The following is a 288358-nucleotide window of genomic DNA, read 5'->3' as shown; positions in this document are numbered from 1 at the left end:
AATGCTCAAAACAGGTTTTGAATACTTTGCCTTTTCACATTAATTTTAGAAATTGACACAGGTACCATTAGATAATTTCGTGTTAAAACTTAAATGTATTTTAGAGGTATCTTATATTTTCTAGAATTAAATATTATTTTATAGTTCATATCTCACCATTTTCTATTTTGACTCAAGTTGCTCATAACTGCCTAAATATTAACCAATGTGAAGTGCTTTCAAATATACTCTGTTATCTATCCTGTTCAACTTCGAGAAATAACTTTTATAATCCCCATTTTCATGGAGATTATAAATGCTTTTCAGAATTTAATTATGTGTCCAAGTGAAAAACTCCACATTGACTTCCTGTAGTATAAATGATAGAGATGTTGGAGCTGAGGAGTCTGACAAAGAGAATTTGGTAAGATAAGGACAGCTTTTCAAGCTTTTTTTTTACCACAGACTTGTAATGCTGAAGGTTTCACTACTGCAAAATGTGTATCCGTCTCTTCAGCCTCTGATATTTTCCTAACTGCCTGACACCTATTTGCTGCACTATTTGGCACAAACTGTAGGTTTTTAAGTATCGCCACACTCCATTTCCAAAGAGGTATGTGTATTACACAGGACGGGTTAGAATGTGCTGAAGAATCAAATAAAATCCTAAATGCTGATGGTAATAGTTTAAATGTTTACTTCTCACTGAAGCCTCATCTGAGTCACACCAGGTGTCATGCTAGATGTCTCTCCTCTAAGTATTGACTCATGGATTTAAGCCATTTCTGATTTTTTCAGTCATGCTCTTGAAGAACATGGCTTTCAAGTAACCATGATAGAAGAGAGGGCCAGAAAGCTTGAGAGGTGTTTTAAATTACTAGAGCAGTGACTTTTTGCATCTGTTCTATCTGTATTATGTATGCAGTCATATGACCAACTTAATTGCAAGGATGACTAGAAAATCTAGAGGAGCTCATGGGAACAGTTTCTGCCCCAGTCTCTCATTGAGTTATCTTGCTAAATTTTGAAATCTGATGAAACCTATAAAAATTTTGCTATTAAGATAACTGGAGCAATTTTGGATTAGAAAATCTGTGAGATCAATTTCCAGGATTGTTTGTTATTGTTTAGTCATTAAGTTGTGTCTGACTCTTTTTGCAACCCCATGGACTACAGACCACCAGGCTACTCTGTCCATGGGATTTCCCAAACAAGAATACTGGAGTGGCTTGTCATTTCCTTCTCCAGGGGATCTTTCTGACCCACATTGATACCCACATCTCCTGCATTGGCAGATGGGTTCTTTACCACTGAGCCACCAGAGAAGCCCCATAAGTCAAGGTACATAATAGTAATTATGTCCTTGGAAACTACAGTTACAAGACTAACCCTTATTAAACTGGTTTTATAAAATCATGATTTTCTGCTTAGAGGAGAGGTAGTATAGGAAAACAGGTATTAGAAAGTTGGGGAGTTGGACCATAGGTCCTGATAGAACTGTGATCTAATCTGACACATTACGTCAGCTTTCCATGTCTCATTGCCCTCATATGTTAAATGGAGAGGGTAGCTGACGCGTTCTCTAGCTGCTCTTCTATCCCTAGACTTCTATGGCTTCAGCTATCTCAGAGCACAGGACAGCAGTGGTTAAAGGCATAAACTCTAGTGTCAGAATTCCTTGGTTTTCATTTAATCCTGACTTATCACTTATTAGCAATATGAATTAAAAAAACCTTTCTATGTATTCCAGTTTTCTTTTCCACAAGATGTTTCCTCCTTCATATGTTTCTTGAGAGGATTAAATGACTTAATATATGAACATATATATGTGAAAGTGAAAGTTGCTCAGTAGTGTCGGACGCTTTGCGACTCCAGGCCAGAATACTGGAGTGGCAAGTCTTTCCCTTCTCCAGGGGATTTTCCCAACACAGGGATCAAACCCAGGTTTCCCACATTGCAGGCAGATTCTTTACAAGCTGACCTACCAGAGAAGCCCAAGAAAACTGGATTGGGTAGCCTATCCCTTCTCCAGCGGATCATCCCAACCCAGGAATTGAACTGGGGTCTCTTACATTGCAGGCGGATTCTTTGCCAACTTAGCTATGAGGGAAGCCCTCATATGTATGTGACTAGAACATAATATTTAATGTTGTGTGTGACCCCATGGATCGTAAACCACCAGGTCTGTCAGTGGAATTCTCCAGCAAGAATACTGGAGTTGATATCCATTCCCTTCTCTAGGTGATCTTTTCAACCCAGGTATTGAATCCAGGTCTCTTGCATTGTAGGTGGATTCTTTACCATCTGAGACACCAGGGGAGTCCATAATACTTCACACTTTTTAGTTATTATTTTCATCTGAGGAAAACCTCTGAAGGAAAACTTGGTGGCTTGTCAGAAGCACACAGCTATTTGAGAGCAAAACTGGAAATACAATAGTGATTTTAGCTCTTTCTATTTCTACTAGGTACCATTACTACTAAAAATTTAAAATATTTCTATATAATCATTACTTCAGAAGTTTCTTTTTTTAATAAAAGATACTGGAAAAGTAATAATCTCTATCCATTGGAAAATGTTTACAGATATTCTTACAAAATGTTTATATACCTCTAACTATAGAGAAAAAAATATTGAGAGCTTTTGAAAAAATATTATTAAATATTTAACAACAACAGCAACTTATTTTAGACCTGAAATTACTTAAAAAATGAGATTTAAAATGTGAAATAGCCAATCTTATACATGGAGTCTGTAAAGCAATTACAGAGACTGTAAAACAGGATGTTTTTCTGATTGTGAACATGGCCCCATTCCTTTGATTTATTTTTAAAAATCCCAGTGTTTTAGCAGTATTTATTTCACTTGCTTAACTAATTTAAACTATGTAATTATTACTAATAACTTGTCATAGTTTAAAATAAGCATACTGTATTTCTTTCATAGAACTTAAAGAGGAAAACATTTATATAGTGACAGCTCCTTATCACATGTTTCTCACTTGCTTTCAAGTTTATCCAGCCACATTCAAGGAAGAATATTATTATCTTCTGGTTCAGAGGCTCACACAGCCTGTGCATGGCAGACCCAGGATTTATCCAAACTCAAATGCCAAACTCTGGATTTATTCTACTAAACATTAGTACCTGCCTCACTGTTCAAAAACCTGGAGTTCCATTGAAAAAGAGAGTCATCCTGTGATAAATCTGAAAGAGTGTGGAGGTTGGAGTTAAAGGATCTGGCTTCTTTACTGACTGAAACTTTCACAGAAAAAGAATGACTTTTCTTCACACAAGGATATATGAAAAGCTATATTTAGAATCTGTAAAATAGCATGCTAATTATGTTATTATTATTATCATTTTTATTTTATATTGAAATACAACTTATATAGAAACTTATATACAACTTATATAGAAATATAACTTAAATTTTAATTTTCACCATAAAGACATTTGGCATAATATATTTTCTTTCAGGTTATCAAGGCTACTTCTTGATTATTAAATTGCCTAGCTTCTTTTTTGTAATGATATGCCAAATTTCTTTATTGCATTTGACCTTTATTTACTTCCACTCAAAAACATTTTTCCCAGCTTTACTGAGATATTATTGACATATAACATATATAAATTTAAAGGGTGCAATATAATTGCACAATGATTGCCACAGTAAGGTTAGTTAATGCCTCTATCACCTCATGTAATCACAATTATTTTGATTATTTATTGCTTTGGTGGTAACATTTATGGTTTACTGTCTTAACAACATTCAAGTTTATAATATGGTTATGTTGATAATAGTCACTGTGCTGTGCATTAGATTCCCAGATCTTATTTATCTTGCAGCTAGGAGTTTATTTGCTTCTTTTAACTTCTGTAGTGGCTTCTTGTTGTCGCATCTTTCCTTGTTCTAACACTTACCCCAGCCCCTACCATCCCTTTTCAGTCTATACCCCTGCCTGCCAGAGCCTTATGTAGTGCTTTCAGAGTCTTCTCTCCTGTCATCTCTTCATTGTGGTCCCATTTAGCTGAATGTTTGGTCTCTCCCAGTGCTTTTATTGACAATCTCGTCAATGACTGAATGGGCATTTTTCAGCCCTATTCTCTCATTTAAGTACCAGACCTATATCTTAAACTAATTTTCTATGTCTCCAGATTTATATTCTCCAGGCTTCACAAATTCAAACCCAAACAAATGAGTCTATTTTACTTTTTTCTTTCTTTCTAACTTCAACAGCATAATTGTCATCAGCTATTTTTTTTTCAGGCTAGAAAAATAGTAAGTACTCTTAATTTCTCTCTCTCTCCTTCATTGCCTTAAAGTAGATAGTCTCCAAATTTTATTTGTCCTAAGTCTGATTTCCAGTACCTTGGTTGGTTTTCTGGTTGATTCTTGTCTGATCTCCAACCATAGCTTACTAAACGGCTATTTATTTTCCAAGTCTTCAAGTTACAAGAAGCATCATTAATTTGGTTTGTCATCTTAAAATATGAATCTTAAGTGCAATTTGCCCCCCAAATACATCACAATACTTGAAAGGCCCTGTTACAAACCTAGAAATATGACAATTTAAAGGATGGGACTCTGTAGTCAGACAGATTTGGATTAGCACCTGAGGCGGTCAATATTATTAGTTGAGTATGAATTTAAACAAGTTTTATTTCTTTGAAGCACAGAATCCTCATCTGATTCTATATAGAATCATAAAGAAATGTGAGAATTAGAGAAAATATATAGAAAACCCTGACCACAGTTTTGGCAACATAGGAGGTATTCAATAAGTAATAATTAAGGTCTAACACTTCCCTTTCTTTTCAACCCAGTAATCTAAGCATCAATAGATCTGAGATTTTCAGCATTTTCCAAATATGTCTAGTTCATGCCACTGGCTCTACATGGAATATCATTTCTGCCTTCTTTACTAAATAAATTCTTCCAAGTCTATAGAGATATTTTTACATATATATGTATACTTTTTGTGAATTATTCTGTGACATTTAGGTAGCATTTGTGTGATTTATTACAATTCTCTTTTTTATTATTACAAGTCTTTGTCATTTGAATAACTCACTTAGGAAGGAAGCCCTGTGTTTCATTGACTTGGCACCTAGATTATTTATATACTCAGCAAATATTTGCTGAATGAATACAGTATGATCTTTCTACAAATACCTACATTTCAGAATTTTGCCCAAATTAAATGTAACTTTCAGTTTTTCTCCTTGTCTCTTCCCCAAATCGAGATATTTTAATCTCTATTTTCTAATTTTTCAAGAACTTTTCCTCAAAATTTTTACCAAATTAAAAAGTTTTTGGAAAGATAGTACCTCAGTTATATATGCTCTGTCGGTCAGTCATGTCCAACTCTTTGTGGCCCCATGGAATGTAACCTGCTAGACTCCTCTCTCAAGGGAATTTCCAGGCAAGAATAACGAGTGGGTTGCCACTTTTGACTCCATGGGATCTTTGGGACTCAGGAATTGAACCTCTTTTGCGTCTCCTGCATTGGCAGTGGATTCTTTACCACTAGTGCCGCCTTGGAAGCCCATTTGTTATAAGAGAAGGTTTTTTATTTGTTCGCCTGTGTTATTTGAGGGTTTCCCTGGTGTCTCGAATCTCCTAAAGAATCTGCCTGTAATGCCGAAGACCTGGGTTTTATCCCTGGGTCAGGAAGATTAAAATAGCAAAGTGAATATTTAATAAAATGGCAGCAAAAATGTGGAAAGTATTTATATAAAATATTGTACAGGATAAAGTTATATAGTGGAAAAAAAACACAGGCTTTGAAAACAATCTGCCTGGGCTTTTTCTTCCTTGTAGCTTCTCTTTCTTACATTCTGGATTTTCTCTGTAGCTCAGATGGTAAATAATCTGCCTGCAACGCAAGAAACCCGGGTTTGATACCTGGGTCAAGAAGATCCTTTGGAGAAGAGAATGGCAATCCACTCCAGTATTCTTGCCTGGAGAATCCACTAGACAGAGGAGCCCAGCGGGGCACAGTCCATGGGGTCGCAAAGAGTCAGACATGACTAGGTGACTAATACTACTATGCTACAGTTGTGATTCTCACTAAACTTATTGAAGCTTTATTTCAGCTACTTGATTGTGATTAGTAATACCTATGTCTAAGGTTAATGTGAAGATTGAAGGCAAAATAAACATGTAAAATTACTAGACAGTATTTTCACTGAAATGGAAACGTTTTCTTCAGATTTCTTAAAAAAAAAAACATAAAAATTCAAATAAATAAGCAAAAGAAAAGACAATTAACAGAAGATACACTAATAAACTTTGAAATACAGTATTCATTTTCTGTAAAAACTACGTGTAAATTAAATTAACATTGAGAGATCATTTTATAACCATTAAAGTAACTATTTTTAAATATATAACGACTAATTCCAGGATAGTTTTTGTGTATCTGGTGTACTGATTTATTGCTGTTTGCACTATAAATGTATATAACACTTTCATAAAATGCAATATATTTATGTATAACAAGACCTATGATAATATCTGTGACTTTAGCTTGATACATTTCTATATATAAATATAAATAAATTTCACTTTATTCTCATTAAGTAATTCAGTAAGAATAGGAAGCTATAAACATTGTATCCATATTATAAAAGTAAGAAAGAAAAGGAAAAATTAATGTTAGAAATATTTTCTATTTAAGTAAAATATCCAGAATATTATTATTTCAACCCATAATCAATGTAAAAGACACCAATGAGAGATTTTCCATTACTTACTACTAACTCCTTGAAATATGGTACATATTTTATAGTTAGTCCAAAGCACACTTCACTTTGGACTAACCATTTTTCCAACCTGAATAGCCACATATGACAAGTTCCTACCATTTTAGACAGGGCAGATTACAGACATATATTCAGGAAAAATAAAAATATTCTTAATGACTTATATGCTGTTGTTTCAACTATGAAGATAAAGTGTTCATTTTCATAAATATTTTGGTATACAAAAGTGTAAAAAGAGGAGTGCAAGATTTTAGCTCTTTCTATACAAAATTAATTATTCTCACACATTTTTTTTTTCCGTTAAAAAATCTTAAGTCTTCAAGTGCCTAATTTGTAAACTACAGCCACTGTCTCTGTATACCTTCATAGAAAATGATGGTGATTTTCAGTTTATGTTATGTTCACATTTTAACCTCGTTTCTATGGAATTAATGTCTTTCTAATTCAGACCTATTTGGTATGCAAAATAGCCTGAACATTCTCATAGTAACAAATATATGACCTTTCTGAATTCAGTCAGTCTGGCAGCCTGCTACTTTCACAGTTTGTGTAGCCTATATTTGATTGATCCTCTAAGTTAGTAAAGTAAGAAAATGCACTCAGAACCTTATTAAAAAAATCTCTAGTATTGTGTTTCATGTGTATCAGACACAAATGCATGATTGTTGAATTAGTTTATTGTATACTTCTATCAGTTGAATTGAAATGGATTTGTTGAAACCTTCTTAGGATTTTCTTTTTCTTCATCTATTTCACTATGATGTGTCATGAGGAAGGAAAGCCAGAAACATGGATAACAAAAGTATTAGAACTTTTGACAGCCCTGTAGATGAAAACAGAATTCTTTCATATAGCTATTTTCCACCTAAATATTTCTACATGAATGAAATATGTCAGGATTGTTGCCTTTCATTTTCTACCACTTAATTGAGGTTTAATTTTGATATGTAAAAAGCCATTCATTTAATGGATACAACTTGATGCTTCAAGGGTGTGTATATACACTTACCTGGGCTTCCCAGGTGGCTCAGCGGTAAAGAATCTTCCTGACAATGTAGGAGACACAGGAAATGCATATCCCTGGGTCAGGAAATGCATATCCCTGGGTCAGGAAGATCCCCTGGAGGAGAAAATGGCAACCAACCCACTTCAGTATTCTTGCCTGGATAATTCTATGGACAGAGGCTGGTGGACTCACAAGAGTTGGACAAGACTGAGCACACACACACATATACAAATATAACCTTGGGACTTTCACCACCATCCCTCAAACTTTTCTATCTCCCCCCTTTATTATTTTAATTATTTGTGTATGTATTTGCATGTGTTTGTGTGTTTGTGGTAAGAACACAGTTCTACCCTCTTTTAAGTATACAATACAGGATTATTAGTTATACTCACTAAACTTTATAGTAGATCTCCAGAATTAATTTGTTTTGAATAATGAAAATACTGTACCCTTTGACAATTACTTGCTCATTTCCTCCTCCACATGACTCATGATAATCACTATTCTATGCTCTGCTTTTCTAGTTTGACTACTTTTCATTCCACTTATAAATTAGATCATTTAGTACTTGTCTTTCTGTGTCTGGCTTATTTCACTTAGCATAATTATCCTCCAGGTCCATTCATGTGATTAAAATAGGAGGATTTCCTTCTTTAAGGCTAATAATATTCTGTTATATATATGTTAACATATATTTCATTATATATATTTAGGATATATATTTTCCAAATATATATTCCATTATATATATTTAAACAGGCCATTTCCATATCTTGGTTATTTTGGATATGCTGCAGTGAACTTGGGAATACAAATATTTCTTCAAGAATCTGATTTCAGTTCATTTGGATAAGTACCCAAAGTTGGATTGCTAGATCATATGGTAGTTCTATTTTTAAATAGAACTATTTATGTTTATATTTTTAAACCTACATAGTTTTCCATAGTGACTGCACAAATTCACATTCCCAACAACAGTGTGCAAGATTTCCTTTTATCCACATCCTCACCAACACTTGTTATCTTTTTTTTTTTTTTAACAATAGCCATCTTAAAAGGTGTAAGGTGATATCTCAGTGTGGATTAGTATCAAGGTGCTTTTTCTCTGTGTTTTCTTCTAAAAATTTCACTATTTCAACACTGCATATAAATCTTTAATCAATTTTGAGTTAATTTTTGTGCATGGTAAAAAGAGAGTACAATTTCATTGCTTTCCATATAGATATACAGTTTTCCCAATACTGTTTACTGAAGAGACAATATTTTCCCATTTTGTATTCATAGAGGCTTTGTAGAAGGACTGTACAATTAGCTATAGCTATTTTGTTTTTGGTATTGTTTTTCTGCAATCTCTGTCTGTTCCACTGGTTTATAAGTCTGTTTTAATGTCAGCACAATTCTGTTTGGATTACTATAGCTTTGTAAGATGGTTTGAAATCAGGGAACGTGATGCTTTCAGTTTTGTTATTCTTTCTCAAGATTGCTTTTGTTGTTTGTATTCCTTTGAGGTTTCATGTGAACTGGAAGACTGTTTTTTCTATTTCTATGAAAAATGTCATTGAAATTTTGATAGGGATTGAATTGAATCTCTAGGTCACTTTGGCTAGTATGAAATTATAGTGACATTAATTCTTCCAATCCATGAACATGACTTATCTTTCCAGATATTTGTACCTTCAAATTCTATTATAATTGATAGTTTTCAGTGTACAAACTTTACTTAGTTAAATTTATTCTTGAATATTTAATTCTTTTTAATTTTATTTTAAATGGGGTTGTTTTAATTTCTTTTTCTGACATTTATTTTTGATGTATAGAAATGTGACTGATTTCTGTATGCTAATTTTGTATCCTGTAACTTGACTAAATTTCTTTATTAGCTCTGACGGTTTTTTGGAGGAGTTTTTAGAGTTTTCTATGTATAAAGTCATATCATCTCCAGACAATTTTACTTTACTTTTCTGATTTAGATAATTTTTATTTCCTTTTCTTGTCTAATGGTTCTGGTTACAACTTCTCAGTTCAATTTAGTTCAGTCACTCGGTCGTGTACAACTCTTTGTGACCCGTGGACTGCAGCATGCCAGGCTTCCCTGTTCATCACCAAATCCAAGAATCTGCTCAAACCATGTCCATGAAGTCGGCGATGCCATCCAGCCATCTCATCTCCTATGTCATCCCTTTCTCTTCCTGCCTTCAATCTTTCCCAGCATCAGGGTCTTTTCCACAGAGAAGTTCCATTGAACTTCTAGTGCTATGCCAAACAGTAGTGGCAAGTGTGGTTATCCCTGTCTTGCCCATGATTTTAGAGAACGTTTTCTGCTTTTCCCTGTTGGACATGATATTAGCTGTTAGCTTGTCATATATACATATATATATTTTCCCCTTTATTATGTTGAGGTACATTCCTTCCATACTTAATTTGTTGAGAGTTTTTATCAAGAACAGGTATTAAATTTTGTGAAATGCTTTTATTTCTACATCTCTTGCAGATGATGGTGTGATTTTTGTCCTTCATTCTGTTAATGTGATATATCACATTTACTGATTTGCAAGTAATGAACCATCCTTGCATTTCAGGGACAAATCCCACTTGATCGAAGTATACAATAATTTTAATGTACTGTAGAATTCAATTTGCTAGTATTTTGTCAAGGATTTTTGCATCTATGTTTATCAGGTTTGACTGAGCTGTGTGTGCTCTGTCATTTTTTAGTTGTGTCCAACTCTTTGCAACCAAGTGGAATGTAGTCCACCAGAGTCCTCTGTCCATGGGATTTTCCAGGCAAGAATACCAGAGTGGGTTGTCATTTCCTCCTTCAGTGAATCTTCACAACTCAGTGATCAAACCCACATCTCCTGCGTCTCCTTTGTTGGCAGGCAGATTCTTAAATGCTGAACTACCTGGAAAGTCTTATCAGGATTATTGCTCTGTAATTTTCTGTCTCTCTCGCTCTCTCTCTTTTTTTTTTTTTTAGAGTGTCCTTTTCTGGCTTTGATATTACAGTAATGCTATTTCATAAAATGATTTTGGGAATGTCCCCTTCTTTCCCAGCTGCTGCAAGGACTGTTTTCTTTTTGTTGTTCCTAGCTGCCCCCAAAGTTTGAGCCATTCTGATTCTTTAAATATTGTAGGTGGGGCAAGACTGTAAAGGGCCTCCTGGGCAGTGCTCACCAGGCTGGAGCAGCCATCTACTCACTTAAACTGACTTTCCATCAAGGAAGATATCTCCGGCCTAGTGAGTTTCTCTTAGCACTGGGTTGTGTCACTTTGGGCAATGAGTGACACAGATTAAGTGAAACTGTTTTTCTTTCCTTCTTCCTGAATCTATTCTTGGTTGTTTTGCTCTAATAAGGCATTTAAACCTCTCAATTAAACTCCTGGGTTTCCATAAAGTAACTCTTGTTTATGAGTAATTATTCAAATCAGTGTTTTTGTGGAGAGTTGAGGACTAGAACCTATTCCACTATTTTACTGATATCACTCTGAAAATTTCTATGCCTTTCATATTTTATTGATGACTATTTAGACATTTATTGATAATTTTTTTAAAGTATTTATTTAATCTGTAATGTAATTCCCATTCTGTTGAAATTAATTTTCACCTCATTTTAATTTGTTTTCTCAACCAAGTTTCAAACTGCTTGAGGACAGAAACATTGCATATTATTCCGAAAACCTGAATAATCTCAAATGATGCTATGACTAATAAAATCTTCAAAATGTGTTCATCTAATTTCCTTTATAAATACTAGAGTAAATGTAATTAAGATTTAAAAAACATGAACACAAAAATTAAAATTATATTTTCTTTATATATAATAAAAATAAAGATTTTAAGTACTTTTTTATATAATTAGGCTATCAAAAACATCTAATTGTAAATAAATATGTATTTCATTAATAAGAAAAGAACAGAAAAAGTGAAAAGGTAAAAATTATGGAGTGCCATGTTATTTGAAAATGTTAATAAAATTAAAGTGTTTCTTTGTATTTCTTTGTAACTTTGTAGAAAAGTCTCCTTTGATCAAAACAACAGATTTTTAAATGATCTATGCCTTCAGACATATCTACTACTGTGCCAAGAATTCCTTAGAAGAAATGGAGTAGCCCACATAGTCAACAAAAGAGTCTGAAATGCAGTACTTAAGGGCATTATCAAAAATGACAGAATAATCTCTATTCGTTTTCAAGGCAAACTACTCAGTATAATTCAGTAATGCTGAAGAAGCTGAAGTTGAATGGTTCTATGAAAACCTACAAGACCTTCTAGAAGTAACACCCCAAAAAGATGTTCTTTTCATTATAGGGGACTGGAATGCAAAAGTAGGAAGTCAAGAGATAGCTGGAGTAACAGGCAAATTTGGCCTTGAGGTACAAAATGAATCAGGGCAAAAGCTAACAGAGTTTTGCGAAAAGAAAACACTGTTCATAGCAAACACCCTCTTCCAACAACAAAAGAGAAGACTCTACACATGGACATCACCAGGTGGTCAACTTTGAAATCAGATTGATTATATTCTTTGCAGCCAAAGATGAAGAAGCTCTATATAGTCAGCAAAAACAAGACTGGGGGTTGACTGTGGCAGCTTAGATCATGCACTTCTTAATTGCCAAATTCATACTTAAATAGAAGAAAGTAGGGAAAACCACTAGACCATTCAGGTATGACCTAAATCAAATCCCTTACGATTATACAATGGAAGTGACAAATAGATTCAAGGGATTAGATCTGATAGACAGAGTGCCTGAAAAACAATGGATGGAGGTTAATGACACTGTACAGGAGGCAGTAATCAAGAAAAAGAAATGCAAAAAGGCAAAATGGTTGTCTGACAAGGCTTTACAAATAGCTGAGAAAAGAAGAGAAGTGAAAGGCAAAGGAGAAAAAGAAAGACATACACATTTGAATGCAGAGTTCCAAAGAAGAGCTAGGAGAGAATAAAAAGCCTTCCTAAGTGGTTAATGCAAAGAAATAGAGAAAGACAATATAATGGGAAAGACTAGAGATCTCTCAAGAAAATTAGAGATACCAAGGGAATATTTCATGCAAAGATGGGCACAATAAAAGACAGAAATGGTATGGCCCTAACAGAAGCAGAAGATATGAAGAAGAGATGGCCAGAATACGCAGAAAGTGAAGTGGCTCAGCCATGTCCGATTCTTTGCGACCCCATGGACTGTAGCCTACCAGGATTCTCCATCCATGGGATTTTCCAGGCAAGAATACACAGAACTATACAAAAAAGATCTTCATGACCCAGATAATCACGATGATGTGATCACTCATCTAGAGCCAACATCTTGGAATGCAAAGTCAAGTGGGGCTTAGGAAGCATCACTATAAATAAAGCTAATGGAAGTCATGGCATTCCAGTTGAGCTATTTCAAATCCTAAAAGAAGATGCTGTGAAAGTGCTCCACTCAATACGGCAGCAAATTTGGGAAGCTCAGCAGTGGCCACAGGACTGGAAAAGGTCAGTTTTTATTCCAATCCCAAAGAAGGGCAGTGCCAAAGAATGTTCAAACTACCACACAATTGCACTCATTTCACATGCTAGTAAAATAATGCTCAAAATTCCCCAAGCCAGGCTTCAACAGTATGTGAACACTGAATTTCCAGATGTTCAAACTGGATTTAGAAAAGGCAGAGGAACCATCAAATTGCCAACATCTGTTGGATTATAGAAAAAGCAAAAGAATTCCAAAAAACATCTACTTCTGCTTTATTGATTATGCTAAAGCCTTTGACTGTGTAGATCAAAGCAAATTGTTGAAAATTCTTCAAGAGATGGGAATACCAGACCACCTAACCTGTCTCCTGAGAAATCTGTGTGCAGATCAAAAAGCAACAGTTATAATTGGACATGGAACAACAGATTGCTTCCAAACTGGGAGAGGAGTACATCAAGGCTATATTATCACCCTGCTTATTTACTTATTTGTTTTTCTATTTTATTTTTCTATTTTTTTTATCTTTACAATATTGTATTGGTTTTGCCATACATTATCATCCCACTTATTTAACCTTTATGCAGAGCACATCATGTGAAATGCCAGGCTGGATGAAGCACAAGCTGGAATCAAGATTGCTAGGAGAAATATCAATACCCTCAGATACACAGATGATACCACCTTCATGGCAGAAAGTGAAGAGGAACTAAAGTGCCTCTTGATGAAAGTGAAAGAGGAGAGTGAACAAGCTGGCTTAAAACTCAGCATTCAAAGTACTAAGATCATGGCATCTGGTCCCATCACTTCATGGCAAATGGGGAAACAATGGAAACAGTGTCAGATTTAATTTTTTTTTTTTTTTGCTCCAAAATCACTGCAGATGGTGACTGCAGCCATGAAATTAAAAGATGCTTGTTCCTTGGAATAAAATCTATGATAAACCTAAATAGCATGTTAAAAATCAGACGTTACTTTGCCAACAAAGGTCCATCTAGTCAAGGCTATTGTTTTTCTAGCAGTCGTGGATGGATGTGCGAGTTGGCCTATGAAGAAAGCTGAGCGCTGAAGAACTGATGCTTTTGAACTGTGGTTTTGGAGAAGGTTCTTGAGAGTCCCTTGACTGCAAGGAGATCAAACCAGTCTATATTACAGGAAATCAGTCCTGAATATTCATTGGAAGAACTGATGCTGAAACTCCAATACTTTGGCTACCTGATGTGAAGAACCGACTCTTTGGAAAAGACCCTGATGCTGGGAAAGACTGAAGGCAGGAGGAGAAGGGGATGACAGAAGATGAGATGCCTGGATGGCATCACTGTCTCGATGGACTTGAGTTTGAGAAAGCTCCTGGAGTTAGTGATGGACAGGGAAGCCTGGCGTGCTGCAGTCCATGGGGTAGCAAAGACTCGGGTACGACTGAGCGACTGTTCAGTCTGACTCATGACTGACTGACGTCTTCAGACTAAGTCTGACCAGCTTTTGAGTATACTTTCTTTTCTTTTTATCAACCTCCTGCAATAATTCAGATATTTCCTTTGTAGTCTCTGTTTTATTACTTTTCTCCACCAGTGCATTAGATCATTGTTCAAAAGAATGATCACAACTGAGCTTATCTAATCTAAAGCAGATTTAGACTAAATGAGTGAGCTGCCATTTGTAAACACTTCTTGGTGCCAAAAGTCCAGTCTTCATTTGTAAATCCTCATAGCAATGGCTGAGCTGTCTATCACTGTCTATAGTATGCAAAGCCAGAATATGATTACACATATTTTATAAAATGGGAACTACTGAAATATTAGTATTTGTGTCTGTGAAAGTATTTATGTCTAATGAAAGTGAAAATATTTGTCACTCAGTCATGTCTGAGTCTGCAACACCATGGACTGTAGCCTGTGTCCATGAAATTCTCCAGGCAAAAATACTAGAGTGATTTGCCATTTCCTACTCCAGGGGATCTTCCTGACCCAGGGGTCAAATCCAGGTCTCCTGCATTGCAGGCAGTTTCTTTACCCTATGAGCCATATATGTGTATATCTATATATATAGATATAAAAACACATATAATGTATACCAATTATGTATCTAGTAGTTAAGTTTTTTAATGATACACTAAATATTTATGGTATATTTTCTTATACACAGTCTTCAGTTTCCCCATGAGCTATCCTAATTTAGGCAGTTATTTAAATAGAATCACTTCATCGCTTGTTTTTGAGTTGTCTTGGGAACAATGTAATAACGCTAGTAAGATATTTTTTTCGAGATCTGAAAAGGAAAATATTTGGAAGATGTTTAAGCTGTTTAAACATCAAATTTGAAGGAAAATAAGAACTGTCTAATTGATTATGGATAAAATATCAGTGTACTAGGAATAGACACATAGATATTTATATGCTGATAAATTTCATTAATGTGAATCGACTGGATTTCTATTCTATTGTTTTAACTGCCGAACCATTTTCATGTTAGAACTTATCAAATATTATATGCATTTCAATAGCAGCAGCATTTTAAAAGACCTTAAATTCCCTAAGGCAATGAAGTGTCTGTTGTAATAGAGCTCTTAATGTAAAGTTTTGCTTAGTGCATGACCTGAATGACTTTGCTGAATCTCCTTGCCTGGATCAGTACTAATGATATTTCAATTTGGCTCTCAGAGAATCAAGTGTTATGCCTTAATATATTAGAAATTAAATGGTAGTTTTTTATGGAAAATAATAAGGGGGCAGAAAACATTGTAGTTGTACTTTTGAATCATGCAACCAGATTTCTGCCTTTACAGAGTTATCTTTTTTGATTGAGAACAAGATTTTAATGTATAGTTTTGTTCTGATCTGCTTGCTTTGTTCTTTGGTTTCCCTAGAACTATGATCTATAAGCTGTCAATAGGTGTTGAGACATCCTAAATATGTATTTTTCTCGAGATACAGGGCAATTAAAATCTTATAATTTATAAAATTAAAAATGTTTAAATATATGTAGTTCCCATGGTTTGATCCTAGGTCATCCTTTCTTTCCTATCAACTTTACCTCTCTAGGTAAATTTTTCATTCCCTAACTTCTAATATCATCCATAGTGCATACTCTCCATCCTTTCTCTCTCTTCTAAGCTTCTATTATATGTGTGCATGCTCAATCGCTCAATCATGTGCTACTCTTTGCAACCCCATGGACTGTAGCCTGCCAGGCTCATCTGTCCATGAAATTTTCCAGTCGAGAACACTGAAGAGGGTTTCCATTTCCTACTCTAGTGGATTTTCCCCATCCAGGAATCAAAGCCACGTCTCCTGCAACTCCTGGATTGGCAGGTAGATTCTTTACTACTGAGGCAACTGGGAAGACTTCAAATTAGTGTGTGTGTGTGTGTGTGTGTGTGTGTGTGTGTGTGTGTGTGTAGGCTTCCTTGGTAGCTCAGCTGTGACAGAATTCACCTGCAATGCAGGAAACCCTGGATCAATTCCTGGATCAGGAAGTTCCCCTGCAGAAGGGATAGGTTACCCATGCCAGTAGTCTTGGGTTTCCCTGGTGGCCCAGATGGTAAAGAATCCAGCTGCAATGCAGGAGACCTGGGTTTGATCCCTGGGTTGGGAAGATCCCCAGGAAGGGGGCATGGCAACCCCCTTCAGTGTTCTTGCCAGGAGAATCCCTGTGGACAGAGGAGCCTGGCGGCTACAGTCTAAGGGGTCACAAAGACTCGGACATGAGTGAGCAACTAATCACAGCACAGCATACATGCACACACACACACACACACACACACAGAGATATATATCTTTCTCCTTCAATCTTAGTCATATGGATATATAGCATCACAAGCACTCTGTTCGTTAAACTAATCTATTAGTATCATTATTTGACTTTCAGCTCTCATACTTTACCCATCAGCACATCCTGTTGTTTCTTTTTAAGATGCATCTCATTTGCATTGCTACTGATTTTCAGCTACATAAAATTTTGCCAACATAGCAGTGGTGCTTTTAACTTTCATCATATATTTATACTTTGCTCTAAAGCCTTGATAAAGAATAAAAATGTATTAAAGAAAAGCTTGTCATAGATAGAGTACATATTGTGAAAAATGTATATTTATAGAATTCCAAGGTCTCTATATACTCATCCATAGAATCAGTGTTATATTTTTAAACCTCATTCCTGGAAGCACTGAAGATGTCAGATCAATTTGGAATGCTGAATTGTTCCTCTGGGAATGACATGGCAGCAACCAAAATAGTATTTGGCCAAATTAAAAATGTATGCCAGTGATGCCAAAAGTCACAGTAACTTGAAAGATATGTAGCTATTATTTAACTGTATGATCATTGTTGTTTTTTCCACTGAAAAACTATTGGCTGTTTATGCAGAAATGGAGCCCATGACTTAAGCAGAGTCTCTCTTTTGATGTCATTGGTAACTGGTTGGGGATTGTATCCAGTTACAGGACACAATCTCTCATGAAAACTATTTGAAAAAGTTTTAATAAATTATATAGTATCTTACCTAGAAACATAAATGGGAGAATGTATAATTAGGGATTAATTTTGATTATACATTTTTAATAATCAGAATGATGTCCATATTCTGAAATGATAATAGATTTCTGTTTTTGTACAAATTAGCCTGATCTTAGTGTTTACTGAAGAATTATTAAGTTTTAAATGTTTATTCATAAGGCCACTAATAAAATAAATATTTACAATAGGAAGGACATGGAAGCAATTTAAATGTCAACAGAGGAATGGATGAAGAAGGGGGTGGTACATTATATATATAATGGATTATCACTTAGCCATAAAAAGGAATAAAATAAGTGATTTTCTTTGTATGTTCATGGGTCGTAGAACTCTCCTTTCTCACCTGCATGCTTGTCTTGTGGTTAATGTTGCTATTTGGAAAGAATTTTGTTTTCATAGTTCTTAAAATTCCAAATTGGCCAAAGTGGCCCAAGTGCCTGAAAATGCAGCATGTGTTCTTAAGTTTAGGAGAATTAGTAATATTTATAAATAGTCTCCTCTGGATCTACATTATTGTCATTTTATTGGATAGTGTTCAATGGACAACATTATAAAGTGGGACAGTCTGATGTTTGAAAAGTGCTGGAATTTTTCTATTTTATCATTCAAGGAAGAATTTCACACTAAAGACATCACTTCAACCTTATAAATACACTATCCTGGAAAAAAGCTGTATCAGGATACTTTTATATTTATAAGGTTTGGAGTAGTCGAATAGTCTCATTAATCATATATACAGTGAAAATAATATCAAATTTGATCTGTGTTTATGACTTGCCTCTTCCAGGTAGAGTGTGTTTGATCATGTCATTTATCTTCAATTTAATCCTTTAACTAATAACTGTAATAATAATACTTAGCAATGAAATAGTATTATTTTTAAGTAAATGCAAGTAATTATTATATTGTCAATTTACATCATGATTATCATCAAATTTAATGCTATTGTGGAAGATTCCAGAACCCCCACACTACAAACATATATATGAATTTGAATCCACTGTTTATTGAGTTAAAAAGCAGAATTCAGAATTAATATATTATCAAGAAGCAAATACAAGTTTGACTATTTTCTATCTATTCTATGCTTGGACATGCCAAAATTCATAAATAACTAACTTGGAAAAATAAAATAAGGTACAGAAAGTATAGATTTGGGAGGTGCAAATGTTTAATTCAAGTAAAATAGATCATGAGGTGCTTCTAGGCTATTTCATGGCCAAGTTGAAATCACAGAAAAGGCTTTGGGCAATCACAAATAAGTGAATGCTGTATCCTGAATTTTAACTCCTCAAACTATCTTTTAAGTAATGTCGTTATATCAGTTATAGAGTCTGACCAAGAAATTGCATTTGCTAGAGTTATTATAATAAATGAATAATGATACAAAATAAATTATAATATAAAATTAGTTTTGAAATAGAGTATACTTTATGCCGTTTGTGCTGAACAATGATAATCTAAGGCAAAATTAAATCATTAAAGAATTCAGAAATTCTCTAATACACAAATGCAAGTATTTTTGACAGATTCAACAATCAGCCTTGTTGAGGGCAAACTTCCAAATCATAGGTAACAAAACAAAAAGTTACACACATCTGGCAAACAAAACTGTGTGAATCCTTTATCATTCATTACAAGTTTAATTTTTGCCTTGCATGTTTTCTGACTTTTACATTGGTTTTGTGTGCTTTTACATAACCATACATAACATATTATGTGCTAAAATATAAAATACTAAGCTTGAGTAGTCGGTGAATAGCCCAGTTGCTCATTCATCCACCTAGTCACTTAGGAAACAAAGATATCTGAGTATCTATTTTCAGTTAGCATTGTAAATAGAAAACTAATTGTCATATCTTGGTGTCTTACAGTCTAAATAATGAGGAAGATTTAAAATAATGACTGAAATGTAATATTAAGAGACTGTCTTTTCTCTACTATATATTTTTGCCTCTTTAATATAGTTTAAGTAACCACAGGTGTGTGAGATCTCTGGACTTTCTATCCTATTTCATTGATCTATGCTTTTGTTTCTTTTTGTGCCAGCACAATGCTGTTTTGATTACTCTAGCTTTGTAGTATAGTAGTAAAAAATCAGGGAGCCTGATTCCCACAGCTCCATTCTTCTTTCTCAAGATTGTTTAGCTATTCAGGGTCTTTTGTGTTTCCATGCTATGGAGAGCAGTCTAGAAGTTCCTTAAAAAATTGAAAATATAGCTACCATAAGACCCAGAAATCCCACTCTTAAGTGTATATCCAGAGAAAACCGTAAGTTGAAAAGATTTGTGCACCTTGATGTTCATTGCAGCACTATTTACAATAGGAAGGACATGGAAGCAATTTAAATGTCAACAGAGGAATGGATGAAGAAGGGGGTGGTACATTATATATATAATGGATTATCACTTAGCCATAAAAAGGAATAAAATAGTTCCATTTGCAGAGAGGTAGATGGACCTAGAGAATGTCAAACAGTGTGAAATAAGTCACAATGAGAAAAATAAATATTACATACTATCACTTGTATGTGGAATCTAGAAAAATGGTACAGATGAACTTAACTGCAAAGTAGAGTCACAGGTGTAGAGAACAAACTTAAGGCTACCAGGGGGAGAAGGCAGGGGAGGGATAAGCTGGGAGATTGGGATCTACATATACAGACTATTATATATAAGATAACCAATAAGACAGGACTGGAAAAGGGAGTTTTCATTCCAATCCCAAAGAAAGGCAACACCAAAGAATGCTCAAACTACTGCACAATTGCACTCATCTCACACACTAGCAAAGTAATGTTCAAAATTCTCCAAGCCAGGCTTCAACAGCATGTGAACTGTGAACTTCCAGATGTTCAAGCTGGATTTAGAAAAGACAGATGAACCAAAGATCAAATTGCCAACATCTGTTCGATCATCAAAAAAGCAAGATAGTTCCAGGAAAATATCTAATTGTGCTTTATTGACTATGCCAAAACCTTTGACTGTGTGGATCACAACAAACTGAAAAACTCTTAAAGAGATGGGAATACCAGACCACTTGATCTGCCTCCTGAGAAATCTGTATGCAGGCCAAGAAGCAACAGTTAGAAATGGACATGGAACAATAGACTGGTTCCAAATAGAGGAAGGAGTACATCAAGGCTGTATATTGTCACCCTGCTTATTTAACTTATCTGCAGAGTACATCATGAGAAATGCTAGACTGGAAGAAGCACAAGCTGGAATCAAGATTGCTGGGAGAAATATCAATAACCTCATATTTGCAGATGACACCACCCTTATGGCAGAGAGTGAAGAAGAACTAAAGAGCCTCTTGATGAAAGTGAAAGAGGAGAGTGGAAAAAGCTGGCTTAAAGCTCAACATTCATAAAACTAAGATCATGGCACATGGTCCCATCACTTCATGGGAAATAGATGGGGAAACAGTGGAAATAGTGGCAGACTTTATTTTCCTGGGCTCAGAAATCACTGCAGATGGTGACTGCAGCCATGAAATTAAAAGATGCTTACTCCTTGGAAGGAAAGTTATAACCAACCTAGATAGCATATTAAAAAGCAGAGACATTACTTTGTCAACAAAGGCCCATCTAGTCAAGGCTATGGTTTTTCCAGTGGTCATGTATGGATGTGAGTTGGACTAAAGAAAGCTGAGTGCCGAAGAATTGATGCTTTTGAACTGTGGTGTTGGAGAAGTCTCTTGAGAATCCCTTGGACTGCAAGGAGATCAAACCAGTCCATCCCAAAGGAGATCAGTCCTGGGTGTTCATTGGAAGGACTGATGTTTAAGCTGAAACTCCAGTCCCTTGGTCACCTGATGTGAAGAGGTGACTCATTTGAAAAGACCCTGATGTTGGGAAGGATTGAGGGCAGGAGGAGAAGGGGACGATGGAGGATAAGATGGTTGGATGGCATCACTGACTTAATGGACATAGATTTGGGTAGACTCCAGGAGTTGGTAATGGACAGGGAGGCCTGGCATGCTGCGGTTCATGGGGTCACAAAGAGTTGGAAATGGAAACTGAAACTGAAGTTGCTTGTGTGCTAGTTTCCTGTAGCTGCTCTAACACTTTCCTAGAAACTCGATGGTTTAAAACAATTGAAGCTTATTCTCTCACAATTCTGGATGCCAGCAGTCCACAAAAGTACCACTGGGACTAAATCAGGGTGTTATCATAGCCACATTTCTTCTGGAGACTAAGAAAAAATTTGCTCCTTGCCCTTTCCAGGTTTCCCAGGTGGCTCAAGTATTAAAGAATCTACCTGTCAATGCAGGAGATGCAGGGGACACAGGTTCAATTCCTGGGTCAGGAAGATTCCCCTGGAGAAAGAAATGGCAACTCAATCCAGTATTCTTGCCTCGAATGATCCCATGGACAGAGGAACCTGGTGGGCTACAGTTCATGGGGTCGCAAAAGGTTTGACAGGACTGAACATACATGAATGCATTCCTCTTCCAGGGGCTCTTCTGAGGGCTGCTGATATTCCTTGGCACGTGACCACATCACTCTAGTCTCTGCTTCTGTCATTGCATTGTTTGCATCTCTTCTTCCTCTGTGGTAAAATCTCCCTCTGCTTCCCGCTTATAAGGATACATGTAATGGCTATACTACCCAAAGCAATCTATAGATTCAATGCAATCTCTATCAAGCTACCAACGGTATTTTTCACAGAACTGGAACAAATAATTTCACAATTTGTATGGAAATACAAAAAACCTCGAATAGCCAAAGTAATCTTGAGAAAGAAGAATGGAACTGGAGGAATCAACCTGCCTGACTTCAGACTCTACTACAAAGCCACAGTCATCAAGACAGTATGGTACTGGCACAAAGACAGAAATATAGATCAATGGAACAGAATAGAAAGCCCAGAGATAAATCCACGAACCTATGGACACCTTATCTTTGACAAAGGAGGCAAGGATATACAATGGAAAAAAGACAACCTCTTTAACAAGTGGTGCTGGGAAAACTGGTCAACCACTTGTAAAAGAATGAAACTAGAACACTTTCTAACACCATACACAAAAATAAACTCAAAATGGATTAAAGATCTAAATGTAAGACCAGAAACTATAAAACTCCTAGAGGAGAACATAGGCAAAACACTCTCCGACATAAATCACAGCAGGATCCTCTATGACCCACCTCCCAGAATATTGGAAATAAAAGCAAAAATAAACAAATGGGACCTAATGAAACTTAAAAGCTTTTGCACAACAAAGGAAACTATAAGCAAGGTGAAAAGACAGCCCTCAGATGGGAGAAAATAATAGCAAATGAAGAAACAGACAAAGGATTAATCTCAAAAATATACAAGCAACTCCTGCAGCTCAATTCCAGAAAAATAAATGACCCAATCAAAAAATGGGCCAAAGAACTAAACAGACATTTCTCCAAAGAAGACATACAGATGGCTAACAAACACATGAAAAGATGCTCAACATCACTCATTATCAGAGAAATGCAAATCAAAACCACAATGAGGTACCATTACACGCCAGTCAGGATGGCTGCTATCCAAAAGTCTACAAGCAATAAATGCTGGAGAGGGTGTGGAGAAAAGGGAACCCTCTTACACTGTTGGTGGGAATGCAAACTAGTACAGCCGCTATGGAAAACAGTGTGGAGATTTCTTAAAAAACTGGAAATAGAACTACCATATGACCCAGCAATCCCAGTCCTGTGCATACACACCGAGGAAACCAGATCTGAAAGAGACACGTGTACCCCAATGTTCATTGCAGCACTGTTTATAATAGCCAGGACATGGAAGCAACCTAGATGCCCATCAGCAGACGAATGGATAAGGAAGCTGTGGTACATATACACCATGGAATATTACTCAGCCATTAAAAAGAATACGTTTGAATCAGTTCTAATGAGATGGATGAAACTGGAGCCCATTATACAGAGTGCAGTAAGCCAGAAAAAGACCAATACAGTATACTAACGCATGTATATGGAATTTTAAAAGATGGTAATGATAACCCTATATGCAAAACAGAAAAAGAGACACAGATGTACCGAACAGACTTTTGGACTCTGTGGAAGAAGGCGAGGGTGAGATGTTTCAAGAGAACAGCATCGAAACATGTATATTATCTAGGGTGAAACAGATCACCAGCCCAGGTAGGATGCATGAGACAAGTGCTCAGGCCTGGTGCACTGGGAAGACCCAGAGGGATCGGGTAGAGAGGGAGGTGGGAGGGGGGATCAGGATGGGGAATACATGTAAATCCATGGCTGATTCATGTCAGTGTATGACAAAAACCACTACAATATTGTAAAGTAATTAGCCTCCAACTAATAAAAATAAATGAAAAAAAATAAATAAAGCTTATACAATTGAAAGCTGATAACCAAGAAATCCCCCCATTCCCCATCCCAAGAACTCTAATTTAAATATATCTATAAAATCCTTTGTTGATATGTAAGGTAATATCCACAGATTCCAAGGATTAGAATGGGGACATCTTCTTTTTTTTCCCCATTGGAATTTGGGGAGGTGCTATACGCAGCCAACCACAACTTATATCTATCCTCAATGTGCAGATTTTTCATTATTTCTAACATCACCCCTGAACTTGGAAAACTGTAAAAAAAAAAAAAAGTGACATGAAATATCTCATTTTTTTATTGATTACAAGTTGATATGACATTTTAGGCATACTGTATTAAGTAAAATATGTATTTGAAATAATTTTACTTCTTTTTCAAGATGGCTATTAGAAAATTTTAAATTGCATGTGAAGTTGACATTTCATTTCTATTAGCAGTTATCTAGAATGTGTGTGTCTGTCAGATTAAATCATTTGATATTATAGATAAGTTGCTATTTTCTTACAAATAAATAATTATAATTTCTGAAAACTTCATACCAAGTCAATTAAATGCTTAGTTTTATTTTATAGGTGTACTTTATTGTAGTCCATATTGAATCAAACTGCTTACTGTTGCTTTTCTTCATTTCACAGCAACAAACCAACAGGAATTCATGTGAAAATCACTGACCACCATATGCTGCTCCAGCTTCCTTCAGCTCCTAACTCTAGGAGCTTGAGAACTAAAGTAAACCACAGGCAGCCACAGGCACTCACTACCAGCCCTGACAAAGCAAAAGTCACCTCACATGGTGAGTGCCAGACTGATGGACAATCTCTTAGAACTGAAAGGAAATAAGATAATTTTGAGGAAGTTGTCAGTTTCTTTTTAAAAAGGTCATATTCTAAAGGGGAAAGAGTGGTGAGGAAAAAAGGGGAAATGTTTATGATGGGGAGAGATCCAAGGGATGCTTGTGGTTGGAAGTCTTCCCAGAAAGGAAGTCTGAAATTTGAAGAGACTTGTGTGTAGGTCTGGAGAAGAGTTGGAGAGGAGTGGTCAGAGGAGGAAACCTAGGAGGTCCTGACCAGTAAAATCTTGAGAGGAAGAATGTACCTCCATATGCTGCTGCTGCTAAGTCACTTCAGTCGTGACCGACTCTGTGCAATCCCATAAATGGCAGCCCACCAGGCTCTTCCATCCCTCAGACTCTCCAGGCAAGAATACTGGGGTGGGTTGCCATTTCCTTCTCCAATTCATGAAAGGAAGTCGCTCAGTCATGTCCAACTCTTAGCGACTCCATGGACTGTAACTTACCAGGCTCCTCCGTTCATGAGATTTTCCAGGCAAGAGTACTGGAGTGTGTTGCCATTTCCTTCTCCAAGTACCTTCATATATATATGTCATATATGTCATTCTAAATTTATTTATAATATTCATTTTTGAATGCAAAACTTTTGAGGTACAGAAAGATGAAATGATTTTCCCAAGGTCACAGAGATATTACATATCAAGTATAAATTTAGATCTATCAATAAGTGAGTAGGATACTCTTTTAGAATATTAAAGCCTGACTGAATGGTGAATATATGAGGGTGGAAAATATGACATGCAACTTGAGAAAATTTGGGTAATTTCAATGATAAGAGTCTATGTGTGACTGGAATTGGAGAGAGAGGAGGCAGGCCATGGAAGTGTCTGTACTTGAAACTATTTGTGGCCGCTGCGGGAACACACTGTGTCCAGTGAGCTCAGAAGAAATGGGACATTGGTTGGCCTTTTAACTAGTCAAAGTTTTGAACTTGACTGGTTTCCTAGCATCCCACTATATTTCTAGTAAGCTTTGACCTTTACATTTTTAGATAAGTGCCTGTAAGAAATGTGTCTAGTTATACTTCAAATCTCACACATCTGAAAGAAACACAGTGAAAACACAAGTTCAAGTTTTAGCTCACTGTAAAATGAAGGTGTTCAAAGGACTATGCTAGCACACAATTATGGTGACTTAAAAGTACCACGACATCACATCAGCCTTCAGAATTCTCAACTACATACTTCTCAATTTATGCTATTCTTAGAAATCATTTCATTTTCACTTCACCCAGAAACTTCTGGGGCTCAATGCCTTTTTTTTTCTTTTTTTCTTCAAATGTTAGCATTACCCTTGCTTCAGTGGACTCTTTTATCCTTGGGCTCTGAGATAAATTATTTTATTGATGCCCTTCCCTGGCACAGTATTGGTTTCTAATCACTAAAGCATTCAATCTGTAAGTAAATAACAGAGTAGTGGCTGGATATGAGTGGAGAGAAGAAAATTCTACACACTAACAGACTTGGTCCAGCAAAAATTTACAAATTCCAAATAAGACTTTCACCCTTGCTGCTCTTTGGAAACCTCTTTTCATTAACTGTTTGGAGTTTTCCATGTTCTGATTTCTCAATAGCCTTCTTTACTTGTAGCTGTTAATTTGGCCTCTCATTTAGTTAAACTCATGACACTTGACCCAGGCTCTCTCATTTCACCTCATTTCAATCAATCACTGTCTCTCTATAGAGATTGTTTCATCCTTCCCCAAAGTCTGAGGAAAAGAGAGCATTTTAAAGCAAATATCCTTTAACTAAACTCTACTTCAGATCCCTTTTTATTTTCTTAAAAATGTAATTGTCATTATTTACTTTTCTTCCTTTATCTTTTCTTTCTTATTTACTCTTTCTAAAGTTCTGATTATTTAAGGTTAATATTTATTTTAAGTTTTTGCAAATGCATAAGAGAAATAACAAAGCATTATAATTTAAATTGACCTTGAATTATGTGATTGAAAATTTAAATATTTAGCACTCATTTCCTACTCTGTGAACTGTTTTTTGAATATTTATTAACTATATCTATGGATACTTTAGTATACATTTTGCAATGTTTTTTAAACTTGTTTAAGAATTAATATTTAGCACTTATCATTTTATGACAAATATGTTTGCTACATCTTACTAATATGTAAGAAAAAATGGTAAAAATTATAAAGGTTTAATTTTGTGCATCATATTAGTCACCATTTCTCTTCATGATATCTTCAAATGTTTCTAATCTTAGACTGTCATTCAATTCAGTTCAGTCGTTCAGTCATGTCCGACTCTTTGCGACCCCATGAACCGCAGCACGCCAGGCCTCCCTGTCCATCATAAACTCCCAGAGTCCACCCAAACCCATGTCCATTGAGTCGGTGATGCCATCCAACCATCTCATCCTCTGTCGTCCCCTTCTCCTCCTGCCCTCAATCTTTCCCAGCATCAGAGTCTTTTCCAATGAGTCAGCTCTTTGCGTCAGGTTTCTATATTTCAGATTAATATATCATTAAATATTTTTATCTTATTAATTTCAAATTTTGAATTCATGTAGAATCACTTTACTCTTTCTCATAATACCCAGTTTATCATAGGTCATGAAAACAACAAATCATCTAGCTTAATTCATACTCCATGTCAATTCAGAAGATATAATTTTCTAAAATTAAATCATATTTGACAAATTTACTGATTCATTCTTTTAGACAAAGACAATAAGCATAGTAATGATAAGAACTGTGTATATTTTTATGCACACAATATAAATTTTAATACTGTTAATGCTATGTATACTATAAAATGGGTTTTCACTGACTGCTGAATTGGATTACAAAATTGAGCTATCACATTGTCAATGTTATGGTATTTTATTAATACTTTGCAGGATCTTCTTGAAACTTCGCTTTTAACCAAGTCAATTTATACATTATCCCTTCTATATTCTTTCTTATATCTATCCAGTTTTGGACCATGTTGGTGTAGTCTCCTCTCTATTTCTCATTCTAGAATTCAGCTGCTTTATTTCAAAAGGCATACTTTTGCCCAGTAATGTTGCTTCTATCTGACACACTTTGGGTACCCATCCATCTTCAGTCTTTAGTGCTCATATCTGCATGAGATGTTTTTTTATGGGAATGGCCATGTCCATTAACAAATATGGCGGCCATCACTTCCCCCCAAATCACTATACTTCAGGCTTTCTGATATTACCTGTAGTAAGAACACAGAGATATAGTTGCTTGGTTAATTGTTTATTGACCATATATTTTATTTCATGAAAGTCATTTTCAATAGTGCTAGCCCTAGCAAAGACCAGATGGATTCAGAGATTCCAAATTGGAAATTATTAAGCAGATTGTATTTGCTAAGGAATGGAACCCCATAGTCCATATATTGTACAAAAAAATAAAGGAAATAAAAGAATGGCAATGGAAGAAAAACAGGCACATTTTTCTGGCATTTGTCTTAATATTGGAAAAGGGCTTCATATGCAGTTAGATGGGTTTCCCTGATGACTCAGCAGATAAAGAATCCACCTGCAAATCAGGAGACACAGGAGATGTGAGTTTGATCCCTGGGTCAGGTAGATCCTCTGAAGTTTGAAATGGCAACCCACTCTAGTATTCTTGCCTTAAAAGAATCCCATGTTCGATCCCCAGTGGAACCACCAAAAAAAAAAAAAAAAGAATCCCATGGGCAGAGGAGCCTGGTGGGCGACAATCCATGGGGTCATAAAGAGTTGGATACGACTGAACACACACACCCATGTTTTAATGATCAAACATTAAAAAAATATATATTTATTTATTTTTGGACACATAGGTCTTCATTGCTGCCCTAGTTTTTCTAGTTGTGACAAGTGAGAGCTACTCTTTAGTTTCAGTGTGTGGGCTTCTCATTACTGTGGCTTCTCTTGCTGTGGACCACAGGCTCTAAGTGCATAGGATCAGTAGTTGCAGCTTTTGTCTCTAGAGAGTGGGCTAAGTAGTTGTGACTTTAATTACTCTGTGGCAAGTGGAATCGTCCCCGACTAGGGATAAAACACATGTGCCCTGCATTGGCAGACTGATTCTTAACCACTGGACCACCAAGGAAGTTGCCAAACTTTCTTAGAGGATATATATTGAGTTTATAATTTAAAACTTTCTAAAACAGAAATAGAGGAGGGACAGTCAGAGCTGAATGCAAGAAACTGGACAATAAAATAATATAAAGATCTTGATAGAGCACCTAGTGTTCCCTGCCTTCTATATTGTTTTTTTTTTTTTTTTTAAAGAATAGACTTGAAGAAGAATAAACAGGTGTACATGTTGTTTTAAGACTGGTGAGAAGAAAAAGAATGACTCAGAGGCTAAAACTGTATGGTAACACCATAAAACAAGATTTATAGATAGAACTGGAAGTGTGAGACTTCACAGTTTTGCCTGAGGCCATATCCATTGATCTTTATCCATACACCAGGCAAATACAAGTATTGTAGAAGTATTTCCTGCCTTGTATATCTCCGTAAGTTCACATTTTTGTATGAACTATATCATACTTTTTGCAGGAACTACAACATAATATTTATGTTTAATAAGAAGAAAGTTATAGACTAAGATGTCTCTCTATGGCTAATTAAAATAATAGTAACCAGCATTTATTAAACACTTACTGTAGGTCAGATATTATGCTAATATGCTAAGTCCTTAAATCATGTTTCATTTCATTCTCACAAAAATGCAGTAAATGTAATACACACTTTACAGATGAGGAGACTGGGGTTTAAGGAGATCAATATCTGGTGACAGTCACACAAATATAAGTGATAGAGCTGGAAAGTGAGTGAGTCATCAATAAAAAGAATCTGATCACAGAGATACTATAGGAGAAAACCCTGATGTTAAGTCACCTTAAATCCAATTTCCAATATTAGCCACATCAAAATTGCTGGTTATGTTGAGTACTTGTATACATTGTCATTGCAGCTTTACAGTCTTAGTCTTTCATACTTGGACTTAGTCATATTTACAAAGTATATTACATATTTGTCTTCATTAGTAAGTGATGTGTATGTGTATGTATGCTTAGCCACTCAGGCATGTCCAACTCATTGCAAGCCTGTGGACTGTAGCCCACGAGGCTCCTCTGTCCATGGGATTTTCCAGGCAAAACTACTGGAGTGGGTAGCCATTCTCGTCTCCCAGGATCTTCCCAATCTGGGGTTTAAACCCAGTCTCCTACAGTGCAGGTGGATTCTTTACCATCTGAGACACCAAGGAAGCTCAGTAAGTGGCATACTAATAAAAATTTGCATTTTTATTGATGATTCACTCAGGGTCTTGACAATAGTCATTTAAAAAGGTGGAAGTGATATAGTTCATTGGATTAATTCTACATATAAAAGATCATATCAGCTATCTGGATCTCATGAATAAACTCATAACCCCATGACCTTTGGATAACCTTATTTATTGTAAGTGTAGGAACTAATAAGCAATGTGAAATGGGTATCTTTGTGAAGAATACTGAATTAACACTGAGGCAGGGGAGGGAGGTGGGAGCGGGGTTCAGGATGGGGACACATGTACACTCATGGCTCATTCATGTCAACGTATGGCAAAAACCACTACAATATTGTAAAGTAATTAGCCTTCAATTAAAATAAATAAGTAAATTAAAAAAAAAAGATAGACTAAGACAGCTGTGCCATCAGGCTCACCTAAGTGGCAATACTTGATGTTTCCAAAATTTAGAGTGATGGATTATTGAAATATAGGTCTACTTTTTTAATTATTTGTAGACTTTAAATGAAAGAGAGTACTGAATAGTAAAGGTGAAAAAGTGAAAATCTGTTGCTCAGTGATGTCAAACTCTTTGCCACCCTATGGACTGTAGGCCACCAGGCTCCTCTGTGGGATTTCTCAGGCAAGAACACTACAGTGGGTTGCCATTTCCTTCTCCTTGGGATTTTCCCAATCCAGGGATTGAACCCATGTCTCCTGCTTAGTAAGCAGATTCTTTAACTCAGTAGGCCACCGGGGAAGCCCTAACAAAGAGTAAAGAATGTGTTAAACGTGAGGCAGGTTTATGGGGATGATAAGGTTTTAACAAAGGAGAGGGGCAGGAGACTTTATTTGGAAAGTAAATTTGCACATTGCTTCACAGGAAATACATAGTTTTCTTGGTCTATTTCTGTTAAAATTATTTTGACATGCCCCCTGGAAGTAACCTGTGTTCCCATTAACCTCTGCTCCCTTGCTGCTGTTTGCAAACCCTTCAGATGGCCTTATGGTTAATGTTTGCTTCGAAACATCCAAGATTGGAGAAAACAGCCTATTATAATCCCTTTGAGGATATTATTCAGTTTGAAAGAGAAACCTGAAGAAAATCTCATTTGCTGCCCCCTGCCCTTTTTTGTTGTGGTAGTAAAATACACACAACACAAAGTTAACCATCTTAATCATTTTACGTGTACATTTCAGTGGTATAAAATACAATCTGTATGTAATGCTGTGAAAACATCACCACTGTTCAATGCAACTGTATATCTATTTTCCTCTTGAAAAGCTGAAATTCTGTTCATCAGACAATAATCTCTCATTACTATTTTCCTTATCCCCTGGCAACTGCCATTCTACTTTCAGTTTCTTAGAGTTTCCCTAATTTGGGTAACTTATAAAAGTGGAATCAGTCAGTCTATATTGTGACTGACATACTGCACTTAGAATAATGTCCTTAGAGTTCATCCATGCTGTAGCATATTTCAGAATGCCCTTTATTTTTAAAGCTGAGCAATATTCAGCTGTATGTATATACCACATTTTGCTCATCTATTTATCCATTAATGGACACCTGGGTTGTTGCTATATTTTAGCTATTGTAAATAATACTGCTGTGAAATGTCGTCTTAAAACCCTGCTTTCAGTTATTTTGGGTATATACCCAGAAATGGAATTGCTGGATCATATGTATATTCTACTTTCAACTTTTTGAGGACCTGTCATACAGTTTTCCACAGTGACTTTTCCATTTTACATTTCTCACTGTAGTGTGTATGGATTTCAACTTCAAATCATAGCCATCTTAATGGGATATATCTCATTGTATTTTTGATTTTCGTGTCCCTAATAATTAGTGTTGTTGAGCTTATCATGTGCTAACTGGTCTTTTGATATTTTTAGAGAAATGTCTTTAAGTCCTTTGTCCACTTTTTATTTTTCTTTGTTGTTGAGGTTTGAAAGTTCTTTACATATTCTGGATATTAAAGACAGGGAAGCCTGATGTGCTACAGTCCATGGGGTCTCAAACAGTCAGACATGACTAACAAAATCCTTCATATATGATTATTAAATATTTTCTCTCATTCTGTGGGTTTCACTTTTACTGTTAGTATCCTTTAATGAAAAATATTTCATTAAATCTAGCATGTCTATTTTTTCTTTTGTTGCCTGTTGCCTTTGGTGTCAAGAAAGCATTGCCAATCTTATAGCATGAAGCTTTTGTCCTGTTATCTTCTAAGAATATTTTAGCTTTCATTTTAAATTTAAGTCCTTGATTCATTTTGAGTTAATTTTTGAATACGGTATTAGACAAGGGTCCAACTTATATTTTTGCATATATCTGGTTTTCCTAACACTGTTGAAAAGACCATCTTTTTGCTATTGAATTGTCTTGGCACCCTATCACAAATCATTTAGCCATATATATTAGGGTTTAATTCTTGGATTTTTTATTCTGTTTCATTGATTTATATGTCTGCCTTTATACTAGTACAACACTGTCTTAATTACTATAACTTTGTTGTAAACTCTGATATCAGGATATTGATACCAAGTTTTTTCTTCTTTATCAAGATTGTTGTGAGTATTCAGAGTCCCTTGAGATTCCACATGAATTTTAGCATTGACTTTCCTATTTCTTAAGAAAAACATCATTGGGATTTTGATAGGAATTGTATGAATCTATAGAGTGCTTTGGGTAAATATTGATATCTTAAAACTACTGTCTTCTAGTCCATTAATATGCTTCCATTTGTTTATGTTTTCTTCACTTTTTTTTTCAGCAATGCTTTGTAATTTTTATTTTATAAGTCTTTCACTTCTTGCTTAAGTTAATTTCTAAGTATTATGTTCCTTTTGATCCTATTATAAATTTAATTGTTTTCACTATTTCTTTTCCAGATTGCTCATTGTTAATGTATTTAAAAATGCAACTGATTTTTATGGGTTGATCTTATATCCTGTTGAATTTATTTATTAGTTCTAATTGTTTAATGGAATCATTAGGATTTTCTATATATAAGTACTTACACATAGAAATACATACTTCTTCCTTTCTACTTTTTTAATTTTTATAATACAAATTTGTGAAATTCTCTAGTTTTACTTCTATTGTTTATTTTTAACTTCATTCTATTGGGCTCAGAGAAACTATTTTATATGTCTCTTTAAACATATTGAGACTTAATCTGTGTCCTATCATATTTTCTATCTTGGAAAACTGCTCTGTGTACCCTTGAGAAGAATACATACGCTATCGTTATTAGGTAGACTGTTTTGTATATATGTTCTATCTAGGTTTACTGTGCTGTGTCTTCCATCTCTTACGCATCTTCTGTCTGGGAATTTTATCCATTGAGGGTGAGTATTAAAATCTCTATTATTGTATAATTGTTTATTTCTCTCTTTAGTTCTGTCAGTTTTCTTCATGTATTTTGATGGTCTGTTATTCGGTGTGTAAACATTTATAATTCCTTTTTCTTCTTGCTATATTGAATATTTTATTAATAGACACTATGCATTTTTGTCTCCTGTAACCTTTTTTATATAAAGTCTTCTTTACCTCATGTTAGGCTTCCCAGGTGGTTCAGTGGCAAAGAATCTGCCCGGCAATTGCAGGAGATGCAGTAGACATCAATTTGATTCCTGGGTCCATATGATCTCCTGGAAGAGGAAATAGCAACCCATTCCAGTATTTCTTGCCTGAAAAGTTCCATGGACAGAAGAGCCTGGTGGGCTACAGTCCATAGGATTGCAGAGTCGGATAAAACTGAGCACGCACCTCATCTTAACTCATATTAGCATAGCCACTTCTGTTTTGGTTATTATTTGCAATGGAATATATTTTTCCATCTTTTTACTTTCATTCTATTTGTATCTTTGGATCTAAATTGTGTTTCTTATAGACAGTATATAGTTTGGTCATGTGTTTTAGACATTGTGGTCATCTTTGGGTTTTGATTGGAGAGTTTAATCCATTTACTTTTAAAGTAATTACTAAAGGAGGAACTTAACCTCTGTCATTTTGCTATTTGTTACCTGTATGTCTAAAGCATTTTTGTCACTCGTTTCCTGCATTACCATCTTCTCTGTGTTTAGTTGATTTTGGTGGGGGGTGGGGGGTGCAGTACTGAAATATCTCAATTTCTTCCTCATTTTTTACACTTATTCTGTAGCTCTTTTCTTTATGGTTACTATTTGGTATACCTTAAATATTCTAAAGTTACAACAGTTTAATCTGAATTTATACCAGCCTAATTTCAATAACATACCAAAACATTGATACTTTATAGCTCTTTCCTACTCCTTTTAGTTGCCAGTGTCCCAAAGTTACATCTTTATAAATTGTGTGTTCCTGCAGGACAGTTTGCCAGATTTTGGGGTTGACTTTTTTTTTTTTTTGTATTAGCAGTTTGAATATACTGATACACTATCTTCTTGCCTTCAAAATTTCTGATGAAAAACTGCTCATATTCTTATTGATGATCCCTCATATGTGACCAGTTGCATCTTTCTTGTTGCTTTCAGGACTTTCTAACTTTGGAAAGTTCATTATGTATCTTGATGTGGGTCTCACTGAGTTCAACTTGGTTGGAGGTTATTGAGTTTATTGGATGTTTTTATTCATGTTTTTACCAAGTCTTCTTCAGTGATTCTCTTACGTTCTCTCTCTTCTTTTCCTGGGACTTCGACAATGTATATGATGTTCCATCTGCTGTTGTCCCACAGGTAGCTTAGGTTATTTTCACTTCTTTTTTTCTTTCTACTCCTCAGACTCAAAATGTTATTGTCTTATCTTCAAGTTTACTAATTCTTTTCTTTTCTTTTTCTTTTTTCCACTTGCTCAAATCTGCATGTGAATCCCTCTAGTAAATTTTCCTTTTCAATTATTATACCTTTTAGCTCTAGAATTCCTTTTTGGTTACTCTTTAGTTTTCTGCCTATTATTGATATTCCTTCTTTTCATGCATCATTTTCTTGACTTGCTCTCCATGTTCCTTTGTTCTTTCAAAGTTTGTAAGATAATTATTTTTAAGTCCCTGCCTAGTAAGTATGCCACTAAGTCTTTTTCAGAGACAGTTTCCATTGATATTTTTTTCTTTCCAATGGACAATACTTTTATGTCTTTTGCATGCTATGTGATTTGTTGTTGTTGTTGAAAAATGGACATTTAAATCTGATAATGTGGTAACTCTGGAAATCAGATATTTCCCCTACCTCGGGCTTTGCTGGGTTTTGCTTTTGGTTTTTCGTTGTTGTTGTTGTTTTTTCTATAACCTATCTCTGTGATGAGAATCATCCTGAGCCAGAAATGTAAGATCTTCTCAAGTCTATTCTGAGCCTGTACCTTTACTTCAGGTATACAAAGTAATTTTCTAATTTGTCCCATTTATGAAGTCTCTTTTGAATGCTATAGGTTTTATAGTTGGTCTCAAAAAGGAAGGAAAAAAATTAATGAAAGGGAATAAAAATGCCCTCCTGAAAGTCACTTTAGACAGGTTGGGAGGGGATTGCAACAATGTGGGGACCTGCAACAATGGCCACATGCCTCTTTCTCTGTATCTCTGAGGTAAAGGCATCAATCAGCAACCAGAACAGAGAGCCCCAATATTTAAAGGACAGAGTGTTTTTTTCACTCTTGCAAGATTTTTGCAGGCTGCTCCAGCAATATTTATACAATACTACACACAGCAGCAATACCTACCATGGTGTGTGTGTGGAGGAGGGTGGGGAGGGTACCCTTAGCTGCTACTGTGCTAAGAGTTGAAATTAGCTGAAATTAGCCAATTTACCACTCAAGCTTTTCCCTAGATGTTGCAAACCTTCAGTAGACTACAGAATTCCAAAATCATTATATCAGACAGCTTTTGCCAGTGTAATTTTTGCCTACATTGAGAAACTATTTCCTGGTACTTCCTACTCCTCTATCTTCCTAGAACCCTTCTGCTTGATGTTTTAAAATAGTTACAGGCAATTTGAATGGTTGAACTTTCAAAAATTTTAAATAAATTCAATGAAAATATAATAAAATGAAATATCCACAGACTTACTCAGGTACCAAAGAGAGCGAATCAAAATAAGATAATTATATTTATTTTCATTATATGCTTAAGAATTTATACATCAGTAAAATGATTTTTAATTGTTTTTACTTAAAAGCCACACTTCTTTTACCAAGGGTGAAGGGAATTATGCATTTTTATAACCAGTGAAAATGAATACATATGTAATGGAGAAAATATTGAATATGAATTCTTAGTTTGAAATTTTATCTTGTGTTTTTCCCATAAATTATCATCAACTTATCACTGAAATTGGATTCATGTAGAAGAAACATTTAAACATTTAGCAGTTGCCTTTTTTGATTCAGTAATTCAGTTACATCAAGCACAATCACTTTTACTAAGTTTGCTCTTTCAATCATTTTCCTGTTGAGATATAGAACAGTCTCATTTGCCCAAATGTGCTTAGAAAGTTTTAAACCTAAGTCAAAAGCAGTGATAATCTCAGCCTGTGTTATCATACTGACAGGTTGGCAACTTTCAAACCTGCAGAAGATATTTTAAAGGGTCATTTATTTTTCATTCATTTACTCATCACACATTGATTTACTTAAATAGTTAATAAGTACCTGTTATATATAAGCTGTTGTTTGTAGTACTATGGATGTAGAAAGAGATCAAGATATATTTGCTTTCAAGGAACTTCTAGACCAGTAATGAGAAGTAAAGATGACTATAAAAACTAGCTTATCAAGTTACCACCTGGTTTTCTGTTAGATACCAGTGTAAGACTCAATAAAGGATTAAAAGAAAAGGCCATTAATTTAATATATAAGGTTAGGAAATACTTCATAGAGAAAGCAACACTAGATATGTCTTAAAAGATAAGTGAGCACAGTAGAGAAAGGGATTGGTGTATTGAAAAGCAATATGAAAAGATACCATTCTAAATAAAGGGACTTAGAATGGACAAAGAATCAGACCATGTGACAGTTAGAGAACTGTATGCCACTGGCAATGGGCAGAATGCAGGTCATGAGGGGAGTCATGATAAATACTATGACTGGAGACATAGGCAGGGCCCAGGACATGTCTAGCCAAGGTGTGTGCATTTGTTGTAGCAATAAATAAAAACTTCAATGTATGGAAATACAATAAACATATTTGCAGTCCAGAAGACATCCAATCCCTACAGTACTCTGGGTACTGTGAAATTCATATATGTGAAGCTTAGAGATGTATGTCTGAGAGTAAGATTATAATATCGCAAATCTGAGTGCTTGGGTTGGCCCATTACCTTTCTTCCACATTGAGATTCAGCACTTGTCTTGTAGGGAACTGGTGTCCAGCCCTGCTTTGGTAATGGCTTCCTGGATGATTCCTTCCACTAGAGATGTCTATTCCTAGTACAACGAAACATTTTGAGATTAGCTATGTATTAAACGATTTTAAGAACTTTCTTGATTTTGCTTCATTGTAGAATGAAAACATCTCAATGTGTTGAGTTGGCTATTTTAAACCTAAAAGTTGTTTCTCTATCTTTAGGCATATATTTGTGATTTGTTTTTAGAAACAAAGTAATATCCAACTGTTTTAATATTAAAAATCTTAATTTTGACAATATTGTAAATCTTAATTTAAAAATGTATAGTCTTAAGTTTTAACTTTCCTCCAATAATTCTCCCCTCCATAGGCAATGGGTTTAATTCTTTTACTTATTCCCTGGTATTTAAATACATATATTTAATAGATGCATTTTGTTAGCATTTACTATTATTTTTAATTCATAGATTAAAATTCTTTATTAATGCACTGCCCTGATGGCTGCAGATTTAGTGGTGTACCATATTTTCTCAATATTCATTAAATCATTTTTCAGTTTTCACAACAATGCCAATGCAGGCTATCTCCAATCTAAGGAGTTTACTATAAGAGCATTTCTTTTTCTGTATACTGTTTCTTGCATCAGGTTTCACTTGTATAATATTCTCTTTAAATAGACTTGATTAAATAAAATTATAGACTTGATTATTTGAAATATTTAATTAGATTACCTATTCATTAATTTCTCCAACTGTTCATAAACTCTTTCCTTCTTGCCTTCATTTTCTAACTATACTCTGAGGTGGTTCTTCTGTCACCATCTTTTATATCTCACCTTTTTCCTTGACAGGATCTATTATTTCCTGAATTTTATATCTTGATTTGATTCACTGGTTGATTGGTTGATTGATAATCCCTTATTTCCTCTGTGCATATCTTTAAGTCCACACTAAGGAGGGTATTTTCATGAGTTCCTGTGTCTGATTGTATTTTATGTTTTTATTAAACCTTTATTCTACCTTAAAATTTAAGTTTTAGTTAGATATTGAAAATTATTTGTTCCCTCATAGCTTTAGTAGCTTTTAGTCAGTGTGGCTAGTGAAAAATCTGTCATTCTGAATCCCATTCTGAAACATAGTGATGTGATGTACTTACTGTGTGACCTATCAAGCTAGATATTTCTTGGATAGTTTATTCTGTTACTTCCTTGATAATTTCTTTCACTTTCTATTTTCCAGTCTTTTCTAGAACTTTACTAACTCAGACATTAGGCCTCATAGATGAATCTTCTAGGCCTCTCATCTTTTGTTTTCTCTTTTATTTATTTATTTTTTGCTATAATACATGGAAGATTAAAATATATACACATACAGTTTAAATCATACTAATAAAATGAATATTCTTGTACTAATCTCCCAAGGTAAAAATAGAACATTCTAAAAAACTTAGAAACATTTGATATTTCACTTAAGAAATATATGCACTCCAGGTTGAATAAATTTATATATCATTTTAGTTAAAATGTTTATTTTTTTTCTTTTTTTGAGTAAATATTCTTTTTGAAAGATGTATTTTTTCTGTTTTACCATGCTTAAATGGTTGACTACTTTTCTAATATTGAAATAAGACTATATTCATGATACAAATTCAACAAGATATCTTTTATATATTGTCCTTTGGTTTAGTAATATTTTCTGTAGTTTCCTTGCTTCAATATTCATGGGTAAAATTCATTTGTAAATTTTTTTCTTCTACTATGTTTGTTTAAGTTTGAAAACAAGTTAAGGAGTGTTCTCTCTTGGCCAATTCTCTGAGAGTGTTAATATAATATTGTGTGGTAATTTTATGTTGTCAATTTAAGCTGAAACTACATTTCCCAGAACTTCCTTCCCTTTCTGGTTCCATGTAAGAGAAGGCCATGGGAAAAATTTGTGTGGACTTTAAAAGAGAAGATTAGGTATCTACCATTATGCTCTTAAGGTCAGCATTAAGTACCAGGCACCATTGCTGCCTGCATGTAGTTTTCTTGATTTACTTGCTCACTTTATTGGGCTCTGTGCTCTTTCACCGTCTGTATTTCATCCTCCAGTTTCTCTGACTCCTGAGCCAGATGCATGCAGCTAAGGGCACTGGTTTCTGCTATACAAGACTGAAACTGGGAGAGACAGAGATAGATTCCATATTGTCCTTGTGTATTCCTGTTTATCCACCTAGTTCTAGATGAGCCTCTCTCCTCCTTCATGTCCACCTATTATCTTTCCAGTTGCCACCCATGCAGATGTACAGTGACTTCAAGCCCATTGCAATTTGCAAAGGTAACAGCTTTCCATGGACCTTTTTTTAAATATATATATATACGTCAAAAGATGTTAATTCTTTTTAGAGAAGGTTTAGGTTCACAGCAAAATTGAGTAGAAGTTACTGAGATGTTCCATATATCCCTCGCTGCCACTCATGCATATCCTCCCCTTTTTCCATATATGTTTTCTTCATCTTCCACAACTGTGTAAGAACTGATTTCAGAGTCTGATCCATGAGGTTACAGCCAGTGCAGTCACTCTAAGCACCACATTCAGAGGTGTGCGCATGCTCAGTTGTCATTTTGAAATTCGTGAATAATTTTATTTCTGAACATGTCTTGTGTAAAGTCTGACAGGACAATGCAGCGTGACCTCGGTGCTTAACGCCTTGGCTAACATGTGCATCTGCCTTCTTGGGAGAAGTTCTTGGCTGTCCACTTCTTGGCCCTGCCCAGTGATGGCTGCTGTCCTCTAGACCCCTCAGCCCCCTGGGCATGAGTGTGGGAAGAGTCAAGGTCAAGCACAGGCACCTCAAGTGTTAAGTTACAGGGCGACCTCAGGAGCCTCTGAGGATCTGCATACAAATGTAAACATACAAAACGTATTTGGGGAATGTCAGATGCTAAAACTCACTCAGTCATTCTAACACATGCATGAACTTTGAAGTAGAAGAGTTCACACTCCTCAGGATAAAAAGGGGTCTTGACCAATAAGGACAACAGGACAGCTAGTAAGTATATAGTTATTCAGTTCCTAGGTGACTCCTCAGCAAGTCCCCAGTTGAATTGAGCCCAGGTGTTTACTCAATGACCATCCTGGGATTGGGTTTCCCTCTTTTTCTTTTTACTTTTCCCAGTGCCCTACCCAAATCCTTTGAAAATCATTTTCCAAAATAAACTATTTTGTAAACCCTTGTCTCACACTTTCCTTTTTGAGCCAAACCATTGTAACAAAAATTATATTAATGGAAATGCTCAGGCATAACCACACAAAACAGTGAAAAGATTCTTCAAATTTTCTAAAACCATTACTTCACATGAATAGCTCTGAGAATGCACAATATATATGTATTTTTTAAAATATGTACTTTCTACCTATTTTGTATGATGTACTAAGTACATCCTTTAGATCAAGTTTATTAACTTTGTTATTCAAACTGTTTATATCAGTGTATCACAAGGGTATTACTCTATCCATCATTTTAGAAACATGTGGGAGAAATATGTATTTTAGTGATCACAGTTACGGTGGGAGTGCTTCTGTCATTTTGTCAGTGCAGGAGTTCAGTGGTGCTAAACATTCTTAGGATGCCTAAGGAAGTGCCCGGCAATAAACAGTTGTATCAAATGCTAACTGACCGAACTTAGAGTCTGGATCTCTTGTACCTACACAAAATATCTTATTAGTGTGTTTGATGTACACTGAATTGTCAAAGCATGCAATTACCATGAAGATTAAGGGAAGATACATGCAACACTGAGGAGGCAGAGAAGAGTCAGAACAATGACAACCCACTCCAATATTCTTGCCTTGAAAATTCCATGAACAGAGGAGCCTGGCCGGCTATATTCCATATGGTCACAAATAGTTGGACAAGACTGAGCAACTGAGCATGCATGTATAATTCAGTTGATAGCTTTCTATTTGCTGTTTTTTAAATCTGTTGCAGAGTCATAAATATTTTTTTTTTAAAAAAAAACTGTATTTGTAATGTTTGGTAATGGATTGAGCTGGTTTTCATGCATTCTATACCATGAAAAGTTTAAGTAGCATCTGAATTTTCAAAATTACTCTAATTGTGTATTTTTATAACTTAAAAGTATCCTTTGTATATCTCATGATCCTGTGTCTATTTCTTAAATTTATTTAATTTTCTCATTTTTCTTAATTATAATTGTGAATCTTTCTCTATTGTGTCTTACTTTATTTTAAAGACCCTCATCTTGAATATATTTTCTAGTACTGTTTTTTTATGTCTTTTTCTTTATCCCATATCTGCAATTATTTTGTATTATTTATACAAAAATATAGTTTGTATTACATATATTGTTATGTTTAGCATCTTTCATTATTAGTATGTATTTTAATGAATTATGAGTTATTTATACTATTTCTAAATTTCCTCCCTTTTTACTATTATATATCACTGTGATAAATATCATTAGAAATTCTTGTGGATTTTCTGATTACTTCCTGAGGATAAATTCATGTAAGAAAAATCACTAGGCTAAATACTTTCCCTCTTGCTCTCTTTCTTTTTCTAACTTTTTAATGAAACAAATAAATTGCCTCTTACAAAGTTTGTACAATATCTACTGGTATACATTTATAAGTTTGCTTTTGAAACATATGGAAAAAAATTTAGATAATATTTGATCTTTTTCCAACAATCACTCATTAAAAATATAAATGTAAGTAAATGACCTTGTGTTCTTTTTTTTTTTTTTGCAGTTGATAAAATTGATTGAAAAACCTCTCCAAGGTATTGAGTTTTAAAATTCTCTTAATGAGGAGGAAAAAAAATGGATATGAAAATAATAAATTTCCAAAGATTTTGGTGCTATGCACAGCAGAAATAATTTAAATGATTTAGCACTGTTATAAACTTTGAACTCTTAACTTTTCTGTAATGTCTTACTTTAGTTTTATTAGAGGAAGGGAAACTTATCTAGAGTTGTTCATGCTTTCACTGAGATATGAAAAGGAATATCAATAGGGAGAAGCGGAATGAGGCTTTCTCCATACATTTAATAATCTCTCTCCTGATTTTCAGCTTCTTTTTCTTGTCAAATTCTCTGCACTTTCCAAGGACACTCTAACTAGTAGAAAAGCACATATCAACAAAGTTTAGAATAGCAAAACAACTCTTCTGACCTCCAATTTTTTATATTAAAATAGTTGATTAATTGAAGAAATATGATTTTATATTATAAGCTCACCAATTGTTTATATTTTTGTGGTCTAAAGAAATATAGGAAGATATGAATCATTGGCTTTGGAATTAGAAATAGCTGTATTCAAACATGTCAGCTAATTATTAATTTAGTGACATTGGGGAAGCTAACTAATATTTCTAAGTCTCAGGAATATGTAATAGTAGGATGAAAATTTATATAAATTTATTTCTAAACTTTTTTACTATTTATGTTAATATATTTTCATTGTTCAGCTGAGGTGTGTGAATTTGTGTAGGGTTTAGTTGCTGAGTTATATCTGCCTTTTTGCAATGCCATGGGCTGCAGCCTGCCAGGCTCTTCTTTCCATGGAATTTCCCAGGCAAGAATACTGGAGTTGGTTGCCATTTCCTACTCCAGAGGATTTTCCTGACCCAGAAACTGAACCCCAATCTCCTGCATCGCAGGTGGATTCTTTACCAACGGAGCCACCTGGTAAGCCCATTTGTGTACGCGTGTGCACAAACAATTTCATAGGTTCAAGAATCATAAACATATACCACAGCCCCCCTCCTTTTTTTTTTTTTTTCTGAAGGAGAAAACTTACTGAAGGGAGGATTCAGGTTTCAGATTTACTCTCCATTAGCTATACAACCTTGAATAAGCTACTTAATTCTTTTTTGTTTTATGCATCACCCATCTTCTTTCCTATACTGGCCAGTTGAAGAAATTGCTTGAGTAAAGTGAGCTTTATTCCTGGAGCAGATTCTTTATCTCTTCCAGATCTTTTATTATTCCCTAGCTAACCATCTCATTATGCACACTGCTAAGGTCAGAGAAAGGATGTCAAACAGCAAAAACCTCCTTTGTCTTTCAGTATAATTGCTACACACGTAGTATATTCTTTATACTAAATTACCACTTATTTAAATTTCTCTTTTGTCTGTCAATACAGGTGTAATAGCAGTATGAACAATTTTTAAAATTGTATACCAGTCTGCTTAGAGCATATGTCAAACTATTACTGCAAAGCACTGGGTGATTCATTCCCCAAGAGACATCTGTGTTGAATCAAAAACCCCCTGGAGCTACGAATATTTTGTTTTGTTTCAGTAGTTTTTGTTTGTCTTTTCTTTTTTCCTTCATAATCTTTACTTGGGAAAAATTTACATTGAATTCACAATCAGGCTTATTCTATTCTTCCCAAGACAATAGTAGAAATGAAACAAAATGTATAGCCAGCATATTGTCCACACACAGTTACAATAATGTTGGTGAATGTGTCATTTACATGCCTGACAGATGTTTGCCTTTGTGATTATTTAGAATTATATTTTATATTGCTTTTCTGTAATGTTTATTAACAGGAAGCTGAGAGCTGAAAATTTAACTATGAGTAAATTTTTCACAAGCAAAATAGAAGAAACAAGTGATGTCATTTTTATCTCTATTATTATAAATTATGTCTGGTTCTGACAATAAATGATAGTTAGAAGTAGATCACCTGACTCTCCATCACCTTTTAAAGATGAGTCCTTTACAATCCTTCTTCACCAGCCACTGTCCCTATAAAATCTTTTCTCCTTCCTCAGTAAATCGTATTTTATGTACAAACTATATTATTTGTTTTCAAACTATTGTTTATTACTTATGCTAAGTATGTTTCCACTGTTCAATTAATATATTTTTATTACTGAAAAATTATTGTGTATATTGGGTTGAGATGGAAAATATCTTCTTTTTCCCATTAAAGTTAATGGAGATATATACAAACAGACACATATGCATATATACACATAAACATGTACATACATATGTACATATACACAACACTTAAAGACATATGTATATGTATGTACTGAAGAAGGGAATGGCAACTTATTCCGGTATTCCAGTATACTCTTGCCTGGAGAATTCCATGGACATATGAGCCTGGTGGGCAGAAGTCCATAGGGTTGCAAGGAGTTGGCATTAAATATCAATTGCTATTATATTCCATAAATATCACACTGCATGCATAATGTTGCGTAGTATACATGTAAAAGGCATTTGTATAATTGTTGATATAAACTTCAAATATGTCATATAAATGATATATGAATCTTTACATTCTGTATTAAAACTTCAGAGTTTCAGTTCAGTTCAGTTCAGTCCTTCAGTCATGTCCAACTCTTTGCGACCCCAAGAACCACAGCCCGCCAGGCCTCCCTGTCCATCACCAACTCCTGGAGTCCACCCAAACCCATGTCCATTGAGTCGGTGATGCCATCCAACCATCTCATCCTCTGTCGTCCCCTTCTCCTCCTGCCCTCAATCTTTCCCAGCATCAGGGTCTTTTCAAATGAGTCGGCTCTTCGCATCAGGTGGCCAAAGTATTGGAGTTTCAGCTTCAACATCAGTCCTTCCAATGAACACCCAGGACTGATCTCCTTTAGGATGGACTGGTTGGATCGCCTTGCAGTTCAAGGGACTCTCAAGAGTCTTCTCCAGCACCACAGTTCAAAAGCATCAATTCTTCGGTGCTCAGATTTCTTTATTGTCCAACTCTAGAAATACCAAAATTTAATAGTAAATACGTCTAATTTAAATATGTGAAATAAAAGACTGTAATCACAGAATCTAGTCTTTCTTCTTAGAAATTAAAATTTTTAAGTATCTTTTGTCTAAAATTTTAACATCCCTATGCTCATAAATTGTGAATTTCAAAAATATCCATTATATTATCTATTTGAAAATAAATTCTTCTACACCCTACTGTTTACAATAGTGGTTCTTTCAAAAAGTATCTTCCATTAAGATATTTCCATATATATATATATATAATATATATATAAAATCTCTTAGTGGTGCTAGTGGAGGTATGAAGACTTCAGCAGCACTTGTAGCCTTGTCCTTGTAAACATGGATAAATCAGAATTTGGATGGAGTCCATCTGTATTTCTTTATCCATTCATCTAATATCTGCTTGTCTGTCCATCTATCCCTACCTATCCATCCATCCCTATCTACCTATATTTATTAGATGTATTCATTTTTTTAAGAATAATATATACTTGAATTTTATATAAATATAATAAGTGCATTTGAACTTACTTGAAGAAGAGCTCCATTGATCCTCCTGGGTTGTGTTATTATTGCATGGGTTACTTAATTGAAACAACTTGATCTGTCTAATAAAAATAGGCAGACTGACTGCATCAACATTTCAAATGCTGGCTACAATTGTTAAGATATGAGACCTTGAAATATCCAGTTTACCAGAATCAGAGAAGGATGAAAAAATACGTAACAATTTTATTAACATATGAAGGGACCATCAGTTCAGTTAGTTCAGCTGCTCAGTCGTGTCTGACACTTTGTGACACCATGGACTGCAGCGCGCCAGGCTTTCCTGATTTTTTTTTTCCATTTATTTTTATTAGTTGGAGGCTAATTACTTTACAATATTGTAGTGGTTTTTGCCATACATTGACATGAATCAGCCATGGATTTACATGTGTTCCCCATCCCGATCCCCCCTCCCACCTCCCTTTCCACCCGATTCCTCTGGGTCTTCCCAGTGTACCAGCCCTGAGCACTTGTCTCATGCATCCAGCTTGGGCTGGTGATCTGTTTCACTCTTGATATTATACTTGTTTCAATGCTGTTCTCTCAGAACATCCCACCCTCGGCTTCTCCCACAGAGTCCAAAAGTCTGTTCTGTACATCTGTGTCTCTTTTTCTGTTTTGCATATAGGGTTATCATTACCATCTTTTAAAATTCCATATATATGTGATAGTATACTGTATTGGTCTTTATCTTTCTGGCTTACTTCACTCTGTATGATGAGCTCCAGTTTCATCCATCTCATTAAAACTGATTCAAATGAATTATTTTTAATGGCTGAGTAATATTCCATAGTGTATATGTACCACAGCTTCCTTATCCATTCGTCTACTGATGGGCATCTAGGTTGCTTCCATGTCCTGGCTATTATAAACAGTGCTGCGATGAACATTGTGGTACCTGTGTCTCTTTCAGATCTGGTTTCCTCGGTGTGTATGCCCAGAAGTGGGATTGCTGGGTCATATGGCAGTTCTATTTCCAGTTTTTTAAGGAATCTCCACACTGTTCTCCATAGTGGCTGTACTAGTTTGCATTCCCACCAACAGTGTAAGAGGATTCCCTTTTCTTCACACCCTCTCCAGCATTTACTGTTTGTAGACATTTTGATAGCAGCCATTCTGACTGGCGTGTAATGGTACCTCATTGTGGTTTTGATTTGCATTTCTCTAATAATGAGTGATGTTGAGCATCTTTTCATGTGTTTGTTAGCCTTCTGTATGTCTTCTTTAAGAAATGTCTGTTTAGTACTTTGGTCCATTTTTTGATTGTGTCATTTATTTTTCTGGAATTGAGCTGCAGGAGTTGCTTGTATATTTTTGAGATTAATCCTGTATCTGTTTCTTCATTTGCTATTATTTTCTCCCAATCTGAGGGCTGTCTTTTCACCTTGCTTATAGTTTCCTTTGTTGTGCAAAAGCTTTTAAGTTTCATTAGGTCCCATTTGTTTATTTTTGCTTTTATTTCCAATACTCTGGGATGTGGGTCAGAGAGGATCCTGCTGTGATTTATGTCAGAGAGTGTTTTGCCTATGTTCTCCTCTAGGAGTTTTATAGTTTCTGGTCTTACATTTAGATCTTTAATGCATTTTGAGTTTGTTTTTGTGTATGGTGTTAGAAAGTGTTCTAGTTTCATTCTTTTACAAGTGGTTGACCAGTTTTCCCAGCACCACTTGTTAAAGAGGTTGTCTTTTTTCCATTGTATTTTCTTGCCTCATTTGTCAAAGATAAGGTGTCCATAGGTTCGTGGATTTATCTCTGGGCTTTCTGTTTTGTTCCATTGATCTATATGTCTGTCTTTGTGCCAGTACCATACTGTCTTGATGACTGTGGCTTTGTAGTAGAGCCTGAATCAGACAGGTTGATCCCTCCAGTTCCATTCTTTTTTCTCAAGAATGCTTTGGCTATTCGAGGTTTTTTGTATTTCCATACAAATTGTGAAATTATTTGTTCCAGTTCTGTGAAAAATACCGTTGGTAGCTTGATAGAGATTGCATTGAATCTATAGGTTGCTTTGGGTTGTATACTCATTTTCACAATATTGATTCTTCCAATCCATGAACATGGTATATTTCTCCATCTGTTTGTGTCCTCTTTGATTTCTTTCATCAGTGTTTTATAGTTTTCTATGTATAGGTCTTTTGTTTCTTTAGGTAGATATACTCCTAAGTATTTTATTCTTTTTGTTGCAATGGTGAATGGTATTGTTTCCTTAATTTCTCTGTTTTCTCTTTGTTAGTGTATAGGAATGCAAGGGATTTCTCTGTGTTAATTTTATATCCTGCAACTTTACTATATTCATTGATTAGCTCTAGTAACTTTCTGATAGAGTCTTCAGGATTTTCTATGTAGAGGATCATGTCATCTGCAAACAGTGAGAGTTTCACTTCTTCTTTTTCTATCTGGATTCCTTTTATTTCTTTTTCTGCTCTGATTGCTGTGGCCAAAACTTCCAACACTATGTTGAATAGTAGTGGTGAGAGTGGGCACCCTTGTCTTGTCCCTGATTTTAGGGGAAATACTTTTAAAAGTATAACCTTCCAAAACTGAACCAGGAAGAAATAGAAGATCTTAACAGACCCATCACAAGCATGGAAATCGAAACTGTAATCAGAATTCTTCCAGCAAACAAAAGCCCAGGACTTTTCAGCTTCACAGCTGAATTCTACCAAAAGTTTAGAGAAGAGCTAACACCTATCTTACTCAAACTCTTCCAGAAAATTGCAGAAGAAGGCAAACTTCCAAACTCATTCTATGAGTCCACCATCACCCTAATTCCAAAACCAGACAAAGATGCCACAAAAAAAGAAAACTACAGGCCAATATCACTGATGATATAGATGCAAAATTCCTTAACAGAATTCTAACAAATAGAATCCCACAACATATTAAAAAGATCATACATCATGACCAAGTGGGCTTTATCCCAGGAATGCAAGGATTCTTTAATATCTGCAAATCAATGTAATACACCACATTAACAAATTGAAAGATAAAAACCATATGATTATCTCAATAGATGCAGAAAAAGCCTTTGAAAAAATTCAACATCCATTTATGATAAAAACTCTCCAGAAAGCAGGAATAGAAGGAACATACCTCAACATAATATAAGCTATATATGACAAACCCACAGCAAACATTATCCTTAATGGTGACAAATTGAAAGCATTTCCCCTGATTTTTTAACCATGGGAAGTATCCACTGAGACTAATTCCAAAGTTGAAACTGAGTTACTAATTTAACAGCTTTGGCATTAAGAGAACTTGACTCTTGTACTGATAATAATAGTGATAAATTAATTCCTAATATTAATTACTATTACTACAGCTAATCTTTTCTAAACAAGTAAAACTGGCCAGACAGTGTCTGAAGTATTTTCCCTTAATAATTTTATTTTATTTTGCATTCCAATGTAAAAAAATAGTATTATTACCTATCATTTTACAGATGAGGAAATAAACTTAAAGAAATTTTAAAAATCTACCAATAGTTTCTCAGCTCATAAACTGAGGATCTTGGATTTAAAAGCAGCTTATTTGACTATAGAATCTACCTTATTAAACACATGCACTATCATCCTGAAGATAATCACCTTCTTAGGAGCTCCATTTCTTTATCTGGAAAATGAGAAATATCAGATATTTTACTTTTTATTCTCTCTGATAGCACAGTGTGTAGCCTAAATATTTGTATCCACTATACCCTTTGCTTTTCCTTGATTACTATTTGTGGATTTAGAAAATCACTTTATAAATGTGTATAGAATATGACATGTACAAAGTAGTCTTTTTATCTTTTATTCCCATTTCTCTAACTTATTGTTTTGTTGTAATATTTTCTTAAGTTCAGTTATTTATTTTGAGGCTTTTTATTGGTGATAGGTCTTGTAGCCTAGTATTTATTATGTTATTAACTACTGTTAAGTCATATTCATATTTTTAAATGGAGCATTCCATTATTGATCATTATTCACCAATTTCCTAATCACTTTTGGCATTTATAGCAAATCATCATCCTTGTCTCAAAGGAAGATATTATGTTTAATAGACTCTCAGATTTATGGACAAGGGTAGGGGAGAAGAGGGAGAGGGTGAGACAAATGGAGAGTTGCATGAATGCATATACACTAACATATGTAAATTGACAGCCAATGGGAATTAGCTGTAGGACTCAGGGACCTCAAACTGGGGCTCTGTACTAACATAGAGGGATGGGAGTGACCAGGAGGTGGGAGGGAGATTCAAGAGCGACAGGACATATGTATACCTATGGTTAATTTATGTTGATGTATGAAAGAAATCAAACCAATATTGCAAGGTAATCATCAATTAAAAATAAATAAATATTTTTAAAAAAGAAAAAAAAACACTAGTGATAACTGAAAGATCTAAGATGTTTTAAGAGAAGCTCATTTAATTCAGCTGAAATTATGGGAAAAAAAGCATCCAAATTTCACATAATTCTTGATATGCTCAGGTTATTCTTGGCATTATAACGCTGATATTGTAGGAAAAAGTAGATATCTTACTGATGGCATAAAGTCATTATGTTTAATTTGAAAAAAGGCAAGGTAATCACTATATAAGAGTTTTTAAATAGATGTTTTGGTTTTTAATTTCTCCTTTCCTCTTGGGTGATTTAATGGCCCCTATCACTGTATGACATAAAGTCAATCACTAGCTAAAGGATTGAAATCTGGAAGATTTGTTTTAGAAGATACATTGGAAGGTTCTACATGCTGGTTTAAGTCTTGACCCTCCAGAATAACATTTAAGGGCATTGATTAACATATGTATAGTATGATTTACTACACCTAACTGTACCCTACATATGGAACTTGTCTAATTCCTTGTGCAGTACATGGTAAATCTCTTTTTTGCTGTTTATGCAGTAGCAAATAATAAACTTTATTTCTTAGGAACATATAAAGTGAACAGAGCTTTTATCTCCAAACAGCTAAATAGTTAAATTGAGCCAGATCAAAATGCGGAAGAGCTTTAACCAAGATAGCACATTTTAAGACTGGGATTTACTTTCCCTGATCACAGTTAAAGAATGCCAGTTTTATGGGAAATAAAAACAATTTCAGTACACTTCTGTGTCTTTGGGTTCCTTTTTCAGTATTATTTTAAACAACTACGGTAGAAAACACATTTGAGAAATAAAATGTGTCTTAGGTTTATTATTTCCTCTTTATTACTGATTGTGGACACATTATTTAAAATATTGCAAAAACATTCAATGGCTATAGTGTTTATTAGTACATTTTATTTTTATCATAGTATATTCTTATTTAAAAATCACCAAAGTTTAAATATAAATTCATAGGTGAATTAATGTTATACTGACATACCATTATCTTTTCTAAACTCACTTGACATAACTTGTCATTGTATTTAAATATGTTCAAAACGTTATTAATTATAATTTACAAACAATATTGTATTAATTTTATTAGTTAAAATATTATTGAATGCAAGTTGCACATGACCAAATCAGTTACAATGAGAGTAACAACTTTACTTAGGATAAATTTTTAAAGGAATTGGTTAATTCATTTTGATCATAATTATTTCATTATAAAGTTAACCCTATTTGCCAAAATAATTAAAAGCATCCAATATGTGATAAAAATGATCAAATAACAACTGAAAAATACCTCTTTAGTTTGTAAAATATCATAAATTTTATATTTGTTCCATGCCTACTGTCAAAAAGCTTTTAAGATGACATAATTTTAAAACATATATATAAAGATAATTTTGACTCAGTTTTTTTAAAGTAGAGAAATAATATAACAGATACTTTAGACATATTGTTTAAACCTTTAATATACTGGAGTAATTTGAGAACAGATGGGATAATGTATTCAAATTTCTCCCTGTAGTTTAAGTTATAATAAATATATGTGATGAAATTCATACAAAATTCCCAAGCCTCTTTTTCAAGAAATAAAATTTTCAAATCTTCATTTCTCACTGCCCACTGTTACTCCTTGTTTTCTCTCACTGGGAGTTCATGATCAAAAGAACAGAATTGAAAAGGCTTAATGACTCTTCACTTAAGGTCACTCAATACAGTGATGAGTACCTGAAGTATATGTGTTGAATACATAACCAAGCATCAACAGAAAAAGGGAAAATGTTCGCATATGTATTCAGCATGAAAGGACGGTCTTCTGTAGTGGCCGATGCATGTGAGGGACCTGGCAAGAGAGGGGCACAGATGGTTAGAGCATAGCTGGAAGAATTACAAGCATTTGGACATCAATGACACCAATGCTGAACAACTTACAGTCACAAATTTTTAAAAAATGGAAAAGAAAAAAATCCCTTAGGCGACTTCAAGAACTTAAGAAGTCTCTGGAAAAGTTACTCTAGGAGAAAGTCATTTTTGCTGGGAACTGGAAGAGATGTCTATCAAGAGTATAAGGCAACTCGCATACTGGGAAAAAACATGCAAAACACACATCTGCCAAAGGTCTGTTATCAGACATATACAAAGAAGTCTTAAAATTCAACAAGAAAATGAACAACCTAATTTTTAAACTGGGAAACAGACCTAAACAGACACCTTACTAAAGAAGATAAACATATGGCAGGTAAGCATATGAAAAGATAGTTCATATCATATGCCATCAGGGAAATGCAATTTAAAATGAGCTATCACTACACACCTATAAGAATGGCCAAAACATAGGATACTGACAACACCAAATGCTGTTGAGGATGTAGAACCACAGAAATTCTCATTCATTGCTACAGGAATAAAAATTGTACAGCCACTTTGGAAGAGAGTTTAGCGGTTTCTTACAAAATAAATATACACCTACCAAATGATCCAACAGTTGTGTTTCTTGACATTTACCCAGGAGTTGAATGAGTTGAAAACTCACGTTCACACAAAATCCTGTACACAGATATTTATAGAAGCATTATTCATAATTTACCAAACTTTGAAGCAACCAGGATGTCCTTCAGTAGATGAATGGACAAAATATTTCATTGTCTACTTGTCCTACAGTGCCATAAATTCATGAAATGCATCGAGGAATCTTAAATGTGTATTACTAAATGGAAGAAGTCAATCTGAACAGGTACACACTATGTGATTCCAATTATAAAATTCTGGAAAAGCCAAAACTATGGAGATGGTATAAGTACTAGTGGTTGCCAAGGATGTAAGGGAAGAAAGGATGAAAAAGGAGAGTATGTGTGTACTAAGTCGCTTCAGTCGTGTCCGACTCTTTGAGACCCTGTGGACCTTAGCCTGCCCCACTACTCTGACCATGGGTTCCTCCAGGTGAAAATTTGCCACTAGTGCCACCTGAGAAACTCAAATAAGAAAAGTATGGGGAATTTTTGAGTCAATGAAATTAATCTGTATGATAATATAGTGAGGATCCCTGTCATAAATTTGCTAAAACCTATAAAATGTCCAAGAGTATATGCTAATGTAAACTATAAGTTTTGGGTGATAATGATGTATCAATGTAGGTTCATTGATTGAAACAAAAACTTCACTCTGGTGCGGGATGTTGATAGCGAGAGAAGTTCTGCATGTGTGGAAGAGGGGTGTAAAGGAACTTTCGGTATTTTCTACTCAATTTTGCAGTGAAACTAAAACTGTTCTAAAAAATAAAGTCTATGGAAAAAGAGAGAGGAAGAGAGGGAGAAGAAGGCAGAGAAAAGGGTGAGAGAGAGAGAGCAGCCAACCATTGAAGCACAGAAGAAAAAATAAAAGTCTAAATAGACCAAGGGAACCAGAAGTGAAAAATTTTGTCATAGCTTTGAAGTCCCATTGGTTAGCCATACATTTCTATTGAACTGGAAAACATGAATTATTCAAAACCAGTCATGAAACCCTTTACACCTTTTTCATATTGTTTAGCTTATGATCCACATAAGAAATGCATTTTCTGTTGGGATCCGCTGTACACATACACTCATTATACGTATACCAAACAGTTGAAAGAAAACATTCACTCAAAAATTCTACATCTTCCCTGGTGGCTCAGTAGTAAAGGATCTGCATGTTAATGCAGGAGACACAGAAGACACGGGTTCAATCCCTGGGTTGGGAAGACCCCCTGGAGGAGGAAATGGCAACCCTCTCCAGTATTCTTGCCTGGGAAATCCCATGGACAGAGAAGCCTGGTGGGCTATAGTCCACGGGGTTGTAGAAGAGTTGGACACGACTTACCGACTAAACAAAACAACTCTACACTTAATACATGCAGTGTACTTTTATTTCCTCTTTTATTAAAATTATTAAAAATATGCTGGACAAGATTCAGTTAAATGACTTTTTCTCCCCACAACTCCAGTTTACAAAATATCACCTGGAGGAGATCCTGTTAAGGCTAGTCACACAAATAATTACTATTCTTTGGTATATTGCAGACCCCAAAATGGATAGATGAAACTAATAAAAAATCTTCTCACAGGCTGGGCATTTAAGGGTTGACTTCAGCTAAGGCACTAAGGGACACCTTGTGGTTGAACCCACACATGAAGAACAGGATGTAGCAAATATTCCATCTTTTGTCTTTGTCCAGAGGCATAACACTAATGACTGACAGTTATTGAATACTAACTTCCAAGTGCTTGCTTCCTGGGAATTGATTAGGTTAGACAGAAGAGTTCATGATGATCCAAGCAACCAAGGAAAGTCACACATCATCCTCTGGGTTATCAGAAAGGAATCTTATCCTACACAGAGAAAAAGAAGAAAAGAGTTGCTGTCAGACTAAGGATATCTGGATCACTGACTGTCACTGACATTTTATTCCTTTTTGTGGACTACTGCAGAGATCTGACTTGGTGAAAAGAAGGCAAAGGAAAAGTTTTGTACAAGAGTACTCGATGCTTTAGTCCTTCCCATGATCACAAAGGAGAATGCCTGGCTTCTTTATCATTTCATTTCTCTACCACTAGGAACTCCTGTTAGCTTGCCCCACCACACAAAGGACTGGCCGGGGGGGGGGGGGGGGGGCTGGAGAGTTGCATCTTTACTTGATTAGCTTCAGGGCTTAGATACATCAGAGTAATAGCTGGACTAGTGAGAGAAAATCAGAACCCATTTACCGCAGTCAGATAGAAAAAAGGATAAGGGGCTAGAGAAATGAGTCTGAACAAGGTGGGTTGGGATAATGCTCTAAGAAGGTTATTTTGAGAGGAAAAGAGAATTTTAGGAGACTATCCTGCTTATAGGGGCTAAGTTTCTTTAATCATGTCTGACTCTTTGTGACCCTATGGACCATGACTCGCCAGGCTCCTCCATCCATGGGATTCTTCAGGCAGGAATATTGGAGTGTGTCCCTCAAGAAAGGGATCTTCCCGACCCAGGGATCAAACCTGAATCTCCTGTGCCTCCTGCATTGGGAGGTGGGTTCTTTACCAATGACAGCACCTGGGAAGTCCATCCTGCTTATGAGGGTAAGAAAAAAAGAAAGCAATTTTACAGTGTGTTGCTCTATAGTTTAAAAAATGACTCCATTGGTGCATTCTCCAGAAATGCATTAAAGAGTTTAGTTGCTCTCAGTCATATTTTAGTTGAAATTCTTTGTGTTGTTGCATTGTTATTTTTGTTGTAGAAGTAGTACTCCTAATATTATCATAAACAATATTAAAATAATACTAAAATCATCATGATTGTTATTATTTCAAGAATACTATGTGCCAGGAGCTATCTACAAATTGATAGGAGTTAAATAAAAACTGAAAATTAATAATGCTAAAGTCTCACATAGTTATTTTTTCCAACATTATGTAACACCTAAGATTGCTCTTTAATCCAACTCTGAATCTCAACTCACGTTTTGAAGTTGCTGGCAAAAGAAGGATTTAGAATACATAAAACCTAAATAGAGTATAGGTATAAAATCAAGGAAGCTAAATTTAGTTATTGAAAATGCATTTTTAAAATATGAGTCATTTCATTTTTCTCTTCTTAGGAATACAATTCAAAGTTTAAAGTTAGTATACAGTGGTATTCAGCAACTCTTGGAAAAGATTAAGACTCTAATCTTAAAGCAGAAAAGCAGACAGCCATGAGAATCTAGATATATTTCAATTTTACAAAGCTTTCTTTTTAATATCTCAGTAGCTGTTGGCATTATTAGATATATTTCACCATCTACCAGCTACATCAAATAGTAGACAAGATAGAAAATATGAATGAAGATCACTATTGTTCATGGATTATATTTGACATGATATACTATGGTGTTTCAAATACTCAGTTATATGTATCTCTGCTGAGAAATGGAAATCTTTGTCTTTTTTATCTGATTTATTATACTATTGAATACAAAAACTACTCTCAATCCAGTATGATTCCTCATCTGTCTTTCAGTTTAAAAATAACAACCAAAACAAAAATCAGTGACCGTTACTTTAAAAAATGAACCAGATATAACCTTCCCTCTCATAAAAGGAAAAAATAGAAAGCCTTTTCTTTAAGCAAATGTTAGCCTAGCCAGGGACAATCATGCTCCAGGGTATTAGTTTGATAAATATTAATGTCTAGTTCAATATTAATACTTTGTTTTTTTAGTTGTGACACCTTAATATCAGCAAAAATGCCATGTAATACAATCATAAATCTATATATTGAAGTAAGATTACATCAATTGTTTGCTGGGCTTGAGGGAGGGATTTTGATTCCTCGTTTGAGCCATTCTATGACAGTGTTTCAAAATCTGTTCTGAGGACTACAAGCATCAGTTATTTGTTAAAAGAAATTTCTTAATACTGCCCCCAATCCTATTGACAAAAATCTTTAGGAGCTATAACTCAGAACCTACATTTTTAAAAAGTACATCTTGAATGAGAAACAGTGACCTATGTTTCAGAATAAATTCATAGTCTACAGAAAGTAGAAGTAAAAAATAAATAAATTATACAGATAAATACTTTCACAGAAAGTTGAAAGCAACTGGAATTAACTACCAAGAATGTTGCAATTAATAATACCTAATAATTTGCATTTAATCTTGATTAGAATTGAAATTATGTGTTTAATTCAATTTGAGATATTTATATCATTTTAAGAAATATGACTATTTTCATACCAGTTTATAAATATGCACTAAAAGTTTAATTGTTTAATAATTGAGAATCTAATTAGTAAAAATTAAGATATATAGAATATGTAATATTAAATTTTAATATTTAATACCATTTAACATTATCATGACATTATATATTCTAAAATAGATTAGTGTTTCATGTTCTCTACCTAAGAACACTTGTGCCAAGGAATTTATTTTAAAGATATAACAGAGTTTATAAGATATTATGGGTAGAAGGAGGCTTAGGGATCTACTACCCCAAAACTTCCACTATCATGGTGAGAAAAGAGAAGCTGCGGGGAGGGCAGAGCTAGGAAAAGTATTTGTTGCCCAAGAAATTTTTTGTTTACACTACTGGAATGTTAGGTCCATGAATCAAGGAAAATTGGAAGTGGTCAAACAGGAGATGGCAAAAGTGAACTTCAACATTTTAGGAATTAATGAACTAAAATGGACTGAAATGGGTGAATTTAATTCAGATGACCATTATATATACTACTATGGGCAAGAATCCCTTAGAAGAAATGGAGTAGCCATCATAGTCAACAAAAGAGTCCAAAATCCAGTACTTGGATGCAATCTCAACAATGACAGAATGATCTCTGTTCCATTCCAAGGCAAACCATTCAATATCAGAGTAATCCAAGTCTATGCCCCAACCAGTAATGATGAAGAAGCTGAAGTTGAATGGTTCTATGAAGACCTACAAGACCTTCTAGAACTAACACCTCAAAAAGATGCCCTTTTCATTATAGGGGACTGGAATACAAAAGTAGGAAGTCAAGAGATACCTGGAATAACAGGTAAATTTGGCCTTGGAGTACAAAATGAAGCAGAGCAAGGGCTAACGGAGTTTTACCAAGAGAATGCACTGGTCATAGCAAACACCCTGTTCCAACAACACAAGAGTAGACTCTACACAGGGACATCACCAGATCGTCAGCACCGAAATGTGATTGATTCTTTGCAGCCAAAGATGAAGATGCTCTATACGGTCAGCAAAAATAGGACTGGGAACGGACTGTGGCTCAGATCATGAACTCCTTATCCCCAAGTTCATAGTTAAATTGAAGAAAGTTGGGAAAAACACTAGACCATTCAGGTATGACCTAAATCAAATCCCTTACAATTGTACAGTGGAAGTGAGAAATAGATTCAAGGTATTAGATCTGATAGAGTGCCTGAAGAACTATGGACAGAGGTTCATGACATTGTACAGGAGACAGGGATCAATATCATCCCAGGAAAAAGAAATGAAAAGAAGCAAAATGGTTGTCTGAGGAGGCCTTACAAATAGCTGAGAAAAGAAGAGAAGCTAAAGGCAAAGGATAATAGGAAAGATTTACCCAATTGTATGCAGAGTTCCAAAGAATAACAAGGAGAGATAAGAAAGCCTTCCTCAGGGATCAATGCAAAGAAATAGAGGAAAACAACAGAAAGAGAAAGACTGGAGCTCTCTTCAAGAAAATTAGAGATACCAAGGGAATATTTCATGCAAAAATGAGCACAATAAAGAACAGAAATGGTTTGGACCTAAAAGAAGCAGAAGATATTAAGAAGAGGTGGCAAGAATACACAGAAGAACTATCCAAAAAAAGATCTTCATGACCCAGATAATCACAATGGTGTGATCACTCACCTAGAGCCAGACATCCTGGAATGCAAAGTCAAGTGGGCCTTAGGAGGCATCACTAAGAACAAAGCTAGTGGAGGTGATGGGATTCCAGTTGAGCTATTTCAAATCCTAAAAGATAATGCTGTTAAAGTGCTGCACTCAATATGCTAGCAAATCTGGAAAACTCAGCAGTGGCCACAGGACTGGAAAAGGTTAGTTTTCATTCCAACCCCAAAGAAACACAATACCAAAGAGTGTTCAAAATAGTGCACAATTGCATTCGTCTCACACACTAGCAAAGTAATGCTCAAAATTCTTCAACCAGACTCCAATAGTACGTGAACCATGAGCTTCCAGATGTTCAAGCAGGATTTAGAAAAGACAGCAGAACCAGTGATCAAATTGCCAACATTTGCTGGATCATTGAAAAAGCAAGAGTTCCAGAAAAACATCATCTACTTTTGCTTTATGATTATGCCAAAGCCTTTGACCATATAGATCACAGCAAAATGTGGAAAATTCATCAAGAGATGGGAATTCCAGACCACCTGACCTGCCTCCTGAGAAATCTGTATGCAGGTCAAGAAGCAACAGTTAGAACTGGACATGGAACAACAGACCGGTTCCAAATTGGGAAAGGAGCACGTCAAGGCTGTATATTGTCACCCTGATTATTTATGTAAATTAATATTTATTATATTATGTAGAGTAAATCACGTGAAATGCCAGGCTGGATGAAGCACAAGCTGGAATCAAGAGTGCTGGGAGAAATATCAATAACCTCAGATATGCAGATGACACCACCCTTATAGCAGAATGTGAAGAAAAACCAAAGAGCTTCTTGATGAAAGTGAAAGAGGAGAGTGAAAAAGCTGGCTTAAAACTAAACATTCAGAAAACTAAGATCATGGCATCCGGTCCCATCACTTCATGGCAAATAGATGGGGAAATAATGGGAAAAGTGAGAGACTTTATTTTTTGGAGGGCTCCAAAATCACTACAGATGGTGATTGTAACCATGAAATTAAAATATGCTTGCTCCTTGGAAGAAAAGTTATGACCACCAGTTAGAAAGATTTAAACTTGAATACTAACCTATTTTTGTAACGCTAGAAAATTTCTTGTCTCTGTGTCTCAATTTTTCAGTGTATTGAGGAAAGCAGAACATATATAATTGGATGGATATGAATATTCAGTGAGACACAACATTTTATGTGTTCAACCTCTTATTACTATCTGTCTATATATATTTACATATATATAATGGTTATGCATGTATTCTTGCTAAGTCTCTTCAGTCTTGTCCGACTCTTTGCAAGCCTAAGGACTGTAGCCCAGCAGGCTCCTCTGTCCATGGGGTTCTCCAGGCAAGAATATTGGAGTGGGTTTCCATGCCCTCCTCCCAGGAATCTTCCTGACTTATGGATCGAACCTGAGTTCTTTATGGCAGGCAGGTTCTTTACCACTGGCACCACCTGGGAAGCCCATAATGCTTATACCTATATATAAATAATGACTTTTTTATAACCACCTTTATTTTGAATTTTGAGGGATTTCCAGATGGCTCAGTGGTAAAGCATCTGTCTGTCAATACAGGAGATGTGCAGTTGGATCCCTGGGTGGGGAAGATCCCCTGGAGGAGGAAATGGAAAACCACTCCAATATTCTTGATGGGATAATCCCATGGACAGAGACACTAGCATGTTACAGTCTATGGGGTCGCAAAGAGTTGGACAGGACTAAGCACACAAACATATTTTTAATTTAATATATTTTCAATAGGGTAATGCATTCAAATTGTTTTTTAAACCAAACCTATGAAAAGCTATACAGTAAAAATGCTCTCACTTTGCTTCTACAAGACTTCTTCCATTTACCTATAGGAAGCCACATTTGTGTATGTGTGTGCCTGCTTCTAGATTTTCTTCATGTAAATGCCAACAAGTGCAAATTAATATATATTCTCTTTTCTCTTCATGCTTTAATGATGGCCACAGACTGTCTTACACATAGTTTTTTAAACATCATTATCTCTTGGATGTCACACCATTCAAAGTACAGAGAATGTCTTCAGTTCTTTTTTGCAGCAGAATCATAATAGTAGTCAACAATTTTATGGCAATTAGTATGCACAAGGGACTATTTTAAATGTTTTAAGTGTTATGTAATGGCATATTCTTTGAAAGCACACTAGGAAACATATTTATTTCATCCTCATTTATAGATGAAGAAGCCAAGATTTATGAATCTTGCTCTAACCTCACAATATCAAGGTCTAAAGTAGGGATTTGAACCTGCTACTCCCTCAACAATTTGTGCTCTTAAACTTTATATTGTAATGCTTTTCAATGTATGATTTACCATTCAATAGATTAGTTGTAACTTATTTATCCAGTATTCTACTAATGCAAAATTATGTTGCTCCCAAACTTTTTTTTTTTTTTCCAACCAGTTCTACAGTAAATAATCTTGGACAGAAAAATATTTGCAAGGATATCTATAGGATAAATTCCTAGAAGTCAGATTACTGAGTGAAAATGTAAATGCCTTTGTAACTTTGATAGATGCTGCCAAATTACCCTCTTTAGTGATTTTTAATGTGTAGTTCCACCAGCAATGTATGAGAGTCTTTATTTCCCCAAAGCCCTCCTAACAGAGTATGTTGCCAAACATTAAGGTTTTATCCCTAAGTAGGACAAAAAAAAAAAAAAAATGCTTACTCACTGTAGTGCTAATATTCATTTTTCTTACTAGGATTTAGGTTGAGCATCTTTTCACTTTTTCAAGACCTATTTGTATTTCCTTTTCTGTTCATAATCTTTGCCTATTTTTAGAAATTGGACTGTTGGTCTTTTTCTAAAAAAGAATAAATGTCCAGGAATCCTTTCTATGTATTCAGGAGATTGACTCTTTGGATGCAATGTGAGTTGACATTTTTTTTTTCTTTCAGGTTTTCATTTCTATAAAGGGATTTTATTTTTTGGAACAGTTTTAGATTTACAGAAAAATTGAAAGGATAGTACAGCTAGTTCTTGAATAACTTGTACCCAGATTTCCATTTTAATATCTCACATTACTATGGCACATTTATTAAAATTAATGAACTAATATTGATGCATTATTATTACCTAAAGGTGATGCTCTCTTCAGATTTCCTTTGTTCCACCTTAGAGCTTATGTACCATTTTCATCATATCATGTCAAGAGTACACGTTTTTGCATCATTTGTCACTGTTGATGTTTATCACCTATCACCAGAGTTTGTAGGTTTCTCTATTGTAAAATCACTCTCTATCCCACTCCCTTTCCCTTCTGTGGCCTTTGGGGGAAAGCCATTATGCTCAGCCAAAACCTAAGCTTGGAGAACTATATTCCTCCTTCTCAGTGGGGTCATTTCTACACTAATAACTTGGAATTGTTCATGCAAGATGCATTTATTAGTCTCTCTTGAAATAGTCATTCACTCTTTTATATCAGTATGGGACTTTTTTTTTTTTTTTTTTACTTTGGGTGATAATTCAATACTACTCTTTGTATTTCATTGTTCAGAAAACTTTGCCACTTGGGAGCTCTTTCAGTTGGTTCCTGTGACTTTTTGACATAGCCCCATTAATGCTAGGTTTGAATCCTTCTCACTTTTTAGCACTACATGCTCTACCCTCATCTTGTATATTTACAGCTTCAGTCCTAGAATCAGCCATTTCTTCAGAGTCTTGGTTCCTGTTATTGTGGAATGGTATTAGAAACCAAGACCTGGGCAGTGTGTGTGTTTCTTGCTTGGGTACTGTTATTGCCTTCAGGCCTTCTCAGCTGACAAAGGAGAAAATGCATGTGTATGTATTACCTCCTGTCTGCATATGTAATTTTTATAAATAGCCATGTGTATCTGTATTGATTAAACATGAGTTCATATGGATGTCTCCAACTCTAATCCATCACCAAAAGGATATTCTATCCCCTCCTTTTAGTGAGTGAAAGTTGCTCAGTCATGTCTGACTGTTTGTGACCCCATGGACTATACAGTCCATGGATTTCTCCAGGCAAAAATACTGGAGTGGGTAGCCTTTCCTTTCTCCAGGGGATCTACCCAACCCACGGATCAAACCCAGGGATCCCGCATTGCAGGCGGATTCTTTACCATCTGAGCCACCAGGGCAGCCCCAAAATACTGGAATGGGTAGCCTATACCTTCTTCAGCTGATCTTTCCAACCTAGGAATCGAAGTGGGGTCTCCTCATTGCAGGCATATTCTTTAACAACTGAGCTATAAGGGAAGTTACCAAGAAAGCCCCTCCCTTGATTAACTAGAAATTCCCACCCAATGGTGAATAACCTAGTTTCCAATCTGTTATCCACTCAATTATTCAATTCCCATATATGTTTAGAAGTATCAAAATTAACTAGTACCTGCATGAGAACTAAAGTGCGGTGCTTATGTGTAGTCTTTATGCCTTGAGTTTTATAGACATATTATTTTCAGAGTTACTTAGACCAGTATATTTTCTCCTCAACTCCTTTAGTGAGCTTGTTTCATATATTTGTAAAAAAATACAGTTAGGTTCTCTTCTCATATTCTGCCTTCCTGGGATCCCCAGACTACTAAATGAGTTTTTTTTTTTTTTTTTTAATGTATAATCAGTAAGGTTTACCTTTGTACATTAAACTATGATGAGTTTTGACAAGTATGTAACTGTATATACAAAATTACATTATACCAAATATTCAGTTCATTTCAGGTCAGTTAAGTCACTCAGTCTTGTCTGACTCTTTGCAACTCCATGGAGTTCAGCACGCCAGGCTTCCCTGTCCTTCACCAACTTCCAGACCTTGCTCAAACTCATGTTCATTGAGTTGGTGATGCCATCCAACCATGTCATCCTCTGTCATCCCCTTCTCTGTTGGTTGGCTCACAGACTGGGGCTGGAAACTAGAAAGACCAAACCATTATTAGGAGCTTGGAATTTTCAGCTCTCATCCTCCAGAAAAGGTAGAGGGGCTAGAAATTGAGTTAATGATGGATCAAGCCTACATGAGGAAGCCTCCATAAAATCCCAATTGTATATAGCAATCCCAAACTCCCTAATTATCCTTTCCGCTCCCCACCTGTGTACACTGCTCTATTTAGACTGGATAACCAACAGGGACATACTGTTTAGCACAAGGAGCTCAGATCATTATATAACAACTAAATATGAAAAAATGTTTTGAAAAAGAATATATATATATATATATATATATATATATAACTAAATCATTTTGTTATATATCTGAAACTAACACAACATTGCTAATCAACTATTCTCCAATATAAGACTAAAAGTTTAAAAATATAAATTAAAAAAAAACTAATAGTAAGGCACTTTGGAGAGCATCCATGCTGGTGAATACAACCACACTAGGGGGTTGAACACAACCAACTCTATGAGGACAGAAGTTCCTGTGTTCTGGAATCTCCGAAACCTTGTCCTATGTATATCTTCACCTGGATATTCATCTGTATCTTTTATCATATCCCCAGTAAACTAGTACACCTAAGTAAGTGTTTCTCTGAGTTCTGTGAGATTCTGTAGAAAACTAATCAAACTTGAGGCAGAGGGTTGTCGGAAACTCTGATCTATTGTCTGTTGGTCAGGACAGGCGACAACATGGGCTTGTGACTGGTATCTGAATGGGACTAGAAGAAGGGGAACAATCTTGTGGGACTGAGCCCTTACCTGTGGGTGGGTAATTAGTGTCAGAACTGAGTTAAATTGTAGGACATCCGGCTAGTGTTGGAGTCTTACTTGTTATAAGGGAAACACCCCACATATTTGTTGACTGGAAGTGTCAGAAGTGAGGTGTTTTGTGTGAATGGTAATAGAAACATGGAGGTTTTTCTTCATAACAGGAGGTCAGGCTGGGTTTTTCTTTTAAGCTGATATTCATTTTATTTTCTGAACAAACATCAAATTGTTCCAGTTCCATTGAATGAAAATAATATCTTTTCAGCATAGTATTATCTTGGAGCCCTTGTCAAATTGCTGAGTTATGTTAGTTATATACGTATATAGTTATATATATAAATAGTTATATATATATATATATAATATGTATTGTGTTTTATATATATATATAGTATGTGTGTTTTATATATATATATATATATGTATTGTGCTCCATTGGTCAATTTGTCTATTCCCACACTGGTACCAAAATATCTTTTTTACTGTTTAATGTAGCCTTTGAAGTCAGATAATGTGAGTCCTTCAACTTTGTTTTGTTTTCCCAAGATTGTTTCAGCTGTTCTAAAGCCTTTGTATTTTCATATAAATTTTAGAATCAGCTAGTAATTGTTTACCAAAAAAGAAATAAAAGAGCCTATTAGGATTTAAGGTGTGAGATTTCATTTATTCCATGGAAGGATTAATATCTTAACAATACTAAATCTTGAAATCTATGAGCATGGTATATCTGTTCATGTATTTAAGTCTTTCTTAATTTTGCTCAGCAGAGTTTTGTAGCTTTCATTGTGAATCTTTGACCAACTTTCATTGCATTGATTCTTGTTTCTTTTTTATAGTTTTGATGTTAATAAGTAGTATTTTTAAATGCTTATATTCCAATTTTGTCTTGTTAATATGTAGTAATACAATTGTTTTTCTAATATTAACCTTGAATTCTTAGACCTTGGTCAATTCACTTTATTTTACCTATCCTAGGATTTCCTACATATATGTTATCATCTCTGAATAAAATGTTTTACTTTTTCCCTTTCTAAATCTTATCACTTTCTTCCCTTGCTTGTTGCATTGACTAGGAACTCCATTTGAATATTGAATAGAAGTGGTGGGAATGAATATTTTGTCTTGTTTCCAATCTTCTGAGGCAGTATGAAATATTTTATAAGGAAATATGTTAGCTATAGGTTTGTTAGTGCTGTCCTCAGGTTGAAGAAGTTTGTTTATATTCCTAAATTTCTAGAGTTCTTAAAACTGTGAATGAATTTTGTCAAAGAGATTTCTGCTTCTATTTAGATCATTGTATGTCTCTTTTAATTATTATTCTGATAATGTGATAAGTTACACTAGTTTTCTGAATTTCAAACCAATTTTGATCCCTTCATTAAGCCCTATATTCTCATGGTGTATTATCTATTTTATGTATTGCTGGATTTGATTTATTAACATTTTTGAGGATTTTTACATTTTTGTTTATGAAAGATATTGACATGGAACATCTGTTTGTGGAAATATCCTTGCTAAATTTAAATCTAAGTTATTCTGGCCTCAACAAATGAGTTGAGAAATAGTCCCTTCTCTATTTTCTGAAAAAAATTTGGGTAATAGCCATTTCTCTTTATGTATTTGATAAAATTCATCACTCAAGCCATCTGGGCCAGAGTTTTGTTTTTAGAAAGGTTCTTAATTACAATTTTAATATCCATAACATATACAGGGATCTCAAGTTTTTTTTTTCTTGTGTTGGTTTTCAGCCGTATTTTCCAAGGTATTTGTTCATTTTATCTAAGTTCCTGAATTTATTAGAAGAACTTTAAATGATATCTCATTATTCTTTTTTTCAATATATGTGGGAGAGTCTCTCTTTCCCTTTCAATATTAGTAACTCTCTCTCTTTTTATTCTCCTCTCTCCCTCTCTCTCTTTTCTTGTTCATTTTTCCATGAATATACCAGTTTTATTAATGTTATAGACCACATTTTGATGTGTTAATTATCTCTGCTTGTTTTCTATCACACTTATTACTTCTTTACTCTGGCCTTTATATTTCCTGTCATGTGTTTTCATTATCATACAGTTCAATATAAATTCTAATTTACTTCTGAACTTTCTGATTTCTTTTTATTTAGAAGTGTATTACAAAATTACAACTAAGTATTTCCTATCATATTATTCTTGATTTCTTAATAATTCAGTTGTGATCAGAGAACATATTCTATATTCTTCAGTACTGTTAAATTTATTGAGACTTACTTTATGGTTCACTGTATGGTCACTCTTTGTGCATATTCTGTTTGTACTTGAAGAGAATATGTGTTCTTCTGCTATTGCGTGTAACATTCTATAGGCTATCATTCCAACACTTTGGTCAAGTGATTTGATAGTTTTGATTACATTTTCAATATCCTTCCCTTGTGGCTCAGCTGGTAAAGAATCTGCCTGCAATGCAAGAGACCTGGGTTCAATCTCTGGGTTGGAAAGATCCACTGGAGAAGGGAAAGGCTACCCATTCCAGTATTCTGGCCTGGAGAACTCTATGGAGTCCATGGGGTCACAAAGAGTCAGACATAACTGAATGACTTTTACTTTCACTTTAAATATCCTTACTTATTTTTTGTGTGTTATCTACTGAGAGAAAATTGTTAAAAATATCTAACATTATGAATTTGTTTCTTTCTGTCTTCAATTCTATGTTTAGTTCAATTTTGTTGTATATATTTTAAAATTCTGCAATTAAGTACCAAACATTCAGAATTGCTATTTATTTTTGGTGAATTGAACTTTTATTATTATAAAAATGACTTTATCTCCATTAACCATCTTTTCCTTCGTTTTATATTATTTTAACCACACTAGGATTCTTATGCTTAGTGCTTGCATAGTATATATTTTTTTTAATCATTTTATTCTATACCTATCTGGATGTAGATATAGAACAATAAATACTAAATACTAATAATAAATAATAAATATCCTAAACAATATTTAGTTAGGTCTAACTCTTTATTCAGTTGTCAAGCTCTGCCTTTCAGAGGTTTAGGCCACTTAAATTTAATGTAATGTTGACATGGATGAATTTAAACTTACCATGGTTTTACATTTTGGAGAAGGTAATGGCAACTTACTCCAGTACCCTTGCCTGGGAAATTCCATGGATGCAGGAGACTGGGGGGTACAGTCCATGGGATTGAAAGAGTCGAACATGACTGAACACTCATGTTTTTCTCACTTCTATTTATTTCTTTTGCCTTGTTTTATGGACTTAATTGAGCTAAGTGAGTATCTTTCAGTATTCCATTCTGTCTACTCCAATAACTTTTGAGATATTGATATCTATTTGTCTTCCATACATTTCTATGGGTTAAAAACATACATCTTTAACTTATCACAATTACTTTAAATTAGTTATTATATCACTATATGTATAATGTAAGAATCACACAAAAATGATTAATTTTGTTTTCTGTCCCTGCACACGTGCTCTCCCTGTCTAACACATACACAGACACACTTGCATACACACTGTTTTTTCAAAAAGGACAACAAATTGAGAAGCCAGTCTGGGACCCTAAGCACTGAAATGGAATTGTGTGGCTAGGCATAAAAAAGTAAAAGACTTAGTCTCCTTAAGGATACCACTGCAGAGGCAACAACTGCAAGAAACTGATGCAAATTACTTTCCTGAACAGGAAAATAGGATGCACTTTGTCAAAGAAAAGCAGTGTGTTTTAGAACTGAAACTTCTCTTAGTTGTCAGAAACACTGAAGAAAATTTGTCTGTCTCAGGAGATTTTTTGTTGTTATTATTTTCAGAATTATGAATATTTTAATTATATAATAAGACCAAAAATATGAAAAAGCATAAGGTTGCAGTCACTAACATGTCAATCATTTAGATTTAATATGTTAAGATTTTTATCATATTTACTTCTGATTGCTTTTATTAAAAAATAAAATGTTACAAGTGTATTTAAAGCCTGGCCGCCTCCATCTCATTCTTTGTCCTTTCTTCTCACATATATATTCTTTCCAGTAATTGGAGTATATTTTTCTGGACCACGGTTAAGGAAGAAAAAAAGACATGCTTTGGATTGACTATAATATGTAATTTGTCTCAAATATTTTATGTCCCTCTTAATTTTTAATATATCTAGTCTATCAAGTTCTAAGTTATGCATTAAAATGTTTTGCACTATTTTTTGGACTATAAATTTCTTCTACTTTTTAGTGTTACATGTGTTTAAGATTATTCTACTAGGCCACAAGAAATCATGATAGTTTCATCTTGTTTTTTAATCATATGATGTCCTTTTTGTCCTTAGGTTCGGTATAGGGAAACATTTTAATTAAACTCTGCCATTACTTTAGACATGTTAATTTATGTCTCTGTATCACAGTTTGATTATTATTTTTTCATTTTTATTTTTTAGTATATTACTTGATAATTTTTTAATTCCACATTTGATAGAGAAAGTGCAACCTCTTTCTTACAACAGGATTTCTCAGGATTTTGACCATTCCCACTTACACTGTGACTGGCCAAGTGTGCTAGACGGCAGGCCAGTTCCCCACATATGGGGCAGCAGGTACTTTCACTGTGCCATTAAGATCACTTTAGGGATTTCCTCTAAATGTAAATAAATTCTCCTTTTTTAATTTATTTATTTTAATTGGAGGCTACTTACTTTACAATATTGTAGTGGTTTCTAACACATTTGCATTATTAAATGTTTCTGACATTGCAGTTTCCATAGCTTTGACTAGATGGACCTGTGTTGGCAAAGTCAAGTCTCTGCTTTTTAATATACTGTCTAGGTGGGTCATAATTTTCTTCCAAGGAGCAAGCCTAGCCTAGGAAAGATGAATGTTTCATGGAGGCTACTAAACAAACCTAATCATCCTAGAACCCACCCTCATTTTATAAGAAATAACAAATCTTTGTGATTTTCCTGGGGTCCTCTGAGAAAACTCAAAGATAGTTCTAGCTGTGAAATATATCCTGAAAATGTTATTTTATTTTAGTTTTTAGCTGAGGATCTGATTTTGGGAAGGCAAAATCAAAATTATTTTTTTTAATTTTTTTTAAATTTGATCCTTTAATAAAGTCAGAAACGTAAGTGCTTAAAAAATTCTACTAGTTCACCTATTTAATCAAAGTGATGGAATGTTTACAGTATAACATACAATATTATAAAGAATTCTAGTCTTTCACAAAGGGGAAAGTTTGGTTTATGTGTTTTTGTATATTGTTATCATTATTTTAAGTACTCAAGGATATGATAAAAGTTAACACAAAATAGAGAAAATCATCCTGGAGATTCATGAAACCTCATATCTATATGGACAAATTACAGAAAAGGTGAAGACTAATGTTAATCATTATGTTAGTAACTTTAATACAGCTTATCATTTTAGCAGAAATAAAGTCAAATACAATATGTGGCAGTGAATAATATAGACTGTCTTATTATAAATAAACCAATCAAAACAGTGATCTTTGGCAAAATTTTAACACATTTGGATTATTAAATGTTTCTGGCATTGCAGTTTCCATAAGAATTCTTTTCTTAAGAGGTCTAGCATCCTTAAAGTATTAGAAGCTCACTTTCCTTATTTTCTGTGAATTTTAGGAACATCAGATTTGTGTTTATTTATTTTTATAAAACAAGTAGAGTAGAGGTACTTTAAGAAACCTAATCATCTAATTTATTTGAATGCCCTTTGGTGGTAGGAAAATATGTCACTCTTACATCAGAAAATGTAAACTCTTTTCTGAATTACAGACTCATAAAGAACTTAACAGGTTTAGTTCTAGAACATCAGTCACAGGTCAGAAGTAAGCTATAAACACAAAACCCACCAGGTAGATATCAAAAAGCTATTTCCCTTCCCAGTGGGGCACGGCATTCTTAAGAGATTGGATTCATAAGTAGATAACAACCAAATAAGGAAACTCTCAAAACACGCTTGTCCTCTATCATCCAACATAAATAGATCACCATCACACATCTGACAGAGTTTCAAATGGGCAAACCATAAACTCACATTCCCAATTACCACAGGTCTCAATGGAAAAAACTTATCAGCTCACAAACTAGACACAAAAGCAAAACACAAAATCACTAGCAAAAAAAGTAAAAGCACAACTAGAGAGTCAGGAAATGTATAAAGTTCTGTGCCTTACTCTTGAGTCAAAAAAGACTTGCCCGTGTATTCTGGCAGCCCACGAGGTACACTCTTCTGGAAATGCTTTTTTTTTTTTTTTTACATTATTGGTTAAGTCCACTTGGGCATCAAAGTAAATGACCTCCACAACAGTTAAAGGTTTAAGAAACATGATTATCATGCAAATATAAAATAAACATGTGTAGAAGATTTTATTCACCCAGTAGTTAATGAGGGAAGCAATACCATAATACAACCATATCAAGGAACATTTAAAAAGTTTAGATTTAGGGGCAATGAAAGCATTAGAATGCTGAGTTTGATCCAAACTGTCCATAACTTGTAAGTCTGAAGTAGACTTTTTAACAGAAAAAAAAATCACTTGCATTTCTTCTAGTCAAAAATCCATACATTAATCTCAGACCCCTTAAGAGTCATAACAGACTAGTGTATAGAAAGTTTAGAAACTCAAGCCCAGTACTGTACTGAAGAACACATTGCATTCTCCATGTTTTACCTGGCTTGTATATCTCCATGTTTTATATAATTTTCTTCACCAGGATCTTTCTGATTTTCCTTTCCCATTATTCATTTCCTTGTTTTATGAATTTATCTTAAATCTTACTGAGTGGTAATAATTAGAATTCTTTATGTTACCTTTGGGGCTTCCCTGGTGGTTCAGATGGTAAAGAATCTGCCTGCAATGAAGGAAACCCAGGTTCAATCCCTGGGTCAAGAAGATCCCCTGGAGAAAGGAATGGCTACCCACTCCAGTATTCTTGGCCTGGAGAATTCCATGAACAGAGAAACCTGGTGTGCTACCGTAGGGTCACAAAGGGTTACATAGGGTCACAAAAAGTCAGACACGACTGAGCAGCTAACACTTTGATTTTACCTTTGTATCCTGAGGTGTTTCTGTGTCTCTTAGTGTCACTTATTCCACTTTTTATTTTTGTCCTTAACATTCATTATATTGATTTTTAATCTTCAGGGTCCCATGATCCTTAATTCTTCATTTGATGGGCAAAATATGTTGATTTGTACAAGGAACTAGCAATGTTCTTAGTTGTGTCATTAGAGGTTATCTCCTTTATAAGCTTCACTTTCGTATCAGGTGGTGACTGTATATTTTGTGTAAGTGGATTGTGCATTTTGAAGTTTAGGGCTTCCTGTAGAGTTCATGGACAGCAAGGGGCAATTAAATCAGTGACACCCATCATTTTGAAATTAAAATAGATTTGTGAAATGATATCCTTTGATGTCATTCTTCTCTGGACCCTTTTGCTTTCCCTTTATTTTAGGATTTACTGCAAGTTGATGAAGTAGCTTAGTTCTGCTTTGCTTTTCTCTCAAGTCTCAGAGCTTTAACCAGGAGTCTTTTCTTCTACAGAGTGTTAGACCTTAAGGAAAAGGCCATTCCTTCCTGATGGTTGGTTTAAGAATGGAAAAGGGGGAAAGGCCCAATGATCAGCTACTCTGAATGCTATTATTCCTCAGCTTCCTGCTGTGTATTTGCTGATTCTGAGGCTGTAGTTTCCCCAAGTTCTCTTGAAAAGGACAGTACATAGCTTGTTTTTCTTAGATTTTGCTGTCATGATTTCTCCCCTATTCAATTATATATGCCTTTTAACTTTCAAGATATCTAATGGGATTTCTCCTTTCCCCACTGCTATCTGGTTTCATCATGTTTTAGCTTAATATAGTTTTTATAATAACTTATTGTCACTTAAATTCAAAACTTAGAATGACATGTAATAAACCATTTGTGATTAGTCTGCCATTTTCAAACTGAATTTAATCTGTTATAACCTAACACTTATTTTGCTTGCAGACTGTATAAATTATATTGGAATGAAGTTATTAAATGTACAATTGATTAACAGACACATTTGTCGTAATAATATATCATTTTCACTACATGAGAGATCATTGACATGTAGATATGTTGGGAGCACAAATTTTACCTATTCTTACTTGGGTCCAGTGTTTGGGAATTTGCAACTTAATTGACAATAAGCAGATTAACAGAAGTTAAAATTAAGTTTATACATTTTGCATGCAGGAGTTGCTTGATAAGTAGCTCACTGAATAGCCAGAAATGAAGGTCTGTATTCCAGAATTAACAAAAACTGGAGAGGGGGAATTTAGGACTTCCATGGGAAAGTACGGAAGGTTTTCATGAACTTTATTATTTTTAATGCAGATAGCAATGGACAGTCTGTCTCCTGGATAACTAAATTCACGGGAAATTTCCTCCAAGGGAAGTTCATGGCAGTTTCATTTCAGGAGGCCCTGTTTTAGTCAGATAAAGGAAGTTCGTATAAGATTCTTCTGCCTCTTCTCCAGCTCGGATGTTTTCACTTTACAATCATCTTTCCAACTCCTAGAATACAGATGGGTCCTGACATTTCCCCCACTTGAAACTTCTCTAGAAGTTTTATCTTTTTGAAAAAAATCTATATTTATTGGTGTAGAAAAAGATTCCAATTAGAAACTGTGAGGTAAGAAATGTACCAAAGGGGAAAGAGCATTGATTAAAACACAGGTGAATAAGCAGAACAGAACAAACCTAAGGATACTACTTTAAGAAATCTGTATGCAGGTCAGAAAGCAACAGTTATAAATGGACAAGGAACAGACTGGTTCCAAACTGGGAAAGGAGTTCCCCAAGGCTGTATATTATCACCCTGCTTACTTAACTTACATGCAGAGTACATCATGAAAAACGCTGGGCTGGATGAAGCACAAGCTGGAATCAAGGTTGCCAAGAGAAATATTAATAACCTCAGACATCAGCCTTATGGCAGAAAGCGAAGAAGAACTAAAGAGCCTCTTGATGAAAGTGAAAGAGGAGAATGAAAAAGTTGGCTTAAGACTCAATATTCAGAAAACTAACATCATGGCATCCGGTCCCATCAGTTCATGACATATAGGTGGGGAAACAATGAAAGCGGTGACAGACCTTATTTTTGGGGCTCCAAAATCACTGCAGAATGTGACTGCAGCCATGAAATTAAAAGATACTCGCTCCTTGGGAGAAAAGTTATGACCAACCTAGACAGCATATTAAAAAGCAGAGACATTACTTTGACAACAGAGGTCTGTCTAGTCAAAGCTTTGGTTTTTCCAGTAGTCCCATATGGATATAAGAGTTGGACTATAAGGAAAGCTGAGTGCTGAAGAATTGATGCTTTTGAACTGTGGAGTTGTAGAAGACTTTTGAGAGTCCCTTGGACAACAAGGAGATTCAACCAGTCAATCCTAAAGGAAATCATCCCTGAATATTCATTGGAAGGACTGATGCTGAAGCTGAAACGCCAATACTTTGGCCACCTGATGCAAAGAACAGACTCATTTGAAAAGACCCTGATGCTGGGACAGATTGAAGGCAGGAGGAGAAAGGGATGACAGAAGATGAGATGGTTGGATGGCATCACCGACTCTAAGGACGTGAGTTTGAGTAAGCTTCAGGAGTTGATGATGGACAGGGAGGCCTGGAATGCTGCAGTCCATGGGGTTGCAAAGAGTTGGACACAACTGAGCAACTGAACTGAACTGAAGGATAATACTCCATATCCCAATAAACAAGTACAGGAAATGGGTAAATCAATTTAGTTAAATGGTTGTGTCTCATTTAAGGAAGCACTGATGCAGATTGAGACACAGCACACATCAAGTTATGCTTCTAATGGTGGATGCAGTCAAGCATCCAATGAGCAGAATTTCTATGGAAACAAAAAGTTTTTTAGGAAAAGAACAATGACTGGAGCAGTTGATAAAGGCTAGTTTCTGAGTCCAGAGTGTAGAGTTGAGAAGAGTAAGCTCAATGTGTCTGTAGACGGTGGAGAGAGGACAGCAATGGCAATCTGGTGGATTACCCAGTTTGTAGTCTGAGTGCTCTCCATGACAGCATAGATCTCAGTGTCATCATCATAGTTATTTTCAGGTGCAAAGAATGGAAACTTCAGGGATTCTGGTGAACTTACCAACTGCTCCAAACTATTGTGATGTATGTCCATTGAAATTATGTCAAGTTGTCCAGCTTGCAGGGCTTTGGAAAAGGAACAGCTACTGCACAATCTAGAGTCTCCAGAAAGATCTGAACAGTCAGCTTTTAGTTCTCAGTGACACCAAGTCAGGAGGGTGAGAGAAAAACTGGAAACATGAGTTATTGACAAATTACTGGGGAAAATGCTCAAAATAGCAGGATCCAATTTACAAAGAGGTGAAAAACAGCTCAAAGACAGTGAACAGGCCTAAAATCTGATAAACCACATGGTGGATTATAGTTTCATTGAAACAAAATTTCTCTCAACTATAACCTCTCATTTATTCAAAGATAATCAAAGTAAGATGATTTTTGTTACAAAGTTTTTATTACAAAGTCTAGTCTTATTAAATTTGTCCTAAATATTTAAGTAAGTGCAATGGCTCAACAGTAAAGATTCCATTTGCCAATGCAGAAGATACAAGAGATGGGGGTTCGATCCCTGAGTCAGGAGGATCCCCTGGAGAAGGAAATGGCAACTCACTCCAGTATTCTTGCCTGGAGAATCCTATGGAAAGAGAACTCAGTCACCTATGGTTCACTGGGTCAGAGAGAGTTGAACATGACTGAGCACACGCTCCAAGAGCACATCATCATCAGAGGCAAGGATAGTAACTGAAAACAGGCTTCTGGTTAAGCTTACATTACTGCAACTTTTCATAGAGAGCCTTAGATTGGACTTCTAGAAGCCATGCCAAGAACTCATCATCATACTTTGCATGCAGTAATTAGTGATTTGGATAAGTTATTCTCTTCTCAAGGTTCCTGAATCTCCCAGGAAATTACCATGGTCACTTGCAAGGCTGGAATCCTTGTATGCTAAGTATCAGATCAGTTTTTCCCCAAGAGGTCTTTGTAAACATTGGCTCATAAAATCCATCTGAGTTCCTTAAAACTGTCTAGTCACATCTGATTCTATGCAAATCATTCTCAAATATGGGATTCAAGTTAAAGCCTTGATAATATGATCCATTTCCCCAATTATGTTCTGTTACAAGAACAGATTCTCACTGAATTTATGCAAATAACTATATTGCCATGTAAGAATACTTAATGAGAGTTTCTGAATTCTAGAGTGATCAGGCAGGGAGAAAAGAAAATGTTTCAATTCTGTTTAAAAAAGTATAATCTACTAAATTTTTATAAGTTATAGATAACATGAAAAAAAGGGAAAAAGAGTTTCTTTTTTTTTTTTAATAAGTATTTTTGCCTGCACCACATAACTTGTATGATCTTAGTTCTCCAACCTAGGATTGAACCTGCTTGGAGTCCTAACCATTGGATAACCAGGAAATTCCCCCAAAAGCATTTCTTAAACTTGATAAATAGAACACTAAAGAACCAGACAATGTTTCACAGTTGTTTATAGAAAACATAGTAATTATTTTTGGATTTAATACTTTTTTCCAAAATCGCACCCAAAATGCAGCCCCTGTACCTAAAAATAGCCAAGGGAAAAAAAGCAAGAACACTCACTGCTATAGGAAGTAAGCAAAGGCAACAGAAGTGAAATTAGAGTCTTTATAGGCTGAGACCCTTTATTTTTACTCAAAAGAAATTCCAGAGAGCTGGCAATGATCAGTAAGATAACAGCCACAAATGGAGTATCCAGGCTTCCCACATTTCTGCCCAGCTGCCTACAAATTTTTAGCCCCAACCTAACCTCCAATCACAGATCTGACAGTCTCCCTCCAACCCACTCCAGGCATACAAAAAACCGAAAAGAACACTCTTTCTGGATCCAAGCCAAATTTTTGGAATACAAAATTGAGACAGAAGAACTTTGTTGCTGTTCTCCAGTATTATTGGTGACCCACAAACTCACCAACTTGTGAAGTAGGTTCAAACAACAGGTGTTATGGAAGAAAATGTTTCCTCTGCCTTTTGTGGTTCTTTGGGTGGTCTAATAGTCAATTTATTATAAGACAGATTAACAGGAGAAAAATAATTAGATACTTGCATATGAGGACCCCATGAAAATATGAGACACAAAGGCAGTCAGGCAGTTGAAGCCTATGTGCTATCTTGAGCTAAGGGGTGGGATAAGGCTGTGGGGCTACAAAGGGGAGGAGGGCTAATTCACAGGACAGTGAAATAAGCACATGTTTGGGAATTAGATGTATCCCTGGCATACAGATAGGTCATTCAAATAAAAGTTATCTCTGGCAATAACTTTTCATGAACCAGACCACCTATCAAAATTTTTTCAGGCAGTTGAAGTGGGGATAAAAAGCTCTTCCTGTATCTTTTAGGCCTTCAACGTCTTCACCTATAATCCAACATGTCACATTTTGGGGTAGCTTATTCTGAACCCCTTCACAGATTTATAAGACATATACCTGTGTTCTACCCTGGGATTTCTGTCCATGATATAGCACAACACAACCCAAAAGACAGAGAGAAACAGGACACTTAGGCATATATATTAAGAGCCACAATATCCAACAACTAATTCTAACTAGTTTTCTGTAAACCTAAATTTTGAAAATAACTTTTAGTGCAAACAAAAAGAGGCTCTTACTGTCCTTACTCAACAAGACCCTGAGCAGACATCTAGGAATCTATTAAAAATGTTACTGAGTCCAGGGGGGGAAGAAGATGGTGGAGAGATAAGACAGGGAGATCACCAGCCTCCCCAAAAATACATTAAAAGTGCATCAAATATGGAACAACTCTTACAAAGCAACTTCTAGGCAACATTAGAAGACCCCAGGCCTCCAGGGGGACAGGCTAAGCTCCCTGAAATGAGATAACTCTGAGCTAAACACAATCCTTGCTGAGGATTAACAAAATATAAATGTTTATCTGGAAAAAAAAGAAAAAAAAAAGTTACTGAGTCCAAGCTCAGTCAACTTGCTGCACAGCAGGTCAGTTAATGAAGAGACGATGTGTTGAGGCAAGGAATGCAACTTTATTGGGAAAGCCAGCTGAGCAAGAAGATGGCAGACTAATAAATTAAAATAGCCAACCTGTTGGGGTCTGGATGGGAAAGACTCTCAGCCATGTCTGACTCTGTTGCCCCACAAGCCTCCTCTGTCCATGGAATTCTCCAGGCAAGAATAGTAGAGTGGGTTGCCATTTCCATGCCCAGGATATCTTCCCAACCCAGGGATCAAACCCAGGTCTCCTGCATTGCAGGCAGATTCTTTACCATCTAAGCCACCAGGAAGGCCTGATGGATACCAGATTCTTATATAGAGCAGAGTGGGGGAGAAGTTGAGTGAGTAAAGGCCATATCGTCTGGAATGGCCAACCTCAGGGAAAGGATATGTTAATCTCTTCAGGCAGAGGAGCAGGTCTCTCTGAGGCAGGTCCATTATGTATGATTATAATAACTCTTTACCATCTAAGCCACCAGGGAAGCTCAGTAAGTTATTAAAAATATACAAACTTATTCTAGGTAGATTTCCTCCAATACTCCTCTTGTCAGTTTATCAGAGTCTAAGAGCACAGAAACTGTTAGAGTATGTCCTCTTGAGTGTTACATAAGACAGGTCACCAAATGTAATGTAATGATGCTCAAATCTATATGTATCAGATGACTTTTATTTCTAATACTAAGAAAACAGTCATAATCTGTCATAATAGCCACACTATTGGAATGGTCTGCCTCTGCTTGTTTTGTGATTGTGTTAATGTCAGTTGGTAAAGAATCTACCTGCAATGCAGGAGACCCTGGTTCAATTCCTGCATCAGGAAGATCTGCTGGAGAATGGATAAGCTACCCACTCCAGTCTTCTTGGGCTTCCCTTGTGGCTCAGCTGGTAAAGAATCCACCTGCAATGCAGGAGATCTGGGTTCAATCCCTGGGTTGGGAAGACCCCTGGAGAAGGGATTGGCTACTCACTCCAGTATTCTGGCCTAGAGAATTCTATGGACTGTGTAGTCCATGGGGTCGCAAAGAGTCAGATATGAGTGAGCAACTTTCACTTTAATGTTAAAATACGGAAAACAGCCTCACTGTTAGCATATTATACTTCAACTTACACTTTCATTTTAATATCTCTCAGATTTTTACTCAGAAAATTTAAGATTTACTGCATTAAAGCAAAGCTGACTGGCTCTGAATCTCTTTAAGAAATAACAGTTGTAAGGAAAGGAGAAGGAGGTGAGGTGGATAAGGAAGATGACGTGATGCCAGGGAAAATAAAATGCTCATTTTATTCAAGAACTTGCGAAAGTGAAAGTGGGATAAAAGAAGAAGAGGAATTGCAAACGTTTGATAGTTTGATGCAATCTGAAAGAGTTTTAATGATAAAGGAAATGTGACTTTTCTCTATTTCTATTCATCTTCATCTGGTATTATCTCTGTGGATAACCTTGTCTTGCATTTTTAAAGAGAATTTGGTCTTTATCACTCTCCCATTCACTCTTCTCTGCGTCTGTGTTAGTACTTTCAGAGGCAGCATTTGTTGTCTTTGACAGACATAACATTGCCTTTCTTATCATATCCTTTCGGTACTTTTTAGAATTCATAGTCTCTACATCTGTAGTTTCCTTTTGTTTCTTTGCAGTAAGGAAGTGAACACCATCTTTTTTCCTTCCCTCTCTCCCTTTGTTTTCTTTCTCATCTCATTGACTTCTACTTGGCCTGACATTTTATGCAGTTCTATGTCACAGATGGGCTTCCCTCGTGGCTCGATGGTAAAAAACTTGCCTGCCAATGCAGGAGACACGAGTTTGATCCCTGAGTTGTAAGATCCCCTGAAGAAGGAAATGGCTACCACTCCAGTATTCTTGTCTGGAAAATCCCATGGACAGAGGAGTCTGCTGGGCTTCAGTCCGTGGGGTCACAAAGGAGTTGGACATGGCTTAGTGACTAAACGGCAACATGCCACAGATACTGCTGACTTACCTATGTCTCTGTTCCTTGTCAAGCTTTTTGAATGCTTTGTTGCTGGAAAAAATTACCATCTCTCCTGATTGCTTATCTCTGCAAAGCACATTATGAAACTCTATGAAAATATATTTGTAACATCTCAGGTTTATATTAAATGATAGTTTGAGAGCAAAGTTAAAATTATCTGTTGTGTCTGCTCCCATGAGGTGTTTCCTCATGTGCTATTTAACATTTAGCTTGCACTGTAAGCTGTATTTGTGGGAATCTCTCATGCTAGAAATTTTGTACATACTTTCTGGGTCCCTTGGTTTCAAGTTTCTTAAGTGCAGAAAGTCCTGGATGAGTAATCAAGCTATTATTGTCATTTACATTAGCTACTAACTTAAGTATTATACATATTAACATATGTATTATTTATTTTTCAGGGATCACAGAATATAGTTATTGTGTTTGGATTTATCTTTACTATATTTTAGATAATTTTTAAATTATCTTCATAAATAAAACTGATTTGTGGTTAAAATATTTTATCCATCAAAACACACTAACCTCTCTTTACCAAATTACCATGTCATTTTAAAATTTAAAATCACATAACTTTTTAATCTCACAATTTTTTTTCAAAAATCGATCTTCTTGTTTTTAAAAGAGTAATATTGTTTTAAATATTCATTACCTCAAATAATACCAGGTCTTACTGATTTGTCCAGAAATAATTAGAAATATTTTAAGAAGAAATGTTACATTTTCTCCAGAAGAAAACAAATGACAAAGCAAAAATATATCATAGACTTAAGACTGTTAGCGCTGGAAAAGTTAACTTTAAAGACTTCATGTTATTACATTTCAAGTCCAAATGTGATACATTTTGTCAACTGGGAAAAAACAAAACACACAAAAAAACATTCAATGTAAGAGTTGTAAATTGAGTTTTATTCTTGTCTTACAGACATAACATTGCCTTTCTTATCATATCCTTTGTCTTGTCTTACTGAGATCTTCGGGCTTCCCTGAAGCTTCCCTGACTCAGTGGTAAAGAATCCACCTGCCACACAGGAGAAACAGGTTCTGTCCCTAGCTTGAGAAGATCTCCTGGAGAAGGAAACGGCAGCTACTTCAGTAGTCTTGCCTGGGAAATTCTAAGAACAGAGGAGTCTAGCATGCTATAGTCTTATGTGGGTCACAAAATAATCAGACAGCAACTGAGGTCTAGAGCCCTGGAGACAACCTCTCAGATTGCTCTGAGGAAGTCATTTGAAGAGACTTGGATCACTAAGTAAAAGTTGTAGATGAAAATTTAACTTATTTATATTAGCTTTAAGCATAAAATTTCGATTATATGTACATATATATTTAAGTTCAAATCTATATAGAAAATAGAATTTTAAACTGAAGTAAATAATTTAACCTCAAAGTTTGGGAAATTTTTTAGAGCTGCCTACAAAATTATGACATTATCACCTGGTACATTTAGGCATCACAAAAACATATCAGCTGAATTCTTCTTAACTGTTAATTGTTTGTGAGCCTGTAATTTTATTTTGCAATTCTCATTTAAACCAAATTAATTCTTCTCTCTTCAGTAGTAGAAAAAAGCCTGGCATAAAGTATATACATAAATGTTCAACAAATGAACAAACAGATGAACAAATGCATTCTCAACTGGAACTACTATATGTATATATATATATGGCCTAGAAGGTAAAGGAAAAATTTTTCAGTGATAGAGATAGTTTCTCTCTGAGCTTCTTTTAGGGTGACAATACATTCCACTTTATATAGAACAGTCCTACTTTATACTTGTTGTCCTATTGTAACTTATTGTATTTCCTTTCACTCTTCAAAAAGCCCTGGTTTGGGCAATAAAGTATATGGCTCTTCTAGTACTTGTATTTATTTAAGTGCATATGTGAAAGAGAATAGAGAAATGGTTAGGTTCCTTTACTGTTTTCATATCTTTCCTAGACCTTAAATGAAATGGTCCTTCTATATGGATATGACCAGTTTCTGTCTCAAAATATTACTTTGGTTGTAATAACCTAATGTCAAAATTCTCATATCACTAATTTATTTGAGTCAAGGCATTAAATGTCTGTCTCTGCTTGGAGTACATCATCAGATAAACTAGTTTATGTTCTAGGAGGACACTAGTGAAATGGAAATAGCTAGGTTTTAAAGCACTGCATGAAAATTATATTTAGGTTGTCTGCTGATTTCTGAGCCATCACCAGTGTAGCTTCTGATTGTCATTATTAAGAGAGCAATGTGTAACAAAGTGATTTAAGTATCATACAGACAAAAAGTAGGTGACAGTAGTAGTCATTGCAGCTGTTTACGCCCAGTTAAATATGTTCAGATTTCCTTTTTCTGGACATACAATAGAATTCTTTGTTGCACCTTTGAAACTAAACTAATGGTCAAAGCAGAAATTTTACAAGCAACTTCATGATTTTCTGCCTTCCCTTTCCAAGAAAACTTGAGTCAAGATTAAGCTTCTGTAAAATCTGGGCTCTTGAGTATCAAATATGAGTGAGACTCCTGCTGTTCTGTTTGTAGCATGAATGAAAAATGAATTTTTTGTTATGTTAAATAACTGAGATTCTAATGTACCTTTTTACCATAACATAGCTTCCCTGGTGGCTCGGAAGTAGAATCTGCCTGCCAATGCAGGAAACTTGAGTTCGATTCCTGGAATGGGAGGATCCCCTGGAGAAGGAAACAGCTACCCACTGCAATATTCTTACCTGGAAATTCCCATGAACAGAGGAGCCTGGCAGGCTATAGTCCCTGGGGTTGCAAGAGTTGGACATGACTGAGCAACTAAACAACAACCACTATAACATAACTCAGCCTCCATCAATAGCTAAAATAACTTTCTTAAATGGTACTATCAACTTCCTATGAAAAGCAACTATATTATTCGCTTTCAGACCTGTATATCATTTCCCAATCCTCCTAGCACCTTGGCCCTCTATTCTGCTTAGGTCAGCTGGCCACTAGTGTGTTTTGATCACACAGTCTGTAACCCACTTATGAGGAAAAAGGTCATGGAACTGTAGAACTGGAAAGATTTTTAGGGATTATGTAGTTCAACTTCACCATTTAGACAGGTCATTTGGAAAAGCAAAACCTAAATAGGCTCTGATAGTCACTTACATAAACTCAACTAAGGTACTTAATCTTTCTTACTTGACTTTTCTTAACTGTAAAAATGAAGATAACTTTCCTGACACTTTCCTGTCAGGTTTGTTTATAAGAATGCATAAATTTAATTGAATCTATCAGATATTGTGGTCACATATTCCTAAACTCCTTAAAAGTTTCATCCAGTTAGACAGGTAAAACACAGGAGAGCTATGACTTAGAAATAACATGTATGAGGAATTTTATAATTTTATTTCCATTTCTATTAGCAGTTTTATGTGAACTTTATAACCAACTTGTTATTTAAGCAAAGGAGGAATTATTATTATGTCTATCTCATTATAGTCAGTTGTGACCCAGAAAAGCTGTGATTTATCCAAGATTATCCTGTTACCACCCTATTCAGGTGGCACTAGTGGTAAAAAACTCACCTGCCAATGCAGGAGATTTAAAAGATGTGGGTTCGATCCCTGGGTCAAGAAGATCCCCTGGAGGAGGGCATGGCAACCCACTCCTATATTCTTGCCTCGAGAATCCCCATGGACAGAGGAGCCTGGCGGGCTACAGTCCACAGGATTGCAAAGAGTCAGACATGGCTGAAGGGACTTAGCGCAGCGCTCATCCTTTTAGTATGGAGCAGAATTAGTCTTGAACCAATAGTCTCTGACTTGAATATCACACTCTCTCTTTTCCATCACCTTGAAGCACAGACTGGGTGCCATGGACTTTCTAGTCAGAGCTTTTATACTATAAGTAGCCTTTGTAGAAGTGAGTCTTTTTAGTTTTCTCAATACTCAATCCACAATAACAATAGTTAACATTGTATTGAACTCCAGTTTGTTGATTGGAGAAGAAAATCATAGTAAATTCCTACATGATAAAGAACTTATCTGCCCTTTGTTACCAATTCCTGAGAGGTAGCCTCTAAATCCTTGGAATTCCTTTAGTGATATGAACATTTTTGTTATTCACAGTGGGCCCTGATGATAAGCTTTTGCTAAGGAGGTAACTAATAGGAGGTCCCTCGTTGGTGTAAGCTAATGAGATGACTCAAGACAAGGCCAGTCACTTAATTAAAAGGTCAGAGGTTAGAACCAAACCGTATCAGCCCATTCTCCAGGTAGGAGAGGGTGGCCAGAGATTGAGCTTAATTTTATAGCAAATGATTAAATCAATCATGCCTATGTAATGAAGTAAAAATTCTAAGAAGCAAAGCTTGGGTGAACTTTACTAGTTGGCAATAATCTGTACATTGTTGTGCATGGATGTACCAGGAGGGTAATATGTCCTGACTCCACAGGCAGAGGACAATGGAAGTTTCCTATTTGGGATCTTTCAATATATTGCTATTTATCCTTTTGCTATAATACACTTGTACAGGCTTACCTAAGAGAAACTGCAGGTTCAGTTTCAGACCAATGCAATAAAGTGAATATCCTAATAAAGTGAGTCACAAATTACTTGGTTCCCCAGTGCATATAAAAGATGCGTTTATACTATACTGTAGTCTATTAAATGAGCAATAGCATTATGTCTAAAAAATGTACATACCTTAGTTAAAAATACTTTATTCTAAAAAATGCTAACCATCATCTGAACCTTCAGTGAGTTGTAACAGTAACATCAAAAATCACTAATCACATATCACCATAACAAATATAATAATGTTGCAGGAAAGGGGACCCCTTCTGAGGCCTAAGAGTGGGTTCTTATCTAACATTCAGAAATGAATTTGTAAACACACGTGCTGACAAAGCAAGAGACTTTATTGGGAAGGGGCTCCTGTGTAGAGAGCAGGAGGGTGAGGGAACCCCAGAGAACTGCTCTGGCTTGTGGCTTACAGTCTCAGGGCAGTCTCAGGTTTTACGGTAATGGGATTAGTTTCTGGGTTGTCCCTGGCCAATCATTCTGACTCAGGGTCCTTCTGGGTGGCTCATGCATTGCTCGGCCAAAATGAATTCTAATAAGGCAGATTCTGGGAAGTCAGTAAGACATGTGGCATCTCCTTTTGACCTTTCCAGAATTCTTCAGGTGGTGGTGGTTTATTAGTTCTAAATCACATGAATGGTTACTGCGGTGCCTGGCCAGGGTAAGTGGTTTCAGCCATTGTGTTTCCCTAACAATAATAATGGAAAAGTTTGAAATATTATGAGAATTACCAAAATATGACATAGAGACATGAGGTGAGCAAATGCTGGGAAAATGGTGCCAGTAGACATAGGATGCAGGGTTGCCTGCAACTTCAATTTGTAAAAACGAACTATGTCTTCAACACGCAATAAAGCGAGGCATCATGGAGTGAAGAGGCCTGTAATCATATCACTTTCATGAGTTCTATGAGTCATTCCAGTTAATTACCAAATCTGAGCTGGTATTGGAAACCTGTGACATGGTAACCTGCAAGTGAGAAGTATGGCCTGGGAATCCTTGCACTTGCGAGGGCATCTTTTGGAGGAGTGTGTCCTTAACTTTGAAGTTTGGCCATTCTCTAAGCAGCTAATGTCAGAAGTTATTTCATAGATATATTTCAACACACACACACACACACACGCACACACATATATATGTAGAAAGTGAAAAGTAGCTTTTTTCTAATACTTTTGACTCAAAAGTAAAGATAAACATCAGCTGGTGTTGCTTCATTCTTTTAAAGTTTTGTGTTATTTTTACCTTAAATAATCAAGGATATTTACAGATCTTAAAATTTTTGTCTTTTTCAGAATTTTTTCAGGGGTAGTTAATGTTTATTCTGAATGTTCTTTAATTTCTAAATTTATTTTATGAGAACATAGTTTTCAAAACCTTATCTGAAGGAAATATGACAAAAAGTTAACATTTTTCTTTTGGGGACATAAATACATGAATTGGTTCATTGTATTATATATTCTATATCTTTCTTCATGTGTGAAATATTTTAAGTATATCTATATTCAATAGTAATTTTGCTTTATTTTCTGGCAATGCTGTATAAATAAATCATTATAATAATTTAACAATATGAAATCAGAGCACTGAAGGAATTTGCAAATACTATAATTCAGAGCTTTTCTTTCACCTGTGGAGAGCTGGTGTTAAGTGGCCTACAATTGCATGGTGGTCTTTTTCAATCTCCTGGACAATACAAACACAATTTCTACCAGAAGCACATTCTCTTAGTGATTTGCTTTGCAGAATTGGTATCTTACTGGATGTAGTGTTACATTGCCTGCATTGTTACTGATTGGCAATCTCACCATGCATTCTGCTCAGTCATTACCTGCCAACTGCATAATGAAAAAAAGGCTGCCATTCACAAGGTTCCCGACTGGTGAAGTACTTTAGTTTCATATAACTTCAAAATGTTGAAATCTGTTTTTTGATGAATTAACCTACTACCTCCCTGCTTTGCACCAATACCATTAATAAAACTTAAATAAATATTGTCTTAAACTCATGACCAATAAAACTATTCATCTGGACAATACACAAGTAGTAGTAGTAAATAAGTTTTCCTCTTGATAATAATACATATTTAATTTACATGAAGATTATTTTTTTGTCTGCCATTTAGTGAACATCAACTTCATGCCAACTTCATGCCAAGTTTTTGTATTTTCATTTTCCTATTTCTTTCTCAAGAGCCCCTCAGGGAGATAGCATCCACATATATATGTATCCTTCATCCGACTATAAACTTCAGTAGGAATAGAGTGTTGTCTGCTTTTTCAATGACAGATCTGAAGAGGCTAGAACATTGATAGGTGCATAGTGGATACTCAGTGAGTATTAGCTGAATGAATGAGTGGCTTTAACTATCCACAGAAATAAAATTTAACTTTTCAATATCTCATAATTTATGAGCCTGATGCAACAGTTACCATGAGTGCTTTCTCTTAACTGTGCCATAATAGCAGTTATACAACAATTAGCTGATGTAATGATAATGTATTCACCGACTAGGAACTCTCTGTCTGGCAACTCCTTTCTTATTCTGGAGTTGGCAAAAAGTATGGCAAAATTCATGAGTGACAGAATCATTGAAGGTATTATACTCTGGTATCCAGCAAGATAATATTCTCACAAGGATATTTGTTTTGATCCATGATTTAGCTAAAACCCCTAGAACAGAGACTAGCACACAATTGGCACTAAGCTATAAATATTTGTTGAGTAAGTGAATTTTATCTTCAAAGTGAATGATAAATTAACAAAATGACGACCCACTTCAGTATTCTGGCCTGGGAAATCTCATGGACAGAGGAGCTTGGTGGGCCACAGTCCATGGGCTCGCAAAGCGTCGGACATGACTGAAGCGACTAAGCAAGCAAGATACTTCACAGTGAAAACTATAGTATTTTTATGTGTTTTTTTATGCCATGCTTTTAAATAGTTTTAAGTAGTCTTTTCTGTATTTTATGATCCTAACAATAACTCCGAAGATGCATAAATCAAGTGTGATAGTTATCTTTTAATAAATGTATTTGCTGAATTGTCCAAGGTCAAATAATTTTCTGAGACTACGACATCACTGAAAAACTGTGATTACGTATTGATCTTCTGCCTCCATTTTAATAAAATGGGGCTTCTAAAGGCATCAGATTTTACTATCATTTGAGACATTTTTATGATTTTAAATAATTATCTAAGAGTCACAAATACTGTCTCATTTGTGAAAATGTCTGAACAGTATATATTGTATGAAATACCCAATTCTTTGTGGTAAGTATATACTGAAAGTAGAAAATTTCTGTCTCAATGAATTTACTGTTGGGGGTGGTGTGTAATCTCATCTCTTGACTAGTGTGAATAGTACTTCAATGAACATTGATATGCTAGTATCTCTTTGAGTTCCTGATTTCAATTCTTTGCAAATAATAACCAGAAATCGAATTACTGAATGATATGGTAATTCCATTTTTAATTTTTAGGAATCACTATACTGTTTTCTAAAGCAGCTGTACCATTTTGCATTCCCAGCAAAAGTACACTGTGGATTATAATTTCTCCACATCATATCTAACATATGTCTTTGTTTATTTGTTTTGTTAAATAATAACAATTCTAACAGGTGTGAGGAGAAAATCTGTGGTTTTCACAGATTTTGATTTGATTTTATATCTCCCTGATGTTAGTCACATTGAGTATTTTTTTTTTCATGTACTTATTGGTCATTTTTGTGTCTATGGATAAACCTGTATTCAAATCACTAGCCCATTTTAAGACCAGGATTTTGTTTGTTTTTGTTATTTTTCCTGCATTTCTTTCTTTTTTTTCCTATTAAATTATAGGAGTTTCTAATATATTTTGGATGTTAACCACTTTCTTGTGTGTGGTTTGCAAATATTTTTCCCGATTCTGTACATTTCCTTTGTTGAGCAAAAGATTTTAGTTTGATAAAGTCTTGCTTGTCTATTTTTGCTTTTGCAGTGTGTAGTTTTGGCTTCATCAATGAGCTTATTGCCTAAACTAATGTCAGGAAGTCCTTGCATTGTCTTTAATCTGTTTCGATTTAATTTTTGCATATGGTGTAACATAGGGTATAAGCTCCTTCTTTTGCAATTGGATATCCAGTTTTTCCAGCACCATTTTTTAAAAAGAATATCCTTTCCCTCTGTGTAGTCTTGATACCCTTGTTGAAGAACAGTTGACCTTACATATGTGGATTTATTTCTAGGTTTTCTATTCTGTCCCATTGGTTTATATGTCTGTTATTAGGTCAGTACTACACTGTTTTATTTTTTTAATTATTTATTTATTTGGCTGCACCGGGTCTTATTAATAGTTGGGTTTAGTTGTGGCACTTGGAATCTTTGTCCTTTGCTGTGACATGTGTAATCTAGTTCCCTGACTAGAGATCAAATTCAGGTCCCCTGCATTTGGAAACACTGAGTCTTAGCCACTGGACCATCAAGGAAGTCCCAACTACAATGTTTTAATTACTGTAGCCTTGCAATATATTTTAAAACAAGAAAGTATTATACCTCCAGCTATTATTCTTCTTTTTCAAGATTGTTTTAGCTATTCTGGGTCTTTTATGCTTTTATAAGAATTGTAATATTGGTTTTATTTACTATAAAAACTACCATTGGGATTTTAATAGGGATTGGGCTGAATCTCCTGAGAGTCCAAGGGACTCTCAAGAGTCTTATCCAACACCACAGTTCAAAAGCATCAATTCTTCAGCATTCAGCTTTCTTTACAGTCCAACTCTCACATCCATACATGACTACTGGAAAAACCATAGCCTTGACTAGATGGACCTTTGTTGACAAAGTAATGTCCTTGCTTTTCAATATTCTGTCTAGGTTCGTCATAACTTTCCTTCCAAGGAGTAAGCATCTTTTAATTTCATGGCTTCAGTCAACATCTGCAGTGACTTTGGAGCCCCCCAAAATAAAGTGTGCCACTGTTTCCACTGTTTCCCTGTGAAGTAATGGGACCAGATGCCATGATCTTAGTTTTCTGAATATTGAGCTTTATGACATAGCAGAAGATAAGAGGTCATAAAGAAGGTATGCTGACTTTAGATTTAGAAGATTCTTCCTTTAGTGGTAATGTTTGAAGAATGTCAGATTATATTTCTTCCCCTATAGATCCAATCCCATAACTTAATTCTACATTGACTATTGTTCACATGGTTTTGAATTTTAAATGATGTTTAGTGTTTTTTGTTTATAGTCAGTCTATATATAAGGCATAGAAGAGAAATATAAGTGCAAATTAGTACATAAATGCTAGATATTAAGTTATATAAGTAATCATTATTTACTTACATATACATTAATTTGCTTATAGGTAACACCTATATATAATTAAGGTTTATTATACAAAAATTAGGAGGTGATGATTAGATGAGAAGAGGTTGAGGAAAGTATAAACATTTTATCTATTTTATAGGCTTTCCCCAAGGTTTCCCTAAGGCTGCAAAGCTATCATTTGTATCTAGTTTTCTAGAAGCAGAGCTGCAATGAGAAATTTCATGTTAATGTTTGATTAAGGAGGTGTTCTTAAGAGAAATCAATAAGGGGATGAGGGAAGCAAGAAGAAGGAGCTGCATAAGACTTAGATTTAGATAAACTCTAGGTTCTCTCTAATCCTCTGAGAGCTCTGGAGAATAAATGGCAATATGGCTTGCTAGGACTTGGGGTCAGGAAGCAGGATCTTTTTCATTGACTGTGCAGGGTGGATGGAATCAGGGAGTGCTCCAGTAATTCTGAATTACTTTTAGGAAAATGTGTGTGGTAGTTAACTTCATGTCACTGTGACTGAGCCTCACGGTGTCCATTTGGTCAAATATTCTTCAGGGTACGTCTGTGAAGGTGTTTATGGATGAGATCAATATTTGAATCAGTAGAGTAAAGCAGGTCGTTCTCCCCAATGTGGGTGGGCCTGATCCAATCAGTTGGCCTGAAAGTAACAAAAAGGCTCACCCTCTCACAAATAAGAAGGAACTTCTCTTATATGACTGCCTTCCAGCAGAGGTATATTGTTTTTTCCTCCTTTTAGACTTGAAATAAAATATAAACTCTTCCTGGATATCAAGCCTGCCAGTCTTTGGCCTGGAACTATACTCAGCTTTCCTGGTTCCCAGCCCTTCAGACTCAGACTGGAACTATATCATCAGCACATCTGGGTCTTCAGCTTGCAAACTGCAATTTTGGGGACTTTAGCCTGCATAATTGGGCAAGCTAATTCTTTACAAAAATATTCTCTAGATATATGTAGTTAGACAGATAGATACTAGTGATTCCATTTCTTTAGAGAACCATAATACAGTGACAGATGAATTCCATAAGATAAATGAAATCCTCCAGAAATTATCAGTCAATGTGAGGCATTGACAGAAGCACCCAAGAAAGTAGTAAAAGTAATTCCAAGGGATTTGAAGAGGGCACCAACAGCATCTTCTACAAGTATGCATCCTGCTTTTATTAGGTGTCTGGGTCAAAATAGGCTCTCCTTTATATATTCTAGGAAACCATGCATGCATGCTAAGTTGCTTCAGTCATTCTGACTCTGTGACTCCATGGACCCATCAGACTCCTCTGTCCATGGGATTCTCCAGGCAAGAATACTGGAGTGGGTTGCCACGCCCTTCTCCAGAGAATCTTCCTGATCCAGGGATCGAACCTGTGTCTCTCAAATCTCCTGCACTGATAGGTAGATTCTTTACCACTAGTGCCACCTTGGAAGACCTTCTAGGAAACTACCTGCATACAAAGAGCATCTCCAACAAGCCTTTTTCTCCTAACCGATACTCCAGCCAATCCTTGTGAAGTTCTGTGCACACCCTTGAACAAAAATCTTGACTCTTTCAACCTATCTGATAGTAATACTGTTTTCTATTTGTTTACTCCTATATTTAGCTCATAGTCTATTCTAAGATAAATTTTAGGATTCTAAATCTACTTAAGTTTTATGTAGGTTCCCTAACTTTTGCTCTCAACAAAACTATTCTAATGCCAAATTAACATTCCTTTTAAATACTTAGGTTCCCCCAAAATTCTGAAAGACACAAAAATGCCATACAGAGCCCCAAAGCTAATCAAACTATTATTTGAAGCTAAAAAAAGTACTTCTTAGTAAATATTGGGGTACTTGGTTACTTAGTAGTGAGAGTGCAACAGCTCCCTTTTTGGAAATGATAAGAGTCAAAGTTTACAATCATAAAGCTTTAGGCTGGAAATCTCATAGAGATCCTCTTGTGCAACATACTTTTTCTTCTTACAAGTAAACTGAGGAAGAGAATTTGAGGTCAACTGAGTAAATATATATGAGATGACTTTTTACTTTCCATTTTTAACACCTTGATCAGCAATTATTTTTAGCTGGAGCTCAGTATAAAGTCATTTATATACAATTCATTTTTAATGTTGAAATCTTATTGCTCATGGCTCTAAATTCAACTCAAAAATGCCTCAGATGCAATTTTCCAGTAAATGTTTTATTAAAAAGAATGTATCCTTTATAAAGAACAGATAATTATGAATGAGATAGAGAATTTTAAAACAGGTTATTGTTACATGTCTTTGAAGAACATAGTGATAATGATGGCAGTGACAACAACTATATCAACAGCACAAGCACCTTAACATATTTAATCCCCAAACTGTCCCATGAGGTCATAAATTTTATTACCACTGTCTTCATTATGTGAGAATGGTGGAATCTGACCACAGTTATTCTGGCTCACAAAATTGTCTTCTTAACCATCCTACTCTTCTTTAGAACAAATATACTCTGAACACCTAGCTACTATTTAAAGCAGCTGAATACACATTTAAACTATTTTCATATACGTTTTCCTGAAACATGAATACACACACACACACACACACACACACACACACACACATACACACACACACACACACATATTTGGCTGCACTAGATCTTAGTTGTGGCACATGGGATCTAGTTCCCTGACTAAGGATTGAACCCAGGTCCCCTGCATTGGGAGTGTCACTGGACCACCAGGGAAGTCCCTGAAATTATGGATATTGTTTCATTGTTCTTGTTTTTTTTGTGTGTGAACATTGCAGTGGACAGTTGTTGGATGTAATTTAGTGATCAAATGGAAAATCATGTGCTTCAGCACAACTCTTGACCAGTTTTTGACTAATGCAGTTTGCAATTTGAATATGAAGAGGCTGATCCTGATCCACTCTCAAAGGGCATATTCTTGGGGTTGATTTTACAATGAATGAGGGATTGTGTAAGCTGTAATAATCATTCTTAGAAGAAAGTACAATGGCACAGAAGTCAATGGGCATAGGTTTTAACTTCTGCTTTGGAAGTTGCCATTTGGCTTTAGCCAAGACTTCCCTGGTGGCTCATACGGTAAAGCGTCCGCCTACAATGTGGGAGATCCGGGTTCAATCCCTGGGTCGGGAAGATCTCCTGGAGAAGGAAATGGCAATCCACTCCAGTATTCTTGCCTGGAAAATCCCATGGATGGAGGAACCTGGTAGGCTATAGTCCATGGGGTCGCAGAGTCGGACACAACTGAGTGACTTGACTTGACTTGTAAGTTGCCGTTTGGCTTTAGCCAAGTCACTTACCTCATTGTGAATAATTTTTCTCTCTTTTAAAGTAAGGAGGTTCAAGTTTTGACCTAGATCAACTTGAAGGCTCCCTTTAGGTCTATTCTAACATTCTGCGACCTAGGCTTCATTAGTGCTGTGCTAATAATTCAAATTAGGCCCCAATGAAATATATTATGGTTTCCCTGGTGGATCAGATAGTAAAGAATCTGCTTGTAATGCAGGAGGCCCAGGTTTTATCCCTGGGTTGGGAAGACCCCCCCTGGAGAAAAGAATGACTACCCACTCAGGTATTCTTGCCTGGAGAACTCCGTGGACAGAGGAGCTTGGTGGGCTACAATCCATGGTGTCACAGAATCAGACACAACTAAGCAACTAACACTTTCACTTTCATTAGGTTGTTTATTGTATGCAACAGATACTGTTGGATTGGAGATTCCCATTTTTAATTTCCATTTTGACATCCTCTTTTTCCTGCTGTATGTTGTTTCAGAAACCTGTGCTCTTAGGGATAAAAGAAAAAAACAACGACAACAACAACAAAGTATACACAGTGAAGAGATAGTTTTTTGAGTATTTTTAAATTATTTAACAAGCTAAATTAAAAGGATTTAATAGTTAAGTGTCTAAATTTGAAAAACCAACCTTAAATCAGTCTATCAACTATTCCCTGTCTGAACTGGGATGAGAAATAAAATACATTATCACACCTTATCCATGTAGACAAGTTATGTAATGTGTCAAGAGAGAAGAATAACTTTGGTCCTGCCCTCTGGAAAAGATGCCCTTACTTGGCATTCTTCACTGTGATCCTCAAACAGTGTGCCAGAGCAATTGGAAGCAGGCTGGAACAATTGAAAAACACTGAATCAGTGGGAGGTAAGGGAGATTTCTGCAACAGCTGAAGGAAAATGAACTTTTCTGCCGAGAAAAGCAGCTTAGTTACAACCCTCTGAGCTTAGACGTCAATCTATCCACAAGCAGGACAAGAATGGGTGATATATGGAAAGGATATTTTAAAATCTGCTGGAACTTGCCAATCTGGAGATTCGCCCAGGAAAAAGAGCCTCAGAAAAATTCATGGTGGAAACAAGCAAATTTTATCATATTTGTGCAGAATTTGAGAGCCCCCAAAACTAATTGGACAAACTCCTATTGCTAAGAAGATAAAGATTTCATCGTTAATAATCACTACAACAGAAAGCTCTTTTAACTGTTTATCTCCAATATCTGTTGCAGAGATTAAATAAGTGTGTGTATGATTTTTGTGTGACATCACAACAGAAAAAGTACTTTCCTTATATGCCCTTATAAAGCTCAAACTGCTCTCTTGTAACTTGCTGAACCTTAAATTAATTTTCAAATATGGCTATGCTGTCAAATAGAAATGGTAGAAACATTTCTTTCTGAAGTCGGAAGAATTTTATTTTGAACATTCAAGAAACTCACAGAAGCCAATTGCTTTGTTCCTTTAAGATGAAAATATGTTTAACATCTTGAAGTATGAAAAATATTTGTGACACTAAATAATATTGGGTTGGCCAAAAAGTTTGGGTTTTTCCGTAAGAGGTTACAGAAAAACCTGAATGAACTTTTTGGTCAACCCAATAACAGTGCATCTTTTCTTTTATGTATATAGAATCATTTTATCTGCAAAGCCAAACACCGTGTATTAAAAATATTAATACTCATTGGCTGTGTATGTTATTATCTTTTTCAGACCTCAGGTGAATCATTATGATTTATTCTGATGTGATATTTTTAATGAAAATGTATCGCATAGACAAGCTAACTCATTTCTAGTAATGTTGTAACAGCTTCAAAAAGAGACAGTGTGGTGTTAAAGAAAGGCATATGATTCTTGGTGTCAATGTCAGAGAGCTATAGTTTTAATGTGTTGAAGCAGTACAAGTGATGACATGAATGATTAGATTTACCATAGCAACTTAATTTGAAAAAGGAGACATTCTTACTTAGAGATTAGCTAAAATTTCTTAAAGCTATAAAGAATTAATTTGCCAAAAATTTTTCATTTGACTTATTTTTTAGTAAAAAAAAAAGAACTTTAAGATATAATGATTAATTTTATAAGCAAATAGTTTTGAGTTAAACAGAGTATAAGAAATCATACTTACTTTTGGAAAAATATTTAATATTTAGCTGTTAAGATTGTCATCTCAACCTTACTTTTTTATGAGTAACGTAGGACATAATTTTCTTTGGGGGAAATCAGATTTTGAAGTTAGGAATATATTTTTTGTAGAGAACATATTACTTAGTTTTGGTAGTTTTAATTCAAACTGTAATTTAATTAGTTGTTGAATGACTATCTTTCAGCAACTAACATTCCTGCGATTACAAACTCGGTGAAGACTGGAATCCTAGCATAAAGACTTAAAAACCCCTACCAAAGGGACTCAGAGAAGGCAATGGCAACCCACTTCAGTACTCTTGCCTGGGAAATCCCATGGACGAAGGAGCCTGGTAGGCTACAGTCCATGGGGTCGCGAAGAATCGGAAAAGACTGAGCTACTTCACTTTCACTTTTCACTTTCATGCACTGGAGAAGGAAATGGCAACCCACTCCAGTGTTCTTGCCTGGAGAATCCCAGGGACGGGAGCCCAGTGGACTGCCGTCTATGGGGTCGCACAGAGTCGGACACGATTGACGTGACTTAGCAGCAGCAGCAGCAGAATAGGGACTTAATGCAATAGGTAGTCACTCATTAAGGAATTGCTCATTTTGAATTGACTGCATGGGCCCACAGCTAGCAACTGGAAGAGAAGGAAATTCAAATCCTGTTGCTAACTCTAGCTCTGTGTTTTAGAGACTATTTTGAATTTGCTAGTGACAGAGTATGAACTTCAAATTCATGTATAATATTTCTCAGTGAATTCAAACATTACTGTTGAATAAACTAAGTGTACAGTGAGTACTTTGACCAAATAAGCTGCTCTGTTCTTGTGACATAATTTCATGGTTTGCTATTTATGGAAATACCTTTAAGTTACAGTTTATACTGCATATCATGGTTCTAGAGAGTTCCCTGTTTCAATTCTCAGTGGAAAATTAGATTTTCCAAGCAAACTTTCTTTTTCCACAGAGTTTGTACTCCTAATACTAGTGGAAAATGCCTATTGGGTTCTAATGGAAAATTTGTGGACCAAATGTGAGCAAGTATCAACCCTTTCCCATCTCCAACCCTGAATCATCAGTTGACCAGTTGGCCACTGTTGAGTTATCCTAAACATTCTCTAAGCTCTGTTCTGGTTCTGAATGTATATCAAAGTTTGTACATTTATTTCTTTTTGTCCTGAAAAAAATTTCATGAAATAGATATTAACATCCCAATTAAAATGAGGAAAATGAGACAGAGAAGAAATTCAAATCTAAATCCAGACTTAAGCACTTAACCTTAGGTGATCATTCTATAGTAAAATAAAGATGACAAAAAGCATACTTCTGCTCATAGTACTTTATGAGCATCAAGTATGATATAAAATACTATTGTAGTTAATGTAATTTGTATGCTAAAAAGTAATGTATGCAACAAGGCTATTATTAGTATCAGTCAATCCAGGTGTCAGAGTACTGCAAACTGGAGAAAAACATCCTGGGTTGATACGAAATTCTACAAATATCAGAAATATCAAAATCACTCCTGCTGCAGAATTATAGGTGCTCTTAAATGCTTTGGATATAACTTTTATGATTCTATGATCTTTTGATTCTTTAAATGGTGTAATCTTTTCAAAATGCAACCATGAATATCATTACCACAGTATAGATAGAACCCTCTGTACACTTTTAGGCCTGAGTAAGTATTCTCATTGTACATTGGAGGAGAAGACTATCTAGGTGGCATTTTGAGCTTCATCTGGGAAAGAGGATCATACAGTATGAAGTACTTGTAGTCCAGCATTTAAAAAAATATTTTCCTTATATATTTGGCAAAAATGATACCAAAGAAGATTCCAAAATTGAATTTCCCTGTCTTTTTGGCAGCTAAAATACAGACATTTGACTAAGGATCCCCCAGTAAAATGTACTTCCAAAATGTTTCAGTTCGACAGGGGGAAAAACAAAAGAAGCAGACGTTTTTGGTGAATACTGGTGAATTTGGCAGAGTTTGGCATAGACACCGAGTTTGAGAAGCAGCTATGGCAGAATTGCTGAGAATAAGATCCTGTGTCCCTGCCTGTGCTGGAATCCAGCCTGTGAATTGTGTGGTGGTCTGCTGTGGGCATTATTTCTGGTGCATAGTTTCTAAACTAGTTGTTTAGGCCCCCTGGAACTTTTGCTGCTGTGCTGCACTCAGTCATGTCCAACTCTTTGTGACCCCATGGATTGTAGCCCACCAGGCTCCTCTGTCCATGGAATTTCCCAGGCAAGAATACTGGAGTGGGTTGCCACTTCCTACTCCAGAGGGTCTTTCTGACCCAAGTATTGAACCCGTGTCTCTTGGGTCTCCTCTATTGCCAGGCAGATTCTTTACCACTGTGCCACCTAGGAAGCCCTTCTTTGAACTTCTGAGGACTAGCTTATATAGTTTAATATATTTCTCTTTTGATTTACTTAGTTTGTTCTCTTCTTATGACCAATAAACCTAACTAAAATAGTCTATCACATATAGCAGACTGGTGTTAGAATGACAATTGTCCCTAAAGATGTCCAAAATTCATGTTTTTTACCTGATGCTTTTGAACTGTGGTGTTGGAAAAGACTCTTGAGAGTCCCTTGGACTGCAAGGAGATCAATCCAGTCCATCCTAAAGGAAACCGGTCCTGAATATTCATTGGAAGGACTGATGCTGAAGCTGAAACCCCAATACTTTGGCCAAGAGATGCAAAGAGCTTACTCATTTAAAAAGACCCTGATGCTGGTAAAGACTGAAGGCAGGAGGAGAAGGGGACAACAGAGGATGAGATGGTTGAATGGCATCACCAACTTGATGGACATGAGTCTGAGAAAGTTCCAGTAGTTGGTGAAGGACAGGGAAGCTTGGCTTGCTGCAGTTCATGGGGTTTCAAAAAGTTGGACATGACTGTGCAACTGAACCGAACTGAACTGAAAGATGTCCATTTCCTAATCCTTGGAACCTGTGAATATACACAGTTGCATGATAAAAAGGGATTTTTTTTTTTGCAGATGTGATTAAGAATACAGACTTTGAATGGGGATCTTATCATGGATCATTCATGTGGGTCCAATCTAATCATGTAAGTCTTTAAAAGTAAAGACCTTTTCCAGGCTAGTTCCAGAGAGACAGAGATATGACAAATGTGGTAGGAGGAATTTTGAGCATGAAAATGGTTCTATTCACTGTTGCTGACTTTAATATCAATGTATGACAAAAATAAATAAATAAATAAATAGAAAATAAAAAAAATAAATAAAAATAACCTTTTTACCAAAAAGAAAAAAAAAATGGAGAAAGGGGGCCATGAAAGTACCAAGTTTATAGGCTTCCCTGGTGACTCAGAGGTAAAGAATCTGTCTGTATTGCAGGAGCCATAGGAAATGTGGATTTGATCCCTGGGTGGGGGACATTCCCTGGAGGAGGGCATGGCAACCCACTCCAGTCTTCTTGCCTGGAGAGTCCCATGGACAGAGGAGCCTGGCAGGTTCCAGGGTCATAGAGAGTCAGGCACGACTGAAACAACTTAGCCCACCCAGCACACACATCAAGCTTATAATTATCTATTATCTCGTAGTTGGGTAAGTTATCAATCATCAAACATGCTGTTGGATTACAGAGCCAGTGCCCACTCCGCATGGGCCACCGATGCTCTTATCCTTTATGCCTTGGTTCTTGTCATTAAATGCAACCAGCCTCATGTATTTAACTGTTCTCTGCACTGGGTCCTGTCACACTCTGCTTCTGACACTCATTCTTCTGTTTGCTGCCTTGAACCTTGCCACCTAGCTGTCACCTGGTTTATGACATAATCCAAGCCCAGCTTGACTGTGATTTTGAGTCTTCTCTTGCAGACTACTTTGTTCCACTGTCTGCTCCAGTCTACCTTATACAACTCTCACCCTGACCTCTGTGTAGAGATTCTAAGTCGGAAAGATCTTTATGCTTATATTAGGAGGCAACGTGTATAGCAGGAATAAGCAGTATATTGTAAAGAGAGTGGTGTAAAGTAAAATTAAGAGAGAGATAACCTGAAATACAAGATAAGGACTGAATCACAAGATAAAGGAATTACTCAATATGAGTCATAATGAACAGTTAAACTGTTAATGCTTCCACAGCTGTATATATAAAATTTGAATCTTAATAGCACTTCATACATTGCTAATAGTACTGAATAAAATGATAACTTAAAGCTCTTAATTTAGTCTCTGGCACATAGTAAATGCTTTATAAATGATACCTATTATTATTGGCAGAAGGTATTTATGCTAATGTACATTGTATATACAGTTTAAGGAGAAGGAAAGTTTGGTGTACCTTCTTAAATTTTTCTCTCTAAATTGAACTGTTGTCTTTGTGAAAAGTTTTTTGATTTTGAAATATATCTGATCATCAACATTTATTTAATAAATTTAAAATTAATATTCCAGTAGGTATGAAAGCTCTTTAGGAAGGAGACTTAGCTTGAAGGAAAAATCAAGTTTTTCACAGTATGATCTGTGAAGCATGTTTGAATGCAGAATCTCAGACCTTACCTGAGACCTACCTAGTCAGAATCTGCATTTTAAAAAGATCCTGAGGTAATTCAAGGAAAAGAGTTGGACACAATTGAGTACACACACGCAAACCAGGTAATTCATGTGACCTCTCCCCAAGGCTTAGAAAGCTCTGATCTAAAGCACAAACAGCAAAATATTGGGAGAATAGCCAAATTAAAATTATAAACTATTCTAAATTATCTACAGTGAGACTATTCTTATGCCTTCTCTATAGTGTTTAGCATAAAGTGAGGATAATATGGTACCTATTTCATAGAGTTAAGTAATGTAATGTAAACATGTTAAGTAATGTAAACATGTAATGTTTAAGTTAAGTAATGCAAACATGTAATGACCTGTAACCTAATTAACTAGATAATAATGCAAAGCTCTCTGTAAGTTGCTTGACTAATAGTAAATGCTTATCACATGTAAATAATGCTGATATGCTTCTTTACTAGGGCTTCCCTGGTGGCTCAGTAGTAAAAAAAAAAAAAAAAGAAAAGAAAAAAACACTTGCCTGCAATGTTGTAAACACGAGTTTGATCCGTTTGATCCCTAGTTTGGAAGATCCCCTGAAGGAGGGCATGACAATACACATCAATATTCTTGGTATTCTTGCCTGGAGAATCCCATGGACAGAGGAGTCTGGCAGGTTACAGTCCACGGGGTCAAAATTAGTGTCAGACATGACATAGCAAGTAAACAACAATGCTTCTTTACTAGCCCATTTTTCTACACAAGCCTCCTCTCCTGCCTTGTCCAAAAATATTTATTTAAATAACATCTATGCAATAACGTGGGTCCTCTGGTGCAACTAAACATTTGAAATGACAAACACAATGTATCAGGAGTAGAATCAACCTTTTTTTGTCCCTCTTTTGGCTAGAGCATAGGGAACAGGAAAAAGAATACCTTAACCTTATTAAAATGTCTAGAATTTATTGAGTTTTTGTGTAGATTAATTCATTGTCCATGCAAATTCTTCAACTCCAGATATTGAGGCCTATTAAAAAAAGTACTTCTGTTTGTAAGAAAGAAGCAATATAATAGATCTAAAATGAGAGAAGACATAGATTGAGACATCTGGATTTTTTTTATCTGCTACAAAAGTATGACTATGACATAAAGAAATAGAGGCCTAACTTAGAAGCCAGCAAGACTTGGGTTTAAATTTTGACTATTTTTTTCTTACTCACTATGTGACATTTGCCAAATCAGTTAACTTCTCTTAAAGTTTAGTTTTCTCACCTATAAACATCCACCTTATGGAATTGTGTTTCTTGCTAAATGTAAACATCTTTTCCATGCTGTTTGGCACAGAGTAGGCTTAAAGTCAATTTTTCTGTCTTTTCAGATTTTCTGATACATAAAGAGGATAATATACATATCAAGACTATATCTCCAAATATTAATCCATGTGTTTTCTGTGCATTTTCCTCACTCTCTTCACTTTGTTTACTAAGGCATTTTATCACCTCTCAACTTGTCTGTAAATAAGCAGAAACAGACTCACAAGTAAGTCACAGAAAGATTCAGCCATATGTTTACAGAGCAGCCTAAGAACAGATAGGAGTAAACCTGAATGTAGAAGAGGAGCACGTGGAGGTGTGAGGGGTAACTTTGATTGAAAACAAGAAGAAAAAGGATACTAAACACTAAAAGAAAAAAAGAAAGAGAGAGAAAGGAATAGTCTCTTTCTATTCAACGGCTAGTTATTGTTGTGTGTGCTCAGTCATGTCTGACTCTTTGTGACTTCAAGGACTGTAGCCCACCAGGCTTCACTTCTATAGGATTTCCCAGGCAAGAATACTGAAGTGGGTTGCCATTCTTTCTCCAAGGGATCTTCTGACTCATAGATCGAACCCACGACTCTTGCATCTACTGCATTGGCAGGTGGATTCTTTAATACTGTGCCAGAACCAACATTTCTTCAAGGCTATTTTTCCAAGTCTTCACCAATCCATTATCTAAAAACAAAATTTGTCCAATAGTCCTAAACCATTAAGTATATCCTGAACATAGGTTAAAGGAGTTAGACTGTATATTTTGGTTACTGAGATGGGATGAAACAACCAGAGATGATTTCACTATGTGTCATAGCAGGACTGTGCACCCTGCCAAGGATAATTCCTATCTGGATCTTGACTCAAAAAGAAATCAGACTGAGCATGTATCTTCAAAAGGGTAATGACTGAGGCTACTTCTTCAAGTGAATCCCATATTTGGGTATGAAAATCTTGAACTTTCATGAAGCTGAGTGAACTAAGGCTTCAGATTATTAGGTAGTTAGAATAGGAAACAGGAGTCCAGAATAGCAGTGGCTAAAAGACAAAGAAGGGAAAAGCCTGAGAAAATAGAACAAAGGAAGGTCTGAGGACCGGAGTGAGGACTTCAGGTAGAACAAACAGCACTCCTGGCTAGTCCAATTTACATAGCATAGGCCCAGGGGGGAGGAAAATACATATAAAAAGAGGAGCCAAAGGGCCCAGGGCTCCCTTATCTTTGCATCTTTGGGTCAGCATGCCTTCAAGCCTCGAGGATGTCTTTTCCTACTATTTTCTAAGTAAAATTGAGCTGTAACATGGAGCTGTAACACTGATCTGTCTAAGAGCGATAACAACGTCTGTCCAAGACCCAAGAACTATAACACAGTCTGTCTGACAGCTATGACATGCTGAGGGCTCTAATGTCCATCATATCAAATTTCTGTTGAGACGACACAGAACCGAGGAGAATACACTCGCCTGACAAGATCATCACAGAAACACTAGAAATTTATTAACAAATTTTATATAATTTTTAAATGTATGTATTCTTTGTAGATTATTAAAAAGAACTCATATTTTACTGATACATGTACATAATGATTTTAACATATACAACTTACACTGTAAGTTTATTGTGTTGTTATATTGACCTTTTAGTCTTTAGAACCTAATAAAGAGATGTCATTTTACACTGATGTTTAGTTTAGTATTTTCATATGCATCTTTGTAACCAACTAGGATAAAAGTAGCCACTTTAAAGTAGCCCAAGTTCTTTGATGAAAACTTTTAATTTTATAAAATGCCTTCAATTTTATAAAATTCATTGAGCACTTCCAATATACTACGTACTCAGATGGTAAAGACTCTGCCAGCAATGCAGGAGACCTGGCTTTGATCCCTGGGTTGGGAAGATCCCATGGAGAAAGGAATGGCTACCCACTCCAGTATTCTCGCCTAAAGAATCCCATGGACAGAGGAACCTGGCGTGGAGTCACACAGTCAGACACAACTTAGGGACTGAGCACAGGAAATACAAACTGAACAAAAGGACACAGAAAGGTTGAAAATAATGGATAGAAACATTTATAATATGAAAACATTAACCCAAAGAAAACTACATTAGCTATATCTGAAAAAGTAGATTAAAAGGCAGAATGCATTGTAAGAGATACACCTTATTATAAGTAAAGGTATAACTCAATAAGAATATATAAAACTCTTAATTTTTGTATACTTAATAAGATAATCTTAAAATATAAAAGTAAAAAATTGACAGATTGAAAGGAGGACAAGACAAATGCATAATCGTAGTGAGAAATTTAACTTTTACTATGTTAGAAATGATAAATTTTTAACATAGTAATAGTTAGAGAAGCAAACAAAAATTAAGACTATGGAAGATTTGAAAACCTTGAAATTGGAATACATTCTAAGTATTACAAAACTTCTATGGAATTTTCCAACAATGATAGAAAATTTTTTTATTGTTTAAAACTAAAATTTTATAGATGCAAGTCAATAAATGTTTTAAAATGTGTCAAATTGGCATTTTAGTTCAAAATAGTAAATTTAAAAATTACTAGGGTAGATTTCTTTGAAAAAATATAGTCAGAAAGAAAAAATATTGAAATGTGCAAATCATCACTTGAATAATACAGAATATGCAGACTAATTTGGTATTATTGGAAATCCTTTCTTAGATCATAAGGCTCAAAGAAATGCAATTAATAAACATAAGAAAATAAGAAAATAATTGGAATAAATAAGAAGATGAATAATAAGCAAGTAGGTAAATAAAATATGAATAAGGGTACAAGATGTATAACTACATATCAAATATAAATAGCAAAATAAAATCTTTTAAAAGACATCATTTTCAATGCCTAAAATATAATACTTGGGAACTGAATTAGTCAAAATCAGATGTGATGGTTAATTCTGAGAACCCTGACTAATATTACCATGCCAGTTAAGAACTCTACCCAGACAGCTTTCTTGAGAGATAAACGAATATACTCTTTTTATGGATTAAAAAAGTGCCCATGGTAAAGATGTCAAATTCCCCACAAGCTTTTATACAGACAAATACAATCTGAATGAAAACTTCAATGGGCATTTTTATGAAAACTGACAAGCTGATTCTAAAATGCATAGAGAGATATCATGGGCCAATATTAGATAAGACATTCTTAATGAACAATAACACTTTTGGAGGACTTTCAGCAAGTCTTTTTACAAAGCTACAGTAAATAAAGAACAGTGGTATTAAAGCAAAGTTAGATATATAAATCAATGAAATGCAGAGCCCACATATTCATGAACACTTGACTTATGAGGTTACTGAAGAGTAGTGAAAGAAATGATCTTCTGATAAGTCTATTGAACATCAATTTGACTTTTAAAACAGTGATAGAAAATTGATCTCTGTATCACATCCTACCCCAAAATCAATCCCAGGATGATTTTAACATCAGAATGTGACATGTAAAAAGTATAGCCAGAAGATGATGAAGTAAAATATCTTCACAGTATTGAGACAGCAAAAAACTATTAAATATTATCTTTTAAAGAGTGTTAATTATAAAGGCAAAGAATGATAAATTTGACTACATTAAACCAAGAACATCCATTCAGAATATTCTTAATCTCTATTAACAGATTCAGTATAAAAGAAAATAGAAGAAGATATTTTCAACACATGTAATTGAGCGTGAAATAGGAAGAGATACTTTATTAAAGATAATGTCAAAATATCCTACAAAATTATTTAAAAGGTGCATAGTTCACTAATATTTAGGGACATACAGGAAAGTATTTCATAAGATAGCATTCTTAGTCAGAATGGATAAACTTTAAATGTGCTTAGTCACTTAGTCATGTCTAACTCTTTGTGCCACAATAGACTGTAGCCTTCCAGGCTCCTCTGTCCATGGGATTTCCCAGGCAAGAATATTGGAGTGGGTTGTTATTCCCTTCAAGTATTAGACAAGATATGGAACATGAGGATCGATCAAATGCACTAAAGAGGAGGTAAATTAATACAAATATTTTGGAAAACAATTTAACAGTTTTTACTAATGTTAGAGATCTGCATAACTAATGATTCAATGATCTCACTTCTGGGTATATTGAAAGAGAAAGGAATGCACAGAAAGACCAGGTGGAAGTGTTCATAGCAGTCCTCATCTAACAAAATCTACGCAGCAAAGAAAATGAATAAACTATAGCTACAAAAAGTACCAGATATCAGGAGAGTGGTTACTTTTGCAGAGGAAGGAAGTGGTAAAGGTGGAAAAGATATATAATGGGTTTCTCAGGTTGATGTCTTTCTTCATCCAGATTCTGTTACATGGCTGCTTTCTATGATAAATTTGTGCACTTTTCTATGTCTGTATTATTCTTCATAATACAAACATTTTAAAATCCTGATTGTTACTGTAATGAAAATCCTTTTAAAAATACATATTCTGGTTGCAAAGATTAAGAGAAGTCTATTAATAGAAAGTGTGCTCCTCCGTGTCACTTGGCTAGGTGTTTTGCTTGTTTATGTGTATAGAAACCCATAGTTCAGATTTCATTTATGTCCTTATGTGCTTGTGCCATTGAGAAAGGACTAATTTATCCATCTGGCAGCACTTTAACTCTTTCAGGCCAGTAGAATTTATTTGGAAAATTACCTTTTTGAGGTGAATTAAATTCACCAAATAAGTTTGTATAATTTTACATGCCAAATGTAAGCAATAAAGCTGCCCTTACATTTAGAATTAGACAATGGAAGCTGACTTGTTTGAAAAATTGTTTCATCTGCCAAAAAAGGAAAACAGTGCCATTTTAAAAATCCAAACATAGTGATGATCACTGTGTTTCAAAGAAACTGTGTATGGACCTGGAGTGAACCCCACCCCATCCTTTCTGTACACTCCTCATCATAGATGACAACCACCCCCACACAACTATATAAACATTATACTGAAAACAAGTATACCTCAGAAAAACATAAAACCTGTTCTTTTGGTCAGTAATTGGATGCTGTATCAAGACGCATGAAGTTTTTATGTGTTTATTATTCTATTGCCAGTTAAATTAGCAGCTTGTGTCTAACACTATGGATTTTTTACAGATTCCTTCTGATATATTTTTGCTATTCAACAGAGAATTAAGCAGTGATCTAGCTGGGTAGCTGACAAAAACTAAGATCATGGCATTTGGTTCCATCACTTCCGGGCAAATAGATGGGGAAAAAATGAAAACAGTGACAAATTTTATCTTCTTGAGGTCCAAAACCACTGTGAATGGTAACTGCAACCACAAAATTAAAAGACACTTTCTCTTGGAAGAAAAGCTATGATAAACTTAAACAGTGTATTAAAAAGAAGAGACATCACTTGGCTAACAAAGGTCCATATAGTCAAAGCTATGGTCATGTAAGGATGTGAGAGTTGGACCATAAAGAAGGCTGAGTGTCGAAGAATTGATGTTTTCAGACTGTGGTGCTGGAGAAGACTCCTGAGAGTCACTTGGACAGCAAGGAGAAACCAGTCAATCCTAAGGAAAATCAACCCTGTATATTCACTAAAAGGACTGTTGCTGAAGTTGAAGCTCCGATGCTTTGACCACCTGATGTGATAAACCAACTCATTGGAAAAGACCCTGATCCTGGGAAAGATTGAAGGCAGAAGGAAAAGAGAGTGGCAGAGGATAAGTTGGTTAGATAGCATCACTGACTCAGTGGACATGAATCTAAGTGAACTCTGGGAGATAGTGAAGGACAGGGAAGCCTGGCATGCTGCCGTCCATGGTGTTGCAAAGAGTTGGACAGGACTGAAGAACAACAGCAAGGGTGGTTCATCAATTTTAAGAAATATACAAAACAAAAGAAAATTGGTACTAATTAATGACACATTTGTCCTTACACTAAAAGCTCTACATTTACATACCTGAAATCATATACTAATATGTCATTTAAAAAAGTATTTTTTTTATTGACTTGGCTGTCTTGGGTCTTAGTTGCAGCACTACCAGATCTCCAATCTCCCTTGTAGTGTGCAGGATCCAGTTCCCTGATCAGGAAATGAACCTGGACCCCCTGCATCAAGAATGTGGAGTCTTAACCATTGGACTACTAGGGAAATCCCCTAATATGCTTTTATAGATGCATCTATTTCCAGTTTTGAGTTGAGTCAGATACTGTATTAACAAACAGTATAGGAGTTGATTTTCTTAGTTTTGTTTTTGTTGTTGTTATTGTTTATTTTATTACAACAAAAATAGCATGACATTTGCTGTCTTAATTATGTTAAGTGTACAGTACAGTAGTGTTAACTATACGCACATAGCTGTGCAACAGATTTCTAGAACTTTTTCATCTTGCAGAATTAAAACCCTGTGCCCATTGAACAACCCCACTTTCTTGCAACTCTGCTTTTAAGAGTTCAACTACTTTAGATACCTCATATATGTAGAATCATGCAGTTTTGTCTTGGTACTGACATTTAACTTAGCATAATGTCCTCAAGTTTCATCTATGTTGTAACATATGACAAAATTTCCTTCTTTTTTAAGGTTAAATAGGATTCCATTGTATGTATGTAGTACATTCTCTTTACCCATTAATCCACTGATGGATATTTAGTTTGCATCCACATCTTGTCTAGTGTGAATAACACTGCATTGAACCTGGGAGTGAAATATTTATTTGTTGAAAGGAGTTTTCCCTTCCTATATGTGTTCATTGAGGTAAGTTGGGAATTTGTTTTTCACCTCAGTAAAAGAATTTTCAGTGGAGAAATGTATGGGATAGACCATTAAAAAGATCATGTGAAATAGTCCTTTAGGGAGCTTGCTTTGATGTAAGAAAAGAGGATATGACAATGGTTACAGAATGATATGGAGCTGAGTTAGCATAGTAAAGAATTTATTTTATTTATAACTTTAATATAAGAACAGAGATTACCAAAAAGGAGAGTGTAAAATTGAAGAAGCAGTATTTTATAGAAGATGAAAGAGTAGATAATTTAATACAAAGTTTGGAATTTAGGCTTGGACTGAAAGAACAATTTACCTTCAAAAATTTAGGCAAAAAAGTACAGTTGTGTATAGAAGTATATGTTTATAAGTAAAAGATTTCATGTTGAGAGTCCTTTATATTCTTTGTGAAACAGAAATTATCTGGATAAATAAGGGTCTACAGACTGTTGAGGAATGTGAAAAAAATGAAGTAAATTTTCACTGAGCAGAATTGTAGAAGGGGAAGTTAAGAGACAGTTAAAAATTTTCCAAGCAATTTTTTTGACCCCGTTGAAATTAGAGAGTATATATTTTCAGTCGTACTGACCAGGATAACGTTCTCCAAGGGTTCTCAGTGGTCTAGTAGCTGACAGAACTTTGGGCTATGGCAAAATTGACTTATTATTTCATTTTTACTCATTTAAAAGTGTACTGATTACATATTACTTTCTAGACATCAAGTTTTGCACAAGACATGCACAACAACAAACAAAAAAGGAGAACCCATGTATATCAGTTAGGATTCAATCAGAAATGCAAAATCAGTAGAAAAGATCATGAGCAGGATAAAGTTCCAAGGGCACCAGATGACCCTCTCATCCACAAGAGAATGTCTCTTCTTTTTCAGGGAAACCTCAGACCTACTTTAATGTCCTTCCAACTGATTCAGCCAGGTCTACCTAGTTTATCCAGGATAATCTCCCTTATTTAAAGTCAACTGATTTGGACTGGCAAAATACCTTCACAGCAACACCTAGATTAGTGTCTGATTGAATCACTAGGGTATATAACCTAACACCCTAGTTATACACCTAACCAAGTTGACATATCAAAAAGCCATATACCATCCTTAGGAAGTTCATTTCCTAGTTCAGAATAAGATATGTAGAGTGATGACAATATTATAGGATGCTCCTACTGTGAAAGATGAGGGTATTTCTGCAACAAACCATGAACATCAGTAAAGGAGGGATCTGTGCTGGATAGCAACTAGCCAGGAGAGGTTTCCCAGGAGATGGCTTAAACTAAGTTCCAAAGATAGCACCTGTTATTCAGAGGGCAACAAGTAACTCAACTTATTTCAACTGTAACATGGAAGAAGGAAAGAGATGAGGTAGTCAGTAAGAAGCAGCTGAAGTCAGATTATAAAAAACAATATATGCCACAATAAGAATTTGGATATTATCTTTAACGTCATATAAACTTACAGGGTTGTTAAATGAGATAATGCATTTAAATTATCTATCACAATGCTCATTACACAATAAATCCTCAATAGAACATTTTATTATGTAAATAACATCAAGAAACAAATCTGACACAATAAAATTAGCAGCAGTCTGGAGCAAATAAAAATGAATGTGGACAAGAATGAGGCCATGAAGGTTATTGTAATACTTAGAAATGATTAAGAATTTAAATACTATTTATAAGAATGTAAAGACACAACCAGATTTGATGAGTGAGTAAATGTAGGGGCAAAGGAAAGAAAGGAGATAGTAATTATACACTGACTTCTGGCTCAGTGCAATAGATAGGTCACTGTACCATTCATCAGGATATGGTATAGCAGAAGAACTTAGGAGGTAGATAAAATGATCATCATCAGACGTGTAGAATTTGAGTTACTTTAGAGACATCCAAGTAGAAACATCAGGCAGTTGCATTTTTGAGTGTGAAACTCAGAAAAGAGGTCAGATGTGAAGGCATAAGCCAGGAGTCCTCAAATCCTAGCATGTATAAAAGCATCAGAAGCTCTTGTTAAAATGAAGCTTTCAGGGCCACATTAAGGGCCCTAAGTTGGAGATTCCTGAGACCCATGTCCCAGAATTGAAAAGTAGTTCACAGACCAACTTAGAATCATAAAGATTTTGCAGAAAATATCAACATGTGGAAATATAGCATTGTTGAAACTGTGGGTACAGATGAGTTCAGCTAGGCAAAGTAGGAAATTATGAGAGTTAAGAATAGAATCCTGAAAAAGAGGATAAACATTAAATAGACTGGCTAAGAAAATTAAAACCTTCCAAGGCAACTGGGAATGGTGGGTAAAAGAAAGCTTTGAGGAAAACCCGGAGTGAGAAGGAGAGACTTTCAAAAACGAAAGATCAAAACCTGTGCCAAATGAAGCAGAACAGTCAAAAATGATATTCATGAATATAGTCATTGTCTTTATCAACAAGCTCCTTAGAAAGCCAACTTTCAATTAATGTAATGGGAATAGTGTTTGAGGAGATTCATTTATTCAATGATTATTTATTGAGTTCCTACTCTGAGTCAGGCTCTGTTCTAAGCATAATATAAGAGAGAACAGGAGAAAATAGAATCTCCATCCTAAAATGGGAAGTTTTTTTTTTTTTTTTTTTTTAAGGAAATAAGTATATAGAGGCTTGGACAGTGAGAAATGCTGTGGAAAATAATGAAGCAGGGGAAATGAAATATCCAAAGAAGGAGGGGTACTATTTTATGTAGGGTAGTTAGGGAAACATCTATAGTAAGGTGGCATTTGAGCAATGAGCCAACGGAAGTATAGGAACAAGCCATATAGATATATGATTAAAGAATATTACTGCATAAAGAAATAGCAAATGCAAGGGTCTGGTGTTGTGTGCATGTGTGGAATGTTTCAGCATCAGCAAGGAGACCAGTGTGGGTAAGGGGGAGAATCATAGGAGACAACAGTAGAGAAACAGTAGAATTTTGAAAAGTATTGCAAGCCTTTTCAAGTTATTTAGTTTTTACTCTGAGAAACATGAGTTGCCATTGGAGCGTTTTGAAAATAGGGGAAAAATATGACATAAGTTAATAGGATTACTTTGGCTCTTGGTTGAGAACTGCTTGTAAATGAGTTGAGAGCAAATAAAAGTGAGCCCAGTTAGAGGTTATTATAATAATGGAGTTAGAAATAGTGCTTTGAACCAAGGGTAGCTGTAGTAAGGACGTGATTAGAATTGTTTCACATAGTACTGAAAATAGCACAGAATTCATTCACTGGTGATGTTGGATGAAGGTTATGAAAGAAATACTTCAAGGATAATTCCAAGTATGTAGGTCTAAACAGTTGAAAGGAATTAATTATTTTTAAATGATTAATACTTATTTAAATAATGGGAAGAAGACAGTGGAAGGTACAACTTGATCAGGAGTTGTCCAGGGCAAAGGTAGAGGTGAGTTAGGTGTTCAGTATTAGACATGCTATATTTGAAGTTTTTGTTTAAACATCCATATAGTGATCATGTAGTGATATTAAAACCAAATTACATATGAGTCTAGAGTTCAGGTAAGAGAGTAGGTTGGAGATATAAATTTGGGAGCTATCATCATATAGATATCATGAGACTGAAGCAGATCACCTAGAAAATTAGTTAAAAAGTGAAAGAAAAGTTACTGAAGGACTGACACTTGGGTCACTTCAATATTTAGAAGTCAAGCAGTTGACATAGGGGACAAAAAAGGAGACAGAAGATATGGTCAGAAAGTTGGGGAAAAAACCACGATCTACCAGGCTTTTTTTATTAGCATATAATTTTTTTTTAATGTTTCCTTATTAAAAATTCACACTGATGTCACATTTTTCTCCAGATATCACCACATTTTTTCCTACCAAGAGGTATTTCTTGAAACTATGAGTAGTCTCTTCTCATTAGCTCTGATTTCTCTCTTATAATTCTGTCTTGAAAACACTTCAGTCAGATACTTTTTCCCAAAAATACATTACAAATGCTCTTTTAAGGTCACCAATGATATCCTCATTGCTGAAAGCAGTGGTAAATTCTCAACTCTCATTAACTTGGCCCATCAACAACATTTGATACAATTATATGCCATCTATGTTTTGAAATGTTGGCTTCATTTGACCCTCTGTCCACCCAACCTGTATAGCTCATGACTAAACCTTCACTGGGTTTCTAGGACATCACTGTGTCCTAATTTTCCTCCTGCCTCTCTGATTACTCCTTTTCAGTCTCATTTGTTGATTTTGCTTCACAAGCCTGTTTGCTAATGACTCTAAAATCTGTATCTCCATTCAAGACATTTTCTTTGAACTATAGACTTCTATATTCAGTTCAGTTCAATTCAGTCGCTCAGTCATGTCTGACTCTTTGCGACCCCATGAATCGCAGCACACCAACCCTCCCTGTCCATCACCAACTCCCGGAGTTTATTCAGACTGATGTCCATCGAGTAGGTGATGCCATCCAGCCATCTCATCCTCTGTCGTCCCCTTCTTCTCCTGCCCCCAATCCCTCCTAGTATCATGGTCTTTTCCAATGAGTCAACTAGACTTCTATATAGAACTGCCTAATCAATATCTCCAATTAAACGTCTAATAGGCATCTTAGCTTAGTGTACTAAAAGCTTATCTCATAGCATTTGTCCCAAAGAGATCTACCCTCAGTTTCCACATGTCAATAAATGAGAATTCCATTCCTCTGTTACTCAAACAAAAACCCATACATCATAATTTACTCTTTTTTCTCACTTTCTATATTTGATACATCAACTCTGCCTTTAAAATATCTTGAAATTACACTATTCTTCTGCTCAATATCCTCCATTGGCTTCTCTTTCCATTCTGAATAGAAATTAAAATCCTTATATCATCTACCAAACTCAAGATCTGGCTTCCTATTATATCTCTGATGCCTTCTCCTGGCTCTCATTTACTTGACCTCAGCTCCATTGACCTTGCCATTCCTCAAATATATCAGGCATACTCTTGAAGTTAGGAAACTTGCACGTGCTGCTACCTCTTCTGGAAAGTTCTTTCCTCAGATATCTACATGATGTAGCTTCTAACTTTTTTCAAATCTTTATTGAAATTTAGTTTTTTTTTCAGTGAGAACTACCTTGGCTATCCTATTTAAAATTGCCTGCATTATTTTCTCTTAAGTAAGCTAATACATCAATATTTTACTTAAAAAGCTATTGTTTATTATTTTTAATAATAAATAATAAAGTTATCATATGATCCAGCAACCCCACCCCTGGGCATATACCCAAAGAAAAACATGATCTGAAAGGATATTTGCACCTCAGTGTTCTTTGCCCCACTGTTTACATTAGCCAAGACACGGAAGCAACCCAAATGTCCATTGACAGAGGAATGGGTAAAGAAGATGGAATACTACTCATTCATTAAAAAAGAATGAAATAATGTCATTTGCAGCAGATCAGTGTACCTAGAGATTATTATATTAAGTGAGGAAAGTCAGGAAGAGAAAGACAAATACCATAAGGTATCACTTATATTTGGAATCTAAAGTATGACACAGATGAACTTATACACAAAATAGAAACAGACTCATAAACTTAGAAAACAAACTTGTGATTACTGAAGGGGAAAGGTTGGGGGAAGAATAAATTAGGTGTTTGGGTTAGCAAATACAAACTTCTACATACAAAAATAGATAAATAAAAAGGTCCTACTGTATAGCACAGGGAACTGTATTAAATATCTTATAATAAATCATATAAAAATATGAAAACATATGTATATATATTAAAACTGAATCACATTACTATACACCAGAAGCTAACATTGTGTTTCAACTGTACTTCGATTTGAAAAATTGGATAGCAATGCTCAGGTCATTTGTTCTCTTAGATTAAAATTTTAAAGTAAGAAAAAAAAATCTCTTTAAGATTACTATTCTTCTTCCTAATACTTCATCTATGCCATATCTAGCTCAAATAAGTTTTCTAATTATGCTTATCCCTTGCCTCTGATGACTTTTTGTTGTCAAAAGAACATTCACATCTTTGTCCTCTATGCTTAAACCTCCTAGCAGCATTTAGCATAGTTGAATCTTCCTTACCTCTGGAAACACTCTCTTCTCTTGAGTTTTTGGAAAAAACGTTGGTACCTCCTAGCTCAGATTTTGCTCCCTATACCAGTCTGTCCTCTGTATATCTGATTGCCAGAAGTTCATGTGTGAACTTCACCTTCAAAGAGGCGTAAAGAGTAGACTTTCAGACATCTTTAAGTAGAGGGGACTCATATTGACAAATTTTTTAAAGTATGTAGAAATATGTTTCAGGTTATGGAGGCTAAAAGTTCACTACATCTCTCCAGATAGAATTCATTACAAAAGACTTTCTGCCTTACCTTAAAAATATATCTTGATTCCATCTGTGTTGTTAGCTGTACACATAACCTCAGTTCAAGTTACCACCAATTCTTTTCTGGAACATTGAAATCAGCACCTTTTCTTCCAAGGCCACATTTCCCTCTATTTAGCACATTTTCCACGAATAGCTTAAAATAGTCTTTAAAGAAAAATATATTGATATGCAACCACTTAGAAGCTGGAAAACTTAGAAGACTCAGTGATTTTCCATCATACTTTCACTAAGTCCAAATCTTTCCCATGGCCTACAAGATTATATATGACCTGGTCCTTTAACTTCATGTGTCTACAGGACATCCCATAATTTTCCTAATTTCCAAGGATCTTCCTATCCTTGAATCTTTTCCATTATTCTTCCCTTTGCCTGCAATATTCTGCTCCCAACAAAGTGCCTGTTTCTATGAGAATATAAGTCTACTTCCTTTTTACCATTCAATTCTCATCTCAGAAGTACTTCCAGAACTAAACTTTTCCTGACTAGTTAAAATAATTAGCCCCTCATTCTATCAGCTGTTTTATCACTCAGTTTTATGATTTTTTCTTTATGACACATATTGTCTGCTTCTGATTTTTCCATTCTCCCCTCTCTGTGATGAAAGTTACAGGTATTGCTACCGTTTCACTAGAGTCTAAACGCAGCACACAGTAGAAACTCAATAAATTAGGTAATTTTCCATTTCAGCTTTAAGATAATGTTTAATTGAAGAATGGAATAAGAACTCATTTTTTGAAATAGGGCTATAAGCAGCAGCCTCCAACATGACCCACATTGATTCCAATCTCCTAATATTTGTATTTCTTTCCCCTTGAGTGTGGCTGATTAATTGACTTGCTTCTAATGAACAGAATAAGGCAGAAGTGGTGGTTTGTCACTTCTGAAGTTAGGTTACCAAAAGACTGCTTCTGTTGGGGTGCCCTCTATTGCACACTCACTCACTTACTCTGAGGGAATCCAGCTGCCATATTGTGAAGAGCTCATATGGCAAAAATAACTGATAATTTCAGCCAAGAGCCAGTGAGGACCTGAAGCTGCCAACAGCCACACGAATGAGTTTGGAAGGAATCTTTCCCCAGTCAAGTTTTGAAATGACTGCAGCCCCAGTGTGCAATTTTTGAGAGATGCTAAGCCAGAACCACTGAGCTAAGCACTACACAAATTCCTGACCTTAAAGAACTGTGAGCTAATAAATATGTTTTATTTTAAACAATGAAATTTGGGGAAATCTGTTACACAACTATAGTTAACAAATACTATGGGAAGAATCTTCAATATTATAGATTTGGGTTGGGGGAGATTTTCTATACTCAGAAACTAGAATAAAGGGTAGAAATTTGAAACGCATAATTCAGAGAGTCACAGGATAGAAAATGGCTGAGGAAACACCGTATTTATTTTAATTACCTTTCAATTTTGCCTTATTTCCACCATTTTTCAGATTCCAAGGCATTTTAAAAATGCTTCTCAGATTCTCTTTCTCCAGCTGTAAGTGTGGCAGAAGGACAAGGACATGGGAATGAAGCATCAATCTAAAGAAACAAGAAACATTTATCAGATTAGCCAGTATATCGTAGTTCATCAGCTGGGAGCTTATTATAAATGCAGACTCTCAGGTTAGAACCCAAACCTACAGAATCATTTTTTTTTTTTTCCACTTTAACACATCCCAGGATGGCCTTTATGACCAGTATAGCTTGAGGAGTGGTGTTCTATGTACTAGTAAGGTTGAAATATTTCATCTACAAAATTGATATTATACTTAAACACAGCCTAAGAAGAAAGAACATCTTGTATAAAATAGTTTGCTTGTATTACAGTTGGGTTTACAGTATCTAATTCTAATTCACAAAGAAATATTATCATAAGATCTGGAGTAATTACAGTTGTTAAATTACAGTCAGAATAGCTAAGACATTTCAACTGGACTTCAAATGTTCACGTAAACTTCATTGTTTAGGAAAATAAAGTTTGATTACCCTTTGCCAGGATTACTGTTTGAAAGTCAACTTTCTGAAAGTATTGATATGTGTATATTTCAAGAGCATTAAATTTAGAAAGTGAAAATTACATGACTTGTCAGTTCATTGTGCTAGGAAGATTTAAAGAGTAAATTAGATTTTGTAAAACTTATTGAATCTACTGAATATATACTCAACATATCTTTAAGATACTTCAAATGCTTGATGAGAATAAGAAATCATTTTAATTTTCTGTCTTCAAAATGCAATTTTGGTCTTTAGCTGATTCAGCAGAGTAGAAATACTTTTGACATTTGTAGTTTCTAGGTGTGGTTTGGGAGAAGGCAATGGCAACCCACTCCAGTACTCTTGCCTGGAAAATCCCATGGACAGATGAGACTTATAGGCTGCGGTCCACGGGGTCCATAAGAGTCAGACACGACTGAGCAACTTCACTTTCACTTTTCACTTTCATGCACTGGAGAAGGAAATGGCAACCCACTCCAGTGTTCTTGCCTGGAGAATCCCAGGGACGGGGGAGCCTGGTGGGCTGCCGTCTGTGGGGTCGCACAGAGTTGGACACGACTGAAGCGACTTAGCAGCAGCAGCAGCAGCAGCAGATGTGGTTTAATATAAGAATAAAAGTCCTCTAGGGAAATTTGTGTTTGTGGATTTAAAAGTTCATGTTGAATAGTTCGAAAGTAAGAGGACTATTTTTACAACTTAGAAAAAAGCAAACATTTGAAATTGAACTGAAAGACTGAATCACCGGAATGGGAAACTGCTACTCACATGATTAATATAGATTTACCTGTGATTTTACTCTTAAGCACAGAAATAACACCACATCACCTAATCCAAGAAACTCCCATGTCCAGGCTCAATGTCAGTAAAGACTGGGTGATTCGTAGGGTAACAGGGGTGGTAATAGGGCAGATAGGATTTTGAGATTTTCTCTTTTTTTGGCAGTTCTTAAAGGGACACTCTTATAAATGTCAAATATGTGTTTAAATTTATATTAAAAATAAAAGTTTAGTCTCTAGTAGCAATTACACAGTTTATCTTGATTTTTAATTGTATAACCTTTAACTTTTAATTGTGAAATGTATAAGTTGGTTTCCTGTACTGTGTCACATATTAACTAAGTAACATTCACTGTAGACGGTGTAGATGTATTCAATTGAGGATTACATTATAGTTGATGCTGCATGTTAAACATTTTGACTCAGTTTCTCTGTGTGACTAGTGACCAGAATGTTTGTGCTTAAGGATATAAATTTAAGAAAATAATTTACTAGTGTGAAAATCTTAAGATGAGCATGGTAGGGCAAATGTGACTATCAGTGTGGTAAATATGAATTAGTTACTGCAAATTAACTAATGTTTAGAAAATATTTTAGTAAAACCATTTAAAAATGTTATATAAGAAGAAATAATAAATTTTAATATACTCCTATCAAGTACTTAAAAATACTTAAAATATTTTTGAAGATGTAATTACAATTTTATACACTTTCAGCATTTAGGGCATACTTAAAAGTTAACAATATAATAATTTATCATGAAATGCAATAAGAGCATCAAGTAGTTATAGGATTAAAAGTGTAAATTAATGTAGTACACATATTATTTTTCACAGCTGATACTTGGCTTATAATAATATTTGTATTTAAAGCATCTTTGGCATTTCTCTGGGTACAGTTGTTATTGTCATCACTATAGTAGAATTTTGTGTAGATCTGTGTTAAATTCACCATATGGGAATATAAAGTTGCTTAGAGAGATTAATGCAGCACTTTGAGCCATTGAAAGATACTGTAATATTACTTAGACAAAATATTTTGAGAGATGAGAAGTCTACATAAAGTAAAATTTTGCCTATGATGGATTGTTGGAAGGCATCACTGACTCAATGGACATGAGTTTGAGTAAACTCCAGGAGTTGGTGATGGACAGCGAGGCCTGGCATGCTGCAGTCCATGGGGTCACAAAGAATCGGACACGACTGAGTGACTGAACTGAACTGAACTGACAGTCAGGATGAAGTATTGTACTTTCAGGAATTGCGGCATAAACTTTAGTTGAAAAGGAATTTCCCTGTGGTTAAGTATTACTATATTGTGTGAGTTTTGGGGCTTTTGCATTTTCTTTGGAATCATCTATCATTAGCCATGTCATACATGGAATATGATGATACTTTATAGCAAGAAACATAGTGTATTCACTGGGCCCACTTTTCTACACTGAGGGATCATCGAGTATTGAATCATACTCTCAGGGTTTCTTAGTGTTTAAAATTTAATTTTAAGAAAGCAACATTCATTTTTTATGTATCATCTGTGTGTGAAATTTGCATCCTGTTTGAATGCCATTGATTTTGAAGGTGAGTCAGTCTTTTCTAAGATTTCAGTTCAGTTCAGTTCACTTCAAGTCAGTTGCTCAGTTGTGTCTGACTCTTTGCAACCCCATGGACTGCAGCACGCCAGGCCTCCTTGTCCATCACCAACCCCTGGAGTCTACCCAAACTCATGTCCATCGAGTCAGTGATGCCATCCAGCCATCTCATCCTCTGTCATCCCCTTCTCCTCCTGCCCTCAATCTTTCCCAGCATAAGGGTCTTTTCAAATGAGTCAGCTCTTTGCATCAGGTGACCAAAGTATTGGAGTTTCAGCTTCAGCATCAGTCCTTCCAATGAACACCCAGGACTGATCACCTTTAGGATGGACCGGTTGGATCTCCTTGAAGTCCAAGAAACTCTCGAGAGTCTTCTCCAACACCACAGTTCAAAAGCATCAATTGTTCAGTGGTCAGATTTATTTACAGTCCAACTCTCATATCCATACATGACTACTGGAAAAACCATAGCCTTGACTATGTTGGACCTTTGTTGGCAAAGTCATGTCTCTGCTTTTCAATATGCTGTCTGGGTTGGTCATAACTTTCCTTCCAAGGAGTAAGCATCTTTGAATTTCATGGCTGCAATCACCATCTGCAGTGATTTTGGAGCCCAGAAAAATAGTCAGCCACTGTTTCCCCATCTATTTGCCATGAAGTGATGGGACCAGATGCCATTATCTTAGTTTTCTGAATGTTGAGCTTTAAGCCAACTTTTTCACTCTCCTCTTTCACTTTCAACAAGAGGCTCTTTAGTTCTTCTTTGCTTTCTGCCATAAGGGTAGAGTCATCTGCATATCTGAGGTTATTGATATTTCTCCCAGCAATCTTGATTCCAGCTTGTGCTTCATCCAGCCCATTGTTTCTCATGATGTACTCTGCATATAAGTTAAATAAGCAGGGTTACAATATATGGCTGTGACATACTCCTTTTCCTATTTGGAAGCAGTCTGTTGTTCCATGTCCATTTCTAACTGTTGCTTCCTGACCCCTGACCTGCATACAGATTTCTCAAGAGGAAGGTCAGGTGATCTGGTATTCCCATCTCTTTCAGAATTTTCCACAGTTTATTGTGATCCACAAAGTCAAAGGCTTTGGCATAGTTAATAAAGCAGAAATTGTTTTTCTAGAACTCTCTTGCTTTATTGATGATGGATGTTGGCAATTTGATCTCTGGTTCCTCTGTCTTCTCTTAAACCAGCTTGAATACCTGGAAGTTCATGCTTCATGTATTGTTGAAGACTGGCTTGGAGAATTTTGAGCATTACTTTACCAGCATATGAGATGAGTGAAATTGTGTGGTATTTTGAGCATTCTCCGGCATTGCCTTTCTTAGGGATTGGAATGAAAACTGACCTTTTCCAGTATTCCTATAAAACTGCTTTCACTGAATCCAGAATGTTTAATAGAAAATATTTTGTTCTAGGATTTTACGGCTTTGGACTTAACCACTAAGTATTGGATATATTTCATACAAAGAACTAAAGAATGCAACTCAGTACAAGCAAGTCATTCACGTTAATACATCAGTACTCTATGGTGGTCAGAATTTGCTACCTACTTACAATTTTGCCTCATAGAGTAGTAAAGACCTCCATCAGATTCTGCAGAGCTCCTTTACTTTCCTGAAATGTCACAAATAACAATTAATTATATAGTTATTCCTGTGCTCAGATTTTTTTTTTTAAATTATACAGTTGTTACTTTTCAAAATCTCAGGGACAATAAGCAATAGATACATAGTGTCAGTTTTCAGAGGTCCATTATATAATTTTCATCCTTAATTTCATCCCAACAAACACACACACAGAGTTTAGAATTACCTTGTGTTGGTAAATTTGCTAGATTAATAATCTCTAGTAAATTAATAATCTAATAGTTTAATTTATTAGAAACAACTTTAATCTTTTTTTTTTGATAGAATGTTTTCAGGAAACTGTCTGCTTACAGAACATATACTGTGTATAGGGATACCTGTGGAGGTGATCATTTCTCTTTTGTGTGAGGTCTGAAAATTGTGCTTACCTGGAAGACAAATTCCAACCTGCCATACCAGTTCTTGATACAAAATCTCTAGGGCAGAATAAGATGGCAGAAGAGTAGGTGGACATGAAGTACATTTCTCTTCATGGATACATCAGGAATACACCTTCAGACACAGAAGTGCATGCAGAACAATAGCTGAGAGTGGACAGGAGTACCTGATCAGTGGAAAATAACATATAGAACCAAGCAAAACTCCATAGGATGGAGGAACTAGGGGGAAAACAGGAGTGTTAGGAGGACTGGACCTATCCTCAGTGGGTGAGGCAGGAACTGAAGCAGGGGTCTGATCCCCACAGTGCAGCAACTGTCTGAGTCACAGGAGAAACATTTAAGGCTGAGAGTGAAACATCTGATCTGTGGCAGCCTAAATGGGATGAGAATAAGATGATCCTTGCCTCAGCCATACATACCCAGGAGAGGGATGCAGGTCCCCTGGAAGGCACAGCGGCTGGGAGCTGGTGTTTAGGGATTGTGGAGCAATCCCAAGGTGAGGGCTTCTGTTGACTGTGGAGAGACAGATTGAGGGGATGTGAAGGAGGAGTTTGTGGTAGGAAATGCCTGTGGCGGAAAGCCAGGCAGCCATGGAAACAAGGTGATACTGCTGAGTCACGCACATTGGATGGAGCCATCACCATAGCCTGTCTCTTCCTACCCACCAGCATCAGCAGCTGAACCATCAGAGGCTGGCCCATGGCCCATCAAATGCCTGACGAACTGAACTATGGAGTAGGACCCCTCCCAGGGTACCCCTTTAAGTGCTGACGTGCCGAACAACAGAGAAGGGCCCCATGTAAGGGAGACCTCTATGTGCCTGAATGGGTAGAGCTATGGAGAAAGACTGGCCAAAGGCCTTCTGATCGCCAGCTACAAGAGGCTCAAAACAGGACTCTGATATAGCCATAAGTCTTGCAGCAGAAGCAGTTCATGTCCATGCACACTTGGCACCACAGAGTCCCTACAAGCCAAGAAGCTGTACCACCTGCATGCTCAAATCTCACTGGGGCAGAGCTGACACAGGCAAAAAAGTCTTGTGTCTCCTTATCTTTGACAAAGGAGACGAGAATATACAATGGAGAAAAGACAATCTCTTTAACAAGTGGTGCTGGGAAAACTGGTCAACCATTTGTAAAAGAATAAAACTAGAACACTTTCTAACACAATACACAAAAATGAACTCAAAATGGATTAAAGCTCTAAATGTGAGACCAGAAACTATGAAGCTCCTAGAGGAAAACATAGGCAAAACACTCTCTGACATAAATCACAGCAGGATCCTCCATGACCCACTTCCCAGAGAAATGAAAATAAAAGCAAAAACAAACAAATGAGACCCAATTAAACTTAAAAGGTTTTGCACAACAAAGGAAACTATAAGCAAGGTGAAAGAGCCTTCAGAATGGGAGAAAATAATAGCAAATGAAGCAACTGACAAATAATTAATCTCAAAAATATACAAACACCTCATGCTCAGTTCCAGAAAAATAAATGACCCAATCAAAAAATGGGCCAAAGAACTAAACAGACATTTCTCCAAAGAAGACATACAGATGGTTAACAAACACATGAAAAGATGCTCAACAGCACTCATTATCAAACAAATGAAAATCAAAACCACAGTGAGGTACCATTGGTAAGAATGGCTGCTATCAAAAAGTCTACAAACAATAAATGCTGGAGAGGGTGCAGAGAAAAGGGAACCCTCTTACATTGTTGGTGCGAATGCAAACTAGTACAGCCACTATGGAGAACAGTGTGGAGATTCCTTAAAAAACTGGAAATAGAACTGCCATATGACCCAGCAATCCCACTTCTGGGCATACACACTGAGGAAACCAGAATTGAAAAAGACATGTGTACCCCAATATTCATTGCAGCACTGTTTACAATAGCTGGGACATGGAAGCAACCTAGATGCCCATCAGCAGATGAATGGATAAGGAAGCTGTGGTACATATACACCATGGAATATTACTCAGTTATTAAAAATAATGCATTTGAATCAGTTCTAATGAGGTGGGTGAAACTGGAGCCCGTTATACAGAGTGAAATAAGTCAGAAAGAAAAACACAAGTACAGTTTATTAATGCATATATATGGAATTTAGAAAGATGGTAATGATGACCCTATATGCGAGACAGCAAAAGAGACACAGATGTAGAAAACAGACTTTTGGACTCTGTAGGAGAAGACGAGGATGGCATGATTTGAGAGAATAGCATTGAAAGGTGTATTACCATATGTGAAATAGATTGCCAGCCCAGGTTCAATGGATAAGACAGGGCGCACAGGGAGGGTTCACTGGGATGACTCTGAGGTTTGGGATGGGGAAGGAGGTGAGAGTGGGGTTCAGGATGGGGAACCCATGTACACCCATGGCTGATTCATGTCAATGTATAGCAAAAATCACTACAATATTGTTAAGTAATTAGCCTCCAATTAAAATAAATTAATTAATTAAAAAAGAAGACTTGTGCCTATGCGTGCAGGGTCACTTCAGTCATGTTCAACTCTTTGCGTCCCTGTAGACTGTGTCCTGTGAGGCTTCTCTGTCAGGGATGGGGATTCCCCATGCAGGAATACTGGAGCGTATTGGCCAATCCTGGTTGCCATACACTTCTAGAGCACTATATTTTCTGTTTCTCTAGCCATCAGCTCCCCTGAGTAGCTGGTGCTGCCACTACCCCTTCGACCCAAGTGGCTTCACCACCTTCACACCTGGTCCTCACAGGAGCAAACCCAAGTCCTCCAGGGAAGCCTCAGGAGCAAACCCCGGTGGACAACCCACATATAGAGGTGGAAATAAAACCACGATTGAAACCCAGGGGCAATGTGGCTAAGGAAAAAAACCCAAACCTTCCCACCAGCTCCACAAGCTGCAGATTAAATCCACACAATCAACTAGGCAGACTCTGTGTCTATGGAATATATAAAAGATCATTGAGAGTTCCCACAAAAGAAAATGTACCAGTTCTGATAGCTATGGACATTGGAGGCAAATATATACAGGAGTAGAATCAGATGAGGTGAGGTGGACTGTAACTCCCAGCAAGGGAAAGGACTCTGACAGCCATGACTCAAGAAAAACATTTATTATTCTTATGTTTCAACTTGTTCTGTAGATTCTTTTGGATTTTTTATCCCCTTTTCCTCCCCTCTGTTGGAGTTGTCAGTTTTACTGGCACTATGAGATCTAATTAAGCTTTTAAGCTTTTTTTTTTTTTTCTTCCTTAGACACATTTTTTGTTGTTGTTAAACCACTGCCTGTAAGTTGGGCTTTTGAAGCTCTGAGGAGTTTTCTATTTTTTTTTTTCCTTTCTTTTATCTTTTTGTAGTTTTAATTTTTAACTTTTTAAACCTATTATTATGTTTTCTTCATGTATTCCTTTGCTTGCTTTTCCTACTGTTCTTTTCCCTTTGTGATTAATCCTTAATGTATATAAATCTTTATCTACATCTATTTAACTTTGCATATCTATTTTTTCTTTCTTTCCTTTCCTCTCAAAATATTTGTTAGTTTTATTTTCATTGCTTTATTCCCCAATTGTCACCTTGATTGAGTTACTTTTTTTTTTCTTCCAATTTGTGCTTTAGTTAGTTTTGTTCTTAACTGGTAGATATTTTTGGTTTCCTTTGTTCACCAGGTCAACCTATTGTACTTTATTTTGGCTGGGCTGTTTTGATTTTGCATAAACAAACCTAGAAGAATTAAAGAATAAACATACAGAGACAAACAACACAATTACTGATATTAAAAATACTCCAGAAGGAAGCAATTGCAGAATATCTGAAGCAGAAGAATGAATCAGTGAGCTGAAAGATATAATGGTGGAAATAATTTCTGAAGATCAGAATAAAGTAAAAAGAATGAAAAAAAAAAACTGAGGATAGTGTCAGATACTTGTGGGACAATATCAAACACATGAACATTTGAATTATAGGGGTCCCAGAATAAGAAGAGAAAAAGAAAGGGTATGAGAAATTTTTTGAAGAGATCATAGTTGAAAATTTCCCCAACATGGAAAAGGAAATAGTCAATCAAGTCCAAGAGGCACAAAGAGTCCCATGAAGGATAAAGTCTCCCAAGGAGAAACATGTCAAGATACATGCTAATCAAACTAACAAAGACAAAACACAAAGAAAGAATATTAAAAGCAGCAAAGGAAAAGCAAGTAACATACAAGGGAAACCCCATAAGCTTAAAAGCTGATCTTTCAGCAGAAACTCTGCAGTCCGGAAGGGAATGGCAGGATCTATTTAAAGTACTGAAAGGGAAAAACCTACAACCAAGATTATTGTACCCAGCAAGCATTTCATTCAAAACTGATGGAGAAATCAAATGCTTTTCAGACAAGCAAAAGTTGAGAGAATTCAATAAAATGTTAAAGGGACTTACATAGTCAAGGAATACAAGAGAAGGAAAAAGATCTAAAAAATCAACCCTAAACAATTAAGAAAATGTCAATAGGAACATATATATCAATAATTGCTTTAAATGTAAACTGATTATATTTTCAAACTGAAAGAAACAGGCTGACTGAATGGATACAAAAACAAGACCCACATAGAGCTATCTATAAGAAACCTATTTCAGACTTAAAGACATATATAGACTGAAAGTGAGAGGATGGAAAAATACATTCCACACAAATGGGAAACAAGAGAAACCTGGAGTAGCAATCTTCATATCAGACAAAACAGACCTTAAAATAAAGATTACAAGAGATAAGGAAGGACACTACATAATGATCAAGGGATCAACCCAAGAGGAACACTTGGCATTGTAAATATCTATGCACCCAACATAGGGGCAACTCAATACATAAGACAAACACTAACAAACATAAAAGGAGAAATTGACAGTACCACAATAAAAGGAGGAGACTTTAACACCCCACTCACACCAATGGAAAGATCAACAAAACAAGAAATTAATAAGGAAACACAAGTCTTAAATGATGTATTACACGAGATGGAGCTCATTGATATCTTCAGGACATTCCATCCAAATGCAGAAGAATACACCTTCTTCTCAAGTGCACATGTAACATTCTCCAGGATAGACCACATCTTGGGTAATAAATCACACTTTAGTAAATGTAAGAAAATTAAAACTGTATCAAGCATCTTTTCCAACCACAATGCTATGAGAATAGATATCATTTACAAGAAAAAAAACTGTAAGAAACATAAACACATTGAGATTAAACAGCATGTTTCTAAATAACCAACAGGTTACTGAAGAAATCAAAAGATTTCCAAAAGGGAAATCAAAAAATTTCTAGAAACAGATGACAATGAAAACAAAATTCAAAACCTATGGGATGCAGCAAAAACAGTTTTAAGAGTGAAGTTTATAGCAATACAATCCTACCTCAAGAAACAAGAAAAACATCAAATAGACAACCTAAATTTACACCTAAAACAATTGGGAAAAGAAGAACAAAAAACCCCCAACATTAGTAGAAGGAAAAAAATCATAAAGATCCAAGCAGAAATAAATGAAAGAAGCAATAGTAAAGATTAATGAAGCTAAAAGCTGGTTCTTTGAGAAGATAAACAAAATTGACAAACATTTAGCCAGACTCATCGAGGGAAAAAGAGAGAAGAATCAAACCAACAAAATTCGAAATAATATAGGAGAGGGTACAACAGACAATGCAGAAATACAAAGGATTATAAGGGACTATTATGAACAGTTGTATGGCAATAAAATGGATAACCTGGAAGAAATGGACAGATTCTTAGAAAAGTTCAATCTTCCAAGACTGAACCAGGAAGAAATAAAAATTATGAACAACCCAATTACAAGCATTAAAATTGAAGCTGTGATCAAAAATCTCTCAAAAAACAAAAGCCCAGGACCCGATGGCTGCAAAGGAGAATTTTATCAAACATTTAGAGAAAAGCTAATGCCAATCCTTCTAAAACACGTTCAAAAAATTCAATGGAAGGAACACTTCCAAACTCATTCTATGAGGCCACCATCACCCTGATACCAAAACCAGACAAAAACAACACACAAGAAAAGAAAACTACAGGCCAATATCACTGAAGTACATAAATGCAAAAATCCTCAGCAAAGTTTTAGCAAACAGAATTCAGCAATACATCAAAAAGCTCATACAACATGATCAAGTTTGGTTTATTCCAGTGATGCAAGGATTCTTCAGTATATGCAAATCAATCAATGTGACACACCATATTAATAAATTGAAATAAAAACCACATGATAATCTCAATAATCTCAAAGAAAGGGAATGCCAAAGAATGCTCAAACTATCCCAAATTGCACTCATCTCACACGCTAGAAAAGTAATGCTCAAAATTCTCCAAACCAAACTTTAGCAATACGTGAACTATAAACTTCCAGATGTTCAAGTAGATTTTAGAAAAGGCAGAGGAACCAGAGATCAAATTGCCAACATCCGCTGGATCATGGAAAAAGTACGAGTTCCAGAAAAACTATTTCTGCTTTATTGACTATGCCAAAGCCTTTGACTGTGTGGATCACAATAAACTGTTGAAAATTCTGAAAGAGATGGGAATACCAGAACACCTGACCTACCTCTTGAGAAACCTGTATGCAGGTCAGGAAGCAACAGTTAGAAGTGGACATGGAACAACAGACTGCTTCCAAATAGGAAAAGGAGTACGTCAAGGCTGTATATTGTCACTCTGCTTATTTAATTTATATGCAGAGTACATCATGAGAAACGCTGGGCTGGAAGAAGCCCAAGCTGGAATCAAGATTGCCAGGAGAAATATCAATAACCTCAGATACGCAGATGATACCACCCTTAGGGCAGAAAGTGAAGAGGAACTAAAAAACCTCTTGTTGAAAGTGAAATAAGAGAGTGAAAAAGTTGGCTTAAAGCTCAACATTCAGAAAACTAAGATAATGGCTCCTGGTCCCAGCACTTCATGACAAATAAATGGGAAACAGTGGCTGACTTTATTTTTCTGGACTCCAAAATCACTGCAGATGGTGATTGCAGCCATGAAATTAAAAGATGCTTACTCCTTGGAAGGAAAGTTATGACCAACCTAGACAGCATATTGAAAAGCAGAGACATGACTTTGTCAACAAAGGTCCATCTAGTCAAAGCTATGGTTTTTCCAGTGGTCATGTATGGATGTGAGAGTTGGACTGTGAAGAAAGCTGAGTGCCGAAAAATTGATGCTTTTGAACTGTGGTGTTGGAGAAGATTCTTGAGAGTTCCTTGGACTGCAAAGAGATCCAACCAGTCCATCCTAAAGGAAATCAGTCCTTAATATTCGTTGGAAGAACTGATGTTGAAGCTGAAATTTCAATACTTTGGCCACCTCATGCGAAGAGTTGACTCATTGGAAAAGACCCTGATGCTGGGAGGGATTGGGGACAGGAGGAGAAGGGGACGACAGAGGATGAGATGGCTGGATGGCATCACCAACTCGCTGGTCATGAGTTTGAGTAAACTCTGGGAGTTGGTGATAGACAGGGAGGCCTGACGTGCTGTGATTCATGGGGTCACAAAGAGTCGGACACGACTGAGTGACTGAACTGAACTAATGCATATACATGGAATCTAGAAAAATGAAACTGAAAATTTTATTTACAGGTTAGCAGTGGGAAACAGACATAGAGAATAGACTTATGGACATGGGGAGAGGGGAGGAGAGGGTGAGATGTATGGAGAGAGTAACATGGAAACTTAGGTTACCACATGTAAAATAGATAGCAAAAGGAAATTTGCTGTATGGTTCAGGCCCTCAAATAGGGGCTCTGTATCAACCTAGTGAGGTAGAGTGGGGAAGGGAATGGGAGGGAGGTAGATGGGAGGGAGGTTCAGGAGGGAGGGGAATGTATGTATACCTATGGCTGAAGTTTTACATAAAAAAACGAAATTCTGTAAAGTAATTTTCTTCAATAAAACACACACACACACACAAACCCTCTTTTTTATTCCTACTACAGACTGCTTTTTGATTATTCTTGTTGACAGTTATCACAAATCCTCAATTTGTAAGAAATGCAATTTCTGTGAGCACAATAAAGTAAAACACAACAAACAGATGTACGCCTCTAAAAAAAACCATGCATTAGATTTTTTCCCGTGAATGCAGGATGCTGTTGTCCTCCTCGCTGGTGACAGCAGCTACAGTGTCTCTTTTTATTAGAATACATGTGTAGAGTTGGTTTGGCTGACATTTTTTGACGGAATTTTTCTGCTTGTATCTGCCTTCCACACTTTTTCCTTTACTTATTTTCTTTATTCATAATCTGTTTCCATAAAGGGATTTTCTGTTACCATTGAAATCATTATTGCAATTAGTACTATCTTGAATCATAATGATTATTTTATACTGCAGGTATAAAATATGTAACTCATGATTAGTCAACCACAAATTACTATTAACATTACAATATTTTATCGACTACCAGGTCAGTAATTATTTATCAGTTTGACTTCAAGCTATACATTTCATTCTGCTTTTTGTTTTCTGGCCCTCATTTTCAACTTCTTTCTCTTTTTCTATACAGCTTTCTAAGGATATATTTTTCTTTGCAATGCTGTTATATCAAATGTATTAAATATTTTCCTAGGAGAGAATTTATAAATGGAAATAGGTGGATCATTTTTACTCATTATTACATTTTAATTATTATTGAGAATCTATAGCGTAACATGCATACTCAGTTGCTCAGTCATACCCGAGTCTTTGTGACCCCATGATAGCCTGCCAGGCCCCTCTGTCCATGGAATTTTCCAGGCATGAATATTGGAGGAGGTTGCCATTTCCTACTCCAGGGGATCTTCCCTATCCAGGGATCAAACCTGCGTCTCCTGCATTTCCTGCATTAGCAGGCAGATTCTTTACTACCGCACAACCTAGGAAGCCTATAGCATACCAAGAATCCATTAAATTCTTCCCTAGTCTTTTTTTTTTTTTTTTTTTAAGTTGTCTTCTGAGGTGATTCAATGGTAAAGAAACTGTCTGCAATGCAGGAGATGCAGATTTGACCCCTGAGTCTGGAAGATTCCCTGAAGGAGAAAATGGCAACCCTTTCCAGTATTCTTGCCTGGGAAATTCCATGGACGGAGGAGCCTGGCAGGCTACAGCCATGGGGTTGTGAGAGAGTCAGCCATCACTGAGCAACTATACAAAAACAAGTCTATGTTTTAACAGTTAAATGAAGATGTGTATCATAATGTTTTATCATTCCTTCATTTTATAACATTATATATTCTATTATATTAAGAATTTTAGTTATTGGATATATTAATATTTATATTAGTCCCACTCTTAACAGATGACTCAGAGCTATATCCATACATAAATACAAACAGAAACAAGACTTCTCAAATCTAAATTTAAAATGTAGTTCATATTAATAGTCATTATTACAACTAGATAGTATCTAAAGATTGTTTCTTACATTTGCATTGTATGACTGTAATTCTGATTGTAAAAGAAAAGTTCTTAAAATACTCTGTGAATATGTTTTTCCATCTGGAAAAGTTTTGGGAAATAATTTATATAATCAGTGATTCTCAACTATTAGCATGAGTAACAATCAAAGCATTTTGCATAAAACTTCTCAGAAGGGCAAAACAGTAGTACTGAGTTATATGGTTTTCCAAAGGTTCAACTTCACTTAAATTTAACACAAAATATGGCTCTTTGAAGGAAACCTTGATTTTAAGTTTATGTCAAATAAAGGCCTCTCTCTTGTTTTGCAATGTCTGAATCCTTGATCTTTTCATTTGTGAGTCACAATTGTAGCTCCATATAAATGTGCTATGAATTGCATATTTACAAGGTAAAGAGGTTCAATGCTACATATGCAAGTTGTTTTTAACATCAACTTGCTAAAAAATTGCTTGCTAAAGATAAGCTTATACATACATATATACACAATGTAAACTTGTCAGTAATAATGAACTGAAATATCCTAGGGATAAAAATGTTTACAGGTTATTACCCAGTTTCCAGAAAGCACTATAACTAACTCATCTCTGAAAGAGTAGTATCTTTCCTACTTATACAGGCCTCCAGAGAGAGAAGTTCTATATGCTTAATAATTTTTACAATGAAAAATGTTTAGTTACTCCTAACCTGGAATGCTTGTATTTCAGTTTCAGATGATGGTGACGATGATGATGATGATGACTTTGGTCCTGGCTCCATTAGAGGTAAACTTTCTCCATCTTGTACTAATAGTGCGTCATATTTATGAAATAATGATTAATTCATACTTCAGCCTTTTCAGTTCTATTTTAAATACCTTTACTATCTCATTACCATCTTCAACTTCTCTATGAGAAATTGTTATCCATTTCAGATTGACTTCTATTTTACAAATACTATAAGTATTATATGAATTAATATATATCATGTCTTTAAATTTATTTTTTCTCTTATAACCTCATTAGAAATCAGCTAAATATATTTTTATTATGTTTGGACAGTATGGGTGGGCTATTTTTTGTCAGCATACTCCAGTTTTGTTTTGTGAAGCTCAAGTATAACCTTAAAAGTGACAGCAGTCATCCAACAGCATTAAAATGAACCTAAATTCTCACAAAATTTACTGAATATGTTTGGAATGGTATGAATTAAATTACATGCTAAGTGAACTATCAGTTCAGTTCAGTTGCTCAGTCCTGTACGACTCTTTGTGACCCCATGGACTGCGGCATGCCAGGCTTCCCTGTCCATCACCAACTCTTGGAGCTTGCTCAAACTCATGTCCATCAAGTTGGTGATACCCTCTAATAATCTTATCCTCTGTTGTCGCCTTCTCCTCCTGCTTTTAATATATCCCAGCATCAGGGTCTTCTCCAATGAGTCAGTTCTTCGCATCAGGTGGCCAAAGTATTGGAGCTTCAACTTCAGCATCAGTCCTTCCAATGAATATTCAGGACTGATTTCCTTTAAGAATGACTGGTTTGATTTCCTTGCAGTCCAAGGGACTCTCGAGTCTTCTCCAACACAACAGTTCAAAAGCATCAATTCTTCAGCATTCAGTTTTCTTTAGGTCAACTCTCACATCCATACATGACTATTGGAAAAACCATAGCTTTGACTAGACGGACCTTTGTTGGCAAAGTAATGTCTCTGCTTCTTAATATGCAGTCTAGATTGGTCATACGTGAACTATACAAAATTTATTTAAAAGATGAAGTCTAGAACCACCTCAAAAGGCAGTCGTTTACCTGAGCAGTGAAACATGAGGCACTTTTAGAAAAGTTTGATACTTACAGAGAGAGACAATGTGTATTAAAATGTCATGACCATTATCTCAGGAATAAAGTGATGTTATTTACTGAGAAAGAGGGTGAGAAAACCTGCTGGTAAGGTGGAAATATTCTAAAATGTGGCTTGTGTTTAATAATGGTATATGAATAGCTATTCAAAAGCTTATTTAAATATTTGTTTATGGTTTATGTATCTTGTTAAATGCCATCCTTCAGTTTAAGAGAAAAAAAAATCATGAACAGAGAAAAGAAATAGAGGGTTTAAATCTGAGCCTCCAAAATCAAAGACACAGAGTCAGATTTTCAAAATTTCAGGAGCTGATTTTCAACTGCTCTGTTTATAATAGGAGTAACTCTCAGTGGCATACTCTAAAGTGAACAGCCCTAGCGATGTGTTCATGTAATAATGCTCAGTGAGCTTTCAGAGCAATGACAGCCCAGCTAGTGCATGCATATGTGTGTATGTGTGTGTCTGTATAGGTGTAGATTTGTGTATGCTTATTTTTATTGCAAAATTTATTATGTTTATTGCAAATAAAAGGCACAGAAAAGGGTAAAGTTAAAACTGACATGATTCATTTTAAATTCATATTCAACAAAGCATTATTCCAATGTATTTCATCTTAATTTATTTGCTTGAAAGTATCAATATATGCTCCAGATTTCCTCCCAGCTTCTACTGGGGAGATATTTAGTATATTGGATTATGAAATAATTTATCTTTATAGGTATTATCATTAACAATGTCTTTTGCAATATATAACCTGTTATTTTCTTAGTGACTACATTTTGTCTCATTATTAAAATAGAAATGTAAAATAGTATTATATTTTGTGCATGAAATTTAGAGAATGGAGTGCTTTATTAATATTTCTTTCAGCTTTATTAAGGTATGTTTGACCAAATTGTCATATATGTAAACATGATGATTGTATATATGTATACACAGGGAAAAGATTCCCATCATCAAGTTAATTAACACATCATTGCCTCACATATTTAGCTTTTTTCCTTTTTGATGAGAACATTTAAGTTCTACTCCTTAGCAAATGTAAATCATACAATGCAGCTGTTATCTATGAGAGTCACCATGTTACACATTAGCTCTTCAGACCCTAGCATCTTACTACTGAGAGTTTGTAATCTTTTGCCAAATGCTTTCTATTTCCCCTACCCTCTGACCCCTAGAACCACCACCTGCTCTCTTTTCTTTGAGTTTTGGTTTTTGTTGTTGGGTTTACATTCCACATATAAGTAATACAATGCAGTGCTTGTCTGGCTTAATTTACTTAGTATAATGTCCTTAAGGTTCATCCATGTTGCAGCAAATGACAGACTTTGCTTCCTGTTTTTGAGACTAAATAATATTACATTGAATATAGAAATATGGATATATGTTTATGTATCACTGATTCACTTTGCTATGCGCCTACCTGGAACTAACACAACACTGTAAATCAACTATACTCCAGTAAAAATAAAAAATAAAAAGTTGTAATCCCAGAAGCAGAGATTGGAGTGATATAATCAGGAGACAAGGAATACTGACAGCCTCTGTATACCAGAAGCAGAGGAGTCATATTGTAACACAATATAAATGTGCTTTGAATTGTATATGAACAAGGTCAAAGAGGTTCAATATTACATATATAAGTTGTTTTTTAATGTCAACTTGCTACAAAACTGCTTGCTAAAGATAAACCTTTTATGTCAGTAAAAATGAACTGAAATATCCTAGGGATAAGAGTTGTTACAGGTGATTATGATTTCTGGAAAGTAGTACAACTAAATCACCTCTGACAGATGAGGAGAAATGGATTGTTGTTGCAGTTTAGTCACTCAGTCATGTCTGACTCTTTGTGACCCCATAGACGGTAATCCACCAGTTTCCTCTGTCCATGGGATTCTCCAAGCAAGAATACTGGAATGGGTTGGCATTTCCTATGCAGGGGATCTTGCCCACCCAAGGATTGAACCAGGGTCTCCTGCATTGCAGATGAATTCTTTACCACTGAGCCACCAGAAATGAACACTTCTCTGGAAAGTTTAGAATGAGTCACCTATACTGATATCTTTTTAGCCCCTGAAGACTGTTTTGGACTTATGTTTGGACTTGTTTATGACTCCTAGAACTGTAAAGGAAGAAATTTATGTTGTTTTAAGCCAGTAAATTTGTGATAATTTGTTACTCCAGCAATTGTATAGTGTTACAAAAAATATGGATGAATCTCAAAAGCATCATGTAATTTGAAAGAAAACTTGTAGCTGGGAAAATTAAAATGAATGCTGAGTTTTGCATATGCATAAATCCAACCCTAAAAAATCTAATCAAAGTGATGGAGTAAGAGATATACCATTTTGGAAAGTTTTATTTTATTTTTTCCTTTTTCCTCAATTGTGATTATCCCTGCTTCTTTGATTGTAAACCTCATTTCCAACATTTATGTATCTAGCTTTCATTCTGGAGTTGAATGTTGTATTAAGCCTGGTATTAAGAAAATGCCAACCATATTCAGCATTTATTTTTCTTTTGTCTCTCTTTCTGCTCAGTTTTTGCTTTTTAAACGTTCTTTCCTTTCTTTTCATTAGCTCAGAGCTTTGCTTTTCTGCTTTAATGGTCTCCAAATAAGAAAATCCACTGGATAAAAAGCAATATCTTATTATGTCTATTCACATTTTATAAGAAATATATTTATACTTACTAATATTTAATACTACTAAGACTGACACATGCTTTTCTGGTCCCATTGTCTGAGGAGCAAGCATTACAACTAGAAGGAAATAAGGCAGCCTAAGAGAAAAGGAGAACTTCCACAATAAAAAGGGATTGATTTGCTTTCAGTACTCCTTGTTCACTAAATAGGTTTATAGATTTTTATAATCTTAAATAGTGAAAAACTTCCATTACTTTATAGTGAGATGGATCAAGACCACAATAATCATCTGTACACATAGATATTTGCTGATAATTTAGATGTTTAGATGTGTTCTAGAAAAAAAGTGTCAAATGATTTTTTGAGTTTAAAGCTACTAATTGAGTTTGGAGCTACTAATTCACACATTGCATTGATTAAACTCTATCTATCACAGAAAGTGATTTTTGTTGTATAATAACTAGAAAATATTATTAAAAAATAGGGACAGTCTATCCTTACAATGTAAAAGTGAAGTTTTAACAAGTGCAAATGTAAATACATATTTGGAAAAAAGTTTTGTTGTACAAAATTTTGAATATAAAAGTTTGGAGAATATTCTGTCACCATGAAATTTATTGGAAAAATGAAAGCATATTACCTTTAAGAAAAAACTGACAAATATTTAAATTTAAAGCAAACCAACTTTGGCATTCAGGATTTTCTAGCATGCTTAAAACTGATGCAAAAGAAAACTATAAGTGGGTTTTAAGAAGATGCTTCTTAAAAGATTATTAAATAAAGCCTATTAGTGAGTAAGAACAACTGATTGAAATCAAGAAGGATGATGGTTCCAGCTAAATTTCTTTATATATATATAAAGATATATATATATATATATAAATAAAATTTTGTTTATTTATTTGTTTATTTTGATTTATGGCTGTGCTAGGTCTTTGCTGCTGTGTGGGCTTTCCTCTCGTTGTGGTGAGCAGGGTGACTCTTTTGCAGTGTGCACACTTCTCACTGTGTCGGTTTCTCTTGTTGTGGCGCATTGGCTCTAGGGCACACAGGTGTTCACTTTGCTTATTTTGCTTACAGCCTGTGAACTCAGTAGTTGTGGCTCTCGGGCTTAGAGCACAGGCTCAGTAGTTGCGGTGCACAGGCTTAGTTGCTCTGTGGCATGTGGGATCTTTCCGAAAGAGGGATCGAATCCATGTCTCCTGCTTTGGCACCACATTCTTTACCACTGAGCCACCAAGGACGTTCTCTAGCTAAGTTTCTATAGGTATTTTCATTGTTGTTGGTTGAGACTTTTAAAAAGGTAGCATAATTCTTTAAAGTGTCCCCTTTAAAAACAGAATTTGTACATCTTCTTAGTATAAACAAAATCACTTTGAATTCCTAGAAGATGTCAGGGAGAAACTAAGAAGAATTAATGCCTCTACATATGGTTAATTTCTGATTCATTGTAATTATCATGAATACAAAATGATCTTTCAAAATTTTTATTTTGTTTGAAATATGTACAAGTTAAATATCACTTTGATGCTATTAGGTTCATCATTTATTAGTATATCACTTATTGCTATATGATCATCATTATAATATTTTAATAAACATGCTTTTATTTATAAGCTACATCTTTATAAAATGGTATATTAGTTTACAAATGCTCTAGTATGCATTGTGCTAGGCTAATATATGGAATAAATTAACACTAAATTCCCTAGCTTCTGGCTGAGATCTATGTGCAAAGTAATTAATAGAACTTCATCTCTCTCCCCCCTCTAACAGTTCCCAGATAAATTAGAAAAATACAAGGTATTGAAAAAATATTAGAGTACAAAGGATTATTTACATTTCTCCAATATTATTCCCATGTTGTGAGATGTAGTTTTACTTCTTTTACTTGTAAACTCTTCTGGGATTCTCTATACTGATGAATTAATTTATAGGTATGTTAGTTTCTAAAACAGTAAAAAAAAAAAAAAGGATGGTAATTCAAATGGAAGTTTTATCACTGTACTTTATAAAATGTCTAGTGTTTAAGAGGAAGATTTTAACCAATGTTCTTTCTTCTTGAATTGGTCAGATATTTGTCCCATTCATAACAGATGCCTTATTATAGCCTTTTGTCTATCTGTTCTAAAACACTGACACTCTTTTTTGGCTTGACAACTCTCTTCTCTTTGTATTTAGTTTCAGTAATTGCACTGGTATCTACTTGTAAAACAAATCTCATTTGATTACCAGACGATATCAGCCTATTTGTGTACAGAACCTCAAGAGACTAGCCTTTAATCCCTTGAGTACTTAACATTCTTGTGAGTCAGGAGCAAGCTAAAGTAAACTGATGGTCAGAGGCACCAATGCCTAAAATTCATGGGTAGAGCTGACAGATGCACTCTTTGTTCTATTAAAAGCTTGTAGACACATTGTTTTTCCTCAATGATCTCCAAGAGGGACTGAGAATGAAGACAACTCAAAACTCCAATAGAAGCATTTTAGCCCTTAGCAATAATGCCTTGATGGTTTCCTATTAATTCTTAAAAATCCTAAATTTAAATGAACAATGCCCAGCTGAAATTTCTATTCACTTTGCTTATTTTGAAATAGAAGGACAGCGTGAATTATCTCTGTGGCTGTCTTCACTGCACAGTTTCATTTCTGTGATGTTTCTTTCTCCTCAGATTCCCTAGCTATTATCTGAAAGAAGGAATGTTGTCTTATTTGCTAGTATTCAATTTCAGTTTTTGTATTGTGCTTGGATTTTTTGTAAGTCTGTATTCATACACACTCAAACTTCCTCCACTCTTGAATTGTTGAGGAATCAGGACTGATGATGACCCGACAGAAAGAATGCAGTAGAGGGCTGACATTTACTATTCACATGGAAGGTAACTTCAAATGAAAAGTAAACACTGACTACAAAATCCAATAGTGTCAAAGCAAGAAAACGGAGTTAAGAGGCAAAATCAGGCTTTTAGGAGACTTATGTGTGACTAGCGTTAAAAACAGATGAAAAGAAAGAAAAAGGTGAGTTTTGGAAGCACAGCACCAGCTCGGAGGCAAGTGGCAAGAATCCTTTTATGCCACATATAATACAATCAATGGATATGGCATAGTGAGACAAGTTCAGGGCATTTGGTGTTTAGGCTTTCATAATAATCGACACTTTTTTTTTTTTAAATCAAGCTGAAAGTCAAAGATGGCTCTTAGGTTTTTATTTTTTAAATGATAGGCAATCATTAGTACATGTTAATATATAATAGGGTGTTACCCTATTTCAGTTATTTCCCAAAAGTATATACAGGTGTTTACTGACAGTGTTATTACCTCATCTTCACAAATAAGTGAATCATAATAGCTGCATCCAGTACCAAATCCTCCCGGGTTCTCTTAAGATGGATTTGCTATGATGTTTTTAGGTAAATGTGAAAGCAGCCCCCTATCACTTGGATTTTTAAAATCTATGGGCTTTCACTTTTACTTCCTGGTAGCTAATGTCTTGCTAAAAATTTAACAACTCGCTGCTGAACCACTGTCGAAAGAAGAATGTTGAATCCCATCAAAAAAAGATACCCCTGGTCCAAGGGCAAAGGAGAAGCCTCAGCAACACGGCAGTAGGGATGAAATCACATTTAAAATCAAGCCCCATCCCTGCCAGACAGATGCTCAGAGGGCTCAAACAAACCGTGTGCACGCCAAGACCCAGAGGCCCCACAGAGACTGAGACAGAACTGTGTTTGGGTGTCTCCTGAGGAGGTACAGGCCAGCAGTGGCCGGCCACAGGGGCAGCGGCTCTGGGTGCAGCAGACCTGGGTGTGGCATAAGCCCTCTTGGAGGAGGTCACCATTAACCCTCCCACAAGAGCTGCCAGAACTTACACAAGACCGGGGGAAAAGTATTTTGGAGGGCACAAACAAAACCTTGTGTGCACCAGGACCCAGGAGAAAGGAGCTGTGACCCCACAAGAGGCTGATCCAGACTTGCCCGTGAGTGTCCAAGAGTCTCTGGTGGAGGCGTGGGTCGGCGATGGCCTGCTGCAGTGTCAGGGGCACTGAGGGCAGCAGGGCATGCATGGCAGCTTTTGAAGGAGGTCGCCATTATCTTCATCACCTCCACCATAGTTTAGCCTCAGGTCAAACAACAAGGAGGGAACACAGCCCTTCCCATCAACAGAAAATTGAATTAAAGATTTACTGAGCATGGCCAGGCTCATCAGAAAAAGATCCAGTTGCCCCCTCAGTCAGTCTATCCCATCAGGAAGCTTCCTTAAGGCTCTTATTCTTATCCATCAGAAGGCAGACAGAATGAAAACCAGAGTCACCGAAAACTAAACAAACAGATCACATGGACCAAAGCCTTGTCTAACTCAGTGAAACTATGAGCCATGCTGTGCAGGGCCACACAAGACAGATGGGTCATGGTGGAGAGTGCTGACAAAATGTGGTCCCCTAGAGAAGGGAATGGCACACCATTTCAGTATTCTTGCCTTGAGAACCCCATGAATGGTATGAAAAGACAGAAAGCCAGGACACTGAAAGATGAATTCCCCAAGTTGGTAGGTGCCCAATATGCTACTGGAGATCAGTGGAGAAATACCTACAGAAAGAATGAAGAGACAAAAACAAAGCAAAAACAAAACCCAGTTGTGGCTGTGTCTGGTGATGGAAGAAAAGTCCAATGCTGTAAAGAGCAATAATGCATAGGAACTTGGAATGTTAGGTCCTTGAGTCAAGGAAAATTGGAAGTAGTCAAACAGGGGATGCCAAGAGTGAGCATTGACATTTTAGGAACAAGTGAATTAAAATGAACTGCAATGGGTGAATTTAAATCAGATGGCCATTATATCTACTGCTGTGGGCAAGAATCCCTTAGAAGAAATGGAGTAGCCATCATAGTCAACAAAAGAGTCCAAAATGCATCACTTGGATGCAATCTTAAAAATGACAGAATGATCTCTGTTCACTTCCAAGGCAAACCATTCAATATCACAGTAATCCAAGTCTATGCCTCAACCAGTAATGCTGAAGAAGCTGAAGTTGAGTGGTTCTATGAAGACCTACAAGACCTTTTAGAATTAACACCTAGACAAGCTCCCATCCTAATTACACCTGAGGAACCCCAGGTATTAATAACTGTGGGAGGCCAATTTTCTACTGGACACTGGGTCAACTTACTCTGCAGTTACTGAAGCCCCTGGCCTGCTTTCCTCCAGATCCACTACCGTAATGGGGGTGGCTGGACAAGCCAAATACTATTATTTCAGTTATCCTTTAAGCTGCAACTGGGACTCTGTGCTATTTTCTCATAAATTTCTAATCAGGCCAGAGTCTCCCTCACCCCTTCTGGGGAGGGGTATACTGAACAAGGTTCAGGCCTCTGTTTTCACAGGCCTATTTGGGATCTGCTATCTTTAATTGAACAATATGTAACTCTTAGGGTCTGGGCTGATGGAAAAACGGTCCAGCACAGAATGCTGTTCCTGTCATTATCAAGCTCAAAGACCCTCACCTAGTTTCACATCAAAAGCTGTATCCAGGAGGAGGAGCCAAGATGGCAGAGGAATAGGACAGGGAGACCACTTTCTCTCCTACAAACTCATCAAAAGAATAACCGAACGCAGAGCAAACTTCACAAAACAACTTCTGATCGCTAGCTGAGGTCATCAGGCGCCCAGAAAAGCAACCCATTGTATTCGAAAGGAGGTAGGACAAAATATAAAAGATAAAAAGACAAAGGAGCTAAGGACAGAGATCCACCAGGGAAGGAACTCTCAATAGAGGAAGTTTCCACATACCAGGAAACCCTTGCACTGGCGGGTCTGGGGGAAGTTTTTGAATCTTGGAGGGCAACCTGACTGGGAGGGGGAACAATAAATAAAACTCACAGATTACGAACCTAAAAGCAACTCCCAGCAGAAAAGTATCCCAGACGCCTGCATCCGCCACCAGCAAGTGGGGGCAGAACGGAGAGGAGTGGGTGGCATTGCTTAGGGTAAGGACCGGGCCTGAGTGCCCTGAGGACAATCGGAGGCAGCTTTTGTGAGTTACCAACTTAAACTGTGGGACGGCAAAAGAAAGAAAGAAAATTAACCGGCCTGAACACACTGCTGGCTGTTCGCAGAACAAAGGGACCGAGCAAGTCCAGAGAAGAGCTCGCAGGCTGCAGACCGGCCCAGCCCCGCCGGAGGCAGGAGGCAGGGGGGAGGGGAAGGGGGCAGGCTCGTCCCCAAGGACCGCATCCCCTGCCGCACTGCAAACAGGCCTCCACTTTCTAATCAAAGACCTCCTGAGATTCTGGATGGTCGACATCCGACGGGAGGGTCGCGGCGAGACACAGGGTGCAGGCACCCGACCGGAGCGGGTGGGGACTGGGGCTGGGGACGCTGAGGCCAGAAGGCGCACGCACCCAACAGGCGCGGGTAGAAACTGAGGCTGGGACCGCGCACCCGGGGAAAGTGCGCCCGTCAAGCTTCTGGCTGCCTGAGCCACTCGGACAAAAAGCCACACGCTTTTGTGGAACACCCAAGGGCTGGAACCGCGCAGCGCAGGGCCTGCTCTATATAGAGCAGCCGGGACCCTGAGCAGTATAGACGGGAAAGCTTGACGGAACTAGCGACCTGAATAAGAGACTACCTCCGCCCGCCTGTGTCAGGGCGGAAATTAGGCACTGAAGAGACCGGCAGACAGAAGCCAAATAAACAAAGGGAACCGCCTCAGAAGGGACTGGTGCAACAGATTAAAATCACTGTAGATAACACCGACTTCACCGGAAGGGGCCTGTACATATCAAGAAGTATAAGCTGGAACGAGGAGCTATCTGAAACTGAACCGAACCCACACTGACCGCAACAGCTCCAGAGAAATTCCTAGATATATTTTTACTTTTTTTTTTTTTTAGTTAAAAAAAAAAAAAAAAGAAAGAAATTTTTTTCTTTTTTCTTTTTTCTCTTTTATTTTATTTTAAAATTCCCTGTTACTCCCCCATTACTCCTTAACTGTCATTTTCATAGATTTTTACGATTTTTTTAATTAGGAAAAAAAAAATTTTTTTTTCTTGTGGTTTTTTTTTTTCTTTTTTTCCTGTTTCTCTTCTATTTTCTATTTTTCTTTTTCTATTATTTCCTTTTAAAGTCCTCTATTACTCCTCTACTACTCCTTAATTTTCATTTTCATTACACTATAACCTTACAAAAAAAAAAAAAAAAGAGAGAGAAGCCCTATTTTTAAACCGAACGTCATATATATTTCTAAAAATTTTTTTGTGTGTTTTGGTTTTGTTTTTAATATAGTATTTTTAAGAGTCTAACCTCTACTCTAGATTTTTAATCTTTGTTTTTCAGTATATGATATAAATTGTGGACATTTAAGAATCCAATATTCAGTTCCCATTTTTATTCAGGAGTGTGTTGATTACTCTTCCCCAATCTTGACTCTCCGTTTTCTACCTCAGAACACCTCTATTTCCTCCTTTCCCCTTCTCCTCCCAATCCAATTCTGTGAATCTTTGTGGGTGTCTGGGCTATGGAGAACACTCTGAGAACAGACAACTGCGTAGATCTGTCTCTCTCCTCTTGAGCCCCCCTTTTTCTCCTCCTGCTCATCTCTATCTCCCTCCCCCCTCTCCTCTTCTTCATGTAACTCTGTGAACCTCTCTCGACGTACCTTACGGGGGAGAATCTTTTGCCATTAACCTAGAAGTTTTATTATCAGTGCTGTATAGTTGGAGAAGTCTTGAGACTACTGGAAGAATAAAACTGAAATCCAGAGGCAGGAGACTTAAGCCCAAAACCTGAGAACACCAGAAAACTCCTGACTACATGGAACTTCAAGTAATAAGAGAACGTCCAAAAGCCTCCATACCTACATTGAAACCAACCACCACCCAAGAGCCAATAAGTTTTAGAGCAAGACATACCACACAAATTCTCCAGCAACACAGGAACATAGCCCTGAACGTCAACATACAGGCTGCCCAAGGTCACACCTAACACATAGACCCATCTCAAAAACTCATTACTGGGCACTCCATTGCACTCCAGAGAGAAGAAATCCTGTTCCACACACCAGAACACCGACGCAAGCTTCCCTAACCAGGAAACCTTGACAAGCCAATCGTCCAACCCCACCCACTGGGTAAAACCTCCACAATAAAAAGGAATCACAGACCTCCAGAATACAGAAAGCCCACTCCAGACAGAGCAATCTAAACAAGATGAAAAGGCAGAGAAACACCGAACAGGTAAAGGAGCATGAAAAATGCCCACCAAGTCAAACAAAAGAGGAGGAGATAGGAAATCGACCTGAAAAAGAATTTAGAATAATGATAATAAAAATGATCCAAAATCTTGAAAACAAAATGGAGTTACAGATAAATAGCCTGGAGACAAAGATTGAAAAGATGCAAGAAATGTTTAATAAAGACCTAGAAGAAATAAAAAAGAGTCAATTAAAAATGAATAATGCAATGAATAAGATCAAAAACACTCTGGAGGGAACCAAGAGTAGAATAACGGAGACAGAAGATAGGATAAGTGAGGTAGAAGATAAAATGGTGGAAATAAATGAAGCAGAGAGGAAAAAAGAAAAAAGGATCAAAAGAAATGAGGACGACCTCAGGGACCTCTGGGACACTGTGAAACGCCCCAACATTCGAATCATAGGAGTTCCAGAAGAAGAAGACAAAAAGAAAGGCCATGAGAAAATACTCGAGGAGATAATAGCTGAAAACTTCCCTAAAATGGGGAAGGAAATAGCCACCCAAGTCCAAGAAACCCAGAGAGTCCCAACAGGATAAACCCAAGGCGAAACACCCCAAGACACATATTAATCAAATTAACAAAGATCAAACACAAAGAACAAATATTAAAAGCAGCAAGGGAAAAACAACAAATAACACACAAAGGGATTCCCATAAGGATAACAGCTGACCTATCAATAGAAACCCTCCAGGCCAGAAGGGAATGGCAGGACGTCCTGAAAGTAATGAAAGAGAAGAACCTACAACCTAGATTACTGTATCCAGCAAGGATCTCATTCAGATATGAAGCGAGAATTCAAAAAGCTTTACAGACAAGCAAAAGCTGGAGAGAATTCAGCACCACCAAACAAGCTCTTCAACAAAATGCTAAAGCGACTCTTCTCAGACAAGGAAACACAGAAAGGGTGTATAAACGTGAACCAAAACAGCAAAGTAAATTGGCAACGGGACCACACCTATCAATAATTACCTTAAATGTAAATGGGTTGAATGCCCCAACCAAAAGACAAAGACTGGCTGAATGGATACAAAAACAAGACCCCTGTATATGCTGTCTACAAGAGACCCACTTCAAAACAAGGGACAATACAGACTAAAAGTGAAGGGCTGGAAAAAAATATTTCACGCAAACGGAGACCAAAAGAAAGCAGGAGTCGCAATACTCTTATCAGATAAAATAGACTTTCAAATAAAGGATGTGAAAAGAGACAAAGAAGGACACTACATAATGATCAAAGGATCAATCCAAGAAGAAGATATAACAATTATAAATATATATGCACCCAACATAGGAGCACCGCAATATGTACGGCAAATGCTAATGAGTATGAAAGAGGAAATTAATAGTAACACAATAATAGTGGGAGACTTTAATACCCCACTCACAACTATGGATAGGTCAACTAAACAGAAAATTAACAAGGAAACACAAACCTTAAATGACACAATGGAGCAGCTAGACCTAATTGATATCTATAGGACATTTCACCACAAAACAATCAACTTCACCTTTTTCTCAAGTGCACACGGAACCTTCTCCAGAATAGATCACATCCTGGGCCATAAATCTAGTCTTGAAAATTCAAAAAAGTTGAAATCATTCCAGTCATCTTTTCTGACCACAGTGCAGTAAGATTAGATCTCAATTACAGGGAAAAAATTGTTAAAAATTCAAACATATGGAGGCTAAATAACATGCTTCTGAATAACCAACAAATCATAGAAGAAATCAAAAAGGAAATCAAAATATGTATAGAAATGAATGAAAATGAAAACACAACAACCCAAAACCTATGGGACACTGTAAAAGCAGTGCTAAAGGGAAGGTTCATAGCATTACAGGCTTACATCAAGAAACAAGAAAAAAGCCAAATAAATAACCTAACTCTACACCTAAAGCAATTAGAGAAGGAAGAAATGAAGAACCCCAGGGTTAGCAGAAGGAAAGAAATCTTAAAAATTAGGGCAGAAATAAATGCAAAACAAACTAAAGAGACCATAGCAAAAATCAACAAAGCTAAAAGCTGTTTTTTTGAAAAAAATAAACAAAATTGACAAACCATTAGCAAGACTCATTAAGAAACAAAGAGAGAAGAACCAAATTAACAAAATTAGAAATGAAAATGGAGAGATCACAACAGACAACACTGAAATACAAAGGATCATAAGAGACTACTACCAGCAGCTCTATGCCAATAAAATGGACAACTTGGATGAAATGGACAAATTCTTAGAAAAGTATAACTTTCCAAAACTGAACCAGGAAGAAATAGAAGATCTTAACAGAGCCATCACAAGCAAGGAAATCGAAACTGTAATCAGAAATCTTCCAGCAAACAATAGCCCAGGACCAGATGGCTTCACAGCCGAATTCTACCAAAAATTTAGAGAAGAGCTAACACCTATCTTACTCAAACTCTTCCAGAAAATTGCAGAAGCAGGTAAACTTCCAAACTCATTCTATGAGGCCACCATCACCCTAATTCCAAAACCAGACAAAGATGCCACAAAAAAAGAAAACTACAGGCCAATATCACTGATGAACATGGATGCAAAAATCCTTAACAAAATTCTAGCAAACAGAATCCAACAACATATTAAAAAAATCATACACCATGACCAAGTGGGCTTTATCCCAGGAATGCAAGGATTCTTTAATATCCGCAAATCAATCAATGTAATACACCACATTAACAAATTGAAAGATAAAAACCATATGATTATCTCAATAGATGCAGAGAAAGCCTTTGACAAAATTCAACACTCATTTATGATTAAAACTCTCCAGAAAGGAATAGGAATAGAAGGAACATACCTCAACATAATAAAAGCTATATATGACAAACCCACAGCAAGCATCACCCTCAATGGTGAAAAATTGAAAGCATTTCCCCTGAAATCAGGAACAAGACAAGGGTGCCCACTCTCACCACTACTGTTCAACATAGTGTTGGAAGTTTTGGCCACAGCAATCAGAGCAGAAAAAGAAGTAAAAGGAATCCAGATAGGAAAAGAAGAAGTGAAACTCTCGCTGTTTGCAGATGACATGATCCTCTACATAGAAAACCCTAAAGATTCTTCCAGAAAATTACTAGGGCTAATCAATGAATATAGTAAAGTTGCAGGATATAAAATTAACACACAGAAATCCCTTGCATTCCTATATACTAACAATGAAAAAACAGAAAGAGAAATTAAGGAAACAATACCATTCACCACTGCAACAAAAAGAATAAAATACTTAGGAGTATATCTACCTAAAGAAACAAAAGACCTATACATAGAAAACTATAAAACACTGATGAAAGATATCAAAGAGGACACAAACAGATGGAGAAACATACCATGTTCATGGATTGGAAGAATCAATATTGTCAAAATGGCTATTCTACCCAAAGCAATCTATAGATTCAATGCAATCCCTATCAAGCTACCAACGGTATTTTTCACAGAACTAGAACAAATAATTTCACAATTTGTATGGAAATACAAAAAACCTCGAATAGCCAAAGTAATCTTGAGAAAGAAGAATGGAACTGGAGGAATCAACCTGCCTGACTTCAGACTCTACTACAAAGCCACAGTCATCAAGACAGTATGGTACTGGCAGAAAGACAGAAATATAGATCAATGGAACAGAATAGAAAGCCCAGAGATAAATCCACGAACCTATGGACACCTTATGTTTGACAAAGGAGGCAGGGATATACAATGGAAAAAAGACAACCTCTTTTTTTTTTTTTCTAATTTAAAGAAAGGTAAGTGCTTACAAATCAGATAATTCTAAATTAAACAATAAATTCCAGGTTCATGTGAACTGGTAAACATTCAGTATTAAATACCTGATATTAATACTTGTTTGTTGACCTATCTAATATAGACATGTCTTAGAGTAATTAATATTAAGTAGAACATTTTCATTGTACCTAGGTTTAATATAAGTTAAATATTATCATATCTGTTACAAGTTTGTCAACAATGACATTACCTCGAGTGAAGAAACTTCTAAAAAAAAAAAGTAAATGAGATATGAGCTTTTAGATAAGCTCTTTATGAATAATTATCTTTAGAAATATCTGCCTAAAATAGTCTCTCCAGATGGGCATAACTTGAATTTCTAAGGATTGTGCTAAACGAAGTGTTGGAAGTCTATTGAATAGTTAGATCATTTCCAAATAAAATAAGATTTTGAAACATTTACTACTAAACACTAATTTCCTTTTACAGAGAAACAAAGAGATTTGGGACTATAAATGAATAATGTTTGGTGCCATCCTAAAATTTCTAAGAAAGCAAGGATTTTAGAAATTATCACTGGTATTTATGCTCACCAATCTATAAAATGCTAATATAAACGTTCTTGGTTGCTAAAGGAAAGTACGAAGTGTGTTTTCAGAAAAGAAAAAAAAAAAAGAAAATAAAAATGTATGAAAAATTACTAAAAAGAGTTATCCATGATCAGGATTTTCTACAATTGGATTACAGTTAGTTAGATAAATGGATTTTGTTAGGAATGATAGGAATGACACAGCATCAGAAAACTGGTTAGAGCCAACTAGGTCCAAGATGGCAGAGCTGACTTTCACTAGACCCTGAGCCTTGGTATTTATGCCCATTGTGACCTATCAAGAAGCTAAATGATACACCCATCAACATTGGCTAAATCTGACCAAATGATCTGCTGCTGCTGATGCTAAGTCGCTTCAGTCATGTCCGACTCCCTGCGACCCCATAGATGGCAGCCCACAAGGCTCCCCCATCCCTGGGATTCTCCAGGCAAGAATGGAGTGGGTTGCCATTTCCTTCTCCAATGCATGAAAGTGAAAAGTGAAAGTGAAATCGCTCAATCATGTCCGACTCTTAGCGACCCCATGGACTGAGCCTACCAGGCTCCTCCGTCCATGGGATTTTCCAGGCAAGAGTACTGGAGTGGGGTGCCATTGCCTTCTCCGGAAGACAACCTCTTTAACAAGTGGTGCTGGGAAAACTGGTCAACCGCTTGTAAAAGAATGAAACTAGAACACTTTCTAACACCATACAGAAAAATAAACTCAAAATGGATTAAAGATCTAAATGTAATACCAGAAACTATAAATCTCCTAGAGGAGAACATAGGCAAAACACTCTCGGACATAAATCACAGCAAGATCCTCTATGACCCACCTCCCAGAATATTGGAAATAAAAGCAAAAATAAACAAATGGGACCTAATGAAACTTAAAAGCTTTTGCACAACAAAGGAAACTATAAGTAAGGTGAAAAGACAGCCCTCAGATTGGGAGAAAATAATAGCAAATGAAGAAAAAGACAAAGGATTAATCTCAAAAATATACAAGCAACTCCTGAAGCTCAATTCCAGAAAAATAAATGACCCAATCAAAAAAATGGGCCAAAGAACTAAACAGACATTTCTCCATAGAAGACATACAGATGGCTAACAAACACATGAAAAGATGCTCAACATCACTCATTATTAGAGAAATGCAAATCAAAACAATGAGGTACCATTACACGCCAGTCAGGATGGCTGCTATCCAAAAGTCTACAAGCAATAAATGCTGGAGAGGGTGTGGAGAAAAGGGAACCCTCTTACACTGTTGGTGGGAATGCAAACTAGTACAGCCGCTATGGAAAACAGTGTGGAGATTTCTTAAAAAAACTGGAAATAGAACTGCCATATGACCCAGCAATCCCACTTCTGGGCATACACACTGAGGAAACCAGATCTGAAAGAGACACGTGCACCCCAATGTTCATCGAAGCACTGTTTATAATAGCCAGGACATGGAAGCAACCTAGATGCCCATCAGCAGATGAATGGATAAGGAAGCTGTGGTACATATACACCATGGAATATTACTCAGCCGTTAAAAAGAATTCATTTGAATCAGTTCTAATGAGATGGATGAAACTGGAGCCCATTATACAGAGTGAAGTAAGCCAGAAAGATAAAGAACATTACAGCATACTAACACATATATATGGAATTTAGAAAGATGGTAATGATAACCCTGTATGCAAAACAGAAAAAGAGACACAGAAGTACAGAACAGACTTTTGAACTCTGTGGGAGAAGGTGAGGGTGGGATGTTTCAAAAGAACAGCATGTATATTATCTATAGTGAAACAGACCACCAGCCCAGGTGGGATGCATGAGACAAGTGCTCTGGCCTGGTGCACTGGGAATATCCAGAGGAATCGGGTGGAGAGGGAGGTGGGAGGGGGTATCGGGATGGGGAATACATGTAACTCCATGGCTGATTCATATCAATGTATGACAAAACCCACTGAAATGTTGTGAAGTAATTAGCCTCCAACTAACAAAGAAAAAAATAAAAAAATAAATCACATCACCAGCTGACTACTGGAAAAACCATAGTTTGTCTATAGGGAGCTTTGTTGGCAACGTGATTCCTTTGCTTTTTAATACTCCATGTAGTTCTATCATAACTTTCCTTCCAAGGAGCAGTTTTTTTTTTATTTCCTGGCTGCAGTCCAGTAAACTCCGGGAATTGGTGATGGACAGGGAGACCTGGCGTGCTGCGATTTATGGAGTCGCAAAGAGTCCGACAGGACTGAGCGACTGAACTGAACTGAACTGACAGTATTGAAGTGTTTCCTCCGCCCTCCGCGCTGGGCCGCGCCGCGCCGCGCCGCCGCGCCCCGCCCACCCCTCCGCGCCGCGCCGCGCCGCCTCGCCCCTCCCTCCGTGCCTCGCCGGGTCGCCCCGCCCCGCCGTGCTGAGACGCCCCGCCTCGCCCCTCTCCCCGCGCGAGTCGCCCCACCCCGCCGCACAAGGTCGCCGCGCCCCGCCCTTCCGCCCTCGCCGGGACGCTCCGCCCCGCCCCTCCCCCCGCGCTGAGTGGCCCCACCCCGCCGCATTAGGTCGCTCCGCTCCACCCCGCCCCTCTCGCCGCTCCAAGACTACCCGCCCGGCGCCCAGCGAGGTTCCGCCTCACCTTTCAAAGGCCCTATGAGGGTCGGTCTTCTCTCCACCACCCACCCTCTGACGGCCTGGCCCCGCCTCCAGCCTTTTAGCTATATGTCTGCGCGTGCGCGCACCGTGACTCACGTGGAAGCTGGGAGCGGCGAGTGGAACTCCCAGCTTAGCGTGAGTTTCTGTCTTTTGGAGTCGCGCCTGCCTCTCGCAGTCTCCTTTTCTTTGTACCCCGGGTCTGAAGGTCGCTACTGACTCTAAATCCCCGCTCCCGCCCCACCACCCCCAGTAAATTCAGACGTCTCCGTAAGCGGCGAAGGGGCGCCTGCCTTTTGCTTTGAAGTCCGCACTGAAGCCGGTTCCACCTTTTGGAACGCTGAAACGTTGCGTTTCGCTCCTTTTTCCGACTTAAAACCGTTTACTGACCTCACTGCCTCCTCTACCTTTTCTGCACCACATACAATTCTGTTAAGCGAGGTGGTTTCTCCGCTCCACGTTCTTCAGCCTCTCCTTCTCGGGCCCTGGAGGCCTCGCCGGCCGCCCCGCTCCCGCAGAGGCCGTGTTCTCTCCCCGGTCCTGGGATTCTGGAGAGCCCGCCCCGCTCCTTAGACCCCAGTCCCTCCCAGCCTTTTGTCCTTAAGTCTCCGCAGGCCGGTCCTTCTGACCTTCAGAGTGACTTTTCCCCTGATCCCTGGTGGCGGGAGGTGACCTGAGCCAGCCACGTGACACCCATGGTTCTTCGGCCCCAAATACCAGCCGCCGGAATTTGGCTCTTGCGGGAGGGCCTTTCTTATTCAGTCTCCTACCCTGTAGGAGTAGTGGGCGGAAGGCTGGATCAGGAGAAGCAGAGACAGCGACTCCTAGAGAAATGGAAAATTGAGAAAAGCATGTGGGACAAGTGATGGCAGTGAAGAGGATTGTGAGGAACTTGGAAGAGACAGCTTCATGGAAGAGAATGAGCCTTGTAGGGAGCCAGTGGGGAAAGGAGAGAAATTCAGAAAAAAGCAGGATCTCCGGAGAGTTAACGGTGAGCAACATAGGGAGGTGTGGTTGTTCATTCCGACTCTTTGCGAGCCCTGTATCTCCCAGAGTTTTCTCAAATCCATGTCTGCTGAGTCCAGGGATTGTATCTCACCATCTCATCCTCTGCCGCCCCCCTTCTGTAGCCTTCAAGGGAGAGGGGCTGTAAATCAGGGGTCCCAATGAGGGCGACAGTGGAGACGCAGTTCACGGAGACAGCCCGCGAAGGCGATACTAGAGTTGGGCCCAGAGCAGCAATATCCTGCTGGGAGAGAAAGGGGACTCCTAGTGATTGGAGGAGCTGAGAAAAAAAGCGAGCTGAAAGGAAGCATAGCCACTTGGGAGTGCCAGAGAGTTGGGAGGAAGGGAGGGCAGAGATGGAGGAAGAAAGGCAGAAATGCAGGGAAATTGAGGCTCACCAGGGAGGTTGGAGAGAAAGCAACTTGAAGGCGCACAGATGGCAGAGAGAGGCGGGATGGGAGGCAGGGAAGAAGTAGAGTGGAGGAAGGGACAGCAGGAGAGCAGAGATGAGAGCAGAGAAAGGGAGATGTAGAAAGAAGTAGGGAAACAGATCAACCAAATGAAGTGGAAACAGCTAGTGTGCAGGTGATGGTGGGGACTAGATCCAGAGAGTGCTGAAGCAGTTGGCTCAGAATTATTAAGTCGTCATACATTGATTTTGGACTTTAAAATCTAATGCAGATCTTGCTTCTTTAAATTGTACAGATAAGAATGAGAATTGCAAAGCTTCTGTCTGTGAGGCATGTGTATTTCGTAATTATTTGTATTAAAAGAGCATGCATGTGTAGAGCCTGTTGAGGTGGGGACTGGGGCAGGGACTTGATTCTCTCAGGTGTGGGTCACCCCCTTCCCTATTCCTGGTGAGGAGTAGAGGTATGTGAGAGAAAAAATGGGGCAAGAACTGACTGACTGAAAAGTTGCCTTTTCAAGCAACTTTCACCATGTTCTTTGTGATGGTTTTACTTTTGGCTTTCTGCTTTCTTTACATTTAATTTTCTTGTAGCTTGCGATAAAGATTTGTTCAATCAATGGCGACCTTGTAAACAATTCTGGAGATTTGTCTCACTTGGGATAACTTGGATGAATGTAGAGAATATTATGGTAAGTGAGTTAAGACAGCCAGGGAAAGACTGATATTATATGTCCTTCTATTTTATGGAATGGAAAAAAAATGAAACTCTCTAGCACCAGAGGGTAGGATGGTGGTCGCTGGAAGGTCAGGAAGATAGGGAGATGTTGGTCAAAAGCTACAGACTTTGAGTTGTCAAATGAGTGTGTCCTGGGGAGGTATGCGCAGCATGCTGACTATAGTTAATCCTGTTCTGTTACTGCATGCTGGGAATTTGTCAGGAGAGTAGGTCGTCAGTGTTGTCACCACACACAGAACATGGGAATTTGGTGATGGATGTGTCCATTAGTGGTTTGTGATAAATATTTCAGTGTTCACATGTGTCACATGGTCACAGGGTGTATGGTATCTATACACATACTCCTTTGGTTTGTCGGTTCTCCCCCATCAGACACTCTCCTCAGGATCTCGTGTGGGGCCTCGCCCCAGGAATGTGCACAGAGCCTCAGATGATTCCGATCTGGATCCTGCATTGAGCACCAGGACTCTTAGCCTCCACTTCTGAGACTGAGATCAGGCCCTGGGGGCGGGGAGGGCACTCTGTTCTGAGTGGGGCTGAACCCCGCCTGCTGTGTGACCTGAGGGGGATCTTGGGGTGAGTGGAGGTGCCCCCTGCTGCTGTGTGCATGAGGCCTCACCAGGAGAGGAGTGTGATCCAAGGAAATTGTGGGAAAGTCCCTGTTGGACTGTGTGTGGTAGTTGATTGTCCTGAGTCCCTCCTGAGACAGTGGGCACAGAGGACTGTGTTCCTCCTGGTGAGGGCTTCCCTGGGTGTGTGGTTGGGGCTCAGGAAAGGGATGTGTTGACTCTAAGCTTTCGACAGCATGTTTTCAACTTTCATGATAGAACTGTGAAGGCTCATGGACGAAGAAGCCCAGAAGAGGAAAGAACAGGAGTCAGGCATGGCTGTTTCTCAGGTAAGGTCATATTCTCAGTGGATTCTCACACTGCCTTCCTGAAATGCCCTTCTCTGGACTCGCCAATTGTGTCTGACTCTGGAGTGTCCTGTCTGACTCCTGTACATGCACACTCACACGGCGCCTTCCCTCACGGCCTGTATCTCCACTTAGATCCCGTCTCCCCATGACCCGGTGACCTGGCCCTTGTGAGGAGGCTCCCCTGGACACTGTCCTGGGCAGGTCTTCTCACCCATGGGCCTCGGTGCTTTTGGGCAGCAGGGACTGTTTAGGGCCCATCTGGATGCGCTGTCTGCTCTCTGTCAACCAGGGTAAGCTGTATGTGGACCTCAGGTATTAACATGTACAGTACACGGTAAAATCTGCAACAGAGGCCAATGAGTGGAAATCAGTTCTGACTTTTTATAGTACATTTAAAACTAAATGAGCACCTCCTTGAAAAGTTAAGTGTTTGGGAAGGGAATGGAGCGTTCAGAAAGAGATGTCAGGGCTAGGGAGTGTTTCTGACACCATCTAATTTAAACTGTAAAATCAGGCTTACTGATTTTTTTTCTTTTTTTTTTTTTTGACCACATGATGCAGCTTCCAGGGTCTTAGTTCGCTGCATAGGGATCGAACATGAAACCCTGCAGTGGAAGTGAGGGATCTTAACCACTGGACCATGAGGGAATTTTCCAACTTTACTAATCTTGATTCCATATTTTCTTAATGGAATAAAATACTAATTTTGGATTTTGTTAATAAGTACATACCTAAAATTAAGGATAAAAATCACATTCTGTTCTTTAAAATATGTTTATTTCCTGTACTGTATCTTCATTGCTTCAGTGTCTTTTCCCTGGTTCTGGCGAGTAGTGGCCACATGGTTGCAGTGCGCACGCTTCTCATTGCAATGGCTTCTCTTCTCTTGCAGCCGAGGCTCTAGAGCGCGCTGGCTTCAGTAGTTTCACCTACTGTGCTCTAGAGCTCTGGCTCAGGAATTGAGACTCATGGGCTTAGTTGCCTTCAGCATGTGGGCTCTCAGACCAGGCAACAACCCACATCTCTTGCATTGCCCAGTGGATTCTTGACCACTTACTGTAGGGAGACCCAGATATTTTTAAATACAGGTATTTTATGAAGATTGGAGGAAATCTTCTGTATGTTATTTTCTGCTTGTATTACTTTTAAGTTTTTTTGAACTAGAATAAGATAATGTTGAGGACTTCCCTGGTGGTACAGTGGCTAAGAATGTGCCTGCCAATGTAGGGTGCACGGGTTCCATCCCAGGTCCCGGAAGATGTCTCAGAGCAACTAAGCCCATGGGCCACAACTACTGAGCCTGTGCTCTAGAGCCCGGGAGCCATAACTACAGAAGCCCGCACTCTCTAGAGCCTGTGCTCCAAAACAAGAGAAGCCACTGCAGTGAGAAGCCCCGGCACTGCAGCTGCAACTAGAGAAAGCCCACTCAGAGCAACGAAGACCCAACATAAGCAAAACAAATAAGCTTTAAAAAAGAAATAGAATGTTGACAAAGTTACTGAATGAAGAAGTAACATGAAAGAAGAGAATGGGAACCCACTGCAGTATTCTTGCCTGGAAAATTCCATGGTTAGAGGAGTTGGTGGGCTGCCATCAGCGGGGTTGCAGTCTGGCATGAGTAAGCAGGTAAAGACAACTTCCACACACAGCAGATTGAGCTCTGGAAAATAAATCTAAGCATCTAACTTTCCTCTTGCAGATTCTTCAGACACTTCCGGTATCTTTTGGATTAAAGTTCTAAATCCATAGATCTTGCATAAATAAGCCGCTACCTGGCATCACCCCATCTACATTCCCTGTGTCCCAGTCAGATTTTCTGTTCAGTAATATCTTCCTGCCTCAGAGCTGGCACTCAGGCTGTCCTTTGTCCTTGCAGCACTCTTCCATTTCCCACCTTGCCAATCCTAAGTGTTTCTTCCTCTCACAGACCTTGTGTGATTTCTCAATGTAGGTGAAGACTTTCTGTTTAATCTTGTCTTGGCACCGGCCCTGTGTCAGGCATTTATTTCGATAGTAGCGTTAAACGTGTGGATTGGCTGGCTGGCTGCCAGATTGTAAGCTCCGTCATGTTCACTGCTGTATTTCAAGTTTGAGTTGCAAAGCTAACACTGAGTGAATTTTGATAGAATGAAAGAAAAAAAATAAAGATAACTCCTCTTGTTTCAAGCAATTGTGTGTTTACACATGCATGCATGAATGCATGGATATGTAACTCCATGGTTTTATTACTAAAACATCATCTTATAAATAATGGTGTATGCTTTGTAGCAGTTTCAGTTGTGTCCTAAGTGTATTTCATGGCGTTAATTTTTTTCTGCATCATCACATGAATGATGTAAGTTGTGGTAAGTTTTTGACATTGTGTGGGTTGTGATGGGAGAGGATGTGACCCTGTATCATGCCCATTTATGCTGTTCTGTTTTATTTCAGCTTCCTTGAACTTGTTTCAAGTATTCTCAGGGAACTCTCTGAATGCTCTTTCCTTCTCTGGTAGTTAACTGGTTGATTCTTTAGGTTCAGTTGTCTCTGCCAACCACCTGAGCTCAGGTGCTGTTGCCTCATTTCTTAACTGTTTGATCTGTGTGATTTCTTAGAGTGACAGAGTTTTCTCCCCAGTAAGCTGGACACAGATCTTTCTCTAACGTGCTGTATGTTGATGACGAGTTCATCTATGTGACGTCTTTAGAGTAACGCTTAGTGAGCAGGACGTGCTGACGCACCTGTTGTCATCATCACAATGTGTGTTCTTTTAAAGTCACTGTGGACCTTGTCGTCTGAAGAGACCAGTCTTGCTGTAACTCATCTAGATAGTGAGACTGTGTCACTCCGTGTGTTGAATGTAACACTTCTGCATACACAACCCAGTGTTGGTTTTAATATGTGTATTTTTGATGTATTGTCCACATACATGACAAATTCATGTTGATTGCAGGATATCATAATCTTAGAAAAAAGAGGAAATTGGAAATTAGATTAGAGACCAACAGTTTGCTTCAAGCAGCTTTTAATGGATCTATCAGAATATTACTTCAACTGAATTGAGCTTTACCCCTCTCACCTCTTTTCATTTTGTGTGAAACAAAGAACCCTCCTCAGGGCCTGTTGGTGAAATGTGTTTTCATTTCAGGCACAGTTGACCTTCAAGGATGTGTTCATAGATTTCACTCCCAAGGAGTGGGAATGCCTGGACCCTGCCCAGAGGACCTTGTACAAGGACGTGATGGTGGAGACCCTCAGGAATCTGCTGTCTGTAGGTGAGGATCACTTCCCCTGAAGTGGGGATCTGCCCTGGGCTACCTCTGCATGTTCCCTCTGTACCTTTTGAGATCCCCTGTTTTTCTTGATTAAACTCAAAACCTTGTGGACTCGCACATATAAAGCTTCGTGATTGGCATCAGGAGTTTAAACTTGTCTTTCCTTCTGGTCACCTGCCAATGTGTGATACACAAGGAGCTTTTTCAGAACTTGAGCATTTATAGAGCTGATTTCAAACTTTGAAACATCCAGTTGCCTGTTTTCTAGCCCTGTGATCTTGGTTCAGTAGTTCTTAGAGAGGAACTAGATACCTGCTGCATATTGTACTGTACGTTATACTGTTCCCTGTGCATTCAGAAGGAGGCAGATAGTAAATTTATTTGTGAAGTATTTTTCTGTTGGTTTATAATGTCCTCACTCCTTGGCTGACAAAAGAGCTGGATTCTACACCTACCAGTGCAGGAGACACAGGTTTGATCCTTGCTCTGGGAAGATCCCACATGTCACAGAGCAGCTATACCTGTGTGCCTCGATATGGATATGTAACTCTATGGTTTTATTACAGAAACATCGTCTCATAAATAATGGTGTATGATTTGTGGCAGTTTCAGTTCTGTCTTAAGTGTATTTCATGGCGGTAAATTTTTTCTGCATCATCACATGAATGATGTAAATTGTAGCAAGATAATCGACATTGTGTGGGTTGTGATGGGAGAGGGTGGGACCCTGTCTCATGACAATTATTGTGTTCTGTTGTATTTCAGCTTCCTTGAACTTGTTTCAGATATTGTCAGGGCATGCTCTGTGGATGCTCTTTCCTTTTCTGGTTGTTAACTAGTTGATTCTTCAGGTTCAGTTGTCACTCCCAACCACCTGAGCTCACGTGCTGTTGCCTCATTTCTTAACTGTTTGATCTGAGCGATTTCCTTTTTTTTTTTTTTGAGTCATTTCTTAGAGTGACAGAATTTACTCTTGCCACAGCAAGTAAGGAGCACAAGCACTGCAACTGCAGCCTAGCCCCTACTTGCTGAACTTGGAGAGACGACCAAGCAGCAGCGAACACTCCCCTGAGCCAAAAGAAATGAATACACCAATGTATTAAGAATAACAGATACACTTATTAAGGAAAAGAGAGGTTGTTTTCTGGAAGAAGCCACAGTATGTGGCATTACTTGTGAGTAGGAAGTTCTGTTTCTGATCTGAACGTTATCTCCATTCTTGTGGCACAAAGAGGAAGACCCCTGGATTGTGGAGAAGGTGCTAATAGCGAAAATCCAGATGAGTGGGAAAGTATCAACAGTGTGATCACAGGTCAGCTGTCACAAGGACAGAGAGGAAGCCGCACCATCCATGGGGTTTGGGAAACTCTCCAAGGGGGAGAGTTCTGTGAGAAAACAGATGTTTAATGTTTGTGAATCTCACAGGAGGTTTTTCTTCTCCCTAACTGACGGCTCTGTTCTTCGACATGCGAAACGTACAGCGCCCTCCAGTGGAGCTGTAGCGCCCACAGAGATGAAGGCGAGGTCTTTGGTTTTGGCCTGTCCTGGGTCTTTTGTGCTGTGCGGACTTCTGTCTGCTGGAGACGAGTGAGGGCTACTCTGTAGTTGCGGGGAGCACGGTTTCTCATTGTGGTGGTTTCTTTACTTGTGAAGCACGGGCCCTGGGCACACGGGCGTGAGTAGTTTTGCCATACAGGCTCACTATCTGTAGTTCATCAACTTATTCTCCGTGACATGTGAGATCTTCGCAGAACAAGAATCGAACCCATGCCTCCCGCATTACTAAGCAGATTCTTACCATGGAGCCACCTGGGTGTTAGGGAAATTAAATAAATAGTCTTGTTTAGGCTTCAAGATAAAGCAGTGCATTCCTCTGACCTTGCTTCTAACCTGCCTGGAAACTGCCCTGAGTGTGAATGTCCTGACTGTCTTCAGTGAGTGCAAGGCTTGCAGCAGCATAGATAAGATAGGGGACAAATCTTGAGATTGTTCAGCCTTTGCAGGGGCCCTTGCCAACCAAGCCCCAGGCTTAGCACCATCCAAGTTGACTCCTGGATCCTCTTCTCTGCCTACCGTGAGGTAAATAAAGGTTAACTTAAAACTGTCTAAAGAGAAGTTCCAACTGGAAGAAGAAATACGCTATTGGTGAGGATGATTATCCATGTTACAATGTCACATTATATTTTGGCTGATCAAATCTGTACTTTTTAAGTTGACTCTCTTTAGCCGGACCACAGCTCCAGTAGTGTCCCCCACTGCCCTTTCTCTCTCCATGATCTGTCCTGTTGTGGCCTTTCACCCCTGCCAACCCCTCCTTCTCCCTCTCCATCAGCTGGTCCCCTTCTGATGGCCCCTGTCTCTCAGTAGGAAGGGGAGCCCAGGTTTCCCCACTCTAGCAAATTTGTTTGCCCCTTTAGAGTCTTCTGATCAAAGACCCCATCTTCCTGGAGGGACATTCCAAGATTTTTATCAGTCTTTCTGGCCCTGTTACCACAGTCAATTTGAGCACTATTCGATCTGTATTTTAGCCATAAAGGTATGACTACAGAAAGGAAAGATAACTTGTTTGAAACAGGATGGCAATGATATTGTTTAGACTCTGGAGAAAACTGGTTAAGATGAATTTTTTTTTTTCCTTTGAAAGTGCAAAACCGTTTCTTTTTACATGTGGAATTAAAAACAGCAAGCTTGTTAAAAAGGCCTGCCCCCCAAAAAACTTAAAGTTAACCTTTGCCAGGGCTTCCCAGATGACTCTAGTGGTAAAGAACCTGCCAGCCCTAGGGAGAGACATAGGAGACGTGGATTTGACCCTGGGTAGGGAAGATCCCCTGGAGGAGTGAATGGCAACCCACTCCAGTATTCTTGCCTGGAGAGTCCCACCATGGACAGAGGAGCCTGGTGGGCTAGAGTCCATGGGGTTGCAGGGAGTTGGACAGGCATTAAGTGACCCTGCATAGCATGCAACCTTTGCCATGTCCTTGAAACATGTAACCTATTTTCCCAGAGATTTCAGTCTTGGGCAAATTAGAATTTTAAACCATGGTGTGGGTGCTGGGAAGAAAAGGGTGAAAGAGGCATTTTAAATCTCAAGCAGGAAAGTACGAGAGCTCTCATGTCTGTCGATCTGCATGTATGTTTGTCTCAGTGTGTGTCTTTGTTTTTGGATAATATTGCTGAGGTTAATTTGTAAATGAGCTCTAATTCAATTGTTTGTAAGAAAAAAAAAAAAGGACAAATCAAACCATTTCAAGAGAATTTAACTTAAGTGAATTTCAGGTTCATATGAACTGGGAAATATTCAATATTAAATATCTAGTATTAATGTTTGTTTGCTAATCTAATTAAGACATGTCTTGAGTCTTCAACATTGTCTAATACTTTTATTGTGCCTAGGTTTACATTAAGTAAGTTAGTGAACAGTTAAAGTAACTGGAGTGAAGACACTTTTAAGGAAAGAATGCAAATGCGATTGGAGCTTTTAGATAAACTCTGTTAGGAAAGATTATACTTTAGAAATATCTGTCTGAAATAGTCTCTCCAGATTTGAATAACCTGAATTTTTAGGGTTGTGCTAAACTAAGTGATGAAAGTTCATTGAATATATATGTCATTTCCAAATAAAGTAAGATTCTGAAACACAGATTACTGAAAACTCATTTCCTCTTACAGACAAACTGAAGAGATTTTGGACTTTTAATGAATACGTTTGGTGCCACCCTGAGATGTTCTCTATAAGAAAGCAGATATTCTTAGACATTATCACTGGTATTTATGTTCACCAGTCTACAAAATGCTAATATAATGGACTGCTCATGGTTGCTTAAGGAAAGCAAGATGTGTGTTTTTAGTAAGAAAGGGATGAGAAATGTGGGCCAATCACCTTGCTTTGTCCACCCTGGTTAATTTGTCTCAGGACCCTCCCCTTCCCTACACAGGTACACCCTGGATCTTGAAGTAAAGGCTTCTTAGAGGAGGAAAACTCATTTTTCCTGGAATGATCCTCTGACTTTTACCTCCAAGGAGCCTTTCTGCATTTGTGTACTGTATCTCTTATCAGACAGGGTTTTTCCTTTCTTTGTCCTTGCCACGATTATTCCCCTGAATTAAGAGACAAACTGGCTGTTTACCCTGTTTTTGTTGACTGTAAATTCCTCAACCTGAGCCGACCTATCTCTTATCTCAGGGCATGCAAAGAGGAGGTTAGCTGATTGTAGATGTCCAACCTGCAGCCCATCCAACTCCTACCTCAAAATTACATTTTATTAAGGAAAATGGAAAGTACTTCTGACTTAGAGGTGGCTGTTTCTAAATGAACAAAGTGTTTGTTTTTTTGTTTGTTTTTTTTTAAGAAAAGAGAGAGGTTTCATGGAAAGTGGACTCCAAGAAAAGAGGTCCCAAAAGGCAAGGTCTTTATATTTTCTGCAACAATCTGTCATTTGACTCCTGTCAATTTTGTTGCTTGAATTTGGGTAGCATGTGATGAGGTGTTTCAAAGGGATTTACTTCGCCTTGTTCCCCTCCTGTGGTAATTCGTGCTGTTAGGTGGCATAGACTGTTGTGTGTTTTATAGAAAATATCAGAAGTTACTTTTTTTTTTTTGCTGTGCCACATGGTACTCTGGTTCTTAGTTGCCCGTTCATGGAGAGATTTTGTGCCCCCTACAGGGGAAGCACATAGTCCTAACTACTGGACCACCAGGGAGTTTGCCTCAAAGGTTACTTTTGCTTAAAATATATGTAAGTTTTCAAGTTACATTCCTTTATCTTCATAACAGTATGTTTAAAAATTTATTAAAATTTATTTGTTTTTATCTTCACTGGGTCTTTGTTGCTTCGGGGGCTTTTCTCTACTTGCAGCGAGCAAGGGCTACCCTCTAGTTACAGTGCCTGTACTTCTCATTCTAGTGGATTCTCTTGTTGCAATGCATGGTCTCTGTGTGTTTGCTCAGTAGTTGTGACTCCCCAGCTCTAGAGCACAGAATCATCACCTGTGGCCTGCAGGCTTAATTGTTCTCAGGCATGTGGGAGTTTCCCGGATCAGGGATCAAACCTGTGTGCCCTGCACTAGCAGATGGATTCTTTACCTCTGAGCCACAAGGGAAGCCCCAAAGATTGTTCCTTTACATGTATGTTGGAGCCAATGAACTGGGTGAGTTTAAGTTACTGTGTAGGTACGGAGTTGATGTATTGAATGATCATTGTATAAGTAGAGAATGTTTCACATATTTTTTGTGTTTTAAAAATGATGGTCTTTTTGTATTACACAATATAACTGACATTAACCACTTGTTAATGTCATAAAATGCTTATATATCTATCTACTGATAGATTTCTAAGAGGTATTTAGAAAAGTGTTTATTTTTTAATTTTTTAAATTATTTTAGGGAATTCTCTGACAGTCCAGTGGATAGGATTCAGTAGTTTCACTGCAGCAAGCCTGGAGTTAATCCATGGTCAGGGAACCAAGATCTCATAAGCCACATGGTCCAACAACAACAAAAATTATATATATATATATATATGCATATATATATATAGTTTACAGAATTTTTTATTTTCTCAATGCAGTATTTGTTGAACAGTTTCTAACTGCCTTTTTTGTTTTTACATTATTCATTAGAATGCTTCTTTTGCATTGTTTACCATTCCAGTGTATTGCCTCTTTGATGCTTGTTTGCTCAGTTGCTCAGTCCAATCTGACTCCTTGTGATCTCAGGGACTGTAGCCCACCAAGCTTTCCTATCCAAGGAAGTTTTTTCAGGCAGGAATAGTGCACTGGGTTGTGATTTCCTGCTCCAGGGGATCTTTCTGACCCAGGGATTGTAGCCCCCTGTGCCGCGTCGTCTGCATTGGCAGGCAGTTTCTTTACCACTGAGTCACCTCTCTAGTCCTGTATGTTCTTCACCATTTAAACATGTATAAGGATGCATAAAGTGTGTACAATATACCATTATTTTCTCCTCAATTATGAGAGAGCAATGTGTTTAGGACAAAGTAGGATGGGCTTTGAGGTCATGGTGGGGAAATATGTTTTCTTTGTGAACTGACATGAGTTTGCATTAAATGAATGTTTTCTGATTGTGTTTGAAACTACACTACCCTAAAATTAATTTGAATTGCATATGATCACTCCTTTTTAAAGAGTTCTATTCCTTTAGTGTTGTATAGTTTTAAGATCATCATTGCGAAGATTCATAATTTTTTTCAGGACGAATATGACTCATGGTATAATGTCATGTGTTCAACAAGAAATAATTTATTTATGAATTGTTACTAATAGAATACCTGTGGTTCTTTATGTCTTGTAGATATGTCTCACATAGATAAGATCAAGAAATTACAGGCAAAAGTAAACAGTGGTAAAGGGGAGATTTTTCAAAGAGTGATGTTTGGAAGAGCTGAACGCCTTGAAATCAAAGATTTTCACCTGAGGGACATCCAGGAAAATATACATGACTTTGATTGTCTGTGGACAGATGATGAAAGAAATGACAAAGGAATGTCTACATCCCATAACAAAAACCTCACTGATGGAAGATATCATCCTAGTAGAAGTGATGTAGGAAAGAGACCTTTTGAGAGGCACGGATCAAGCTTTCAGAAAAAATTGCAGGTGGTACAATCTGAAGGGATAATTTCTGAATGTAGTCAAGTTGTGACAAATGTCAGGGCCACAGGTTTACCACCTCAGAGAACTCGTAATGTCTGCAAAGGCTTTTCTCATAAACATGAGAATGGTGTTATTCATCCTTCAGAACTGTTACCAGACCATGAAACACAAAAGAAAAGACCTTACAAATGTAATGAGTGTGACATAACCTTTCTTCGGGACTTAGAACTCACTGGACATCAAAGAATCCATACAGGAGGAAAACCATATAAATGCGACATGTGTGGCAAGGCTTTTAATCAAACTACAAAACTTGCAGTTCATTGGAGAATTCATACTGGAGAGAAACCATATAAATGTGATGTATGTGGCAAGGCCTTTAATCAGTCTACACATTTTGCAGTTCATCGGAGAATTCATACTGGAGAGAAACCATATAAATGTGATGTATGTGGCAAAGGCTTTAGTGAAACTTCAAGCCTTGCAGTTCATCGGAGAGTTCATACTGGAGAGAAGCCATATAAATGTCGTGTCTGTGGCAAGTCCTTTAGGTCAAATTCAAGCCTTGCAGTTCATCAGAGAATTCATACTGGAGAGAAACCACATAAATGTGATGTATGTGGCAAAGGCTTTAGTATAACTTCAAGCCTTGCAGTTCATCGGAGAATTCATACTGGAGAGAAGCCATATAAATGTGATGTGTGTGGCAAGGCGTTTACTCGTACTGGACATCTTGCTGATCATCAGAGAGTTCATACTGGAGAGAAACCATATAAATGCGATGTATGTGGCAAAGGCTTTAGTATAAGTTCAAGCCTTGCAGTTCATCGGAGAATTCATACTGGAGAGAAGCCATATAAATGTGATGTGTGTGGCAAGGCGTTTACTCGTACTGGACATCTTGCTGTTCATCAGAGAGTTCATACTGGAGAGAAACCATATAAATGCTATGTATGTGGCAAAGGCTTTAGTGAAACTTCAAGGCTTGCAGTTCGTCAGAAAATTCATACTGGAGAGAAACCATATAAATGTGGTGTGTGTGATCACTGCTTTCAACAAAGTACACACCTTGAAAATCATCAGAGAATTCATACCGGAGTGAAACCATATAAATGTGATGTTTCTGGAAAGGACTTTAGTCAAACTGCAAGCCTTGCAGTTCCTCAGAGAATTCCTTCTGGAGAGAAGCCATACAAATGCAATGTATGTGACAAGGCGTTTCGTCATACTGGAAGCCTTACTGTTCATCAGAGACTTCATACTGGAGTGAAACCATATAAATGTGATGTGTGTGGCAGGACTTTTAGAGTAAATTCACACCTTGCTGTTCATTTGAGAGTACATACTGGAGAGAAACAATATAAATGTGATGTATGTGGCAAGGCCCTTAATGAAGCTGCAAAGCTTGCAGTTCATCAGAGATTCCATATGGGAGAGAAACCATATAAATGTGATATATGTGGCAGAGCCTTTAGTCAAGCTGCAAATCTTGCAGTTCATCGGAGAATTCATACTGGAGAGACACCATATAAATGTGATGTGTGTGGCAAGGTGTTTACTCGTACTGGACATCTTGCTGTTCATCAGAGAGTTCATACTGGAGAGAAGCCATATAAATGTCATGTATGTGGCAAGTCCTTTAGTTCAAATTCAAGCCTTGCAGTTCATTGGAGAATTCATACTGGAGAGAAACCATATAAATGTGATATATGTGGCAGAGCCTTTAGTCAAGCTGCAAATCTTGCAGTTCATCAGAGAATTCATACTGGAGAGAAACCATATAAATGTGATGTATGTGGCAAGGCTTTTAATCAGTCTCCACATCTTGCAGTTCATCGGAGAATTCATACTGGAGAGAAACCATATAAATGTGATGAATGTGGCAAAGGCTTTAGTGAAACTTCAAGGCTTGCAATTCATCGGAGGATTCATACTGGAGAGACACCATATAAATGTGATGTGTGTGGCAAAAGCTTTATTGAAACTTCAAGCCTTGTAGTTCATCGGAGAGTTCATACTGGAGAGAAGCCATATAAATGTGATGTATGTGGCAAAGGCTTTATTCAAACTTCAAGCCTTGTAGTTCATCGGAGAGTTCATACTGGAGAGAAGCCATATAAATGTCGTGTCTGTGGCAAGTCCTTTAGGTCAAGTTCAACCCTTGCAGTTCATCGGAGAATTCATACTGGAGAGAAACCACATAAATGTGATGTATGTGGCAAAGGCTTTAGTATAACTTCAAGCCTGGCAGTTCATCGGAGAACTCATACTGGAGAGAAGCCATATAAATGTCATGTATGTGGCAAGTCCTTTAGTTCAAATTCAAGCCTTGCAGTTCATTGGAGAATTCATACTGGAGAGAAACCATATAAATGTGATGTATGTGGCAAGGCTTTTAATCAGTCTCCACATCTTGCAGTTCATCGGAGAATTCATACTGGAGAGAAACCATATAAATGTGATGCATGTGGCAAAGGCTTTAGTGAAACTTCAAGGCTTGCAATTCATCGGAGGATTCATACTGGAGAGACACCATATAAATGTGATGTGTGTGGCAAGGTGTTTGCTCATACTGGACATCTTGCTGTTCATCAGAGAGTTCATACTGGAGACAAACCATATAAATGTGATGTATGTGGCAAAGGCTTTAGTGAAACTTCAAGCCTTGCAGTTCATCGGAGAGTTCATACTGGAGAGAAACCATATAAATGTGATGTATGTGGCAAGGCCTTTAATCGGTCTACACATCTTGCAGTTCATCAGAGAATTCATACTGGAGAGAAACCATATAAATGTGATGTATGTGGCAAAGGCTTTATTGAAACTTCAAGCCTTGTAGTTCATCGGAGAGTTCATACTGGAGAGAAGCCATATAAATGTGATGTATGTGGCAAAGGCTTTATTCAAACTTCAAGCCTTGTAGTTCATCGGAGAGTTCATACTGGAGAGAAGCCATATAAATGTCGTGTCTGTGGCAAGTCCTTTAGGTCAAATTCAACCCTTGCAGTTCATCGGAGAATTCATACTGGAGAGAAACCACATAAATGTGATGTATGTGGCAAAGGCTTTAGTATAACTTCAAGCCTTGCAGTTCATCGGAGAACTCATACTGGAGAGAAGCCATATAAATGTGATGTGTGTGGCAAGGCGTTTACTCGTACTGGACATCTTGCTGATCATCAGAGAGTTCATACTGGAGAGAAACCATATAAATGCGATGTATGTGGCAAAGGCTTTAGTATAAGTTCAAGCCTTGCAGTTCATCGGAGAATTCATACTGGAGAGAAGCCATATAAATGTGATGTGTGTGGCAAGGCGTTTACTCGTACTGGACATCTTGCTGTTCATCAGAGAGTTCATACTGGAGAGAAATCTTAAAAATGTGATGTGTGGCGGCAAGTACTTTAATCAGACTGCAAAATTGTTCTTCATTGGAGAATTCATACTGGAGAGAAACCATATATATGTGGTGTATGTGGCAAGGTGTTTGTTTGTACTGTTAACCTTGGTATTCATCAGAGAGTTCATACGGGAGAGAAACCAGATAAATGAGGTATATCTGGCAGGGCTTTCAGTGTGAATGCAAACTTTGCAGTTCATCAGAGAATTCTTACTGGAGAGAGCCTTAGAAATATAAGAATTGTGACAAACCATTTAGGCACAGTCATCCATAACATCATCAGGCAGTTCAGACAGTAGAGAAACCATATAAATATGATGTATATGGCCGGTGCTTTACTTGAAATCACGAACTTAGAATCCATCGGAGAATTCATACTAAAGAGAAACATTAGAAATGTGACAGTTGTGAGAAACATTTTATTAAAAAAATTTTTGTTGTTAGTATATATTTCTACAGTTTATTAAATAATGACACAAGATTTATGCCACATTTTCCAACAGTGTTTAAATAAAGAGTTCAAAATATAAAGGCTTATGAAAACTTTTATAGTCTTTATATAACAATAAACACTATTTCTGGTGTATGAATAAATACAGAAAACAGAAGCCATTCTTTATATCACAATCAGCCAAACTTAGCCATCAATGATTACACAAATCCACAAGCAAACAAACAATAAAAACCCCCACTTTCTTCATTTGGGTTATGAAAGCTAAAAATCCCTTTACTACATTTAACAATACCTAAGGGGATGGAGGGAGGGAACTTATAGTCACAGCCTGGAGACAAGGGGACCAAATCTCCCAGTCCTTCAAGTTCTTCCTTGGTTAGAAGCTTCAACAACTGCATAACTCTTTCAGGGAGGAGAAAAAAAAAATCAAAACAGGTTAAGACTCGGTTCTATAAGGTATTTATAACAAATCTGCACTGAAGAAATACAACATTTTTGTCTTAAAAATGTGCTTACCTTTTACATAGAGGTTTGGTTTTCTTTTCATCCTGGCATGAACATGAACATATTGGAATAAACTGATATAATGAGTAGTGCATGACATTCAGTCTTTTCACAGTCTTCAAAATGAACTCACTTCTACTGTTTTACGAATTATCTGTACACTTATAATGTTTTCTACATTAAAGGAAAAAAAAGAGTGGCTCATAAAAAGTCATCCTTTAAACTCAAGGAACCCAAAAGTGAAAGCCTTTCTATATAAAGCCCTTACATCAATGGAATGTTCTGGTAAGAAGAGAAGTCTCCTCTCTAAATATATGGTTTAGTACAAGGGACGAGGCCTGAAGAAGTTCAGCTGTCTAGTATCACACCCGGAGCTGGTCAGTGAGAACTAGACTTCCATCTGAATATTGAAGTGATCAACACCTACTTGCCCCTCTGACCTCCTCCTTTCTTGTCTTAGCTCTTCCTTTTGGAACAGAAATCCTGCTTCACAAAATCTTGTTTTCAAAGTCAGCATTAATATAGCAGGCAAGGTGAGAGAGGCCGGGAGAAAAACTGCCCAATCCCCAAGAAAAATCTGCATGCCTTCTATTCTGCTTCGAAGCAGGAAGCAGTCCAGGGGCTGGATGGACTGGGAACCTGCATATACCGCAAAGGTGCCTGTCCTGGAGCCCCAGTAAGTACGTATTTACTGTTATTCTGTGAGAAACATTTTAGTGCAAATGTCGTGAGTGGTACAAAGCCTTTAATCAGTGTTCAGGCCTTATAATTCAGAGTTCATATTGTATAGAAAACATACAAGTGAAATGAATGTGGCAGAGTTTCTAGTGCATGTTCAGCATGAACTGCCCATTAGGCAGTTCATAGAGGAGAGGAACCACATACATGTTATTTATGTGGCAAACCCTTCAGTCACAAGGAATGACGTTGCAGATCATCTGAGAATCCTTACTGCAGTGAAAACTTACACATGTAGAGAATGCAGTAAAATACATCAACTTTTTGACCCTCAGAAAATTCAACCTGAAGGAAAACTACACAAATGTGTTAAGTGTGGGAAAGCTTTGATTCTGTGTTCAGCCCTAAGTCACCATCAATACATTTTTTTTTTTTTTACAATATTGTGATGGTTTTTGCTGTACATCTTGAATAGGCCATAGGCGTACATACATCCCTTCCTTCCTGAACCCACCTCTCTTGTCACTGTATCCCTCCAGATTGTCACAGAGCACTTCCTCACACATTAAACTCCCACTGGCTCTTTTACATATGGTAATATATATGTTTCAGTGCTAATCTCTTAAATACTGCCATCCTATTTCTTTTGTATATTTCAATAGTTTTTCCTTAGCGTTACATTTTCTATCCACATGTTATGACCCAGATCTAATTTAATTTACATTTCTTTCCTGCCTTCCACGAACAAATACATAAATCTGTGGGTTATTTTTAGTCTTTTGTAACATTATAATGCATGTAGACAATGACAAGGAACATAGTAGGTGCCCTGTAAATGTAAAGAAAGACAGTTCCTTTAAGACTTGAGTTCAGTTAGATAGTACACATAGAAATATTTATAGTGCCACGTTGATAATTTTGGTGAAAACAAATTCTAGTGTCTTAAGACTTTATATTTGACAATGTGCTTTGTTGTCCACAAGTGACAGATCTTTCAGAAACAGACAACAAAGACATGAGAGAAAATATATTCAGTTTTTCAACAAGAAGTAAATTGCCTAATCACCGTCAAGTGATCATATAGAAATTTGACATTCCATTACATTGAAATATTGGCTTAAGTATTATATATTATGATGTAAACAAGTTTTTCTCATATAAGTTTTTGAAGCTTTGTCATCATAGGCATGGAACGGAAACTTTTATAAAGAAGAATACATTTCTTAGTAAAAGTTTTGTCTCAGTTCAGTTTAGTTCACTCGCTCAGTCGTTGCCGACTCTTTGCAATCTCATGAATCACACCACGCCACGCCTCCCTGTCCATCACAATACTCCCGGAGTTTACTCAAACTCATGTCTATCAAGTCGGTGATGCCATCCAGCCATCTTATCCTCTGTTGTCTCCTTCTCCTACCCCGAAGCCCTCCCAGCATCAAGGTCTTTTCCAATGAATCAACTCTTCACATGAGGTGGCCAAAGTATTGGAGTTTCTGCTTCAGCGTCAATCCTTCCAACGAACACCCAGGACTGATCTCCTTTAGGATGGACTGGTTGGATCTTCTTGCAGTCCAAGGGACTCTCAAGTCTTCTCCAACACCACAGTTGAAAAGCATCAGTTCTTCGGCGCTCAGCTTTCTTCACAGTCCAACTCTCACATCCATACATGGCCACTGGAAAATCCATAGCCTTGGCTAGATGGACCTTTGTTGGCAACGTAATGTCTCTGCTTTTTAATATGCTATCTAGATTGGTCATAACTTTCCTTCCAAGGAGTAAGTGTCTTTTTTTTTTTTGGAGTAAGCGTCATAACTTCATGGCTGCAATCACCATCTGAAGTGATTTTGGAACCCCCCAAAATAAAGTCTGACACTGTTTCCACTGTTTCCCCATCTAGTTCCCAGGAAGTTATGGGACTGGATGCCATGATCTTAGTTTTCTGAATGTTGAGCTTTAAGCCAACTTTTTCACTCTCTCCTTTCACTTTCATCAAGAGGCTTTTTAGTTCCTCTTCACTTTCTGCCATAAGGGTGGTGTCATCTGCATATCTGAGGTTATTGATATTTCTCGTGGCAATCTTAATTACAGCTTGTGCTTCTTCCAGCCCAGCGTTTCTCATGATGTACTCTGCATATAAATTAAATAAGCAGGGTGACAATATACAGCCTTGACGTACTCCTTTTCCTATTTGGAACCAGTCTGTTTGTCCCTTAATCATCTTTAAAATTTATCTTTGGCTCTGCTGAGTCGTCATTGTGCTGGCTTCTTTGTCTTTTTGCAGCAATCGGGCTGTGAATTCTCCACGGAAACTTGGTTGGGGTATGGTTGGAGACTGGCATTTTGAAGGTTCTTTTGGTCGGTCCAGAGGACTCAGTGTCTGTCTGTTCTATGGACTGAGCTGAGCCTCTCTTTGCTGCACGTGGAATTTCTCTAGCTGCAGCAGCAGAAGCGACTTTCTGGTTACTTGTGTGCAGGCTTCTCAGTGCTGGGGCTGCTGTTGTTGCAGAGCACAGGCTTTGGAGCACAGGCTCAGTACTTACGTTGCCTGGGCTTAGTTGCTGCGAGGCACGTGGCATCCTCCCACACCAGGGATCAAACCCGGGTCCTGTGCATTTGCAGGTAGATTATTTACCACTGCACCACCAGGGAGGTTCTACTCAGTGTCTCTTAAGTGGGCGCTATGTATAATATATTTCCAAACAAAATTGGGGTCATCAACCAATAACTGGGAGATCTGAAAAGCAGGAGAGACTCCCCCAAACTTATCTGGCCTTGCTGAAGACGTCGATGGACCCAAGAGACTCTTCCTGAAATCCCAAGGCTAGACTGTCCAAAGCACAGTATGGTGCCTGCTTTTCTCAATCCGGCATTCCCCTCAGGGTGCACTCAGGGCCCCTGCAGTGACTAATAAGCTTGATCCTTGGAGAAGTGGAATGTCAAGACATTTTTCTCAGAAGTGTTTGTATGAAGTAGCCCTTTCTAAGAGTTTTGTGTTTCACATTCTAGCTTGTCATCACTACACAAAGCCAGTCCTTGTTTACTTAAACTGCTTAAATTAATTCTAATTGCAGGAATATTCCTGGGTTCAGCTAGCACCCCACTTCCATCCCCACCCCACCAGCACCCCACATCAACCCCCACCCAACCCCAACCTGGCCAGCAGACCAGGTTTCAGTTCCCAGTCGTCTGAAATCACTTCAGCCTCATCAGCAGGACTCCAGGTACAGTTTGGTTCCGTCTCTCAGTCATGTCGGACTCTGTGACTCCATGGACTGCAGCACGCCAGGCCTCCCTGTCCATCACCAACTCCCAGAGTTTACTCAAACTAATTGTGTCGGTGATGCCATCCAACCATCTCATCCTCTGTCATCGGATAGGCAGGACTTCAAATGTTACGCCAATAGCTTCTTTCTTCCCATTGTGATTATCCCACAGAATTTTAAGGTTTTATTAAAAATGTTTACAGTTACTTAAACTAATGAGCAATCAATGCTGCAACACAAGACGTGAAAGACTCTCAAGTACTGCTTAACTCTGACAAGACACCTCTGGAACCAAAAAGAGGAACAAGCAGGTAGGCTTTCGCGCGCCCCCGTCCGGGCCCGCTGGACCCCGCCCCTCACGCGTCCTACGGAGGCCTGTGTCCTAGGCTCCGCCCCTCATTCTCCCTTTCCTCTGGAACCTACTGCTTGGGAATCTCTGGTGTCTTCACTCGAAGGATGTTTGTTTACAGCAATTCCTGAAGCCGAGACTTGGTAGGTGTGGTCTCCCCGGGAATAGTGAGGTACTGTTTTTTTCCTTTTTAGTCTTGTTAAGCTCCGCTTAACTCTACTCTGTATCTGTGGTCTCCGGTGACTTCGGACCTTCCTAATCCCCAAACCTTTCCTCCTCAAGTAAATTCAGTTGTTGCCTTGAGAGGCCCGTGGTCTAATTTCCTTTCAGTGTAAACTCCTGAGGAAAACATATATCGTCCAAGAAATATATAGTAATTTATAGGGGGAAAGTCATTATAATTGATGCATGGCACTTGATAATTTTGTAAATATACCAAAACGCTTGTTCAGGAACTAGCTGAGAATTTAATCTTTGCAACTGGTGGTGGAGCTGGAGTTCTTTCTTGAGTGTTAGGGAGTCGTATTACTGTCCTTTTCTGGTTTATATGACCAGGGTCATAAATTGACTACAGAGACTCTTCATTTTAGGAGGTTATTTTTAGTGATGCTGGTTACATGTATGAGCTCTAGAATCAGAGAAAAACATAAAATGGTCTCTATGCTCAGAGATTTCCGAGGCTTTGAGACCCCATGGAGTGTAGCCCGCCAGGCTCCTGTGTCCATGGAATTTCCCAGGCAAGAATACTGGAGTGGGATGCCATTTCCTAATCCTGGGGATCTTCTGACTCAGGGATAAAACCCCCATCTCTTGCATCTCCATTGGCAGCAGGATTCTTTACCACTGAGCCACCTGGGAAGCCTCTTTGGTCTGATACTAGTGTTTTATTTGAATTAAAGAAGTGAGTTTTGGTTGGTAGTTTTCCAGTCAGTGAGACCCAGTGTGGATAATGCTAATTTATGGGCTGCTGACAAGTACAGTGGAAAGTGGTGTATATAGTGGGAAAATATCTTAAGAGATTCGAGAATCTGAAGGCATTTGAGGGGTAATTTTAGATTTTGTGCCTCAAGGTTGACTGTCAGTGCTACACTAAACCTAAGATGATTATGTGGGGCAGGTGGACAAGGAGCAGTTAGCTTCAAATAATGAGGCCTGGTTATTTGTGGGAATGTTGTTAGTGGAATATTGTCAGAGATAAAGAATTGGTTGAAAATGCTTCTAGCTAACAGACCTTTGATAGAGTTGAGTAGATTTGGGTTGTCTTCATTAATTAAAATTAATCGGAGAAGGGAGGTTGTCCTAGAATTGTGAAGTCAGTGACATGAGTGTTGTACAGAGCTGTGTCGGATGTAGAGTCAGGGTTATTAATAGGCTCAGGTCTTGGTGTGCAACTTGTGGGCTGATTGGATAATAAGACCTTAAGGATAGAATCCTGTGAGGATTGTTTTTCATGTTAATGGGAGACTCAGAATGAGGGCTGTATTGAGGAAACGCATTGCTTTCAGCAGTTTATCTACTCAGAGTGGGGGATAACTGATTTTACTGTGGTTAGAGTGGCCAGAAGCTTTGGAATCTAAGGGGCTATGAGGGAGGCCCCCCTTCCGAAAGAGCTGGGGTATCTTCCAATTAGCTCAGTCAGGGACAACAGGTGGCAGTGAGATTGGGGCCTTTCTCAATGACTTCTCAACTGAGCCCAATTGAGCCAAATCTCAAGGACCTTTAAAACTTTGGGATATCCCCAGTTCCTGGCATGTTCTCCCAGGAGGGCCAGTTTCTTGGTCTCCATACTGAGTGCCCAGTGCCTTTGCATTTGTGGCTTGTGTGTTTCTCTGTGATGTGCAGGCCCAGTGGTCTCTGCTATTTAGCCCTGTTGCTCAACAGAGCACAGAAAAGCGGTGACAAAATGTGGAGAAGTGGAGAGGAAGCTATCGGGGGTCTAGGAGAGGTGTGAGAGGAGGCAAGTTTCGGCCTCTGGATGAGCCCTCTGAATGGTGTAGGCATGTTGCAAGCACAGTGGTGTGACCCAGTTCAAGCTCGCTCTGCTGCCTGTGAGAGAGGCCAGTGCTTCCAGGAGACGACTTCTTGAGGCAAACAATGGGACTTCATTTTGAAAACAAGCCAACCAAGAAGATGGCTAACTAATATTTCAAAATGCCAACTTGTTGGTGTCTGGATGCCAGATTCTTTCATGACAGTAGGGAAAGAAGCAGTGAGGAAATAAAGTCAGAAGGGAGGATCCAGAGGGAGAGGCAGTGGGGAAGTAAGGTCAAAAGGGCCATCCGTCTTGCAGTACATCTCAGGGACAGCCAGCCTTCTGTGTTCATCTCTTCTTTCCTGCAACCATTCACAGGTTGAGAGGTCAAAGTATCTCCCTGTGAGCTCAACAAGGCACTTTAGTTTAACAGTCAGGCCAAGAGGTAGGGTCCTCTGAGGCCAGCCATTATGGATGATTACACTAACCACAGCAGTGAGAAGCAAGGCAAAGAAACCGTTCCAACTTGGAATCACAATTGGTCTTCCCTGCAACAGTTGTGTGATGTTGTGTGGAACTCTTGACAAGGGTGGTCTCAGCTTTGACTGGAGGACCTGGATGTGGGCTCATAGCTAACTGTGGATTGCCTGGAAGGGTGGGCATGCCACAGTGTCTTAGCTCAGTTTCCCTGGGACACAGATGCTGTGACTGAAGTTTGCATGCGTTGGTTGATTGGGAAAGTCATGATCACACCTGAGAAGGAAGGAAGAAAGTGGAATTGGGAAGAGGACTGTTACCCTGCAGTGTGTTAGAATCAAGGCCTGAGCTGAGCCCACAGGGAGGGATGGGTGCATTGGTCCTGGAGGTAGGATCCAGACGGTTCCCCACAGCATTGACTCCATGCAGTGGGTTTTGTGATGTTTTTTGGAAGAGCAAGAATCATTATGCAATCTGTAAAATAACTGTTGCTAAAATCCCCGAGGGGTTCCCTCACAGCTCAGTTGGTAAAGAATCCCGCCTGCAAGGAGGGAGACCTGGATTCGATCCCAATACCTGACCATCTGAGCTGTCTCTTGAGAAACCTGTATGCAGGTCAGGAAGCAACAGTTAGAACTGGACATGGAACAACAGACTGGTTCCAAATAGGAAAAGTACGTCAAGGCTGTATATTGTCAACCTGCTTACGTAACTTATATGCAGAGTACATCATGAGAAACCTCAGAGACATTACTTGGCCAACAAAGATCCATCTAGTCAAGGCTATGGTTTTTCCAGTAGTCATGTATAGATGTGAGTGATCAACGGTGAGGAAAGCTGAGCACCAAAAAATTGATGCTTTTCAACTGTGGTGTTGGAGAAGACTCTTGGGAGTTCGTTGGACTGAAAGGAGATCCAACCAGTCCATCCTAAAGGAGACCAGTCCTGGGTGTTCATTGGAAGGACTGATGCTCAAGCTGCAAGTCCAATGCTTTGGCTACCTCATGCGAAGAGTTGACTCATTGGAAAAGACCCAAATGCTCGGAGGGCTTGGGGCCAGGAGGAGAAGTGGACAAGAGAGGATGAGAAGCCTGGATGGCATCACCGACTGGATGGACATGGGTTTGGGTAGAGGACAGGGAGGCGTGGCGTGGTGTGATTCATGAGGTTGCAAAGAGTCAGACATGACTGATCGACTGACCTGAACTGAACTGACTGATTGCTCTTCAGATTTCTTGATGTTAGTTTAGGTTGCTCAGGGAACTCTTATTGTTGGACTTTTATGCTCTGTTACTTAACTGTTTGATTCCTTAGGTTCAAAGGAATTTGACTTGACTTTACCCCCTCCTCTTTTAGTATAAAAAGGGACTGAGTTCCAACTCGGGTAAGATGGTTTTCGGGGTACAAGTCCACCATATTTTCGGTTTGCTGACTTTCGGAATAAAGTTGTTATTCGTGCCCCAACGACTTGTCTCTCAATTATTGGCCTGTTGTGTGGAGAGCAGTAGAAGCTTAGAATGTGTCCTAAAGGAACAGTACGGTTTTCATCAATTTGTAAAGATGTATTGCTCTTTTTGACCACATGATGCAAAGAGCCGACTCAATGGAAAAGACCGTGATGCTGGGAAAGATTGTGGGCAGGAGAAGAGGGCAACAGAGGATGAGATGGGTGGATGGCATTACCCACTCAGTGAACACAAGTTTGAGAAAACCCTGGGAGATAGTGAAGGACAGGGAAGCCTGGCGTGCTGCAGTTCATGGAGTTGTAAAGAGTCAGAATCGACTTAGCAACTGATTAGTGAAAATTGCTCTTTTTAAAGCAATGGTTAGTAAAATTTGTCAATTTGAAATAGAAAAAGCAAAAGGTACTGACGGAAGATATCACATACCTTATTCCTCCAGTCTCATACTGTAGGTTTTGACCTTGTGTCTCTGGAACTGAGCCATGTGGAGTTTGCCCTTCCAGGTGAATGAGGAACAAAGAGGAAAAATGTTATACAGGATGCCACTGTAAAGTGGAACGTTTTCCCCAGGGATAGTTTTGTATTTCTTATTTTAGTTTGCTGTACAGAGAGAAATCCAGAAAAATCTCTTGTTTTCTTAAGATGCTTAAATTATTCTAATGGGAGGAAATGTTTTGCATTCAATTGCCGTCCAACAGGAACTTTGTGGAGACCCAGGGTCCCAACCCCTGAATTGCCAGGAGCAGGACAGGGAAGAACCTGCTGACAAAACCATTTATTTATTTATTTATTGCACTTGAAAATATGTGGGTTATTTTCAAATACCTGTTGGTATTGATTTCTCACATAGTTTCACAGTATTAAGAGAACAGGCCCTGTATGATGTCAATACCCTTTATTTAGGCCATGAAACTTTTGCACCTTGTTTTACGTCATGTTCCAGTGTCTCCTGGTTAATAGTCTATGGGAACTTGAATAAAATTTGTATCCTGCTGTTGTGTGAAATTGTATAAGTCTTAATTATGTTGAATTGGTTCACAGTTGTTTTCAGGTCTTCTATATCCTACTTTCCTGTCCATTTGATTAATTTTTGAGAGTTTAATATTGAAATTCCACCTAAAAATCTTAATTTGTCTACTTAAAAAATTATATAGTGGAACTGCAACTATTTTCAAAGCCTCATGTAAATGTGTTGTCATATTTTAATAATTTCAAAAAATTTTAAAAAGGAAAATAAAATCTTTATTGAAACTTTTCTACTTGTTAGGAGGAAATATCCTAGTTTCCAACATAACTGGTCTACAAAGTTAGAAGCTTTTGCCTTGAAAGTGTAAGGAGGTAACACAGCGACCTGGCAAGGCCGGCCGCCTCTGCCAGCGTGGCGGCGTGGAGCCCCGCCGCAGCAGCGCCTCTGGTCCCCGGAGCCCGCCACCTTCCTCTTCTCCACTGTGCCCACTGCATGATTTCCTCGCATTCCGAGGGGGAGCGCAAAGTGACCCAAATCCTCAAAATTTCCAGGAGGCTGTGGGGGAATGTATAAAATTCAAATTAAATCGGAATAATTTAAGGAGAAGAAAACTGTCCAGCAGCCAACAGGCACTAAAAGAAGAAATCAAAGGTATGCACGGATTGCAGGCTTTCCAGTCTGTCCCCAAACACTGACCATACCCTGGCTGCTTAGATGTTGTTGGTAAAACAGTGGATGAATCTTACTAACAGGGGCTTCCCTTGTGGCTCAGCTGGTAAAGAACCCGCCTGCAATGCGGGAGACCTGGGTTAGATCCCTGGCTTGGGAAGATCCCACGCAGAAGGGAAAGACTACCCACTCCAGTATTCTGGCCTGGAGAATTCCACGGACTGTACAGATCATGGACTCGCAGAGTCGGACATGACTGAGCGACTTTCACTACTACCACCGTTCTTTCCTCAACGTATGACAAGAAGTTTATTTTGTTCATAGACATTTCCATATTGTAATTATAGAAGAATATGCTATGTATTTAGATGTTAAAGGCAACAGATTAAAAAAATCAGGCTGTAATTTATGGGGCCTCACAGGACTGGTAAGGACCTCCCTGCCCCTTGCCCCGCCTTGCCCTCGCTCTGCTGACCTGGAAGCTCCTCGCCGTGCCCCTCGCCTGCAGCGATCCGCCCAGCTCCCGACCCGGAAGCTCCGCCTCGGAATCCGCGCGTGCGTAGGTTTCCTGCGGAAGCGGAAGGCTGAGAGAGAAGGTGACAGGTCGGCCATTGAGTTTTTTTCTCCTAGTGTAAACGTGTGCCGCGCGCTTCGACGTCCTACCCGCCCTCGCCATGTCCATCTTCAGAGTCCGGGTGGTTCTCCGCAAGTAATATCCCAATACCCCGCCCTCCGCCCCAAATAAACCGAGAGGTCGCCGTTGCAGGTCGAGTATTCGAAATCGCTGTGAGGCTTATCCTTGCCGTTTGCTTTTCGGTCTTCGACCCGGGAGACAACGCCTTTCGGGATATTTTCCTGCTTTAAGCTTAACCGTTAGTACCTACGCCTGTGCCTTGTAAAGTCCCCGGGCGCGAGGTGGATTCGGGCACGCCCACCTCCACCGCCTCACCCTGTCGGCCCCTGGAGGTCGCGCCGACAGCCCGGCTCCGGGAGAAGCCGCGTCCTCTCCTCGGTCCTGGGATTCTGGAGAGCCCGCCCGGCCCCCGAGACCCCCTCGCTCCCAGCCTGTCTGCCCTCGCGTCTCCTCAGGCCTATCGTTCTGCCCCGCAGGCCTCCCTAGTCAGTCCGTTTTCCTCAGCCCTGGGCTGGACGTGTGACACCCAGTGTTTTTCCGTCACGAGTCCGTCTCGTTGGAACATGTGCTCTTTTGATAGGCGGGCGTTTCATTTACTCATCATTTCTGTAGATACATGGGCGAGGGGAATCAGAGGAAGCAGTTGACTGAGAGTGAAAGGCAAACTCAGAAGTGGAAAACGAGAGAACCGACAGGGTCGCCCAGGATGGCTGAGGCAGTTGTAAAGGGATGGCAAAATGAAATAGATTTAGCCCTTAAAGTAGCGGGTGGGTGAAAGAGAAATGGACAAAGGCGTGGGATCTCCAGGAGTTGGAGACAAGGAGAAAGCGGCCCTGCGCCTGCGGTAGGAGGGCTGACAGGGGTGATCCTAGGAGAGAAACAGGGCTAGGTGCTGAGTAGAAGAGAAGAGGAAGTAAGGATAGACACCTGGAGTGCCCCAGAGTGGGAGTGTAAGAGGGAGAGAAGCGGTGTGACTAGAAGGCAGAGAGGGAGCAGAGTTGGAGAAAGAGATGTATAGATGTTTAGGACAATTGGAAGGGTGGGGGTGGGGAGAAGAGCAGCAAGAGGAGAAACAAGTTGCAGAGGGGCCAGGACAGGTGTGAGGGAAGAAATAGGAGGGCAGAAATCCCACCTGAGACAGTGGACGATTAAAGGGTGTTCCACGTAGTGAGGTCTTCCTGTTTTTGTGGTTGTGGCAAACGGAGGGGGAATGTTGATCCTAAGCCTTAAGCAGCCTGTTTTCCACTTGCAAGATCAACTTCTAAAAGCTTACATTGTCTGAGGAAGAAGCTGGGAAGAGGAGGAAAAAAGGAAAGAAAACAGGAATGGCTCTTTCTCAGGTGAAGTCATATTCTCAGTTGATTCTGTCTGTCCTTCCTGAAATGCCCTTCTTTGGACTTACTAATCATCTCTGACTCTGAAGTATCCTTCCTGACACCTGTACATGCACACTCACCAGGGAACTTCCCTCAGGGCCTGTCGTCTCCACTTAGATCCCATCTCCCCATGACCCAGTGGCCTGGACCTTGTGTGGAGGGCACCATCCTGGGCAGGGCTTCACACCCACGGGTTTGAGAAGGGGTCTCAGTGCTCTTGGGCAGCAGGGATTGCCTCGGGCTCTTCTGGGTGTGCAGTCTGCTCTCTGTCAACCAGGATTAAGAAGCTGTGCAAGGAAGTCAGGTGTTAACATGCACAGTACATGGTAAAATCTGGAAGTAGACCTAAAAAGGGAAATTTGTTCTAGGGTAATTGAAGCTAAGTGAGTGAGGCACTGACTTAAAAATCTTGATTGGAAATGGGAAGGAAAGTTCAGAATCAGGTATCAGTGATAGAGGGTGTGCTATTCCGTCATCTGTTTGAAACTGTGACATGAGTCTAAATCTCTGAGAGTTGGAGATTCACTGTCATTGCCTTCATTCTTCAGAGTTTGTCTTTGCACTGTGTTCATTTTGTGGTTTGGCATAGAGATGTTTTTGCTTTTGATGCAGGTGAGGTTTCCTCTTCATTGTTTAACCCATAGATTCACCATTTGTTATGGGAGCTGTCTTTTTTCCACTGGGTTTTCTTAGCATTCTTGTCATTAGATATTAAATACATGTAAATGGTTATTTCTGAGCCTTCTTTTCTCTTCCCTTGCTATATAAATCCTTGTTTATACCAGTACTACCCCATCTGGATTATATTGTGATATGGCTTGAAATTTTAAAAATGGTGGCCTTCATCTTTCTTCTTTCTACTTACTGAAGAGTATTTTTTCAGTTTGTGGTCCTTGAGAGTCACTATGACTTCTTGCAAGTTTTTTTCTATTTCTGCAAACAGTTCAGTTCAGTTCAGTTCAGTTGCTCAGTCGTGTCCGACCCCCTGCAACACATGAATCGCAGCATGCCAGGCCTCCCTGTCCATCACCACCTCCCGGAGTTTACTCAAACTCAAGTCCGTCGAGTCGGTGATGCCATCCAGCCATCTCATCCTCTGTTGTCCCCTTCTCCCCGCCCTCAATTCCTCCCAGCATCAGGGTCTTTTCCAGTGAGTCAACTCTTTGCATGACGTGGCCAAAGTATTGGAGTTTCAGCTTCACCGTCAGTCCTTCCAGTGAACACCCAGGACTGATCTCCTTTAGGATGGACTGGTTGGATCTCCTTGCAGTCCAAGGGACTCTCAAGAGTCTTCTCCAACACCACAGTTGAAAAGCATCAATTCTCCGGTGCTCAGCTTTCTTTGCCGTCCAACTCTCACATCCATACATGACCACTGGAGAAACCATAGCCTTGACTAGACGGACCTTTGTTGGCAAGGTAATGTCTCTGCTTTTAAATATGCTGTCTTAGTTGGTTATAACTTTCCTTCCAAGGAGTAAGCGTCTTTGAATTTCATGGCTGCAATCACCATCTGAAGTGATTTTGCAGCCCAGAAAAATAAAGTCTGACACTGTTTCCACTGTTTCCCCATCTGTTTGACATGAAGTGATGGGACCAGATGCCGTGATCTTAGTTTTCTGAATGTTGAACTTTAAGCTAACTTTTTCACTCTCCTTCTTTACTTTCATCAAGAGGCTTTTTAGTTCCTCTTCACTTTCTGCCATAAGGGTGGTGTCATCTGCATATCTGAGGTTATTGATATTTCTCTCAGCAATCTTGATTCCAGCTTCTGCTTCTTCCAGCCCAGCATTTCTCATGGTGTACTCTGCATATAAATTAAATAAGCAGGGTGACAATATGCAAACACTTCTATTGTAATTTTCATAATGAATTCATTAAATCTGTGGAACACTTTGGGTAACTTGGAAATTTAAAGAGTACTGAAATTTCCAGTCCAGGACTCCTAGATTTATTTGTTTTGTTTTGATTTCTTTTAGAAGCGGTTAAGTAGTTTTCAGTGTATATGTTTTACCTCCTTGGTGAATTATTCCTAAATATTTCATCCATTTTTAATACAATAGTAAATAAAATTGTTCTGTGATTTTCTTTTGACATTTTTCATTGTGTAGAGAAATGCAGCTGATTTGCATGTTGACTTTTGTATTCTGACAGTTTGCTAAAATTGTTATTTGATGTGACAGGGTTTTTTTTGTGTCTGTGTGGAATCTTTACACTTTATACATAAAAGACCTTGTCCTCTAGGAAAGAAGGTAACTTTCTAATTTTTCAATTTGGGCAGCTTTGATTTCTTTTTCTTGTCTAATTGCTCTTGTTGGGGGTTTCAGTCCTTTGTTGAACAGTGGTGCAGAGTGGGCGTCCTTGCCTTCTTCCTGATCTCAGAAGAAAAGTTTTCAGTCTTTCACCATTGAGAACAATGTGTGCTCTTTTCATACATGGTATATTTTACTTTGAGATACTTTATCTTTTCTAGTTTGTGTATATATATTTAAAGATTGTTGAATTTTGTAAAGTGCTTCTTTTCTGTATCAATTGAGGTGGTTATGTGTTGTTTTTTCCCTTTATTCTGTTAATGTGATGTATACATTGATTTTTGTTTGCTGAGTCCTCTTTGCCTTATATGAATAAAATTCATTTGGTCATGAAGTCAGATGTTTTTAATGTGGTGTTGAAGGTGGTTTGCTGGCGTTTTGTTGAGGATTTTGCATAATAGTCCTCAGGGAGTATTGGATTTTATTTTTTTGTTCTTTTGTCTGCTTGGGTCAATTTCAGAATCATGTTGGCTCCATTCAGTGAGTTTGTCAGTGTTGCATCTTCAACTCTTTGTAATATTTTTGGCAGGATTAGAGGTCCTTCTTTTGTAAAGGTTTAGTATAATTTCACAGATGGCATCTGAGCCTAGTTTTTTCTTAGTTTGAGGATTTTAATTACTGCTTGAATGTTTCTAGTTATAATATGGTTCCCATTTTTATTTGCTTTATGATTAAGGATTAGATAGTATGTTTCTACAAATTTACCTGTTTATTTTATGATGTGTCATTTGTAGGTATTATTACTTAGGAATTTTTTATTGAAGTATGTTGATTTACAATGTTCAGTTCATTTTGGGTATACAGCAAACTGATTCAGTTTTATTTACATATATTCTTTGACACATCCTTTTCACTTACAGGTTATTACAAACTATGAAGTATAGTTCCCTGTGCTATGTAGTAGGTCCTTGTTGGATATCTGTTTTATACCTAGGAGTGTGTCTGTATTAATCCCAAATCCTGATTTATCCCTCCTACCTTCTGCTTTGGTCACCTGTGTGTGTGTTTTATATGTCTCTGGGTCTGTTTGTGTTTCGTGTGTAAGTTCAATTGGATTTTTTTTTTTTATTTCACAGATAAGTGATAATTTATTTTTCTCTGTCTGGCTTATTCACTTAGTATGATAATCTCTCAGTCAGTTCAGTCGCTTAGTCGTGTCCGACTCTTTATGACCCCGTGAACCACGGCACACCAGGCCTCCCTATCCGTCACCAACTCCCAGAGTCCACCCAAACCTATGTCCATTGAGTTGATGATACCATCCAACCATCTCATCCTCTGTCGTCCCCTTCTCCTCCTGCCCCCAATCCGTCCCAGCATCAGGGTCTTTTCCAGTGAGTCAGCTCTTCGCATGAGGTGGCCAAAGTATTGGAGTTTCAGCTTCAACATCAGTCCTTCCAGTGAGCACTGAGGACTGATCTCTTTTAGGATGGACTGGTTGGATCTCCTTGCAGTCCAAGGGACTCTCAAGAGGCTTCTCCAACACCACAGTTCAAAAACATCAATTCTTCGGTGCTCAGCTTTCTTTGTAGTCCAACTCTCGCATCCATACATGATCAGTGGAAAAACCATAGCCTTGACTACATGGACCCTTGTTGGCAAAGTAATGTCTCTGCTTTTCAATATGCTATCTAGGTTGGTCATAACATGATAATCTCTAGTTCCATGCTGCTGCTGCTAAGTCATGTCAGTCATGTCTGACTCTGTGCGACCCCATAGAGGCAACCCACCAGGCTCCTCCATCCCTGGGATTCTCCAGGCAAGAACACTGGAGTGGGCTGCCATTTCCTTCTCCAGTGCATGAAAGTGAAGTTGCTCAGTCATGTCCGACTCTTTGCATTCTTATGGACTGTAGCCCACGAGGCTCCTCCGTCCATGGGATTTGCCAGGCAAGAGTATTGGAGTGGGTTGCCATTGCCGCCTCCTCTAGTTCCATGCATGTTGCTGCAAATGGCATACTTTCATTCCTTTTTTTTTTTTTTTTTTATGCAGGAGTTAATATTTCATTCGGGCGTCCCTGATAGCTCATTTGGTAAAGAATCTGCCTGCAATGCAGGAGACCTGGGTTTGATCCCTGGGTTGGGAAAATCCCCTGGAGAAGGGAAAGGCTACCCACTCCAGTATTCTGGCCTGGAGAATTCCATGGACTGTATAGTCTGTGGCATCACAAAGAGTTGGACAGTCTGATATTCTTGTATATATGTACCACATATTCTTTTTCCATTCCTCTGTTGCTGGGCATTTAGATTGTTTCCATGCCGTGCCTATTGTAAATAGTGCTGCAGTGAACATTAGGGTGCACTGTCTTTTTGAATTATGGTTTTCTTCACATAAATGCCCAGGAGTGGGTTTGCAGGATCTGAATCTTTCTTATTTTAATTCTTTTGTTCTGCCAAAGCTGAATTTAGTTTGTTCTCCTTCTCCTTCCTTACGATGTAAAAATAGTTTCTGATTGGACTTCTTTTTCCTTTTTGTGGTAACCATTTAGCCACGTGCGTGTGTGTGTGTGCTCTATGATGTCTGACTCTTTGCATCCCATGGACTGTAGCCCATCCGGCTCTTCTGTTCATGGGATTTCCCAAGAAAGAATACTTAAGTGAGTCGTCATTTCCTTCTCCAGGGATCTTCCCAACCCTGGGATCAAACCTAAATCTCCTGGGTCTCCTGCATTGGCAAGCATGTTGTTTACCACTGAACCACCTGAGAAGTTTCTTAGCCATGTAGACTTCTGTTTTATTATAACCTTCACTGCATGTTATAAATTCTGGAATGTTGTACTTTCAGTTTCATGTAGATGTTCAAAAATTTTCTTGATTTCTTTGAGGCATAAGTGTCATTACTTAGCTTCTTGACTTAAAGTATTCAAACAGTTTCAGTCATTGCTATTTCTGTCATTATCATAATTGATGATTTTGATTTTTCTTTAAAGCCATTGCTGGACTTTGTCATCTCTGAAGCCACCGCTCAGAGTGCAACTCATTTAGGTATTGAATATCTCTCAATGTGTAGAACATAGTATGTGACACTTCTGCATAGACAACCTTTTGTTATTAGATATTTTTCACAGGATTCTTCACAAAAAGTGAAAAAAACATATTTATTGAAAGATATATTTATGAAAATGCGTAAGAATTTAAGGGACACAATGTGTGTTAGTCTCTCTGCTTAGTTGTGTTCAACTCTTTGTTACCCCATGGACTGTAGCCTGCCAGTTCCTCTGTCCATGGAATTCTCCAGGCAAGAATATTGGAACGGGTAGCCATTCCCTTCTCCAGGAGATCTTCTTGGCCCAGGGATTGAACCCAGGTCTCCTGTACTGCAGGTAGATTCTTTACCTTCTGAGCCACCAGGGAAGTCTTCCAATAACCTTAACACAACTCTTTCAGAACATATCCGAATAAATCCTTACCCCTGTCATCATGTTTTCACTTTTTATGAAGATAAGAACTCTTGTCATGATCCATTGGTGAAATATATTCTCATTTCAGGGATGGTTAACCTTCAAGGATGTGGTGATTAAATTTTCTCAGGAGAAGTGGGAATGCCTGGACCCTGTTCAGAGGCCCTCATACAGGGACATGATGCTGGAGACCTAGAAGAACCTGCTCTCTGTGGGTGAGGATAGCTTCTCTTTGGATGTTGGAATCTCCCCTTGTGTGTTTTGCATTTTTCCCTATGTGTGTCTTGGGAGGCCTGTTTTCATTGCATGATCTTAGAGCCCTGTTGACACAGACATGATGTGGCATCACGAATTTAAAAAGACCCTTTTTTCTAATGATCTGCCCACTTCATGTTACATCAGAGATTTTCCCAGAGCTTAATTATGTATAAAACTGAATGCCAAGTTTTAAAAAATATCCAATTTTCTGTTTTCTGTCCTTTGGTTTTGACTCACTATTTCTTGGAAGGGTGTTAGATACATATACTACACTCTTCCCTGTGTATATAGAAGGAGGCAAAGCAGTGGAAGAATTTGTGGAATATTTTTCCAGACTCACCGGTACTGTTCTCACTCCTCAGCTGAACAAAGAGCTGTGGTTTTTCCAAAATCACTTTACATTTTCCAAAATCAGTTTACATTTCTTTGTTCTGATAAGCAGGATTTTCTATGATAAGCAGGATTTTCTATTTCTGATCTAAACATCATCTCCATATTGGAGCAAGAGAAAGAGCCTAGTATTGTGATGAGTGGTGTGAAAATAGCAAAACAAAACAAAAACCCCAAATGGACGGGAATGTATCAAAAGTGTGAACAGAGATCAGATCTCAGGACAGAGAGGAAAGCACATTAATAGTGGTTGGAAACCTCTTGTAATGGTACATAGAGATGATAGTTTACGGTGAATGATGTCAGATTCGTGATCTCTGAAGAAGAAGATATAGCTTTGGGACCGGGGACTAGGCTTGATTACTCAAGAGCTTTTGTGTAGCAGAGTTTTATTAAAGTATGAAAGGGGACAGAGAAAGCTTCTGACATAGACATCAGAAGGGGGAGAATGCCCCCTCTCACTAGTCTTAGCAAGGGAGCTGTATACTTTTTCAATTAGTTATTACAGTAAGTAAAAAGAATGTCTCAAGGTTGTAAAGGTCTTACCAGACCCACTCCCACAATTTACATTTTAAGATGACAGGATTAGTCAGAAGGTTCTCAAGAAGGAGAAACATGTCCTCAAGCAGAATACGTTGTTGTTATATAATCTTAGTACAGAGTTTAGGCTGAGTTGTTTTGTTGTGTAATCATCAGCTCTGGGCTTAAAGAAGAAAACCTTTGTCCTTTTCTCCTCCTTGAGAATTCCAGACCCCTATCTCCTCCTCGAGAGCCCCAGACCCCTTTCTCCTCCTCGGGTACCTCAGACCTATCAACCTACCTAGGAATTGACTCTCTCAGATCTTTGGCAAAAGAGAAGTTTGTTTATTAAACTCTCAGAGGAAACTTAACTTTTCCCGAGTTATCAGTCTGTCCTTCAACATGTATCATGTATTCTTTCACCCTCCAGTGGTGCTGCAGCTCCATCAGACACAAAGGCAAGGTTTTTATCAAGATCATAACCCTCGCCATCTCCCTGCTGTGAGCTGGTTGTGGCTTGAGTTTGAGGAGCATGAGGTGGGCTGCCTTACTGGTTTGTCTTGCCCCCTCTTCTCTCTTTGTGGGCTTGGATCTATTGGCTACTCAATTCTTAGTCCATACAGATCAGAGCTGATGCCCCAAGCGTCTAACCCCTGATCCTGTGCTGCTTTCATCACAGTTGTCATATTTGGAAGATAGAATCGGAAAGTGGGAAAACACTGGCTGCTCTTTAATTTTATCTGGCACCTCAGAACCTGTATGGAACTGTCTCAGTCCCTGTCTGCTTCTTGAGATCCCTCAGCCATTTCTGCTGTTCTCCTTTTGCAGCCATACCATGTCAGGGTGTGTGGAGTAGCCTGGTGGATTGGATCTCCTGTGACTGTTAGTTAGGAAACCTGTGAGGACAGCAGTCCAACAAAGGGAACATGTGTGAATCTTTCAGGCTTTTAGCTTGGCATCTCTGGGTGGACCAAGTAGTCCCATCTCAAGGTCTTATGATGTGAGACCCCCACATCTTGTAGTTTTCCGCTCTTGTACTGGTCTATTTAGTCTGGGAGTGTAGACTCTTCCTGACTTTGCTTTCTCCTTAATTTGTATAATTTTTCCTTCTAAATTTGATTTTGAAGTGTGTGGTTCTAGTGTCTGAAGTCATGTCCAGTTTCTTTGCTGTGGTAATCCGCCTGTGTTTAAGGGGCAGCTCCTCATGGACTCTCTGTGGTGTGGGTTTACTGGGTAAGAGAAAAATTTTTTTTTTTTTTAAGAGGAGAATACTTTCCCTTATTGGTTGTAATATTTTCCTGCTGCATACAGAATTGCCACTTGAAGCTTCTTAGTATAGTGGTCAGCGTGTTCTGTGATATGAGAAAGTATCTGAAGACCTTGACCTGTACATCTTTTTCTGGCTTTGAGTGATGTAAGAAAAGCCTGTGTGAAGGGCACTGTGATAGTGTTGTTCACATGTACCATCACCATGCCCTTTGAGCCTCACCAAGAGGTGTAGGAACTTCTCCTAACAACGGTCTTGTCCAGGTTCATACCCTCATGTTTGTGAGGCTGTTGACTAAACTATTGCTGATGCTGCATGCTTGTCACCTGTGTGCTATTGATCATTCTGCCTCCACACTTAATTTTGTAGCAACTTAATGACAGAGCTTATATAGTGGATTGATAACTTCAGTGATGAACCATCATTTTTTTTCAAGGCATTGCTACTTTCCTTTTTTTATATTTTTATGCATAATAAATGATTGTCTCTTATTTTTATCATTAAGTTTCTATTTTATGTTACTCTTTGTATTTTATTTGCAATACATGGGATGGTTGGTTGAGAAAGTTCCCCCACCCCTATGGTGGAATTGGTGATCAGTACTTTTTAAAGGTCTTTATGTATTCTTGATGTTAAACTATTATTGAATATATGATTGGCAAATTTTTTTGTGTTATAGTGTACTTTGTTTTTTCATTGCTGAGGATGGTTTACTGCACAATATTTGATAATTAGGATGTGTGCAATTTATCTCTTTATTTTGTTGGCGTGAGCTTTTGGTGTTGTATCTGATAAATCATTAGTGAATCCACTGTCAAGAATCATTTTCTGTTCATTTACTTGTAGGAGCCTTATACACTAGGGACTGAGTTTTAGGTCTTTGAAGCATTTTGAGTTAATTTTTGTCTATAGTGTATAATAATGCCCCAGCTAAATTCTATATGTTAATATCCAGTTTTCACAACACCTTTTGTTCCGTAGATTGCCCTTCCCCATCACTTGGTCTTGACACTGTTGTGGAACATCCTGTGACCTCAGAGGCAGAAGTGGTTTTCGGAATCCGTGTGCCCCAGGTGTCTGTCTGCACATCAGCACCGTACTGCTTTGGTTAGCATAGTTTCAGGATCGGGTTTGAAATGAAGAAATGTGAGATGTCTGACTTTGCTTTCCAGTTTGTTTTTGCTATTCATTGTCTTCTGTGATTCCATAGGAATTGTAGGATTCATTCATCTGTTTCTTAAGCAAAGCAGTGTTGGGATTTCACTAGGGATTGTTTTGAATCTTTTGTTAACTTTGACTAGTATTGACATCTTGACAATATCAACTTTATATCCGCGAAGCATGGGTATTGACATTTATTTGATTCTTCTCTAATATTTTTCAGAAGTCTTTAGTTTGCAGGATAAAAATTCTTCCCTTCTTCTATAGTGTTATGATTAAGTATTCTTTTTTAATTTTCTTGTCAATTGAATTACTTTGATTGTTCATTTTTAATGTTTAGAAACCCAGTTGGGTTTGCATGCTGATGTTGTATCTTGTAATTTCTTTGAAGTCTTTAATTATTTCTATACTTTTTTTTTACTTGTCAATGTTGCAAAATGCCTATTATGGGTGTGTCATTTTGTAGGACATATTTAGAAAGATATTTTGTTTCATAAAAACTGTTCTATTGAATTTTTTCTCTATAGTATATATATTATAATTTGTAAATAGCAACATATTATTAGATAAACTCATTTTGGATTTTTTAGCATTACAATATATTTATTGTGTGTTCATTAGCATTTATTTGTGTACAGTAAGTATGCAGAATATATCTATCGTAGAATACATTTTTCTCCTCAGTTATGAGACTGCGGTATGTTTACTGTTAATTCGTACATGCTTTGAAGTCATGGTGGAAAAATTGTGTTTTTTTTTGTGAGCTGACATGTTTTTCTAGTATTAGTGTTTTTGTCATAGGCTGTTTGCAAGTATTCTTCCCTGAAATCAATTTGGATTATCTTTTACAACTGTTATTTTTAGTAAACAAGTTTATTGCTCTAGTGTTTCTCAGAATTTTAAGTTCATATTTGGAAAGTTTCAAAATGTTTTGAAAATGAAAAATATTGCATAGTTGGAAAAAGTATTATAACTGTGATATAAGTATTACTTTTGGTGTAATAGATACTGAGACACTTATTGATGAATTTTAGTGAATGGATTCTTTATGTGTTGTACATATCTATCCAATAGACGTGGTCAACCAATTACAAACCAAAGCAGACAGTGATACAGGAGAAGTATTCCAAACAGCAATCTTGGGAAGACCTAAAAGTCATAAAATCAAACATTTTTACCTCAGGGAAATCCAGGAAGACATGTATGACTTTGAGTGTCGTTGCAGAAGTGGTGGAAGAAGAGCTGAAAGCCTTGACATCAAAGATTTTCGCCTCAGAAAGATCTAGGAAAATATACATGACTTTGATTGTCTGTGGGCGGATGATGAAAGAAATGACAAAGGAATGTCTACATCCCATAACAAAAATCTCACTGATGGAAGAAATCGTCATAGTATAATTGATGCAGGAAATAGACCTTTTGAAAGGCACGGATCAAGCTTTCAGGATAAATTGCAGATGGTACAATCTGAAGGGATAATTTTTGAATGTAGTCAAGTTGTGACAAACGTCAGTGCCTCAGGTTTACCACCTTAGAGAACTCGTAATGTCTGCAAAGGCTTTTCTCATAAACATGAGAAAGCTGTTATGCATCCTTCAGAACTGTTACCAGACCATGAAACACAAAAGAAAAGATCTTACAAATATAATGAGTGTGACATAACCTTTCTTCAGGACTCAGAACTCACTGGACATCAAAGAATCCATACAGGAGGAAAACCATATAAATGCGACGTGTGTAGCAAGGCTTTTAACCAAACTAAAAAACTAGGAATTCATTGGAGAATTCATACTGGAGAGAAACAATATAAATGTGATGTATGTGGCAAGGCTTTTAATCAGACTGCAAAACTTGGACTTCATTGGAGAATTCATACTGGAGTGAAACCTTGTAAATGTGATGTGTTTGGCAAGGCTTTTAGTCGTACTGGAAACCTTGCTGTTCGTTGGAGAGATCATACTGGAGAGAAACTATATAAATGTGATGTATGTGGCAAGGCGTTTGTTTGTACTGGAAACCTTGGTATTCATCAGATAGTTCATACTGGCGAGAAACCATATAAATGAGGTATACGTGGCAGGGCTTTCAGTGTGCATGCAAACCTTGCAGTTCATCAGAAAATTCATACTGGAGAGAACCTTACAAATATAAAAATTGTGACAAAGCATTTAGGCACAGTCGTCATCCATAACTCATCATCAGGCAGTTCAGACAGGAGAGAAACCATATAAATATGATGTATATGGCTGGTGCTTTACTTGAAATGATGAACTTAGAAACCATCAGAGAATTCACACTAGAGAGAAACATTAGAAATATGATAGTTGTAAGAAACATTTTAGTGCAAATGTCGTGAGTGGTACAAAGCCTTTAGTCAGTGTTCAGGCCTTATAATTCAGAGAATCCATGCTGTATAGAAAATATACAAGTGAAATGAATGTGGCAGAGTTTCTAGTGCATGTTCAGCATGAACTGCCCATTAGGCAGTTCATACAGGAGAGGAACCACATACATGTTATTTATGTGGCAAACCCTTCAGTCGCAAGGAATGATGCTGCAGATCATCTGAGAATCCATATTGCAGTGAAAACTTACACATGTAGAGAATGCAATAAAATATATCAACTTTTTGACCATCAGAAAATTCAAACTGGAGGAAAACTACACAAATGTGTTAGGTGTGGGAAAGCTTTGATTCTGTGTTCAGGCCTAACTCACCATCAGTTAATTTTTTTTTTTTTTTTGCAATATTGTGATGGTTTTTGCTGTACATTAACAGGAATAGGCCATAGGCATGCATATGTCCCCTCCCTCCTGAACCCACCTCTCTCGCCACTGTATCCCTCCAGATTGTCCCAGAGCACTCTTTCATACATCAAACTCTACTGACTCTTTTACATATGGTAATATATATGTTTCAGTGCTAATCTCTTAAATCCTGCCATCCTCTATGTTTTGTTTTTTTCAATAGTTTTTCCTTAGCATTATTTTTCCTATCCACATATTATGACCCAGATTTAATGTTTAATTTACATTTCTTTCCTGCCTTACACTAACAAATACATACGTCAGTGGGTTATTTTGAGACTTTTGTAACATTAAAATGCACATAGACAATGACAGGGAACATAGTAGGTGCCCTGTGCATGTAAAGAAAGACAGTTCCTTTAGGACTTGAGTTCAGTCAGATAATACACATAGAAATATTTATAAATAGTGCCAAGTTGATAATTTTGGTGAAAATCAATTCTAATGTCTTCTTAAGACTTTATATTTTACAATGTGCTTTGATGTCCACAACTGACAGATCTTTCAGAAACAGACAACAAAGAATTGAGAGAAAATGTATTACAGTTTTTCAACAAGAAGTAAATTGCCTAATTACCATCAAGTGATCATATAGTAATCTACTCAGAGTGGGGGATACAGATTTTTCCTGTGGTTAGAGTGGCCAGAAGCTTTGGAATCTAAGGGGCTATGAGGGAGGCCCCCCTTCCTTAAAGAGCTGGGGTATCTTCCAGTTAGCTCAGTCAGGGACAGCAGGCAGCAGTGAGATTGGGGCCTTTCTCTATGACTTCTTCACTGAGCTCAATCGAGCCAAATCTCAAGGACCTTTAAAACTTTGGGATATCCCCAGTTCCTGGCATGTTCTCCCAGGAGGGCCAGTTTCTTGGTCTCCATACTGAGTGCCCAGTGCCCTTGCATTTGTGGCTTGTGTGTTTCTCTGTGATGCGCAGGCCCACTGGTCTCTGATGTTTAGCCTTGTTGGTCAACAGGGCTAAACAGGCACAGAAAAGCGGTGACAAAATGTGGAGAAGTGGAGAGGAAGCTATCGGGGGTCTAGGAGAGGTGTGAGAGGAGGCAAGTTTCGGCCTCTGGATGAGCCCTCTGAATGGTGTATGCGTGTGTTGCAAGCATAGTGGTGTGACCCAGTTCAAGCTCACTCTGCTTCCTGTGAGAGAGGCCAGTGCTTCGGGGAGATGACTTCTTGAGGCAAACAATGGGACTTCATTTTGAAAACCAGCTGACCAAGAAGATGGCTAACTAATATCTCAAAATAGACATCTTGTTGGTGTCTGGATGCCAGGTTCTTTTATGACAGTAGAGAAAGAAGCAGTGAGGAAATAAAGCCAGAAGGGAGGATGGAGAGGGAGAGGCAGTGGGGAAGTAAGGTCAAAAGGGCCATCCGTCTTGCAGTACATCTGAGGGACAGCCAGCCTTCTGTGTTCATCTCTTCTTTCCTGCAGCCATTCACAGGTTGGGAGGTCAGAGTATCTCCCTGTGAGCTCAACAAGGCACTTTAACAGTCAGGTCAAGAGGTAGGGTCCTCTGAGGCCAGCCATTATGGATGATTACAACAACCACAGCAGTGAGAAGCAAGGCAAAGAAACCATTCCAACTTGGAATCACAGTTGGCTCTTCACGACAACAGTTGTGCGATCACATTGTGTGGAACTGCTGACAAGGGTGGTCTCAGCTTTGACTGGAGGACCTGGACGTGGGCTCATGGCTAATTGTGGGTTGCCTGGAAGGGTGGGCATGCCATAGTGGCCTAGCTCAGTTACCCTGGACACAGATGCTGAGACTGAGGTTTGCGTGCATTGGTTGATTGGGAAAGTCATGATCACACCTGTGGAAGAAGGAAGAAAGTGGAATTGGGAAGAGGACTGTTACCCTGCATTGTGTTAGAATCAAGGCCTGAGCTGAGCCCACAGGGAGGGATGGGTGCATTGGTCCTGGAGGTGGGATCCAGATGGTTCCCCACAGCATCGACTCCATGGAGTGGATTTTGTGATGTCTTTTGGAAGAGCAAGAATCATTATGCAACCTGTAGAATAACTGTTGGTAAAATCCCGGAGAAGATTTTGTTGCTTCCTTTTAGTATTTTCTGTTATTTTCAGTTGTAATGAAGAAGGTTTCCAGTGCATTTGGAAGGGAAAAAAGGCCTTGGAGTGTATCTTTGGAAGATGTTGAAGTCTCACTGGGGCATGTGCATCAGCCTACACATCTGCTTTTTATTATTAGACTTTGGAGATGACAGCTTTTGGGCTGGCTGAGGTCACTGTGACTGATAAGAAGCTGTCTTGAATCCGGTTTGCTCCTTGGGCGCCTTCATGTGTAGTATTTCATCATAAATGCATGAGTTGTTAAACCTTGGAATCTTTCTGGGGATTGCATAGCACGATGGATGGATTATTACTGAATGTGTGGAGAGTGTGTTGAACCAGATGAAATTTCATAAGGGTCTTTCAACCTAGAAGGAAAATGGTGCTAAACTTTGATGGCAGAGGGATTTCATTAGGGAGGGGCTGTGATATCTCACGATGTAAGGAAGGATCGGGCTCCCCAGGTGGTGCTAGTGATAAAGAATCACCTGCCAATGCAGGAGACATCAGAAGCTCAGTTTGATCCTTGAGTTGGGAGGAGGGCATGGCAACCTACTCCATGGGCAGAGGAGTCTGGTGGACTACAGTCCATAGGATCGCAGAGTCAGACATGACTGAAGCGACTTAGCACACGGACGGATTATTCGTAGACTCTGAGGACCATCAGCTCCATAGCAATCTGTAGTACAAAGCCTTATTCTGGAGATGATGCACCTGCTATTTCTTGCTGCCAGTGCAGGGGGTTCTCTCCATGTCTTTCCAAATCACATGCATGTGCCACATGCTTGCACAGTACAGATAAACAGGAATTCTTGTGAATGGTTGGTGGGAATGTAAACAGTATGGAGGATCATCCAATATTAAAAAGAGAACATGCAAGGATCTCAGAGCCTGACTTCTGATTATATACCCAAAGGAAGCAGAATGAGTATATTTTATTAAAATACTTATTTATTTGACTCCAATGGGCCTTAGTTGTGGATCACGAGATCTGTTTTGCATCAAGCAGGACCTCTCACCGTGGCCCTGGGGTCTCTGGAGGATGCCGGCTCTGCCTTTGCGGTACCTGGGCTTAGTTGCTCTGCTGCGTGTGGGATCTTATATCCCCAACCAAGGATTCAACAAGGACTGAGTCCCCTTCGTAACAAGGCAGATTCTTAACCTGGAATTCCTGTGACCACCAGGAATGTCCTGTGAAAAATCAGTATTCTGAAGGAGTTACCTGTATTCGTATAACCAGTATTTCTTTATTCACAACAATCATTTTTCTTCAAACAACACAGTTTTATCCCATTTCAGTTCTTCATAACATAACTAGTAATGCCCCAAAGGCTCTCAAGGTTGAAAGAATCTATTAGAGTTTCTTTGCATGGTGAAATCAAAGAATAGTTAATTTGGAGATTATAGACTAATAATTTGCACTTGAGTTATTCTCTCCATACTCTGTCCATAGTGGAGCTTTTATAGACTCTGGCCCCCTAAAACCTACTCCCGTGTTTATGGATGTTCCCATATGATATTTCCCAATGTCCTCTTTTGTTCCCAAATAAAACCAATAGTATGCACCTGATTTACATGAAGTGAAAATAGGAAAATAACCATGTAAAATGTTAGGAAATAAACTTCAGAACTAAGGTTAAACATGGTATCTCTTTTTGACCTTGGAGAATTCTGAGGTAATTTCTTTTTGATTACTTATTTATTACTGGCTGAACAGTTGTGGCTCAGGGGCTTAGTGGCTCCACAGCATGTGGGAATTTCTGGACCAAGCATTGACCCCTCATCTCCTGCATTGGCAGGCCGAGTCCTTATCACTGAGTCACCAGGGAAGTCCCAGAAATAATTGGGAATGCACACTACATGGTGGCATTTTTTGTTTGTTTGGTAAACTGGAAATTTCATACATTCGACCCCCAGCATTTTTGTTCTTGTTACTTTGAAGTCACCGAAAGCACCGAAACCAAACCCAAAGTTTGGTCGTGATACTGGGAGAGATGATGTGTTATGAGAATGTTTGTTAACTGATGAAGCTTTCTAGTCGGAGCACTATAGACTTCCAACCTGATGGGAATTTCTCAGCCTGCCCAGATAGGCATCATAGAAAGCGGTTGGTTTTAAAGTCTAAAGGTATCAGTAGTCAAACATCGGAAAAACCACAGTGAGACTGTTAAACAGAACACTGAATGTTTACTCATGCTGTGAATGTTACATTCCTTTTCCTGCCATACAGATGTGTTCCATTTTTCTATATGGTTGTTGAGGATGGTAGTAAATTACTATTAATCTGTTTTACTAAACAGAAAAATTACTATTTACTATCTGTTGCCTAAGACATTTTTACACTAGCCTAGTGAACAGTAATGTTTGGAAATATTTAATATTAATAAATACTAAATAGAAGTCCAGTTTTCCAAAGGATGTTAAAATGTTGATGTAACATTCGAAAATTAATAAGTGTGCTCCATAGTTCCTTGTCAGCTATAGTAGAATTTCCTTTTTGTTGAGTTTTTAATATTGTGATGGTGTTTGCCATACCTCAGCATGAATCGGCCATAGGCATTCGTGTGTCCCCTCCCTCCTTCCCCACGCTATCCCTCCAAGCTGTCACAGAGCAGTGGCTCTGGATGCGCAGTCACATATCAGACTCCCACTGGCTATCTATTTTGCATATGGTAATAGATATGTTTCAATGCGATTCTCTCAAATCATGCTACCCTATTTCTTTTGTTTTTTCAAGTTTTTCCTTAACGTTCTTTTTTCTGTCCACATGTTGTGACCGAGATTTAAAGTTTAATTTACATTTCTTCTCTGCCTTCCACTAACAAATACATAAGTCAGTGGGTTATTTTGAGACTTTTGTCATGTGAAAATGCACATAAGACAATGACAGGGAGCACAGTAACTGCCCTATAAACATGAAGAAAGTTCCTTTAGGACTTGAGTTCAGTCAGTTAATACACATAGAAATATTTATAAATAGTGCAAAGTTGGTGATAATTTTGGTGAAAATAAGTTGGAATGTCTTCTCAAGATGTTATTTTGTAGTCTCCTTTGTTGTTCACATCTGACAGAGCTTTTGGAAACAGACAGCCAAGAAAAGAGAGGATATATAGTTCTTAAAAAAATAAAAACTGCCTAATTACCGTCAAATGAACATCTAGTAATTTTTGACATTCCATTACGTTGAGGAAGTATTCACTTATATATTATGACGTAAACACGTGTGTCCTACGCCCCGCCCCTCCCTGTTCTGGAACCTGTGGCTGAGGAGTTTCCAGTCTCCCGCTTAGATGCAAGCCGTTCTACAGCAAATTCCTGAAGCCCAGACTTGGTAGGTGCGGCCGACCATTGGGAACCTGAGGTACTTGTTTGTTTTTGTTTTTGTTGTTAAGCTGCGCCTGTGGGGTCCCCTCTCCTACCTATCCGTGGTCTCCAGTCACTTCGCACCTCCCTATTCTCCGACCCCTTCCTCTGGCCGAAATAAATTAAGTTGTTGCTGTGAGAAACCCAGTGTCTGATTTCCTCTCGAGGTAAGATCCTGAGGTAACACATACAGTGCACGAAATACGTAGTAATTTATAAGGAAAAGGTCATTTTAATTTTGACATGGCACTTGATAATTTTATAAGTATCAAATCACGTGTTCAGGAACTAGTTCAGAATTTCAGCTTTGGGACTGGTGCTGGAGCTGGAGTTCGTTCTTGAGTGTTAGGGAGGCGTATTACTGTCCTTTTCTGTTTTATATGACCATGGTAGTAAATTGACTACAAAGACTCTTCATTTCAGGAGGTTATTTTCAGTGATGCTGGTTAGTTGTATGAGCATTAGAATCAAAGAGAAATATAAAATGTTTGCAGTGCTCAGTCAGATGTCTTTGAGCTCCCCAGGGAATGTAGCATGCCAGGCTCCTGTGTCCGTGGGATTTCCCAGGCAAGAATACTGGAGTGGGTCGCCGTCAAGTCGCTCAGTCCTCTCGGACTCTTGGCAACGCTATGGACTGCAGCAGGCCGGGTTCCCTGCCCTTCACCATCTCCAGGACTTGCTCAAACTCCTGTGCATTGAGTCCGTGATGACATGCACCCATGTCATCCTCTTTTCCTCCTGCCTTTCATCTTTCCCAGCATCAGGGTCTTTTCCAATGGAAAGAAACATTAGAGATGTAATGAGTGTGATAAATTCTTCAGTGTACTTTCAAGCCTAACTTGCCATCAGATGATGTACAGAGGTGAGAGCCCTTGAAAATACAATTGAGGTTGCAGTGCTTTCAGCAGTGGTTCATATCTTATGCTTCATGAGAATATTCACACTGGATCAAGCGCAGATGATATTGAATGTGGTCAGGCCGTTGAAAATCTACTCATTCTAAAAGAGTTCATCACCAGTGCCAGGAATGTGAGCAACCTTTTCTCATTGGTGCCCCTTGCACCAGTAGTCAAGTTGTACTGCACCAAACAGTCCTAATGTACTGAAGTTTGAATAGCTTTTAGGTTGTGCCTTAGATTTACCAAATACTTCATGATTTAAATTGCAGGGGATATGGCAAAGCTTCATGTTATTGTTCATTTATCACTAGATGGCAGAATATTTATCGTGAAGAGAAAGCACACAGATGTAAAATGTGTTGCAAGGCTTTTACCCAAAGATCACAAGTTGGGGAACATACTGGAGCCACACATCCCAAATGCAATGAGTGTGGGAAAACCTTTACATTGAGTTCAGGGATTAGGACTTGAGCAATCTGATCATGAGAATGTTCAGTTTCTGACCGTGGAGCCTAGCCATGATGAAAGCTCAGTTTATGAGTCTTTGGGATGGACTGGATACAGACCCCAGGTGCCAAGTCCTAGTGATGGGAGCTTCTGTCATGCTGAGGATTTTGACTCAGCTGTGAGGAAAAGAAAGCCTACGAGATTTCGTATCAAACAGCCTGCTCTGAAACAAACCTAAGTGTGGGAGTTGGCTACTAGAAGTGTATCTAAGAAGATATTGCTATTTTGACATGTGTTTTTGAAAATTAGTGTAATCTGCCGTTTTTAAATATTCTGAAAATGTTGATTTGATCCCATGATTTGATGGGGGTATGGAGTTCATCCATAAATCCCAAATCTTCGGAAGACTGTATTTTTCAGACTTTGTTACCCACATTTGAGAGAATGTTGTTGTTCAGTTGCACAGTCATGTCCGACTCTTTGCAACCCCATGGATGGCAGTATGCCAGGCTTCCCTGTCCTTCATCATCTCCCAGAGCTTGCTCAACCTCATGTCCATTGAGTTGATGATGCCATTCAACCATCTCATCCTCTGTTGTCCCCTTCTTCTCCCACTTTCAATCTTTCCCAGCATCAGGGTCTTTTTTAATGAGTCGGCTCTTCACATCAGGTGACCAAAGTATTGGAGCTTCAGCTTCAACATCAACCCTTCCAGTGAATATTCAGGATTGATCTCCTTTAGGATTGACTGGTTTGATCTCCTTGCAGTCCAAGGGACTCTGCAGAGTCTTCTCCAACACCACAGTTCAAACCATCAGTTCTTTACCACTCAGCCTTCTTTATGGTCCAGCTCCCATATCCATACATGACTACTGGAAAAACCGTCGCTTTACTATACAGACCTTTGGGCAAAGTAATGTCTCTCCTTTTTAATATGCTGTCTAGATTTGTCATCGCTTTAGAAAATAACGATCTAAAATATATTACAACTTGCAAATAGAAAGTGAAAATTTCTAATTATGTTCATACTGAACACATGATCAATTTGAAATTACATTACGGATATTATTTAGTTTAGTGTAATTTCCTAAACAAGTTTTTGGGAAAGATACTTGACAGTCGGGCTTCCCTGGTGGCTCAGACAGTAAAGAATTCGCATGCAATGCACAAGTCCTACCTTCGATCCCTGGGTTGTGAGGATCCCCTAGAGGAGGGCATGGCAACCCACTCAAGTATTCTTGCCTGGAGAGTCCCATGAACAGAGGAGCCTGGTAGGCCACGGTCCATGGGGTCACAAAGAATCCGACACACCTGGGCGACAAAGCACTTCCTCCAAAGTATGGGATAGAGCATTGTAAAGAATAATGCAGTTCTCATCAAAGGAAAAAAAATGTTTTTTTTCTCCTGTTTTGCTTTCTCTTTTTAGGTTATCTATACAAAATTATGGATGCTAGGTAAGCATTGTGATAATCGTTTCACAGTATACATATCAGTTAATTTTTCTCTGTAGCTTAAACTTACACAATCATATTTGCCATTGTAAGAGTTGCTTGTACAACTCCCTTTATGTCACTGTTTAAAGAGTTGGGTTTAGAAAGGGAAATAATTAAAACACGTTGGATAAAAGAAACAATAACACAGTTTATAATCATTTAAAGTGTCTTGCTCTTTTTAAGGCTGTGGTTAGTGACCCAAATGATCACATCCCTCAAGTCCTCCATCTCAGACACCCAGGTACTGACCCTGATTTTGTTGAACTCAGCACTATGCTGACTTTGCTGTTTTGTAGGGTGTCAGTAGGGAATAGCCCATTTCTACCCAGGGAGAGTTCTGTATTTGTAATATACAGACTAGTCCCACTCTTGTTTCTTAAACTGCCCAAGTTCCCAGATCCCTGAATTGCTTCAGCCTCACTAGCAGGATCTGAGCACAACACGCTGTGACAAACAGCTTTTTATTGAGAATAAACCCTTTTAGTCTTAAGAGGAAGGATCTTGGCTTCTGACATAACTTGAAGCTTTTACCTGAGCAGTGTTATGGACTGCAACTTAATCTCGTCAAGGTAACAGGCCCCGCCCCCCTCGGCGTCCCGCCCCTCCCACGAGCAGTGCGCACCGGGTGCTCGCCCTGCCCCTCGCCGGAAGCCGCGGCTGTAATACCAAAAGCCCTTTCACACGGACCCGGAAGTTGGAGCGCGCGGAGCCGAGGTCCCCGAGCGGCGCCTAATGTTCCTTCCTTAGGCGTAAAGGAAGGCGTTCCTTCCAGGGTAAGTTTGTACAGCCCGCCTCCCCACCCCCACCCCCACCCCCGCGCCCAACGCCGGATCACTCGTCCTCAGCGTGTGGGAATTCTCAGCGACCTTAAAACCCTGGCACCTTGTGTTCGGCCCGAATAAACGATGCCGCTGCCGTCGCGGCCCGGTTATCTTTTCGTTTGGGTTTTAAGTGTTTCTGAGGCGGTTTCGGCCCTCGGTCCCCGTGGCCACCAACTCTGGCGACATATTCCTGCTTAAAACCCTTTTTTACCTCTGGCCTCGCCAGGTAAAGCCCTCTCTCAGGAGTTGGGAGTTGCGCCCCTCCCCGGCGCGTCGCCTTCTCGACCGCTGGAGGCAGAGCCCCTCGCCCCTGCTCCCAGCGAGGCCGCGCCCTCTCCCTGGTCCTGGGATTCTGGAGAGCCCGCTCCGCTCCTGAGACCCCTTCCCTCGCAGCTCCTCTGTCCTCCTATCTCCTCGGCCGCTCCTTGTGCCCCGCAGGGGCCCCCTTTCCTGTCAGCCCATCCCTTCACCCCGCGTAGGTAGGTGACCTGGGTCCCTTTTTGACTGCCCTGCAAATGAGGAAGGATGGGCTGGATTGACCTGGAACCTTCCAAGAGAGCCTCTCTATTCATGATGAAAAAGATTGCTTAGATCCTATTTCTCAGCTGACCTCTTAGAATGTTTCTTGTACCAGTGGATAGATATGTGCAATTCTGTATTTTTAAAATATTTTACTGCAATCTTATAATAAAGAATTACCTGCTTGGTATCAGTTTAACCCAACCGTGAAAGAAAAGTTTCTTTTGCTGAGATACATGACAGATGTTCCTGGTGTTAAATGGGATGGGCAATAAGGACAAACCTGGCGCACTTGCCCTTCCCCCTCCCGTTTCATTATTCAGTTATACCCGGTTCTCTTCTCTCAGCTCAGACCTCATAAACACCTTCTCTCTGGACCTGCGGGAGCCCACTTGTAACATGAAGATGAGAGACTAGACCGGAAACTCTGAGCATGAGAAGCACTGACCCCTGAAATGATTAGCCAAAGTGGCTGTGTGTCTGTGTGTGGCAGTTCTGGTTTGGAGGGAGTGTCTGGTGGGAACTAGGATTTTAAATAGATCCCAGTCCTCCCTGAATGAAAAACGAAAAGGATAACTGTAGGATGGAGGCAGGATCACAGGCTACGAATGAGATGACTTCTATGAATAAGGCTTAATCTGAAGGGAGATTTTTTTCACGTCCTGATGTTCAGACCTCCAGTGGCTTTCATTTGTTCTTGGGACTAAAGCTTGACTCCTCGCTGTGGCTCCACAGCCCTCTGTCAAACTCAGGGCCCTGTCAGTGTCTCCAGCCTCATCCTGGGAGCTGACCGTCTGCTCACGGTTCAGCCTGTCGTGGTCTCATTTACCTTTTCTCTGTTTCCAAATACCAAAACCATTTCTGTCTGACATCGTAGTTTCTCACCTTCAAGTCACCCTGGCTCAGGCCCTTTGTCTCCCTTCAAGTCTAGGCTCAGAGAGGTTCCCCATCCCCTCCTAACAGTCTCTCTCATGTTCCCCAGGTTTATTGCCTCTGTATCAGTTGCCATCAGCAGAGATTCTTGCCCTTCTTCATGGGTTGTTTTGAGTCCTTCCTGGTTCCCTTCTTTTTAGGGCTCATAGTGTTCCTCTTCTTCCCAGCGTGGTTGCAGTACCTGATACTGGAAGTGTCTTTAGATGACAGGAGTATGGGTTGGGCTGAATAATCCTCAGGGAAGACCAAGAGAACAGGGCAGGTGATGAAGATGTTTCCCATGTTCTGGACATTGCAGCTGTAATTGATCTTTACCCCATGTGACTACTTGCTTCTTCAAAAGAAGAGCCAAGAAATATAGGAAGTCCTGAAAAGCCCTACAGAACCGGTGTCCTCAAGCAGTGGGCTAATATATCCCCTTGTTTAGTCTGCTGTGTTTAGTCCTCTGTAGCCCCCAGATCTAAGCTCCGTCTATCCAGGGACCAGTCACCATCGTGGACAGCAGCTTTGCCATCTAGGAGTTCATGTGCTCAGTGTCAGCAATTGTGATTTCAGAGCGCTGAGGATGAGCAGAAATCCAAAACCTAATGGGGCAGGAAGGAGATGGGAAATTAGGAGTACTAAAGTTAAGATCTCAGAATGCTTGTTATAAGGTGGTCCTGCTCGGTAGGGATCTCTGGGCCCAACCTGAGAAGAGTGATAAGGTCCTGTGACGTAGGGGATGATGGCTCCAAGAATCAAGGGCAGCACTGCCGCAGTGATCTGCAGCCCGGGGGCTCGTCCTCTAGAAGATGCAGCTGCAACTCTCTTGCTGCCAGGCCAGTGCTGGGTTCTCTGTTACCCACTACTGTCCCTCCCAAAAAAAGCACCCACACAGGCACAGTACAGAAACCACGGAATCTTAACTGCACTGTTGGTGGTAATGTAAATGGTAGTGCTGTGTTGGAAAACAAAATGGAAGTTCCTTAAGAAATTAACATAGAAGAGGCCTACAGTCTGTCAAACCCATTTCTGACAGATATCCAAAGGGAAAGTGATCAGTTTTTCAGGGATATGTCCTCAGTCCCAAAAGTGTGACTTGATTTGCAGTAGCCAAGGCATAGACACAGGCCAGATATCTCTTGACAAAAGAATAGGTAACAAAAGTGTGTTATAGAAATATTTATTATATACTGTATATTCATGAACTATTTTTTCTCTATATATAAATATAAAAATCAAGGGTCCTGCATTTATGCCAAAATGAATGAACCTAGAAAACATTATGCCAGCTTAAATAAGCCTGATGAAGAAGGACAGATATTGTATGTGGAAACTAGAATGTCAAACTCATAGAGCCATTGAGTAATAAGGCTGTTACCAGGAGCTGGGTGGAGGGGGAAATGGGGCACTGTTAGTGAAAGAGTAGAGATTTTCAGTTGTAAACTAAGTAAGTTCTGGGGATCTGAGGTAATGCATGCTGCCTGTAGTGTTTCTATATAATTGAAATTCACCCAGAGAGACATAATACAGTGTACTCATAGGTGGAAGTGTAACTTACTCGACTATAACAATTATTCAGTGTATGAATCTATCATATGATCACTTTGTACACAGTACGTTTATAGCATTTTTGTTAGTTACACCTTAGTAAGGCTAGGAAAGGAAAGGAGACTTGGTGGGTGCTTTTCTCCTCTGAGTGGTGCTCAGTCCAGGCTTCACGTTTCATTGATGAGGCATTTTGCATACCCATGTCTTGTACCCTCTGACCCGAGATTCCCGTTCAGGTAGTTTGTGTTGGTCCACAGCTCGAGAATGTTTAAGATGCCCCAGTTCATTCCAATCTGGATCCCTCACTGAGCATCAGGACTCTTGAGTCCTCTCATTCCTGAGGGCTGAGATCTGGGCTGAGGAGGGGGTGCTCTGTTCTGAGTGGGGACGGATCAGGGCCTGCTGTGTGCTGAGTCCTCACCAGGAGGGGAGTGTGATCCCAGGGAAAGTGTGGGAAAGTCCTGTGTTGGTCTCTCTGCGGGAGTTTGTTGGGGTCCTTTAATGGACCGGAACCTTGTGGTACGGAGTCGACGATAAGAAAGTGAAAGAGAGAAAGAGAGAGAGAGAGAGAGACAAAAAAGACCCGGGGACCTAAGCTCTGGTGGAGCAAAGGTGCTTTAATGATTTTTCTATGAGTATATATAGGCTGCAGTACAAGAAACTTCTTTCGGGAATGATAGAGATCAGAAAACCAAATGTACAGCAACCGTTACCAAGGGAACAAGGGGTAACGTTAGTCACAAGGTCAGGAGACAATCTATATCTCAAGTAAGGGGAAGGAGATTAAGCTGTTTTGTCCTAAGGAGAATGTTTACTAAAGGAGACTCATGCTTGCCTCACACAATGACCTCAGTCCCTGGGAGCAGCGTGCTTTTCCGCTTGAAGAGGGACAAGGACTCATGAGAGACAGCACGTAGGAATCCTCCCGTCAAACATTCCCTGACAGGAGTTGACTGTCCTGAGTCCCTCCTGAGACAGTGGCCACAGGGGACTGTGTGTTCCTCATGGTGAGGGCTTCCCTGTGTGTGTGGTTGGGGCTCAGGAAGGGGATGTGTTGACTCGAAGCATTAAACAGCATGTTTTCACTTTCATGATAGACCTCTGAAGACTTGTGTTGCCTGAGGAAGCCCTGAAGTTGAGGAAGAGGAAAGAACAGGAGTCAGGCATGGCTCTTTCTCAGGTGAGGTCATATTCAGTCTGTCCTTCCTGAAATGCCCTTCTCTGGACTCGCTAATCGTGTCTGACTCTGGAGTGTCCTGTCTGACTCCTGTATACGTACACTCAGCCAGGGCCTTCCCACAGGGCCTGTCGTCTCCACTTAGATCCCATCTCCCCATGACCTGGTGACCTGGCCCTTGTGAGGAGGCTCCCCTGGGCACCGTCCTGGGCAGGGCTTCTCACCCACGGGTTGGAGACGGGGTCTCAGTGCTGTTGGGCAGCAGGGATTGCTTAGGGCCCATCTGGATGCGCTGTCTGCTCTCTGTCAACCAGGGTCAGGAAACTGCGGGTAGAAGTCAGGTATTAATATGCACAATAGCTGGTAAAATCTGGGAATCAGATCAATTGAGACTGTCCTTTCCCTTTTGTGTATCTTGACATCTTTTTAAAATGTTTTTACCAGTTTTCTTTTGGTAGGCTAGTATAGAATCCTGGTGACAAATTCAGCTGAGTACAAGGGATACATTTTTATCATCTGAAACATGCTGAAATACATGTGAATAAAAGGATGATATACAATTGACCAAAAAGTCTGTCAAGAGACAAATGCTGTCATTTCAGTTAATTTTTTATAGATATATATGCATGCATGTGCAAGTCTGTGGTTTAGATAGAAGACATCATGATTTGAAAACTACACATTACCTTTTTTTTCAGTTGAAATTATGTTATCAGTATAATCTGTGGCCTTGAAATTTTCTAAACAATCCTGTTAGCGTTTTAAGTAGTAAGTTGCTAACAGTTGTGTTTCTGTATCCACGTCTATAATGACCTTTCATGCCATTCCACATTGTTCACCTTGGACTTTTTTTTTTCACATTAATACAATATTTATTTGCTTTCCTTCTGTCAAACCCTGAGCCCACCACTGTCCCCAGGCTGCCTGGGGAGTTACAGGAAAGGGAACACACAGGGCAGACACAGGAGAAAGAACTGTGGGAGGTGGAAGCAGCTCCTTCACGTCGTGAGGAAGATGAGCTAGACCACCATCAGGCCAAAGAGCCCCATGGCCTTTGAGAGGGCCAAGCCCACGGCGCAGACGAGCTGCTGTTTCAGAGAAGGGTTCCTGGGTAGCAGTGATGACGCTCCCGCACACGGTCCCACCTCCAGCCCTGGACCCAGCCTCCCCTGCTCTGGCCGCTCCAGCTCCAGGGCACTTGGCTTCTGTGTCAGAGGCCCGTGAAATGGCGCTGGTTTGGAAGCTGCGGCTAGGAATGAGTGAGATGGTCCGGGGACCCGGGGCTGCCACGCTGCCGTGGCCCTCATCGGTCAGTGTCTCCGGTCCTTCACCACCGCGGACAGTGATCACTCAGCAGGCGGGAGGTTCTCCCGATCAGGGACGGGGTGGAGACGAATTCGGCGCAGGCGTCCATTTTCAGGGGATGAAGGCCCGGGGCCTGAGAGCTGCTCCCCCTGCAGAGAAGACAGAGGGGCAGGGAGGAGGCTCACCTTGGACTTCTTTCAAGTTTTCTTTAGGAGCCCTGTGTCAAAGGACTTTTAATGTTCTCTGTATTACTTAACTGTTAGATACTTAAGCTTCAGTTGCTGAGCCCAAGTCTCTGAGTTCAGGTGCTTCGTGTAACATTTCTAACCTTCTTGATCTGAGTCGAGTTTCTCAGCGTGTCTGCGACACAGTTTTTCTTCTGTAAGGTGGGAACAGATCGTTCTTCAATGAGCTATTATATTGATGACAGGTTCTTTCCTGTAAAGTACTTATTTAATGTTTAGAGTAATACTACAGTAATTTAGAGTAACAAGAAGCCTTCAAACACTTTTGGTCCTTGCTGCTATTACCGTCATAAGTGAAAAATTTGACCTTTTCATTAAAAGTGCTGTGGCTTCATCATCTCTGAACACACCACTCATGCTGTACCTCATCTGGATAATGAATTGCGCTCACTGGGTAGAACATAATATCTGACACTTCTGTATAGCCAATACAGTGTTGAGTTTTATTTATATATAGTTCATGGATTTTGAACAATGATGAAAAATCCATATTAATTGGAGGATCTCATAAGGTCTTATGAAAAAGCATAAGAAATTAAAATTAGAGATCCATGATTTCTCCAGATACCCCTGCATGGATCTGTTAGAACACATACTTCAACCAAGTCCATTCTTACCCCTTAAATACCCTTTCTCTTTTGCATGAAAATGAGAACTTTTCATGGCCCTTTTGGTGACATGTGGTTTCATTTCAGGAACGACTGACCTCTGAGGATGTGGCCATTGAATTCACTCAGGAGGAGTGGGAATTCCTGGACCCTGCTCAGAGGGCCTTGTACAGGGATGTGATGCTGGAGACCTACAGGAACCTGCTGTCTGTGGGTGAGGATGACTTGCTTCCAGAGCTGCCGTTGGGTATCTGCATTTTCCCTGTGTGCCCCTTGGGAGGCCCTGATGTCTTTCATCTGAGCGTTCTGGTGACTCGGGTATGACACAGCTTCACAAGGTTAAACTGACCCTCTTCAGATGCTGTGTCTGTCTCATGTCACATGTGAGGTTGTCCCAGAGCTTAATTATGTCCAAAGCTCACTGGCAAATGTTAAAAGAAAACACTAAAAAACCCGATTTCCTATTTTCTACCTTTGACCTTTGGCTCAGTGTTTAGAAAAATGCACAGCACTTTAGATTTCTTTTTTCTGATTACCCTGAATATCCATTTCTTCTTGTTTTGCTTATTTGTTTACTTTTTTTGGCTGCACCATTCTGCGTGTGGGATCTTAGTTCCCTGACTAAGGATCAAACCTGCACCCGCTGCATTGGAAGTGCAGAGTCTTAAGCACAGGATCACCAAGGGAGTCTCAGAATTTCTGTTTCTGATCTGAATATTATCTCCACATTGGAGCAGGAGAAAAGCTCTGGACAGTGGAGAGTGATGTAAAAATAGCCAAAGATACAATGTATAAAGAAAAAGTATCTCAAAAGGGCTGTTTCTTTCTCTTTAGGAGTGGGACATGCTGGTTGATTGGCTCCTCTGTGTTTGTTACTTCGGAAGATGTAAGAAGAGTGGGTAGAGAGATGGTCTTTTTGATGCTAGATCCTACAAGGGGAGCATATGTGAATCTCGCGGGCTCTTAGCTTGTCGTCTTTAGGTCGAGCGCATGGTCCCATCTCAAGATCCTGTAATGTCTGACCTTCCTGTTGTATTAGTTTTACTCTTGTACTGCTCTAGCCAGTCTGGGATTGTCAACTGTTCCCAATGTTACATTCTGCTTACTTTGTATCATTTTACTTCTTAAATTTCTTTGAAATATATTCCTGAGGGTCTGAAATTTAATCTGGTTTCCTTGCTGTGATAATCCACCTATGTTTAATTGGCCGCCTCTGGTGAGTCTCTGTGGAGTGGATTTCCTAGGTAACAGAAAACTGTGATGGAGACACTATTAATATCATTTTCTTGCTCTGTTCAAAGTCACCACTTGAAGCTATCCAGTAGAGTAGTCAGTATCTTACAGGATTGTGAGAGAGAAAGTATCACGAGCGCCTGACGCATCTTTCCAGGTGATTTTCTGGCTTTGGAGACTCTGTCAGGGCACCGTGACTCTGTTGTTCATGTATATCAAGGAGCATATATTTTAGCCTCTGTAAATGGTATGGGAATTTATCCCAGGACAACTTTGTCCCAGTTCACATTCTCATATCTATGAGGCTGTTGGCTGCGCTGTTGTTCTGTGCATTGTAAGTATTTTTTTATTTTATCATTGAGTTCAAATTTTGCTACTCTTAGTGTTTCTGTTTTGTATTTGCAATGCGTTGGATGGTTGATTGGGGAATGGTCCCTACAGTGGAACTGGTGATCAGGCCCTCTTAAAATTCTTTGTATATTCTTTGTACTCATTTACTATGAGATGTATGATTTCCACATATTTTCTCTTTTACTGTTGATTGTCTTTTCAAACTCACTGCACTTTAATGGACAGTAGTTTATAATTTTGATATAGTTCACTTTATTAATATCTGGTTTTATTTTATGACTTGTGCTTCTGGTGTTATATCTGGTAAATCATTTGTGGGTCCAGTTTCCAGTAACATTTCCTGCACATTTACTTCTAGGGGTTTTATACATTTGGGACTTAGGTTTAGGTCTTTGAACCATGTTGAGTTCACTTTTGTCTTTAGTGTAAGATAATGTTCCAAGTAAATTGTTTTGCTGGTGGGTATTCAGTTTTGTCAACATGTCTTGTTTCATAGACTGCTTCCCCCATTTAGTAGCTTTTACACCCTTGTGAAACATCGTTTGAACATCTCCGCAAGAGGTGTTTCTGTTTTTGTTTTTGTTTCAACCATTCTTTTTAAGTATGCTGCTGCTGCTGCTAAGTCGAGTCAGTCGTGTCCGACTCTGCGACCCCACAGATGGCAGCCCACCAGGCTCCTCTGTCCCTGGGATTCTCCAGGCAAGAACCCTGGAATGGGTTTCCATTTCCTTCTCCGATGCATGCATGCATGCATGCTAAGTCGCTTCAGTTGTGTCTGACTCTGTGCGACGTCACAGACGGCAGCCCAGCAGGCTCCTCTGTCCCTGGGATTCTCCAGGCAAGAACACTGGAGTGGGTTGCCTTTTCCTTCTCCACTTTTTAGGTATAGTTAATTTACAGTGTTGTTTTTCAGTTACACGGCAATTTACAAGATACTTAATATAGTTCCCTGAGCTATATCGTAGGTTCTTGTTGTTTATCTATTTTGTATATATATTAGTTTGTATAGATTCAGATTCCTAATTTATCTTTCTCTTTCCTGCCCCCGCCACCATCCTGCACTATCCCCTTTGGTAAGCATAAGTTTGTTTTTTATGCTGGTGAGTTTATTTTGTGAATAAGTTCATTCGTATCATTTATTTCAGTTCAAGATATACTATCCTATGATATTTGTCTTTCTCTGTCTGATTTCACTTAGAATACTCCCTCAGTCTATATTGCTGCAAAAGGTGTTAGTTCATTGTGTTTTATGCTGTGGAGGTGGCAACCCACTCCAGTGTTCTTGCCTGGAGAATTTCATGGACAGGGGAGTCTGGTGGGCTGCAGGCCATGGGGTCTTAAAGAGTTAGACACGGCTGAGCTACTTTCACTTCACAGTATTCCCTTGTATATATGTAACACATATTCTTTATCCCTTTGTCAGTGAACATTTAGGTTGCTGCCATGTTTTGTCTGGTATAAACAGTGCTGCTAAAAACATTGGGGTGCATGTATCATTTTGAGTTAGTTTTCATCCTTTCTGGATATATGCCCAGGATTGGAATTGCTGGTTCATGTGATAGCTCTATTTTCAGTTCTTTATGGAACCTCCATGCTCTTCTCCAAAGTGGCAGTACCAATTTATGTTCCTTCCAACAGTGTAGGAGGGTTCTCTTTTCTCCACACCCTCTCAACCATTTATTGTTTGTAGACTTTTTGATCGTTGTTATTGTGACCACTGTGAGGTGATTTTGATTTGCATTTCTCTGATAAGTAGAGGCGTCGAACATCGTTTCAGGTGACTGTTGGCCATCTGTTTGTCTCCTTTGAAGAAATATCTGTTTTGATCTTCTGCCCAGTTTTTGATTGGGTTATTTGTTTGTTTGTTTGTTTGTTTTGATATTAAGCTGTATGAACTGTTTGTATATTTGGAAATAAATCCCGTATAGGTAGCATCATTTACATATATAGTCTCCTAGTCCAAAAGTTGTACTTTTGTTCTCTTTTTGGTTTCCTTTGCTTTGCAAAAAGGTTTTAAATTGCATTAGATCTCATTTGTTTGATTTTGCTTTTCTTACCATGACTCTAAGAGATAGATCCAAAAAAACTGCTGACATTTATGTCAATGTTTTGCATTTGTTTTCCACTATGAATTTAATAGTATCTGGTCTTGCATTTAGATGTTTAATACATTTTGAGTTTATTTTTTATGTGGTGTTAGAGAATGTTGTAATTTCATTGTTTTTCATGTAACTATCCATTTATCCCAGCATTACTTATTAAAGAGACTTCTTCATTCTATATTCTTTCCTCCTTTGTTATGGAATAATTGACTATAAGTAAATTGGTTTATTTCTGGGTTTTCTATCCTGTTCCACTGATCTGTGTCCTGTTTTGTGCCGTTATCATATTACTGTGATGAGTGTAAGTTTGTGGTTTAGTCTGAGTCAGGGAACATCATTCCTTCAGCTCTGTTCTTCCTTCTCAAGATCATTTTAGATACCAGAGTGTTTTGTATTTTGGTGCAAATTAAATTTTTCTTTGTTTTATGTAATATGTCATTGTTAATTTGATAAGGGTTGCATTGAATATGTAGATTGCCTTGGATAGTATGGTCATTTTGACAGTGTTACTTCTTTCAGTCCAAGAACATGGTATACAATTTCCATCTGTTTGTGTCATCTTTGGTATCAGTCATCAGCTTCTTACAGTTTTATGAGTACAGTTCTTTTGACTTTTTAGATAGGTTTATTGCTTAGAATTTTATTGTTTTCTATGAGATGGTGAATGGGATTGTTTGACTAATTTCACTTTCTGATTTATCATTATCAGTGTATAGAAATGCAGCAGTTTTCTTTATATTTAGTGTCCAAGAAGTTTACTGTGTTCATTGATGAGGTCTAGTAGTCATCTGGTGGCATCTTCGGGATTTTCTGTGTGTACCATCAGAGTGACAGTTTTACTTCTTTTTTATTTTTCTAAACTTCAGTTCCTTTTATTTCTTTTTCTTTTCTGATTGTTGTGGCTAGGACTTCCAAAAATATGTTTAATACAAGTGGAAATAGTGAACATTCTTGTCTTGTTCATGGTGTTAAGGGGAGTGCTTTCAGTTTTTCCCTGTTGAGTATGATGTTAGCTGTGTGTTTGACATATACAGTCTTAATTATGTTGAGGTAGGGTCCATCTGTGCTGACTTTCTGAAGGGTTCTTATCATAAATGGCACTTGAATTTTGTCACAATCTTTTCTGCATCTATTGATGATCATATGGTTTTTAGTCTTCAACTGTTAATGTGGTGTATCATTCTGAATAATTTGTGGATATCGAGAAATCTTGCATCCCTGCTATAAATCCTACTTGATCATGGTTTATGATCCTTTTATGTATTAGAAACTGTTTGAATCTACTCTTTTGAACTCAGGGAAAGTCTAGGAGAATAAAGTCTTTTTCTACAAACGCAAAAGGCTCAGAAAGGCTTTTGTAACTGGGAAGGTCCTCCAGAGTCAGTTTCAATCCCTCCTTTTCTTTGATACTCCTCGATCTTGAGATGAACATGTGTGGAAGAAGAAATGAAGTAAATGTCCAATAGAGAGGTTAGTCATACTTGGCAGAGGAACCCAGGTTTAGATAGCCTTTTCCTGGATGTTCCTTCTGATTTCTGCTAATAAGATTCTTACACAATGTCCTGGAATATTGTGTATGTTTTTCTTGAATATAAGCATTCCATTGTAACTCACAAATTTCACAGTTGGATACCTTACATTGTAAATAGTATTATCCTGCTTTCTCCATATATCACAGTCACTCTTAAAATCTCTCTTGTTTCTGTCCCGTACCCATAGTATAATGCCCATAAACTTGCTGAACCAGTTCTTTTCTTTTCAGGTCAGTATATTAGTTTGCGCTCTCAGTTATTTTCACAAAGACATGCAGTCCCAAGCTGATATCTGACATCAGCCTGTGTACCCTATGCTCCACGCAGGCCCTCTGTTAGTCCTGACCATTCCTCACATAGTACCTTGATATGGATGGAAACATTATTCTTACCTACCGCATCCCTCCACCTTCTACATGCTCTCACTGTAAAGATAATTTTTGGTCATTTATTGAACAAGTTTCTCAGGACATGACCTCAATCACTCTGTGCATCCATGATGACTCACAAACCATTTCGAGATGGGATGGTGAATAATAGTTAAACAGACTACTTCTGTCTTGTATCTTCCTTGGTATTTTCTTTCTAAGTTCCTTGTTGTTGTTGTTTTTCTTTTTAATATTTTCTAATCTACTCCTTGGTGGGTAGTCATGTTTACAAATAAGTATTCCCAGTCTGTATGTTCAGATTCATCTCCTGGTTCTCTTACCACTTTGTGGGCCAATTAGGTGTGTTTCCTGCTCTGATTAGAGAAAAACATGTTAATTTACCTGAAGCCTTTTAAAGCAAATTAGTGCTGTCCGTTGGCTTACAGTAGTGCATGTTTTATAGTAAATACTCAAAATTTACCTGTTTACAAAAGGTAATATCTGTATTCTGTCATGTTCTTTATGATATGACTTTATCTACATTATATCTTTTTAAAATTTTATTTTTTAATTGGAAGAATAATTACTTTACAGAATTTTGTTTTCTGTCAAACCTCAACTACATTATATCTTGTATGCTTTTCACTTGCAACATTTTTCAGCAATATTGTGTTTGGCCCTAGTCAATAAGTACACAAAGCACTCGCTTTTTATTTATTACATTTTGGTGCCAAAAACCAGGTAATTAAGAACAGTGCATGGCTAGAGATTAGCCTTCCTTGGTGGCTCAGTGGTAAAGAATTCACCTGCTAATGCAGAAGATGCAGGTTTGATCCCTGAGTCAGGAAGATCCCATGGAGAAGGAAATGGCAACCCACTCCATTATTCTTGCCTGGGAAATCCCATGGACAGAGGAGTCCAGTGGGTACTGTCCCCGGGGTTGCAAAGACTCAAACACAACTGAGCAACTGAACAACAACAACATAGGCAGGGATTGCTTTGGTTCTTGGCTGTTAGAAAACTGGTGAATATTTTACGTCTCAGTTTATGTATCATTTACAGATGATGGTCCTTTAGTGTGTATTCTGCACTACAGCTGACACATACTACTTGTTAACATTGTAAAATGCCTTTCTTTTTGGGTACGTAGTTCTATAGCAGATTTAGAAAACTGTTGTTTCCAAAAAATTGTTTTAGTCATATTCTTCATTTTCTCATTTCTTTTCAGTTGTTAACAACCAATTATGAATAGTTAATTATTAATTGGGTAAGCTTGGTTTTGGATTATTTACTGTTACAATATATAATATATTGTTTAGAATTTATTTGTGTACAGTACGTATGCAAAATACGTATACAAAGTGATAGTGTAATATTTTTCTTTTCAATTTGAGACAACTGTCGATTGATACGTTCCTAGAGGTCCTCATAGAAAAATACTCTGTTTTTGAGAGTGGGCATAAGATTGTCCAATATGAGTGTGTTTGGCATATGGTTTTTAAAACTAGGTTACCTTAATGGTGAATTTATGTTATCATGCTTTCTTAAGTTAAGAATTCTATTCCTTTAGTGTTTCTAAAGACTTAAGGTCATCATTGTTGTGTGTCATAACTTGGTGTAAGTATTACTTTTGGTGTAATAGATGTTGAACATGAAACATTTGGTTTTGAATCATTGTCAGCAGGATACCTATGGTTCTTTTTATCTTGTAGATATCTCTCCTACACATGTGATCAAGCATTTAGAACCCAAAGTGAACAGTGATAAACGAGAGCCACTCCAAACATTGATGCTGGGAAGACCTGAAAGCTATGAAATCAAACATTTTCATCTTTGGGAAACTCAGGAAAATATGTGTGACTTTGAGTGTCAGGGGAGAGATGACAAAAGAAATCAGAAAGGAGCACCTGTAAGCCTTGATGGAAATGTGCCTGATGGAAGAGATTCACATGATAGAAAGGATGCAGGAATCACGCCCTTTGGAAACAGGCTTGGGTTTAACTTTCAGGATAAACTGCAGATACTTCAAACTGGTGGGATAACTTCTGAATATAACGAAGTTGAGAGTTCTGTCAACAACAGTTTGTCATTTTCACCACTTCAAAGAAGTCCTCCTTGTGTCCAAACCAGTGTTTCTAATATATATGGGGATGATTTTATGAATCCTTCAGTAATAACACAAGACCTCAAAGCACACAGGGTAAAACCTTACAAATGTGATGAGTGTGGGAAAGCCTGTCTTAAGGGCTCATGCCTCATTAAACATCAGGCCATCCACACAAGAGAGAAACTACATAAACGTGAAGTCGGTGACAAATTGTTTGATCAAAGTTCACAGCTTGCACGTCATTTGAAAATTCATTCTGAAGTGAAATGTTACAAATGTAATGAGTGTGGCAAAACCTTTAATGATAGCTCCACCCTTGCTAGACATCAGATAATCCACTCAGGAGCAAACTTACATAAGTGTGATGTATGCGATAAAATCTTTGGTCAGAATTCATTCCTTGTAAGTCATCGGACTATCCCTGCAAGAAAGAGAAGTTGCCAATGTAATGAGTGCGGCAAAACCTTTGCTGACAGCTCAAAGCTCAGGAGACATCAGAAAATTCATACAGGAGAGAAATTATTTAAATGTGATATATGTGACAAAGTCTTCAGCCAAAATGCATACCTTGCTGATCATCAGAGGGTTCATACTGGAGAGAAACCTTACAAATGTAATGTGTGTGGCAAGCACTATAGTCACTCTTCACAGTTCAGAAGGCATAAGAGATTTCATACTGGAGAGAGACCTTACAAATGTGATGAGTGTGGAAAGACCTTTCGTGTAAAGTCAGTCCTTTTAAGTCATCAGACTGTTCATACTGGAGAGAAACCTTACAATTGTGATGAGTGTGGTAAGGCCTTTCGTGTAAAGTCAGTCCTTTTAAGGCATCAGACACTTCATACTGGTGAGAAACCTTACAGTTGTGATGAGTGTGGCAAGGCTTTTCGTGTAAAGTCAGTCCTTTTATATCATCAGACAGTTCATACTGGTGAGAAACCTTACAAATGTGATGAGTGTGGCAAGGCTTTTCGTGTAAAGTCAGTCCTTTTAAGTCATCAGACAGTTCATACTGGTGAGAAACCTTACAGATGTGATGAGTGTGGCAAGACCTTTACTTCCAGCTCACACCTCAGGAGACATGAGAAAATTCATACAGGAAAGAAATCATTTAAATGTGATATATGTGACAAAGTCTTTAGCCGAAATGAATACCTTGCTGGTCATCAGAGGGTTCATACAGGAGAGAAACCTTACAAATGTGATGAGTGTGGCAAGCACTTTAGTCAGCATTCACAGATTATAAGTCATAAGAGATTTCATACTGGAGAGAAACCTTACAAATGTGATGAGTGTGGCAAAGCCTTTCGTGTAAAGTCAACCCTTTTAAGTCATCAGACAGTTCATACTGGTGAGAAACCTTACAAATGTGATGAGTGTGGAAAAGTCTTCGGTCAAAAACCACATCTCCGCCTTCATTGGAGAATTCATACTGGAGAGAGACCTTACAGATGTAATGAGTGTGGCAAGTTCTTCAGTCGAAATTCACACCTTACAAGTCATCGGAGAATACATATAGAGAAACCTTTCAAATGTTTCGAGTGTGGAAAATCCTTTACTCAGGTCTCAGCACTCTCTAAACATCAGAAAATCCATACATGAAAAAAACTTAGGTGAATGTGGTATATGGTAGAAGTCTTCAAAATTCAAAGTTCAAACTTCACACCCTACTGTTGGTCAGAGAATTCATACTACTGAAGAACCATACAAATATGATGAGTGTGGCAACCTCTTAGGCTTCATGAGAAAATTCATACTGGATAGAAGCCAGATATGTATGTATTTATTAGTCAGGTCTTTAGAACATGAATTCATTCTAGAAAGATTCCTCACCAGTTTCACAAATGTGGAAAAAAAAAACCCTGTCCTCACAGCTCACATCTTGCCAGTAGTATCAGAGTATTTATCCTGTAGAAAACACACAGCAATGTAATGTGTGTGGCAAGGATCTTACCCAAAAGTCACAAGACAGGAACATAATGGGGCCATACTTCCCAGACTCAGTGGTTGTGACAAATCTTTACCTTTTTCACTTTATGTATTCTCTGATGACTTTAGTTCAGGTAGTCAGCAACTGTAATAAGTCCATATTTGAAGAGAAGCTATAGAGATCTTTTCGTATAAAAGAAACCCGAATTTTAACTCCAGAAAGATGATTCTTTGGGACAGTAATCCAGCATCTTTTTGGTCTCCTGGCTTTCTGAATAAAGTCAATATTCCCTGCCCAACAAGTAATCTCTCAGTTTTTTGGCCTGTTGCATGGTGAGCTCTAAGAGCTTGGCTTTGGTAATACATTGATCAAACGCATTTGCTACATGTGTTTCATGATGGTCTCTGGGAAGGAATCAGTGAGATGAAGGGGCCAACTTCATTAGGTACGATTCATTCAGATCCGTGTTTTCTGGAAAAACACACAGCCTGAATTATGAAATTCAGTAGTGTGTGTGAATTAGGAACAGGGAGGGCAGAAAATAATGTAAACCTAAGACATGACTCATCATGGTCAGTAGGATCTGGAAGCCTTTCCATACATAGTCCAGCCTGTTATAAAACATAATATTCTACCAACTGACCTTGAGAAGAGTAGTCAAGATGTTAAAAGGACTGGGCTTTTCGTAGGAGGAGAGGGACAGTTACCAGGGACCAGTGGTGTGCTAGGAACAATGCATAGGAAAAGGGTCATGTTCTCCATTGGATAGAAATAACTGTTGTATGTATGATTAAAGAAGAGTTACTCTTATTTATGAAAATTGAAGACAGAGCTGTCCCGGTCTTTGTAGACTGGGACCTGGGGACTGGAGTCAACGAGAAGAGGGACGCAGGGGACCCAAGTCTCGAGTGAGACAAGGGTGCTTTATTTGCAGAAACGCATGGTTATGTATCTTCATACAAGGCAGCTTTAAGGCAGTAAAAAAATTGAGCAGAAACAAAGCCAAGCAAATAGTAATCTTCAAAGGCCCAGAAAGCATTCCATATCCTGAGTAAGAGGAGCATAACTGAATAGATTACCTTTAAGTAAAAGGTCACTGAAGGGAGTCACTGAAAGGAATCCAAGCAAGTGCCCTTTCTCATGATCTCAGTCCTGAGAACTGCGTGCAGCTCTGCTCTTTCCTGTTTTCCAGGAACTGATAAGGAATAGAGAGTCCTTGAGAAACGGCAGACAGAAGAAGAAAATAACATATTGGATCTCTTAAAGTTGAATGTCCCCTGACAGTTCCCCCTTTTTTATTATTTCATGATTGGGGGTGACTGTTGATACTTTTTGTGGAAAAGGCCCTGACCAATTGAGTTTGTTTAGTCTGAACAATTTTAGTTAAAGGCATTGGTTTATTACAAGTGTAATCACCAGGATAATTATCAGTGTTAATAGTTCCAGGTGCAATACTATGCGTAATGCCTTGAAACCATCTTCGAGGGTCTAGCCCAGATAATTGAGCAGCGAGCTGTTCAGCTAAGGTTTCCAAATTGTTGGAAGAGGGTAGACTCTGAGAGCAGGTTTCAAGGATTTCCTTTTGCAGCAATTGTACATATAAGGAAGCATTGTCATGTATATTTTACAAATGAAATTTGATTTGTTCCGAATTGTAAGCACTATGGTTGAACCGAAGAGGAGTGATACAAAATTGAGTCGAATTCCAATCAATTTAATAATACTTGTTTTTGTGAATCTATTAATTGATCTCCAGCCCATTGGATGGCTGTTTTTAATTCCTGAATTTTATCCTGAACTTTTTCGTCTATCTGAACCTGAGTGACCCATATAGTATGAGCATCTTTAGTCCAATTTTGAATAAAGTTTTGTGTTTGATTTGAAGTTTGTAAAGCAATGTCTGTGACAGCAGCAGTGATGCCAATGGCTATCAACCCCAAAATGCCAAGAATCAACCATCTCGTTGCAGTAATTTAGTGAGTAACTGGGAGGCAGGTCTTGCCATCGGACCCTCTTTCCAGGGCTATTGGCGATCTCCTGGCAACCACAGACTACATCGAGATCAAAGAATCAAAAGGGATTTTTTAGAGAAATAGAGAAATTAAGACAAGTATACAATTTGCAGTCTATATAAGCCTCAGAACATAAAGTCTTATTAAATTTTAAGTTTCCTATGGCTATAACAAAAGGAAGGGGAACACAAGCTTGTATAAAATATGAATGATTATAATGGAAGGAATAGTTACTATGACTATGACCAGTCCAAGTTCCAAGTTTTTCAGTGTTTGTAGCAAGTTTCCAGATGTCCCATTGTTCAGGCCCAATTCGTTTAATGAGGCTGTTTTGTGGGCAAGGAGGTGCCATTCCGCTGTAAAGCCAGCCAAGGAGTCCTTTGTCGTGAAAGTGTTCCATTGAACTGTTGGTAATCTTCCATGTTACTTGAGTAACATAATCACACATAGTACTGTTAATATCATCTGAGCAGTTAGATAACCACATACCATAGGGTCCCCAATCAACAATGGTGTAACTGGCCACAAACATTAATTTCCATGCTTTAGCTTGACATGTATCTCAATGAACAGGAGTATATTTAAAATCCTTATAAGTAAATCCCTTCCAACTTTTGTCCTTTTCCTAGAGTTTTGGTAGTATTGACATGGTTCTCATAAGAGGATAGGGCAGTAAACAGTCTAAACAATGTGCGGAAGTTCTTTTTTCGAGGCAGGATGAAAGCCCTCGTTTGTCGACTAACATTAATACATAATTCTGCTGGGCCCATTCATGAAGGAAGGACTTCGTAGCCTAGAGAAATGTTAATTAATCTTCCTTCTTCCTCAGTCTGAGAGCGCCCCTCCAAACTCCAAGGAGGAGGCGTATGTACTGAGTCTTTAGTGGATACAACTGGTCCTATATCTGTCTGTTCTACAACCTGCAATAAAGGGGGATTAGGTATATAAGCCCAATAAGTGTGATTAATCAAGTCAGCCTGAGCGGGGGAAGCAAAAGCAAGCATAGCGACAAAAATATTTTCTGGATTCCGAGGCATTCCCTGTTGAGAAACCAGATTTTCAGCTTGATTAATAAGGGTTTTTATCTGTCCCCAAGTGGAGAGGTCATAAGTTCAATTACCTCGAGTGCAGCATTTGTTGGAAATTTATAAAGTTGCCATGGCTTCTACTGGAAACTCCTTCTCCTGGTGATTTTGCTGTTTCTTCTCTATCTTGAATGCCGGTGGCTTCCCTGGGGCGGATCTTCCGAAGAGGGAGCCAGCTGATTTCTTTGGGTCCATCTGGAGAAATACAAGCATACCCCTTTCCTTGTAATATTAATTTTCCAGATTGCCATTGTTGAGTCAACCCGCCTTGATACCAGATGGGCAGAGGAAGGGAGGTATCCTTCAATGCCTCAAAATCTTTTTCTGCTTTTATCAAAATATCCCCTTGCGGTAAGTTTAAAAAATTTAAAACAAATAAAGCTGTATTAACAATAGTTGTAGGATTAAAGAATATATTGCATTGCAATCTGTTCGGGTCCTTTAATGGACCGGAATCTGGCTTTCCGGAGTCAACAATAAGAAAGTGCAAGAGAGAGAAAGAAAGACACGGGGACCCAAGCTCTGATGGAGCAAAGGTGCTTTAATGATCTTTCTGTGAGTATATGTGGGCTGTTGTACAAGAAATTTCTTTCGCGGATGATAAAGATCATAAAGCCAAAGGTACAGCAACCCTTAACAAGGGAACAAGGGATTAATAATGGTCACAAGGTCAGGAGACAATCCATATCTCAAGAAAGAGGATCGAGACTGAGCAGTTTTGTCGTTAAGGAGAATGTTTACTGAAGGAGATTCAAACATGTCTCATGCTATGACTTCAGACCTGGGAGCGGCATGCCTTTCCACTGGTTTCTGAGAACAGAAACTGATAAGGAACAGGATTTAGGAGAAACAGCACGTAGGAATCCTCCTGTTCAACATTCACTGACAATTCCCCCTTATTTATTTACAATATTTGTTAAAAAGGGTTCTGACCATTTGAGTTTCTTTTAACAATTTTTGCATGAAGGCAATGGTAAACAACAAATACAATCATCAAGACAATCACCCAGATTACAGTTCCAGACCTGATGCTGTGAGTAATGCTTTAAAACTATCCGCGTGCCTCTAGCCCAGATAATTGATCAGCTAGTTGTTCAGCTAGTTTCCAAATTAGTGGAAGAGGGCAGATTTTTAGAAAAGGTTTCAAAGATTTCTTTTTGTAATACTTGTACATTTAGAGGGGAATTATCATGTATGTTTTGTAAATGAAATTTGATTGGTTCCCAGTTGTAGGTACTATTATTGACTTGAACAGGAGTAACACAAAATTGAGTAGAATTCCAATCACATTTTAGCATCACCTGTTGTTGTACATCTATTTATTGATCTCCAACCCATTTGATGGCTGTTTTTAGTTCCTGTATTTCATCTTGAATATCCTCATCTCTCTGAGCCTGAGTGGCCCACATAGTATGAGGATCTTTAGTCCAATTTTGGATAAAGTTATGTGTTTGAATTGAGGTTTGTAAAGCAACACCAGTGACGGCAGCAGTGGTGCAAATAGCTGTTAATCCCAGAATGCCAAGAATCAGCCATCCGATGAATCGTTTAGATCACCGGAGCAGTTTAGTAAGTAACCAGGAAGCAAGTCCAGCCATGGGACCTTCTTCCCAGGGCCACTGGAGATTGATTGGTAACCATAGACTACGTCAAGATCGAAGACTCAAAAGGGATTCATTTCTTAAGGAAACAGAAGAGATAAGTATATAATTTGCAATTTATACAAGTTTCAGAATGTAAAGTCTTACTGAATTGTAAACTTCCTATAGCTAGAATACAAGGAAGGGGAACATAAGCTTGTATGACATATGATTGATTATAACGAAAGAAATAGTTTCTATGACTACGATTGGTCCCTGTGAAATGTCCAGTCCAAGTCCCAAGTTCTTCGGAGCTCACAGCAAGTTTCCAGATGTCCCATTGTTCAGGCCCAATCTGTTTATCGAGGACGATTGGAGGACGAGGGGGTGCCATTCCACCGTCAAGCCACCCAAGAAGTCCTTTGTCATGGTGATGTTCCATTGCAGTGTTAGTAACCCATGGTACTTGAGTAGCATAATCACACACAGTGCTGTTAATATCATCTGAGCAGTTAGATAACCACATACCATGGGGTCCCCAATCGACAATTGTATGATTAGCCACAGACATTAATTTTCCTGATTTGGCCTGACATTTGTCCCAACGAACCAGAGCATATTTAAAGTTGTTATTAGTAAACCCTTTGCATGGTGTTGTTCTTTGTTCGTTCCCTAACTCTTTCCCTAAAGTTTCAGTGGTACAAACATGGTTCACAGACAAAGAAAGGGCAGTAAATAATCTCAGCATCGTCCTAAAGTCCTCTTTTGGAGGCAGGGCAAAAGCCCAAGTTTTTCGGCTAACGTTTATGCATAATTTTGCTGGGCCCATACACAATGGAAGGACTTCATAACCTAGAGATATTAATTAGTTTCCCTTTTTCAGGGTGTGAGGGCCCTTTAAGGTTCCAGGGAGAAGGCATATGTATGGAGTCATTGGTTAATACGATTGGCCCTCTCTCCGTCGATTCTATGACCTGAAGTAAAGGGGGGTTGAGTCTGTAAGCCCAGTAAGTGTGATTAATAAGTTCAGCTCAAGCAGGGGGGCGAGTTGGGGGTAGGAGGCAAAAGCAAGCCGGGCAACAAAAATATTTTCAGGACTCCGAGGCATTCTCTGTTGAGAAATCAGATTTTCAGCTTGATTAGTAAGGGTTTTTCTTTGTACCCAAGAGGGGAGATCATAAGGTTGATGCCGCTGAGGGTGGCGCTTTCTGGAGATCTTTAGAGCCGCCATGGCCCATATTGGAATTTCTTCCTCCTGGGGTGGTTGTTGTCTGACCTCTATCTTGAAGGCCGGGGGGGCCCCATTGGGTCGGATGTTCCGAAGAGGAAGTCATGTGAGTTCATTGGATCCATCTGGGGAAATACAAGCATACCCCTTTCCCTGTAAGATTAATTTCCCAGATTTCCATTGTCTATTCAACCTGTCTTGGTACCAAATGGGCAGAGGAGGAGAAGAGTCCTTCAATTCCTCAAAATGTTCTTCTGCTCTTGTCAAGATAGCACCTTGCGGTAAGTTTATAAAATTTAAAACAAATAAAGCTATATTAACAATAGTTACAGGCTTAAAGAATATATTGGGTTGGAATCTAGTAAAGTCTGCTGGATAAGGAAGATAAAAGTGTTCCTGTGTTTTCCCCCTTATTTAGTTTTTTATTTGTAGTTTCAGTGTGTGATGTGTTTGTTTAACTATGTCTTGTGTTTGTGGATTATAAGGGATGTCTGTAATCTGTTTAATAGGGAATGGATGTAAAAATTGTTTGAACTGCTTAGAAATATAGGCAGGGCCATTGTCTGTTTTTATAGAATTAGGTGTTCTCATTATTGCAGTGTAAGCTAACAGGTGGGTTATAACATGTCGTGTAGTTTCACCTGGGAGAGGTGTGGCCCATATAAAAGAAGAATTTGTATCAATCGAGACATGTAAGGAGGAAGAGGAAGAAAGTTCAGGGCAATGAGTTACATCCATTTGCCATAAAATTCTCTTTGATTTGTCATAAACCTTTTTTATGTTTTTGTATTCATCATTTTCTTTGCCATTTCTTCTATCTTTTTATCAAAAGCATACAAATTACTTTTCTTTAGCAACTATGAAGTGTCTTGTATATTAGCATTTTATACATTGGTGGATATCTTTTTGTTTATTATATAAATATTTATATATATTTATTAATAGTCTAAAATCTCTTTAGTTTTTCTGCAAGAAAAACTTTTTGTAAGAGGAAGTTAGTGTTCAGTAATTAATGTTTTAAAATCTTACTTTATTTGGACATGACCTAGCTATTGAATAAACTTTTATCATTTAGTTTAGTACAATTTTAGGAATTTAAGTTACCCAATCCTAAGAGATTATTTTAGATACACCTTTTTAAAATAGAATTATTTTTAATAGGGTTTGTCTAAAACTTTTCATTTATATATTTACATATATATATATTTACATATATATATATATATATATATATATATATATAAAGAGTTAACTTTTTTGTTGACAAATTTAGTTTACCTTAAATCTAGGCACAATAAAAGTATTATATAATGTTGATGATGTAAGACATGTCTTAATTAGATTTGCAAGCAATTATATTTAAATTATATTTATATTTAAAGAAGCATTATATTTAATATTGAATATTTTTCAGTTCATGTGAACTTGAATTTAAATAGAACTCATTAATTTCATATTATCCAAAAAGAGAGACATATGTTGAGACACAGATAATTTTAGATAGACAGATATAGCTTTCTCCTTGCAATTTAAAATATCTTATATATATATATATATATATACATATGTATATATATATATATATTTTTTTTAGTTCCACCAATTTACTTATGGCTGGAGTCCCAGATAGAGTGGCTGTGTATCCCAAGGACATGATAACAGTTAACTTTAGGTTTTTTCTTAGGCCTGTTTTTGTTTCCCAGGCAGAATTGGAGCTCCAAAAATGTATTTTAACAAGTTAACCTTTTCCTAACTGCACGTGTAAGAAGAGTTGGTTTTGAAATTTCAAAAAAGATTTTATTTTAATCAGTTTTTTCTGGAGTCTAAAGTATATCATGGGCATTCAGTGTCAAAAATGTAATTTCTCCTTTTTGTAGTTATAGTATATTATTAATGATATATGCATGAGGGAATTGCTGTCACATTGGATGTAAAGCCTTGGCTACAAAATTTTGACAAATAGTCAGACTGTTAAGCATACCGTGAGGTAACACATTCTATTGAAATCTCTTATGAGGACCGATGTGTTTAGGAAAAGGGAGAGAGAAAGTGAATCTCTCTCGGTCTAAAGGGTGTAACGGTATATTCAAAAACCAATCTTGTAAATCAGTACTAATAATGTGCCACTTCTGAGGAATACTAGTAGGTGATGGGATCCCTGGTGGTAGTGGACCCATAGGTTTCATAGATGCATTAACCTTTCTAAGGTCTGTAAAGAGACGTCATTTGTTAGATTTCTTTTTTATAACAAAAATAGGAGAGTTCCAAGGAGAGTAAGATTCCTCAATATGTTTTAATTCTAAGTGTGTGTCTATAAGTTCTTAGTAGCCTGTAATTTTTCTTTCGTAAGGGGCCATTGTTCTGTCCAAATAGGCTCATCATTCTTCCAAGTTATTTTAATAATTGCTTTGTTTTTTAAATGAGCAGTGACCCCTAGGAAAAATGTGGAATGTGTATCTGAGTTGGCCATTGCATAAGTAAGTCCCTTCCTATTTGATTGAGCAGTGCATCTATCACATAAGGTCTTAATGTTGCAGGCAGGCCTTTTGGTCCTTCATATGCCTAGATTTGAACATTTTGATAAATTTCTTATACTTTGGTTTGAGAAATTCCTGCAATTTGGCAAGAGATTTTTTGTATAGGCCAGGATTTGGGCCATGAATGTTTGGAAATTTAAGGCAAAAGAAGTAATTGAGCAATTTTGTCCCCCTTTTTGAATTGCCATAGAATCCGAGATGACATCATAATTTGAATCTCTCCTTTATAATCTGAACCAATTATTCCAGGGTGAACAGTAATTCCTTTAGAAGTCAAACTAGATTGGCCAAGTGAAAGACCAAAGGTTTGTGGTGGCAGGGGTCCAAAAAGTCTGGTAGGTACTCTAGAAGGGACTGCTTGAGGGTAAAGGAAAAAAATCATATAGGGCTGGTATACTGATGGCAGCACTGCCAGATGTTGAGGGTTTGAGGGAAAAGATAGAATTTTCCCCTGGTTTTTGTTGTAGGGGACCTGGGCGGGGGGTCCCCTGTTTGGCGTTTCCTGGAATAGCTTTTCCCTCAATATCAAATTTAGATTTACAATCTTTGGCCGAATGCATTCTGCTAGGGCAGCGAGGGCAGATTCTTGGAAGTTTTTTTATTAGCTCTTAGGGCAGTCCCTCTTTAAAACTTTTTATCTCCACATGTAAAGTATCCTTCATTTCCCTTTCTAAAGGCAGCAGCCATTGTCTCAGCTAGCATTTGCATCTTTTGAGTTTCTGATCCTAGATTGCATGCCACAAGCCTTCAAATAATCAATAATAGTCCCAGTCTCACAAATTGGAGTGATAGCTCTTTGACATTCCTGATTTGCATTCTCATAAGCAAGTAATTTCTCTAGCTGTTTTTTGGCTTCTTCTCCAATTACAGTACGGGAAATAGCAGTTTCTAATCTAGCTGAAAAATCAGCATAACTTTCATTAGGTCCTTGTAATATTTTAGTGTAGCTACCTGTAGGCTCTCTTTGAGGAGTAATTTGATCCCAAGCTTCAAGGGCCACTGTTTTTAATTGTTCATGCCATAAGGGAGGGCATTGTATTTGAGCTTCTATGGTATCAAATTGTCTGGCGCCAGTTAACATTTCAAAAGTAATTTGGTTTTGGGGAGTGCCAGCTCGAGCATTCTTGTTAGCATGATCTCTGGCTATATCAGGAAACCACATTGTCCATTGAAGATATTCTGGTTTAAGGAGAGCTTTGTTAAAGTTCTTCAATCATAGGGAATAACATTTCCAGTAGAAGATGTCACAACATTTAGAAGCTCTTCAGTGAAAGGCGAATGTGGGCCATATATAGTTACAGCCTTTTTCATTTGTTGCATGTAAAAAATATGAATACCATCATATTGAGGTACTATGTGCCCTTGAGCATCAGGATTTCTTCAAACTGGAAAGATGGAGAAACCATCGGTATCAGAGACTTGTGATCGCAAAGCCAGTAATTCAGAGAGCCTGTGTCGCGGAGGAGAGCGAGTAACTACTGATTTTTTGGAAATATGAGTCTGTGCCCAGGACTTATCATTTTTGTCCAGAAAAGCATTGCCAGTTTTTGGTGTCAAGAAATGTGTTAGGAGAGTCATTGTCAGAATCATTAGGTTCTAACAAAGGAGAGACTTGGATCTGTGCCTGCTGGCAGAGGAGGAGCATTTGGAGCAGCTGAGACAGGGCTAGTAGGAAAATTGTGCAATATTGTATGTTGTTTTAATTGGGCCTTCTGTAAAGTTTTATCATCTAGTTGATATTCACACAGTAAGTGTTCTGTCTGTTGTCGAATATTGGGAGGGCTAGAATTTACCTTGAAATGGCAGAGTTACAGCTTTAATGAGAGCCCATAGGGGCCAGAAATCAACTGGAATATTTTTTCCCTGCCTGGGGGCTCGTTCAACATTTTCTTTGACCCGGTCCGAAATTTCTAAATCAGAACTGCCTTTATCAGGGAACCAAGGATTACATTTAACCACTGTTTGAAAGCAAGCCTCTATTCACTGGCATGAAACCAAAAGTCCCTGCGCTTTAAACAAATGGTGAAGTGAAGTAGAGAAATGATGGGGCTTTCCAGCCGTTTGACCCGTGTCTTAATGCTTACCAACCTCAGTAGGTCCCAACGTCAATAGGCCCTGAGTCACTCTGTCCGAAATGCCGTGTATACCAGAGTCCCTGTTCGGGCTTCACTTGCTGGGGTCCTTTAATGGACCGGAACCTGGCGGTCCAGAGTCAACGATAAGAAAGTGAAAGAAAGAAAGAAAGACACGGGGAACCAAGGTCTGATGGAGCAAAGGTGCTTTAATGATCTTTCTGTGAGTATATACAGGTTGTTGTAGAAGAAATTTCTTTCGATGATGATAAAGATCAGAAATCCAAGCGTATAGCAACTGTTACCAAGGGAACAAGGGATTAATAATGGTCACAAGTTCAGGAGACAATCCATATCTCAAGAAAGAGCATCGAGACTAAGCGGTTTAGTCATAAGGAGAATGTTTACTGAAGGAGATTCAAGCCCGTCTCATCCTATGAGAATGGTGCGGTGCACCATTCCACTGGTTTCTGAGAACAGAAACTGATAAGGAACAGAGGATTTATGAGAAACAGCACATAGGAATCCTCCTGTTAAACATTCCCTGACAGGAATCTACTAAAGTCAGCTCTGGATAAGTGTCAGGGGATGTTCAACTTTAAGGGATCCAATATGTTGCATTTTCTTCCTTTGTGCATCGTTTCTCAAGGACTCTCTGTTCCTTATCAGTTACTGGAATACAGGAATGAGCAGAGCTGCATGCAGTTCTCAGGACTGAGATGATGGGAAAGGGCACCTGCTTGGATTCCCTTCAGTGACTCCCTTCAGTGAGTCTCTTCAGTGACCGTTTACTTACAGGACTACCCTTTTTGTTGCAACTGATGGGATTTCATTCTTAATGGCTGAGTAATCATTTTATTGAAGATATATAAGCATGCGTTTCTGTAAATAAAGTACCCTTGTTTCACTCGAGACTTGGGTCCCCCATGTCCTTCTTTTCTTTGCCTTCTTTTCATCGACTCCAGTCCCCACGTCCCAGTCTGTAAAGACCATAACAAGTTGCGCCCGAACAGGGACCTGGAGAGGCCCTTGGCAAGCGGACGGAGTGACTGTTGACCTCCGGAGGTTGGTAAGTGCGGGGATATGGGACAAATGGCTGGAAAGACCCACCACTTCTCTACTTGACTTCATCATCTATGTAAAGTTCAAGGAATTTCGGTTTTGTGTCAGCTAATAGAGGCTTGTCTCCAAACGGTGGTTGAACATTATCCCTGGTTCCCTGATGAAGGCAGTTTCAATTTAGAAATTTGGAACGAGATTAAAGAGAATGTTAAAAAAAAAAAATAGAATGTTGAATGAGCCTCAAGACGGAGTAAAATATTCCAATAGATTTCTGTCCCTTATGGGCTCTTATTCAATCTGTGGTTCTGACATTTCAAGGTTATTCTAGCCTCCCCCCCACCCCCCAATATTTGACAACAGGCAGAACACTTGTTACATGAATATTAATTAGATGATGAAACTTTACAAAAGGCTCACTTAGAACAACAAAGAGAAGAGGAACTAAAAAGCCTCTTGATGAAAGTGAAAGAGGAGAGTGAAAAAGTTGGCTTAAAGCTCAACATTCAGAAAACTAAGATCATGGCGTCTGGTCCCAGCACTTCATGGGAAATAGATGGGGAAATAGTGTCAGATTTTATTTTGGGGGGCTCCAAAATCACTGCAGATCGTGATTGAAGCCATGAAATTAAAATACGCTTACTCCTTGGAAGGAAAGTTATGACCAACCTAGATAGCATATGAAAAAGCAGAGACATTGCTTGGCCAACACAGGTCCGTCTAGTCAAGGCTATGGTTTTTCCAGTGGTCATGTATGGATGTGAGAGTTGGACTGTGAAGAAAGCTGAGCGCTGAAGAATTGATGTTTCTGAACTGTGGTGTTGGAGAAGACTCTTGAGAGTCCCTTGGACTGCAAGGAGATTCAATCAGTCCGTCCTAAAGGAGATCAGTCTTGGGTGTTCATTGGAAGGACTGATGCTGAAGCTGAAACTCCAGTACTTTGGCCACCTCATGCGAAGAGTTGGAAAAGACCCTGATGCCGGAAGGGATTGGGGGCAGGAGGAGGTGTGGACGACGGAGGATGAGATGGCTGGATGACATCAGTGACTCGATGGACATGAGCTTGAGTAAACTCCGGGAGTTGGTAATGGACAGGGAGGCCTAGCGTGGTGTGATTCATGGGGTAAAAAAGAGTCAGACATGACTGAGCAACTGAACTGAAGTGGAAATATTTCAAAATTTTCCTACCAGCCCTGCCCCTGGTTTTCGTCTTCTTCTTCTTGCAAAGGACACAAAACTGAAAATCCCCTCAATTCAAGGACAAGAAGACCTTGACAATGATTCTTCTGAGGCTCTTTTTGACACTATGGCTGACAATACTTTTCTTGATGACAGTGGTAAGCCTTTGGCACGCACTCGTATTTATGAAAACGTACTATCCACTCATTCTCCTTCACAACGTAGGCCTTCTGAGTTACTGGCTTTGCAGTCTTGAATCTCTAAGGCCGACGGTTTCTCTGCTTTTCCTGTTTTGAGACATACCAAAGCCCAAGGGCAAATAATACCTCAATATGAAGGCATTGATTTTTCGCACATGCAACAAATGAAAAAATTTGTAACTGTGTCCGGCCCTCATTTGCCTTTTGCTAAGGAACTTTTAAACGCTATGGCATCTTCTTTTGGAAATTTTGTTCCTTATGATTGCCGACTTTTGATAAGGGCTCTTCTTAAACTTGGAGAATAGCTTAAGTGGACAACGTGGTTTCAGGATGTGGCCCGAGATCATGCCAATTCTAATGCTTGAGCTGGCACTCCCCAAAACCAAATTACTTTTGAAATGTTAACCGGTACAGGGCAATGTGATGCTGTAGAAACTCAAATACAAAGCCCTCCTTGGTGGAAAACTATCTTGACTGTAATAATTGTAGTCATCTTGTTCTTGCTGTTTGCTTTTTATATCTGCAACTATATCATGAACCTTGTATCTAAGTGGCTTATGCATTTAAGTTACAAGTGATTGTTCACCACTCCTGCACTTTCCACTGCCTCCTCTAGCTATTACTCAGGGCCCCTGGATCAGAGACCCTCTGTATGAGGGCAAGGAGAATATGTTGCCTCAAGAATTTAGGGTCTATGCCTCTTCCCAGCAGGAAGAAGTTACAGAACGATTTCTCCACCCCCCGCCGCCCCCCCCCCCCGCCTTTCCCCAGCAACCATATTCTCCTAAAAGCAAGAGGAAATGAAAGAGTTAAAGCTTAGGCAGGCAGTCCAAGGCCCTGGAAGGAGGAGGCAAGCATTCTCACTCATGCTTTCCTGAAGCCTTGTGCAACCATGTATCTTGCCGGAGAACTGACCTTGCTTTAGGTCCAGAGCTAATGATTACACAGCAGAATGTCTTACTCATGGAAATGCTTTTCTGAGGCTCTATGTTAATGACTATAATTGTAACAAATCTTGCCTGGGAATCTGTATCTCAAGACTTGTACCCCTGATTACAGAGCAACAGTATATCTTGCATAGAGACATTGTCTGGAACCTGTTCTCCCTGGCTAAACTTGTACCAAAGTTATCTCAGGATGTATGTCTTGGGAAAGGGCCTAATAGACCTCTTACAACATTGAGGTATTCTTTTTATCTATTCTCAGCAGCTAGTTGAGAAGTATATAAGGTCCCACTTAAGCTAATGAGGTGGATATTCTTTCTACCCCCACAAACCTTTGGCCTTTTACTTGGCCAATCTAGTTTGACTTCTAAAGGAATTACTGTTCACCCTGGAATAATTCATTCAGATTATAAGGGAGAAATTCAAATTATGATGTCATCTCAGATACTATGGCAATTCAAAAAGGGGGACAAAATTGCCCAACTATTTCTTTTACCTTACATGTCTATTAACTCCTCTGATGACATCTGGACAGGTGGATTTGCCAATACAGATCAAAAACGATCCTTATGGACATCAATAGTATCTGAATATGCATGACCAAATATAAACATCAAAATTAATGGCAAAAGATTTTCTGGTCTTGATACTGGATCCTATATTACTATTATTTCCAAACATTTATGGCCCAAATCTTGTCCTATACAGAGAATTTCTTGCCAAATTGCAGGAGTTTCTCAAACCAAAGTACAAGAGGTTTATCAAAGTGTCCAATATATCCATGTGAGGGACCAAAAGGCCAGCCTGCAACATTACAACCTTATGTGATAGATACACCCCTTAATTTAATAGGAAGAGATTTACTTATGCAATGGCATACTCAAATATATTTTCCACATTTTTCTTGGGGCCACTATTCACTTAACAAACAATGCAATTATTAAAATTACTTGGAATATTGACGAGCCTATTTGAAGAGAGCAATGGCCCCTTACAAAAGAGAAATTAGAGGCTGCTAAAGAACTTATCAATACACAATTGAAATGAACACATATTGAGGAATCTTATTCCCCTTGGAATTCTCCCATTTTTGTAATAAAAAAGAAATCTGGCAAATGGCGTCTTTTAACAGACCTTAGAGAAGTTAATACATCTATGATACCTATGGGTGCATTGCAACCAGGAATTCCATCACCTACCACTTTCCCTCAAAAATAGCATATTATTATTATAGACTTACAAGATTGCTTTTTTACTATACCTTTACACCCTCTAGACCGAGAGAGATTTGCTTTCTCTCTTCCTTATCCTAATCATATCAGGCCTCATAAACGGTATCAATGGACTGTTTTGCCTCAAGGAATGATGAATTCTCCCACCATGTGTCAATATTATGTAGCCGAAGTCCTTGAACCTGTGAGAAAACAATTTCCTAATTTTCTTGTTATTCATTATATGGATGACATATTGTTTTCAGCTCCATCTGTTTTAGAAACTCAAGAGATGCTTGACATAGCTCAACAATGCTTGAAAGACTCCGGATTAATCATTGCCCCTGAATTGTATTAAGAAATATAGAAACTTCGACCATAAATTCTAATCAATCTATTACCCAACAACTTTTTCTTGAACTACAATCTATTGTGAAGAACTGCACTTCCCCCATTTATATTACCCATATTCAAACACATTCTTGTCTTCCTGGCCCTATGGCTCATGGCAATGAAAAAGCTGATAAACTTGTCTCTTTTGCTACTCCTGAAGAGCATCATGCTCTATTACACAATAATGCTGGCTCATTCCATCAAATTTGGAAAATTCCATACCGACATGCTAAAGAAATCATTAATAATTGCTCTCCTTGTAGACCCTTAACATCTTTGACCCATTGCACAAAGTATCAATCCTCAAGGATTACAACCCAATGAACTATGGCAAATGGATGTAACTCATTGCCCTGAACTTTCTTCCTCTTCCTTCCTACATATCTCCATCGATACAAATTCTTCTTTTCTGTAGGCCACACCTCCCCAAGGTGAAACTACACAACATGTTATAACCCACCTATTAACTTGCTTTACAATAATGGGAACACCTAGTTCTATAAAAACAGACAATGGCCCTACCTATATTTCTAGGCAATTTAAACAATATTTACAATCATTTTCTGTTAACTTTTTGAAGATCTGTTAAAAGACGCCATTTGCCAGATTTCTTTTTAATTACAAAAAGTGGGAGAATTCCAAGGGGAACAAGATTCCTCAATATGTTTTCATTTCAATTGTGTATCTATAAGTCCCTTTAGTTCAGTTCAGTCGCTCAGTCGTGTCCGACTCTTTGCGACCCCGTGAATCGCACCATGCCAGGCCTCCCTGTCGATCACCAACTCCTGGAGTTTACTCAAACTCATGTCCGTGGAGTCGGTGATGCCATTCAGCCATCTCATCCCCTTCTCCTCCTGCCCCTAATCCCTGCCAGCATCAGGGTATTTTCCCATGAGTTAACTCTTCGCATGAGGTGGCCAAAGTACTGGAGTTTCAGCTTCAGCATCAGTCCTTCCAATGAACACCCAGGACTGATCTCCTTTAGGATGGACTGGTTGGATCTCCTTGCAGTCCAAGGGACTCTCAAGAGTCTTCTCCAACACCACAGTTCAGAAACATCAATTCTTCGGCACTCAGCTTTCTTCACAGTCCAACTCTCAAATCCATACATGACCACTGGAAAAACCATAGCCTTGACTAGACGGACCTGTGTTGGCCAAGTCATGTCTCTGCTTTTCCATATGCTATCTAGGTTGGTCATAACTTTCCTTCCAAGGAGTAAGCGTATTTTAATTTCATGGCTTCAATCACGATCTGCAGTGATTTTGGAGCCCCCCAAAATAAAATCTGACACTATTTCCACTGTTTCCCCATCTATTTCCCATGAAGTGATGGGACCAGATGCCATGATCTTACTTTTCTGAATATTGAGTTATGAGCCAATTTTTTCACTCTCCTCTTTCACTGTCATCAAGAGGCTCTTTAGTTCCTCTTCACTTTCTGCCATAAGGGTGGTGTCATCTGCATATCTGAGGTTATTGATATTTCTCCCGGCAATCTTGGTTCCAGCTTGAGCTTCTTCCAGCCCAGTGTTTCTCATGATGTACTCTGCGTATAAGTTAAATAAGCAGGGTGACAATATACAGCCTTGACGTACTCCTTTTCCTATTTGGAACCAGTCTGTTGTTCCATGTCCAGTTCTAACCTTTGCTTCCTGACTTGCATACAGGTTTCACAAGAGGCAGGGTAGATGGTCTGGTATTCCCATCTCTTTCAGAATTTTCCACAGTTTTTCGTGATCCACACAGTCAACGGCTTTGGCATAGTCAGTAAAGGAGAAATAGATGTTTTTCTGGAACTCTCTTGCTTTTTTCTTCATCCAGCAGGTATTGGCAATTTGATCTCTGGTTCCTCAGCCTTTTCTAAAACCAGCTTGAACATCTGGAAGTTCACGGTTCACGTATTGCTAAAGACTGGCTTGGAAAATTTTGGGCATTACTTTACTAGCGTGTGAGATGAGTGCAATTGTGCGGTAGTTTGAGCATTCTTTGGCATTGCCTTTCTTTGGGGTTGGAATGAAAACTAGCTTTTCAGCCAATTGACCCATGTCTTAGTACTTACCAGCCTCAATTGGCCCTCTGGGGTCACTCTGTCCAAATCTGCCATGTGTACCAGGCCCTGTTCTGGGCGCCACATGTTGGTCTTTCATTGGACTGGAACCTGGCAGTCCAGAGTCGACAATAAGAAAGTGAAAGAAGGAAAGAGGCTAATATTCCCTGGGTTATGCAGCCGGCTTTCACATTGCAGGGAATCAGCCAGATATAGAGAGAAAGAGAGAAAGAAGGACATGGACACCCAAGCTGTGATGGAGCAAAAGTGTTTTAATCAACATGGTGTGGTTATTCTCAGCAAAGATAAAGATTAAAATTCCAGACTTGCAAAATATAAGGCGATCCTTATCAAAGAGAGAGTCATAAACAACACTTTTACCATGTGGTTCATAAAAAGGAAGATGGTACTTATCCCTGTATAGAAAAACTAATGAAGGTAATCCTATGCAAGCATCCCATGTCATTGATCTCTGTCCTGGGAGAGGCTTACCTGTTTCGCTCGCCCCTGACAGGGACTGATAAAGAACAGAGGGCTCAAGAGAGATAGGAAACAGCACACAGGAATCTTACTCTTAAATGCTTCCTGACAATATTACATTCCGGATTTTAACTAGATCACATTTGCAAACTCCCTTTGGACATTTAAAGTAGTACTCAAGATGTTCTAGATAAGAGGACGTGGGCAGTATTGGGGCAGGGGGAGTGCCTTATTCAGCTTACCACAACCAGAGTGTCTTCTCCTGATGGGTGTACAATTTTAACATGCTTTTCTCTCCATATAGCTTTTGCCACTGTTTGTTAAAACATTTATTTGTATTTATTAATTTGGCTATTTTGAGCTTTGGTTGTGGCATCTAGGATCTTCAGTCTTCCTTGTAGCATCTTTTCCTTGCAGCACATGAAGTCTTAGTTGCGGCATGTGGACTCTAGTTCCCCGCCCAGTGATTGAAACCAGACCCTCTGCATTGGGAGCACAGAGTCTTATCCCCTGGATGGACCGCCAGGGAAGTCCTTACAGGTTTTATTTACTTTACTCCCTTAACTGACTGGCTAGAATGTCTAAAACAATGTCAATAGCAGTGCTGAGAGTGTACATACTGGTCTGCTTCCTAATCTCTGGGGAAAAGCATCCGGTCTTTCACCATTGAGTATGGTGCTTTTACAGGTGCTCTTTCTTGAGTTGAGGGAGGTTCCCACTCTTCTTTGTTTTCTGAAGTTTATATTATAAGTGGTTGTTGGCTTTTGTTGAATGCAGTTTCTGAATCAATTGATAAGACAGTTTGATTTTTCTTCTTTTGTCTGTCAACAGTCTGGATGACATTGATTGAAATTCGAGATAGCCTTCTACCCCTCACATATACACCATTGGATCACGGCATGCAATTCTTTTTGTCTCTTGCTGATTTCTCTTGCTAATAGTTTATTAAGAATGTTTGCTTCTTCATGTGGGATTTAGTTGGTAGTTATCTTTATCTCTTCTTTTCTTCTGATACCTTTGTCTCATATTGTCCCACGGTAATACTGGCCTCATAAATTGAGTTGGGAAGTGTTCCCTCCTTTCCTTTCGTCTAATAGAAATCATGTCAAGTTGCTGCTAAATCTTCTTTGTACGTTTCTTCAGTTAGTCAGTTCAGCCACTCAGTCGTGTCTGACTCTTTGCCACCCCATGGACTGTAGTACTCCAGGCTTCCCTGTCCATCACAAACTCCCGGAGCTTCTTCAAACTCATGTCCATCGAGTTGGTGATGCCATCCAACCATCTCATCCTCTGTTGTCCCCTTCTCCTCCCGCCTTCAGTCATTCCCAGCGTCAGGGTCTTTTCCAATCAGTCAATTCTTTGCATGAGGTAGCTGAGGTATTAGACTTTCAGCTTCAGCGTCAGTCCTCCCAATGAATATTCAGGCCTGACTTCCTTTAGGATGGACTGGTTGGATCTTCTTGCAGTCCAAGGGACTCTCAAGAGTCTCCTCCATCGCCACAGTTCCAAAGCATCCATTCTTTGGCTCTCAGCTTTCTTTATATCCAGCTCTCCCATCCATACATGACTACTGGAAATACCAAAGCTTTGACTAGATGGCCCTTTGTTGGCAAAGTAATGTCTCTGCTTTTTATATACTGTCTAGGTTGGTTATAACTTTTCTTCTAAGGAGCAATTTCATGGCTGCAGTCACCATCTGCAGTGATTTTGGAGCCCAAAAAAGTCAAGCTTGTCACCATTTCCATTGTTTCCCCATCTATTTGCCATGAAGTGATGGGACCAGATGCCATGATCTTAGTTTTCTGAATGTTGAGTTTTAAGCCAAGTTTGTCACTCTTTCACCTTCATGAAGAAGCTCTTTAGTTCTGCTTCGTGTGTTTGTATGTTTGTCAGATGTGTCTAATACCACTGTGACTTTGTTACACTAACATTTGTTAAGTCAAGGTCCTCGGTGTTGGACGTTATGTCGCAACTCAACAGAAGACTGCAAGGGAAAGTGAAATGGAAGTGTTCATTCCTCACACATGCTGGAGGAGCTGCAAGGCAAGCATCAAGGGCTCAAGTGGGAAGTCAGGGCAGGGTGCAGAGAGCCGGGCAGGGACGGCCCGGGGCCTGTACCTTCATTAGGCTCTGTAGATGGAGTGCTCTAGGGTCCGGGGTTAAGGCTGGATCGAACTTTGTTCTTTATCCTTTGAGTGTAATGTTCCATGAAACACAGGCCCATTCGGCTACGTGTCTCTAGACATAGCCCATTGGCAAAGTAATGTGTCTGCTTTTTAATATGCTATCTAGGTTGGTCATAACTTTCCTTCCAAGCAGTAAGCAGCTTTTTATTTCATGACTGCAATCTCCATGTGCAGTGATTTTGCAGCCCCAAAAAATAAAGTCTGACACTGCTTCCACTGTTTCGCCATCGATTTCCCATGAAGTGATGGGACCAGATGCCATGATCTTAGTTTTCTGAATGTTGACCTTTAAGCCAACTTTTTCACTGTCCTCTTTCAGTTTCATATATACATACATATATATATATATATATATATATATATATATATATATCTAGGAATGTGGATGCCTTCCCCCTCAAGGGACAGGCCCTTTTGGCTATGCATTTCATAGCCCATCCTGCCACAGACATCAGGAGTGAGATTCCAAAAGCAACTGCTGGTCCTCAGACCCCTATGAGCGATTTGGTCCAAGTGGCTTATTCAGTTCTTGATAATAGGGACATGGTTGAAAAGGCTGAACGCTCCCAGAGAAATACACAAAGGGCTGAAATGATGGTTGTACCTTTGTCCACTCAGAGACCACTGGAGGGGAAGTCAGCCTTTGCAAGCCAACCTGGCCATGGTGGACTACAAGGCCCACAGGTACCCAGACCAACCCAGGGTACCCCGTGTGGACAGAAAGGCACTGGAGGAGAGATGGTGGTGGACTCGCCCGTTTACAGACAGCCAGGGAGCTGGAGGAGGGTATGCCCCCGACACCTGAGATCCCTGGGCCCTCGGCCTTGGATGGTTCCCCAACACTGAGGGGCCCCGAGGTCAGAAGGGGCTCTGCTCACAGCACCGTGCATGTAACTAGTGCTAAAGCTCGGGGAGTCACTGAACCGGGGGCCGAGATGGAATCCCTCAGACACCAGCACAGTCCTTTGCACCTTAACCTGAAGGGCTGGAAACCTTAACAACCCTAAAAATGCATAATGGGGACATTAGCACCGACACAGGGCCTGCTTTCCAGGAACCCCCTTCATGCTCCAACAATGGCCAGTTGCTTCCACATCAGTATCTGTGCCTGTCACCTCTCTTTTAACTCAAGGCACTTACTAGTTAAATTAGGCTCCACTCTGTTTCCTGAGGGACAAGGAAGTCACCCTTATGACCAAAAGATATGAACAAAACTAAAAAAACAGATTAACTCTATAACTGAGATAAAAGACTTAAGAGACGCTGAAGTACGCAACACCGAGGTTCTGGGTCTAGCTACAGATAAACAGACTGAGGCCTTACGTGATGCTCTTCCAGAGTTGGAACCTGTTTTGAGCTACGTAACCCAGCTGGTAAAGAATCCACCTGCAAAAAAAAAAAAAAAAGAATCCACCTGCAATGCTGTTACTGAAAGATGTGTGTTGGGATTCCAGCCATGTCTTGTACCCCTCCCCCAACAGACACGCTCCTCAGGATCTCGTGTGGGGCCTCGCCCCAGGAATGTGCACAGAGCCGCAGATGATTCCGATCTGGATCCTGCATTGAGCACCAGGGCTCTTAGCCTCCACTTCTGAGACTGAGATCAGGCCCTGAGGGAGGGGAGGGCGCTCTGCTCTGAGCGGGGTTGGACCAGGGCCTGCTGTGTGACCCGATGGAGATCATGGGCTCAGCGGAGTTGCCCCCTGCTGCTGTGTGCATGAGGCCTCACCAGGAGGGGAGTGTGATCCAAGGAAAGCGTGGGAAAGTCCCGTGTTGGTCTCTCTGTGCCAGAATTGACTGTCCTGAGTCCCTCCTGCGACAGTGGGCACAGGGGACTGTCTGTTCCTCGTGGTGAGGGCTTCCCTGTGTGTGTGGTTGGGGCTGAGGAGGGGGTGTGTTGACCCTAAGCATTATACAGCATGTTTTCCACTTTCATGATAGAACTGTGAAGACTCATGGACGAAGAAGCCCAGAAGAGGAAAGAACAGGAGTCAGGCATGGCTGTTTCTCAGGAAGGTCATATTCTCAGTGGGTTCTCAGTCTGCCCTTCCTTAAATGCCCTTCTCTGGACTCGCTAATCATGTCTGACCCTGGAGTGTCCTGTCTGATTCCTATACATGCACACTCACCCAGGGCCTTCCCTCAGGGCCTGTCTCCTCCACTTAGATCCCATCTCCCCATGACCCGTGACCTGGCCCTTGTGAGGAGGCTCCCCTGGACACCCTCCTGGGTAGGGCTTCTCACCCATGGGTCTTGGTGTTGTTGGGCAGCAGGCACTGTTTAGGGCCCATCTGGATGCGCTGTCTGCTCTCTGTCAACCAGGGTAAAGAAGCTGTATGTGGACCTCAGGTATTAACATGTACAGGACATGGTAAAATCTGCAAAAGTGGCCAGTGAGTGGAAATCAGTTCTGACTTTTTATAGTACATTTAAAATTAAATGAGCACCTCCTTAAAAGCTTAAGTGTTTGGGAATGGAACGGAACGTTCAGAAAGAGATGTCAGGGCTAGGGAGTATTTCGTTACACCGTCTCATTTAAACTGTAAAATCAGGGTTACTAATTTTTTTTTTTCTTTCTTCTTTGACCACATGATGCAGCTTCCAGTGTCTTAGTTTGCTGAGTAGGAATCGAGCCTGAGTCCCTGCAGTGGAAGTGAGGGATCTTAACCACTGGACCATGAGGGAACTCTCCAACTTTACTGATCTGGCTTCAGTATTTGCTTTATGGAATAAAATAATAAATTTTGGATTTTGTTAATAAGCACATACCCAAAATTAAGGATAAAAATCACATTATGATTTTTAAAATGTATTTATTTCCTGGAGTGTATCTTCATTGCTTCAGTGTCTTTTCCCTGGTTCTGGCTAGTGGTGGCCACTCTGCTTGTGGTGCGCACGCTTCTCATTGCAGTGGCTTCTCTTGTCTTGCAGCACGGGGTCTCCAGCACGCTGGCTTCAGTAGTTTCACCTCCTGGGCTCTAGAGCTCTGGCTCAGGAATTGAGACTCACAGGCTTAATTGCCCCTCAGCGTGTGGGATCTCAGACCAGGCAACAACCCACATCTCTTGCATCACCCAGTGGATTCTTTACCACTTACCTGTAGGGAGGGCCACATATTTTTAAATACAGGTATTTTATAGAGATTGGAAGAAATCTTCTATATGTTATTTTCTGCTTATATTACTTTTTATTTTTTTTTAAACTAGAATAAGATAATGTTGAGGAGTTCCCTGGTAGTACAGTGGCTAAGAGTGTGCCTTCCAATGTAGGGGGCACAGGTTCCATCCCAGGTCCGGGGAAATGCCTCAGAGCAACTAAGCCCATGGGCCACAACTACTGAGCCTGTGCCCTAGAGCCCAGGAGCCATAACTACGGAAGCCCACACTCTCTAGAGCCTGTGCTCCAAAACAAGAGAAGCCACTGCAGCGAGAAGCCCCGGCACTGCAGCTGAGAAAGCCCACTCACAGCAACGAAGGCTCAACATAAGCAAAATAGATAACCTTTGAAAAAGAAATACAATATTGACAAAGGTACTGAATGAAGAAGTAAAATAAAAGAAGAGAATGGGAACCCACTCCAGCATTCTTGCCTGGAGAATTCCATGGATAGAGGAGCTGGCGAACTTCCGTCAGCGGGGTTGCAAAGAGTCTGGCATGAGTAAGCAGGTAAGCACAACTTCCACACACAGCACATTGAGCTCTGTAAAACAAATCTAAGCACCTAACTTTCCTCTTGCAAATTCTTCAGAGACTTCCAGGAGCTTTTGGAATAAAGTCCTCAATCCATAGATCTTGCATAAATTAGCCTCTACCTGGCATCACCCCATCTACATTCCCTGTGTCCCAGTCACACTGGCTGCCTTTCTGTTCAGTAAATATCTTCCAGCCTCAGAGCTGGCACTCAGGCTGTTCTCTCTGCTTGCAACACTCTTCCATTTCCCACCTTGCCATCCTAAGTGCTTTTTCCTCACAGAGACCTTGTCTGATTTCTCAATGTAGGTTAAGACTTTGTGTTTAATCTTGTCTTAGCACCGGGGCTGTGTCAGAACACTTATTTCGATAGTAACATTAAAATTGTGGATGAAATTGGCTGGCTGGCGGCTAGAGTGTAAGCTCCATCATGTTCACTGCTGTATTTCAAGTTTGAGGCGCACAGCTGACGCTGAATGAATTTTAATAGAATGAAAGAAAATAAAGACAATTCTTCTTGTTTCAATCAATTGTGTGTTTACACATGCACGCATGAATGCATGGATATGTAACTCCATGGTTTTATTACAACAAATCATCTCATAAATAATGGTGTATGCTTTGTAGCAGTTTCAGTTGTATCTTAAGTGTATTTCATGGCATTAAGTTTTTTGTGCATCATCACATGAATGACATAAATTGTAGTAAGATTATTGACATTGTGTGGGTTGTGATGGGAGAGGGTATGACCCTGTATCATGACAATTTATGCTCTTCTATTGTATTTCAGCTTCCTTGAACTTGTTTCAGGTATCCTCAGGGAACTTTCTGTGGATGCTCTTTCCTTCTTTGGTAATTAACTGGTTGATTCTTTAGGTTGAGCTCACGTGCTGTTGCCTCATTTCTTAACTGTTTGATCTGAGTGATTTCTTGGAGTGACAGAGTTTTCCCCCCAGTAAGGTGGACTCAGATCTTTCTCTAACGTGCTGTTATGTTGATGACAAGTTCCTCCGTGTGACGTGTTTAGAGTAATGCTTAGTGAGTAGGACGTGCTGAAACACCTGTCATCAATGTGATGATGTCGTCATCATCACTATGTGTGTTCTTTTAAAGCAACTGTGGACTTTGTGGTCTCTGGAGACACCAGTCTTGCTGTAACTCAACTAGGTTGTGACACTATATCACTCCGTGTGGTGAATGTAACACTTCTGCATGGACAACCCAGCGTTGGTTTTAATTTGTGTATTTTTCATGTATTGTCCACATACATGACAAATTCATGTTGATTGCAGGAGATCATAGTCTTAGAAAAAAGAGGAAATTAGAAATTAGATTAGAGACTAACAGTTTGCTTGAAGCAGCTTGTAATGGATCTATCAGAATATTACTTCAACTGAATTGAGCTTTACCCCTCTCACCTCTTCTCATTTTGTGTGAATCTAAGAATCCTCTGCAGGACCCATTGGTGAAATGTGTTTTCATTTCAGGCACAGTTGACCTTCAAGGATGTGTTCATAGACTTCACTCCTGAGGAGTGGGAGTGCCTGGACCCTGCCCAGAGAACCTTGTACAATGATGTGATGGTGGAGACCCTCAGGAACCTGCTGTCTGTGGGTGAGGATCACTTCCCCCTGAAATGGGGATCTGCCCTGGGGTACCTAGGCATGTTCCCTCTGTACCTTTGGAGAGTGCCTGTTTTTCTTGACTAAGCTCAAACCTTGTTGACTCACACGTGTAAAGCTTCGTGATTGGCATCAGGAGTTTAAACTTGTCTTTCCTTCTGGTGACCTGCCAATGTGTGATACACAAGGAGTTTTCCCACAGCTCGAGCATTTATAAAGCTGATTTCAAACTTTGAAATATCCAGTTGCCTGTTTTCTAGCCCTGTGTCCTTGGTTCAGTAGTTCTTAGATAGGAACTAGATCCCTGCTGCATATTGTAGTGTATGTTGTAATGTTCCCTGTGCATTCAGAAGGATGCAGATAGTAAATTCTTTTGAGACGTATTTTTCTGTCAGTTTATAATGTCCTCACTCCTTGGCTGACAAAAGAGCTGGATTCTACACCTGCCAGTGCAGGAGACCCGGGTTCGATCATTGGTCTGAGAAGATCCCACATGTCACAGAGCAGCTACGCCTGTGTGCCCGAACTACGAGCCAGCACTCTAGAGCCTGGAAGCTGCAACTGCTGAGCCCACATGGGACGACCACTGGAGCCCGTGCGCCCAGGAGAAGCCGCAGCAAGTGAGGAGCACGAGCGCTGCAACTGCAGCGCAGCCGCTACTTGCTGAACTTGGAGAGAAACCAAGGAGCAGCGAACACTCCCCCGAGACGAAAGAAATGGATTCACCAGTGTATTAAAAATAACAGATACGTTTATTAAAAAAGGAGAGGTTGGACTCTGGAAGAAGCCACAGTATGTGGCATTACTTGTGAGTAGGAAGTTCTGTTTCTGATCTGAACGTTATCCCCAGTCTTGTGGCACAAGGAGGAAGACCCCTGGATTGTGGAGAAGAAGGTGCTAATAGCGGAAATCCAGATGAGCGGGAAAGTATCAACAGTGTGATCACAGGTCAACTGTCACAAGGACAGAGAGGAAGCCACACCATCCATGGGGTTTGGGAAACTCTCCAAGGGGGAGAGTTCTGTGAGAAAACAGATGTTTAATGTTTGTGAATCTCACAGGAGGTTTTTCTTCTCCCTAACTGACGGCTCTGTTCTTCGACATGCGAAACGTACAGCGCCCTCCAGTGGAGCTGTAGCGCCCACAGAGATGAAGGCGAGGTCTTTGGTTTTGGCCTGTCCTGGGTCCTTTGTGCTGTGCGGACTTCTGTCTGCTGGAGACGAGTGAGGGCTCCTCTGTAGTTGCGGGGAGCACGGTTTCTCTTTGTGGTGCTTTCTTTAGTTGTGAAGCACGGGCCGTGGGCACACGAGCGTGAGTAGTTTTGCCATACAGGCTCACTATCTGTAGTTCATCAACTTACTCTCTGTGACATGTGAGATCTTCCCAGAACAAAAATTGAACCCATGCCTCCTGCAGTACTAAGCAGATTCTTACCATGAAGCCACCTGGTTGTTGGGAAATTAAATAAATAGTCTTGTTTAGGTTTCAAGACAAAGCAGTGCATTCCTCTGACCTTGCTTCTAACCTGCCTGGAAACTGCCCTGAGTGTGAATGTCCTGACTGTCTCCTGTGAGTGCAAGGCTTGCAGCAGCATAGATAAGATAGGGCACAAATCTTGAGATTGTTCAGCCTTTGCAGGGGCCCTTGCCAACCAAGCCCCAGGCTTAGCACCATCCATGTTGGCTCCCGGATCCTGCTCTCTGCCTACCGTGAGGTAAATAAAGGTTAACTTAAAGCTGTTTAAAGAGAAGTTCCAACTGGAAGAAGAATTATGCGATTTGTGAGGATGATTATCCATGTTACAATGTCACATTATATTTTGGCTGATCAAATGTTCATTTTTAAGTTGACTCTCTTTAGCCAGCCCACAGCTCGAATAGTGTCCCCCACTGCCCTTTCTCTCTCCATTCTCTGTCCTGTTGTGGCCTTTCACCCCTACCAACCCCTCTGTCTCCCCCTCCATCAGCTGCTGCTGCTGCTGCTGCTGCTAAGTCGCTTCAGTGGTGTCCGACTCTGGGCGACCCCATAGAAGACAGCCTACCAGGCTCCGCAGTCCCTGGGATTCTCCAGGCAAGAACACTGTCGTGGTTGCCATTGCCTTCTCCAATGCATGAAAGTGAAAAGTGAAAGTGAAGTTGGTCAGTCGTGTCCGACTCTTCGTGACCTCATGGACTGCAGCCTACCAGGCTCCTCCATCCATGGGATTTTCCAGGCAAGAGTACTGGAGTGGGTTGCCATTGCCTTCTCCGCTCCATCAGCTAGTCCCCTTCTAACTGCCCCTGTCTCTCCGGGGGAGGGGGAGCCCAGGTTCCCCCACTCTAGCAAGTTTGTTTACCCTTTTAGATTCTTCTCATCAAAGACCCCCATCTCCCTGGAGGGACATTCCAAGATTTTTATCAGTCCATCTGGCCTTGTTATCACAGTCAATTTGAGCAGTATTCGATGGGTATTTTAGCCATAAAGCTTTGACTGTAGAAAGGAAAGATAACTTGTTTGATACAGGATGGCCATGATATTGTTTAGACTCTGGAGAAAACTGGTTAAGATGAATTTTGTTTTTTATTTGAAAGTGCAAACCAGTTCATTTTACATGTGGAATTAAAAACAGCAAGCTTGTTAAAAAGGCCTGCCCCCCAAAAAGCTTAAAGTTAACCTTTGCCAGGGCTTCCCAGATGACTCTAGTGGTAAAGAACCTCCCAGCCCCTGGGGGAGACACAGGAGATGTGGATTTGATCCCTGGATAGGGAAGATCCCTTGGAGGAGTGAATGGCAACCCACTCCAGTATTCTTGCCTGGAGAGTCCCATCATGGACAGAGGAGCCTGGTGGTCTAGACTCCATGGGGTTGCAGGGAGTTGGACAGGACTGAAGCGACCTTGCATAGCATGCAACCTTTGCCACCTCCTTGAAATACGTAACCCATTTTTCCAGAGATTTCAGTCTTGAGCGAACTAGTATTTTAAACCACATGGAGGGGGGTGGTAAGAAAAGTGTGAAAGAGACATTTTAAATCTCAAGCACAAAAGTATGAGAGCTCTCATGTCTGTCGATCTGCATGTATGTTTGTCTCAGTGTGTGTCTTTGTTTTTGGATAATATTGCTGAGGTTAATTTGTAAATGAACTCTAATTCAATTGTTTTTTAAAAAAAAAAAAGTAAGCACTTACAAATCAAACAATTGCAAGAGAAATTAACCTAAATGAATTTCAGGTTAACGTGAACTGGGAAATATTCAATATTAAATATCTAGTATTAATGTTTGTTTGCTAATCTAATTAAGACACGTCTTGAGTCTTCAACATTGTCTAATACTTTTATTGTACTTAGGTTTAATGGTAAGTAAGTTTGTGAACAGGTAAAGTAACTCGAGTGAAGAAGCTTTTAAGGAAAGAATGCAAATGCAGTTGGAGGTTTTAGATAAACTCTGTTAGGAATGACTATGTCTGTCTAGAATAGTCTCTCCAGATTTGAATAACCTGAGTTTTTCGGGTTGTGCTAAACTAAGAGATGAAAGCTCACTGAATATATAGGTCATTTCCAAATAAAATAAGATTCTGAATCACAGATTACTGAAAACTCATTTCCTCTTGCAGACAAACTAAAGAGATTTTGCACTATTAATGAAAACGTTTGGTGCCACCCTGAGATGTTCTCTATAAGAAAGCAAATATTCTTAGACATTCTCACTGGTATTTATGTTCACCAGTCTACAAAATGCTAATATAATGGACTGCTCATGGTTGCTTAAGGAAAGTAAGACGTGTGTTTTTAGTAAGAAGAAAGGGATGAGAAATGTGGACCAATCACCTTGCTTTGTCCCCCCTGGTTAGTTTGTCTCAGGACCCTCTCCTTGGCTACACAGGCACACCCTGGATCTTGAAGTAAAGGCTTCTCAGAGGAGCATGGAGAAGACAATGGCAACCCACTCCAGTACTCTTGCCTTGAAAATCCCATGGACGGAGGAGCCTGGTAGGCTGCAGTCTGTGGGGTCGCTAACAGTTGGACACTACTGAGTGACTTCGCTTTCACTTTTACTTTCATTCATTGGAGAAGGAAATGGCAACCCACTCCAGTGTTCTTGCCTGGAGCATCCCAGGAACAGGGGAGCCTGGTGGGCTGCCGTCTGTGGGGTCGCACAGAATTGACATGACTGAAGCAGCTTAGCAGCAGCAGGCAGCAGAGGAAGCAAGACTCATTTTTCCTGGAATGCTCCTCTGACTTTTAACTCCAAGGAGCCTTTCTGCACTTGTGTACTGTCTCCTTGATCAGAAAGGGTTTTTTCCTTTCTTTGTCCTTGCCATGATCAGTCCCTTGAATTAAGAGACAAACTGGCTGTTTACCCTGTTGTTGTTGGCTGTAAATTCCTCAACCTGATCCCACCTATCTCTTATCTCAGGGCATGCAAGGAGGAGAGTAACTGATTGTAGATGTCCAACCTCAGCCCTTCCAATTCCTACCTCAAAATTACATTTTATTAAGGAGAATGGAAAGTACTTCTGACTTACAGATGGCTGTTTCTAAATGAACAAAGTGATTTAAGAAAAGAGAGAGAAAGAGAGAGGTTTCATGGAAAGTGGACTCCAAGAAAAGAGGTCCCAAAAGGCAAGGTCTTTATATGTTCTGCAACAATCTGTCATTTGACTCCTGTCAATTTTGCTGCTTGACTTTGGGCAGCATGTGATGAGGTGTTTCAGCAGGATTTACTTCCCCTTGTCCCCTTCCTGTGCTAATTCGTGCTGTTAGGTGGCATAGACTGTTCCGTATTTTATACAAAAAATCAGATGTTACCTTTTTTTCTTTTTGTTGTGCCACATGGCAGTCTGGTTCTTAGTTCCCCATTCATGGAAGGATTCTGTGCCCCCTACAGTGGAAGCAATAGTGCTAACTACTGGATCACCAGGGAGTTTGCCTCAAAGGTTACTTTTGCTTAAAAGATATATAAGTTTTCAAATCACATTCCTTTATCTTCATAACTGTAAGTTAAAAATTTATTTAAAATTTGTTTATGGCTGCACTGGGTCTTTGTTGCTTCAGGGGCTTTTCTTTACTTGCAACAAGCAAGGTCTACCCTCTAGTTACAGTGCATGAACTTATAATTCTAGTGGATTCTCTTGTTGCAATGCATGGTCTCTGTGTGTTTGCTCAGTAGTCGTGACTCTCCGGCCTTAGAGCACAGAATCATCATTTGAGGTCTACAGGCTTAGTTGTTCTCAGGCATGTGGGAATGCATATGGCAAGGCCTTTAATCAAACTACAAGACTTGCACTTCATCAGAGGATTCATACTGGAGAGAAGCCATACAAATGCAATGTATGTGACGAGGCGTTTAGTCATACTGCAGACCTTACTGTTCATCGGAGATTTCCTGTTGGAGTGAAACCATATAAATGGGATATATGTGGCAAGGGTTTCAGGGCAAGTTCAAACCTTGCTGTTCATCAGAGAGTTCATGCTGGAGAGAAACCATATAAATGAGCTATATGTGGCAGGGCTTTCAGTGTGAATGCAAACGTCGCAGTTCACCAGAGAATTCATAGTGGAGAGAACCTTACAAATATAAAAATTGTGACAAACCTTTTAGTAATCCATAAATCATCATCAGCAAGTTCAGACAGGAGAGAAACAATATATATATGATGTATATGGCCGGAGCTTTTCTTGAAATGACGAACTTAGAAACCATCAGAGAATTCATACTAGAGAGAAACATTAGAAATGTGACAGTTGTGAGAAACATTTTAGTGCAAATGTCGTGAGTGTGACAAAGCCTTTAGTCAGTGTTCAGACCTTATAATTCAGAGAACTCATACTGTATAGAAAACATGCAAGTGAAATGAATGTGGCAGAGTTTCTAGTGCATGTTCAGCATGAACTGCCCATTAAGCAGTTCATACAGGAGAGAAACCACATACATGTTATTTATGTGGCAAACCCTTCAGTCACAAGGAATGACGCTGCAGATCATCTGAGAATCCATACTGCAGTGAAAACTTACACATGTAGAGAATGCAGTAAAATATATCAACTTTTTGACTGTCAGAAAATTCAACCTGAAGGAAAACTACACAAATGTGTTAGGTGTAGGAAACCTTTGATTATGTGTTCAGGCCTAACTCACCATCGGTTGATCTATTTATTTATTTATTTTTAACAATATTGTGATGGTCTTTGCTGTACATCAACATGAATAGGCCATAGGCATGCATATGTGCCCTCCCTCCTGAACCCACCTCTCTCGCCACCGTATTCCTCCAGATTGTCCCGGAGCACATGCTCATACATCAAACTCCCACTGGCTCTTTTACATATGATAATATATATGTTTCAGTGCTAATCTCTTAAATCCTGCCATCCTATTTCTTTTGTTTTTTTCAGTAGTTTTTCCTTAGCGATACTTTTTCTTTCCACACGTTATGACCCAGATTTAATGCTTAATTTACATTTCTTTCCTGCCTTCCACTAACAAATACATAAGTCAGTGGGTTATTTTGAGACTGTTGTAACATTAAAAGGCAGGTAGACAATAACAGGGAACATAGTAGGTGCCCTGTAAATGTAAAGAAAAACAGTTCCTTTAAGACTTGAGTTCAGTCAGATAATACACACAGAAATATTTATAAATAGTGCCAAGTTGATAATTTTGGTGAAAATAAATTCTAATGTCTGCTTAAGACTTTATATTTGACAATGTGCTTTGTTGTCCACAACTGACATATATTTCAGAAACAGACAATGAAATTAGAGAAAATATATTACAATTTTTCAACAGGAAGTAAATTGCCTAATTACCATCAAGTGATCATATAGTAATTTGACATTCCATTACATTGACGTATTGACTTAAGTGTTATATATTATGATGTAAACAAGTTTTTCTCATGTAAGTATTTGAAGCTTTGTCATCATAAGCATGGAACAGAAACTTTTATAAAGAAGAATGCATTTCTCATTAAAAGTTTTTTTCTCTCTTTAATAATCTTTAAAATTTATTTTTGGCTCTTAAGTCTTCATTGTGCTGGCTTCTTTCTCCTTTTGCAGCAATCGGGCTGTGAATTCTCCATGTAACCTTGGCTGGGGTATGGTTGGAGACTGGCGTTTTGAAGGTTCTTTTGGTCGGTCCAGAGGACTCAGTGTCTGTCTGTTCTATGGGCTGAGCTGAGCCTCTTTGCTGCACGTGGGCTTTCTCTAGCTGCAGCAGCAGAAGTGACTTTCTGGTTACTTGTGTGCAGGCTTCTCATTGCTGGGGCTGCTGCTGTTGCAGAGCACAGGCTTTGGAGCACAGGCTCAGTACTTACGTTGCCTGGGCTTAGTTGCTGCGAGGCACGTGGCATCCTCCCACACCAGGGATCAAACCCGGGTCCTGTGCATTGGCAGGTAGATTATTTAGCACTGCACCACCAGGGAGGTTCTACTCAGTGTCTTTTAACTGGGCGCTATGTATGTTAAAACACTGCCAAACAAAATTGGGGTCATCAACCAATAACTGGGAGATCTGAAAACCAGGAGAGAGTCCCCCAAACTTATCTGGCCTTGCTGAAGACATGGATGGACCCAAGAGACCCTTCCTGAAATCCCAAGGCCAGAATGTCCAAAGCACAGTATGGTGGCTGCTTTTCTCAATCCTGCATTCCCCTCAGGGTGCACTTTCGCTGGGCCACTGCAGTGACTAATAAGCTTGGTACTTGAAGAAGGGGACCGTCAAGACATTTTTCTCCTTAGAAGTGTTAGTATGAAGTAGCCCTTTCTAAGAGTTGTGTGTTTCCCATTCTAGCTTGTCATCAGTACACAAAGCCAGTTCTTGTTTACTTAAACTGCTTAAATTAATTCTAATTGCAGGAATATTCCTGGGTGCAGCTAGTACCCCACATCCAGCCCCACCCCACCAGCACCCCACATCAACCCCCTCCCAACCCCAACCTGGCCAGCAGACCAGGTTTCAGTTCCCAGTCGTCTGAAATCACTTCAGCCTCATCAGCAGGACTCCAAGTACAGTTTGGTTCAGTCGCTCAGTCGTGTTTGACTCTCTGGGACCCCATGGACTGCAGCACGCCAGGCCTCCCTGTCCATCACCAACTCCCAGAGTTTACTCAAACTCATTGTGTCAGTGATGCCATCCAACGATTTCATCCTCTGTCGTCGGACATGGAGGACTCCAAATGTTATGCCAAAAGCTTTTTTCTTTCCATTGTGATTATCCCAAAGAATTTTAAGGTTTTATTAAAACTGTTCCAGTTACTTAAAGTAATGAGCATCAATGGTGCAACACAAGACGTGAGAGACCCTCAAGTATGCTCGGCCCCGCTCGGCCCCGCTCGGCCCCGCTCGGCCCCGCTCGGCCCCGCTCGGCCCCGCTCGGCCCGCTCCTCACACGGCCCGACGCAGGCGGGCGTCCTAGGCTCCTCCGCCCCTCATTGTCCCTTTCCTCTGGAACCTACGGCTTGGGAATATCTGGTATCTCCCCTCAAAGGACGTGAGTTTACAGCAATTACTGAAGCCGAGACTTGGTAGGTGCGGTCTCCCCGGCTTGTGTTGCACCGTTGATTGCTTATTAGTTTAAGGTACTGTTTTTTGCTTTTTAGTCTTCTTAAGCTCCGCCCATAGGGTCTCCTCTACTCCATATCTGTGGTCTCGGGTCACTTGGAACCTTCCTAATCCACCAACCTTTCCTCCCTCAGTAAACTCTGTTGTTACTTTGAGAGGCCCGTGGTCTAATTTCCTTTCAGTGGAAAATGCTGAGGTAACATATATCGTGCACGAAACAGATAGTAATTTGTTACTAGAGAGAAAGTCATTATAATTGAGAACTGGCACTGAATAATTTTGTAAATATACCAAAACACTTGTTCAGGAACTAGCTTAGACTTTCATCTTTGCAACTGGTGGTGGAGCTGGAGTTCTTTCTCGAGTGTTAGGGAGTCGTATTACTGTCCTTTTCTGGTTTATATGACCAAGGTCATAAATTGACTACAGAGACTCTTCATTTTAGGAGATTATTTTTAGTGATGCTGGTTACATGTATGAGCTCTAGAATCAGAGAAAAACATAAAATGGTCTCTATGCTCAGACATTTCCAACTCTTTGAGACCCCATGGAGTGTAGCCCGCCAGGCTCCTGTGTCCATGGGATTTCCCAGGCAAGAATACTAGAGTGGGTTGCCATTTCCTAATCTTGGGGATCTTCGGACTCAGGGATAAAACCCCCATCTCTTGCATCTCCATTGGCAGGAGTATTCTTTACCGCTGAGCCACCTGGGAGGCCTCTTTGGTCTGATACTAGTGTTTAATTTGAATTAAAGAAGTGAGTTTTGGTTGGTAGTTTTCCAGTCAGTGAGACCCAGTGTGGATAATGCTGATTTATGGACTGCTGACAAGTACAGTGGGAAGTGGTATATAATAGTGAGAAAGTATCTTAAGAGATCAGAGAATCTGAAGTCATTTGAGAGATAGTTTCAGGTTTTGTGCATTACGGTTGACTGTCAGTGCTACAGTAAACCTAAGGTGATTATGTGGGGCAGTGGACAAGGAGCAGTTAGCTTCAAGTAATGAGGCCTGGTTATTTGTGGGAAGGTTGTTGGTGGAATATTGTCAGAGATAAAAATTAGGTTGAAAATGCTCCTAGCTAACAGACGTTTGACAGAGAGTGACTCTCTATGAGGAGAGACTCGCCTAAACTTACCTGGACTTCCTGAGGAGGAGGATGGGCCCAAGAGGCTGTTGCTGATTTACCAAGGCTACTATGTCTGAAGCTCCGAATGGTACCTGTTTTTCTCCAGCCTGCATTCCCCTCAGGGTGCGTTGTTGTTGGGCCTCTGCAGTGACTAATAAGCTTCATCTTTGAAGAAGTGGAATGTTAAGATAGTTTTCTTCTTACAGGTGTTAACTATGAGGTGTTACTAAGAGCTATGTGATTCACATTCCAGCTTGTCATCCCTACACAAAGACAGTTCTTGTGTACTTAAACTACTTAAATTAATTCGAATTGCAGGAATATTTCTGGGTCCAGCCACCACCGCACATGAACCCCCACCCACCCCTCCCTACCGCCAGCCCGGCCACCACACCAGGTTTCAGTTCCCAGGCTGAACTGCTTCAGCCTCATCAGCAGGAATCCTGTTTTGAGGAAACCTTACTTTCCAACGCAATTATCCCACAGAATATTAAGTTTTTACTTTAAAACTGTTACAGTTATGAGGAATCCATGATGCAATACAAGACGGGAAAGACCCTCAAGTACTTCCAAACCTTGGCAAGGTACTTGGGAACCCAAAGGAAGAACACAGCAGGTGTCCGCTCGGCCCCGCCCCTGACACGCCCAGGCGCAGGCTTGTGTCCTACGCTCCGCCCCTCCCTGTTCTGATACCAGAGGCTGAGGAGTTTCCGGTTTCCGCTTAGATGCAAGCCATTCTGCAGCAAATTCCTGAAGCCGAGACTTGGTAGGTGCGGCCGACCATTGGGAACCTGAGGTACTTGTTTGTTTTTGTTTTTGTTGTTAAGCTGCGCCTGTGGGGTCCCCTCTCCTCCCTATCCGTGGTCTCCAGTCACTTCGCACCTCCCTATTCCCCGACCCCTTCCTCCAGCCGAAATAAGTTCAGTAGTTGCTGTGAGAGGCCCAGGGTCTGATTTCCTGTCGAGGTAAGATCCTGAGGTAACACATACAGTGCACGAAATATGTAGTAATTTATAAGGAAAAGGTCATTTTAATTTTGACATGGCACTTGATGATTTTATAAGTATCAAATCACGTGTTCAGGACCTAGTTTCGAATTTCTGCTTTGGGACTGGTGCTGGAGCTGAAGTTCTTTCTCGGGTGTTAGGGAGGCGTATTACTGTACTTTTCTGTTTTCTATGACCAAGGTAGTAAATTGACCACAAAGACTTCATTTTAGCAGGTTATTTTTAGAGATGCTGGTTACTTGTATGAGCATTAGAATCAAAGAGAAATATAAAATGGTCACAGTGCTCAGTCAGATCTCTTTGAGCTCCCCAGGGACTGTAGCCCGCCAGGCTCCTGTGTCCGTGGGATTTCCCAGGCAAGAATACTGGAGTGGGCTGTCGTTAAGTCACTCAGTCCTCTCGGACTCTGAGCGACCCTATGGACTGAAGGACGCAGGATTCCTGCCCTTCACCATCACCAGGACTTGCTCAAACTCCTGTCCATTGAGTCCGTGATGACATCCAACCATCTCATCCTCTTTTCCGCCTGCCTTCCATCTTTCCCAGCATCAGGGTCTTTTCCAATGAAAAGAAACGTTAGAAATGTAATGAGTGTGGTAAATTCTTCAGTGTACTTTCAAGCCTAACTTGCCATCAGATGATGTACAGAGGGGAGAGCCCTTGAAAATACAATTGAGGTTGCAGTGCTTTCGGCAGTGGTTCATATCTTATGCTTCATGAGAATATTCACACTGGATTGAGAACAAATGATGTTGAATGTGGTCAGGCCGTTGAAAATCTACTTATTCTAAAAAAGTTCATCACCAGTGCCAGGAATGTGAGCAACCTTTTCTCATTGGTCCCCCTTGCACCAGTAATCCAGTTGTTTGTACTGCACCAAGCAGTACTAATGTACTGAATTTTGAAGCTTTTAGGTTGTGCCTTAGACGTACGAAATACTTCATGAGTTAAATTGCAGTGAATATGCTGAGGCTTCATGTTATTGTTCATTTATCACTAGATGGCAGAATATTTATCGTGAAGAGAAAGCACACAGATGTAAAGTGTGTGGCAAGGCTTTTACCCAAAGATCACAAGTTGGGGAACATATTGGAGCTACATCTGCCAAATGCAATGAGTGTGGAAAACCTTTACATTGAGTTCAGGTATTAGGACTTGAGCAATCTGATCATGAGAATGTTCAGTTTCTGACCGTGGAGCCTAGCCATGCTGAAAGCTCGGTTTATGAGTCTTTGGGATGGACTGGATACGGATCCCAGGTGCCAAGTCCTAGTGATGGGAGCTTCTGATCATGCTGAGGATTTTGACTCAGCTGTGAGGAAAAGAATGCCTACGAGATTTCGTATCAAACAGCCTGCTCTGAAACAAACCTAAGTGTGGGAGTTGGCTACAGAAGTGCATCTAAGAAGATATTGATAAGATAGATATATTTTGACATGTGTTTTTGAAAATAACGTGTAATCTGCCATTTTTGAATGTTCTGAAAATGTTGATTAGATCCCATGATTTGATGGGGGTATGGAGTTCATCCATAAATCCCAAATCTTCGGAAGACTGTATTTTTCAGACTTTGTTACCCACATTTGAGAGAACGTTGTTGTCGTTCACTTGGACAGTCATGTCCGACTCTTTGCAACCACATGGACGGCAGCATGCCAGGCTTCCCTGTCCTTCACCATCTCCCAGAGCTTGCTCAAACTCATGTCCATTGAGTTGATGATGCCATTCAACCAACTCATTCTCTATCGTCCCCTTCTTCTCCCACTTTCAATCTTTCCCAGCATCAGGGTCTTTTTTAATGAGTCGGCTCTTCACATCAGGTGACCAAAGTATTGGAGCTTCAGCTTCAACATCAACCCTTCCAGTGAATATTCAGGATTGATCTCCTTTAGGATTGACTGGTTTGATCTCCTTGCAGTCCAAGGGACTCTCCAGAGTCTTCTCCAACACCACAGTTCAAAAACATCAGTTCTTTACCACTCAGCCTTCTTTATGGTCCAGCTCTCATATCCATACATGACTACTGGAAAAACCATCGCTTTACTATACAGACCTTTGTGGGCAAAGTAATGTCTCTCCTTTTTAATATGCTGTCTAGATTTGTCATCGCTTTAGAAAATAAAGACCTAAAATATATTACAATTTGCAAATAGAAAGTGAACAATTCTAATTCTGTTCATGCTGAACATATAATCAATTTGAAATTACATTATGGATATTATTTAGTTTAGTGTAATTTCCTAAACAAGTTTTTGGGAAAGATACTTAACAGTCAGGCTCCCCTGGTGGCTCAGACAGTACAGAATTCACCTGCAATGCACAAGACCTGGGTTCGATCCCTGGGTTGGGAAGATCCCATGGAGGAGGGTATGGCAACCCACTCAAGTATTCTGGCCTGGAGAGTCCCACGGACAGAGGAGCCTGGCAGTCCATGGGGTCCATGGAGTCACAAGTAGTCCATGGGGTCCATGGAGTCCATGGGGTCACAAAGAATCTGACACAGCTGAGTGACTAAGCACTTCCTTCGAAGTATAGGATAGAGCATTGTAAAGAATAATGCACTTCTCATCAAAAGAAAAAGAAATGTTTTTTTTCTCCTATTTTGCTTTCTCTTTTTAGGTTATCTATACAAAATTATGGATGCTAGGTAAACGTATTGTGCTAATCGTTTCACAGTGTACATATCAGTTAATTTTTCTCTGTAGCTTAAATTTACACAATGATATTTGTCATCGAAAGAGTTGCTTATACAACCCCCTTTATGTCACTGTTTAGAGAGTTGGGTTTAGACAGGGAAATAATTAAAACACGTTGGATAAAAGAAATAGTAACACAGTTTATAATCATTTAAAATGTCTTGCTCTTTTAAAGGCTTTAGTTAGTGACCCAAATGATCACATCCCTTAAGTCCTCCATCTCAGACACCCAGGTACTGACCCTGAGATTGTTAAACTCAGCACTATGCTCAGTTTGCTGTTTTGTAGGGTGTCAGTAGGGAATAGCCCATTTCTACCCAGGGAGAGTTTTGTTATTTGTAATATAGAGACTAGTCCCATTCTTGTTTCTTAAAACTGCCCAAGTTCCCAGATCCCTGAATTGCTTCAGCCTCACTAGCAGGATCTGAGCACAACATGCTGTGAAAAACAGCTTTTTATTGAGAATAAACCCTTTTAGTCTTAAGAGGAAGGATCTTGGTTCCCACATAACTTGAAGCTTTTACCTGAGCAGTGTTACAGATGGAACTTAATCCTGTCAAGGTACTAGGCCCCGCCCCCGTCCGCGCCCCGCCCCTCGTCGGAAGCCGCGGCTCTAATACCAAAAGCCCTTTCACACGGACCCGGAAGTTGGAGAGCGCGGAGCCGAGGTCCCCGAGCGGCGCCTAAGGTTCCTTTTAGGCTACTACCCCTCTGGCTCACTCGTCCTCAGGGTGTGACAATTGTCAGCGACCTGAAAACCCTGGCGCCCGGTGCTCGGCCCCGAATAAACGCTGTCGCTGCCATTGCGGCCCAGTTATCCTTTCGTTTGGGTTTTAAGAGTTTCTGAGGCGGTTTCGGTCCTCGGTCCGCGTAGCCACCGCCTCTGGCGACATTTTCCTGCTTAAAACCCTTTTTTACCTCTGGTCTCACCAAGTACAGCCCTCTCTCGCAAGTTAGAGTCGCGCTCCGCCGCGTCGCCTTCCCTACCGCTGGATGCAGAGCCCCTCGCCCCCGCTCCCGGAGAGGCCGCGCCCTCTCCCCGGTCCCGGGATTCCGGAGAGCCCGCCCCGCTCCTGAGACCCCTTCCCTCCCAGCCCCTCTGTCCTCGCGTCTCCTAGGCCGCTCCTTGTGCCCCGCAGGGCCCCCCTTTCCTGTCAGCCCGTCCCCTCACCCCGCGTCGGTAGGTGACCTGGGCCAGCCATGTGACAGCCAGTGCTGTTCCATGTCCAATTCAACTCGGTCAGAAAAGGTGCTCTTCCGCTCCGGGGGCGTCTCCTTCTGTCGCCCACTCAGTAAATACAGGAGGCGGGAGGATCAGGAGAAGCAGAGTCAGAAGGACTGAGAGAAATAACTGAAACTGAGGAGAAAAGCGTCAGGGAGAACCAACGCGAACTCTGAGAATGGCTGAGGGATTGCAAAGGGATAGTCAAGTCAAAGGGGTTAAGCCTTGAAAATAGCCAAGTGGGTAAAATAGAGAAGTATTAATAAATTAGAAAGCCAGATCTCCAGGGATTGGAGAACAGCATAGGGAGAGCTGCCCTGTATCAATGATGGGAGCGGGGAGGCGACGGGTGATGAGGGACGTCAGAGGTGGAGAGTCCCTAACTGGGTTTTGGCCGGGTTTGAGTCCAGGCCTCTTGGGTTAGAGTCCCGAGTTGTGTTTTCACCCGGTTTGAGAAGGGGAGTAATCTGGAGCGCAAAGAGGGAGCTGAAATGGGGGAGGAGGCAGACACAGGTATGGATTTTTGAAAGACTCAGGAAGGTTGGAGAGAGGGGGAACGAATTGCAGCAGCCTGGGACAGGACACGTGTGAGGGAGGAAATAGGACAGGAACAGGAGAGCAGAGGGGGAGGAAAAGAGACCCAGAGACCCAGATGAAATAAGGGAGATAGGTGAACAGAGGGGTAAGCTCGGTCCAGGGGTGGCCAGTTTGGATACAGATGATTTTAGTTCTACAGAGGAGGATGAGAATTTCAAAACTCCTGTCTACAAGGCTTGTGTCTTTTTTTATTACTTGTGGCAGAAGATGGCTTTCATTTGCAAACCCTGTTGAGCCTGGGGCAGTGGCTTGATTCACTGACTTCTGAGTGACCCTCTTCTCTTTTCCTGGCTTTTCCTTCTCTTCCTATCGATGTCCAGGAAGAATAGACCTTGGGCAAGAAGTGACTGACTCTGTCACTCTGTGGTAGCTTTTTTTTTTTTAATTAATTTTTTTTTGGCTGTGCTGTCTTCGGTTCTGTGCGGTGGGCTCAGGAGTTGTGGCTCCCAGGTTCTAAAGCACAGGCTCAGTAGTTGTGCACAGGCTTAGTTGTTTGTACTTGTGAGATCTTCCTGAACCAGAGATAGAACACATGTCCCCTGCATTGTCAGGCAGATTCTTATCCACTGTATCACTATTGGGTAGCATTTTTAAAGCATTTTTTTTTTTTAATGGATTCACATTTTCTCCTTTCTTTATGTATAGTGCTTTTTGTAGCTTGGAATAGGTCTTAATTCATTCAGTGTCTGTAATCATTTTTATCTTCCGAATTAAGCGTTTTTAGTTTCCAGTATTCTAGTCTTAATCACCCTTTTGTAAATATGATTATTCTCTGTTTTTTTAAACTTTGACACCAGATTTTTAAATTAAAAATAATTCACAATTCTTTTTTTTCAGATTCTTTCCTTGCCTGAGCACTTTCTTCCCTTCATCTCGTACATTTGAAATTTTCTTTGGTAAGAAGTAAATCATCTTAGACTATTTTATGCCATGCGTAGCAAAAATGTCACCTCGTTTATCAGTTCTAATGAGGTAGATGAACGTAGTGCCTATTATATAGAGTGAAATAAGTCAGAAGAGAAAGACAAATACTGTATATTAATGCATATATGTGGAACTTAGAAAGATGGTACCAACGATCCTACATGCAGGGCAACAAAGGGAGACACAGATGTAAAGAGCAGACTTTTGGACTCAGTGGGAGAAGGCGAGGGTGGGATGAATTGAGAAAATAGCATTGAAACATGTATACTACCATATTAAAATAGAATGATCAGTGCAAGTTCGATGCACGAAGCAGGGCACCCAAAGCCAGTGCTCTGGAACAACCCAGAGAGATCGGGTGAGGAGAGAGGTGGAAGGGGGTTCAGGATGGGGGGACACATGTCGAATTCATCTAGATGTATGGCAAAAACCATCACAATATTATAAAGTAATTATCCTCCAATTAAAATAATTAAAAAATAAAAATGAGGAAACTGTAAAAATAAAGTTAATTAGCAAAGATCACCTCCCCTCCCTTTCTCTGAATTCAAAGAGAAATACATCTTGGGGGGTTTTATGTATGGGACATCGTGTAATAAAATAGACATATTTTCAACTGTGGTTGTACCAAAGACATGGATTGTGTGTATGTGTTTACTGTGCACACAGAAATGGATATTTCTGGTCTCAGCTCTTTACCAGAGAATAACGGAGGTATGACATTAGATCTTGTGAAATTAAAGGCATTTCTTTGAGAAATGGGAAAATAAAAGAACATTTAACGTGATAAAACCAACAAAATGCTTCATTCTTTCCTTTCAACAAAAAAGAAAAAAGAAAAAAAAACCACCTAGTTTAACTGGTTAGTCTAATGGTCTGTTTTCTCCATTTTCTATGATCAGTGAAAAAAGTGAGCTGTGAGGTGATATGAAGATGTTTCCTTCAGGTCCCTTTTTGACTTTTCTGTGCAAATGAGGAAGGATGGGCTGGATTGACCTGGAACCTTCCAACAGAGCCTGTCTCTTCATGATGAAAAACATTGCTCAGATCCTATTTCTAAGCTGACCCCTTACAATGTGTTTTGTACCAGTGGCTAGATGTTTGCAATTCTGTATTTTTAAAATATTTTACTGCAATCTTATAATAAAGAATTACCTGCTTCGTATCAGTTTGACCCAATCTTGAAAGAAGAGTTTCTTTTGCTCAGATACATGACAGATGTTCCTGGTGTTAAATGGGATGGGCAACAAGGACAAACTTGGCCCACTTGCCCTTCAGCCTCCCATTTCATTATTCAGTTATACCCGGTTCTCTTCACTCAGCTCAGATCTTCTCATAAACGGCTTCTCTCTGGGCCTGAGGGAGCCCACTTGTACCATGGAGATGAGAGACTAGACCGGAAACTAGACCAGAGACAGGACTAGACTTGAGCGTGAGCAGCACTGACCCCTGAAATGATTAGCCAAAGTGGCTGTGTGTCTGTGTGTGGCAGTTCTGGTTTGGAGGGAGTGTCTGGTGGTAATTAGAATTTTAAATAGATCTCAGTCCTCCCTAAATGAAAAAAGAAAAGGAAAACTGTAGGATGGAGGCAGGATCACAGGCTCAGAATCAGGTGACTTCTATGAATAAGGCTAAATCTGAAGGGAGATTTTTTTCACGTCCTGACGTTCAGACCTCCACTGGCTTTCATTTGTTCTTGGGACAGAAGCTTGACTCCTCGCTGTGGCTCCACAGCCCTCTGTCAAGCTCAGGGCCCTGTCAGTGTCTCCAGCCTCATCCTGGGAGCTGACCGTCTGCTCACGGTTCAGCCTGTCGTGGTCTCATTTACCTTTTCTCTGTTTCCAAATACCAAAACCATTTCTGTCTGACATCGTAGTTCTTTTCTCACCTTCAAGTCACCCTGGCTCAGGCCCTTTGTCTCCCTTCAAGTCTAGGCTCAGAGAGGTTCCCCATCCGCTCCTAACTGTCTCTCTCATGTTCCCCAGGTTTATTGCCTCTGTATCAGTTGCCATCAGCAGAGATTCTTGCCCTTCTTCATGGGTTGTTTTGAGTCCTTCCTGGTTCCCCTCTTTTTAGGGCTCATAGTGTTCCTCTTCTTCCCAGCGTGGTTGCAGTACCTGATCCTGGAAGTGTCTTTAGATGACAGGACTATGGGTTGGGCTGAATAATCCTCAGGGAAGACCAAGAGAACAGGGCAGGTGATGAAGATATTTCCCATGTTCTAGACAGTTTAGCTGTAATTGATCTTTACCCCATGTGACTACTTAATTACTCAAAAGAAGAGCCAAGAAATATAGGAAATCCTGAAAAGCCCTACAGAACTGGTGTCCTCAAGCAGTGGACTAAGATGTCCCCATGTTTAGTCTGCTGAGTTTAATCTGCTGCAGCCCCCAGATAAGCTCTGTCCATCCAGGGACCAGTCACCATCGTGGACAGCAGCGTTGCCATCTAGGAGTTCATGTGCTCAGTGTCAGCGATTGTGATTTCAGAGCGCTGAGGATGAGCAGAAATCCAAAACCTAACGGGGCAGGAAGGAGATGTTGCCCCCCCCCCGCCGCCCCCCAGGAGCTAGAATATCTTCCCAGTAGGTGTGGGTGGTAAGAACAGGAGATAGTGAGGCCTGGAGACCCTTGATTTGAGACTTCCGCATCTCAAATGCCTTTGCACCTGGACTCCATAATGTCCCCAGGTGGTGGCCGACTTTCCCAGGAGGGCCAGTTTCTTGATTTTCATCCTGAATGTGAGTGTCCTTTGGGTGGTAGCTCGTGTGCACTCCTCTTGTGATCCCCTTTGCCAAAGGCCCCTCTGCGCTTTAGTCTTGCTTAGTCCAGTCATGCAGGGAGGAGAGGTAGACAAATGGGGAAAGCGGAGGGAGCCTGGTGGGGTCTGCAGGAGGCTTGTGTCAGCACTTGGGGGCATCAAGGTGAGGCCAGTGAATGGAGTGTGCACCCATCCCAGGTGTAGTTACAGGGACAAGGGGTGTGTGGATCTGTTGGAAAAGAATGTCTCAGTTCAGGCTGGAGAACCTGGAAGTGGGTTTGTTGGAGAACCGACATGGAATGGTTTGAGCTGTTCTAATGCTTTAGCTCATATTCCCTGGGACAGCAATACTGAGGCTGAGATTTGCCTGCACAGGTTTGATTGGACAACTCATGACCACACGTGAGCAACAATGAAAGACGTGGAATTGGGCCCAGAGAAGTCTTTTCCACTGTTAGAACTGTGGCCTGGGGTGATCCCACAGACACCTGTGGGTGCAGGAGGGTGGGAGCCTTGGGCTTGGGCTGGTTCTAGCAGGTGCCCCCATCATCCACTCCACTCGCTGGCTTTTGTTGGCTCTCTTAGCAGGCAGGCACTGCAGAGTAACAGGGAACATCTCAGGTCATTCTTTGCATCAACTTTGGTATCATTGTGTACTTGGGGTTGCCGGTGAAGAAAGTTTCATGTGCATTTGGAAAGATACCAAGAGAATCTGGAGTGTTTCCATGGAAGATGCTGAGGTCTCACTGGGCCATGTGCATCATTGGAATTATCCCTCTTTTTCACAGTCTTTGGAGATTTCGGTGTTTGACCTGGATCACTCACTGTAAATGAAAATATGGTGTCTTGTGTCTGTGGATCCTTGGGTGTCCTCTTTTGTGTTTTGTCTCATGCATGAGTTATTAGGGCTTGGAATGCTTTGTGTTGGTATAAGAGGGTTCGAGGCTCATTATGGGCTTTGTGGAGACACTGTTGGACACCATGAAAGTTTGTAAGCTTGTTTGAGTTCTGCTGGGAAATTAAGAGTACTAAGGTTAAGATAGCAGAATGCTTGTTATAAGGTGGTCCTGCTCGGTAGGGATCTCTGGGCCCAACCTGAGAAGAGTCATAAAGTCCTGTAACGTAGGGGAAGAAGGCTCCGATAAATGAGAGGGCAGCGATGCCACAGTGATCTGCAGCCCGGGGGCTCGTCCTCTAGAAGATGCAGCTGCAACTGTCTTGCTGCCAGGCCAGTGCCGGGTTCTCTGTTATCCACTACTGTCCCTCCCAAAATTAGCACACACACAGGCACTGTACAGAACACACGGAATCTTACCTGCACTGTTGGTGGTAATGTAGATGGTACTGCTGTGTTGGAAAAGAACATGGAAGTTCCTTAAGAAATTCACATAGAAAGACCTACAGTCTGTCAAACCCATTTCTGACAGATATCCAAAGGGAAAGTGATCAGTTTTTCAGGGAAATGTCTGCAGTCCCATGAGTGTGACTGGATTTGCAAAGCCAAGGCATAGACACAGGCCAGATGTCTCTTGACCAAAGAATAGGTAACAAAAGTGTGGTATAGAAATATTTATTATATACTGTATGTTCCTGAACTATTTTTCTCCATGTATAAGTATAAAAATGAAGGATCCTGCATTTAGGCCAAAATGAATGAACCTAGAGAACATTATGCCAAGTTAAATAAGGCTGACAAAGGAGGACAGATACTGTATGTGGAAACTAGAATTGTCAAAGTCATAGAGCCATCGAGTAATAAGGCTGTTACCAGGAGCTGGGTGGAGGGGGAAATGGGGCACTGTTAGTCAAAGAGTAGAGATTTTCAGTTGTAAACTAAGTAAGTTCTGGGGATCTGAGGTAATGCATGCTGCCTGTAGTGTTTCTATATACTTGAAATTCACCCAGAGAGAAATAATACAGTGTACTCATAGGTGGAAGTGTAACTTACTCGACTATAATAATTATTCAGTGTATGAATCTCTCACATGTTCACTTTGTACACAGTACGTTTATAGCATTTTTGTTAGTTACACCTGAGTAAGGCTGGGAAAGAAAAGGAGAGTTGGGGGGTGATTCTCTCCTCTGAGTGGTGCTCAGTCCAGGCTTCACGTTTCATTGATGAGGCATTTTGCATACCCATGTTTTGTACCCTCTGACCCGAGATTCCCGTTCAGGTAGTTTGTGTTGGTCCACAGCTCGAGAATGTTTAAGATGCCCCAGTTCATTCCAGTCTGGATCCCTCACTGAGCATCAGGACTGTGAGTCCTCTCATTCCTGAGGGCTGAGATCTGGGCTGAGGAGGGGGTGCTCTGTTCTGAGTGGGGATGGATCAGGGCCTGCTGTGTGACCTGAAGGAGAATGCCTGGTCAGCGGAGGTGCCCCCAGCCGCTGTGTGCTGAGTCCTCACCAGGAGGGGAGTGTGATCCCAGGGAAAGTGTGGGAAAGTCCTGTGTTGGTCTCTCTGTGGGAGTTGCCTGTCCTGAGTCCCTCCTGAGACAGTGGGCACAGGGGACTGTGTGTCCCTCATGGTGAGGGCTTCCCTGTGTGTGTGGTTGGGGCTCAGGAAGGGGATGTGTTGACTCGAAGCATTAAACAGCATGTTTTCACTTTCATGATAGACCTCTGAAGACTTGTGTTCCCTGAGGAAGCTCTGAAGTTGAGGAAGAGGAAAGAACAGGAGTCAGGCATGGCTCTTTCTCAGGTGAGGTCATATTCAGCCTGTCCTTCCTGAAATGCCCTTCTCTGGACTCGCTAATCGTGTCTGACTCTGGAGTGTCCTGTCTGACTCCTGTACTCCCACAGTCACCCGGGGCCTTCCCGCAGGGCCTGTCGTCTCCACTTAGATCCCGTGTCCCCATGACCCGGTGACCTGGCCCTTGTGAGGAGGCTCCCCTGGGCACCGTCCTGGGCAGGGCTTCTCACCCACGGGTTGGAGACGGGGTCTCAGTGCTGTTGGGCAGCAGGGATTGCTTAGGGCCCATCTGGATGTGCTGTCTGCTCTGTCAACCAGGGTAAGGAAACTGCCCATGGAAGTCAGGTATTAATATGCACAATAGCTGGTAAAATCTGGGAATCAGATCAATTGAGACTGTCCTTTCCCTTTTGTGTATCTTGACATCCTTGTGAATATACCTTACATATACACAAAGCATTATTTCTGAGTACTGTGTTCTGTTCAGTTGGTTTATTTGTCTGTTTTTATACCAGTACTACATCACCTTGATTACCTTGTAATAGGTTTTGAAATAGAAAGACCTCCATCTTCCTTCTTCAGGAGTGTTGCTGTTTGCTCTTTGAATAGTTCTGTGACTTTCACCATGTTTTATTCTGCTTCTACAAAGATTGCCATGGCAGCTTTGATAATGAGTTAATTGGTTGATTGACCCTTTGTGTGGTTATTAAAGAATCTTTTTTGATATAGCATGTTTCTTTTGTAATCTTTATGAGTTTTACCTATGAAACTTTGTCATGTGGGAAAGAAGATAAATTGACTTTGTTTTCAATTTGGGGACCTCTGATTTCTTTTTCTCATCTAATTGCTCTAAGGGTTTCAGTGCTTTGTTGAACTGTAGTGCAGAGTGTGCATCCTTGCCGTCTGGACCTCAGAGGAAAAGCTTTCATTCTTTCCCCATTGCTGTGCTCTTTTCATAATGGCATTTCTTATGTTGACGTTGGTATAATTTATTGTTTGTAGCTTGTTGAGTGTTCCATCTTGAAGGGTTGTCAAATTTTTGTCGAATGGTTTTTTCCTGCATCGAGATGATCCTGTTTTTTTCTTCCCTTTAGTATGTTAATGTATTGTGTCATATTAATTGATTTTTGTATGTTGACTTCTCGCCTTATGTGAATAAAACCCACTTGGTCATGGTGTCAGATCTTTTTATTTATTTATTTAAATTCTTTTAATTGAAGGATAATTGCTTTACAGAGGTTGTTGTTTTCTGCCAAATACCAACATGAATCAGCCACAGGTACACATATGTCCCCTCCCTCCCATCTTCCTCCCTATCCCGCCCCTGTAGGTTGTTAGAGGGCCCCTGTTGGAGCTCCGTGAGTCATTCAGCAAATTCCCATTGGCTCTCTACTTTACATATGGTGATGTAAGTTTTCAAGTTACTCTCTCCATACATCTCACCCTCTCCTTCCTCCCCTCCCCTCTCCGTCTGTTCTCTCTGTCTGTTTCTCCAGATCTTTTTAATACCTGTTGAAGTTGGTTTGCAGGTATTTTAGTTTTGCATGAGTATTCGTCAGGGGCATTGGTTTCCAGTTTTCCTTTCTTGTGTCTTTGGGAAATCAGCAAACTATTAGAATCATGCTTGCTCCATAGAATTAGCAGGATCAGTGGTAATTATTTGTAAATGTTTGGTAGAATTTGGTCCCATATTTTTCTCAGAGGTTTCTGACTACTTTTTAAATCTCTCTAGTTACAATGGGCTTCCCTGGTGACTCAAGTCATAAAGAATCTGCCTGCAGTGCAGGAGACCCAGGTTCTATCCCTGGGTGGGAAGATTCCCTGGAGAAAGGAATGGCTGGTTAGTCCAGTATTGTTGTCTGGAGAAATTGCATGGACAGAGGAGCCTTGTGGGCTACAGTTGGTGAGGTCACAAAGTGTCAGACACGACTCAGTGGCTAACACTTTCACTTTGAACACTTCTTGATTTTTTAATTTCTTAGTAAGTAAAATACTTTGTATGTTTCTGAGAATTTGCCAGTATCTCCTGTATTCTGTCATTTGTAGGCATTATTGGTCATAGTACTTCCTTATCTCTAGAAACTTTCTTTGACCTCAGTTGTAATCACTCCTGTTTCATATCTGTTTTTAGTTATTTGAGTCTGTTTTTCTCTTTTCCTTAGTCTAGGTGGGGGTTTTCCTATACAGTTTTTTCAAAACATCAACTCTTGGTTTGTTGATCTTTATATTTTTCTACTTTCTATTTTCTCTGATTTAATCTTTCTTATTTACCTGTTTCCTTCTGCTAAACTTGAGTTTAGTTTGTTTTCCGTTTTCTACTTGCTAGAGGTCTAGCAATAGATTTCAGATTTAAGATCTTTTCTCTTTTATACTGTAAGCATTTAACAGTTCAGACTTTCTTTTAATACAGTCTTTGTGTGTTATAAATTTTGTACTGTTGTCTTTTCGTTTTCATCCACATATTTAAAATTTTCCATGTGATTTTTGTCTTAGACCCATTTGTGGTGTAAGAGTAAGTTGTTTAATGGCCACATTTGGGGAATTTTCTTTTATTCTTGTGTTTATTTCATTGTTGTTGGGGAAGATACTTTTATAGCATCAGTCTCTTAAAATTGTTAATTGTGGCCTAACATGTGGTCTCTCATTGAGAATGTTTTATATGTCCTTGAGATGTATGTGTTTTATGCTTTTGTTGGGCCATGTGATGTGTACATGCTTGTTCAACCTGGGCATTGAAATCCCATACTATTCCTGTTTCACTATTTCTGTCTTCCTTTCCCTTAATGTTTGCTTCATTTGTCTGAGATATCTAATGTTACATGTATATATATTTTTACTTGTTACAGCTTTTTGGTAGATTGACCATTTTATCATTCTATAATAGTTATCTCATTGCACTTGTTTTTTCTTCAGTTTATTTTGTCTAATATAACAGTCTCCCCTACTCTCCTTAGGATGGACTGTGTTTTCCCATCCTTTCCCTTTTCACCTTTCCATGTCCTTAGGTTAGTGAGTACTACCTGTTTCAACTCTCTGACAAACTCTGTGTCTCTTGCCCTGTGTTTTTCCTCGTGTTACTTCTTCTAGTGGCCCCTGCTCATGGGCATCCTATCCTGGTGAAAGACAGGCACCCTGGACAGCTCCTTTCATGCCAGTGTAATTTCAGAAGGAATGTATTGAATGTTTCCTTCCCATCCTGATGTTTCTTGAGATAGTCTTGCTTAATAACTATAATTTTTTCTATATTCTCTTTTGCCATGATTTTTAATTCTCCAAGAAGTTTTTTTACTTTATTCTTTTGATAATTTTTTTTTTGTCATATCTAATCACTCTTCTAATTTCAAATCACTGTTTTTATTAATGGAAAAAAAGGAAAGAAAGTCTTTGGCTTCTGTTAATGCCTCACTATGTAAATTTAAATGGATCAAATTGTATTTGTATTTTTGTATATGGTAATTTTATTATGAATTGAGTTCAAGTACTCTTTTTTTTTTAAATGTTTTTACCAGTTTTCTTTTGGTAGGCTAGTATAGAATCCTGTTGACAAACTCAGCTGAGTAGAAAGTATACATTTTTATCATCTGGAAGATGCTGAAATGCATGTGAATAAAAGGATGAAGTAAAATTGTCCAAAAAATCTGTCAAGAGACAAATCCTCTCATTTCAGTTAATTTTTAATTTTTAATTTTTTCAGTTAACTTTTTATAGATAGGTATGCATTCATGTGGAAGTCTGTGGTTTAGATAGAAGACATCTTGATTTAGGAGCTACATATTATGTTTTTTTTTTCAGTTGAAATTATGTTATCAGTATGATCTGTGGCCTTGAAATTTTCTAAAAAATCCTGTTACTGTTTTAAGTAGTAAGTTGCTAACAGTTGTGTTTCTGTATCCACGTCTATAATGACCTTTCATGCCATTCCACATTGTTCACCTTGGACTTTTTTTTTTCACATTAATACAATATTTATTTGCTTTCCTTCTGTCAAACCCTGAGCCCACCACTGTCCCCAGGCTGCCTGGGGAGTTACAGGAAAGGGAACACACAGGGCAGACACAGGAGAAAGAACTGTGGGAGGTGGAAGCAGCTCCTTCACATCGTGAGGAAGATGAGCTAGACCACCATCAGGCCAAAGAGCCCCATGGCCTTTGAGAGGGCCAAGCCCACGGCGCAGACGAGCTGCTGTTTCAGAGAAGGGTTCCTGGGTAGCAGTGATGACGCTCCCGCACACGGTCCCACCTCCAGCCCTGGACCCAGCCTCCCCTGCTCTGGCCGCTCCAGCTCCAGGGCACTTGGCTTCTGTGTCAGAGCCCCGTGAAATGGCGCTGGTTTGGAAGCTGCGGCTAGGAATGAGTGAGATGGTCCGCGGACCCGGGGCTGCCACGCTGCCGTGGCCCTCATCGGTCAGTGTCTCCGGTCCTTCACCACCGCGGACAGTGATCACTCAGCAGGCGGGAGGTTCTCCCGATCAGGGACGGGGTGGAGACGAATTCGGCGCAGGCGTCCATTTTCAGGGGATGAAGGCCCAGGGCCTGAGAGCTGCTCCCCCTGCAGAGAAGACAGAGGGGCAGGGAGGAGGCTCACCTTGGACTTCTTTCAAGTTTTCTTTAGGAGCCCTCTGTCAAAGGACTTTTAATGTTCTCCATATTACTTAACTGTTAGATGCTTAAGCCTCAGCTACTGAGCCCAAGTCTCTGAGTTCAGGTGCTTCATGTAACATTTCTAACCTTGATCTGAGTCGAGTTTCTCAGCGTGTCTGTGACACAGTTTTTCTTCTGTAAGGTGGGAACAGATTGTTCTTTAATGAACTATTATATTGATGACAGGTTCTTGCCTGTAACTTACTTGTTTAATGTTTAGAGTAATCATGCAGTAATTTAGAGCAACAGAAACCCTTCAAACACTTTGGGTTTTTGCTGCTGTTCTCAAGGTCATAACTGAAAATTTTGACCTTTCCATTAAAAGTGCTGTGGCTTCATCATCTCTGAAGACACCACTCATGCTGTACCTCATCTGGATAATGAATTACACTCACTGGGTCCAACGTAATACCTGACACTTCTGTATAGCCAATACAGTGTTGAGTTTTATTTATATATAGTTCATGAATTTTGAACAATGTTGAAAAGTCCATATTAATTGGAGGATCTCATAAGGTCTTATGAAAAAACATAAGAAATTAAAATTAGAGATCCATAATTTCTTCAGATACCCCTGCATGGATCTGTTAGAACACATACTTCAATCCAGTCAATTCTTAGCCCTTACTCCTTCTTACTATCCTTTCTCTTTTGCATGAAAATGAGAACTTTTCATGGCCCTTTTGGTGACATGTGGTTTCATTTCAGGAACAACTGACCTCTGAGGATGTGGCCATCAAATTCACTCAGGAGGAGTGGGAATTCCTGGACCCTGCTCAGAGGGCCTTGTACAGGGATGTGATGCTGGAGACCTACAGGAACCTGCTGTCTGTGGGTGAGGATGACTTCCTTCCAGAGCTGCCGTTGGGTATCTGCATTTTCCCTGTGTGCCCCTTGGGAGGCCCTGATGTCTTTCATCTGAGAGTTCTGGTGACTCGGGTATGACACAGCTTCACAAGGTTAAACTGACCCTCTTCAGATGCTGTGTCTGTCTCATGTCACATGTGAGGTTGTCCCAAAAGCTTAATTATGTCCAAAGCTCACTGGCAAATGTTAAAAGAAAAACACCAAGAAACCCAATTTCCTATTTTCTACGTTTTGACTTTTGACTCAGTGTTTAAAAAAATCCACAGCACTTTAGATTTCTTTCTTCTGATAACCCTGAATATCTATTTCTTTTTGCTTGATTGTTTACTTTTTTTTGACTGCACCATCCTGCATGTGGGATCTTAGCTCTCTGACTAAGATTCACACCTGAACCCCCTGCATTGGAAGTGTAGCATCTTAACCACTGGATCACCAGTGGAGTCCCAGAATTTCTGTTTCTGATCTGAATGTTATCTCCACATTGGAGCACGAGAGAAAGCTCTAGACAATGGGGAGTGATGTAAAAATAGCCAAAGATACAACGTATAAAGAAAAACCAGTATCTCAAAAGGGCTGTTTTTTTCTGGTTAGGAGTGGGACAAGCTGGTGGATTGGATCCTCTGTGGTTGTTACTTAGGAAGATGTAAGGAGAGTGGTAGAGAGGTCGTCTTTTTGATCCTAGATCTGACAAGGGGAGCACATGTGAATCTCGCCGGCTCTTAGCTTGTCATCTGTAGGTCAGGCGCATGGTCCCATCTCAAGATCCTGTAATGTCTGACCTCATGTTGTATTATTTTTACTCTTGTGCTGCTCTACCCAGTCTGGGAATGTCAACTGTTCCCAAGGTTACATTCTCCTTACTTTGTATCATTTTACTTCTTAAATTTCTTTGAAATATATTCCTGAGGATCTGAAATTTTATCTGGTTTCCTTGCTGTGATAATCCACCTATGTTTAATTGGCAGCCTCTGGTGAGTCTCTGTGGAGTGGATTTACTAGGTAACAGAAAACTCTAATGGAGATACTATTCTTAATGTTATTTTCTTGCTCTGTTCAAAGTCACTGCTTGAAGCTATCCAGTAGAGTGGTCAGTATGTTCTAGGATTATGAGAGAGAAAGTATCACGAAGGCTTGATGCATCTTTCCAGGTTATTTTCTGGCTTTGGAGGCTGTGTTTCATTCATTTCACTTTCTGATATATTATTATTACTGTATAGAAATGAGGCAGTTTTCTATATATTTTGTATCCAGCAAGTTTAGTCTGTTCATGATGAGGTCTAGTGTCATCTGGTGGCACCTTCGGGATTTTCTGTGTGTAGCATCATAGTGACAGTTTTACTTCTTTATTTTTTTTTAATGATCTCATCCAAAGGGAGACTTGCAGACTTTACTCTCCCACAGGCAGCTAGGGTCCGTGCTGACCCAGTGGCAGCCTGAGCCCAAGAGGGCCACACGGCGGGCAGGGGGCACCGCCGCTGTGCCTGAGGCAGACCCGAGACTACATGGTTGATTAACAGAGGTTATGAAGACACTTAGAGTAAAATCTGTCAGTTATGAAGAAGTGCAGGTAGTACAACAGGGGTGAGATGAAAATCAGAAAGCATTTCAACAGAGGTTGATAGAAGCTTTTACAAATATAGCAGGGGCTTTTCTGGTGATTCACTGGGAAAGAATCCACGTGCCATGCAGGGTACATGGGCTCCATCCCTGATCCAGGGAGATCCCATGTGTCATGGAGCAGTTAAGCCTGGGAGCTGAAACTACTGAAGCCCAGGCCCCAGAGCCTGTGCTCTGAAACAAGAGAAGCCACTGCAGCGAGAAGCCCATGCTGAGAAAAGCCCACACAGCAACAAAGACACAGCATAGACAATATATATATGAGTGTGGATGCCTTCCCCCTCGAGGGACAGGCCCTTTTGGCTATGCATTTCATAGCCTACCCAGCCACAGACATCAGGAACGAGATTCAAACAGCAACTGCTGTTCCTCAGACCCCTATGAGCTATTTCCACCAACTGGCTTATTTAGTTTTCATAATAGGGACATGGTTGAAAAGGCTGAATGCTCCCAGAGAAATACACAAATGGCTGAAATGATGCTTTTAGCTTTGTCCACACAGAGACCACCGGAGGGGAGGTCAGACTTTGCAGGCCAAGCTGGTCATGGTGGACCACAAGGCCCACAGGTACCCAGACCAACCCAGGGTGCCCTGTGTGTGCAGAAGGGCATTGGAGGAGAGATGGTGGTGGACTTGCCCGTTTACGGACAGCCAGCGAGGTGGAGGAGGGAATGCCCCCGACACCTGAGACCCATGGGTGGAAATCAGTTCTGACTTTTTATTGAACATTTAAAACGAAATGAGCACCTCCTTGAAAAGTTAAGTGTTTGGGAATGGAACGGAGCATTCAGAAAGAGATGTCAGGGCTAGGGAGTGTTTTGTTATACCGTCTAATTTAAACTGTAAAATCAGATTTGCTAATTTTTTTCTTTCTTTTTTGACCACATGATGCAGCTTCCAGGGTCTTAGTTCGCTGAATAGGGATCGAACCTGAAACCCTGCAGTGGAAGTGAGGGATCTTAACCACTGGCGCATGAGGGAATTCTCCAACTTTACTAATCTTGATGAAAGGTTGTTGGTGAATGAAAAGATCACTCAGAGCTTTCGTGTTATAAAGTTTTATTAAAGTATAAAGGAGATAGAGAAAGCTTCTGACATAGACATCAGAAGTGGGCAGAAAGAGTACCTGCCTCCTAGTCTTCAGCTGGATGTTACATAGTCACTGAAGTGAAGTGAAGTCGCTCAGTTGTGTCCGACTCTTTGCGACCCTATGGACTGTAGCATACCAGGATTCTCAGTCCATGGGATTTTCCAGGCAAGAATACTGGAGTGGGTTACCATTTCCTTCTCCATATAGTCACTAGCAGTCTGTTAATGAAAGAAAGGAAGGTCTTAAAACTCAGAATGGCACAAGGCCCCTCATCCATAAGATGCATTTTGGGATAATCTTGGCACTAGATGATTCATCCCAGGCCATAAATCTTGACTTGAATCTTGTAGAAGGGCAGATTACCATACACATAGTTTTATTTACATAGATTAGGGGAACAATATCTGAGTGTAACATACTTGTTTGTCAAGTAGATTCTGAGCCTTTAGGTGGAGTCTGGGGTAAATGCATAGTACGTTAACATAGCTTAAGACAAATATTTCCATAAGAGAAATGGACTGGTTAACTCAACGTTTGAGAATAGTTAGCTTCAGGTGAAACAAGGTGTCGTTATGGCAACACAGTATTTTAAGAGAAAGCACCTTTTAAATTTGAATAGAGAAGGGGAAAAAATATGGCTAGTTTGTTTCCTCCTGCAGCTTAAAAGATATAAAAATGTCTGACACTTGCAGCCTACTTCCTCCATTTGGAGACCCCTGGCCTTCCTGCCTGTTACCCTCTCACTGATTCAGTATTTTCTTAATGGAATAAAGTAATAAATTTTGGATTTTATTAACAAGTACACACCTAAAATTGATAAAAATCACATTATGATTTTTAAAATAGATTTATTTCCTGACTGTATGTGCATTGCTTCAGTGTCCTTTCCCTGGCTCTGGCGAGTGGTGGCCACTCTCTGGTTGTTGTGCGCATGCTTCTCATTGCAGTGGCTTCCCTTGCCTTGCAGCATAGGGTCTCGAGTGCGCTGGCTTCAGTACTTTTGTTGCAGGAAGGGGGACCCCTTCCAGGGCCTGAAACTGGGCTCTTGTCTAACACTTGGAAATGAATTGTCCGAGGAGACACATGTGCTGACAAAGCAAGAGATTTTATAGGAAAGGGCACCCGGGCGGAGAGCAGGAGGGTCAGGGAACCCAGGAGAACTGCCCTGCCGCGTGGCTTGCAGAATTGGGTTTTATGGTGATGAGATTAGTTTCCGGGTGGTCTTTGGCCGATCATTCTAATTCAGAGTCTTTCCTGGTGGCCCATGCATCACTCAGCCAAGATGGATGCTAGCGAGAGGGATTCTGAGAAGTGGATGGACACTTGGTGTCTCCTTTCGACCTTTGCCGAACTCTTGAGGTTGGTGGTGGTTTATTCGCTCCGTATTCCATATCAGGATCGCCTGTCATAAAACAACTCATGCAAATGGTTACTATGGTCCCTGGCCAGGGTGGGCGGTTTTAATCAGCATGCTTCTCCTAACAGTTTCACCTCGTGGGCTCCAGAGCTCTGGCTCAGGAATTGAGACTCACGGGCTTAGTTGCCCCTCAGCATGTGGGATCTCAGACCAGGCAACAACCCACATCTCTTGCATTGCCAGTGGATTCTTTACCACTTATCCGTAGGGAGACCTACATTTTTTAATTTATTTTTTCCACATATTTTTAAATACAGGTATTTTATAGAGATTGGAAGAAATCTTCTGTATGTTATTTTCTGCTTGTATTATTTTTATTTTTTTTGAACTAGAATAAGATAATGTTGAGAAGTTCACTGGTAGTAAGTACAGTGCCTAAGAAATGTGCCTGCCAATGTACGGTGCATGGGTTCCATCCCAGGTCCAGGAAGATGCCTCAGAGCAGCTAAGCCCATGGGCCACAACTACTGAGCCTGTGCTCTAGAGCCCGAGAGCCATAAGTATGGAAGCCCGCACTCTCTAGAGCCTGTGCTCCAAAACAAGAGAAGCCACTGCAGTGAGAAGCCCCGTCACTGCAGCTGCAAATAGAGAAAGCCCACTCACAACAATGAAGACCCAACATAAGCAAAATAAGTAAGCTTTGAAAAAGCTTGCTTTGTTGACAAAGGTACTGAATGAAGAAGTAAAATGAAAGAATAGAATGGGAATGCACTCCAACATTCTTGCCTGGAGAATTCCATGGATAGAGGAGCTGGTGGGCTGCTGTCAGCGGGGTTGCAAAGAGTCTGGCATGAATAAGCAGGTACACACAACTTTCACACACAGCAGATTGAGCTCTGAAAAGCAAATCTAACCATCTAACTTTCCTCTTGCAGATTCTTCAGTGACTTCCAGTAGTTTTTGGAATAAAGTCCTAAATCCATAGCTCTTGCATAAAGTAGCTTCTGCCTGGAATCACCCCATTTACATTTCCTGTGTTCCCCTCACAGTGGCTGACTTTCTGTTCAGTAAATGTCTTCCTGCCTCAGAGCTGGCACTCAGGCTATTCTCTCTGCTTGCAACAGTCTTCCGTTTCCCACTTTGCCAATCCTAAGTGTTTCTTCCTCACACAGACCTTGTGTGATTTCTCAATGTAGGTTAAGACTTTCTGTTTAATCTTGTGTTAGCACTGGGCCTGTGTCAGAGCACTTATTTTGATAATAACATTAAAATTGTGGACGAAATTGGTTGGCTGGCTGCTAGATTGTAAGCTCCGTCATGTTCACTGCTGTATTTCAAGTTTCAGGTGCAATGGTGACACTGAATGAATTTTGATAAAATGAAAGAAAAAAAGATAACTCCTCTTGTTTCAAGCAATTGTGTGTTTCCACATGCATGCATGAATGCATGGACATGTAGCTCCATGGTTTTATTACAAAAACATCATCTCATAAATAATGGTGTTTGCTTTGTAGAAGTTTCAGTTGTTATCTTAAGTGTATTTCATGGCGTTAAGTTTTTTGTGCATCATCACATGAGTGATGTAACTTGTAGTAAGACTATTGACATTGTGTGGGTTCTGATGGGAGAGGGTATGACCCTGTATCGTGACCATTTATGCTCTTCTATTGTATTTCAGCTTCCTTGAACTTGTTTCAGGTATTCTCAGGGAACTTTCTGTGGATGCTCTTTCCTTCTCTGGTCGTTAACTGGTTGATTCTTTAGGTTCAGTTGTCTCTCCCAACCACCTGAGCTCAGGTGCTGTTGCCTCATTTCTTAACTGTTTGATCTGTGTGATTTCTTAGAGTGACAGAGTTTTCTCCCCAGTAAGGTGGACACAGATCTTTCTCTAACGTGCTGTTATGTTGATGACAAGTTCATCCGTGTGACGTCTTTAGAGTAATGCTAAGTGTGTAGGACGTGCTGAAACACCTGTCGTCAATGTGATGATGTCGTCATTATCACTATGTGTGTTCTTTTAAAGTCACTGTGGACTTTATCGTCTCTGAAGACACCAGTCTGGCTGTAACTCAACTAGATATTGACATTATGTCACTCAGTGTGTTGAATGTAACACTTCTGCATAGACAACCCAGAGTAGGTTTTAATTTGTGTATTTTTCATGTATTGTCCACATACGTGACAAATTCATGTTGATTGCAGGAGATCATAATGTTAGAAAAAAGAGGAAATTAGAAATTCGATTAGAGACCAACAGTTTGCTTCAAGCAGCTTTTAATGGATCTATCAGAATATTACTTCAACTGAATTGAGCTATACCCTCTCTCACCTCTTCTCATTTTGTGTGAAACTAAGAATCCTCCTCAGGGTCCATTGGTGAAATGTGTTTTCATTTCATTTCAGTTGACCTTCACGGATGTGTTCACAGATTTCACTCCTGAGGAGTGGGAATGCCTGGACCCTGCCCAGAGGACCTTGTACAAGGACGTGATGGTGGAGACCCTCAGGAGCCTGCTGTCTGTGGGTGAGGATCACTTCCCTCTGAAGTGGGGATCTGCCCTGGGGTACCTCTGCATGTTCCCTCTGTACCTTTTGAGAGCCCCTGTTTTTCCAGGCAAGAGTACTGGAAAGGGTTGCCATTTCATTCTCCAGAGGATCTTCCTCACCCAGGGATCGAACCCAGGTCTCCCGAGTTGTAAGCAGATGCTTTACCGTCTGAGCCACCAGGGAAGTCCTCTGTTTTTCTTGACTAAGCTCAAGACCTTGTTGACTCACACATGTAAAACTTCGTGATTGGCATCAGGAGTTTAAACTGTCTTTCCTTCTGGTGACCTGCCAATGTGTGATACACAAGGAGTTTCTCCACAGCTTGAGCATTTATAAAGCTGATTTCAAACTTTGAAATATCCAGTTGCCTGTTTTCTAGCCCTGTGTTCTTGGTTCAGTAGTTCTTAGATAGAAACTATGTCGGGAGCCGCCGGGACGCGCCCAGGCCGTGACAAGGTCATGGGATGAGAGAGGAACCTGCAAGGCAGCCCTTCCCCTCGGGGTTGCCCCGGGGGCCCAATATGTCCCCTTTCTCTTTCTGTCTTACTGATGTTGGGTTTTCTATTAATTCTTGGGAATGTAACATATAGTGATCAGGCCTCCCTGGAAAAGCCCAAGCCTATTAAGAAGGATCCCCTAAGGCCGAGGCCTACTCTGCCTCCTCAGCATGGGGAACCTTATGACTAACCAGGAATGAAAGGCCTGTTCAGGTTTGTGGCAGAACATCCACCACGCAAGTGGCGTTATGCTTGGGCGGGCATCAGAAATGCTCATGACTGCTCCAGCCAAGACACGGCCATACACATTGTACCAAGTCAAAAAGGAAAAGGCCACAGGCATAGATTGGCTGCTTGCTTAGAAGATGATAATGTTCTAGATTAAAAAAGCATAGAGGCATTGAGATTCAGAAGTAGATGTACCATAGGTTAATGTTCTTTGGTCAAGAGGATTTTCATTGTTGCTATTTCAGTGCTTCTATTTGTCCACTGTTTCCATTCCCTTAATAAACATAGAATATTCCGGGTATTTTTGTAGAATTAGAAAATGTGTAGCATAGGATTTCAATAGAAGATTTATATTAACCAGCCACACTGCCAGTACCTGATATTAATAGAGGTGTTTTGTTGCTTCATAGTTAAATATTGTAGACTGAGGTTTTGTGGTCTCAGGTAAAGAAAAATATCAGGGTTTTCACATGGTACTATTCTCAGAAATGTCAGACATGTTTTTTTATAACCCTTCCCTTGTATTGTGTTATTGTCCAAAGAATTTATATTATGTTTAGATTTTATGGAACATTGTTTTTGGCAGAATGAAAATGTTAGGCCATTGAGGCAAGAAGACTAATGTACGGGGCATTCAAGGAAAAACCCTGTAATTGGGAATGTTCCAGATGAATGCATATGGGGAAAACATGGGGAAGAAAAAATATTGACGGAAACATGAAACCAATATCTGATGTAATATGAGGTGACTTACGGGAGGAAGTAATGTTTATTCTATAAAAGCTGAGCTGTCCAAAAAATAAAGAGCCTTTTCGTCCATGCAACCCTCCTTGTGTGTCCGTCTGCTTCCTCGCTGACGCCACTTATCCCTTGGGTACTCGTGGACCCGCTGGGGCTGGACCCAGGCAGAACTAGATCCCAGCTGCATATGGTAACGTATGTTATACTGTTCCCTGTGCATTCAAAAGGAGGCAGATGGTAAATTCATTGAGAAGTATTTTTCTGTTGGTTTATAATGTCCTCACTCCTTGGCTGAAAAAAGAGCTGGATTCTACACCTGCCAATGCAGGAGACCCGGGTTCGATCGTTGTTCAGGGAAGATCCCACATGTCACAGAGCAGCTACACCTGTGTGCCTCGACTATGAGCCAGCACTCAAGAGCCTGGACGCTGCAACTACTGAGCCCACGTGGGACAACTCCTGAAGCCCGTGCAGCCGGGAGACGCCGCGCGCGGCAAGTGAGGAGCACGAGCGCGGCAACTGCAGCGTAGCCGCTACTACAGTTGTGAGAAACATTTTAGTGCAAATCTCGTGTGTGTGACAAAGCCTTTAGTCAGTGTTCAGGCCTTATAATTCAGAGAATTTGTACTGTATAGAAAACATGCAAGTGAAATGAATGTGGCAGAGTTTCTAGTGCATGTTCAGCATGAATTAGGCAGTTCATACAGGAGAGAAACCCCATAAATGTTATTTTTGTGGCAAACCCTTCAGTCACTAGGAAAGACCTTGCAGATCATCTGAGAATCCATACTGTAGCGAAAACTTACACATGTAGAGAGTGCAGTAAAATATATCAGCTTTTTGATCCTCAGAAAATTCAACCTGGAGGAAAACTACACAAATGTGTTAGGTGTGGGAAAGGTTTGATACTGTGTTTCGGCCTAACCCACCATCAGTTAATTTTTTTTTTTTATGATATTGTGATGGTTTTTGCTGTACGTCATGAATAGGCCATAGGCGTACATATGTCCCCTCCCTTCCGAACCCACCTCTCTTGCCACTGTATCCCTCCAGATTGTCCCAGAGCACTTGCTCATCCATTAAACTCCCACTGGCTCTTTTACATATGGTAATATATATGTTTCAGTGTTAATCTCTTAAATCCTGTCTTCCTATTTCTTTTGTTTTTCTCAATAGTTTTTCCTTAGCGTTACTTTTTGTATCCACATGTTATGACCCAGATTTAACGTTTAATTTACATTTCTTTCCTGCCTTACACTAACAAACACATAAGTCTGTGGGTTATTTTGAGACTTTTGTAACATTAAAATGCACGTAGACAATGACAGGGAATATAGTAGGTGCCTGTAAATGTAAAGAAAGACAGTTCCGTTAGGACTTGAGTTCAGTCAGATAATACACATAGAAATAATTATAAATAGTGCCAAGTTGATAATTTTGGGGGAAATAAATTCTAGCATTTTAAGACTTTATATTTGACAATGTGCTTTGTTGTCCACAAGTGACAGATCTTTCAGAGACAGACAACAGAGACATGAGAGAAAATATATTACAGTTTTTCAACAAAAAGTAAATTGCCTAATCACCATCAAGTGATCATGTAGTAACTTGACATTCCATTAGATTGAAGTATTTGCTTAAGTATTATACATTATGATGTAAACAAGTTTTTCTCATATAAGTTTTTGAACCTTTGTCATCAACTTTTATAAATAAGAATGCATTTCTCATTAAAAGTTTTTTTCTCTCTTTAATAAACTTTAAAATTTATTTTTGGCTCTTAAGTCTTCATTGTGCTGGCTTCTTTCTCCTTTTGTAGCAATTGGGCTGTGAATTCTTCATGTAACCTTGGCTGGGGTATGGTTGGAGACTGGCGTTTTGAAGGTTCTTTTGGTCGGTCCAGAGGACTCAGTGTCTGTCTGTTCTATGGGCTGAGCTGAGCCTCTCTTTGCTGCACGTGGGCTTTCTCTAGCTGCAGCAGCAGAACCGACTTTCTGGTTACTTGTGTGCAGGCTTCTCATTGCTGGGGCTGCTGCTGTTGCAGAGCACAGGCTTTGGAGCACAGGCTCAGTACTTGTGTTGCTCGGGCTTAGTTGCTGCGAGGCACGTGGCATCCTCCCACACCAGGGATCAAACCCGGGTCCTGTGCATTGGCAGGTAGATTATTTACCACTGCACCACCAGGGAGGTTCTACTCAATGTCTTTTAACTGGGCGCTATGCATGTTAATACACTGCCAAACAAAGTTGGGGTCATCAACCAATAACTGGGAGATCTGAAAACCAGGAGAGACTGCCCCAAACTTATCTGGACTTGCTGAAGAGGTGGATGAACCCAAGAGACCTTTCCTGAAATCCCAAGGCCAGAATGTCCAAAGCACAGCATGGTGCCTGCTTTTCTCAATCCTGCATTCCCCTCAGGGTGCACTTTCGCTGGGCCACGGCAGTGACTAATAAGCTTGGTACTTGAAGAAGTGGAACGTCAAGACATTTTTCTCCTTAGAAGTGTTAGTATGAAGTAGCCCTTTCTAAGAGTTGTGCGTTTCACATTCTAGATTATCATCACTGCACAAAGCCAGTTCTTGTTTACTTAAACAGCTTAAATTAATTCTAATTGTTGGAATATTCCTGGGTTCAGCTAGTAGGCCAGATCTAGCCCCACCCCACCAGCACCCCACATCAACCCCCAACCATCCCCAACCTGGCCAGCAGACCAGGTTTCAGTTCCCAGGCCTCGGAATCACTTCAGCCTCATCAGCAGGACTCCAAGTACAGTTTGGTTCCGTCGCTCAGTCATGTCCGACTCTTTGTGACCCCATGGACTGCAGCACGCCAGGCCTCCCTGTCCATCACCAACTCCCAGAGTTTACTCAAACTCATTGTGTCGCTGATGCCATCCAACGATTTCATCCTCTGTCGTCGGACATGCAGGACTCCACATGTTATGCCAAAAGCTTTTTTCGTTCCATTGCGATTATCCCACAGAAGTTTAAAGTTTTATTAAAAGTGTTTACAGTTACTTGAACTAATGAGCAATCAGTGGTGCAACACAAGACTTGAGAGACCAAGTACTCCTTAACCCTGACAAGACACCTCTGGAACCAAAGGGAGGGAGAAGCAGGTAGGTGTTCGCTCAGCCTGGCCCCGCCCTTCACACGTCACTCAGTGCTTGAGCTTGACTTCGGAGACAAAGATTCGCCACTGCGATGAGAAGCCTGGGCACTGCAGACTCACCTCCATGCAGTGCAGCCACAAGCAGAGAGAGCTGGTCACGGCAACGAAGGCCCAGCATAAACAACCAAAGAAGCTGTGAGAAGGAAACAGCATATTAACAGACTTACTGAAATATATTTGATTCATTTTTAATGTCCCAAAGATGCCAAAATACACATGAACAGGAGAAGGGAATGGCCACCCACTCCAGTTTTCTTGCCTGGAGAATCCCATGGACAGAGGAGCCTGACAGGCTACAGTCCATGGGGTCCCAAAGAGTCTGACATGACGGAGCCAACTGAACAACAACCTCCTCACATAGCAGAGTGAGTGCTGAAAAACAACCCTAAATCTCTAACTTTCCTCCTACGGATTCTTAAGTGCTGTCCAGTTGCTTTTGAAATAACATCCTCAGTTTATAGGCCTTGCAGAAATCAGCCTCTACCTGGCATCATCCGATCTTCTTTCCCTCTGTTGCAGTCACACTGGCTGGTTTTCTGTTCAGTAAATATCTTCCTGCCTCAGAGCTGGCCCTCAGGCTGTTCTCTCTGCTTACAAAACTCTTCCATTTCCCACCTTGCCAATCCTATGTGTTTCTGCCTCACAGAGACCTTGTCTGATTTATCGATGTAGGTCAAGACATTCTGTTGAATCTTCTCTTGGCACCAGGCCTGTTTCAGAGCACATATAACAATACTAATGTTAAAATTATGGATCTAATTGGGTGGCTGGCTGCTAGATTGTAAGCTCCGTCATGTTCACTGCTGTATTCCCAGTTTGGGACACAGAGTTGATGCTCACTAAATTTTGATTGAATGAAAGAAAAAAATAAAGACAACTCTTCTTGTTTCAATCGATTGTGTGTTTCCATCTGCATGCATGAGTGCATGGATATATAACTCTATGATTTTATTACAAAATCATCTCATAAATATGGTTTATGCTTAGAGCAGTTGTATCTGAACTGTGTATTCCGTAGCCTTTAATTTTTTCTACCTCATCACATGAATAATGTAAATAGTAGTCAGATTATTGACATTGTGTGCATTGGGGGGATAGAGGGGATGACCCTGTATAGTGACCACTTATGCTGTTCCATTGCACTTCAGCTCCCTTGAACTTCTTTCAGGTATTCTCAGAGAACTCTCTGTGGATGGTCTTTGATACTGTTACATAACTCTTTGATTCCTTAGGTTCAGTTGTCTCTCCCAACCACCTGAGCTCAGGTGCTGTTGCCTCATTTCTTAACTGTTTGATCAGAGCTATTTCTTAGAGTGACAGAGTTTTCTCCCCAGTAAGATGGACACAGATCTTTCTCTAACGTGCTGTTATGTTGATGACAAGTTCATATGGGTAAAGTCTTTAGAGTAACGCTTAGTGTGTATGAAGTGTTGAGACACCTCTCGTCAGTGTGATGATGACATCCTCATCACAGTCTGTGTTCTTTTAAAGCCGCTGTGGACTTTGTCGTCTCTGAAGACACCAGTCTTGCTGTAGCTCATCTAGACAGTGAACGTCACTCAGTTTGTCGATCGTAACACTTCTGCATCAACAACCCACTGTTGACTGCAATTTGTATGTTTTTCATGTCTTGTCCACACCCATGATGAATTCATGTTGATTGGAGGATGTCATCATCTTATGAAAATACAGGAAATTAAATTAGAGAGCAACCATTTGCCCCATATAGATTTGCATGGATCTATGAGAATATTGCTTCAGCTGAATTGACTTTACCTGTCTCACTTCTTCTCCTTCTCTGTGAAAATAAGAATCCTCCTCAGGGCCCATTGGTGAAATGTGTTTTCATTTCAGGCACAGTTGACCTTCAAGGATGTGTTCAAAAATTCCACTCCCGAGGAGTGGGAATGTCTGGACCCTGCCCAGAGGACCTTGTAAAAGGACGTGATGCTGGAGACCCTCAGGAACCTGCTGGCTGTAGGTGAGGATCACTTCCCTCTGAAGTAGAAATCTACTTTGGGTTATCTCTGCCTTTTCCCTCCCTGTCTCTTGGGCGCCCTGTTTTTCTTGACTGAGCTGAAAGCCTTGTTCACTCAGATATGTAAGGCTCCGTGATTAGCATCAGGAGGTTAAACTTGTCTTTTCTTTGGGTGACCTGCCCACTGTGTGATACACAGGGAGTTTTTCCAGAGCTTGAGTGTTTATAACACTGATCTCAAACTTTGAAATATCCAGTCGTCTGTTTTATGCCCCTGTGTTCTTGGTTCAGTAACTCTCGGAAAGGAACTAGATACCTGATACATACTATACTGTATATTATACTGCTCGCTGTACATTCAGAAGGAGGCAAATAGTAAAGTAATTTGTGAAATATTTTTCTATCTGTCATAAGGTCCTCACTTCTTGACAGACAAAAGAGCCGGGATTTTCCACCTGCCAATGCAGGAGACACGGGTTCGATCCCTGGTCTGGAAGATCCGACGTCAAAGAGCAGCTAAGCCCGTGGGCCAGAACGACTAAAGCACCACTTTAGAGCCTGGAGCTGCTATTAATGAGCCCACATGGGACAATTACTGAAGCCTGGACACCCAGGAGAAGCCACAGCAAGTGAGGAGCCCAAACACTGCAACTGGAGCGTATCCCCTACTTGCCCAATTTGGGGAAAAGTCCAAGCAGCAATGATCACTCACTCCAGCCAAAATAAATGAATAAACAAAATTATTAAAGATAGCAAATGCATTTTTTTTTTAAAAGAAAGTTTGGATTCTTGAAGAAGTCAAGTATGACATTTCTTCTGAGCGGGAATTTCTGATTCTTACCTGAATCATAACTCTATTTTTGTCACATGAGAAAGATCCCTGGATTGTGGAGAATGAAGTGCTAGTAGCAGAAAATCAGATGAGTGGGAAAGGATCAACAATGTGATCCCAGGTCAGCTGTCACAAGGACAGAGAGGAAGTCACAGCATTCATCATGTTTGGGAAGCTCTCCAAGTGTGAGAGTTCTGTGAGAAAACAGATATTTAGTATTTGTGAACTCTCAGAGATTTTTCTTCTCCTCAACTTCCTGCTGTGTTCTTTGACGTGTGAAATGTACGTCACCCTCCAGTGGTGCTGTAGTGCCCACAGAGACAAAGGCAAGGGCTTTGGGTTTTTTTTTTTTTTGGCTGCGCTGGGTCTGTTTCCTGTGTGGCCATTCTCTATTTGAGACAACTGGGGGCTGCTCTCTGCTTGCAGGGTGCATGGCTTCCCGTTGCGGTGGCTCCTCTTGTTGTGGAACACCAGCTCTAGGCACACAGGCTTCAGTAGTTTCACTCCACAGGCTCAGTATCTGTCCTTCATCAGCTTAGTTGCTCCCTTGCATGTGAGATCTTCCCAGAACAAGGATCGAACCCATGTCTCCCTCATGGGCAAGCTAACTTTTTACCATGCCTCCACCAGGGTGTTAGGGAAATTAAAAAAATAGTCCTGTTTAGGCTTCAAGACAAAGCAGTACATTCCTCTGTGCTTGCCTCCAACCTGCCTGGACACACCCTGACTGTGAGTACCCTGACTGCCTGCTGCGAGTGCAAGGCTTGCAGCACCATAGATAAGTTAGGACACCAATCTTGAGATTGTTCACCCTTGAGATTGTTCAAAGAGGCGCTGACCAACCCAGCCCCAGGCTTAGGAACATCCAGGTTTCATAAGACAAAACAAACAGCATTAAGATGAAACCAGAGCTGCTGTTTGCTCACAGATTGATGACATCAGTTTGCATCCTGGGATGATAAGGAGGAACCCCGAACTGCAATGTTAAAGCCCCACCCATGGGTGGACACGCTGCCTGGGACCTTTACCCATTTGAGACTCTAGATGTGCTGTGTCCTGGGACTTCCCAGGGCTGTTCCAGTCTGGATGTTGGTCAGAAGCCAATTTGGTGATATATCCTCTGCTGGTTTTATTTCCTTGTCTTTTCAGTTCAGTTCAGTCACTCGGTCATGTCCGACTCTTTGCAACCCCATGAACCCCAGCACGCCTGGTCTCCCTGTCTATCACCAGCTTCCAGAGTTTACCCCAACTCATGTCCATTGAGTCAGTGATTCCATCCAACCGTCTCATCCTCTGTCCTCACCTTCTTGTCCTGCCCTCAATCTTTCCCAGCATCGGGGTCTTTTCAAATGAGTTAGCTCTTCGCACCAGGTGGCCAAAGTACTGGAGCTTCAGCTTCAGCATCAGTCCTTCCAGTGAACACCCAGGACTGATCTCCTTTAGGATGGACTGGTTGGATTAATATATTGAAAGTCAGCTAGATAATTCTGTAATAAATATTGGAATATTTCTTTGTATAGAATGAGTGACTTATTTTCTTAAGAAATCCTTGGGACATGAAACGAAAGTTAAAACTTTTGGCAAGGCATTAATTGGCACTGTGAGCAGGATTTGTGAGACAAAACGCCACTCTTTAAGAAGCTAGAGATTAAGGTTGATGATGTTTTTATTCCCAGATGGGAAGATTCACCTTATTACTCATTAGCTAATACATGGGACATCTTCTGTGGATTGTGTGAGAATTGGAACCGTAAATTAAACAGGGCTGAACCCTTAGAAGTTACTGAATGTTCGTGACTCTTGCCCCTTGAGAAAGGATAAGAATCTGCCCTGCTGGATGAGAGGCTGTATCCTCCTCTCTCCTACCGTGAGGTACATAAAGCGAACTTAAAACTGTCTCAGAGAAGTTACTGGAAAAATAATTATGCGATGAGTGAGGATGTTTGTCCATGTTACAGTGTCAGAATTATATTTTGGCTGATCAAACCCTCACTTTTTAGGTCGGCTCTCTATTGAGCCGGCCCACAGCTCCAATAGTGTCCCCCACTGCCCTTTCTGTCTCCATTCTCTGTCCTGTGTGTCCTCAAACCCCTCCCAACCCCTCTGTCTCCCTCTCCATGAGCTGGTCCCCTTCTAACTGCCCCTGTCTCTTCGGGGGAGGGTGAGCCCAGCTTCCCCCACTCTAGCAAGTTTTCTTTACCCCTTCAGATTCTTCTGAACAATCCAAGACCCCCATCTCCCCAGAGGGACAATCCAAGATTTTTATCAGCCCATCTGCACTTGTTTACACAGTCAATTTGAGCACTATTTGATCTGTATTTTAGCTACAAACCTATGACTATAGAAAGGAAAGGTAACTTTTTTGACATAGGATAGCTGTGATGTTCTCTAGACTCTGGAGAAAACTGGTTAAAATGAATTTTTTTTTTCCTCTTTGAACGTGCACAACCAGTTCTTTTTGCATATGGAGTTAAAAGCAACTAACTCGTTGAGACAGCTAGTCTAGGAAAACTTGAGTTAACCTTTCCCAGGCATCCCAGATGACTCTAATGGTACAGAACCTGCCTGCAAGTGTGGAAACGGTGGGTTTGATCCCTGGGTTAGGAAGATCTCCTGGAGGAGGGAATAGCCACCCACCAGAGTGTTCTTGCCTGGAGAGTCCCATGGAAAGAGCAGCCTGGCGGGATACAGTCCAGAGGATCGCAGATAGTCGGGCGCAACTGAGGCAGCTTAGCACAGCGTGCAACCTTTACCAAGTCCTTGAAATACACAACCCGCTTTGCCTGAGGCCTCAACCTTGGGTAAACTAGACTCTCAAACCAAGGGGAAAGAAAAAGGTCAAAGAGACATTTTAAATCTCAAGCAGAAAACTATGTCTCTGTCTGTCCATCTGTGTGTCTGGATTTCTGCATGTCTCACTGTGTGTCTTTGTGTTTGGATAATATTGCTGAGGTCAGTTTGTAAGGGAGATCTAATTCACTTGGCTTTACAAAAGAAAAAGTAAGCACTTACAAATGAAACAGTTATGAGAAATTAAATGAATTTCAGATGCACATGAACTGGGAAATACTCAACATTAAATATCTAGTAAAAACATGTGTTTGCTCATCTAAGTAAGGCATGAGCTGAGTCATCAAATTGTGTAATGCTTTTATTGTATTACAGTGATTACTGAGAGTTCAATCCCTGCATCAGAAAGATCCCTGGAGAAGTAAATGGCAACCCACTTCAGTATTCTTGCCTGGAGAATCCCATGGATGGAGGAGGTGGCAGGCTACAGTCCATCAGTTTGCAAAGAGTCGTATATGCCTGAATTGACTTAGCACACACATAGGCACTGATAACTGATAATTTCTTCTCATAGAGAGACTAAAGGGATTTTGGATTATTAATGAGTATGTTTGCTGCTACCCTGAGATGTTCTCCATAAGAAAGCAAGTGTTTTTAGAAGTTATCACTGGTATTTATGGTCACCAGTCCAAAAAATGCTAATATAAAGGACAGTTCATGGTTGCTTAAGGAAAGTAGGATCCGTGTTTTTAGTAACAAAAGCTATGAGAAAGGAAATTGATTTGGAATGCTCAAAGAAGTGAGTGGGAGCGAGCGGAAGCTGGAAGCAAGTTCTTAATTTCCCAGATCGAGACTCCTAACCCCTGGACCACAGGAGCCAACATTTAGGGCTACGGGCCCTAGTCTGGCCTGCCTCGTCAAGACCAAATTCAGATGATGAGGCAGAAGATAAAGAGTAAAGAAAAAAGTTTATTGAAAGGAAAAGTACATGTGGCAAGGCACCTGGGCAACCTCAGGGAGAGAGAGAGACGCCTTTGGGAAGTGTAAATTCTTTACAAAGGTGCAGTTTTCCGGGTCTTCATCTTCCCTCAGGCCAATCACCTTGTTTATTCGCCCTGGTTCATTTGTCTCAGGACCCTCCCTGGAGTGTGCATGCACACCTTAGCCAAGTTGGATCTCAAAGTGAAGCCTTCTGGGAGGAGCAAGACTCATTATGGCCTGGAATAATCCTGTGAGTTTTGGCTCCAAACAGCCTTTCTGGGCATGTATATTGTCTCCCTTAACAAACAGGGTTTTATGCTTTCTTTGTCCTTGCCATAATTATTCCCTGAGATTAGAGAATGACTGTCTATTTACCCTGTTTTTGTTGGGTGTAAATTCCTCAACTGGAGCCCACATATCTCTTATCCCAGGGAATGCAAAGGGGAAGATGACAACATTCAAGAATTTTAACATGGAGCCCATCAGTCTCCTCCCAGAAAATTACATTTTATTATATCATGAGAAACACTGGGCTGGAAGAAACACAAGCTGGAATCAAGATTGCTGGGAGAAATATCAATCACCTCAGATATGCAGATGATACCACGCTTATGGCAGAAAGTGAAGAGGAACTAAAAACCTACTGATGAAAGTGAAAGAGGAGAGTGAGAAAGTTGGCTTAAAGCTTAACATTCAGAAAACTAAGAACATGGCATCTGGTCCCATCACCTCATGGGAAATAGATGGGGAGACAGTGGGAACAGTGTCAGACTTTATTTTTTGGGGCTCCAAAATCACTGCAGATGGTGACTGCAGCCATGAAATTAAAAGATGCTTACTCCTTGGAAGGAAACTTATGGGCAACCTAGAGAGCATGTTAAAAAGCAGAGACATTACTTTGCCAACAAAGGTCCATCTGGTCAAGGCCATGGTTTTTCCAGTGGTCATGTATGGATGTGAGAGTTGGACTGTGAAGAAAGCTGAGCGCCGAAAAATTGATGCTTTTGAACTGTGGTGTTGGAGAAGACTCTTGAGAGTCCCTTGGACTTCAACTAGATCCAACCAGTCCATCCTAAAGAAGATCAGTGCTGGGTGTTCATTGGAAGGACTGATGCTGAAACTGAAACTCCAGTACTTTGGCCACCTCATGCAAAGAGTTGACTCATTGGAAAAGACCCTGATACTGGGAGGGGCTGGGGGCAGGAGGAGAAGGGGACGACAGAGCATGAGATGGCTGGATGGCACCACCGACTGATGGGCATGGGTTTGAGTAAACTCCGGGAATTTGTGATGGATAGGGAGGCCTGGCGTGCTGCGATTCATGTGGTTGCAAAGAGTTGGACATGACTAGTGACTGAACTGAGTGACTGAGGGAGAAAGAAAGTAGGTCTGACTTACAGGTGACTGTTTCTCAATGAGGACAATGATTTGATTAGGAGAAAAAAAAGATAGCATTTTTATTCAAAGTGGACCCCCAAGAAAAGAGGTCCCAAAAGGCAAAGTCTTTATATGATCTGTAACAATCTGTCATTTGACTCCTGTCAGTGTTGTTGCTTGACTATGGGAAGCATGTGATGAGGTGTTTCAAAGGGATCTATTTCCTCTTTGTCCCCTTTCTGGTCTGGATTCCATTGGATGCCTGCTTTTTGGTCCACGTGTAAGAGCGCTGACACCTCCAGAGATTATTTTGGACCCAGCCTGGTTCTCTTCCTATTTGCTGCACTTGAAAGACCTCATTGGAAGAAGGGAAAAGACTGGCAGCTCTTTGATTGCATTTGGTGTCTCAGATCCTACACAGAGCTGTCTTCAGCCTGTCTTCTTGTTCAGAGCCCTCAGCTGTTCCTGTTGTGACTTCTTTTGCCTCATCCTTCAGGGGTGTGTGTAACAGGAATGCGGTTTGGATCTTCTGTGATTGTAACTCAGGAAACCTGTAAGGACAGTGGACATTGAGGTCCTCTCTTGGACAGAACCTGAATTGATGTGTTGTTGGTGCCTTGGAAACCATTTCCAGGAGTAAGACAGTTACACAGGTCAGTTCTGTGTCTGATCTGAAGTTTCCTTTTTACACTCCTGGAGTTCACTGTAACTTTTTGTCCTCTGTTCTGCCCTGGTGGGCCCTGGTGGTTCAGAGCATGTATGCATCTGTAAGTCTCGGTTTCAGTCCTGCATTTGCTCATTTACTTTCATGTTCCATGGAGCTGTGTTCAGGAACCCTGTGCATCCACTACCTTTATTTATAAAATTGAGGTAATTAGTGCTGTTAGGTGGCATAGAATGTTGCCTGTTTTACAGAAAAGGGCTGAAGTTACTGTTTTGGGTTTTTTTTTTTCCTGTGCCATGAGGCAGGTGGTATCTTAGTTCCCCATTCCTGGATGGAATCTGTGCCCCCTCCAGTGTATGTACATAGTCCTAACGACTGGACCACCAAGGAATTTGCCTCAAAGATTACTTTTGCTTAAAGAATATATTTACTTCCCGTCTTGCTTATTGTGACATCTCTCTGTCTACTTTACATCTTGTATATTTTTATTTTACTTTTCATTTTTATGAGTGTTGTCTCTGACTCTGATTAATAAGTTTTCAACTAATATTGGTTTTTCTTCATACGAATACATTACATTTAAAAGTGTTTTTTTTTGTTGTTGT

The 288358-nt window shown here is 39.2% G+C and overlaps 2 protein-coding genes, 1 long non-coding RNA gene and 3 pseudogenes across 11 annotated transcripts; 4 read left to right on the top strand and 2 right to left on the bottom strand.

The window, feature by feature from the left end:
* The first annotated feature begins 149051 nt into the window (after positions 1–149051).
* On the top strand, positions 149052–242173 carry LOC122444969 (zinc finger protein 610-like). Its single transcript, XM_043473831.1, has 4 exons — positions 149052–149129; positions 237442–237512; positions 240677–240803; positions 241240–242173. Exons 2-4 carry the CDS (start codon positions 237456–237458, stop codon positions 241377–241379), a joined length of 324 nt encoding a protein of 107 aa, XP_043329766.1. The 5' UTR covers positions 149052–149129; positions 237442–237455; the 3' UTR covers positions 241380–242173.
* On the top strand, positions 149137–166192 carry LOC122444967 (zinc finger protein 665-like). Of its 8 annotated transcripts, XM_043473823.1 has the most exons (7): positions 149138–149982; positions 151000–151097; positions 151517–151720; positions 151972–152042; positions 155191–155317; positions 161625–162870; positions 162955–166192. In XM_043473823.1, the coding sequence occupies exons 4-7, from the start codon at positions 151986–151988 to the stop codon at positions 165302–165304; spliced, it is 3780 nt and encodes a 1259-aa protein (XP_043329758.1). In that variant the 5' UTR covers positions 149138–149982; positions 151000–151097; positions 151517–151720; positions 151972–151985; the 3' UTR covers positions 165305–166192. The 8 variants fall into 8 exon arrangements, with proteins under 8 accessions (XP_043329763.1, XP_043329762.1, XP_043329758.1 ...); XM_043473828.1 differs by lacking the exons at positions 151000–151097; positions 151517–151720 and having other exon boundaries at positions 149137–149982; positions 162955–164261; positions 164934–166192; XM_043473826.1 differs by lacking the exons at positions 151000–151097; positions 151517–151720 and having other exon boundaries at positions 162955–163626; positions 163711–166192.
* Positions 195623–214972, top strand: LOC122444762 (annotated as a pseudogene).
* Positions 204524–204972, bottom strand: LOC122445127 (annotated as a pseudogene).
* A 6995-nt stretch (positions 242174–249168) lies between the features above and the next one.
* On the top strand, positions 249169–258981 carry LOC122444970. 2 transcript variants are annotated; one of them, XR_006270396.1, is made up of 4 exons: positions 249169–249367; positions 250994–251241; positions 256835–256893; positions 257824–258981. It is a non-coding gene; the product is annotated as an uncharacterized LOC122444970 (long non-coding RNA). The 2 variants fall into 2 exon arrangements; XR_006270395.1 differs by having other exon boundaries at positions 250994–251271.
* Positions 258982–266486: 7505 nt separating this feature from the next.
* LOC122444760 lies at positions 266487–266935 on the bottom strand (annotated as a pseudogene).
* Positions 266936–288358: the final 21423 nt, after the last annotated feature.

Source organism: Cervus canadensis, chromosome 7, assembly GCF_019320065.1.
Source record: "Cervus canadensis isolate Bull #8, Minnesota chromosome 7, ASM1932006v1, whole genome shotgun sequence".
NCBI classification, from domain to species: domain Eukaryota; kingdom Metazoa; phylum Chordata; class Mammalia; order Artiodactyla; family Cervidae; genus Cervus; species Cervus canadensis.
This window is presented reverse-complemented; position numbering and strand designations above follow the sequence as displayed.

Bases quoted from the DNA above. Each gene is read 5' to 3' on its own strand.
- LOC122444969 (XM_043473831.1), top strand. From the start codon at position 237,456: ATGGACGAAGAAGCCCAGAAGAGGAAAGAACAGGAGTCAGGCATGGCT. The intron at 237,513-240,676 runs GAAGGTCATATT...TTTTCATTTCAG, and splicing joins CAGGCATGGCTGTTTCTCAG to GCACAGTTGACCTTCAAGGA. The intron at 240,804-241,239 runs GTGAGGATCACT...GGCTGACAAAAG, and splicing joins CAGGAACCTGCTGTCTGTGG to AGCTGGATTCTACACCTGCC.
- LOC122444967 (XM_043473820.1), top strand. From the start codon at position 151,986: ATGGACGAAGAAGCCCAGAAGAGGAAAGAACAGGAGTCAGGCATGGCT. The intron at 152,043-155,190 runs GTAAGGTCATAT...TTTTCATTTCAG, and splicing joins CAGGCATGGCTGTTTCTCAG to GCACAGTTGACCTTCAAGGA. The intron at 155,318-161,624 runs GTGAGGATCACT...TATGTCTTGTAG, and splicing joins CAGGAATCTGCTGTCTGTAG to ATATGTCTCACATAGATAAG.